This window comes from Enoplosus armatus, chromosome 21 (assembly GCF_043641665.1).
Source record: "Enoplosus armatus isolate fEnoArm2 chromosome 21, fEnoArm2.hap1, whole genome shotgun sequence".
NCBI lineage: Eukaryota > Metazoa > Chordata > Actinopteri > Centrarchiformes > Enoplosidae > Enoplosus > Enoplosus armatus.
The window spans coordinates 9,334,216-9,615,975 of NC_092200.1; the positions used below are offsets into that span (position 1 = coordinate 9,334,216).

At 43.0% G+C, this 281,760-nt stretch overlaps 24 protein-coding genes across 31 annotated transcripts; 9 read left to right on the plus strand and 15 right to left on the minus strand.

Moving 5' to 3' along the window:
• Positions 1 to 12,083: 12,083 nt before the first annotated feature.
• Positions 12,084 to 18,073, minus strand: spice1 (spindle and centriole associated protein 1). Its single transcript, XM_070928381.1, has 18 exons — positions 17,962 to 18,073; positions 17,595 to 17,693; positions 17,306 to 17,353; positions 17,075 to 17,215; positions 16,257 to 16,359; positions 15,937 to 16,055; positions 15,604 to 15,692; positions 15,288 to 15,430; positions 15,041 to 15,166; positions 14,671 to 14,945; positions 14,274 to 14,405; positions 14,050 to 14,176; positions 13,804 to 13,914; positions 13,283 to 13,716; positions 12,937 to 13,123; positions 12,784 to 12,853; positions 12,332 to 12,395; positions 12,084 to 12,216 (listed from the first exon to the last, which is right to left on the minus strand). The coding sequence occupies exons 2-18, from the start codon at positions 17,691 to 17,693 to the stop codon at positions 12,160 to 12,162; spliced, it is 2,325 nt and encodes a 774-aa protein (XP_070784482.1). The 5' UTR covers positions 17,962 to 18,073; the 3' UTR covers positions 12,084 to 12,159.
• A 1,653-nt stretch (positions 18,074 to 19,726) lies between these two features.
• Positions 19,727 to 25,567, plus strand: LOC139304498 (protein shisa-2). Its single transcript, XM_070928437.1, has 2 exons — positions 19,727 to 20,103; positions 24,678 to 25,567. The coding sequence occupies exons 1-2, from the start codon at positions 19,800 to 19,802 to the stop codon at positions 25,238 to 25,240; spliced, it is 867 nt and encodes a 288-aa protein (XP_070784538.1). The 5' UTR covers positions 19,727 to 19,799; the 3' UTR covers positions 25,241 to 25,567.
• A 2,256-nt stretch (positions 25,568 to 27,823) lies between these two features.
• Positions 27,824 to 74,858, minus strand: atp8a2 (ATPase phospholipid transporting 8A2). The gene is made up of 36 exons (XM_070927751.1): positions 74,827 to 74,858; positions 67,161 to 67,338; positions 64,018 to 64,117; positions 63,201 to 63,299; positions 63,036 to 63,081; positions 62,772 to 62,812; positions 61,031 to 61,104; positions 60,509 to 60,578; positions 60,196 to 60,323; positions 59,829 to 59,940; positions 59,240 to 59,408; positions 59,009 to 59,136; positions 58,850 to 58,927; positions 58,661 to 58,749; positions 58,377 to 58,421; positions 58,091 to 58,163; positions 57,781 to 57,969; positions 57,656 to 57,705; positions 57,498 to 57,567; positions 57,318 to 57,402; positions 56,833 to 56,972; positions 55,515 to 55,653; positions 54,660 to 54,724; positions 46,882 to 47,054; positions 41,845 to 42,028; positions 40,601 to 40,711; positions 38,612 to 38,686; positions 38,098 to 38,220; positions 37,512 to 37,590; positions 37,330 to 37,391; positions 36,796 to 36,852; positions 34,829 to 34,936; positions 32,942 to 33,030; positions 32,640 to 32,744; positions 29,639 to 29,730; positions 27,824 to 29,043 (listed from the first exon to the last, which is right to left on the minus strand). The coding sequence occupies exons 2-36, from the start codon at positions 67,259 to 67,261 to the stop codon at positions 28,949 to 28,951; spliced, it is 3,444 nt and encodes a 1,147-aa protein (XP_070783852.1). The 5' UTR covers positions 67,262 to 67,338; positions 74,827 to 74,858; the 3' UTR covers positions 27,824 to 28,948.
• Positions 74,859 to 76,326: 1,468 nt separating this feature from the next.
• rnf6 (ring finger protein (C3H2C3 type) 6) lies at positions 76,327 to 82,380 on the minus strand. The gene is made up of 4 exons (XM_070928077.1): positions 82,361 to 82,380; positions 81,072 to 81,279; positions 80,774 to 80,896; positions 76,327 to 80,058 (listed from the first exon to the last, which is right to left on the minus strand). The coding sequence occupies exons 2-4, from the start codon at positions 81,211 to 81,213 to the stop codon at positions 78,203 to 78,205; spliced, it is 2,121 nt and encodes a 706-aa protein (XP_070784178.1). The 5' UTR covers positions 81,214 to 81,279; positions 82,361 to 82,380; the 3' UTR covers positions 76,327 to 78,202.
• A 1,491-nt stretch (positions 82,381 to 83,871) lies between these two features.
• cdk8 (cyclin dependent kinase 8) lies at positions 83,872 to 95,442 on the plus strand. 2 transcript variants are annotated; one of them, XM_070927941.1, is made up of 13 exons: positions 83,872 to 84,180; positions 87,911 to 87,986; positions 88,449 to 88,559; positions 90,875 to 91,015; positions 91,663 to 91,720; positions 91,813 to 91,944; positions 92,059 to 92,202; positions 93,009 to 93,078; positions 93,271 to 93,343; positions 93,530 to 93,627; positions 93,805 to 93,883; positions 94,061 to 94,219; positions 94,379 to 95,442. In XM_070927941.1, exons 1-13 carry the CDS (start codon positions 84,053 to 84,055, stop codon positions 94,502 to 94,504), a joined length of 1,395 nt encoding a protein of 464 aa, XP_070784042.1. In that variant the 5' UTR covers positions 83,872 to 84,052; the 3' UTR covers positions 94,505 to 95,442. The 2 variants fall into 2 exon arrangements, with proteins under 2 accessions (XP_070784042.1, XP_070784043.1); XM_070927942.1 differs by having other exon boundaries at positions 94,064 to 94,219.
• A 1,343-nt stretch (positions 95,443 to 96,785) lies between these two features.
• On the plus strand, positions 96,786 to 107,769 carry wasf3b (WASP family member 3b). The gene is made up of 9 exons (XM_070928086.1): positions 96,786 to 96,848; positions 101,283 to 101,440; positions 103,237 to 103,371; positions 103,546 to 103,699; positions 104,368 to 104,485; positions 104,688 to 104,869; positions 105,000 to 105,275; positions 105,817 to 106,130; positions 106,915 to 107,769. Exons 2-9 carry the CDS (start codon positions 101,308 to 101,310, stop codon positions 107,070 to 107,072), a joined length of 1,470 nt encoding a protein of 489 aa, XP_070784187.1. The 5' UTR covers positions 96,786 to 96,848; positions 101,283 to 101,307; the 3' UTR covers positions 107,073 to 107,769.
• Positions 107,770 to 112,030: 4,261 nt separating this feature from the next.
• gpr12 (G protein-coupled receptor 12) lies at positions 112,031 to 113,059 on the minus strand. The gene has a single exon (XM_070928354.1). The coding sequence runs from the start codon at positions 113,054 to 113,056 to the stop codon at positions 112,031 to 112,033; it is 1,026 nt and encodes a 341-aa protein (XP_070784455.1). The 5' UTR covers positions 113,057 to 113,059.
• Positions 113,060 to 115,077: 2,018 nt separating this feature from the next.
• On the minus strand, positions 115,078 to 121,104 carry usp12a (ubiquitin specific peptidase 12a). Its single transcript, XM_070928025.1, has 9 exons — positions 121,030 to 121,104; positions 119,827 to 119,907; positions 119,519 to 119,732; positions 119,093 to 119,328; positions 118,630 to 118,706; positions 117,914 to 117,997; positions 117,606 to 117,803; positions 116,052 to 116,130; positions 115,078 to 115,954 (listed from the first exon to the last, which is right to left on the minus strand). The coding sequence occupies exons 1-9, from the start codon at positions 121,075 to 121,077 to the stop codon at positions 115,853 to 115,855; spliced, it is 1,119 nt and encodes a 372-aa protein (XP_070784126.1). The 5' UTR covers positions 121,078 to 121,104; the 3' UTR covers positions 115,078 to 115,852.
• Positions 121,105 to 121,790: 686 nt separating this feature from the next.
• On the plus strand, positions 121,791 to 124,334 carry rpl21 (ribosomal protein L21). Its single transcript, XM_070928108.1, has 6 exons — positions 121,791 to 121,828; positions 122,583 to 122,661; positions 122,821 to 122,882; positions 123,112 to 123,224; positions 123,750 to 123,900; positions 124,212 to 124,334. The coding sequence occupies exons 2-6, from the start codon at positions 122,595 to 122,597 to the stop codon at positions 124,299 to 124,301; spliced, it is 483 nt and encodes a 160-aa protein (XP_070784209.1). The 5' UTR covers positions 121,791 to 121,828; positions 122,583 to 122,594; the 3' UTR covers positions 124,302 to 124,334.
• A 6,138-nt stretch (positions 124,335 to 130,472) lies between these two features.
• Positions 130,473 to 132,668, plus strand: gtf3ab (general transcription factor IIIA, b). Its single transcript, XM_070928284.1, has 9 exons — positions 130,473 to 130,586; positions 130,695 to 130,789; positions 130,947 to 131,043; positions 131,151 to 131,239; positions 131,332 to 131,405; positions 131,480 to 131,560; positions 131,657 to 131,889; positions 132,374 to 132,427; positions 132,540 to 132,668. Exons 1-9 carry the CDS (start codon positions 130,473 to 130,475, stop codon positions 132,666 to 132,668), a joined length of 966 nt encoding a protein of 321 aa, XP_070784385.1.
• An 816-nt stretch (positions 132,669 to 133,484) lies between these two features.
• Positions 133,485 to 141,333, minus strand: lnx2a (ligand of numb-protein X 2a). Its single transcript, XM_070928084.1, has 10 exons — positions 140,930 to 141,333; positions 137,945 to 138,180; positions 137,690 to 137,827; positions 137,266 to 137,465; positions 136,517 to 136,930; positions 136,235 to 136,408; positions 135,588 to 135,765; positions 135,260 to 135,485; positions 134,404 to 134,562; positions 133,485 to 133,722 (listed from the first exon to the last, which is right to left on the minus strand). Exons 1-10 carry the CDS (start codon positions 141,331 to 141,333, stop codon positions 133,587 to 133,589), a joined length of 2,265 nt encoding a protein of 754 aa, XP_070784185.1. The 3' UTR covers positions 133,485 to 133,586.
• A 4,052-nt stretch (positions 141,334 to 145,385) lies between these two features.
• LOC139304199 (uncharacterized) lies at positions 145,386 to 147,044 on the plus strand. Its single transcript, XM_070928085.1, has 2 exons — positions 145,386 to 145,440; positions 146,347 to 147,044. Exons 1-2 carry the CDS (start codon positions 145,424 to 145,426, stop codon positions 146,687 to 146,689), a joined length of 360 nt encoding a protein of 119 aa, XP_070784186.1. The 5' UTR covers positions 145,386 to 145,423; the 3' UTR covers positions 146,690 to 147,044.
• A 1,962-nt stretch (positions 147,045 to 149,006) lies between these two features.
• On the plus strand, positions 149,007 to 152,109 carry pdx1 (pancreatic and duodenal homeobox 1). The gene is made up of 2 exons (XM_070928329.1): positions 149,007 to 149,406; positions 151,658 to 152,109. The coding sequence occupies exons 1-2, from the start codon at positions 149,007 to 149,009 to the stop codon at positions 152,041 to 152,043; spliced, it is 786 nt and encodes a 261-aa protein (XP_070784430.1). The 3' UTR covers positions 152,044 to 152,109.
• A 379-nt stretch (positions 152,110 to 152,488) lies between these two features.
• Positions 152,489 to 154,082, minus strand: urad (ureidoimidazoline (2-oxo-4-hydroxy-4-carboxy-5-) decarboxylase). Of its 3 annotated transcripts, none has more exons than XM_070928362.1 (3): positions 153,998 to 154,082; positions 153,287 to 153,465; positions 152,489 to 153,105 (listed from the first exon to the last, which is right to left on the minus strand). In XM_070928362.1, the coding sequence occupies exons 2-3, from the start codon at positions 153,459 to 153,461 to the stop codon at positions 152,756 to 152,758; spliced, it is 525 nt and encodes a 174-aa protein (XP_070784463.1). In that variant the 5' UTR covers positions 153,462 to 153,465; positions 153,998 to 154,082; the 3' UTR covers positions 152,489 to 152,755. The 3 variants fall into 3 exon arrangements, with proteins under 3 accessions (XP_070784463.1, XP_070784464.1, XP_070784465.1); XM_070928363.1 differs by having other exon boundaries at positions 153,287 to 153,545; positions 153,998 to 154,063; XM_070928364.1 differs by lacking the exon at positions 153,998 to 154,082 and having other exon boundaries at positions 153,287 to 153,786.
• Positions 154,083 to 154,358: 276 nt separating this feature from the next.
• flt3 (fms related receptor tyrosine kinase 3) lies at positions 154,359 to 163,719 on the minus strand. The gene is made up of 24 exons (XM_070928168.1): positions 163,692 to 163,719; positions 162,909 to 162,991; positions 161,752 to 161,903; positions 161,532 to 161,656; positions 161,300 to 161,411; positions 161,056 to 161,162; positions 160,647 to 160,825; positions 160,329 to 160,467; positions 160,017 to 160,194; positions 159,721 to 159,821; positions 159,467 to 159,581; positions 159,146 to 159,354; positions 158,942 to 159,054; positions 158,724 to 158,856; positions 157,990 to 158,094; positions 157,791 to 157,901; positions 157,447 to 157,603; positions 157,172 to 157,284; positions 156,932 to 157,041; positions 156,238 to 156,360; positions 156,041 to 156,152; positions 155,855 to 155,954; positions 155,320 to 155,425; positions 154,359 to 155,173 (listed from the first exon to the last, which is right to left on the minus strand). The coding sequence occupies exons 1-24, from the start codon at positions 163,717 to 163,719 to the stop codon at positions 154,964 to 154,966; spliced, it is 3,021 nt and encodes a 1,006-aa protein (XP_070784269.1). The 3' UTR covers positions 154,359 to 154,963.
• Positions 163,720 to 164,695: 976 nt separating this feature from the next.
• Positions 164,696 to 176,562, plus strand: pan3 (poly(A) specific ribonuclease subunit PAN3). Its single transcript, XM_070928339.1, has 19 exons — positions 164,696 to 164,730; positions 164,870 to 165,234; positions 166,197 to 166,318; positions 166,617 to 166,689; positions 166,788 to 166,858; positions 167,053 to 167,197; positions 167,477 to 167,694; positions 168,091 to 168,195; positions 168,296 to 168,353; positions 168,832 to 168,993; positions 169,394 to 169,510; positions 169,999 to 170,100; positions 171,419 to 171,584; positions 171,870 to 171,957; positions 172,143 to 172,282; positions 172,802 to 172,931; positions 174,790 to 174,854; positions 174,930 to 175,068; positions 175,580 to 176,562. Exons 1-19 carry the CDS (start codon positions 164,711 to 164,713, stop codon positions 175,718 to 175,720), a joined length of 2,427 nt encoding a protein of 808 aa, XP_070784440.1. The 5' UTR covers positions 164,696 to 164,710; the 3' UTR covers positions 175,721 to 176,562.
• A 3,186-nt stretch (positions 176,563 to 179,748) lies between these two features.
• flt1 (fms related receptor tyrosine kinase 1) lies at positions 179,749 to 213,064 on the minus strand. 2 transcript variants are annotated; one of them, XM_070927779.1, is made up of 30 exons: positions 213,007 to 213,064; positions 210,006 to 210,102; positions 209,195 to 209,400; positions 206,383 to 206,507; positions 202,782 to 202,947; positions 202,494 to 202,630; positions 201,094 to 201,265; positions 200,843 to 200,960; positions 200,456 to 200,625; positions 200,189 to 200,336; positions 194,034 to 194,157; positions 193,228 to 193,336; positions 189,599 to 189,907; positions 187,210 to 187,356; positions 187,005 to 187,136; positions 185,973 to 186,079; positions 184,788 to 184,923; positions 184,217 to 184,321; positions 184,003 to 184,116; positions 183,685 to 183,773; positions 183,074 to 183,179; positions 182,885 to 182,982; positions 182,665 to 182,787; positions 181,760 to 181,871; positions 181,399 to 181,498; positions 181,058 to 181,163; positions 180,824 to 180,921; positions 180,477 to 180,546; positions 180,227 to 180,318; positions 179,749 to 179,917 (listed from the first exon to the last, which is right to left on the minus strand). In XM_070927779.1, exons 1-30 carry the CDS (start codon positions 213,062 to 213,064, stop codon positions 179,749 to 179,751), a joined length of 3,843 nt encoding a protein of 1,280 aa, XP_070783880.1. The 2 variants fall into 2 exon arrangements, with proteins under 2 accessions (XP_070783880.1, XP_070783879.1); XM_070927778.1 differs by having other exon boundaries at positions 180,824 to 180,924; positions 183,074 to 183,175; positions 183,681 to 183,773.
• A 2,740-nt stretch (positions 213,065 to 215,804) lies between these two features.
• Positions 215,805 to 223,177, minus strand: LOC139304471 (suppressor of tumorigenicity 14 protein). The gene is made up of 19 exons (XM_070928402.1): positions 223,097 to 223,177; positions 222,324 to 222,504; positions 222,074 to 222,198; positions 220,857 to 220,924; positions 220,541 to 220,734; positions 220,084 to 220,179; positions 219,609 to 219,828; positions 219,346 to 219,488; positions 219,074 to 219,171; positions 218,791 to 218,900; positions 218,556 to 218,689; positions 218,292 to 218,396; positions 217,875 to 217,985; positions 217,664 to 217,777; positions 217,454 to 217,573; positions 217,166 to 217,349; positions 216,822 to 217,093; positions 216,567 to 216,703; positions 215,805 to 215,972 (listed from the first exon to the last, which is right to left on the minus strand). The coding sequence occupies exons 1-19, from the start codon at positions 223,175 to 223,177 to the stop codon at positions 215,805 to 215,807; spliced, it is 2,661 nt and encodes an 886-aa protein (XP_070784503.1).
• A 646-nt stretch (positions 223,178 to 223,823) lies between these two features.
• On the minus strand, positions 223,824 to 231,539 carry tmprss7 (transmembrane serine protease 7). The gene is made up of 18 exons (XM_070928403.1): positions 231,468 to 231,539; positions 230,342 to 230,546; positions 229,990 to 230,120; positions 229,829 to 229,896; positions 229,493 to 229,686; positions 229,382 to 229,417; positions 229,066 to 229,294; positions 228,784 to 228,908; positions 228,231 to 228,343; positions 228,017 to 228,123; positions 227,767 to 227,903; positions 227,301 to 227,408; positions 227,050 to 227,157; positions 226,844 to 226,960; positions 225,597 to 225,792; positions 224,816 to 225,084; positions 224,171 to 224,307; positions 223,824 to 224,059 (listed from the first exon to the last, which is right to left on the minus strand). The coding sequence occupies exons 1-18, from the start codon at positions 231,537 to 231,539 to the stop codon at positions 223,898 to 223,900; spliced, it is 2,514 nt and encodes an 837-aa protein (XP_070784504.1). The 3' UTR covers positions 223,824 to 223,897.
• A 396-nt stretch (positions 231,540 to 231,935) lies between these two features.
• Positions 231,936 to 240,005, minus strand: spata13 (spermatogenesis associated 13). The gene is made up of 12 exons (XM_070928401.1): positions 239,470 to 240,005; positions 237,249 to 237,713; positions 236,419 to 236,563; positions 236,105 to 236,232; positions 235,645 to 235,824; positions 234,872 to 235,051; positions 234,452 to 234,631; positions 234,113 to 234,345; positions 233,498 to 233,627; positions 232,992 to 233,367; positions 232,770 to 232,844; positions 231,936 to 232,633 (listed from the first exon to the last, which is right to left on the minus strand). The coding sequence occupies exons 1-12, from the start codon at positions 239,899 to 239,901 to the stop codon at positions 232,452 to 232,454; spliced, it is 2,706 nt and encodes a 901-aa protein (XP_070784502.1). The 5' UTR covers positions 239,902 to 240,005; the 3' UTR covers positions 231,936 to 232,451.
• An 8,036-nt stretch (positions 240,006 to 248,041) lies between these two features.
• c1qtnf9 (C1q and TNF related 9) lies at positions 248,042 to 249,401 on the minus strand. Its single transcript, XM_070928344.1, has 3 exons — positions 249,215 to 249,401; positions 249,035 to 249,097; positions 248,042 to 248,811 (listed from the first exon to the last, which is right to left on the minus strand). The coding sequence occupies exons 1-3, from the start codon at positions 249,399 to 249,401 to the stop codon at positions 248,042 to 248,044; spliced, it is 1,020 nt and encodes a 339-aa protein (XP_070784445.1).
• A 2,156-nt stretch (positions 249,402 to 251,557) lies between these two features.
• Positions 251,558 to 254,213, minus strand: tagln3b (transgelin 3b). The gene is made up of 5 exons (XM_070928162.1): positions 254,063 to 254,213; positions 252,948 to 253,176; positions 252,023 to 252,197; positions 251,804 to 251,906; positions 251,558 to 251,699 (listed from the first exon to the last, which is right to left on the minus strand). The coding sequence occupies exons 2-5, from the start codon at positions 253,125 to 253,127 to the stop codon at positions 251,558 to 251,560; spliced, it is 600 nt and encodes a 199-aa protein (XP_070784263.1). The 5' UTR covers positions 253,128 to 253,176; positions 254,063 to 254,213.
• Positions 254,214 to 255,453: 1,240 nt separating this feature from the next.
• Positions 255,454 to 259,002, minus strand: abhd10b (abhydrolase domain containing 10, depalmitoylase b). The gene is made up of 5 exons (XM_070928283.1): positions 258,901 to 259,002; positions 258,260 to 258,446; positions 257,477 to 257,588; positions 256,334 to 256,471; positions 255,454 to 256,218 (listed from the first exon to the last, which is right to left on the minus strand). Exons 1-5 carry the CDS (start codon positions 258,992 to 258,994, stop codon positions 255,877 to 255,879), a joined length of 873 nt encoding a protein of 290 aa, XP_070784384.1. The 5' UTR covers positions 258,995 to 259,002; the 3' UTR covers positions 255,454 to 255,876.
• A 1,641-nt stretch (positions 259,003 to 260,643) lies between these two features.
• Positions 260,644 to 267,749, plus strand: ythdf3 (YTH N6-methyladenosine RNA binding protein F3). 4 transcript variants are annotated; one of them, XM_070927971.1, is made up of 6 exons: positions 260,644 to 260,870; positions 261,295 to 261,319; positions 261,669 to 261,766; positions 262,019 to 262,792; positions 262,925 to 263,740; positions 266,746 to 267,749. In XM_070927971.1, the coding sequence occupies exons 1-6, from the start codon at positions 260,847 to 260,849 to the stop codon at positions 266,767 to 266,769; spliced, it is 1,761 nt and encodes a 586-aa protein (XP_070784072.1). In that variant the 5' UTR covers positions 260,644 to 260,846; the 3' UTR covers positions 266,770 to 267,749. The 4 variants fall into 4 exon arrangements, with proteins under 4 accessions (XP_070784072.1, XP_070784073.1, XP_070784074.1 ...); XM_070927972.1 differs by having other exon boundaries at positions 261,669 to 261,748; positions 262,019 to 262,883; positions 263,046 to 263,740; XM_070927973.1 differs by having other exon boundaries at positions 261,669 to 261,748; positions 262,973 to 263,740.
• The last annotated feature ends 14,011 nt before the right edge of the window (positions 267,750 to 281,760 follow it).

Here is a 281,760-nt window from a genome sequence, read left to right on the forward strand (position 1 = left end):
AAGTTGAGTTTCTTGGAAACTTACCTGGCCAAGAAAACTAATTTATTCTGCCTTTTTTTCTTTTCTTTCATACACTCTCAGGTAGAATACATCTTAACTAAAACCACCTGGCCATTATGAGCCCCCTCCTCTCCGTCACTCCTCCTCCCATCTGTGTGTGTGTGTGTGTGTGTGTGTGTGTGTGTCAGAGAGGAGTGAGAAACTGGACCATGCATGGTTGTGATTACATGTTTATGTCCATATTTGTAAGTCTGCTGGAAGGCGTCTGTGTGTGTGTGTGTATGTGTGTTTGTCTGCAGTGCTGACGACAGAGTGAGTCTACGTGTGTGTGTGTGTGAGAGGGAAAGTGTGTACACTGTGAGTTGTGAGAGTAAATAAACGCTGTGCAGCGGGGACTCACGTGGCGTTATTATCAGAGCTCAGAGAAAAGACAAACTGTTTTTTCACTCCGGTTTGATTCATCCCACCCTCTGCTGCCTCCTGCCTTTCTCTACGACCCACCACAGTACACACACACACACACACACACACACACACACACACACACACACACACACCCTTATCCCCTCCGCCCCAAATTCAACACATGGCTCCAATCAGGGGATTATTTTTAGCACTTTGTGCTTTCATGGAGGAATTCTAATCAGTTGTATTGTGATTGTTTTCAGTTTGCACACTCGCAGCCGGAGTATGTGAATGAAGTTTTCAGTCCCAGCTCCACAAACTGACCCCCTCACAGAGTCACAGAGGCCAGTTTGGGAGCATTTGGGTGATTTTGGCTTCTTTTGCAGACGCCTGCCGCTTGATCGCAATCGTATCCTGGCAGCCTCGTGATTGGGGAATTCTTTAAAATGGCCCAGATGCAACGCAAAAGCCAGCCTTCTGTGGAATCACTTACTTTGATGATCTTTGAAAAAACAAAATCCACAAAATAAAGTTTGGTTTGGAAACCACAGATCAAACACACACACACACGAGGGCTTGTACAGTATGCAAACTCACACACTCACAATTTGTGGTACACTGAGGCATTCTTTCTCCCTCCTTCTCTCTCACACACATACATACACACTAACTTACACTCATTAATCTGGGCAGACTCAGGAAACCGCTCCAGTGAGCTGGCTAGAGGCCCTGGGAGGGGTGGAGGGGGAGAAGAGGGGAGTGGGGGGATCAAAGCTAGGACGAGAGCAGCAGACTCGCTGAAAAGAAACAGCAGAAGAGGGAAAAGAAAAGAGAAAAGAAAGTTTTGAGAGGGAAGAAAAGAGAAAGGAAAATTTCCTTTGCTCTTGAGCTCCGAGAATACAGGAAGGAGAGGGGATCTGAAACCCCTCAATTTAATGAACTGGGAGTGTAGAGTGTGTGTGACGGTGTGTATGTGTCCATCCATACCTTCAGGATGTGACAAGGGTGCGTGTGAATGAGTAGAAGTCACAAATAAGTAGAGAGAAGAGAGAGCAGAAACAGTAAAGTCAGTTTCTGCAAAGTTCCTGCACAAAAAGGAAAGACCGCAGAATGAAAACACACTCACGCAAACACACACACACATACTGTACACACATGCACAGATGGAAACACATGCATACGTGCACACACTCACATACATTTCTCTCCCAAAAAGCTCTGCAGGGAGGGTCGACAGTCCTTAAGAAAATATTCCCCAAAGCACTAATTAGAAAAACGATGGTGCTCGTTAATAGCCAGTCCCCCCCCCCCCCCCCCCACACACACACACACACACACATTCCCCCTCCACCTAAACTCCACCCTCACTCCATCTCACCCCCCAAGTCTTGCAGAAGAAGAGAAGAAGAAAAAAAAACACAAAAACAAAACAAAAAAGATTCTGGCAGAAGGAGAAGAGAGCGTTCCACTGGCAGGCCTGGGTCAGGGCCCTATTTACCTACCGCAGCACTGCTCTCTCTCCCTTACAGCACCGAGCACCTCCCCTCAGCGTCGAAACCTGACCCTCTGTCTCTCTCTGAAGCACACACACATGAACGTACATACATCCACACACAAACCAACCAAGACGAAGTGGCACATGGTCTTGGTTAAAAGGTTCTTGGCTCCAAATGAAACCCCATCTCTCGTGGAGTTATTCCTCTCATTTTCGAAAACTTCATTTCACAAAATGTGAAAGAGAAGGAGTTATATTTTTCCCTCCATCCCCCTCAATCATTCCCCTCTTTTCTCCTCTAATCCTGATTAAGTTGCACAGTAAAGAAAAAAAAAGAAGAAAAAAAGAGGGAGAGTAAAACAGTCGGAGGATTTCTTGAGCCTTTATTATCCATCGCTGGAGCCAGTTCAGGAAAACTGAGGCCGAGGGAGAGGAACAATGGCTCAGACTTTCTCACAGAGATAGTAAAGTGATTCAAATGCACACACACACAAACACACACACACACACACACACACACACACACACACACACACACTGTACATGAAAACACGACAGCAAAGTTTCTTCACACAAGTCTCAATCAGAGCAGATGAAGTGGCAATTTCAGAGAATCAATTTGTTTTCTCTCCGCTCTCTTAGCTCTCTATCTGCTGCTGACATTTCCTCCCTGCACCATAGTTGAGCCCAACCGCCCATTACTACACCACACAGGCCCTTATTAAATGTATATATAGTCACGCTTCAGACCAGGAGACACTTTCTCACACAAAAGCTGAAAGGAGCGAACACGGGGTCGTACAACAAACTCCTCTTACGGAAGAATACAGGCACAGGGAGGGAAGCTTGAAGTTTGACCAAGATCCAAAATGGCCTCAGCCTGTGTGGGTGGATGAATACAGTCAAATCCAACATGCCTGCGTCTTGTTTCACGGTGTCCTTTCTCCCCCCCAACCCCCCCGCCCCCCAAACAAAATGTGTGCCTCTCTGTCTCTCCTCTCCAGCCCTCATTAGAAACATCTCACTTAGGGTAACAGTGTTATTTCAGTGTTTGTAGCTCGTTATGGGAGTGTTTTTCCTGCGGCGTGGCCCTCGCAGTGACTGTGTGTGTGTGTGTGTGTGTGTGTGCGTGTGTGTGTGAGGAAAGAGGGAAAGAGAAGGAGAGGAGGATAGAGGGGGAGGTTGGGGAAAGGGTGGGCTTCTTAAACACGGGGTGAGAGCGTAGAACGTAGAGTGTGATTCCAGATGTTTTTTACTGCTCTGGCAGGGATGACAGGGCTGTAAAGAACCTCTCTGGAGTAGCCTGGAGGGGGAGAGAGAAAAGGGGGAGGAGGAGGAGGAGGAGGAGGAGGAGGGAGGAATTAAATGCTTGGAGGCTGAAGGCCCTCAGGGATGAAGCCAGAGAGGAGTTGGGGAACAGAAGAAAGGTTGGAGGGCGATGGTGGACATGGTGGTGTTCAGGGGTTTGGGAGAAGTTAAGTACGGGGCAGTTTTTAAAGCCTCAGGGACTGAAATGAAGGGAGTTCAGGGGGGAGGAGAGGGGGGGAGAGAGGGGGGAGGGCAGAGACAGAATGAAATAGCTTTTCCTGGCAAAAACGTTCCACTTTATTGGCTCAGGTGTGTCGAGCGGAGAGTCTGGAACTGTGAAATGGTGACTGGGGGATATTAGAGTGTCAAAGCAAAGAGCTGTGTGTGTGTGTGTGTGTGTGTGTGTGTGTGTGTGTGTGTGTGTGTGTGTGCGCACGCGCGCTTGTAACCTTGGACAATGTGTTCATGAGTGAAGAAAATGGAGAAGCACCAAGAGAAAAACAGAACAGAGAAACAGACAGAAGGAAAGAAAGAAGAAACTGTAGACTTTAGTCAGACTTAAAGAAATTGTTTGACTTTTGGGAAAATGTACTTATTCACTCTTTTACTGAGAGTTAGATGAGAAGATTAATACCACTCTCATGTCTGATTGTTAACTGTAAGGCTACAGCCAGTAGCCGGTTAGCTTAGCCTTGCATAAATACTTGTACCAGGGAAAATAAACTAGCTCTGTCCAAAGGTAACAACATCCGCCTACCAGCATCTCACTTTGGATTTTGCACGGATCAAACAAACAAGATATGACGTATTTATTAGTGGGATTTAGATGTGCTGGTTGGACAGAGCCAGGCTAGCAGTTTCCCCTTGTTTCCAGTCTTTATGCAAAGCTAAGCTAACTGGTTGCTGCCTCATATTTGCTGTGTGAACATGAGAGTGGTGTCAATCCTTTCATCTAACTCTCAGCAAGAAAGCAAATAAGTGTATTTCTCAATACGTTTGCAGTGGCTGGCGTGGATCCAGGTTGCCCTCTCAGTGACCTTCACTGTCCTCGGCCTGTCCTGTCCCATTTAAAGCGGTCTCCTCCTCCTCCTCCTCCATTGTGTCCACTGCCTTTGCCTCTTCCACGCCCTCTGGCTTGGCTCTCATACACTATCACCTTTGTAGTCTGTCTGTCATCTGATCACTTTTCCTCTTCTTTTTGTCGTTCAGGTATTTTTCTGCATGGATGGCATGTTTTTCAACAGTCTCAAGGTTTCTGTAGTTCCAGGTGATGCAGGTGCACTTCACCATCTTACTGATCTCTGGTTTGATGCCAATGAAGAAGCGGCCTCGTAGATAAGCCTCCCATGTGGTGATGGCGTTGGTTCCCCCCATGATAGTTGGTGCTGCAGTGTAGACCTCTGTGAGTCTGGTGAGGTATTCAGACACAGTCTCATCCTCCTTTTGCTCGCATGCTGCTATTTTACCAATGTCCATTCTCAATGGGAACGCTGCTCTTATACTGTCACAGAGTTCAGTTATTGTGTGTCGGTATTGGGCGTTTCTGTTGTCCTCCCAGGTTGGTTTTGTGGGTCTCTGGTCATTCGGTGGGAAATTGCCAGAGAATTGGCCCAGTTATTACCCATTTGGATCATGAGCAGCCGTCGCAGTTCAGTGGTGGTGGGTCTAAACTGCTGACAGAAGATCTCGAGTTGTGTTGCATATTCTGCCCCCCATATTGAACTAGAGGGAGGTGAGAAGTAGCTTCTTTCATGTCTATGGCCTGTGTGCCTTTTGTTAAAAAAAACATGTTGTTTTTTTTCTTGCTTTAGATTGCAACCATTTTTGTTAGGTGTCTCAAAGGTTGATCAATATTAGTAGATTAAGAATTTAGTTACTCCTCTCTTTTTTCGTGTTTTTTGCACCGTCGACTCAGTGTTCCCAGATCTCAGCAATTACTCTGCTGAGTAGCCTACAATCTTATCATAACCGATAGCAACTGTGGCCAAAACTGCTAAAATAAGACCCAAGTTGAAGTTAACTGGAATGATCCTTTGACACAACTTTAGATTTAAAAATAGCTCTAGTGTGGAAAATGAAGAAAAGCTGCAACTGAGAGAACAAAAAACTGACATGAAGGGAGAGAAAGAAAACTATATCATGCAGGAGACATGATGTAGGAGTGTGTGTGTGTGTGTGTGTGTGTGTGTGTGTGTAGAGCACAGTGTGATCCAGCTCTGCGAGTCCTGCAGCTTGTTAGTCATGCTCGTTAATATGCGCCTTTTTTACAGGCTCTGTTCAAAGACTCACATGGTGTTTCATCTCAACCTTACCTTCTCCACGCAGTCAGAGACAGAGGAGAGGAGGAAGAGGAGGAGGAGGAGGAAGAAGAAGAAAAGGGGGAGAAGTGAGGGGACTTAGTGGAGGTGAGGAAGAGCAAGGAGAGGAAAGAAAGAGTGGGGCCTGTAGTGCAGTGGGTTGAGATATTTCAAGAGACTGGAGTCTTGAAATGTTTGGAGACAAAGAAAAAGCACTGGAAAAATGAGAGGAGGAAGACGGGAGAGAAGAAGAAGAAGAAGGCAGAAGCAAACTGCACAGAGAGGGAGACGAAAGTGCAGAGCTCCTGCAAGTTTCATCAAATCAAATAAGGGTTTAATTTTTTTTAAAGTAATAGTTTAACATTTTGGGAAATACGCTTACATGCTTTCTTGCCTAGTAATGTAAAAATTACTTTAAAAAGTCAAATGATGTTTAAAGAAAGTCTTGTCTTCACTATGATGTTGCCGGATGACCAGCGGAGGCTTCAGGAAGGTACTGGTCCTAGCCAAGAAAGTCAACCCTGTGAAACCTTTTCATTTTCACATTTTGGTTTTCGTATGGATGAAACAAACAAGACATAACATATTAATTAGTGAGCTGTAGAGGGGCTGGTAGGCAGATGTTGTTACCTTCGGACAGAGCCAGGCTAACTGTTTCCCCCCGTTTCCAGTCTTTATGCTATGTTGTGATATTTTATGACTTTGATAAGAACTCGCTTACATTCTGAAAATGTAAAAGAGGCAGAAGTGGAAGGAAGTGGAGGAGGAGGAGGTGGCGGTAAAAACAGGCCACATCGTACCCGACACACACTGTGTGCGTGTGACCGCTCACTCGCCCTCTCCTACCCTCCCCTCCCTCTCCTCCACAGTCCTCCACAGGCACGCCAGCACCTCCAGGTCCGGAGAGCAAGGCTTTCTGGGGGATCAGAAACAGATGTGCCTCCTGCCCCTCTTCTCTTAACTCGCACAAAAACACACGCTGCCTTGTACACACACGCTGGCGGCAATTCAGAACCGGCACCAGGACCCAGCCGGAGTGACGGGGCAGCGTGACCCTGAGCTTGACCCCGGCCCGCAGCAGCTCAGACAGGAAAGGGACGCAATTGGCTTCAGCTGTGACCCTCCGCCCCCTCTCTCCTGCCTGGCCCCCCCTTCTCATTAAGACAAACTGTTTTTTAAGGCAAAGCAGCTTTCACTACCACTAAAGCCAACACCCTGGAGCACGGAGAGGGGTGAGGAGGGGGGGAAGATGGAGGGAAGGTAAAAGAACGAGAAACAAATAGAGCTGAAGCAACGGGGGTACAAAGGAGGTAATAAAAAAAAGAACAAAAGATCAAGGTGAAGGAAAAAAGTTAGAGAGAAAAAGGGCAGAGTGTAAGAAAATCCAGACTGGAGGGGAGAGGGGGAAAGTGAGGCATATCACTTGCAGCTGTTGCAGGCTCATGTTCCCAGAATCCATTGCAACTTGGCATAGTTTTTCTAATGAGAAAGGGCGGTGTCATGGTTACATTAATATTAAAACATCCCAAACAACAGCTTTGAATTGGAGAAAGAGACACAGAGAGAGAGAGGGAAAGGAAGAAAGAGAGATGAAGTCACTTAATAATAATGACAATTAAATCAGTGTAATTATAAACAGCAGTGAAACGCGTTTGTCTTGGAGACAGACTGCTGAGTGTACAAACAACATATTTGTTTGTTTAGGGATGTACAGCAAAGACATATGGAAAGAATTGACTTCTTTCACTTCCATAAAAAAAAACACTTTTCATTTTGCTTGCCTCTGCTTTTGTCGTCCTTTCTAATCCATCGACCTCTCCAACCCTCTTAAACACCCATTTCTCTTCCAATTCCTTCATAACAGCGAGCGTTGTTCAGACTCAGTGGAAATTGTGTGTATGTGCCTGTCAGATTGCCTGTTCCAGGTCGTAGTGTCTGCAAAAGTGCTGAAAACATTTGCATTTTTCATGTTTGGCGACCTGCAACGGCCAAAACTTTAAGTAAAGAAAACAAACTATGCAGATCTATGTGTGTGTGTGTGTGTGTGTGTGTGTGTGTGTGTGTGTGTGTGTGTGTGTGTGTGTGTGTAAGTGAGAGTGGCAGGGCATGCTGAGGTAGATTAATACCGCTGCTCAGAGGGGGGTTCCTCCATTCAGGGCTGACTGATGTGCGTCCCAAATTGATTTATGAAAACGGCCCTTAATCAATTATGTGTGGAGAAAGAGGGAGAGCGAGGAAAGGAGAGAAGAAGAAAGAGAGGATCTGGGGGGGTTGGGGTGGGGTGGAGGGGAGGTAGAGTGGGAAAATAAAGAGGATAGAGAGGATGGAGGGAAAGTGTGTGAATGATGCTGCTCTGCTGAGGAATGTGTCTAATGGACGTCAGTTTATGCCACAGGTGTCCAACATGGTGGATGTGATGGTTTGTCAGGAAAAGACAAAGCTCTGTGTCTGATCCTGATGTGTGCAGCCAATTCTTCAGGCAACACACTGGGCATGCTGCATCCATAACATTCATCTCCATCTATAGCACTCATAGAACATGATGTGACATAGTGTTAAGCTGACAGATTGGTTTTGTTTGTCCAGACAAAGTTGCACATGCTCAGTGTTAATAGCAACAAGTGGATGGACATTAGTAAAAGGTTGAATATGTGCAGCAGTGTGATGCGGTTTTTGTAGTAATAATGGCCCAGTTTTTGTCCGAGATGGAGGGGGGGAGAGGAGTAGAGTGAAGCTGCAGTTGTTTAAAAAGCCCTTCCCCTGCCTTGCCCATTGTGCCTGAGACAGGGGTGTGTAGGGGGGAAGTGGGGGGTCACGCTGAGAGCTCGTTTCTCCTGCCTGTCAGAACTCTATCTGGGATCCAGCCGGAACTAATCAACTCCAATAGGCCTCCCCATTACCCAGGGTGCAATGGGCCACGGGCCGGGGACTGGCCGGTGGGAAACCGAGAGGAGGAGAAGGGAGAGAACCCCCACCCCTCCTCCTCCTCCTCCTCCTCACCTCACCACCAGTACCACCACTATCCTTCCACACACGCACAAACACTCCATACTCCACCAGCCCATGCAGCACACACAACACTCCCACTGTTTCACACTGAAGCAATAATAAACACTTGCAATAATATTTTCACAGCAAGCAATAGCCTGCTTCAGATCAGAACCTTGCACAGCTGTGGCGTACACTCCTACACACATGGGCACCCACTCACATGCATATACACACTCACACACACACACATAAACACATACGCAGTTTGCTCGTCATGCACATGTCACACCACGCTGACTCTAAAACTTGAGACATTTTAAAGGCACTTTTGGTGAGAAAGCAGCAGAATTCATTCCTATAGTATAAAAACAAAGATCTACTGTATGTTTATAATGTCCCAGTAATTAAACCACTGGCGTATCACAATAGCTGTGATAAATCAATTGAATCTCATTTATTTTAATGATTCTTTTTGTTGCCATATCTATTTTGAAAGTTGGGAAAATAATGTACAACATCACAACTGACCAATGTTGTGATGCTACCATTTCTTTTAAGAAAAAAGCATTTTATTTTGTTGTTAGTGTTATGTCCTGTGCGGCTTTGATATTGATATTTATTTGATCTATTTTAAAAAATAATAAAATATCATGAAAACAAAAGAAAGTTCGGAAAATAGTTCTACATAAACTCCTCAAGACCCAAAATTAAAAGCTAATACAGCACCTTCATATTGCCCTCTAGTGGCAACATAACCACACTGCAACACTGAATTGAAATCAAAGAATAAAGATTACATGACTTCTGTGAACGTTTATGAATCTACACAAAATAAGTGTTATTAAGATAGGTTATTTGTATTCATGGGGTTTGGTTTACTTCACCTTCCAAAAAACTACTGAAGAGCCGCAAGAGTTTCTACTGATATATACAAACATTATAATGATAAACCCATCCCATTATAGCTCAGGGAAAATTATGGCTCAAATGTTAAAAACAAGGAAAGGAAGTGAAAATTCATGTCTTTTTTCTTTCTGGAAGGTCGCTCTGGAGTCTAGACGACCATCTGACAACTCCTATGTCACTTTGAACACTATCAAAGGCAGTAGTGTGTGAGTGTGTGCACAAACTTTAGTGTGTGTGTTTTTCTGAGTGACTTCAGCCTCCTTCACTGAGGTGAAGTGGGGGCAGATTTAAATAAGTAAAGAAAATGACCCCCCCCCCCCCCCCATGCCCCTACTACACCCCCACATCATTGTGTGTGCATTTGTGATTTTAGCATGCTCCAGTCTCATTGGGTGTAAAATTGAGAAACTCCCTGAACTAATTAATATCAATTGTCAATCGAGTTTTTTCCACTTAACTATAAGTTGCATGATGCATGTGTGAATATTTGTGTGTGAGTCCTGAGTAAAGGAGGTGTGTTGAGGCTGCTGAGAGGCCCAGATAAAGGTGGTGGTGTTTGGGGGGGGGGGGGGGGGGTCACATGGGAACCTTCCCCAGGCCCTATGGTGGAGAGGGGGCACATTGAGAGGCACTGGGGTAGGGTTAATCCCCATTCACCCCGTCCTTCACTCAGCCGGGCCAGGCACAATAAGCCCCGCCTGCCTCCCCCTGCGTCTCCACAGTGACCTCTGACCCCACGTTTACGGCTGCTGTCCCTGGCCCCTTTTTGCCTCCATCCTGTTATTATCTGCAATATTTACTCCTTTTGATTTCCCTGCTGGCCATTGTGGTCGCCCACATGGCACTCTGGACTGACTGGAAAACTCAAGTGCTCTCCTTCCTACTCCAGCGTCACCCCCGAAACATTAAAACCCACTGCAAACGCTACCTGAAGTGGAAATGAGTCAGCTTACAACCACTTATCTATGACTTTAGGCCACAAGGACCTGCACAGAAGAGCAGCGGCCAATGAATGGATGGAGTCAAAGAAGTCCTGTTACAGGGGCGCCACGTGGTTAAGATGCATTACATGTAACCACGACATCTCTGGTTTGATTCCAGCTGTGGACCTTTGTTGCGTGTTATAAAGCCGGTTGTTTTAAAAGAGAAAGAGAAAAAGTAGGACACCACTTGACATTAATGTATGTTTAAGTTTATGTTTAGATGGATTCTTCAGTTTCTTCGGTTTACCTGCTGCAGTCTGAAAGGCACCAGAGTGACTCCAGGTTGCCATCTGCTGACTTTGGACTGCAGTGCACCAATATCTCCTACACACACACACACACACACACACACACACACACACACACACACACACACACACACACACACACACACACACACACACACACACACACACACACACACACACCCTGTGCATATGACATGAATGGAAAGATGAATGCATCGGAGTTATAAATGAGAGAGACAACATAAATAAGAAGTAAAAGATAAAACATGATTTCTACACATCTGTCATGATGCTGCCAAACTACAGCAAAGTGGAAGCTAGATTAGAAACTAGAATAAAATGTACTTGGAGACAAAGTATAAGTGTCTCACAATAACAGAAAATAAGTCACAGTCTCAAGGATGGAGGAAGAAAGAGAGAAAGCACAGATCACTGATTGCTCAAGTTGATGTATCATATGTGTATGGGCCAGTAAATCACAGTTAAACTAAACTGTTTGTATGAATTTTTGAGAAAAAACATAGAACATAGTGTCATAGAAAAAGAGAGGTTGGGGCAGAAAAATACAAACAAAGACCACAGAGACCAAGATAAACAGACTTCAGATATGAAAGAGTCGGAGAAAAGAAGAAAAACTAATGTTTGTGTGTTTGCATAGTATCTTTGTGTACCATAAATAGCCACAAAAGGCCATACTTTAGTTGAAGCCACAGTGGGTTGAAGCAACTCCTTTCTCTCCTCCTCCTCCTCTCACTCTTGCTTCGTGACTTATTGGCACGCAACTCCCTTCTCCCTTTGAAAATCACAGATTAAACACAAACACACTGAAACTGAAACGAAGTGCTATCAAACATGCCTCAAAGACGTGGAAAAACAGACTGTAAGTAGACCAAACCACAGGAACAGAAACAAAAAAGACAGACGGACTGACAGACAGTCTGACCACATGTAGTTTGGACCTTCATAGCTTTATAATGTTTAGGGGGCCAGTACAGATGGCAGTACACCACATGGTCACTTAAGACACACACACATATATGGGCTGTGTGTGTTTGGAGAGGCAACTACACAAGAGATCACTCTGCAGGGGAAATTATTAAATCTCAATTAGGCTGAATGAAAACAGGCACTCTGGGTTTTAAACTGTATCTGTTCACATATCACTCATTGATTCATATCTGCACAGTTGTAACATGTTACATACAAGCACTACATGAATGTACAGTTAAAATGTACTAGTCATGCAGACAAGAAACAGTATGGAGGAAAAGTCCCAACTCTGAGGATATTGAGGGGGTTAAAGCTTACATAGTAAACATATACTCTTGTAATAATTGAGATTTGTGCACATTAAGCAACACAACACACGTCAATGAGTTCTACATTCACTTAAAGAAACACAAGACAAAGACAAAAAAACAAAGTTCATTTTAAAAATTAAAATTTTAATTCAGTCATTTAAAAATACACATATAAAATACTAAAAACACATGTTTTAAATGTCCTCAGGTTAACGCCTCTTCTTGTCATCTCACATGAGCGGACAAGGCAAACCACCCCTCTCGCTCTCTGTGTTTCTCCATCTGTTGTGGAAAAGAAAAGATGTTACAGAGTTTTAGATCCGAGTGGCAACAGTTTGATGAAACCTAAGTAAGTGAGAGTATTTCCATGCAATCTATAGTTTGTGTGTGTGTGTACCTGTGTTTTGCCATCCCTTGTTTCCCCTCCAAGACTGTGAGAAGACAATTCTGAGCCAGCATATCTGAAATATAATAATGTATAATACGGTCTTCAAGTCACATTTAAAAGATTTCCCTCCTGTATCAGATATTTCTTACCTCCTCTCCTCCAAACCAGAAATCATTTAACATGGTATTGGTATACTCTTTGCTTTATACTGAAGGATATCGTCTCTCCTTTTCTGCTTTTCATGACAGTCTGTGTATCACTTTCAAGCAGGGGCAGGACCTCAAATAGTGAGTATAGCAGGCATTTGTATTATAGTCCAATAATAGGGCTTAAAAGATGGGTTTAGCCAAGTGTTTTATCAGAAAAAAATGCAGATTAATAGCAAGAACCACAAGCAATGTGGAAAATGACTCCCCATGCCTCGTCAGGGAACATCCCTCTCATCTAAAAGAGCTACTCACCGTCTCTCACCACCGTCAGTCTGTGACAGGAGCTCCTGTGCAGGCAGTTGTTCTGGACTTCCTCCTCCGACTGAAAATGATACAATGATTACTTACAGTGACAGGAAATTACATTTTACACAAACAGCAACATGTCAGGCTGAGCCACTGTACCTGCTGAATGTGGACTGAAGGCAGAAGGAGGGATGGGGGAAACAGAGGGAGAACGTTTGGCTGAAACATTTTGCTTCTGTTGCTCAATGAGCTCCAGCAGACGACCCCTAGCTGCTGCACTTTGTCTGTTCAGCTCCAGGAGGCGCTGTTCCACACTGCTCACACAGAGGGTGTTAGGTGATGATGCCTGAACAAGAATACCGAGAAAAACAAATGCTGTGTGAATTCTGAATTTGTAAAACTTTATTTACAAAGCCTGGAAAATGTTTAATGTACTCAAAATGTGATGCATGAATGTGTCTTCTAAACCCACGTGGGGAGGGCACCTTGAGAGACTTGATCTCACCTGATTGGTCAGTTGCTCTCCTTCAGCAGCCTGGACCTGCCGACTCCTTCTCCCTGAGCTGCTGGAGACTGACGCCCTCCTCTCTCCAACACTTTGGGGTGTGACTCTTCCTGTGCTGCTGGAGCTCAACCTTCTCTGCCCGTTGCCACTGTTAGGCGATCCTCCGGCCCCTGACCCGAGGCCCTTAGCCTGGTCAAGCTGGGCCTTGATCAGCTCGTTCTGTCTGCTCAGCTGAGCGATCTCAGCCAGCATGGCTTCCGGAGAGAGCTGTGAGCTGAGGATGTCAGAGGTAAGTGATAATGAGGAAGTGGAGGGCAGGCTGGTGAGAGGAAGGCTGGTGAGGCTGGAGGCTGAGCTGTGGGCTTGGACGTCCTCACGGGAACGCAGGATATCTACAGGAGGAAGCTCCTGGCGCTGCCGTACGGGATGAGGCACTGAAGGGGGGGGGGGGGGGGGGTAAAGTAAGATGGCATGAGGACATATGGCTGAAATCAGATAACTAAAAAGAACCAGGCTGTTACCAGGAATTTGTTGCCAGTTGTCTCTCTGACGAGGAGGGGAGAGCAGGACAGCAGGAGAAACAGAGGCTTGTAGTCCTTCAGGATCTCGCTCAGCTACTGCAGACTGACAAACTGTTTACGACATGTAAAAACAAATTATACACCATTTACTACACAAATATCCACACACACACACACACACACACACACACACACACACACACACACACACACACACACACACACACACACACACACAGTATGAACCTGCAGCTTTGACATCAGAGTCAGAGTGTGGGTCCATGTGTGCCTCCAGGAGTCCAAGTCCCCCCATCACCAACACCACTGTGTCCAACTTCTGCTCCAGCTCTGCTGTCTGCTGCTGCAACCCGACCTGAGAGGAAGCACAAAGAAAGAAACAGGATTTTATCAGTACAGTTGGAATCTGGACAATAAACTAGTGTCGGACCACATGGTGAGCTCTGTCTCACCTGCAGGGCGGCGGCCTCTTCTCTCAGAGTCATCGTCTCAGCAGTGAGAGCGTCAATCAGCCCACGCTGCTCTCTCACCTCCTCCTCCAGTCTTCTCCTCTCCCGAGCCTCTTTCTGTGCTTCCTCCTCCCTCTAAGGACAGTTAAGTTCAGTGGCTGTCATGAAATGAAGGAGGCTCCAGCACAGAGTCAAACATCAAGGCAATACTGAGCTAAAATAGTACGTTTTAACACAATGATTAAAACACTTAGGACCAACAAAAACTTTCAGGAAAAAATATCCTTCAAAGATGTCAACAGAATGTAATCCTGTAATGTGGCCATGCATGTTGGCTATTTGATTATGTATCTGTCTAGAAGAGTGCTTCATAAAGACTTTATTAGAACAATTACAGTACCTGTTTGAGGAGGTGCACTACACGTCCCAGAGTGGAGACCAAGGCGACAGAGAATCCAGTGAGGCCTTGTGTTCTGTGCTGTTTTTGACTCTGTGTTGAAGCAGGTACATTGTCAGGACTCAGAGTATCCAAGTCTGCCTCCACCTGACCCAACATGGCCTGCAGCAGGCCCAGACTGGACTGGTCCCCACTGAGAGAGGCAACAGAGGAGCCATTCAGTTCCGAACTGTGAGAAACACACCTCCTGGTCCTGCTGGTGCAACTGCTGATCCTGCCTGAAAAACACATACAGAGAAGCACAAGAAATATACCACTCATTTCATCTCTTTATTGCAGTATTTAGAAAAAACAGATACTTTTTTGATATTACCTGACTGGTTGAGAGGCAGCTCAGGGTTCAGAACCTGAGAAACCAAGACTGACGGTTCCTCCTTGCCTTCCTCTGACTGGCTTTGTCTGGATCGAACACGCTGAACAGCCACTGTGGCATTGAGAGCTGAAACAAGGTGGGATGAGTTTGAGCGCGGAAAAGGATTTCCTTGTGATGACTGCATGAAATAAATATTTTTTTAACTGTTTTCCTCCTCCCTTGGGGGGAGCTCCTCTTTTCATCCTACCTGTTTGGACTGGTGCTCTGCCTGATGTGCAGGGGGTTACAGGAACATTATCTCTGTCTGGCTGGTAAGACTTGCGACGATGGACTTTCTGTTGCTGTATCGATCTACCCTGAAACTGTGCCTTCATTTTTCGCACATTGGCCCTGCAAAGAAAAGTATCACAAGCAATGTAGTGATGTTTCAGGACAAGAAATCAGTAAAAGTTTGAAGTATTATATCGTTTCTCTAACAAGGAACACAAATCAGTCTCTTATCTCAGATTGGGGTGATGCGAACAGGTTTGCAGGTACTATGTCTATTTTACAAGTATTATTACCTTTTGATTACATGATAGTCTGAACTGCCAGAAGGACAGGTATCTTCATCACTGTATTCTTCTTCTGAAGCTTCTACTTCATTAAGAGCCTGGAAAGAACCATTTTACAAATGTAAACGCGTTAATATAGATAACATTCTTAACTAGGATGTAGAAAGACATAGACTTACAGTACATTACTATTACGAAAAAAATAGACATAAATGGATAAAAGCTGGTAAAAAACATTAAATAACAAACCACAAATGTATGACATTATCTTGACACACACACACACACACACACACACACACACACACACACACACACACACACACACACACACACACACACCTGTTGGTCCATCATAGACTGGCTGAGCAGTGACAGCTGAGTTGGGGGATCTGGTTTCTGGAGCACAGGCAGCTCTGAGTCAGAGTCACAGTTTGGAGCCATCGTCACAGTGGGATGCCCTGCGGAAATACACAAACACACTGTATACAACCAAAAAAACAACAACCTTAAATATCTAATCTTCTAGGAAAACCAAATATCTTTTTCAAAATGGTGAAAAATGTGTAGGGAACAGATGAACACTGACATTTTCTACATGTTTTATGACTGCATTTATGTATCTATAGCTTTGATGACAGAGTGAATGAGAAGCTTTCTACCAGTCTGCCTGCGTGGAGCATCTCCAAACAAGTCTTTGACCACAGCCATGGCTCTGTCAGAGCGAGCCAGCACATCCTGCAGCAGCAGCTGGTCAGAGAACACCTGCAGCAGTGGAACACAGCACCATTTAACTCAACAAACTGATCTGCAAAGCCAGTAACGTTGTTGGGGTGGAGCTGGACTCTCTGACGGTGGTGGCAGAGAGGAGGATTGTGTCCAAACTACGGGTCATCTTGGACAATGTCTCACATCCTCTCCATAATGTACTGGTTAGGCACAAGAGCACCTTCAGTGGGAGACTCATTCCTCCCAAATGCACAACAAAGCGCCACAGGAAATCATTCCTGCCTGTGGCCATCAAACTGTTCAATTCCTCCTTCTGAGTGTCAGACACTGATTCTGGACCTATTTCACCTGTCATAAACTACTACCTCATTATTTATTCTTTAAGTGCCACGAGTGCAATACATATATATACATGCGCAACAGTGCAATACACATATATATACCCATATACATATACATTGATATTGTATATATTTTTTACTTTTATTTTTCACTTAAATATTGTAAATGTGTATATTTTTTATTTTCTATTTCTTATTTTTTATATCTTATTTTTGTACATATTCTTATTTCTAAATTTATGCTACTTTCTACTCTTGAATGGGAGCACCGGTACTGTATAATTTCCCCCCGGGGATCAATAAAGTATTTCTGATTCTGATTCTGATTCTGATCACCATCAGCAGCAGCAAAAACATATAGTAAGCAAAGAAGACACTAAAACTAACGGGAAAATCAGCGTTTCACACACCTCCCTAATGATGCTGAGGCTGGCGTGGTCTAGAGGTGCAGGGCTCCCAGGGTGTCTGAAACGGCGCGTTAGGGCTTTCTCTTTCAGCTCCCACCGAGCCGCAGCCTTGTTGTGGGACTTGTGAATCTCATGCCGATGGCTCTGAAGCAGAAGTGAACGATCAGACAAGCAAGTTCGCTAAAATTATGTTCAAGTGCTATTATGATGCAAAGTATGAGATGAACTTCTTACCAGCTCGGCGTGTGTCAGCTTGTGCACAGACAGGTCATTGACAGTGCTCTGAAACCAACAAGACAGGGCTGTCATTACTCAACTGCTTTCAAAACGTAGAGATAATATTGTCTTTACTTCAAAAAAGCTGTCTAACAAATTACTTTATAGGGGACAAATGTTCACAGCAGTTTACCTAAAGGATGCACTATAAATGGCTTAAGAAAAAAAAAGTACATGACAAAGCTACTTGATTGTAACTGAGTAGTCTTCATACTTTTCAACAGGTGGAACAGCTGTCAGTACTCACCACCCACTCTCTTTTGGGAGCTGCTGCCTTCTTGGAGCCTTTAACAGGCCGTTTTCCTTTGGTGTGTAGTTGTGGACGCCCCACTCTCACAAACGACATCTGCTCAAAGACAACATCAAAACATCAGTCCTACGGCCTCCCAGTAAACTTTTAACGTGTAGTTTGCACATATAGTTGCACACTTAAGTTAGCTTAATGGACCAGCAAATGTGACAAGTGGATGAAGTCCCCTTCCCTGTAGTTAGTGACTTGCGCATCAGTAACGTTAGCTATTATTTTTCACTAGGCTACACTCGCGTAGCTTTACTTAACGTTAGCTAAAATGTGATTTCAAACAAAGATAGCTCAATAATGAAATAGCACTTACGTCCTAGTTCACGAAGCCGCGCTTAGTTATGTAAGAACAGTGCTATAGGTTTTATATAACTTAATTTGTCGCCACAGCTTAGCGGTTGGCGAAGTTGAATAGCATCGAAACCTCCTCTTCAGTTTGTTGTGTGACAGTTTTTCAACAGTTGCGCGCCACTTCCTGTGCTGCTGTTGCCACGGACACCGCTTCACGGCGGAGCATGATGGGAAATGAAGTACTGGCGAGTAAGGAGGCTTAGCGGTGGAAGAAGAATCCTTTAGAAAATAAAATCAAAAGATGATAATATGATTATAATTTATTATTAATATTATTATTATTATTATTATTATTATTATTATTATTATTATTATTGTTGTTATTATTATTATTATTATTAATAATAATATTAATTATAATAACAATATCATTATACAGCTAAATTAACCCTGTCAGTGCATAACTACTTTAAACTATAGCCTATATTTCAAACACTTTAACAGAATGTAGCCATCTCCATATTATCTTGCCCCTAATCATTGTTTTTACATGTGGGACTTTATGATTATATTGGAATCACACATATAAGCCAATGTTTTCTTCAAAAATAAGGCATTGTAAAACAGGAGCAAGCATCTGGCAACTCCACTAGATGGCATTGTCACCATGTAAATCTCTGTTGGTGTGGGCAGAGGAGAGAGGAGCCAGCATCAATTTTTGACCAGAAATTGAATTGTTTGCGTTCAAAATAAAAGCATGATTTAGCGACTATTTTATTGGCGGTTTGTTAAAAGTTCATCATGATAAGGGGTTGCGTTGACAGTGACAAATTAAAGTGAATGGCAGCAAAAGCATTCATAATTGATAACTGGTATAGTCAATCAAAATGTTTCTGTAGCAGATCTGAAAGGACAAAAGATAGAGCTGAAATTTCCTGAAAGCTGAAAGTTGTAGGCTAAACGCTTGAGGTCTGGTCTAGAAGATACTGGATATTTGTATCTTCTAATTATTATTATTATTTTCTAATTTCACTTTCCAAAAAAGTATTCCGTAAACTTTCATCACATTTTATTCCGCATTAGGATATTATTTTTAAGGTTTCAACCGGAAGTTGTATTTTACTCTTTGTAACTTGACACTGGTAGGTTCCGGCGGTTTATCACTCTATTAAGGTGTTTGCATCTGGCTTTTAACACGCCCCTCTCACTCTGACGCAAAGTGGGATAGACTCTGCGCGCTTTAGTTCAACCGGGCTAGACTGACCCAGACTTGGTTGGCTCACTTCTGACGCCCAACAATGCAGACCAAGCCACAAAAGTTTGAAAAGTTATCTTTGCGTACGGGGCTGGCGGTGAGGGGTCTCAGGAGCGGCTACAGCATGGATCAGGCTACAAGTGTTGGTTTCTCTGCATCCTTGTGGAAAGTCATTTGAAGAGTCAGGAGGAGACATGAACAGCCTGGCTGCGGTGCCAGAGGAGATCATCTAGTCTTTCCATTCTGGATTTAGCAAGAGCCCTGAAGGTTTACAACTGGAGTATCAGTTAAGCTTAAGGCTATTTCATTTCTGTGACAATTTTACTTTCAACGGCATCTACTCGGTGTTTTATTTTGTGTAACTCTTGGATAATCACCAACACTGCGGAGGCACTTTTGGAGACGTTGGATCTGAATTACGCACGGGATTCCTCTAACAAATGACAGCTTCTAAGTGGTGTGTCGCTCCCTCACTTCAGCCCCTCAGCTCCCTGTACCGCACAGATCCACCGTATCACTCCCCTCACCAGGTTACACGCGGGGAGTGAACGTCTCTCTGTCTCTTTCAGTGCGCCAGCGTGCGGCCGAGGGCCACCTGGCCGAGGATGTGGGGAGGAGGTTTCCCGATGTATGTCACAGTGATCGTGACTCTACTCCTGGTCACCATCGACGTGAAAGCCAGCGGGGAGTATTGCCACGGCTGGCACGACTCCCAGGGCGCGTGGAAAGAAGGGTTCCAGTGCCCGGAGAAGATCGACGGAGAGGACTCGATCATCTGCTGCGGGAAATGCGAGCTGCGCTACTGCTGCTCCAGCACCGACGCGCGGCTGGACCAGGGGAGCTGCGATAACGACCGGCAGGCTCAGGAGCCCGGGACAGAGAGCAAGGAGAACAAGGACTCCGGTGCAGGTATAACATGACATAACTTCTACTGTTTCTACAACTTCTACCACAAATATTGTGTATGTTGGTCATCATTACAAATAGTCTTAAAGAAAACGTGTTCACAGTTAAAACAGCAAAAGACAATGCAAAAGAGAAAAAACACACAAGAAAGATGTATAAAAAATAAGTAGCTGTTGGGAGGTCTTTTGGAGTATAGGGACTGTCACAATAAAAGCCCCCTTATGTAGGCTTACTGTAGTCTTCACTGTGGTTTGTCAGTGGCAATGTACTAAAACTAACTGACCTGTTGCTTCAGCGTAGTGGTCAGTGTAGTATTGTTAGTCCCACCTAAACCTTTGTTTTTAAGGTTTATTCCAAATGAAGTGTAAATTAATATAAATGGTCAGTGTGTCGACGCCATGCCAGAGGCGCATGCACAGGATATATTAAACCTGAGATTGTAAATTGCAGACCTATTACAAGGTTCGGTTTCCTCTCATAAACCCACCAGTCCCGCAGTATCTCCCTGCTGTCTGTCCAGGTTTGGCAACGACAGCTGCGCAGGAGACAGCAGCAGGCTCCTCCAACAAAAAAAAAAACAGTTAACTGCACTCACAAATGGCAAACTGTGCCGTGCTGCACTTATAAATAGCTGTGTTTGTTCGGGGCCTTTAACAGTGCAAGGGGGAGCCGGGCTCAGATCACGCTGTCCCCACGGGGATCAAGTTTGGACTTGACCGGATCTTGGACAGTGGCTCACCAAAGGCGCTGACAGCTCTGCTCATAAAAAAAAACACAAATCGCGTTATGTATCATTTCCTCGCAGGCTCCTGGAGTCCCTTTCCCATCGTCAAAGTCGTCCTGTAATCCCCCACTGCAGTCTCTCTGGTGTCTGTGGTCTTTCAAGGGATTCACACTCAGACCTCAAACAAGACACATATGCATAGAAACTGCATTTAAGAGAGGCATCACTACCAAAACTAAAGGCAAAATATAACCCATATGTTCCAATTTATGTAGTGGGTTAAATAATAATACAAACTTCTTTCTCCACCCCCCCATCATCATCATTGCTTACATTCCCATGAATTAATTTACCATAAAGCCCCTTGAAGCTGCATCATATCTTGAATAAAAGATCAACAAGTAGATAAGTAAATAGAGCAAATATTGGACATCAGAGAAAAAGGCAACACAGGCTTACTTCATGTTTCCCTGGAGGATATTGTGCCCTCTTTGGGACCCCCAGCTATAATCTGTCTTTTGCTGAGACTATCATGCCTTATCATTGCAGGAAGAGGTATATACATTTCATTCAGTGGCCTCCAGCCAGAATAACTTAAAGAAAAGCAGCTTTTTCCTCACAAAGAAAAGTATTTTTTTTCGTACAAGGCCTAGTTTGGTTTGTGCATTTAATTCATTTTTCATCCGCTTGCAGCCTATTAATCATCCCGGAAAGATACACATACTGTAATGTCAATGGATAACAGGCAGGAAATTATTAATGTGCTCAACATGAAGGAACATATGGTATTTAGGAACAGGAGAATGCCCCGTGGGATAGCCAAGGGGAGACGGGGGAGAGTCCAGCCAGCGCAGCAACAAAGACTGTGCCCAAAACAAGAGCTTAAGAGAGGGGGCTGCTGTTACTGCGGCATGGCTGCTACAGCTCAACTGCAGCAACAGGTGTGGACGAGTGACAGGGAACAATAGGACGGGTTCAAGCAGCATGTGCACAAGATGAGAAAATCACACATTGCAAGAGGTGAAGAAACACAGTCTGATACAGTTTTGAAATATAGTAGACAGTTAAGTCATGGAGATGGAAAATAACTAAGTACATTTACTCAAGTGCTCTGCTTTTTTGAAGTACTTGTACTTTACTTTCCATTTTATGCTACTTTATACTTCTACTTCACTATAATTCAGAGGGAAATCTTGTATTTTTTACTCCACTACATTTATCTGACAGTTATACATTAAGATTTTACATTAAAAACACATTACAAGCTTCTAAAGTACAATACATTGTTAAATATTAAACCAGTGTTTCCCACCCTTTTTGGTTGTTAGCAGTTCCCCAAAGAGAATCTCAAAGAGAGATGATTTCATTTAAATAGCTGTTAAAGGCCCAAAGAGATACAATTTCCCAACATTTCATAAAAGACAAAGATTGAAAGTTGATATATACAGATTTTTCTTGCAGAATTGAGGTTTTAGCTACAGTATGGTGGCAGCATGGCTCTATGGATGGCAAAGTTGGTCGGTTGGTCCACCACTTTGGTTCTGATTGAAATATCTCAACAACCATAAGATGTATTTACATCAACTTTTGTACAGACATTAATGGTCCCCAGAGAAGACTTTGGTGATCCTCTGATATTTCCTCTAGCGCCACCAGCAGGTTTAATTTGTGATTTTGAGTGAAATGTCTTGACAGCTGTAGGATATTTATTTCAGACATTCATGTCCCCCTCAGGATGAATTGTAATAACTTTAATGACACTTAAACATTTAATTGGTCCAATATTTTGGTTTGTGACTAAACACCCTCAAAACCAATGACATCCCCATCTCATCTGTACTTTGTGTTTCGTGCTAAGACATATCAGCCATTTAGCGCTGTCAATGTGAGCATGTTAGCTTGCTGACATTAGCATTTGGCTCAAAGCAACATTTTACCTAAGAGCAGCCCCACAGAGCCACTAGAATGGCTGTTGACTCTTAGTCTTGTTTCTTCTTCCCTACACCGTTCACAACCTCTCAGATTTATCTTGTGACCCTGGGAGGGGGCCCAACCCTTAGGTTGAGAACCATTGGACTAATCTACCTAACAGTATCTAAAGTGGTTAAAACTAACTCCACCTTGAGCAAGTACATTTTACTGATAAAACTTCTGTACTTTTATGCAAGTAAGACTTTTACTTGCATTTGTATTTGCTGAACTTTAAGTGGTACCCCCCCCCCCCCCCCATCACTGATTTACAGTTCTGTGTTTTGGAAAGCAGCTCTGCAGTGAACGTAGGGATGAAGTAACACAAGACGAAGGTTTTTGCTATTACTAATCCTCATCATCCATGCAGAGAAAGGGAGTGGAGGCAGTGATGTTGAGGTGGAGGCCATATAAGTGCAGGGAAAGAAGGCAGTGAAAGGCTCCCTGGGACATTTCTGTGCTTGTAATTCATATATGTGTTGCCATAATAGGCTTCCTGTTAAAACCTGTTTTGTACTGGAAGGTGCGTAGCTGTGAGGTGCGTTAGCCTCTGAAGTTGACACCGCGTCTTGTCAAAGGGAAATGGGTCAAGGTCCTAGTTTGTTTCATGTCACCATGTCTCAGCCTCTCCTGCCGCTGGCCTGTGTCTTTTGTCACCTGGACTTAGCGCCTCAGCCGATGAAAGTCCTCCAGCTCTTCATAGGTTTCATGCAGTAATCCTTTTAATACCCTGCTACTTTTTGATGAGCATTTTGAAAAAGTTTCTCAAGGCCGTATGGATGTATTTCAAAGAGACAAAAGGAAACTGGAGCCAGTTGCCACCTCTCTCTCTTTGGCATACGGTTACACCCCATAACACATGGGCATATTCAAAGCAGAAAATAACTACACCCTGTGGGAACAATAAAACACAACTAATCACTTATAATGTAACACGGGCGTTATTGTGTTGGTAAGGTGTTTGTGTGAGTGAGCATGGGAGGAAAACACCTCAGAAGTGACCTCATCTCGCCTGTCACCCGGTTTCTGCCAAAAACAATCACTCGGTGCCTTCGTTATTTGGCCGAAAAGGTGCAGTTAGAGCAAAAAGTTATTGTTGATCATGTCTCAAAGTTGTTGTTGGAGCTTCTCCTGCTTAGCAAATGTACAGACTGGAACTGAGATTTTCACCAGTTTAATAATGCCTCTGCCATTTGACCCAGCAAATGACACTCTGATTGGTGGGACTGTGAGAGTTACACAAGCACTTTCTTACGAGTCAGATTTGCTGCTTTAAACAAAAAGAAAGAAAAGGTCAGTGAGGAGGAATTGGCTTACCTCCTTTGATTTAAAGGGCTGAATAATCTCCCATTCAACTGCATTAAATCAGTCAACTTTAATACCCTTCTTTAAGCAGAAGCCAAGTACTGTAGTTCAACTCAAGTAACTTATTTTCAAAGGGTTGGTCATAAATAGCTGGAGAAAAAAAGAAGGGTCACAAATATCTGCTGGCAGCCGGCCTTAAGAATGTCACCCATGCAAAAACACACAGGTCTGCAGGGTCGAGGAGGCTGGGGACACAGCAGGGTGCTCAGGATTAAAACAGATCAAAACAAAGTTAATAACTGCTAATGAGAGCCTGGGACTCCCTGGGGACCCGATCCCAGTGTACCTCTCATTCTTCTACTCAAGTCCAAACACTCCTCCCTGCTCAGGCTTTTGTTTCACTGTCTCACCAAATCTCCACTCACATGTAGGAGCTTTGCCTGTGCAGAGAAGCTGGATCTGTGAGTGTGTGAGGCGGCATTGCTTTTTGAAGTTTAATGTTCAACTTAGAAGTCAATATTTTGCCACAAAAGCCATTTTCTTTAAACTGAATGTGTCTTTTTCTTCTCTCTCTCTGTAGTGCCCATCTATGTGCCGTTCCTGATCGTGGGCTCAGTGTTTGTAGCTTTCATCCTGGTGGGCTCTGTGGTCGCTGTGTGCTGCTGCCGCTGCCTCCGGCCCAAGCAGGAACTGTCATCAGGAGGTGCAGCGGGAGGTGGGGCAAGCGGTGGTCGCCTCTTGGAAACCATCCCCATGATGGCCAGCGCGGGGACCTCCAGAGGTTCATCATCCCGCCAGTCCAGCACGGCCACCTCTTCCAGCTCCTCCGCCCCCCCTGCTGCACCCCGCCCTGCTCCCCCTCCTCTCATGCGGGCTCAGGCCTCCTGCTGCCTGCCCCCTGATGCCAGCGTCTTTGTCAACATGCCCACCAACTTCTCTGTACTCAACTGCCAGCAGGCCACGCAAATCATGCCTCACCAGGGACAGTTTCTGCACCCGCAGTACATCGGCTATGCCCACCCTGCCCCAGCTTTCCTGGACCCCACTCAGGGAGGATACAGACCCCTCCAGTCCCCCTGCCCTCCTCCCACTGGTGGGTCCAGTGTCACCAGTGACCAGAAATACCCTCCAGTGACTGTGTGATGAGGGGCCCACCTGCAGACCACTCTGCCACTTTGTTGTGAAGTTTAACCTGTGAGGGCTGTGCCAGAGACCTTTTGGGGGACGCTGCCAGAGTGGAAAAAGAAAGGCAAGGAGTCAGACTCACATGAAGGACTCATAAAGCCGTTCAGGCAGCAGGGCCTGTCCTGTTATTGTGTGTGGTGTGTGTCTGTTTAGTGTGTCATATGATCTCCTGGCAAGTTGGAATGAGCTAAGCTCAGTCTATGGATGCATAAACAATTTTCTGTCTTGATGCAAAGACAAAACTGTATGTTGGAGGGTTATACAGCCCAGATGGGGGATAATGCACAGCTCACTGCAGTCTGCAGCTCAAATAAAAAGACTGTACATGTGTTTGTGTTTGTATGTGTGTGTATGTGTGAGTGAGAAAAAGATTTGTTGGCTTGTATGTGCTGGAATGAATGACGACTGGATGATTTATAGCAGTGAACTGTATGAAAAGTGGATATTCAAGCAAAAAAAACCTATGACCACATGCTGTGTTTATGCCATGTGCACATCTGCACTTGTGAATGGTATTGAGTGGTTTATACAATACAGCGTATGATTGTTTGTGTTGAAAGCATGAGGAAAGGAAGCATGTGAAAAGATGTTTGTACTGTATGTGTCTGAGTTAGTGTGGAGGGATGTGGTCTGTATGAGTAACTGTGAGTGAACTGTGTGTAATGGGAAATGCAGGTGGCGTGATGTGAAAGGCAGTCGCAATCTCCCTATAGACCGTTTAAACTCTAATGAAGTGAACACAGGACATAGACTGTGACGCTCCACCCTACCATACAACCCCCCTCCTGCCACCCAAAAAGAAAAATCACAAAAAAACTGCCCAGTGGAAACACACACACACAGACCCAAAAAAATTGTAAATATTCATGCAAGGCTGGCAGTTAATGTACCTGACAAGTGTGAGTGTGTGACAGAGAAGGAGTGAGAAGCAGCTCTCTGAAGATTACAGAGTTCATTTTACAGCGAAAACTGCCCCCTTCACTTCTCTGCTGTGAGAGGTGTGTGTGTGCATGTGTGTGTGTATTTAACACTTGCACAGTTCAGTGCATTAGCTGAGGGCACGGGCAGCTCCAGGGCAGCTTTGAGTCATTATTTTCCACTTAAGAAAGGCACAGAAATGGCCGTTATTGGTTGTTAATCTGAAAAAAAGCCATTCTGTGTACTGTTGTGCAGCTGGGTAACTGGTAACTCAGTAACATGCAAGTCCAGGAATGTGCTGCTCCACTGAGCGTGCAGCCTGTGATATCCCATAAGAGCTGGAACCGGTATGTTTGTGTACCTCATCTGTACTCCGAGCACAATGTCTGTAAGATACAGTAGGCAGCTTGTGATAAAACAAGAATATCTGTAAAATGATGTATGGAAATTGGTCTAATTTGATGCAGGAGTGACGTCTTTCATATGAATTCTAAAAAATAAACTTTTAAAACAGAAAGCAGTGTGTTGAGAGTAATGTGTTTCAGTATTTTATCACCTTCTACTGTCATAAACATATAAGAAGCAATGCTTTGTGATTTAAAATTTACATACACACACTTAGAAACTTGGTTAACAAAAAACAAACGTGTGGTGGATGGGTTTTTGCACTCAGAACGGTCTCAAATTCTTAATCCCCTTGAAACACAAACACTCTCATACCTAAGCTATTAGAAACACTAATTACACACATTCACAGACAGCTCTACCACCCACAGACGACGGAACGAATACCTGTCACATCACCGGACTCACAGAGAGGAGAAACAATAAACCACAACAAAGGACAGTTTATAACTATGACGATGTGGAGGTGCAGTTTTGGCAGGCTCCTCCAGAAAACTACAGTAATATGGAAAGGGGAGCGGGCTGTTGGGGAGTCACTTGGGAGGAGTTGAAAAGCAGAAATGTCTCTCTGGCTCCTGCTCGGCCCGATGGATTCTCCATACTGGAGCAGCTGTAGTTGGTTTGGGCTGGGCTGCATCCAGGAAGGTGGGTGGGAACGGGATCTCCATTTGGACTCCAGTGTTCTGGGGGGTGCATTAATCGGCTAATGGCCTGTCTACACTGACTCTCCAGAGCTTCAAGAGGGAGCGTGGGAGAGGTTTGATTCTGGTCATATATGATATCATATTATGCATCTCATGTACAAATCAAGCCTTTTTGATCCATTTTAAGCACAAGATGTCACCCATCACCCTGTGGCCACCCACGTGGTTTCATGAGTGGACAGCTTACAATCAAGAGACTGAGACATTTAGTCAGGCCATGGATTGATTAGATTTAATGATTAGGACTCGGATGGACAACCCCCCCACACCCTTTCAGTCTTGCATTCCTGAACCAGAGTGTCCTCAACACAGAGCACACAGACAATGGACTCTACATTCAGACAAAATCCCAGAGCCAGAAAAACACATGATCCAGGCGAGTGTCTCAATCAGATCCCTTCTGTTTGGATGCCTATTAGCACTAGTTCAAGTAAAGTATTCCCTCTAAGACATGTCTCCACATGTGAGTACAAAAACAGGCATTAATGAAAAGAGAGAAAAAAATAAAAACACATACACATTAATGTCCAATTTAATAATAATAAAAAAAGAAAGGAACAGTCCAATAAAGAGTGGAAATCCAATAGAACTGAAGGAGGAAGCTCTAATGCCAGGCTTGCTGCTTCTATGTCAGCTGACGATGCGAGACAGGCGGCATCATTACAGGAACGGTCAGAAACAACAGGAAACAAAGTGGATTTTTTTTTAAACTGGCCAGGACAAGGAGATGTGCGGTAAGAGGAGAGGAAGGAACGTGGAGGCTGCAGAGCGGCTAGGAGATGGAGAGACAGGAAGGGATAAATGAAGGGAGAGATTAGCAAGAGGAGGTCCCAGTGGGGTATGAGGTGTTGCAGCAGGGTGGTGGTCCAGTTTGGCGTGAGCGTTCTGCCTCAGTGGCGTCTCTGTGGTGTTTGGCAGTGAGGCTTGGTGCTGCGACAGGACAAGGGGGGGCCTGTAGCTGGGGTGCAGGGCTCCGGCGGTCCTTGGTCTTTGCTTCCCTCCCTCCCTTTTTTTCATCAGAGCGTGTGTGTGTGTGTGTGTGTGTGTGTGTGTGTTTATTTTGACGTTGCCTCCCCTCCCACATCGGCATGTGATGACAGATTAGCTAAACCCACCTCAGGAGAGAGATGAGAGGGAACCGTGGAAGTTAACACACGCGGGCCGACACACACATGCACACAAACACAGGAGCGCCAATGCGTGCAGACATACATGCACAGGCAGATACAGTCACACTGGAATGCACACGCACACACATACACACACACACACATAAACACAGTGGCATGAAGCGAACCCAGTCTGTGGGGTACACAGATATGAGTAGCAGTCTCTGAGTTTGACTTGTCATGTCTGTGCGTGGATATGATTGCTCATGCTTGTGCAGCTCATGTGAGTTTGAAGAATGTTTATTCCATAAAGTCGGCCTGGTGCCTTCTCTCAAGTCAGTCCTCCATGCACCAGCGACGGCCTCCACGCCCGATCATGACCCCCACCCCCAGTGAGGGGTCAGGTCATAGTTCCAGTAAGGCCACAGCAGGGGTCGGTCACCCGGCGCGAGGATGTCACATGAGTCTGTCTCCGCTGTCGCCTTGACAACCATTGCTACGGTGAGCCGAAGCCTTGGTCAGGGGTGGGGCTAGAGGCTGGGGCGTTGGCGGGTGGTGTCGTAGGAGCGCACTACCTGGGATTGGGACACCACGCCGTGCTCCTCCTGAGAGAAGGCATAGCCGTCTGCAGAGAGACAAGAGGAGGGAGGAACATTTAAACACCTGTATGATGTATTGCAGTGCAGCAAAATAACACTTTACTTACTAGGCTGTACTTTTACTTCTGCCAAAAAAAATTTCTATCTATCTAAGATTTCTATTTTTCTGGTCAGTCAGTGTTTGTGTTCCTAGCCAAATATTTTCAGCATTCTGGGAATCAATTTGTTGTTTCTGGCTTACATAAGACAGAAACATGGAATAGCACTGCTTTCTCTCTTCATCTACTCTCTTTGCCAGATTTTTAAATGACACCCTTAATAAGTGTACAAGCAAATAAACAAATGTGACTCTGCAAATATATGGAAAACAGAGCTCAACAGTATTTTCTTCTACATCCTTAGTTTGTATTGGCTGAAAATGCATTGAATGTGAAGCTATGTGTTTTTAATATTAGTTATTTTCCACTCACTTACTGAAGCAGCTGATAATTATCATCAAGAATATCTGGATTAAATTCTGGCCAGAAAGCTACAATAATACATCATCATGTGGTAGTTTACACCCTGTATTGAAGCAGGACGTCAATAACGTAACAGCGTGTGTTTGGAAAGGACACTCACGTGACACAGTCTGCTGCACAGAGTTTGAGCGTCCTACGCTTGAAGGCGTTTTCCTAAAGACTCTTGTCAGCAGATGGGCTCGTTCGTTTAGACTGTAGAGAGAGGAAAGAAACACCAGTTACTCCACAGTGACGGCACATAACCACTCAATGTTTGGTGATTAAAGAGAGAATCTCCACTACTCACACAACACCATTACTAGCTACTGGGAAATATTTTCTTTATAAGTCTACATATTTCTCAGTGCTTTTGTCACTTTTTTGCTTTCAGTTATGAGCAGTGGCAAGTTTAACTGCTTTTTGAGACGTGTCAAAATATAATGTCTTAACTACCTGCTGATTTAAGGCAGCAGAATGATAAACGGTCTTTCAACCTTCAGCTGTCCTTGAGCAAAACACTGAAGCCAAAAGTGAATTTCTCCTTCACGGATCAACATAGAAACACACAGATCAGTGGGCTAACAAAGTGGATTTAAGACCAGAAAGCTGGTTGGAGGTGGATTTGATACTGACTGCTTCTGACATCCAATTTAACCGAACAGAAAGTCATAAACTGGCTACAGGGTAACAGGACATCCACAGTAAACTATTCCTCGCTCCTCCCCGTCCCTCTCTCCTCTTCTCTCCCCCATTTCCAAGAAGAAGACTGGATCCTCTGTTCTGAGACCACACGCCGTCACGGCTCCTCTCCTCCTGTGACCAAAAATAACTAAGACCTTCCTAGATATTGCACACAAATGCATGCAGACTAACACAAACTTATTTAGTGCGATACTTCTCTCCTTATCACCATCATTACAGCCATTAGAGTCATTAGGTGTGGGATGTAACTGCAGGAATACTAGAATCACTGATTGCGCCAGAAAGTCACTTTTTGCCAATTTTATTTGGAAGAATAAATGTATCTTCCAATGAGGCATTATATTCACAAAAGGGGGGTTTCCCTGGAACTGATGATGATCAACGGAGTAGTTATGGACGAGAGCCAGCCTTCCCAAGGTTAAAATTTGGATCAGGCAGTTAGGAAAGTCTTAATACTGTGTGTGACTTGGGAACCTTCACTAGAGAGTTTGTCAAAAAAAAAGAAAAAAGTGAGGGGCTCTGAAGTTTGCTCAAGAAGTCTTCAGCCAAAAAAAATGATGTCTGTTAGATAGATGACAGTGCTGAGTGAATGATAAAAGACTAAATGGTGGCTGGATAAATATATGAAAGGCTCACGCATCAGTGCGACTCAAGTTGTCCTTTTCTTTTTCTCCTTCTGTAATGATTCTTTCTGGCTTCCTTCTGATTCAAAAAGGCCCAAGGATGTGCGTCGTTTGAACTCTTCCCTCGAGATGCTCCTGTACTCTACCTTTCCACCCCTTTCCCATGCCTACCCCAGGACTTCCCCAGGAACTACAAACACAGATGTGCTCTTTTCCATTTCGCCACTTTGCTTCTCTTATTCTAAATGGAGAGGACCCCAGGCTCCAGTCCTGCTTTCCTGAGTTTAAAGCAGGGTCAGTCCAGGACGGGGCCCTGCGTGGGGGTCAGGACCAGCGGTGTGGTTACACCACCCTTCCCTTCCCTTCCCAACCTCCTGAAAACATACCTCAGACTTCAAGAACCAAACTGCTCTGAGAAAGCAGCTCGCCTTGGTGACTCACTCACATCTGAGTCTTTATTACAGTGAGTCATAACAGCAAAATATTATACAGCTCTTTCTCATCCTGAAAAAGCATTTTAATGCTGTAGCCGTTTGAGGTGGGGCTAATTTAACTATTTTTTTTATCATACTGTATCTATAGCTTCAGATTTCCCCATAAAAACTAAACAACGCAATCAGTTCTAACACAGTTCTAGTGTCACCATACACACAGCTAGAGAACTACAGACAAATCCAGATGACACACCAGGTCTGTACAGCAGTTCAAATTGATCCACCTATGAAGCAATCCAGAGATGGAGGAATGGAAAAAAATGGACATAAGGAGAGAAATAAAAATGATACTGAGGACAAAGGGGAACGAGTGATTAAAGGATAAACAGAGAGAGGTGTGAACTCAGTTAATGAAAAACAAGCGAGGGTCACTCCAAAGCAGCTTGCAGCAGGGCATACAGGTCATTTGAGGTCACAGTTCACACAGTGGGACAGTGCAAACCCAGAGACTACCTCTGTGAGCATGTGACAGCTCTGGCACTACGGGACCTCAGCCTTGGCTTCGGCCCTGTGGACGGTACCACCGGGGAGTAAAAAATACCATTTATTTTCACACATACACAAATATGCACTCCCTGGCCACTTTGTTAGGTACACCTATACAATCTAATGTAACCCAATACAACAGCTCTGCCACAAATTGTTACTTATACGCAGACCAAAATGCCTCTGGACACAATTGGATAGGCCTACAACAAGGTAAACTTGTTGCAAAGTGCTCCTGCTTCTTAAATCCGACATATTTAGACTTTAGGAATAACATTGGCTTGAATACCAACTGTCTTATTAGCATCTGTTCTGTAGGCTACCAGCAGCACTCCTCTGTACAGTCATAGTATCAAACCCGCCCCGTATTAAATAAACGGTTGTGATTGGCCCGACCTGTGCCAGGTTGGCTGGAAATCTGTCTGAACAGGAGGGGGACCAGACGCATCTGCCAGAGCAAATAAAACATGAGCTCGCAGATTCATCTGGTTCCCAGGAGAAGAATTTATGGCTGTTGTATTGGATTGCATTAAATCTTACAGGTGTACCTAATAAAGTATATTATAGTGAATATATTACCTATATACAGTTATATTGAATCTGCACATGTACATAGAGTGATAATATAAATAATATGGATTATTCTTTAAAACTGTATGCAGTCATGCTATTTTAATCGCGCTTGGATAAAATCATCATAAAAAATAATAAATAAAATAAATGAAACAAAAAGCGATGGAATAAACTGATGACACAAATAAAACTGGATATGAATGCAGTTGAGATCCCATGATGCTTTGCAGTGTACTGTATATACCTGCGGCCACTGGCATCTCTAAGTACAGCTGCCCCTGGGTCGACGGCCCGAGCCTCCAACTCCTGCACCTCCTCCAGAAGAGACTTCCTCACAGTACGACGTGTGCTGTAAAGCAGAAATAAGCTCATCAGACCCATGAAGAAACGTTTGAGTGTTTTACTTTGCAGACACATGTGATTCCTAATATAAAGAGTGCGTAAGTGTTTACACAGACTCAATATGGGTTATGTAAACGCTTTGGTTAAGTTAAATAGTCTCTGTATGGATTTCCCATGTATTTATGTTAAATGTGTTCTACTTACGCGGTCCAAGCAAAGTCTTTGAGTAAACACGCAGTAGGCACCAGGACCAGGCCCAGCCAGAAGTGCCAGCACTGCATAACCTTGCCAGCCTGCAATGACAACACACAGGCTCCATTTATTTCGCCCGTATATTAATTTAAATTGAGTATTAAGTCATTTTTCTCTGCAACGAGCACAGAGAAACACATGTGGAAAAGGCAGAGAGAAATGTGAGACACTGAAAGCCATTCACAGCATAAAAGAAATCTGAGTTAGCCAGAGTTGTTAGCCAAACATACTTAACAGCTTTCTCACACCCCATATCTACACCACAAACTGGACTTAACACGGTATTCCCACAGCTGATATGCAATCCTTCTGTGATGCTAAAAGATAAAAATGCTAGTGAGTAACCACAGACCCCCCTACCTGCCTCTGCAGTCCAGCTGCAGCCAGCCTCATTGACCTTTGACCCTCCTCCTCAGTGTCTCCAGGGATTAATCATGCATCTAACCACTCTCTCAATTTGTCTGTCTGTCTTTCTCCTGTGGCTCCCTCCAATCTTACTCTTTCACAACTTCCTTTCATTTCAAGTGGCTGTATCTTCTGTTGCTTGTCCTTGCCTGTTACTGTAAATCCCTCCATTTTCCCTTTATTACCCAATATCTTCCCTTTGCTTTTTTGCAAGAGCTCTGTGGTGTTTCAGAAGTCTTTGTCTCTAGGCGTGAACATTTAAGTAAATAGCCACAAGCACTTTATGCGCCGTAACGTCCTTAACTTCCACTACTTTATTGCCCATATCATGTGTTTCCTGTGTCCTGTGTCTGGATCCAGAGATACAGAGACAATTTGGTTCCCTCAGGGAGAGCCAACTGAATCGGAAAACCATTAGGAAATATCCTCGACAGCAGCTGGAATCACAACCAGAGTCACAGACGATGCAACTGGATTCACACATACTCTATGTCTTTCTGTATGTGACAAACACCTACACACAGAGGCACACAGTTCATTTTTACAGCACTGGACACACACTATATCACATGGTCTTCATGCACTCTGAGGATGGAGGATTGCTAAATGATTTTCTCTGCTTATATCCATAGAAACAGACTGTTGGTCTCCACCACTTTACAGTCAACACAAATCACACATAGCTGGCCACATTAATTCCTACATGCACAATTTTACACACACAGTTATTCTGAGCTGAAATATACAGCTCTTTTCCATCTCGTCCCCCGTGGACAGATGGAAATATAGATAGCGGGAGCAGAGGAAATAAGAGAGGTAATAGGGTAGTTAGGGGGGACGATTGAGGGTTGGGGGGTGGTTGAGTGTCTTTGACCATTCCCCAGTTAGACTGAGCAGCTGCAGAGATATTTGACCGCATTCCTGATTTCTGACACAAATTGAATTAATGGGCTGAGGGGAGTTTAGACGGCCCTATTCCCTTCCCCTCCCAAGACTCTCTACCCACTCAGTGGGGCACCTCACCTCACCCCCGCTTGATCCCCAAACTCTAAAATGAGTCTCTCAATCAAGGGTTCCCCATGTACACTGCCTTCACCCCCACTGGACCCTCATCACCACCAGCAGCAGCCCACCCTCTTGAGTCAACACCTCCACAGAGGGCAGTAAAAGACCGGGGCTCGGGTGACACGCAGCAGGTGCAGGAAGCCTGGTGAGAGGGGCTGGCGAGGCATAAATCTCCCCCGGGGCTCCAGCAGTGCCGACGTGGAACACCCAAGAGGTGAGTCTCTTAGGCGCCATGTATTGGCAAACAAGAAAGCGGGAGGGGCAGGTGATGGAGGTTGCAGAAAAGAGATGTAGAAGGAAGGGCTATTTTAACCCCCTTCACCCCCTGTTACTGAAATGAGTGACACATGTTTATGGAGAGGAACTTGCCTGGCCCAGCATGTCGGGGGCAATGGGGATGGTGGGCCAGATGGCGGAGTAGACAGCGAAGAAGACCATCCAGAGCACCATGCTTCCCCATACTGCCAGATGGGAAAACTACAAGAGAGAGAAAGAAAAAGAGGAGCCAAAGGGAGATGATTGAGATTAAGAGACAGAGAAGAGAGACAGCACGAAGTCGAATAGTTTACATACAGCTCATCCGAATATACACAACCTTTCCCTCCCTCCTTCCCCTGTCTTCGTCCCACTCTCTGTGATCTGCTGTAAGGGGACACTGTGTGAATTCCAGTGGGACCCTGCTTCATTACTGCCAGGCTGTTGTGTGGACAGCTGAGCGGACAAAAGTGTCAGCGCCCTTCTGTCCATCCTGCCAATCTCTCTCTCACTCCAACAGAAGAAAGGAGCCACATCATGTTGCCGTCACGGCCCGAGCTACTGCTGTCCTAAATTCTACATCCATCTCCGCGGACTTTGTTCCACTACAAAAACTTACAACCTGATACAGATTCTTATTTTTGCTTGATTATCGTTCGTTCAGACATTTCCTTGTTTAAAACATCCATTTGTTAACATCTGTTAAGATAAGACATCTGGCATACATCTCGTATATTTTAATAGTAAACAGCAGTTTCATACATGCTAACATTACTACTGTGAGGGGGTTGTCAGCACTTTTAACCCATGCTGCCAGTTGATGGTCAGGGACACAACACTAATTTCTCACTAATTGCAAGAGGTAACAGTGTGTAGTCCTGGTTAGCGTTATCATTGCTAGTAGCTGCTATTTTCCCCTGGAATCCCAAGCTTAATGTTAGCTAGCTAGAGCAGACAGATGTTGTGGCATGTACTGACTACATTTTGGAGACATGAGGATGAGTGCCATATACAAATTTACCTTTAAAAAGTAATTTTACTGGTTTCCAGCAAGTTGTTTTTAATTGTCAATATATAAGCTACCATGACATTGTGGTGCCCGCATCCTTGATGTTTATAAATGTGAAAGCTGTCCACAGAAAGTAGGGATGGCAGTATGCCCTCAAATTGACATTAATAGCCTATAAAGTTTCAACCTTTGACAATAACCACATAGACGAGTGTAAAATTCTCACGACTTGAATAGATCATTCTTTGAGAGGAATGAGGACATCTGGCCTTTAAGTTAACTATGTTAAATTAAATCTGTTTCACTGTCATGTTTCTGTATTTACTATTCTTCTAACAGATGGTAATCTCACTGTTTTCTGATCTGTTTTTCTCCTTTGCTGTGTTTTGTCTGAGCAACGATGACACACTCTAGTAGCACCATGGAGTCGTTTTTTCTGAGTGGGTCCCCCTTTTGTTTATCTTGTGCACACGGGCGAGTGACTTGGAACACATTCCTACCAATGGTTTCACATTATCCCACTGATCAACAGGTGGCAGTAACACACAGAGACATGCTGCAATGCGCCAGCAAAGGGAGAGAAGAAGAAGACTGCAGGATAATAAATGTGGATGCAAACAATGCTGGATTTAAAATACTCAAGGATTGGTACTCATTGGATTTGGTGAGTAACACTGATTGTTGTTGTTTGTTCAGAAGAAAACACCACAGGCCCCCTTTCAACAACTTGACTTGAGTTGTTGCTAGTGGCTGTTCATTTATCAACATTTTGAAATTCTTGGAGTTTTTTTGCAAATGGATGAGTTTGAAAAATTGAACAGGAGCAATGGAAAAATACTGCAGCCAAATGTGAACTGGGGGAGGAGGAGGAGGTGCAAGCAACTGTAGTTTAAGAAACCTCAAACCACCACAAGATCAAGGTAAACCACATCTTTTCCCATGTCTTTCCTTGCTATGAAGCATTTATACCAGGTTATGTGAAAACAGAGTGCCCCCCCACCTCTATTCATCAACAGTTGAGTAAAATACAGCACATGTGGTGAGGCATATTAGAGTGTGTTACTGTTCCTACCCTGGTCCAAGCAGTGGTCTCCATTCCAGCTTTCAGACATACTGTAACTACCACATACTACACACACACACAAAAAGGAGAGAGGGAGGGCAAATAAAAAAAACAGAGAAATAGGATTAGTTTGCTGGCGACTGTGGAGATAATAAACATTAATGTTGCATAGTAAACTCAGCAATGTCTGTTAAAATACTCGGGACCCCCACAGCCCCCTGTAGTCTACACACACACACACACACACACACACACACACAACACAACAAATAAACCCAACTAACATTCACATAAGACTGTAGGGAGTAAAATGATAGCGGGAGTATGAGATGGAGAAGTGAAGAGAGAGAAGAGATGGATGAGTGTGGAGAGGAGACAGACTGGCTAGACGAGACTAGATTGACTGGAGACTCATAACGGCTCTGAGGAAGCAGCACAGCGCTGGTGTGTACACAAATACTGTGCAATACAGACACAGAAATAAAAACAGAATATGAACAAAAGCACACATAAACACATAGAAAATACAAGTAAGATGCTTACCGTGTAGACCATATTTCCAACAAACAGGTAGTCATTTCCCTGACCGTTACTGAAGGGAGAGTCTGTGGGGAAAACACACACACACACACACACACACACACACACACACACGCGCCTCATGACAAAGTGTTACCAGCCAGAATTATGGGAATGTAAAAGAATTGCTCCGGCAAGTCACTTACCATGCTCTAACATCTTGAGCGGAAACCAAAAGAGAATTATTGAATGAATCAGTGCATTGATACAGTGACCCCAAAACACCTGGGAGATAGAAAGAGAGAGAGAGACAGAAAGAGGGGAGAAAAGAGAGAAAAACGAGTCAGTGCAAACTAATGCCAAAGCACATACATTCCCCAAACTCCCACACACATAAAAACATACAAAAAACAGCAATTCCTCACAGTTACATACAACTTCCACTGTGTTCTTGCCATCAAAAGTGCCCTCCTGTACTGTATATACACACACACACACACAGGTTGCTGGTGTACCCTCTAAAATGAAAGACTTTCTTATTCTGGCTCTATGAATCTCATTAGGGGTTGCCTTGGAAACACCCCAGTCTCCATGCCACTCTTGTTTACTCGCTGGCGTCCCAAACAAACAGCAGGCATCACTCGTCAATCCCACAGACGAGTCACAAGGCATGACAAGTCGAATGCAGAGCGTAGAAAATGACAGATATAGCTTTGATTTATGATGCAGCACGTGGCTTTTGTGTTTGTTTGTTTGTGTGTACCTGCGGACTTTAAATGTGTGTGCATGTACCTTAGTGTTGAAGCCCTCGGCATTCTGGGTGATTCGGTAGAGCTGTGGGAAGCGGAGCATGTTCTGCTGGCTGCACGGCCGGTCAAATATCCCCAGGGTAAACGGAGGCAGTGCAGTAAATATCTGCATCACATGCACAAGATACACATACAGCCATTAAAACACACAACGACAGAGCAGCATATATACATACACTTTGACAGGCTGGACAATCAGTGTTCATATCAGATTGGAACATGAAAAGGAATTCCATAATGTTTTAAAAACGGGGAGCCTGAAGGCAACTGCACTCAGACATATAAGTACACACAGCAGTCTCACATGCATACAAACGTTTCTGGCATTCAGAAAGTGCAGTGAAGACAAAGTGGAGTGAGATTGATAGAGAGATAGAGAGCGAGAGACGGCACTTAATGTCAACTAAGTAAAACAGGGAGAGGGTGAAACTGAGGGAGAGAGTGGAGAAATGGACAAGAGCGAGACAGATTGAGAGGGAGTGAGGGCGGGTACTCACCACATTGTAGAGGCCGATACACCAGCGCTCAAAAAGGATCTGGCCAGAGAACCCGTTCACAAAGGCAAACCAGAGCTGGGACACAAAGAGAGGGATGAGAGGGGATGAGAGGAACAATAGCGGAGGGTAAATCTGCCTTAGGGAGGTACTGATAGTGGAAACACCAGGAAGAGATGACAAAATTATATGGACACAGGATAGAATAACTTCAGCAGAACATGGAACATTTTGCACTTTATAGTGCCAGAAGAAATCCTGGGCATCCTCAGTCACTGTACTCACTTTTTTGGGTACATTTCAGTTTGTAGACCTTCATCAAGTATGTGAATGAAGGTCTGTCATAGTTTAGAAGACATAGGACTAAGGCCACAACATTTTTTAAATCACTACATAGTACAAAACAGGAAGAGAGCAAATATTCTTTTTGTACAAACTTCCTCAAGATGGGTGAATTCTGTTTGTGAATTGAAGTCAATTTTAAAAAGGATCTGTAAAATAGTACTCCTCGTAAATGCGTCTGTTTTTAAATGTACTATTTTACTATTTTATTATTTACAAAGTTTTGGAAACTCATACCTGTTTACACATCTTAACTGGATATTATCTACACTCTTTTGTAGCGTGTGACAGTTGTCTTAGCCTCTTTATGCTGTTTGTATTTATTGTTGTAACGTTTTAATGCTGTCCTCTTGGTGAGGTCTCTCTTGGAAAAAGAGATTTTAAGCACAACAGACTTGTACCTGCTTAAACAAGGGAAACATGAAAAAAAGAAAGAAAATGAATTAAAAGGCTAATAGAAACATTTCCATCCTCTTCAGTTAACACCTTGAATCAAAGAAGCAAATAATGACAGAAAGCAGCTTGGTTCATGAGAATTGTGGTAATAATTTGACTTTCCCGTTTGTTTACAGTAATAATTCCAAAGCATAATGATTCATCTGGCAATGTTACATTGATTGTTGAATATGAAATATACTAGTATAATAGTTGCACTTCCTGTTGCTCCGTTACGTCTTTAAACAAAAAGTTTTAAATGCATTCCTCACACAGGTTGTGGCTGGCTCTGAAACCACTTTCTGAGTTAATATAGTGAACCGCAGTGTCTAAATGTGACTCTGGCTCAGGGGAAACCTTCATTAACGCCTTCACACACACACACACACACACACACACACACACACACACACACACACACACACACACACACACACACACACACACACACACACACACACACACACACACACACACACACGCACACACACACACACAGCAGACACAGCAGACACAGGCTGATCAGAGGACAGATAGAGAAAATGTTTGGGGCCTCTAGTGGGAGTTGTGGCATTCCTAGGCATACAGTGGAGCATACAGCCTAGGGGTGAGGTCAGATACACAAAAACACACACTCACACACATCCATCCCCCTTATTCTGTCTCCACCAAGTGGACAGAGACAGTCTCTAACCTTTGGCCTAGAGTGCTCCGCAGGGAGCCAATCATGTGAGATAATCATGGAAACACACACATACATACACACTCACACACACAGGCACAGAGTGGTGATGTGAGGGGGACAGTAGGCTATAGGGCTGCGGCTCCCATGAGGACCTGCACCTGCTGGCATCCTTAATGTCAGACAGAGGGGTGGGCGGGGGGTGGAGCACAGCTGACAAATACCCCTCATAACAGGCAGGCCAGGGCTGCGGTGTGCCCCTTCATCACACATACACACAAAGCTGTCGACCCTTGGAGCCAAGGTCTCGTCACTGCTGATCTAAACACACGTTTTTTCTGTGCATGTGTGCGTATGTGTGCAAAAGAGACAGAAAGCAGACACCAGAAGGGCACCTCGTCCATCACTGTCAGCCATGTCGACAAACAGCTGCAAAACGTCTCTGTTAATGTAAGTGTGTGTGTGTGTGTGTGTGTGTGTGTGTGCGTGCGTGCGTGCATGTGTGTGGTTAGGTGTGGTAGTGAAGCTCCTACCTCTATAATGTAGAGGACCACATTCTTATAGAAACAGTAGAGGATGCACTTGGTGACACGGTTGTAGCTCCACGCCCCATGGACCAATAGCAGCTTCTCTAGGTAGGAGAACTACCAATCAGAGAGAAGAGAAAGAGAAATGTATTACTATAATTAGAAGAAGAATGAAGTGAAAATTTAAGATAGAAAGGGAACAGAGAGAATATCAAGAATGTGACTGAGAGACAAGAAGGTTGAGACAAGAGGAGGCCCACTGATAGAGATAAGTTGTGCAAGATGCCCACAGGCTGAGAGATAAACAAGTCAAACAGTGAAAGTGACAGAATGCGTCTGTGTGAGACAGAGACAGTAATTAGGAGAACCCTCTGGTGGTAGTTCATCCCGTTCACATTTTCACTTGGTTGTCACTTTGGGCCACACAGCTGTTTAATGGGAATTAGGGTGGCAAATAAACAAAATGTCAGCAAATAGTTTCCCAGAGCCCATACTGACATCATTCAAACACCCGACAGTAAAAAATCCAATATATTAATTTACTGTTATATAAAACAGAGAAAAGCAGATTCATCATGCTTAAGAAGCTGAAACAAGATCATTTTTGGCATTCTTCATTAATGAATTACTTAAATGATTAACCAACTATCACTATTGTCAATTTATCTCCTGTCAATCAACAAATCAAATTATTGGCTAATCTTTCCAGCACTAATGGAAGTTTATGAGCTATCCTGGTTGAACAATTTATTTATTTAAAAAATTGAAGTGATTCGTGTTTAAATTTTAAGTTAATTTTAAGTTTTAAATACATTTTAGTAGTAAAATAATTACCATTTATTTAATAGTTTGAATAAAACTGCCCATGAAAAGGAACAAAATCAAGAACAGGAAAAGGTGTCTTTCTAACACTGCTAAGAGCATACAAATGTATATATTTTCTTTTAATTTTCTTTTTATTTTATTGTAAAAATATAAACACTCATGATGAGCTGGTCGTTTGTATTGACAACATGATACTTGAGTGACCCCTGTAAGTAAATTCTCCTTTCAGGTGTCCCCCTCCAGGGAGGTCAAAGATCAGGATCAGCTGAACAGTGAGCAGCTAAGGATTCAGTGTCTTGCCTAAAGACACTTCAGCAGGGTGGACAACCAAGCATGAATCCATTATTTACGTTCGTGTAAAGCCTGTAACATATCTGACCCTAACCATGTCTTCTGCATGTCTCCACGCTATGTCTGCGCCCCACCTGTGCTATGGAGTAGTCAGAAGAGTTGGTGGCCTGCATGCCCTCGTTGCCGCTGATCCCCACTCCAACATGGGCCGTCTGAATCATGCCCACATCGTTCGCACCGTCGCCTATCGCCAGCGTGATGGCCTTCACGTGTTTCTTCACCATGTCCACAATCTCCGACTTCTGCAGCGGAGACACTCTGCAGAAACAATAAAAGAAAAAGATGGAGATGGTTAGTTAGTTGACGTGTGTATACAGCTGTCTGGACCAGAAGGAATTAGAGGTTGGAAGATAAAATAATACAGTGAGAAAAAAAGAGAACAAGAAATAAATTTAGAGATACAAGGAAAAAATACAAAGAGGCCAGCATTTAGGAAAGAACAAAGCCTGAAAAACTAAGAGTGGGAAACAGTTGAAAGAGAGGCTGGCAGAAACACACACACTGCAGGGCTCTGTTTACTGCTCTTCACCGGGAATTAGGAAACAATGATTCACTGTTCTTCTAATAAGACTCTGGGTAGCTCACGTTTGATGTGTTTATGTTATGTGTATGTGCTTACAGTGGTGTGCGTTTGAGCATGTCTGCATCATTATGTGTGTGTGTGTGTGTGTGTGTGTGTGTGTGTGTGTGTGTGTGTGTGTGTGTGTGTGTGTGTGTGTGTGTGTGTGTGTGTGTGCGCGTGTGCGTGTTCAGGGAGCTTCCAGTGGTACTCCACCCTCTTGACCTGTATCACTGATCCTCCTGTCTATAACCGGTTCTGTGTCTTCACTGACAATGAAGGACCCGGGGAGGCAGGATTACAGAGGTTTCCCTCGGGGACACTGAGAGACTTTAGTGAGGTGTTGTGCCGTGGATAGTTTTTCATTTTATGGTGACATGTGTTGCAACAAGTGAGACCACAGCTCCATCCAATGCCCTCTGTTACATGCCTGCCATGGAAAGAAGCTGTGAAAGCTTTAGATTGGGTTGTGCTGGAAATTAAAAAAAATCTCATGCAAGGAGCAATTTTCTTTATTTCAGCTCATCTAAATGTGAAAAAGTCTGAGAAAAACATTCATTTTGACAATCTCACCCCAAGGTCCATTTAGTGGCTGTTCTAGAGCGTTTGATGATATCACGTGGTCTTCCTCTACAGAGGGAGTTTGTCCATTTGTCTGGAACATTTTGTAAGTTCCCATTTTTTCTGAGCACTTTCAGGATTTATCGTCCCATGTTGGTTTAAAAACTGAGATTTAAAGTTCATTCTTGACCTTTGAAACAATCCATTTAGTTGCTATTCTGGAAGTTTTGATCTGATCACATTGTTAATTTTGTGAAGCGAGAGGTTTCTTTTGAGACATTTATACAGTCCTGCTTTTCACATGCGTTTGTATACTAGCCTTTTCCTTGTATAGTTCAAAGTTCAGCTTTGGATAATAATTGTTTTTAGAGAGACATATCCCACACACTGTGTTTACGCTCTTAAAAGCTGCGTTCTGACTAGGCTTGAATTTATCTTCATCTCTGCTTTCAAAACATGCTTTGTATGGGGAGGCGTTCCTACTGCCTGTCATTCACATGAGCACAGCTTAAGTGAGTCTTGTACTTACTACCTGCAACCTGTACAGTGAGAACAAATACATCTTCAAAAGGAGGAGACATGGGAGAAAACTGATACTGGGACTAAACTTGTATAACAAAGCAAGTTATATTTCCCACAGTACAGGACTTGCAACTGTAGTGGCTTTGTATTTATTTACCACAAATTCAAACATCTGGATCACTTGGAGGTACAGTAGGCCACTTTTTGCTTGGCTGCGTTACTAGAGAATAACTCAAATCCAGATATCAAATATTTACATTACATTTCCCTGATTGAAGTAATTACCTGAGCCTCTGTGATGTATTAGGTGATAGTAATTTGAGTATCAACACTGGACTATCCACTTAAAGTGTGGCCAATACTTCAAACAGGAGTCACTTTCACAATGACATGTTTCTGTGTGTGAGTGTCAGCTCTAACTAACTAGGTCTAGCACTAAATCCCCACCGTGTTTGCCAGTGATAATGATATTACAAAATTAAATTATGTGCAGCTGCATGGGCCATCACATGCAAACAGAATACAATATGATGCTTTGATAAAGATATGACAAAATGAAATTATGAGCAGATGTATGACCCTTCACACACACACACACACACACACACACACACACACACACACACACACACACACACACACACACACACACACACACACACACACACACACACACACACACACACACACACACACACACACACACACACGGCCAGAGCCACAGGTCATAAAGATGGTCTATCTTCTATGAATATGTGAGAGGGATCATGTCCCGGTCAAGCTGAAATCACAGAGCTGGGTGGTCTGCTTAGTATTCATACATAGGCGTGTACAAACACACACAAATTTACACACATGCACAAACATACACACATACACACCTCCGGCCCCCCTCAACCACACACCAGAGGATATTTCCAGGGGAAAACCTCAGAGAGAGTCTTGGCTTCTGTAGTCGTTGCTGAAGGATGGGATCAACCTCTGCTCTTTGTTTTTCCCATTTCTGCGTCTGAAGTGCATGTGAGTGTGTCTGCCTGTGCGTCTCTCGGCCTCTGACCACAAATCTCTCTTTATCTCTCTCTCTGTCTCACTCTACCTTCCCTCTAAACACTGCTAGCAGTGTCTGGGATTGTGTAGAGTGGCGTTGGAGAGATGAAAGGCTCCCAGTGCTCTTCACGGTGGAACTGAGCAGAAAATAAGCAGCCGCTAAGTCCTCCGATAAACAAACGCACAGTGAAGTCAGGAAGCCATGCGTACGAGTGCACCCTGACTCTGCCGCTCCTGAGACGCGCATACGCACACACACACACACACACACATTCCCAAGCTGCGAAACATCACACACATTTGGTAGGTGAGACATTATCTCACAGAAACCTCTATACTTAAAAGTCAAAGCTATAGCTCATTATGTACAGGCACCTTATTAACAAGATCGTGCCCTGGATGCACACATATACACACATATACACACACACACACACACACACACACACACCTACAGCAGTGGTTCCCAACATGCGGGTCGGGACCTCCCAAGGCATTGTGAGATGATTGCAGGTGAAGGAAATAATACAAAACTAGCTTTTCTCTCTAATTCCCCTTGTGAAATCCTGGATAGTTTTATCTCATCACGCTTCTAATAATTCTCAAAATAGAGTCTGAGCAGCTCAACTCTTTGGTTGAAGTGTTCAGAGCTCCTAAATGTAACTTGTATTGAGACATTGCTTTGTATTATGGGGGCACATGCCCAAAATGGTTGGGAATCACTGACCTACACTACAAAATACAAATATCTTTTTTTATTTAACAAAGGAGTCAAATTTCTCAAATGTTAAGTATTGTCTAAATACAAGCAGCTGTACAAGAACTAACTAATATAAAATATGATCTAAAAGATCCAAAAGGACATCTTGGGATGCATTCAACAAACTAATGCTGATGAAGACCTTTCATGAAGAGGCCATGTATCCAATAAAGGGTTTTTATCAAAACTCCACATACTTCTGCTCCTCACACTTGAGTCCCTGAAGTTTGCTCTTTTGCACACGTTCTAAAACTGGCAACATTTTGATTTAAATGAGGAACTATAAATCAGACCAGACCTTTGATGTCAACTTTCAGTACTTGACATGTTTTCAATATTTGGTTCAGTATTTGGTTGGTTAAGTATCGATGTGCGATACCCAGCCCTGGTCAGGGTAACGAGACAGATATGGAGGAGAGGAGGGAGAGAGGAGCACAGAGAGAAGGGTAGAGGAAAGGAAGCTGGAGGCTGTTTGCAAGGCCTGTAAGACCTGAGTCCGGATATGGCCTGGATATAGGGAGAGTCAATTACTTCCCTCCTGGCTGCAGACACACACATGCACACACACATGCTCACAAACACACACACACACACACTCACAAACACACACACACACACACACACACACAAAAGACGAGTGGAAACTCTTTTGTTAAACATCACAGCTGGTGTTGAGTGGAACATGACCAAAAAAGGGAACATGCAGTAAACAATCTATGAACAGAGTGCACTTTGTATGAATGGAAATGTATAATGTCTATGGCCTTGAGTGTGTGTGTGTGTTTTGGTGCCCATTCCAGGGGTACCAGCACTAAGTGAGTCATGGCTTTGACATTTCCATGCAGCGTAGTGTATTAAATTACAACTGCTGTGCAACAGGACAGGCTTTTATCTTCCTCGTTCATTTGCTGACCGTGGGCAACCGACAACCTTTACAAACACGCACGCACACACGCATGAAGGTATACATGCCTGCGCACGCATACACACACTGACATTCTCCCTCTTTATCATGCACACAAGAGAGTGAGAATTAATCTGTATGTAATGAGATTCAATGGATCCTTTTCTGAAGCGATTTAAACCACAATGGCACCCACTCTCACCCACCTTCTCCTGCCAACACTCAATCAAGCTTTTGGCAGTCATCAAGATTAATCTCATAGCTGATGTCTACCGTGTCATCACTGCTCACACCCTCACCTTTACCGGAGGAAGACCACTTGTGGTCAAAACGTTGTCATATCCGTGTAGAATAAAGGAAAACAGTGTCTTTGTCTTTTTGTACATACGTGTTTTAAGCAAAAAGGGTCAAAATTCAACCCCAGTTGGGTTCAGATGCTGGACAAAATGCACCTAACACACATGGGTTTGCTCAACAAATACCTTGTAAGTTGACACGTTGCATTAAAAAAACACTTTTGGGAGCGTACAAATTTCAGTGTGCGGACTCTCCTTTTTCTTTGTACATAGGGGTTTTCCCACAACAGCACAACAAGTTTTTCTAACTTTCCTTTCGACAGATTAAAATGAAAGACTTTGTCTAGACGTCTTGCAGACTGATTTGTGTCCATTTTTTGATCACAAGACTGTCCACTCGGAAATAAAAGTTTGCTTCGTGGGTGTATGTGTGTATGTGTGTAATGAATGAGTCTTCCCTACCGGCAGCAGATGACAGCCTTGCAGGACAACGCCAAGTCAAGGAAGGCCTGGCGGAGCTCGAAGGACAGTGCATATTTCAGTGTCTGACCATCGATGATCAGCGCCAGCTCATTTTCCTTCCTCAGCGAGTCGCCAAGGGACGAACAGTGAGCTGTCAGTGTGGCACGAGTAGCCTGCAAGGAGACAAAGACACAGAGAGGAGGGTTCAGGTTTTTCTTTTCTAGTAAAGTTGATTCTCCCTGATATTCTCCCTTTTCCCCCCAAAACTAAGCTTCAGCGACTGGTTAGACAGTTTCACACATTATCAACGTGCTTTTACTGACAAGCCTTTATCTCAAACATCTGTTTTACAGTTGCTTCAAGTCAGCAACCTTCACACAAACACATCAGTGCTCATAAGGATATATCAGGAAATGTTGTTGGCTTACAGGAAACCTAACTTCTAACCCTGAACCTCACCACTAATTACCAACAATCTTAAATCATAATCTCCCTAACCAATCATTAATATAAATTTCACCCTGAAAACGCTCTCTTATGCGATCTGGCAGCGACCCTTTCAAGTGACCGCATTTTCAGGTTTTATGTATTTGTGGAGATGTGCTGGCCTCACAAAGTGGTGAAAATCTAAATCACACACATCAAAACACACAGACCAATTTGTTGAAAGGTCAAAACCACCGGCAGTAAATGGAAGACATGTGCCTCTGGTTGCACGGGCAGCTTTCATCTGAGGAAAGAATTTGCTTCTGTGTACACTAAACAATTAAAAATGCCAATCTAAAGTTCACAGTTGTTCTAGTCCTCATCACAACATGCTAATGCTGCCAGGTCCCAGGGGCACATTTAACCATGGCATCATATCTTAAATCTTTACTACACGAAGCCACAACACACCACAGCGGCAGAAAATATGCAAAAGAGACACACACAACTAGAGGAAAAAGGGAAAAAAGATAAATGAGCTGGGCTAATGTCGTGGCAGGGTAAAAGTGCATCATTCATTTCTAACAGCGAAGTGTAAGTGTGTGTGTGTGTGTGTGTGTGTGAGTGAATGCCAGCTTGTCTGCAGGGCAGTCGTTTGGGGCAGTTTTGATGGAGCGCTTGATAATAGAGGAACAGGGATTAATAGAGAAAATAAACATCCCACAGAGTCATAATGAATTCCATGTGGAGGAGCAGGCACGCTACAAGCTACCAGTCAGGCCCACACACACACACACACACCTGAATTCTTCATTTCCACTGAGTAAAATTACGATATTCAATGGGATCCCAATTTTACAAAGCATTAATGTGGTCTACTAACATTTCAGGTTCAATATGCATCATGCTTGCCATTTGTACCATTTGTGTGGTCCATTTGTACCTTTTAAACGCTGAACAGAAGTTGTGTTGGTCATCCAATAAGAAATAAAAAGGAACAACTTTTAGCGTTTGACTCAATAGATCCAGCTCTTTTTACATTAAGGAGATCACCAGGTGAATTCAGGTAAGCCAATTAAAACCACTCCAACACTAAACAGAAGGAACATGAATGTTTTATCCATCAAGTGTTATCCAATACTGTAACAAACAGCTCACTAACTGTCATCTAGGGACAGTTTTGTTGTGTGGAATTCAGCTTATACACATAATAAACACAGAGTGACGTAAAATGAAATGTCCCATAACCTGAATTGTTTGTGGAAACATCGGCAATATAACTAAACACACAGCAATCAGCGACACAAGACCAAACTCTAGACACCAAATAGCACAAATATTTGAAAATTTGGCGGCGATAAAAATCTCCACAGTCTCTCACAGTGGGTTACTGGCGGCCATCAGACCTTAGAGAGTCCAGTGACCCGCAGAGAGATGACCCCTCTGTCAACCGATCAGCATGTGCAAGAGACAGCACAGCAAGCACACTCACACATGCTCACATATACATGTATGCAACACAATCATATGAACAATGCAGTCTCTCTTCTTCTTGCCAAATAGCGATGCACACATGTTTCCGCACAAAAGTGTCCCTCCTCTTCCCTAAAATTCCCTGCTCTTGTTTTCTCAGCCTGAGGCTGTGTGTTTTTCTTTGTATGCCGGAATTCCTGTTTGCATTCACCTTTTTCCCCAAACAGGGGAAAGGAAAACAAAAACATAATGAAAGGATTAAAGGAGATTACAGGTTGTCAGAGTTCTGAAACTCAAAGTTTCTATGTGTGTGTCTGATGTACATGTGTTTTTACAGAGGAGTAAAACACGTGTATGCATGTATGAGTGCGTCTGTTTGCATGTTAAGTGCACAGGGGTTGTGTGTATGTGCACATGTAGGGCATGTGTGAGAGATGAGAATCTGACAAAACCTCCTTTTTCCTCCTGCTTGTCCTCACCTCATCATAAAGGAATGGACACAAAAAGCCTCAGCAGCATAATACAAAGCAAACAGCACGTAAGTGAAAAATGATTGTATAAAAACACTGACACATATTTGGGGTGGTGGGTGTTGATACTTTAAGTCTTGCACAACTTTCTGCAAGGGGCTTGAGTCTGTGAAGCTCTTTCCAACATGATATGGGGACATCTACAAATTCCACATCAACTATACAATATTTTAGAGGAATATAATAATGTTTCGTTGCTAATTGTGCCTAAAATTCACCACAGTAAGAACCCATGTAATGTGAACATGTAAAGACAGGGTCACACACATTGGGTCAATCCTCAAATGAATGCAGACAGTTCACAAGCCTAGCAGTGAGTTGCTAATACACCACAGCGACTTGTCACAGCAGGTCCAGTCAAAGCTTTAACAGCGGTTAAGATAACCCTGGATAAAAACTAGGCTAAGTCTGCAGGGAGCTATAGAAGATTAAAAAGGTAACTAAGGTACAAACACTAGTTAGCTTTTAAAGCTAACAGGCAGGCACTTACTAAAGCACAGCAAGTCCAGACCTAACTGTATCCTCATGGCAAAGAACGCCGTCTTAACATGAAAAGAAACAGCTCACAAAAAGGTCCACTATGATCTGTTAACACTTTCTCAAAGAGAACAAACATGAGACCAAAGAAAAAATCCATTACTATGTAACTTTCCTCTTTCTCACGCTAAAAGGCTATTTTTGGAGACCTTTGAGGAAAAAATTGCTTAATTCTTTGATTGCACCAGTTGAAATGCAAAAGATCTCATTAGCAAGCATTTTTATGTTCCAAACTAAATGTTTATTTTTCATATGCATCTGAGCTTGAAGAGGGCGGAAAACACTTCAAAACACACACTTTGTAAACCATGTTCACAGGCCCTTCTGCATGGAATTTAATCAGGTTTATATTTGGATCACAAAATAGGCAGGGCATGGAGGCGGTTTGAGATATCACAGGTCACCTTCTCTCATTGCATACTTTACCATAAAACGCATAAGAACAAATAAAGAAACAAAGAAACACACACACACACACACACGTATATATCGAAATATATAAATACATTTAAAAAAAACAGTGAGGAGGGAAAGCCAAATGTTGATCCATTCCAGCCCACCCTCTCCATTTAAAGAGAGCTCAATCGCTAGTGCCATTATGACAAATGTACATAGGAAGAATATAAAATATACAAAAAAGCACTAAGCAAGATGAATGGGAAAGGGTACAAAGAAAAGGAGACCGACGAAAGACGAGGAGAGTGGACTAGACTTTGGAAAGAGGAAGAGAGAGGGCTGCAGAGTGAAAAGAAGGCGGAGAAAGACATGCTCATATCTGAAGTGCAGATTCTGTCACCAGTAAGATTTAATATACCGTTTAATTATCAGACTGTGCATCTGTGCAAACACCCACATCCTCTGCTGCCTGAGCCAGAAACACACACACTGCTGTCCAAAAAAACAATAGACACAGACACACATGTAGACTTCAACCGTGGGAGGCCTGATGTAAAAAAAACCCAAAAAACTATTATAAATTGAAAAATGCCAGAACAACGGAGCATGTCAAGTTAAGGAACTACAAAATGTGAGCGTGTGTGAGAGAGAGAGAGTATGTGTGTGTGTGCATAAAGATGATTAATGAGCAGAAGAGAGATGTTGTTTGTTTAAGAGTTGGACTGCGGGCAGCATGACGGGGAGAGGGGGATTGTGGGAAAGTTAGATGTAATGTATGTTCAGAATTATCAAGCTGATCAGGGTGATCATGTGCCACTGCATCTTGGGTAAACAGAGTGTGTGTGTGTGTGTGTGACAGATTCACAGACAGAAATAAGACGATAAAAAGGAGACTTTGTATACTTGTGTGTCCTTCAGTATTGACTAAACAGAAGGAGACAGGACAAAGATTTGTGTCAGTCTGTGTGTGGCATGTGATTTGAAGGTGACAGATGGCGCTTGTCACAGCTTCAGCGGTCGCAAACCGTTTACCCAGGAGGCATTGCTCACAGGGTTTGTTTTGATGAGGAGGAACACCAAAAGGAGATCGCATTACCACTCACTCATCGCTCTCACATGGTGCGGCCAGAACTCCCCCTTTTCATCCTCTATCCAGATTGTCCATCTCATACATGAAGTTCAATAAACACTCCCCCTGCTTTATTCACAAACACACTCCTGCTCTTCCACTAAGATAAACACACATATTTTTTTGCTTGTTCCTGCTCTCCCTCGAACACACACACAATTTTCCTGTCATACACCGCAGAGGCTGTGTAGTCGCTTCCTGTGCTTGGAGAGGGTGCTGACAGATGTGGAGGTAGAAGTGTGAAGGAGACATGGAGCAGAGAATGGGCTTGATCGGGGGGTGGGGGTTTACATGTGCTGCCAAGACTGGCTGCATCCACCGCACAGATCAGCCTTCACACTGATAACAGCACAAAGAGGGTGCGATAGGGAGAGTGAAAAGTTGGGACACATTTTTAAAAATGGGGGCAAGAGGGCAACCAGGAGGTGAGATTTTGATAAGCGGCTTCTGTTTACGCTCATGTGCAGGTTAAACTTTGAAACAGGCCCAACATACATAAAGAAGCTGAGCCAGCGGGAGTTATTTTAAGTGTGAGATAAGTGTTGCTCTGAAGACAGCGCCGCTTTCATCCACACCGACCACCAGTCACAAGCAGAGCTCTCTGAAGCCGCCCGGATTGACAGGCATGACTGTGACACCACGTGCACACATGAGCACTTTACATTCATTCACACAAGAGAGAATGTTTCTTCTCTTACATTCATATGTCCAAATGTAAATCCTGATTTCGAGTTATCAATATGATGTTTATGAGGGAGAGGATGTCAAATATCTGATCTGACAAATATCTGATTGTCTATGGGATGTCGTTACTGTATATTGCGCATAAAAGGGATGTGAATCAGCATTCATTATTCTCATTTTATAACCTGGTTTTGTTGCAGAAGTCATGTTATTTACTCTGTGTCATGTTTGACGTATTGCATTTACACCCACTTGGAAGTGTGCTACAAACGGCCCACGCGCTAAAGCATACTGTAGATCATGCACTGGTTTATGTTTCATGTTGACCACCTGTCCCTCTCAGCTTTCCGGTCTCTGCGTCCCACATAGAAATGTGTTAGTACAACCACTTTACAAAAGAACCCTTTGAATTATTATAACATATTCAATCTTAAATCTCTTCAACAATAATAACACACTCCCTAGAGCTGGTACAGATTCAAAAGTTTGGTCCAAGACACATCAGCAGGGTGGACGGTTGCCATTACTGTGTACTGAGGCCACGCTTTTGTGTATGGAATGGAAAGTCTGTGTCTGCATTTGGCATAAGGAAAAATGCATCCCACAAAATCATATTAAGAATAATTCTAGTGAGTGTTAAGTCAATTTTGTAGCCTTTCCTCTCTGACAATGGTCTGTTCAAAACCACAGAATATTGAGACACAGATTTTAAGTGACTTCTTTCCTTAGTACTAGTTGCTGCTCACTGTCATTCAACTCTAGATGATAGAAAGAGTTGTCTGAAAAATGTGTGATTTGATCACCTCAGCCACTTTACTCACCACAGTCTTTTTTGTTTACACTGGAAGTCTCTCAGCAATGGCCTAAGTCCTTCACTGCTACAGTACATCCTGCCTCATTACAAGTCATTCAGCTGTGGAAGAGATTTTCTTTCTGTAGGAAGGGGGTACGAAAGTTTTCTTTTCTGGCTTGTAGGTGCAAAAAATACTAAGACTTTATGATAACAAAAAAACTCTTCTCTTATATGCTACTGGACCTACCTACGTTTATGTGTAATCTCCGTAGAGGAAGACAGGCATTACATTCAATTTGGCTGCAATTAAAGCTTATAGACAAGAAATATGTACAAGCAATAACAGCAGGGCAAAAAAGAGACAAATCAGCTGTCAGAACCAAATGTTTCATCCTCCGACCCAGACGGCACTTTGAACTGTTTACTGGAAGAGTACAGTATGTGATCAAACATGGTAGAAAGGCTGCTAACAAAATCTTCCAAACTGTATTAAGAACGATCCACTTACAGTTCTAACTGTATTGGCTTTCACCCTATTATACTAATTACATAGGCAATTCTACAGTACCCTTATTACCCTGATATTAAATGTTCACCCTGTCCAACTCAATTTACTCAGCGTCTGAGTGGCCTTGCACGCTGTCTGGCTTTTGACCAGCACTTCCCTGCTGGGAGCTTCCAGACTCCACTTTGATGCATGTGAATATAAAATCACAACAATTTCTTTTACTAGAAGTCGGCCTAATACTGGAAGGCAAAATGATTACAGGTGTGAAGTTGTGCAATTAAGTTCAAAATCATGACCAACATTAAAATCCTTTCACACAGGATTCCACTTGGATGAAATGTTAACCACATAGGTCTCTAATGCCAAGTTGATCATGCTATAGTCTAATAAAATCACACTAAAAGCTCACAGTTCAAGACACCCACCATCTGTGCAGTGACTTACATGAAGCAAGAAAATTATGAATGTAAACAGAGATGTCTCTCCATCAAGGTTTAACACACACTTTGGGCCCACAAGCACTGCACTCACACAAACCAATAAACAAACACACACAAGCACACACACAGTGCTTACGCTTAACATTTATGAGGCATAATCTCTGCAGTCTCATACATAAACAAACTGTAAAAGTGAACACTGATTGTGTAAGCGTGTAAACATGTTTGAGTGGGAGTGTGTGTGTGTGTGTGTGTGTGTGTGTGTGTGTGAAAGAGAGACAGACAGAGACACATGACAGTAATCAAGCCACTTAAGTTAACCAGTCACACATGAAACCGGAATGCAAAGAACACATAAAAGAGGTATAAATCTAATCTAGAGATAAAGAACGTCTCACATGTCACTCTAAACAGCAAGAGGAACATAAACAGACTGAATGCATATACAGTCTGTACATGCTGGCGTTTAGCAAGAAATAGGTTACATAAAGAGACACAAATAGTGAGAATACTATGCGATCATTGAAAGTCAGGTACTGTATGAGAATGTTGTGAAAGAGATAGAGACAGAGGGAGAGGGAAAGAAGTGATAGTTCAGTACTTGTCTCTTTTCATCCCTTTCTCCAAAAGGGACACCAGAGACTTTAATTACCTGCACCTGTGAGCACACAAAGAGCCCCACCCACCAATCTGGCTGTGGACCACACCCTAGTTCCCACGGTAACCTGCTTAAGACCCCAACACATAAACCCCTACCTCCTGCGCACATACACACACACACACAAAAAGTCCCAATACTGTACAAAGTGTACTCAGATGTGATTGAAGGAGCTCAGCAGGAGGAAGAGGAGAGTCTACTCACATCCAGAGAGTCCTCGTTGACGATGATGAGGGACATGCCGTGTGTCACCAGACGACAGGAGTAACCTGAGAAACAGAAACAGATAGTGGAAGGGAGTGAATGGGGGATGGGAGAGAGATTAGATTTACTTAAAACTCAAAACACAGGTTAAAAAAAACTGGTCTCATGTACGACTGGATTTGTAAAATCCTGCTCCCTTCTCACACACGGCTATCTGACTCCATTCTCCTCCGTCAGCCTCCAGCCATCATCATGTGTTGTCTCTATTGTGGTCCGTTATGCATAGTTCAACTACATCATGCACCTATTAAACACAGCAAAACTGCTAACTCACAATTATTTTGATTGCTAATACAAGTGTAGAGAGCCGTTCAATTACATAAATTGTGTGAAAAATAAAAGACGATTTGGTACAGTCTCAGAGGATGTCCCAACTTTTAAACTAAGTGCAAGAAGTTTCTACTCAGAATATGTTTTTGTGGATATCTGCCACAAACTTCCTCCACGACTGCCAAGAAAAAAACCAAACGCACTAATGTCATTGCTGTGCAACTTTAAGTTCCCTGCAAACACTGGCACATTTCACTTTGAGATTTTGAGACATGTCTGGCATTTCACAGCCCCACATAATGCCCGCTATTCTTCTAGCAATGATTTAATAAACTCCACTTCCATTTCCTACACTGCTTCACATCAGCCTGCAGTGACAAGGGGACTTCCTAACCATCGCTGGATTTGCCTACATCACTGGCACGTACTCCACTAAAAGCACCCTCATATCCGATAAGCTGCTCTTACTTTCCATCTGTTTGTGGCAGAACTGTCCAAAACTGTGTTTATTTTAACTGCTTTCACCTATGTTGATGGCAGTCTCCTGCTTGTCTCCAGTGAGGACCCAGATCTTGATGTCAGCCCTCATCAGAGTGGCGATGGTCTCTGGCACGCCAGCCTGGAGACGGTCCTCTATGGCTGTAGCGCCCAACAGCATTAAGTTCTGTTGGTGGAACAGAAAGGCGTGACAGATATAGAGACAGAAATCATTTGAGAAGTAAAAGAGAGTGAGAACAAAGCATGCCACAAAAGAGGAAAGTAGGTTAAAAGAAATCATATTTAGGCTCCAAATTCCACCAGACATCACCAGCCTGTATGTGAGGGCTCTTTCTCTCCAGAGAACATCATCCATATCTAATTTGAGGATGAGAACGATGCCAGCAACTTCAGTTCAGTTGGTGCAGCAGCTCATTTCGGACCTCTGTACCAACTGTGTCTTCGTGCCAAGAAGTAACCCATTACCTTTCCTCTCCTTGCTTTAATTTGTTCAGCATTTAAATGCATGTGTACCCTCATTAGACACACTCGGACGCACACACAAACACTCGCACAGACACACAAGTTAACACTACAGTGTTGTTGACTCCAGCTTTATGGGGCTTTTGGCAGGCTGGTGCAGGTAATTACCCTTGTGGTCTCCCAGTCTGAGCTCCCCTCCTCCTCCCGCTTCCTCTTTTTCCCCCTCTTCACTTACTTTTCTCACCTCGACTCTCTACGCTAAATCCTTGGCTTTCCCACCAATCAGTTCCACTCTCTTTTGAATATCCTTTCAACTGAAATCTCTATATTATTTTACCTTTTACCCCAGTCAGTGCTACCCTTCTGACCAACCAATACAAGATTTCTACAACGTTATCCTTTTAGCAAGGAGGAATATCTGTCTTTCCATTCTGCTAAAAGAAAAGACACACACCTTTGAGGGAAATCTGACTGTGTGGGTGATGAATGAGCACCATGTTTATTGAAGAGTGGGACTCAATGGTGCCACTCTGCCACCTGCTGGCAAACATGATGTGTGTGTTTGTGTGTGTGAGTATGTATCAGGAAGGATTTTGTGTTCTTTCAGGTCTCTGCTTTGATTTCATATCAAATACTTCTATTCAATTTTATACAGAAGGACATTTAATTAAAAATGAACCTGTCAACCCTGGACATGTTACCAATGGCTGTTTAATTCTTAAAATAGAGATATTTTAAGACTTTCAAGCACTTTGTTTTCACTAAGACATCTCTCATAAGGTGGGCGGCCAACAATACACATCACTACAGAGAGAGAGAGAGAGAGAGAGAGAGAGAGAGAGAGAGAGAGAGAGAGAGAGAGAGAGAGAGATGATGTGTTCACCTTTTCCAGTAGTTCATAACACTCCTCTAGTTTCTGAGCGCGGTCTTTGAGCACAGTGCTGACACGATTGTATTCCTTCAGCCACTCCTGATAGGCACCTTCCTCCAGGTCCACATAGGCAAAACAAAGAGTCCTCAGGCCTGAACGGATGGGAGGAGGACAAGACGGTCAATCAGTGTGATTATGGTTATGATTATTATTCATATTTAAATGGGAGTGAGTAGTCCAATGTTTTTCCATTGAAACTCTGAGAAACAGATACAAATACAGCTAAAATAATACTACTAATACAGAGAAAAAATGTAAAGTCGAGTGAGAGTAAAACTAAAGGTAGAGAAGAGTTGATGCAGTAACAGAAAACTGATCAGTAAGGAAGTCAACACAAAGTTTGACTTCAGTGAAACAAACAAGTATCTTTTAAACAGAGAGAAACTCAACTATGGCTTCTGCTCCCTTCCTCTCCCTCTCTCTTTTTTCCTTCTTACCTTCAGTAGCAAACTGTTCCAGATGAGCAACAGTTAATTCTTTGTATTGGGACACCTCAGTCAGACGTTCAAAAATGACATTATCCTGAAAAACAATTAAAAATAAGAAAACGTCATTAAATGAAAAATGTTCAAAGACGTTCGGAGTGCAGAATTACATTTATAACGAGATAAACATACAGCTCCTTTGCAGTACAGCCGTAGCTTCCCGTCGGGGGTTCTGACCACCACGGACATGCGTTTGCGGTTGCTATAAAGGAAGCAGCGGGTTCAGTTTCAAAACAGTCTTATTTTACAGATTTATTTACTGACTGAGAGAACATTTATGAGAGTATTACCTGGAAAACTCCAGCACATTCAGTAGCTCATAGCTCATCTCTTTTCCTCTCTGAAATACACAACAAAATGTCAAAAAAGCAAAAAGCAGCTCTTACTGCAGTACAACACATAGATACACACTTACAGCTTCGATTATGACCGAATGCGGGGTTCTTGCAGTGAATACGAAGCCGAGCCCTTTGGCCCCTTTGACCAGGGCGCCTTCATCTGGTGAAGAGGCCTGGTAAATGATCTGGTTTTCCTCTCTCTCTGGGACCACCGTGTGGCACACAGCCATCATTGTCAGGAACTCACAGATTTGAGGTGATGTAGCCTGAGCGCACACATACACAAACAGAGCGGACATGGTTTTTAACAGCTTCCTCAAGTCATTTGTAGGCAGAATAGGTTTGCTTCAAATAAAGAAATATGAGAAAAGCTTCAGAGACACCTACATGGTTCTCGATGTTTTGGATGAGAGTTGGGTCATCGAACTCTGTAGAGTTATTGCTGTTGGACGGCAGATTGCTGTGAGACAGGAAAAAGCAATTTATGCAAGTTATTTTAGTTATTGTGTAGAAAAAAGATGGTTTAGGTGGTTGTTGTCAACTTTTTGTCTATTTTTTTGATCACAGCATACACAGTGCATTAATTTCTCAAAACATGCAGGGCCTGAAAATGAAGAAAAGGATATTAGAAAGGGAAAGATGGATGAGAAGGTCAGAGGAGAAGGTCACTCACCTGAAGTCTTCCATTGAACGATCACAGTCAAGATCAGGGAAGTGGCTGCAGTGATGAATGAGGTTGTATGGCAAAAGGAATCAATCAGTTGACGAGTTGATTAGTTCAATTGATCAAGCATGCAAGAGTTCAATCAACTGAATTAATAACAGCTCATTCTTTACTACAAGTTAGTCTGTGACATTAATTAGTTTAATAATTTGAGATTAAAGGAAACATTTAGTAGCAGGTAGAGCTAAGAGGCAAGAATGAATTTACAAAAAAAAAAAAGAGAGATGACTGACCCATATGTAATTCCCGCAATGGTACACTTCTTAAAGTGCATGATGTTACAGGTCAGAGTTCCTGTCTTGTCGGAAAAGAGATACTTCACCTGGAAAAGACAAACAGACAACAGGTAATGAAAGCACACACAGCACATTTTAACAGGTGTGTATTGATTGTGGTGATTATGAGGAGGGGGAAGAACTGACCTGGCCCAGTTCCTCATTTAGATTGGACGTTCGAGCCATGGCCGGTGTGTCTGTCTCTGCGTAGTACATCTCCACGTCCTGAGGGAAAAATAAAACACAGGCAAAGTGATGCAGAATATTTGAAAGTTTTGAAAAACATGCATTACAAAACACACATACCCAGTTGATGAAGAGGGCCTGTGTGAACTTGACCACCTCCAGAGTGACCAGCAGGCTGATGGGGATCAGGTTGTTGTACAGGATGATGAACGTCAGCAGGTTATATGCAAAGTTAGTGGAGATGTCACCTGCACAAACACACAATATTCACTCATTCACTGGCCCTTATATTAATCCTAATTCTTCAATACTGTAAGGAGACTTTGTGAAATGTGGTATGTGTATTCTCACCAGCCCGGGACAGGTACCAGCAGGCATCTTCAGTGTGTTCCCTGTTCCAGATGGCGGCGCCAACAGAGCTGATCAGAGCCATGACCAGCAGGATGCCAAACAAGACCAGTATTTGCATGTTGGTCACCCGCTCCACGTTAGAGCGCTTCAGTGGTGCTTTGGTGGAGTTCTGGCAAGTGGACAGGTCAATTAATACAACAAGTGAGAAACACAAAGACACTCACGTGAAGACGGTGCTGGATAAGGGTGCAGTTTCATTGAGTTACAATGGCCCACTTACAGCACCCTTTAAACACTTTTGCTTGACTAATTTTATGTCTCATAAACAATTACAAACATGAAACTATCATTAAAATGTTTTTATTATTTTTGGCGGAAGATTAAAAGCTTTTCTCTGCTTGGATGTCCTCCCGGTTATGAATGCTTTACACAGTTAATCAAAAGCTCTAAAGTATTTAAGTTCAAAAGAAGGAGACATTCTCATTATTAAAACATATCAAATGAAACTTCAAATATTCTTTTCTCTTAGATGTTTTCAGGCCAGGATTTTTCACACATTATACACTGTCAGACAAGACACTGGGTTCACCTGCATCAGTTTGGAGTCATGGCCAGTGTAGACAACAATTCCCACAACCCACTGTGTGTTTCTGAGCTGGGCGCCGCGCAGCAACACCTGGTCTGGACCCAGGGGAGCTGGACTAAGGAGAACAAGAGAGGTAACACAAAACATGATAAATTAGTGCAGATTTAGGGCAACCTGAATCTGTATTTTCTTCTTTCAAGTCACTTCTCTAGCTTTACTTTTTTGCCTCTAATTTTTATTTTATAAAACCCTTTGTAAATTTGAATGCAAAGGCTTTGACTATGACAGGCTGCGCTTGCCTGTTTGACTTTTAAATGTGATCTCTTTTGTGCTGGGTGAGATAACTATTAAATCTATGATGGTGTCTCACTTGAGGTTCTCCAGCCGCAGTGTGCCAGTGAAGTCGTACAAGTGCCTGTTTGGGCCTTCGCACTCCAAACGACCAGACAGCCCCATCAAATCCTCCAGGTTCTGAGCACCAGCTGTGAGCGGGAGACCCTGGAAAAAAAATGAACAAGTCAAGTCAAGGAAAGTTTATTGAGTGGGTACTTTTACCAAACCGGATTATCACAAAGTACATTATAGAAAGAGATAGGAGATACTTCTGGCCAGGGAAGTTCCTCACTGACCACGTGTAGAATCCATGCACTGAGAAATTTGAGAGATTTGCTCCTGTGTCATACCTGTCTGATCTTCAGGTTGGTTTCTCCATCCAGGTTGGAGGTCTCCGTGTAACACATGGCCTGCGGCTCGCTGTGGAGAAGAGGAAGAGTTGCATGAAAACAATGTAGTGCTTAAAATGATTAATCCATCAATCAACAGGAAATCAATTGATTATTCAATATTCAAAATTGTCATTGACTAAGGAATTAAAAAAATACTCTTAATGATTATTAACATTATTATAATAAACATTTGCTGGTTACAGCTTCTCAAATATAAACATTTGCTTCCTTTAAATCATTTCATTGACACTTTTGGGTTTTTTGACTGTTGATCAGTCTTAAAGACAATGCTTTAGGTTCCATCAAATTAAGGTTGGAATTCATCATTACATTTTATACACTAAACGATTAATCGATTAATCAAAAGTCAGTCACTAGTCAACAGATGATTAGAATGTAAACATATTAACAGACAAACAAACACAAAACACATGTGTGCCCACACACAAACACACACACTCATACACACTGGAGTCTGACCTGGAGGACACAATAACCATGTCAGCTGGAAGGTGCTGGCCATTGGTCACCTTCACTATGTCTCCTACAGCCACCTTGTGGCCAGGACACAGCAGTGCAACAGCGTGAGAGAGAAAAAGGTGGGGAGAAAGAAAAAGGGGTGGTTAAGACAGAGGGTAGGGGGTAGGGGGGTAGGGGGGCAGGGTAAGGGAAACAAGAAGCAGGTTAATTGGTGACCAACTGAGAGGCAGCCAATAGAGAGAGAGGAAGACTTGAGATGAAGTGACAGTGAGCACAGCAGTGCATAGCTTAAACTGTTCTGATTTGGCTGCAACAGAGGCAGAACCAGAATAAGATACAAAGATTACAAGCATGTAGATAAGAGAGAGAAGGCAAACAGGAAAAGAAACAACAAAATAAGGAGAACTTGCAGAGTTCAAGCCAGTTCAAGGAGACATGGTACAGTGCTGCATAAGCCACAGCCATTCAAAAAATATTAGCATTACAAAACTGTAGCTTCTTAAAAATATCTTCTCTAAAAAAATGTGAAATTCCACTTAATAGCATAAACAAGTAAGTAAGAGAAAAAGTGAAAACAGACAGACAGACAGACAGGTTCAAACACAGCCAATGTGCTACATCAGGCACGATGTGGACTAGTCACTCTGGTTCTTCCGGCTGCTTGTTCTCCTGAGAGCCAAACACTTGTTTTTCCAGTACACAGGAGGGGAGATAAGCTTGACTCCAACATATCATTAGGGTTGGTTTGGGGAATGTTTACTGCTGCATTATCGATGCCTAAACACGGCTCTTTCTTGTGAGACCTTCCGTTGGGCTTTCTACTTCTATCTCTAATTAATCATCGTGTACGAAGCACAAGGGGATTTTTTCTATGTTTCAGCCAAATTATGTAATAAGTGCAGAATCAATATTTGCAACAAAAACAGAGTTCTCCAGAAAAAGGAGCATTTCAGGGAAACTTCTTCCTCACTCACCACCTCTGTTTAACATGAACATTACTGAGTTAGCAGGGCAGCTCTGAACAAATTCCTTCACCTGTTCTGACCCTGAATAACAAGGGGGCTAAATTCCTGCTCTACACTGTTGTCACTCACATAACAAGGACTCAAGTTTGATGTGATCTGACCTGCTGGAGCAAGACTGTGCACAGCTGGACTCAGTTAATGAGTACATTCAAGAAGACCAGATCTCAAGAAATTTGTTTTTAGCATTTGTTGTATAAGAACATGCATTGTACCGTTACAACCAAGGGTTCATTTTGCTTAGGTAACTTCACTGGAAGAAAAAGCGTTGTGTGAGCAGGCCATAAGACTCACTGGTTTAGATATATGAGATATGATAATGATAAGACAATACTTTAGCAGCTCCATTTAACTGCAGACCAACAGAGAAAACCTAATTATTAAATACCTCACTTGATATGTGGCCCTAAAATATCAATACGAAAAGAGTATCTTTTTACTGTCAGGGATCCAAAGCATAGACAGATCCTGATCAAACACAGACAGAGTGACTCTAAAATATGGAATCACTGCACAACAGGTGAGATTAAGACAGGCTCCTCTGAGATAAATGTAACCATTTAATAAAAAAATAAGCGAAGACATTTGATATCATGCCATTCACCCGAATACAGTATGTTAAACTGAAGTGTAAAACTGAGCGAGGTAGAGAGAAAGACAAAACACGGGAGTGACGAGTGAGAGAGCAGCGAAGATGAAGTCTGTGATGACTGTGATACCTGTTTCCAGATGATCGTCTGCCAGGCTCCGTTCCGCAGCACTGAGAGACAAGGACAACACAGCCATCAGTCAGCCTATAGAGCAGCGCTCATACAGTATTCATAGCCACTAAACTTTTGTCTGGGGTCTGCGCTATAGTGAGTGACAGACAACAGCTATTCACTCAGCCATGAAAGGAAAACAAAACCCACACAAATAGACACAAGCACACTCATGGAAAAGCGCACAGACAGTTGATGCGCATTAACACACACAGACGATACCTGTTGTCTTCTTCTTGTTTACGGTGTTATCTGCTTTGTGTCTTTTCTGTAAAGACACAGATAAAGATGCATTAGCTTTTAAGATAACCGTTTGATGTCCCTCTCTCCCACACTTAAAAAATGTGTAACTTCTGCCCATATAGCAGGTGGTGCTGTGGTACTCACATAGTCCTCTATGATCTCTTTGATCCCGGCCACGGTGAGGATGAAGATGAGCGGGACCAGTGTGGTGTAGCGACCGGTCGGTGATACATCAGGGATTTGCTGATGAAAGTCAAGAGAGGGAGCACTCAGAAGTCATTGCTGATGGCGAGTGTTGAGTAGCTTAAAGCACCCATAATGAACCAAGCAGAGTGATGGCACGGACAAACAATAGTTGTTACTGCATTAAGCTATACACTAGCTATTCAGAATAACCAGTTCGGCACGCACTTGATACAGATGGCAGAGCAGTTGAGACAGATATTGTTTTCAACAGTGTGACTACAGCGTGGGATTAGTGATTATCTTCTTTGATCAAGTTTCTTCTTAATTGTAATTTTTTTTTTCCAGTTTAGAAACTGTCAAAAAGTTGCCACAATAATGAATAAAAACAACATGCAATATTTTAATTGTGCAAATTAGCAAATTAGTAATATCTAATAGGCGTGAATTGATATATTCAGGCTGGCACAAGCCTGTGATGTGACCAGCTTGTAAAATATTCATGATTCATATTTATCTTTTATTCTGTTGCTTCGAGCTTTCTGAGGAAATTTACCAAATCTTAACTTTTGCTATCTAGAAAACAACTCTCAATCCATAACTCAGTATTTCAAAAATAGCTGGGCCTGTAGGAATCCTGGAATGGCTTAAGACGGACTTTTCAGGATCTTTCATCTAAAGCATGTGTGGGCCACAGAATCAAACCGAAACCAAACAAACAGCACACAGAGCCAACAGTGCTGGCTGCTGTTGGTACCGTTTTATGCGTGGGGTTTACCTGCATGAGTGCGATGAACAGGAAGAAGGCGTTGGCAGCCCGCCTGATCTGCTCATACAGAAATCGGGGCAGAAAGGTGAGAACCCCATACTTGGTGGTACTGCAGAAGAAAAAAAGCAGAGAGGAGACTTTACATTTTGTTTACGTTCAGACAGTTGGAGGCAGAGCCAGGTAGTGCATTAGCAAAAGCAGGAATCCATGCATAAATTCTGTGCTAAGGATTTTTTTAACCTGACACACTTGCACAGCATTACCTTAAAGGCTGAATGACAACAGACTCCATTTAGGTTTCAATATTGCAGCACTTGAAAATCTAACACTCAATTGTGCTCAAGAGAGGTCACCCAGAGCCATTACGGGCTGCACACACACCACACCTATAAATAGACCAATACTTTTAATCCAACAATCTAAATTTAGACCCAGCACCCCAGAAAATATGTGCAAGAAACCTTGGCAACTTCAACTTGTCTGTCAATCAACAGTATTGATCAGACAACTGTATTGATGTATAGCGAGGACCTACCGTAAGAGCTTTTAGAGAGGCTAAAAATAAAAAAGTCAACCTTCAAGTCAAGGCCTGCCTTGTTTTTTCCTGTGTGGCCTGAGTGAAAAGTAAGAGCTTCTGCAATGGCTTTTGTTTAATGGATAGTGCATGTTTGTGTGCGTGAGTGCATGAAGTGCATGCAATGAATGGCAAAACACAGCCCTCAATCACAGTTCAGAATCTCCTAAGAGATGAACCCATGACCGCTTCTCTGCCTCGCTCACACAGACACAAAACTACAAAGAGCAGGACATTACACACAGAACAGAGTAGCAACAGCTGTTAGTCTGTCTCTTTCACACACACACACACACACACACACACACACACACACACACACACACACACACACACACACACAATGTCTTGACCCTGATGCTCTGGATACCTCAGAGTTAGTGATACTAACTACACCTCTGATCCAGCAGATAAAGCTGCCTTAGTTTAATCAAAGAGGAGACACACACACATTTCCACTGGACAAGGCAAAAAATGAATAAATAAAAAAAAGGCAAAAACATCTGGCTGTGTTATTTTTCATACTATAGATGTCCAACTTGCGGGTGGTGTTAACAGCTGTTAGCTGCAGGGATGGTGCTCTCCTGCTGCTGTGTGGCTTTGTTGTGTTTTTTATAAAAAAAGGGCAGTGCTCTTCATACATTATAGGCCAAAAGAAAACACTGGTCTGAAGTTAGAGAGGAGTCATCCCTCTAAGTGGAAGAACAAAGGCAAAACAGAGGCAGGTAGATTTGTTGAAAATGCAAGTGTTTGTAAAAAGAAATTATCATGTTGTGTCTTGTTCTATGAATAATAGAGCAGGTTACTCTGCTGCATTTGTGCGCAGGAGAGCAGCACTAATGCTCAGGTTGTATAAAAACACCTGCATAAAATGAAATATGGAAGTGGAGGACCAAGGGAATAGAGAGGAGGTAAGTTGAGTGTACAGATAAAAGCTACCAGGCTTTAATCTCAGAAAAATCAATAAGGCTATTGAACCTTTAAAACATAAACTAAAGCATTACAGGAACAGAGGAACATCAAAGGGCATGCCTCTGGAGCCAGAGCGCTCTTGACTCTCCAATCAGCATACAGCGGAGGCAGAACTCCACACATGATCCAATCAGATGAGCCAGGCAGCAACCGCCTTAATCTTATTTGTAGATCTGAAATAGGCACTTTTAAAAGTGAAATTGAATCTTCTGACAATAATGGCAGACCACTGGATGTCAACTGACTAACGACAAGCCTTCAGCTCATGAGAACATGAGCCCAGTGCTGCCTATGGCGCCAGGCACAGTCTGTACATACAAATAGGAATCATACAAGGTAAAGACAAGGGATAAATTAAATTGGCGTCTGTCTGAATCAAACTAATATCATTTCCCTTAGTATTGACAACCACAACTGAGCCCACAAAATATGCCGATGACAGCTGGGATGCAGTTGATAAAAGAGACTAATTCACTGCGTTTGGCTCTGCACATGACAGGAAAGCAGGAAATTTACTAAGACGTTGTTGAACCACAGATGGCCACCAAGATGCATATATATTGATACTCTAATGAAGTGTGGTCCAATATTTGTAGTCCACTTCTTGCCTCAGCAGATGACTATTAAAATCACACCTCCAGCCAAGATCTGAGAAGATCAGACGACTTTTATTCTGAAATCCAGGGGCACTCATCCTACAGTCACCCCTCACAATTTCTCAAACAACACAAACATAGAACACATCTTTGACCAGATAGACAGAGCTAAGGCGCTTTCTGTAATTTATGTAAACAAATGTAAGTGTAGTTACTCTACTTTCATTGTCAGCCTTAAATATTCATGGGGACGTATTGATTAAGCAATGCGGTTTATGTTAAGTTGTTAAGCACTTTTCCGCTGAGATTCTCAAGTGGACTTCAGGCAATGACATATATCAGCCTCACCCGCTGGCGCCGATGCAGAGTGGCAAATAATCACTTAATAGGTGAGTTATTAATTTCATTATCAATAGAGTTTCACCTGTAAGGTTGTAGTAATTGAAGAACTAAAGAATGTTTATTTTAAGTTACTGTGATTTAAAGGGAAATGTTTAAGAGAGAAAAAAATAAAAAGGAAAAATCTCACTGGTCCAAAGTCTACCTGTCGCACATGGCATGCCGGGAAGAAAAACATACAAACAGGCTGTAATGTCCTTCAACCTGACAACAAGCCCCTGTGAGCAAATATCCACAATGCTGGAGTCTCCTTTAGCAAGACACCAAATCCCTACAAGCAGACCCTGCACTCTGACCTCCCTGGAAAAGGTTAGGGCAAAAGAAAATTGTATCAAAGTAAATGTATCAGGATAAGCTTAATAAACATAATAAGACAAATAAACGAAACATCTGGTGATATGTGCAATGTGCTATGGTTTGTTAAGCAATGATTAAAACTTCTGGGAAACTATTAAAACATTAAATTAGTTTTGATAACTCTCTCTCTGCTGGCTGTTGGTAGGTTACTATATGACTTTCAGTGAAGACCCAACGAAAAGAAATCAGTGCATACAAGCCACACAACGTGCATCCCAGCAAAACGTGCAGTAAAAGCCCAGAGTGACACCTACCTGACATGGTTGTCACAAAACTTTGTATTCTGTGGCCGGTTGAGCAGCACCGTCCGCGCCGTGGCGTCTACGGGATCCGCCTGTGAAGTGGTCCCGGACATCTCATCATCTGCCTTGCGGTAACCGGCGGACGAGCAAGCAGGTCCTGCACCGTTGGATTGATGGGAGAGAGGTGAGTCTGAGTGAGTACGAGTGAGAGACAGTGAGACAGAGATATAGAAAGAGAGGGAGGGAGGGAGGGAGAGACAGAGACATAGACGGGAGACGTGGTTTACGGTTCAAAAGCGAAGGCGACCAATTAGTACTAGAGGCTACTGTAACGTTATGCTGATGTACGCTGAAGCCGGTTGGGTCGATTCAATGACGTTTCCCGTTATAAACAGCCCCCTTGTCTTTCGGTATTATCATGCAGGTACCGTCAATGCACACGCGCGCGTTTCGCGACGCCCACGGGACCCCCCGCGTATAATGGATGTGCTGAGGGATGCACAATGGCGAACAAACACACCGGGTTCGTCTGTTTTATCAGCACGTCAACTTGTCCATATGTAGCACAGAGAAGACCCGGCGCACATCGAGGCTGTCATTAAGCTACAGGCACAAATTATCTAAAAACAAAGTGACAGAAGAGGATGCAACACGCTTGTTCTGCAGACTCCCCGCCCGCCTGGCTTTGTCATCTCCAACCATTTTAAAGCGTCGTGATCTCCGCTCATTCACCCCCGCATGAGCTCCAGGGGCAGGACATTTTTCATCCTCGAGAGCGCCTATTAACGGGATAATACGTATAGTTCTGCAGGGACATTGTGGGGAAGTGAGAGCAATGCAAACAGGTCCAGACTCCACAGTTTACTCAGCTGGTACAACAACAGCGAACCTGGGCGAGGACAGATGCAGCAGCACGCCCGTGCCTCCTCTCTCCTCCTTCGGCCTTGCTGAAGAGGAAGCTCCCGGCCCTGGTGAAAGATACTGGCCCGCCAAGCTCCGCTGCCGTGTCATCTGGCCACCTGCCGCCTCGGGAAGCCTTTGTCGGGCGCGAATTTGATGATCTCCTCCCTCCAATTTGATGCTGAGCGGCTCACTGCTGCCAGTCCAGACAACAAGAGGAAGCCATATGGAGCTCCTTCAGTGCAGCGGAGGGGCAAAGTCGGGGCTCCGCTTTTAAAGGGCCAGAAGCCTGATATCGCCTTAAGGTCTTGTGGTCAGCCACAGATGGGTCAAATGACATCCCTGAGACAGGAGCCATCCATCAGGAGATCATTTCGTGTCGCTCCCCCTCCACTGTGATACTGTGCAACAGCAGTGCTCACTAACTACAGGTTTCTGCTCTTCACATCCTTAGCTTGAATAGATGCAGATAGTTTATGTGTTACACTGCATCTCCAGTAACGCAAAATAGAAAATTATCTACAAAGCATGCATGAGGTAAGCCACTCCCAAAAATCATGTCACTATTCTATTATCCCCACAATCCCTTAAAGTGTGCCAAATACAATATACAAATACAAATGCATCACTAAACATATATTAGTCCTATAAGACTACTACACATCTTCTAAAATATAGTGGGATTATTGTAATTCTTATATGTAGGGACAGTTGTATCATGTCTTGGGATCTGTGCATTGTGTGTGTCTGTCTGTGGGCAAGTCTGTGAGTGAAAACAACAACAGGCTAATTGCATAAATAATTTAGAAAAGAATAAGCACTGCTAGGGTTTAGCAGATTCAATTTCCGCAGTCCTGAAACTCTTTTTCTGCAGCACTACAGTCCTACAATAGACGAGTCTTTCTCTCCCCCCATCAATAACCAAAATCAGGTTAATATCTTTATGTTCCACTCAAGCTGGTTGTTCTAAAGTAGGCAGGGAATTATAAAATGACCCAGACAGAAGCCAGTCAGCCTTATCTTCTGGATGTGCTATCATCACTATTGACACATCTGACTTTTCCATTGAAAGAGACATTAAGTTGTGTGTGTTCACAGGAAACAGCTACAATAATTAAATCTTTTTTAGAGTGCAACTGGTGGTTATTTGAAGGGCAGGTTTTTGCATTTATTAGTGGTAAACTATGATTTCTTTCTTGTAATATACTTCATTGCCATTCTAACTTTGCAAAAGAAATCTGCTTGAGAATTTAAGAGCAAAAATACTGTTAAAAACTTAGTGTAGTTCTATTCCACACCAGCCCACAAAGTGTCTGCACAAGGCAGAGAGCAAGGGTCAAAGTCTATCCAAGCAAAATGATAGTAAGCAGCCTATCTCTCATCTCTATAGCTCTGACCAGGCTATTAACTCTAGACCTAACAGAGCTATAAGTCACAATCACAGCTCAGAACTCCACACCGCAAATGGCACTGGGGTCAATCAAGATAAAAAGTGATTGTGAGGAAATGATTAAGGGTTAAAGGTAGTGAAGGGCAATGCACATTCTAACCTGTAATGTCATCTTTTTCCTTCTCTGTCACGAAGCAATTCTCTTTCCTTTTTATAACTTTCTCTCTTCCTCGTGAATTATCAACTTGTTCTATACCTTGTTGCTTATTTCTGTCCTTGTAGAACTATTTGCCTTCACTTTTTAACCCCTATATCCAAGCAGATCAATAATGGCTTTCTCAGCAGCCCACTTCGGCTCTGATTCATTTCTGAGGAGATCAATGCCTCGGTTACTCATCTCTGATGGAGTAGAGGTGCAGTCACCTCCGTAACTCATTACTGATGCGCCACAGATGAGTCAGCAGAAACTCCAGCAGAGCACAGCCAGGTCAATTACACATGAAGCGCCCTGGCTAGCTGGACGGGTACGATAAGTCTGATAACCTGCAGCCAGAACAGGTAAGGCTATACACTCTGATCTCATACCCTGCTAGCAAGATACTACCAGCTACCCATTTGGTTTGTGAGGCTTAAACAAGACGTGTCCCCATTAAAAAACAATCTCATGCATTAATAAGCTAAACATTATGTAGAGAAGTTTAATAGCCCTTTTACTACTTTATCTCCCTACCAGGAATACCTGTGCCTTTAGAAACCTATTAAGCCAAAACATTTTACACAGAGGGCAGATAAAAATAACCTGTTCCAGTAAGCAGAACAAGTGCAATGCAGTCTGAAAATGCAGACAGTTAAATTCATCATACATGTCATTTGAAGAAGATGTCACTCATCACATGCTTCATAATATCGTAATGTGGAGCATTACCTTTGTGTTATAGGCTGAACCCAAGCTGTCCTGGCCTGGAGCCAAACTATCACTGTTAAAAAGCAGGCTAGGCTTCTGAATAATGGATAGCGGCAGGCTACATAATTCATCTACATTTTCCAGTATGGCAGAGCATATTTCACCAGACACTCTGCCTTGGTGCTGCGCCCCGGCCTTCACTCAAGAAACGACTCACATGTCAGACACCGTAACGGCGTCTCCCTCAACGGCTGTGTCAATTAGTGCGACTGCCAGAATTGCGTTTTAAATGGCACAAACATAGCTTTTGCGATGCTTACAGCTTTAATTAAATCCAGTCTAATAGAGATGCACCATCTCCCAAACACCCAGCCCAGAGATGAAATGAGCCAGAAAGAAAATAGCAACTAATCATAACAACAGTTATAGTAGAATAGCTGCAATTATCCTCAGCTGCCAAAGCACTCCCACCCCCACAAGCCACACTGAGGACAGATACTCTGACTGTTTCTACATTTTTATTATCTGAAAAACTGTCAAAACATTTTAGATGCAAATGCACTTGGGCAGCTGAATGCGCACGGCAAATAAAAGTAAATATTATGCATATTTTATCCCAGCACGTTTGGTCTTCCTCTCTTGGCCGCAAAGGTTTTGGAATCATTGCCCCATAACAGTAAGGTCTCAGGTTTTAATCAGCCAAACTGTTCTTGAACTAAACACTTAACCACACAACCACCTTCCGTATTTCAATAACTTAATTTAAATTTAAAATACATAAAACATCTTTCCCCACATGCCTCTGTCCAGCCCACAATCCTGCTGTTGGGTCAGAAAAGCATTACCAACAGAGCATCTTCTGCTTTGGTGACCCCTACGTCCCATGGCTGTCCTGGTCTCCTAGGTGACCCGCAGGCCCTACTTGCATGTCCTGGTTGACCTAGTCTCAAGCGGTCCCAGTGGGTCCATTTGCCGTTGTAACAGAGTAGGAAGTAAGGCAAGAAAGCCTCTTACGGGCCAAGTGAGCGAGCATGATAATCCCCTCTATGTCTGCTCTGCAACTTCACCTTCTGCTAATCCATAACCTGATAATCCTACAGGTGAGACTGCAACACGCACACAAACACGCATTACACTAATGTATCCATATGCACATACACACACACATTGAAACTGTATTGTGGACACACACTCTCACATTCACACTCACACACACACACACACACATCTTTTAATGCCAGAAAACATGCAAGGCCCCAACATGCAGCTACTCCCCTGCCCTCTCTTTAAATCCAGCTCACCGTCACTTACGTGTCATACATGCATGCATCAGTGTTCATGTACATGCTCTGTTCAGGCATGCCATGTCCATACATGCACGTGTTGTGTTCCACAACATGCATATGTATTCATATTGAACGTTTGCTTAAAGACCCCAGTGCACATCGATTCGTCTTGATCAGCATGGTTTGACATGAGTGGCCACCCCACTATCTACAAGCGCATGCAGTGAGAGGGTTAATTCCTGTTCAGCATTCATCACTCCAGGCCCCAAGGAGCTACAGACTATTCAGGGTCCACAGCAGTAATATCATGTCTTAACCTTTTCGGACAAGAACCAGAGACACTCTAGTATGTAACTAGACATTGTAGCTCTTGAGGGCCGGGGGTTGGGAGACACCTGCTCCAAGCCGTTGCGCATGGCCGCATGCACCTTGGGACTCTGGACACAAATGGGGTGTCATCCAGTCTAATTCGAGCAAACTCACTTTTGTCAAACCTGTCTGTGAGGCAGGTACGCATGGTAGTGCCGGCGCCTTGGCCTGGATCCTGCAGTTCAGAAGCCTCCTGCCTAATGGTGGTCAACACTAACTGCTCTGTGGGCGCCAAAAAGGCCGCGGCGGGAGAAAACAACACACACAAAACAACAAGTCAATTTACACATACCGCACACAACACGTCTGTGTCAGTAACTGAACTGTAAATGTGTTTGTATGTGGCTGTCGCTAGAAGCATTAGTAGTAAAATGAGATTCATGCCTGCATATGAAAGATGTATGCCTGAAGAGTTGCACACTGAAATGGACTTGTGAAATGTAACCTCGTAGCTTGCCCTGGAGTGCCCCCCTGTGTCCAGCTTATGTAAATACCTCATTGCTGCCATTTATTAGGCCTCTCTATCTCCCAAATGGCATCTTCAGTGGCTTGGCAGCCATGACGACCAGTCATTATCTTTCCAAAGCAGACGTATTGTTGACAGTTGGCTGAGCTGCGTGACTCGCATAAACTAGACACACCAACACTGGGACAAGATGTGCTCTTACATTTAGATAGAAATCCTGTGGATTGTCCAAGACAATCTGCAAAAACTTTAAGACATCTTCCTTACAGTTTGTTTAGCTTTATATTGCTACATGATGCTAAAATGTGTTTTTTCTACAGTATAATGTGCTTTCTCAACCAATGTGAGAAGTGCTTTATGTGTTTGTGAGTACTCATGTGTAAAAGGCGAGGAGGTTAGAAACATGACAAAATACTCAAATGTTGGTCAGAGTTTGTATCACCCACTATTTATGGTCTTCTTAAATAAAAACCTCTGTTGAATGTGTTTGAGTAAATGTGACAGATTGGTAGCGGCAGACGTCATCACCAGGGATGTGGCAGCTCGCTAATTGGAGCAAAGAATCAAGAGGTCAAGCTCCAAGAGATTACATTAAAGGCAGCATGGAGAATCCAGGAGGGAACACATGTACATACCGACTGACACTCTTACTGGAGTACCCCGCCATGTTCATCCTATGCTTTGAATATGGCAGTGGTAAACACTTACAACTTTTAGACCCCGTAAAACCAAAAGAAGTCTCCATTAAAGTTACTGAGTGTCTCTGATACAAAGAAGAGGAAAACTGGTGAATCTCATAGCTGAAGCTCTGCAGCATGGCTGGATCAATGTTGCATAATAAACATCTTAAACAAACAAGTGACGACCGCAGTGTAAGTCATTTGTGAGGCCATCTGATATTCTATATAAATATAAAGTACAAATAAGATGGGTAAAAGTGAGAGTTATGTACTTATTTAACACTATATTGTAAAAGAACGTATGCTTCTACCTTTTAAAACTGCTGCTTAACGCTTATAACCTTTGACCTTTCTTCGAGCAAAATGTGCTGCCCCAGTGTCAAAAGATCTAGTGGTGAATTTTTTTTAACCTACAAATAAATATCTGGGAAATTCTGGCTTGAAGACAGCGTAGCCCAGTTGGCGCTCATCTCTGCTCACATTTTGCCCTGCTTTCTATTTCTGGAAGCCACACACATACACACACACACACACACACACACACACACACACACAGCAAAGCAGCCCGACAATATGTGCCAGTCACTATTAAAAGCCACTGGATGAGCCAAACACATGCTCCTCTCTTCCAGGACAATCCAAACTGATGTCAGTTTGCCATGTGTGAAATCAACGACACAGTCTTGAGTTTAAACATCCCCATCCTCTCTCCAACTCCTACTCTGAGGAAAATATGAGAAATCTTCTCCCAAAAAGTGAGACTATAGCCCTCACTCTACAGTCTGTCATGGGGACCTAGCACCTAGCCGACGCAGTTCCTATGTTCAACAGCCTGAACCATCCCTTGAAGTTTACACATGAGTGTGTAAAATGCTGTGATGTGAATACAGGCTCTGGATGTGAAAAGTGAGGCGAGTTTCATTTCCGGACGGGCTCAGAGTGAAGAGTGCTCTTTAGACGGTCACGTGGTTTTTAAGTCGGCGAGGTAATAGGCTGTTCTCGGACTGATCTATAGGAGCTTGGGTTTGAAATGCAAAATAACTTATTTTACTTATATTTACATATAGATTAACGTAAAAGCATATAAATAAATCGTCATACTTAGGCGACTCACCCCATATGAAATTATCCCATATGATGATTCAGGAGGTCTAGATACAAGAGGCTGTTGCAACATGATTATATAATACCATAATGATGCCATGGGGAATACAGTACATTCCATAAATAGTGATAAGGTCACACAACAGACTCACATCCATCCTATCAAAAATAAATATGTTATCTTTTGATGTTGATGCACAGCACGGATCCTTGAGCTTATCTGTTCAAAAATACCAGCTTATTCAAAGGGCAGGCTGTGCTACCTGAGGCAGGCACCTGCAGTCTGCTTGCCCTTGCATCCCCAAACGGTGCCAAAAAATGAGCGAGACTGGAGGATAAACACCGGTACAGCAAGTCACCCCACATGCATGCCGCAGTCCCGGACAATACCGATCCCCGTTATTATGCCAAGCACATATCAGATACGCACAAGTATATACAGGCCGCTATATCCTCTATAATGACAGGCCTATTTATCAACACTGACATAAACACGATTTTACTGTGACATGTCACGAATCAAGCGGCGGCCGGAACCACGATAGAGCGAAGATCAAATAATGTTTTTTTTAAGCTTACCTCCCTCACTGTGTATCTTCTTGGCTCTCCGATTGAAATACATCTTGCTGGTGGTGAACGAGTGTCGGTGAGGCTGGGACGAGGAGGCCGGAGCGGTGGCATGCTCATGGCTCACCGACAGAGCAGGGGAATGCTGCTCCGGGCCCAGGCTGCGGCCGCGGCTGCTGCTGCTGCTCAGGGATCATTGTTTCTCGGTTGGTCCGCGGGGGTAATGTTGTAGAGGGCAGCTTCAGCCAGCGTTAAGTCAGACGGGATAAAGAATGTGTTACTTCCGGTCACTACTTTCAAATTAAAATACGTTAGCATAAAGATTATTCAAGGGGAATGTGATAAATCTTCAATTAAGTGAAGTTGTACAACACTTGACAGTCACATTAAATTAGAGCTGAAACATCAATCAATTAGTCAAATAACAGAAAAACTATCAGCAACATATTTTATGATCAGTTAATCCTTTAAATCACTTGTCAAGCTAAAATGTCTTACATTTCCAGCCTATTAATTGTGAGATTTGTTGCTTTTCTTTGCTTTATACTATTGTAAATTAAATGTCCTCTGGGTTTAAACTATTCATCTGACAAAACAAGAAGATATCAAGTTGGGGTTCAGGAAATTGTAAAGGCAATTTTTCAATATTTTCTGAGTTTTTTTTAAACCAAAGAATGAATCAATCCATTGAGAAAATAAGTTACAGATTAATTGATGACGTAAACAACTACTAGTTGCAACCCTGCATTGAACAAGTGAGTACAACAGTGTCATTTAATTATTGTATTATCTATAATTACAAGCAAACCTTTATTTTGAAGGGCATTTACCAAACTTCCGCTCCTGTCCTGTCTGGCTTTATCACAGTCTGGTGCCCGTTCAGTGGAGCTAAGGGGGCGCGCATCATATGGTGACATGCGTGCGCGCACCGGCCTCTGGATGCAAAATCTAAGATTTAACTACAACTAAGGTTATTATTAAGACTATTTTTAGGAAAGTTATTTTATCAATTTGCCAATATATTAATGCAATTAAGCGTGAGTGGAAGAATTTGAGTTTTGGAAAATTTTTGTATTCGTTTTTATTCAATAATTTGCTTTAAGAGACTGAAATATGGCTCGACCAGAAAATACACGCTAGCTAGTGGTCATACAAGGTGCTGAGTATTGAATGGAGGGTGCGTTGTAGTGTTGTTCTACCATTCTGAGTATTTAACGTTAGCCAACACTCACCCCAACAGCGACAGTTTTACGGCGATATAAACCTACCAAGACGTTCACAGAAACTTTTATAATCACTTCTGCCGCAAAATCCACTTCCTCTCTGTACATTCATGTGATTGGTTTGTTCAAAGCACATATTTTAGCCACAATATGGCTACACAAACAGCTTGTTGGTCGTTAGGGCGGCCGTTGACACCTGTCGCTCGAAACTACACGCTCACGGCGTTCTCTTCGTACAATGGCGCGTGCGCACACAAAAACACACACGCACATACCCACATACACCAGATTTCCAGGCATAACAAAGCTGCATTTTATTCCATTGTTAAGGAGCAGAGAAGAAAACCCATATCTTCATTTTATTACATAGTAACATGTTTATCTTAACGGTTTCATTTACTCTCATCACATTGTAACATAATACATATTCATATTTCAAAAGTTGATTTCCATCTTATTAAATAGGAACAGAATAAATATTCACTTCTGAACTGAGTGGCCACAACCTTCTCCAAGTCTCTGCAGTGGACACTAGCTGAACAGAAGCCTTCTGAGAACCAGGTTTACAGGACACTGGACCTTTCCTTCAGCACCCACACACACTCACATGCACACACAATTAAACCATACACACTTACCCGACTCTCATACATTGACATATTATACTGCATCATTCCTGCAGTTTTATTAGTGACATGTTAACTGCAGACATGTTGTAGCTCCTGTGTACTGTTGTTGATGTACAAAGTGACCCTGGTGGCAACACACTGACTAGGTGGTTCAGCTAAATAATCCACCTATGCTACACTAGAAATGCCAATATCTGTGCATGTAATGTAAAAACAAACCATAAAGAGCGTACAGGAATATCATATTACTAACACTGCATCATTCAGGTGTTGCACTGGTACTGGAACTTAAATAGGCTGCAACCATTGCACTGCAAGTTGTGTTGTTAACGGATTCTTATTAGCAGAAAATGTAGCTTTGGAGGCAGAGCTCTCATGAAGAAGGATTTCAGAGTTAAGTGGACAACCTGTATAAACTCTAGAAAATCTTTTTTTTTTTAATTCCATGTTCCAGGTTCCAGGTTTTTACTCAGCAGATGCATCGGGCTAACTACTCAATATAACTTCATGACACAGATACCAGGGGTATCTGTCAGGTATGGATCCGAAACAGCAACAGGAAACATTGATTTCAGGGTAAACAAGACTTTGTTTTTAAGTGGAGATGATAATCAGGCATTACAATGTAAACAACAATGAACAGCAAATCAAACAATACTGTCTTTTCTCTCCATATTGCACAATTCATACTAAATTACAACTTTGAATTCCTGATTATCACATGCCTTCTGCATTTCATTTCAATTGTGCTGCTCATATGGTAATGTTAATGATTTCAAAGTGGCTGAGTTTAGTGGGTGACTTATGGATGAATTCTGTATTGCAATTATATGGAACAAGTGTATGGAGAGGGCTTAACAAACAAATACTACTAGACGTACAGAATAAAACTTATTTCAAAATTAAATACATAGCTCATACACATCCCAATAAGTCATACATCTCTAACTGTAAAGGGACACTTTAAAATGGATGTCGAAGCTTTAAAATGGTGAATGTAAAAAAACCCCGAAGGTTTCCTGCTTCCATTCTAAACAGATGGCCTGGGAGGAGCGTCTTGCTTCAAAACCCTTAAATACAAGCAGTGGTGAGTTATTTACAGCTTATACTGAATAAATCAAGTCTAGAAGTGATTTGTGTATTTTAGTTGTGACAAAGAGACGTCACATTTATCAGACATTAAAGAGTTAAAGTGAGACTAGTCAGCAGCAGCTACAGGAGCTCCTTAAGCATTAATGCCATCCATTGACATGGGCCTCTGAAGCTTTGTGACAGAGACCAGTGAAACAGGTCACAGGAAGAAAAAAATAAAACAATAAGTTGCTCAAAACAAAGAGTCTAAAAAAATAAAGTTTTGTTAATTCTCTGCATTTATAGTTTCTTTTTTCTGCACTTTTGGTTCAACCTTCAACTTCAACACAATGGATATTTTCAAAGAAATTAAACCATGAAAGCGCTATGTACATGCAAAGCCCACTTGGGTCTGCTCAGTTCAGCCAGCCAGGAACTTGATAGTTGAGTTTGTCAGCAAATAGGTCAGTCGTGATGCACTGCGAGTATGGGCTGCCTGCAGATGGGGCAGGTGTTGTTTTCAGAGAGCCAGCGGTCAATGCAGTGGATGTGGAATTCATGGGAGCAGGGAAGGCGACGCAGCTTGTTGCCCTGGGCATACTCATTGATGCAGACACTGCATGCACGACCCATCTCCCCCTCCAGGCTGGCCTGACCATAGGTACGTGTGGATAGATTGTCAATCTGCTCTTTGGTCAGGCCCCTAGGGTGTTCGTCATCCTCCTCATCATTGAGCAAGAAGAAGTGTGCCAGCCGCAGAATGGGTAGAGTACCGTTTTCTACCAGGTTGTTGGTGTCTCTGCTGGTGGCCCTTCCCTCTGTGGTGCTCACCACCGCTCCACCGAGCCTGGCCTGCCCACCCTGGTCCTCCTCACTTCCCACCAGCCCCACCCTCTCCTGATCTACCACACCTGTACCAACCTGGCCAGCTGTGCTCTCATTTGTATGTAAACGACTGGCTGGGCTGGTGTTACTATTTGTAGCACTAGCATCTGTGTGGCTAGGTGCAACAGTTTCAGAATCAGCCTCTGTCTCCATTAGGGAGCTCAGCTCCCCAAATCCAGTCATGATCTGGCGCAAGATGGAACGCAGGGCGGTGGAGTTGGGCTCCCCCAGGCCTGTCTCACTGATGCGCCTCAGTGGAATCCGGATAGTGCTCACATAGGTGCGGATCCCAGCTCGCTCAGAGCGGGAGATGGTGCGTCTAAATCCACCACTGTCACTTTCAAATGTGACTGTATTCTCAGCAACGCGGGCACGAGAACGTGTTCTGCTGGCGATGCTGTCCCGATCGCGGTTTTCACCCGGTCGAATCCTTCTCACCTGCAGGTCCAACATGATGGTTGGGTGCCGTCGCACTGCTGAACTTCCTGCTCCTATTACATGCGATTCACTCTCGCGTTCTCCTGTTTCTACAGCTGGCTCTGTAAGAGCTGCAGGTTCTGCCACAGCCTCCCCTGTTTCCATGGAAACAGAGCTTGTGCCACTGCCTGGCTCAACAGTGTGGATGCTAGAGCCACTGACACCACTGCTTGATGGTGGAGTGGTACTGGCAACTGGGATTCTGTGCAAGGGGGAACGGCTTCGCCTGGACAAGCGGGATGACACCCCACCCCCTGCTGCAGCCCTGCGCGCACGACCACGTGATCGAGTCCTACTGCCACGTGATTCATGTCCCACTGCTGGGGCCTGAGACCCAGATTGGGGTGACACACGGGGACAGTCTATAGAAGCAGACATATCATCACTGCCCTGCTCTACTTCAGCATTCAGGGCTAGATGTTGCGAAGTTGTAGTTTGATCAAGAGGGGGGTTGGGAACAGTGGGAGGTGGCGCTAAAGAGTGCAAAGTGGCACCTCTCCTCTGAGGAGCAGCAGCTGGGGCGGCCACTGGTGCAGGAAGTGCAGGGGGGCTCATAAAAAGAGTGGTAGTGCTGCTGCGTGTACGCCGTGTCTGCATCCTCCTACTGAGGGCTGGGCGGGGGGTGGGGTATGGGGCTGGCCTTGCCGTGGTTGGAGGGCGAGGGTTGGAGAAAGAGGAAGCGGTGCGTATAGAGGGTGAAGTTGTGTTTGGGGCAGTCACTGGCAGCTCTGCAGTGTCCGCAGTGTCATTATGCTCCCCCGGCTCGGGCTGATCATGGTTGATGTTGATTTCCAGGCTAAAGCGGAATTCTCCGCTGTTAGGGTTGGTCCGGCTGACAGCGCGCCATGTTTGGTTGCCACTCTGCCCACTACGAGTAGCATTACCGGTGCGTCTGAAAGTGTTCAGCCACTCCAGTAATGAGTCACCATTAGAAGTTTCTGCTCCGGGCTCTGTGCCCCCTGAAAAAAAACAAATATGGGTAAGACTGTAAACTAACATGTTTCGCCCCGAAATCTATTCTCTTATACAGGAAAACCATAAAAAAAAGGATTGCTGTTTCCCAATGTCCACTTTCAACACTGACAGCATCAATGTGCTTCATACCTTACTCAAGACTAGCACTTCTACTGCATTTACTGCCAGGCTAAACCAGACTCACAGTCAAATGAACTGTGTTGCAACCTTGTTTAAAGTCGAAACTCTTATAGATCACACCCTGGTCATATTGTGCACCTATTCAACAATATAAGTCAAAAAACAAACACAAAAAATGTTTTTGTATTCTTATATCAAAATCCAATCATGTTTTCTTCCTGCAAAGCAAAATATGACGTGTGTTTAGGTAAGCTTGAACCAACCAATTTCAACTAACCATCATTCATCTCGACTTTAAACCTTGCCAAAGCTCATGTCAAACTAAAATAATAGATGATTCTATATTTGTCTGAAATAATGTATGAAAGATGTTAGTATGTGTTTTGTAAGTCCAGTCCTAAAACATATTGTTATGTGATGTTTTTTGGCTTCCTTGTTAATCAGTAGTGACTTAACCCAAGCCATATGGCATCATGACTAGTGAAAGCCAGATTTGGAAAGATCAGATAGAGACAAGTCCCTCCCTCTCTTCCCTACCTGCCCCTCGTCTCCCTCCGGCCCCTCTCTCTTCTCCCTCACCGCTGCTGCCCTGCTGTTCTCCGGAATCAGCAGTCTGCAAGCGCTGCTCAGTACGGGGCTGAGAGGACATGCGCTCTTTTGCTCCATCAAGACGCTGCCGGAGCTCCTCAGCAGTCACCTCCCCTGTGAAACATATGAACAGCAGCAGTGGGTCAAGAAGATCTATACCTGCTCCTATGCTGAGAGCAGATTATCAACATCATTGCGACATAATATGTACTTTGTAAGCTTCATATGCTTAGAATATATGTGAAGTAAGGCTACATTGGCAATCCCAATCAATGCGATCTCTTCTCACCAGGGGTGCCAAGCAGGTTGCCGTCTCTCATTAGGCGATACTCCTCTTCACTCAATTCATTAATGAAGTGATAGTATGCCTCCTCCCGTCGAAGACGCTCTGCCTGCCTCCGCCGTTCGTCTCCCCCACCAGGAGGGTCCATCACCGTGAAAAGTGCTGGCAGACAGATGAATGAGGGTGTCAGTCAGGGGTGGAATGTGATCTGAAACTACACACTATAGCTTTACATTAAGCATTCAAAAAAATAAGGGCTGAAGCCACATAGGGCCTCTGCAACTCCACTGTTCAAGTGGTTATGCTCATATGTCATTACAATATGTTGCTTAAGAACAAAACAAGCTAATGTCTATTTGATTCTCTTTTGGAAAGATAAAGAAACGAACGTTTTGCTCAGCTATATATCATACACTTCCTGGGCTGCGTTAGAAAATAGCAAAAATGCAACGCAAGTAAGAGTTGTTCGATTACCTTAGCTTTACAGTGACTAATCTCCAGCCAAGGGCGACAGTTAAGACAACGCCATCCATTTTCTATCGAAAGACTCCACCAGCAAGATACTGAGTAAGGCTACAGTAATCTTGCTAACGTTGCTAACGTTTAGCCCGAAGTCTAGCGCCGCATCTAATTTAACATGTGGATAAATGCTCAATTCATTCACTGTAAGGAATAGCCAACAGACATCCTAATTACAACGTAGTTTTCATGTGAGCTAATATTAGCCAAGTTACAACAGTAGCTACGGAAGGCCATGTTGAAGGCAGGGGAATAAAGCAACAAAACTGGCGTTGTCATCCTGGTTAGCCACCAATCACCGGCCTAGTGTTAATGACGGACACGCCAAGCGTCCAATCACTGCTCTACAAAGGCGGGCGACGATAAACTAAACGGAGGTCTCCTCCATGTAAACGCAGGGCAAAGAAGGAAAGACAAAGAATCTTGTCAGCTCTCTGACAGAATTAGATAGTCAATATGTTACTGCCTGGCAAGAGTTAACTCCGTTGACGCCCAAACACAACAGTCAATTTTGTGGCCAATTCAAGAATGTGAAGTGTCATTTTGAATGCGCAACGCTTTAGTTGCTAACCGAGCGCTAGCAATTAGCACATCTAACGTTAGCGAATAGCAGTCCGTCGACACAAGTGTTAGCTGACTCGCCAGCGAGCTGATTGACTCTTCAGATATAAATCTGACAAACAGTTTTATGAAGCAATTAATGTAGACGGAACTTAACACTTAACCTTAGCATGGTTTTATAAGAGATGACAATGACATTAAAAGGAATTTACTACCTGACAAAGCAGCGGTAATATGGACGGTTTGCTTTACTCTTCCTTCTCTCTCGAACCAAGATGGGACCAGTGGTGTTACAATACACCGTCCGTCAAAAACACTCCCTGGCTACATTGGTTCCTAGGGAACACAACATCTGCTAAACATAGCTCAAAGTTTGTTGTCCAAGAGGTGTACAATTAAATTATTATTCAATCTTGTCAAACTATACCTTGAATTAGTGCAGTTGTTACTCACTGCAGTTGTAAACATGATGCCGCTACAGTATAGAGTATAGTAGACCATCTACAACATAAATGTATCTTTAGACTATGTAAGTCGTAAATAACTAAGACATTCTTAAAACAGTGTTTTTATTTAACATTTTCAATGCATGTACTTTTAATTCAATATTTTCCATTGTCGTATTGCTACTTTTCCATTAGTAAAGGATTTAAGTTCTTTACCACCCAAACTGATGAGTTCATGTCTGAAACAACATCTTAAGACAGTCTTGCAAGTGACCTCTAACATGAAGTAATGATGCAGTGGCATTTCAATATATAACTCATATATATAACTCGGTTTAGCAGCATTATATTGTATTATACAGTGTCTGTAGTTATAGGCTTTCATCAGAGCATCACCATATACAATTTGGCCATTCTATCATTAAATATTTCCAAAAGAAAAATCATTATATAATAATACTCCAGCATACTGGTAAGTGAGTCAGTGGTAGTGGGTAGATTGATATCAACCACAGCAATGTTACAATAAAATTCCTTAAGTTCATCATATTTTGTGGTAATTTGTAACCTATGTGCTTCAGCTATAGCCACTTTCAAATATAAATAAAAAACTCTGCTGTTTTTTTCTACCTTTGTTTGATTAGTTTATCCTCTGCACTTTTATTTGGCTACTTATAACAGCAATTTAACTCTCTATTTAATTATATATTATCCCTTTTCATTTAAATTAATTCATATTTTGACCTATATTGGATTTTAAATGTTGTTGTAGTGCCCCATAAAGCACTTTGAATTGCATCTGTGCTTGAAAGATGCAAATAAACTTGCCTTTTCTCATAAATGTTTCTAATCAGTAGCATACCTGTAGGTATTATGTTGTATTCGCTTTAATTCATATTTTCTGTTATACTGATGTTATAGACAAAAATATGACATGCAGATATATCTTTTTGTGCCTGTATTATAGTATTGAAATATGCAAAACTATGGCAAATGGGTATTTCTTTCATTATATGCTTGTTATGAATACATCAGCTCTAATTTTTACGAGAATTAATTTCCACGTGGTGTAATCTGTCTTTCTCTGGCTCTTTCTCTGCTGCAGGGCTGTCTTCACGACATTTTACGACAGTGCCGTGCGCGAATACGCCGTCGTTGCCGAGTGAAGTGCGTCTCTTTGGAGCAGATACCGGCTGAGAGAAACGCAGCAACAAGAGAAAGGAATATATCTCGGGCTCGTTTGCCACCTGGATTATCTCCGAGCACCGCGCATCCCCTCCGGTACAAACAAATTGACCCGAAAACTCGATGTGGAAGCTGGGCTGAAGGAAGAAAGGGCCACGCTGGGGAAGGCAACTAGCCGAATAACCAAACCGAGCTCGTCGGAGTAGCCTAGTTGCCTCCCAAGCGACGCTTTAAAAAAGGAAGGAGCGGATACATTTAGCCCAAACAGTGGTGAAAATGGACTATGATTTTAAAGTGAAGCTGACCGGCGAACGAGAGCGTGTCGAGGACCTGTTTGAGTACGAAGGATGCAAAGTGGGAAGAGGCACCTACGGTCATGTATACAAGGCGAAGAGAAAAGATGGGTGAGTTGATGACCAGCAAGGCCTCTAGCCAGGGAACCCTTCGCCAGCCCCCTCCCTCTCCCAAATACATCTAAATTTCTTCTCTCATTTCTTTCCCCTTCAAGGCTGTAATCGTGTGCCACTGGCAGAAGAGGCATGCTGTTGTCGATTATGTAGAGAAACGATGTGAAAGGCTGTCAGGATGCTGATGAGGCTTAGTGACGGCTGTAATAGCACTGACATATGGTTTAGCATTGTGATTGTGGCTTGCCTTTGTTGTGTTGTTTTTGTTCAAACATTTCTGAGGCGCCTATTTCTGTCCTGTGTTGTTGCTCAACAGTAGGCATTATCTTATTTAGCAAAATTAAGAGCCTTTGCAGGTGATGTGGTGAATGTAGGATACAGCAGGTGCATGTGCAAGCACTTGTTAATGGTCTCAGTGGCCCTCTTTTTAGGGGAGGGGGATTGCTTTTATCATATGCAAAGTAAATATCTCTACAGTAACTTAAATTAATTTTGCCATCACCCAGAAGGCTTTGTGAATGGTTAAAATGTTTAATTTGTGTCTAGTGGTGTATGTAATAATCTATAATCTAACATTTTTGATGCTTTCATTCCCTTTTTTCTCCTCTTTTACTTTTTACCCTCAGCCCACCTTCATTCCCTTTTTAAGTACTTTTTAGCATTTTTGCCTTTAAGTCAGTATTGGAGAGATGACATGAAATAAGGGGAGGGAAAGATGGGTAATGACATGCAACAAAGGTCCCTGGCTGGACTAGAACCATAGACACGGTGGTTCATGGTCAGCACCTTTCAGACACCAGGTTTGCCACCCACCTTCTTTCTAAACCTTTTGTTTATTTCCCTTTTTCAAACTGTTTCTAATGCAACCCATGTAACATTTCTGGATCGGAGCTGGGGAGAGCTGAAGGCAGCTTGAGCTACTAGGCCCATACTGGGCCCATTATCACAGCCCGGGCATACTGGCAGCCGGAACCACACAAAGGAACCCTAAAGTGTTTAAAGATGTTTGTGTTCACTTTAGGAGGATGCTGTTTATGAGATTCTGTGAGGCTGTGAAGCTGCAGAGGACCTGAAGGCGTGTTTGGACTGTACTGACTGGGATGTTTTCAGGACTGCTACCAACAGTCTGGATGAGTACACAGAGGCTGTGACTTCATATATCAGCTTCTGTGAGGACTGCTGCGTACCAACTCGGACCAGGGTGAGTTACAACAACGACAAACCCTGGTTCACAGCAAGACTGCGACAGCTGAGGTTGGAAAAGGAAGAGGCGTTTAAGAGTGGCAACAGAGCGGAGTTTAAGGAAGCCAAGTACAAGTTTAGCAAGGCGGTGAGGGAAGCTAAACGACTGTACTCAGAGAGACTACAAAACCAGTTCTCCTCCAACGACTCTGCTTCTGTGTGGAGGGGGCTCAGGCAGATCACCAACTACAAGCCAAGAGCCCCCAACTCTGCTAACGACCGACGCCTCGCCAACAGCCTCAACGACTTCTACTGTCGCTTTGAAAGACAATGGGACAGTCCTGACACCATCCCCCACACCATCACCCACCAGCTCCAGCCCAACAGCCCCAACCCCCTCATCACACCTGGGGCTGAACTCTCACACCTCCTACCACCACAGCTGCCCCCCACAGCGCCCCCCACTCCTCCAGCATCGACACCTCTGTCTGTCCTTGAAAGAGATGTGAACAGGCTCTTCAAGAGACAAAACCCGCGTAAAGCTGCTGGACCAGACTCCATCTCCCCATCCTGCCTGAAGCGCTGCGCCGATCAGCTGTCTCCGGTGTTCACGGACATCTTCAACACCTCACTGGAGACATGCCACGTGCCAGCCTGCTTCAAGGCCTCCACCATCATCCCCGTCCCCAAAAAACCAGGGCCCACAGGATTAAATGACTACAGACCCGTCGCCCTGACCTCTGTGGTCATGAAATCATTTGAACGCCTGGTCCTGTCCCACCTCAAATCCATCACAGACTCTCTGCTGGACCCCCTGCAGTTCGCCTACAGAGCCAACAGGTCTGTAGACGACGCCGTCAACCTGGCTCTACACTTCATCCTCCAGCACCTGGACTCCGCAGGATCCTATGCCAGGATCCTGTTTGTGGACTTCAGCTCTGCCTTCAACACCATCGTCCCGGCTCTTCTTCAGGACAAGCTCTCCCAGCTCAACGTGCCTGACCCCACCTGCAGGTGGATCACAGATTTCCTGTCTGACAGGAAGCAGCACGTGAAGCTGGGGAAACACGTCTCAGACTCGCGGACGATCAGCACCGGCTCCCCTCAAGGCTGCGTTCTTTCTCCACTACTCTTCTCCCTGTACACCAACAGCTGCACCTCCAGTCACCAGTCCGTCAAACTCCTGAAGTTCGCGGACGACACCACCCTCATCGGACTCATCTCTGGAGAGGATGAGTCTGCCTACAGGTGGGAGATTGACCACCTGGTGACCTGGTGCAACAGCAACAACCTGGAGCTTAACGCTTCAAAGACAGTGGAGATGGTTGTTGACTTTAGGAAGAGCGCAGCCCCACCCGTCCCCATCACCCTGTGTGACTCTCCAGTGGACACTGTGGAGTCCTTCCGTTTCCTGGGCTCCATCATCAGCCAGGACCTCCGGTGGGAGCTGAACATCAGCTCCCTCATCAAGAAAGCCCAACAGAGGATGTACTTCCTGAGGCAGCTGAGGAAGTTTAACCTGCCACAAACAATGCTGGTTCACTTCTACACCGCCATCATTGAGTCCATCCTCACCTCCTCCATCACCGTCTGGTACGCTGCTGCCTCCACCAAGGACAGACGCAGACTGCAGCGTATCATTCGCTCTGCAGAGAGGGTGATCGGCTGCAACCTCCCATCTCTTCAGGACCTGTACTCCTCCAGGACCCTGAGGAGAGCAGGGAAGATCGCTGCCGACCCCTCCCACCCCGGACACCATCTGTTCGACCCCCTCCCCTCTGGCAGGAGGCTGCGGTCCATCAGGACCAAAACCTCCCGCCACAAAAACAGTTTCTTCCCCTCTGCAGTCAACCTGACAAACTCTCACTGACACCCCCCCGAACACTACCGCAAGCTATACGTTATATTAACGTACATCACCCCTGTCCCCACTGCGTTACATTAACGCACTCACCCCCTACTGGACACTTTATCTGGACACTTTACTTTACTTTATTCTGGTCACTGCACTGTTTGTTATTTATCTTATCTTATTTTTATTTTTATTCTTATTGTTATTTTAGCTTTTATATTCTACTTATTTGTTATCAAAACAATAGCACCTTCAGACCACAGCAAATTCCTTGTAATGTATGTTACTTGGCAATAAACAGTTTCTGATTCTGATTCTGATTCTGATTCTGAGCTAATTTGTGCTGCAGCAGTTGGATGAGGCCTGAGGAGCCACAAAGCATGGGTTTATGAGATGATTTAGGCCAGGGGGAGGGAGGGGTTATACCCGATTCATTGGAGTGAGAGCCAGTCCCAGTGCTCTGTTTGTCCCTTGCCAGCTGCCAGACTGGGCCTGTTTCCTCTCCCCCTCTATTGTTTTGAGCCTCAGAGGTGAGCTTGATTACACAAATCTGGAGGTAATGCAACTCGGCCTCTTGTCAGAGTCCCTGTGCCAGCTGCCAAGTGCCCCCCTTTATGTTTCTGTGCAGACAGTTCTCAGGGGGCCCACAGTCTGGTCTGGTGTTGATGTTGCTCTGCCTCTCTCTGTTTGTAGGAAGGATGATAAGGACTACGCCCTCAAGCAGATTGAAGGCACTGGCATCTCCATGTCAGCCTGCAGAGAGATTGCAGTAAGAACTGCTTGGCTTACTCTGTCCCTTTGTTTGGTCTCTGTTTAACACCCTCATGCCATTCCTAGGTGGTTTATGTAATGTCTGAATCACCTTCACAAAGTAGCTTTTGTTAAGTAAGCAACAGACATAAAACACAAGAGCTAGAACAAATTAGAAAACAGACATTCGTGCTTTGCTTATACACAATATCATTAATCTAAACTATGCCCTCAATAAATTACCTCAAACATCCTACACTTAAAAATGTTATTTGTTGCAAGTTGTTTTGATTGTATTACATTTAGTTGAACAGGTGATATTGCGTCCACCCCCTGTTTTTGTAATTTGTGGTAATCAGCACAGTAAATGTCTCGCCTTTAGCAGCTAATACATGCATTAATACAAATTGGCTATTTGTTATTCATGATTTCTGCCATGAGAGTGTGTGGTCGGTCCTCTGAATGGGTGTGTGTATTGCAGCTGCTGCGGGAGCTGAAGCACCCCAATGTCATCTCACTGCAGAAGGTTTTCCTGTCACACGCAGACCGTAAAGTATGGCTGCTCTTTGACTACGCCGAACATGATCTCTGGGTAAAATGCGCACACACACTCAACACACACTGGAGCTGCATGGCACAATTTATCAAACATATTGCAACCTTGTCTACTGAATATACCAATATGAGTGGGAATGCATGTGGATATTTTCTGTATAATTGAAATTTTATAATTTTTTTTATTAGACCAACACATATGCACAAACACTGCAGATTCCTACCCATGTATGTGCGCCATACAGTGCATTCAGAAAGTATTCAGACCCTTAACTCAGTACTTAGTTGAAGCACCTTTGGCAGCGATTACAGCCTCAAGTCTTCTTGGCTATGACGCAACAAGCTTTGTACACCTGGATTTGGGGATTTTCTGCCTTCTTCTCTGCAGATCCTCTTAATCTCAGTCATGTTGGAGGGGGCTGTTGGTGGACTGCAATTTTCCACTTCCTCCAGAGATGTTTTGGCTGGGTTCAAGTCTGGGCTCTGGCTGGGCCACTCAAGGACTGACAGAGTCCTTGAGTGGGCTGACAGAGTTCTTGAGTGGACAGGTGGCACAGGTGGCTTAGGGATCACAGAGTGGTCCCTAAGCCATCTGTGCGTTGTCTTGGCTGTGTGCTTAGGGTCATTGTCCTGTTGGAAGGTGAACCTTTGGCCCAGTCTGAGGTCCTGAGCACTCTGGACCAGGTTTTCATTCAGGATTTCTCTGTACTCAACCCTGACCAGTCCTCTCTGCCGCTGAAAAACTGGGATGGAATTGCAGGGGTGATGAGCAGTGCCTGGATTCCTCCAGACGCTCAGAATCTTGGTTTCATCAGACCAGAGAATCTTGTTTCTGACAGTCTGACAGTCCCTTAGGGTTTTTTGCCAACTCCAAGTGGGCCTTCATGTGTCTTTCACTGAGGAGAGGATTCTGTCTGGCCACTCTGCCATAAAGCCCAGATCGGTGGAGTGTTGCAGTGATGGTTGTCCTTCTGGAAGTTTCTTCTATTTCCAAACAGGAAATCAAAGTATTGAGCAAAGGCTGTGAATACTTATGTACATGTGATTTCTCAGGTTTTTTATTTTTAATAAATTTGCAAAAATTTCAAAAAAACTTTTTTCACATTGTCATTATGGGGTGTTGTGTGTAGAATTTTGAGGAAAAAAATTAATTTAATCCATTTTGGAATAAGGGTGTAACATAACAAAATGTGGAAAAAGTGAAGCGCCGTGAATACTTTCCGGATGCACTGTATGTCAGCAGTGAGGTGTGTACCTTTCCAAATCATGTCCAATCAATTGAATTTAACACAGGTGGACCCCAATGAAGGTGAAGAAACATCTCAAAGATGATCAAGATAAATGCACCTGAGCATTTGCAAAAATGTCTTGCTTTGTCATTATGGGGTATTGAGCACAGATTGTGCAGCGAAATAATGAATTTAAATGATTTCAGCGTACGGCTGCAATATGACAAAATGTTAAAAAAGTGAAGTCGTCTGAATATTGTCTGAATCCACTGTATGCACACTTTTATTTATATATTTATATGCCTTCTGTTGGTCTTTTGCATGTATGTGAACATTTCCCTTTTTTAAAACCTTCAGTTTTACACAGCCATCATTGAGAGCATATTCACCTCATCCTTAACAATTTGGTACGGCAGCATGGACAGTCAAAACCTGCAGCACATAGTCAATAAATCATCCAGGATTATTGGTTCTCCCCTCCCATCAGTTGAATCACTATATCATAAACACATAATCGAAAGAGGAAATCTCTGACCCCTCGCACCACAAATATACTTGCACTTAAAACTCCTGTACTAATCTTGTAAATATTGTCTGTGGATTTTGTCCCGTGACAATCTGTGAATATTGACTGTTGTGCTAGTCATTGTGTCTTCTGTGATCTTGATATCTGCCTATGTTTGTTGTTACTGACATTGTTGAATTGAGCTCGCTGCACTGAAAGCAAATTCCTTGTAGAGCTGCATTACTCATAGAGCTGATGCATATACACTCACATTCACCATCAGCCAGTTGTAAGGAAGGAGGCTCAAAATGGTGCTAATCGTGCACTGCAAAGTCTCATGAAAACGCACACATACACCAAGAAGTATTCAACATTTGGTAGTCAAACCTCTGCTGCATTACAGTTGGCGTGATATCAGAACTGAGTTAAAATGCCATTTTCTGACACAAAGCTGCAGCATTCACATTCCCCTCCCAAGGAAATGGAAACTCTTGCCACAAACATCAGCCCATAAACTTACATTTGTGACCACTCAAACGTAGAAAAGCACACAAAATGATGGATTTCAGTCATCATGTGCGCACACGCCGCAATTACTATTATCTTGTCTTTCTGTAGCACATTATTAAGTTCCACAGAGCCTCCAAGGCCAACAAGAAGCCACTTCAGCTGCCTAGAGGAATGGTCAAGTCTCTGCTCTACCAGATCCTGGATGGCATCCATTACCTCCATGCCAACTGGGTCCTCCACAGAGACCTTGTAAGAGGATTGGGGAAGGAAGTGGGGGGGGGGGGTATTTAGGTAGAAGGGAAAACAAAGTTGACGAGAGATTGAAAGATTGTTATTGGGCAGAGAATCAAGTCTAAGGCATGCAAGGCTGTGTCAATCTGCATGTGTTTAGTTTTGGCTCGTTTTTTTGTATGTAGATTAATGATTCATAAACAGGTTTACGTCAACCTTGTTCGCCTGAATACACATGTTCTACAATATTCTATGTTAGAATTGTTTTGGAAGGTAATTACATAAAGCTGAATTTTAATTTTGTGATCTGAAGGAAACTTACAAGTTTTCTAATGTTGCAATTGGTTCTGTAAAATAAGAACTTTAAAAATGCTCTCAGAGTAGTCTAATTTGTCCACAGATTGTAACTGTTTGATTTGAATGCCAAACGATCTGCCATTCAAATCCACTGACTGACAAAATTAAATGGGATGCAGTGGGTTTATTTGTCCACTAGAGGGCAGCAACAAAGAGTTTTGATTACACACCATATACAGGACTGTAGATCAGCAACTGGGCCAAACTGGTCTGAATGAATCTCAGTTAATTTGTTTGTTATTTTTTGAAATATTTGAATTGTGGAAACATGTTTACAATTGTGTGCTTTTCTCTTGCCCCCCCCTCAGAAACCAGCTAACATTTTAGTGATGGGGGAAGGGCCAGAGAGGGGTAGAGTAAAGATTGGTATGTATAATGTCTCCTTTGTAAATGTATTGTTTAAGTTTGCTATTACTTCACTGACTATGTGTCTAATAATATATATGTCTATCCTGCAGCGGACATGGGGTTTGCCCGTCTCTTCAATTCACCGCTGAAGCCTTTAGCCGATCTCGACCCTGTGGTGGTCACCTTTTGGTACAGAGCACCCGAACTACTGCTAGGGGCTCGGCACTACACCAAAGCCATTGGTCAGAATTGTGCAACACCATCCGTCTGTGTCAGCTTCCCCATGTGTGAACATGTGAAACCAGCACTGACTTTAGTGACAGCTTAAGTTAGTGTGTACCCTGCTTTTATTTCAGACATCTGGGCGATTGGCTGCATCTTTGCGGAGCTGCTGACATCTGAGCCCATATTCCACTGTCGCCAGGAGGACATCAAGACCAGTAACCCTTACCACCACGACCAACTGGACCGCATCTTTAACGTCATGGGCTTCCCTGCTGGTGAGAATCCAGTGCTGCTCCATTTTAAATCAGTGAATACATACTGATTTCTTAATGATGTACCAAATTGCTTCAAAAGAGGATGTATTACTTGTTAATTAATGCTGTTCAGCTGCTATTATACCAAAGTGCCACAGCTGCGGTGTTGCCTTTTCAGTGGAAAAATATTGTGGAAAGATAAGCATTTTCTGTTCCAGAGGCAGATTATTTCCTTGGTTTTTTCTTGCTCCTTTTTCTTGAGGCAGTAATGTGGTCTGTGGGCCCTGAACATCAATCCACTGACACGATAGATGATGCCAAGTTGCAAACAGAGAAACTTTTACTTGCAGGGCTACATTTGGGCCTATATTTTCCAGTTCACTTAAGCTGCCTCTGATCTTTTTTTTCTTCCTTCTACCATCTCTGCTGCTCTGGTTGTGTAACTCACCACCAGTCTGTCTGATGGATTTTGTTTTGATTCTGCAGGAAACCAAGCCTTACAAATGTTGCATCGGGGCAGCTTTGATAAGCCTTTTGCAATGTTTGCAATTAAAGTTATGGAGGTTTTTATTGAAAAGCTTAGAGATGATTGATGAGAATGTATAAACACCTACAGACGAGCAAGTCATTTTCAGTTATACAAGAAAAAGTCAAAACCAAAGCTCAATATGCTCTTGTTAACTTGTAGCAAGGGGTTGTTGTGCGGAAATCAAGAGCATTTGCGCTCTAAAAAAGATTCTAATCCAGACCCTACAGCCTAAATAATCTGTTCTTGAAGGGAGGGAGGGTGTGGCATGGTGTAATCCTGTCTTTCCCTCATTTGATAGATAAAGACTGGGAGGACATCAAAAAGATGCCAGAACACTCCACGCTGATGAAAGACTTCAGAAGGAACACGTGAGTCTGCAGAGCACCACTGTCCCAGTTTTCTTAAACATCAGAAACAAAGTTAGAGCACAATGTCTGCTGGCAAAAATACACTTTTGAGTGTTGTTCAAAATTCTTACTTAACCATGTAATAGCTTTCTTGTATGGGGTAATTGCACTGAAGGCATGATATTGATATAATTTGCTCCTTCTCTTTCACAGATACACAAACTGCAGCCTTATAAAGTACATGGAAAAACATAAAGTCAAACCAGACAGCAAAGCATTCCACTTGGTGAGTTAAAATCCTCTGTACTGGGGCGAGTGCATGTAATCTGCATAATTTATAGATATTAGTACTATTATGAATGCAAATCCATGACAACCATCCAGTTATAGTTTGGTTTTCTGTGACAAATTAAGTATGCTTTGTCATTATGCCCTTTCTATCAATGGTTTGACATTATGTGCAATGTTAAAGCTGCAGAAGCTGCTGACCATGGACCCCATCCGTAGAATCACATCGGAGCAGGCCATGCAGGACCCCTACTTTTTGGAGGAGCCCCTGCCCACCTCTGAGTGAGTCACAGCACACACAGACACATACATACAGTCTCTTTCCAGTTTATCTTATGCTACTCTTTAGCTTGAGTCACATGACTTAGGGACACATTGAACAGGTCCCTTAGCTAATTAGCTCAGAGTCATGGGAATAAATGTTTGAAGTTGACAAGCCTCTCTGCGTATTTTCTCCAGTGTGTTTGCAGGCTGCCAGATTCCTTACCCCAAGAGGGAGTTCCTGACAGAGGAGGAACCAGAGGACAAGGCAGACAAAGTAAGAAATGCATGTGCCACATACTTTCTCACTGAAGTCGTTCAGCATGAATATATAAAGAGACATTGCAAAGAGGTAGTAAATACAGGGCTGAACATCATATAGTTTCTGCACTAACAATGTACACATTATAAAAACTGAAACTGACACAATTGTCTTTTTTTTTTTAACTATTAGAAGAACCAGCAGCAGCAACAGGGAAACAACCACACGAATGGGGCAGGGCACACTGGTAACCCTGACAACAGCCACGCCCAGGGCCCGCCTCTGAAGAAAGTGCGAGTTGTCCCGCCCACCACTACCTCAGGTGGCCTCATCATGACCTCAGACTACCAGGTAGGTCTCTCTTGTCTGTGTCTAATGTCAAAACCTCCAAATTAACCTGTAAACCAAGAGGGCACTAACATAAAGAGTGAGGCAAAGTTTTGAGGCCAAACCAAAGAGTGTGGTTGATAGGATTTCATGAATATCTTCTTGTTTTCTTCCTCCCTGCAGCGCTCCAATCCACATGCTGCCTACCAGAACCCTGGACCAAGCACATCACTGCCCCAAAGCAGCATGGGATACTCCTCTACCTCCCAACAGCCGCCCCAGTACTCCCACCAGACCCACCGCTACTGAGACACCCCTCCCACACACGCATACCTATACACACACACATATACACATATTCACGCATACACAGCCCTCACCATGCCCACCTGAACGAATGTACTGAGGGATGTGGGGATGTCCAAGGCAACAAACCCCCCCTACCCCCCACCCCCCCACCCCACAGAGGGCACCTTGTCTGCAGCAGCCTGTTAGGTCATAATGACAACAATCTACACTTCCTCAAAATAACACACCATAACCCCAGTATTAGAAACACTGCTATAGAGCGAAACCTGATGGGTGAAACACAAGGCAGGAGGATGAGAAGAATCGATACTATGGTCAAATCCAACCCGTTTCCGTTCCTCAGACGTGATCATACCAGCCAAGAGAAGATGGCTTGGTTTGGGGGGGACACATGTTAATCTGTTGTGTCATCTCCTCCCCTGTTCTACTCCACCTGTCTCCACACCTCCACTTACGCCCTACTCTCTTCCCGTTGAAGCTTGGATGAGACTGTAAGCTGCTATGTGACTGCCAGCGGTGACAGATACCCTGTCCGACTGTCCTCCTCTGTCTGTCTGTCTATTTTGTGTGTGTGTGTGTGTGTGGCCCTCTGAGGGCCTCAGCTGAGGACTGAACTGAGCTGCTGTGAACCATGCTGGGAGGATGTGGAGCCCCCCGCAGCTGTGGCGTTGAGGATTTTCAGAAAGGACAAAAAAAGATGAGAAAAAAAGATTTTAGTAGTTTATAATTTAATCTGTTTTCATGGTTTTGTTTTGATGGTAAGAGTGGCAAAGCAGCTTGCTGAGTTCGGCTGCTGTATGCTGTGGGCAAGCCTTACAACATGATGACAAAACCAACCAATCGCATGGAGGATGGCAGATGGAACATGCATTGTACTGTATTGTATTGAAATATTTTACATGAAGCAAGTATCCTGACAATAAAAGTGGAAACATTAATATTGTTGCTATTTTGGCAGTGTGTATGTGCACACACCTGATGACTGATGCAAACTAAAGTAAGTATTCACCCTTTGCACCTTTTCAATGACATCTTTTATCTTTCATTTCTTTTGCCATTTGTATTTCACAAAGCTAGTGCTGCGGACTATTTCTCAAGAATTCATACAAATGTCATCTGCCAGGAAATGCGTATAAAATTGCTGGAAGAATCAATTTTTAAAGCTGATATCTATCTTTGCGGTTGTGTCCCAGTGTCACAGAAAGCTCACAACTAGTAATTTTTCAATTTTCTAAACAGTTGTCCTGTACTTATAATAACCCTTTGATTGATTTTTGACTTTAAGCTAAATGTCCACTTTAAGAAATTTACTATATGAAATGGGGCTGCATTAATCAATTCATCATTTGGTCTATAAAAATAGTATATAGTATAAAATAGTGAAAAACAATTCCCATAGCACAACGTGAAGTCCGATTCAAAACCTACAAATACTGCATTTTTAATCATATAAAGTAAGTATGCCAACATCTTTCTAAACTCCCCCACTTTATTATGTTGTCACATGCATGTGGGCTTTGGTATTCATGGCTAAATCAATTATATATGTTAAACTGACAGCTGTATAACAAATGCAGGCCGTGGCTTCCCCCTTGTCCTAGAATAGAACTGCATTTTCAATAATGAAAACTCCCTTTCCAGTGGACTAAACCCAGTCTACAGTCTAAAGACTAGTCTCTGCTCCCTTTCCCTGCTTTGATGACTGACATCTCCCCCAGACTGTTTTTGTCTACTAACACACCTGGGAGAGTAAAGCACAGATCTAAGTATAGCAAGTCCTCTCACTGAACCTCTTCCTGCAGGATGCTGGCCCAGCTATATCAGTCGGTTATACAATACTACCCCAGCTCATTCTCAGCATCATTGCCTGAAACATGTTACTAACCCCCTAAAAACCTCTCTAGCTCGCAATGTTCTGCTATTACTCGTTATTTAAGTAGGTTTTCGTGTCTACAAAATCCCCACAGGCCCCAAGATGAATTTAAAGCCCTAATAATTTTGACAAGGACTGGGACCCAGTTGCGTAAAAAACCCGTTAAGCTCTTCAGCAACGCCCAACCGTAGCCCCGCCTCCTCCATTCGCAACACCGCTATCGAGCTGGGGAGTCTCCCTGTCACTCTTTCCGTTTGAGAGACGCGATTGGTTGATGTGAACGCCCATCATGTATTAAAGCCCCTGCTTGGAGATTTGATTGGTGGATGTCGCCGGTGGGCGCGACCCCGTCCTCAAAGGATTGTTCCCCGGAGTGGCCAGACGGGCTGGGGGACACGGGATGGAAGAGCTAATATGAGTACCTAACGGGACATGCGGACGGGCTGATTCCTTCTAATATTTCAAGTGCTGGTGAGGGCCTTATGATACTTTTTACAACGATTAATAATGTCTTTTGTCTAAAAGGGGAAATCTGTGTGGCTATTTCTGTTGACCGTAGTCTCATTTGTCCAAACTAAGAACTCGACCACTGGACATAAGCTAGCTAACCAAGTGGTCAGTTGGAGCGGACCCCCAGTAGAGGATAATAAACGTACTCTTCGTAGCCGAAACCTGCCTAAAACATTGTATATTTTTTCCGCTTCTGGGTAACTTTGACCAGATAATTGATGATGGTTGTACACCGGCGTGTTAATCAGTCTGTGAGGCACCGAGACATAAAACGGCTGGTTAAATTTAAGATTAAAACTGGCAGAAATTCACGGGGGTAGATGAACAGATGTGGGTCAGTCCATCAGTAACGGGAAGCGACGGTGCGGAACAGTGATTGATCGCGGTTGCCATTAGTTCACGCCGGTGTGTATGTGTGTGCGTTTCTTCCAGTGTGCGTGTCCGTGCGTGTATCAGCCTGTGGGGAAGAGAGAAAGGGAGTGTGTGTGTGGATGAATTGGGAATTTTAAGGCATGAAACATCAAAATAGTGCATTGTAATAACTTTACCATGAAATACATGTGACAATATTTACAATTAGTCGATGTGAAATCCAAATAAGGTGTTAATTAAATATAAATGCTGGCCAATATTATAGTGACAGTTTATCTTATATTCATAGCAAATTTATTTCCAATATATAGGGCTGCATCTATTTTCTATCAATCAATAAATAGACCACATTTTAGATTAATTGATTATTTTGTAATCTTAATCTATAAAATGGAAAAATTAACACAAAACAAATGCAAAACATGGAACTCAAGGTGGAGAAATGCTTAGAGTTGCCATTGCTTAATCTGACCACCAGCAAAAACAACTTTGAACATTCAATTTACCAAATTGTTAATCAATGAATTGATCAACAAAATGAATCTGATATGATTGAAGATATGTATTAATTTTAGATACCAATATACATCACAATATGGCAAAAGTATTGAAAATCACATATTACATAGTAATTAGATTGATGTTCAAAACAATCAACCAAACTCTTCTTCTGTGTAAAATGACCACTTGAGTCACAAATTGTGTTACTCTCTAATTGCAGTTTGCTCTGAATTATCAATTTGGACAATTTGGAGATTATATCATCATGTTATGATCTAGCTAAAAGTCACTAAATTATGTTATTGAATTATCGCCCAGCCCTGACAGATATTCTGTCTTTTTAGCTACAAAAAAGAAGGGTAAAGTTGTGGCTAAGCTCCCTGGCGTACTCTGTATCCAGTTTAGGATTCACTATTCAGGAGATACTTTTACCCAGATTTCCTCACAGGCACAGTCCCATGAATAATGTTGGGACAAGGAGACATTCCTGGACGAGCGCAGTGTCACAGCAGAAATGTTTTACGTCATATTTAGGGCAGTGTGACCTGACGTAATCCAGCCTGCATTATTCATAACATCAGAACAAGCAAAACAGCCTGCAACACAAGAAGCTGTACTCAAATCATAAATTGATAATGACTCCCCTTTCAGATCTTAATGGAGTTCTCACAGCTGTAGTAAAGGCCTCTCCTATCTGTGTGTGCGTTGGCGTAGACATGTGGGCATCTTGCAGGAGTCACAGGGGAAGAGTGTTTCACCCTGAATGCAGCCTGAATGTCACCCCACTGACGATCAAAGACATTTTAATGCTAATGGCACTGTTAACATGCTGCTAATGGGACATTTGAGAGGCAACCTGGTGTGTTTGTACATGTTTGTATGCCTGAATGCTTAAGTATGCATGTTGGGTTGTAATAAATTTAGCATCCCAACACATGACAAAAAAGAGGAGTGAGAAACACTAAGCATGAGAGTGAGAATTCATTTTTGAATGCATAAGCTAATGCGTTCTTCCATGGTGTTGTGGGTGAGATTGGCTTATGCTCAGGCGTTACTCTCCCTTTCTTGCCCATGCCTTTCTCCCCAAGTGAGTGGAGGATGAAGGAGGAGCACTCGCTTGCTCCGCTTTCATTGCAAGAGTACAGGGGGCCTTAAAGAAGGTCGAAGAGGAGGAGGAGGGGGAGGATGCATGGGAGAGCTAGTGCTGTTGCCGTGTGAACGGAGCTCTATTGTCCCGGGAACCTTTCAGTGGCTTCCCCGAGGTCCCTGTTCATACCCCTCCCCCCACCCAATACACTCTTTCTCCCTCACACAAACACATAAACACACACACATACTTTGTCCACCCCTTAATGTTACACACAACCTTTTCTCCCTTTCTCACACACTGTCTCTTTTCTGTCACACACTCTTATCCCACTTGGTGTCACCCTCATGCACCCGTCTCTGCCTCCACTTTCTCCCTCGTTTCTCACAAGCAGACAAGGCCTGTCCCTCCTCCCTCCTCCTGCCTCCCCCCAGTCGCTCATTATTTCGCCTCATTGATGTGATTGTCATGCCAGCCAGACAGTAAAAGCAGAAACATGCAATCTTCTCATTTGCATCACCTCCTTTCTGTTCTATGCTACAAGAAGCACAGTGTTTCCTAAATGTTTATGCAGACTGCTAAATCCCTAAGAGAAGCGTTTGCTCCAAACCAGACCTTATTGACTGTATTCAGTGTCCTTTGTGGCAGCACATGATGTGTGTAATGTAATTTTACCCTTTTGTTTTCTCTTATTGGCGTGAGGCTGTTGGGGTTTGCAGGGGGTCGCTAGCTGAGAAAACGGGGCCAGATGAGGACTCGGCTGGTGGGAATTGGCCTCAATGAACAGAAGTGTCTCTTTTCTGCCGTGGACAGCTGCAATGACACGATCTGTAATTACTGTAGTTTCCTGCTGAGACACTGATAGCACAGCACTGCTTCTTGCCTTGTTGGTGATTTATTGTATTGAAGATGTAACCTCACCTTCCCGTTTGGTCTCTGATGAGATCATTATTCACAAAGAATAAAAGATGAATATTTCAAGCTACTTAGAAGGCCTATATTTTGTAGTTGTGATGGGTTAACAAGGATTTTAAAACTTATTTCCCATCAAATCTTGTGATCATAAAGGAATATCTGCAAGGTCCAACAAATATGAGTTGTATTTCTAGTACCTGTCAGCTATTATTAGCTTTCTGTCACAGTGCCAGAGCTCCTGTGTCTCTCCAACCTGCTTTTCTCTGAAAGGATTTTGTTGGCGTAGCTGCACAGTAAAAACTCTGGAACTGTAATCAAGAGTGAATCATTGGCGAATCTAAAAGTGGTGTGAGAAGGTTTTGCTTTGAAAAGGGTGTGTGCATATTTCCATCTGTCTCCCTGTCCGTCCCCCCACTTGCTTCTTGAGCCATAGCTGTATTGTTCTGGCCAAGTGTTTGGACAGGAAGGAGAGATGTGACATGGGGACGACCAGGAAACAGGAGCTAGGCTGAGACCGCAAAAACAGGAAGCAGGAAGAAGCTCCGATAAGATGGCTGCTCTGATGCACCCTGGGATTTCTCCTGCTTTGAGTAATTGTCTGTAGTCCTTTGAACTACAGGGAGTTTGGATGAGGCTTTAATTCAGACACTCACACAGGTGTGGGTCTTGGGATATCTTTGTTCTTGTTCAGCAGCAAGCAAGTGCGTTCATTGATGTAAATTCCCTTTTGACCTTGGCGTGCTCCATCGTTTTCTGCATTTTTGGTGTTTGTCTGACCATATCCACAAATCTCTGTTTGTGTCAGGATTCCAGCTCGGCCAGTGACAAGCTGCCCTGGGATTAGCTGGCACCCTGTATCTTCCTATCCCTAATGCTTTAATCTCTCTGCTGGTCGCCAAAAGTCTTTTGGCTTTGGCACACTGTTGGTCATCACTGTCAGTTCTTTAGCCACAGGCTCACCCATGCTTTCTTTGTTTTTGAATCCAATAGAATCACATAGAAACAACAGCAACGCAAACTACATCCACAAAAATTATGTTTCTAGAAATTAATTTATAGACAGGATGTCACCTGAAACGGGAACGTAATATTTTTTGTAGGGTTATTGCATTTGCTTTTAACTTTGACTTCATGTTGGGGACTATTTTGATAATTGTTTAACTCATTTTTTGATAAAAAATGCCAAAAAGTCTCTGGTTACAGCTTCTCAAGTGGGAATATTTGTAATATAATACATTTTGGACTGTTGGTCGCACTAATTGATAAAATTTTATATGTCAAATATTGAATATCAAATATTACAATATGTCTGTTATATTGTTATATATATATTGATCTATGGCAGATGAGGTACAGCGATCTGTGTCCACAGCTGGTGGGGGTCGCCTGTCATGCTCATGGACAGCAGACCAGATGCAGTAAGCCGGCATCTGGTCTACTGGTCTCTCCATTACAGACAGTCTCTCTAACCAGGGTGCCAGTGTCTAAAACAGTGTGTGCTTGTTTCCCTGTCCCTGCAGTTTGTGTCGGTGTGAGTCCCTCACCATGCCGCTGGTCAAGAGGAACATCGAGCCCCGTCACCTCTGCCGAGGGGAGCTCCCCGAGGGCATCGGCAGCGAGCTGGAGTGCGTGATGAACAACACGCTCTCTGCCATCATCCGTCAGCTCAGCAGCCTGAGTAAGAAACACACTCACATGGACAAACACATGTACACAATGTAGCCGTAGCAAGAAGAAAACAGCTGCTAAAAGCCTCACATTTTGAAAAACAAATAACAGATTGAAACTACAGCATCCTCAGGCTATAACCCCACTAACTCCAGTATGACGACTGTCTACACTGTGTGTAACCTCTTTGTGGCAGGACAAGATCACATGCTTTCGTCATTAATCCCGAAGCTGTGATTGATTTGGGGTTGTCATGGTTACATGGCCTGGGGTCACTGGGCTAGCAGCAGACTTACAGCGACGTCGCACTGGAACACGGAGGGTTGAAATGTAATCCTTTTAGATAGCTCTGTAAAAACGAACTTATCTGGCCAGCTGTGTGCAGGACTCTGTGTGTGTGTTTCAGTGTGCTTTTGTATGTATGACTGGATGGGTGTGTGTTAACTGTGTTTGTGCGCAGAACTGTTTTATATTGATTGTTATGCTCACTGTAAATGTATTGGACAGAGTTATTACAGCATCAAAGGGCATCTATCTTCCCATCCGTATTCCATTCCCATGTCCTTGTTTCGTAACCTGTCAGCAGTGTGTTATGTGTTGTCATTTGACAGTTACCCTTCATCCATTCATCCTCAGCTGCACCCATTTTCCCTCTCTCATACTAGCTGTGTTGAGAGTTCAATCTGAACCTCAGCAGCATCATTTTAAACCAGTCCTTTTTGCTGCTCTACTTCTTGGCCCACTCATATCCATTCTCTGTCTATGTCTTATTTTGTGAAGTTCCTGCGTTGGGAGTGGGCCTTTCAACAGCAGCTGTGGGGGCTATATATAAATGCCCACACAGGCCTGGAGGGGTTTATCTACAGACTACATACACTGTGTGCACATGTGTGTGTGTTTAAATGGACCATAAGAATCCTCAGTAGAGGTCAGAGTTGACTGGGCTCAGAATGCCGGATCTGTGATTCTTCCTTCCTCTAAATATTTTTCCTTCAGCCCATCCTGTCAGCAGGAGGGACACAAATAGCACTTAGTATGTGTTTGTGTGGGTTTGCCACACCACCTTTTTACACTCACTGTTCTATAATTAAACAATGTTAGAGCAGTGCTGAAACTACTCTGGCTGGTTTTTAACCTGTTGACATCCAGGGGAGGATTTTTTTATCCTAGTCCTTCCATGTCAATACTTTATACTCATTAGCCCTGGGCTTAAACCCCCAGTTTATAGCTCCATTAACCCTGGGTTAACAGTCGTGTCACACTTACAACTTGTAATTTGGGTTACTTCCTCCCTTGGCCCTTACTAAACCCCACTCCAGAGCAGGGTCAGCGCTACTTTTCAGGGTTATTCCCCAAAACACAGGGTTCAGAAAGAAGACAAGTGTGAATCAGGGTTAGAACCAAAACAACAAAATGTTTGTTATCCAATTAAATGTAATGTCTAAAAGAAAGTAAAGTTTTTACAAATGGTTTCCGGGTTTTAACTGGCAACACTGAGGTCAAGAGTCTCTAACAATAACAAGGCAGCCTTTAATAACTTCCACAAACAATACAGTTCATGTAGGAGGATTTCTGTAGTCAGTGCAGATTAATTTATTAATGAGGAATGTTGCTATATGGAGCTGTATGAGATGCCATTTCCTGTCTCTCAAGACTCTAGTTTCACATTGTGTCACATTACCATTGTATTGATTTGACTTCAGTCTCTGTGGGGATTGACTTGGCTCCAGATAATGATTACAAGTCTCCTTCTTTCTCTCAAATTTCCTGCTTCTCTCTCTCTATTTTTCTGCTTTTTCTTTCCAGGTAAACATGCAGAGGACATATTTGGCGAGCTTTTTAATGAGGCCAACACCTTCTACCTGCGTGCCAACTCTCTCCAGGACCGCATTGACCGGCTGGCTGTCAAGGTCACACAGCTGGACTCCACCGTAGAAGAAGGTGGGTCAGATGTTAGAGGTCTGAGGGGGAAAGCACAGTATCACTCATTGTCCAAGTTTTGTTTGTTTGCCTTTTCTACTCTACTTTCTTTTGTCATTATTTCCTCTTCCTCCTTCCAGTAGACCAATCATTTGACCAGTCATTTGTCCTCTCTTCCCCTTTTTATGTTCCCAGTTTCCCTGCAAGACATCAACATGAGGAAAGCCTTCAAGAGCTCCACCACTCAGGACCAGCAGGTGGTGTCCAAGAGCAGCGTCCCCAATCCTGTCAAAGAGATGTACAACCTGAGTGACAAGCCTCCACCACTCAACATCCTCTCATCATACAGGTCGGCGTTGTTGATGCACACACACTCACCAAACACACTGGATCAGATCTATTAAATAGCTTAAACATTTTAAACCATGTGTTCTACTTTATAACTTTGACAGTAATGCTTAAAGTCATCCACTGTTCTTGATTTGGCTCCTTGTTTCTGACCTACATTCACAGTGAAACAGCACATTTGGTACCATTTCCTACTGCTATGTGATAGCTGCTTTTATCCACTGTGCTTTCCAGTACTTTGGGTGCATTACATATTTAGCATGGCTGGCTCAAGTGGGAATCCAACTCCTAACCCTGACTATATAGCACACTTTTCTCTCTCTCTTCTCCAGTCTTTCTGTCTCTCTGCCTTTTCACTCTTTCACAGAGACAGCATAACTGGAAATGACAGGATTCATTTCCAGTTATGCTGTCTCTGTGGTAAAAATGCAGGATCCACACTCATTATTTCACCCTTGTTCTTCCATCAGCCTCCTCCACTTGTACAATATTCATGCTTCACATGTTTTATACCCAACTTAGTCTCCCCGCAGAGAGACAAAAAATACTACCCTTTTCTCTATCTTGTCATTCTGCCTAAACAACGACAATGCATTGACTGCTTCATACATGTTTCTATACAAAGACATGTGTGCACCTGTATCACCTTCTTGGTGTCTCTCTCTGTAGGGATGACCACAAGGAAGCACTTAAGTTCTACACCGATCCCTCCTACTTCTTCAACCTGTGGAAGGAGAAAATGCTGCAAGACACCGAGGATAAGAGGAAAGAGAAGAGGAAGCAGAAGGTACATGTGCCCATGAGGTTCTCACAGATCATGCTAGGGTTTAATATATCATTACAGTTTATTTTGGTCAGATTTTGAGATTTTGTAACCAAATATTGTATCAGGTTAGTTTCTATTTTAATACCATACATGCCCCACGAAATATGTGGATATAATAAAATATCCTAAATGCTCTCTTCCTCTCTCTCTCTCTCTCTTATAGGAGCAGAGGCGTTGTGTGGATGGGACGTTACAGAGGGAGGTGAAGAAGGTCCGAAAGGCCAGGAACCGTCGGCAGGAGTGGAACATGATGGCTCTGGATAAAGAGCTGAGGCCGGACCATCGACACACCATACACCGAGACAGGGGGGCTTCCTCTGAGGGCTCAATGTCACCAGAGAACAGGTAGGTCACTTCATATTCCTGATTCTTCTAAGAAACATTATATGTAATATATGTGTGTGCAGTGCATTTAATTTTTTTTCAATTTCACCTTCCATCTTCTTCTCTTCCTCCTTCCCGCTGTCTCTATCAGGGGTCACGGTCCTGACCAGCACCACTACCCCAACTCCATGAACCATGCTGGCCACGCCCACACCTACTCCGGCCCTCCGCCCAGCGTCCTGGCTGCCCAGATGGCTGCAGGGCACGCCCCTCGTGGAGGAGCTGAACATGATAATAGAGGCAGGACTATGATGGCCTATCAGGGTGGGACACTGGGCCGTGTCCACCACCACCATGTCCCGCTGCCTCCTCCACCCACTGAGGCAATGAACGGTGGCTCCATGTCCCTTCCACCAATGGACTACAGGTAAACATACAAGTCAATGGGAAACTCTCTCATTCACTCACATGCTTTTAATGTTGTATTTCAAGCTTTTCCCACACAGTCACTCATATCTTAATTCATATTTATATTCTATGTTTCTTTGCGGCTCAGGTTCAGGTGTTTTTTTATGTATAATTTCTTGGAGTACGCTGTTTAGAAATTAAAAAGTGAAAATAAGGACACAAATCCCAGGACAACTCAAGAAAGTTATTTAACTCGTTTTAGCTACTTCACACAAGTGCAATGGAGGCTCTAGTTCACTTTATAGTTGTAACATAATGGAATTAAATGATCTGTTTGCTTTACAATAATGCAGTTTTAAGTAGTATCATGTCGATTTAAACAAGCCAGCACAGGCTCATACATGAATCCACTCTTATGAACTGTGAGCTAATGCTGCCACCTAGTGGGTCAGTGTCTTTATGTTTCACTATCAAACCCTGACGACTGTAGTTGTGATAGCAAACCTACAGACTGATGTTGTTAACTCTACTAATTCTCTTTCATTTCTTCTTTCTTGCAGTATGGATGGCTATGCCAACACTGGTCCCCCTCCCCCACCTCCAGCTCCTCTCATCCCTTCTGCCCAAACTGCCTTTGCCTTACCTCCCGGAGGTCCGATGCCTCCTGGGCCAATGGCCGGCGCTGGTGGCTACGCTCCGCCTCCACCACCTGTATCTGGAGCCCATGCAGCTCCACCTCCCCCTGGTCCTCCACCTCCTCCCCTCCCAGCTGGTGCCTCCCACTTCACAACCCACAAGATGTCCTCCTCTGCACCTGCTGAGACCACAGTGGTCAATGATGCCCGCAGTGATCTGCTGGCTGCTATACGTATGGGTAAGAGCTGTAGTGTGTGTGCCCATAAAGATGTGTCATTTTAATGCATCTTTTTTAGAATAATATCTATTTGTATTACCTTTCAAGAGAGGATTAAATATAGGAATAAATAATATTGTAAATACACTAAAATTGGAAAACAAAAGTAAGAAATAGCTATAAACAATGGGAATTGTGTATATGAAATGGCCTAGCAAACATTTAGAGATTGACTATCTTATATTTTGCCTATGTGTCTTACCAAAATCTTTATATGAGAAGAAACATGTTGGTTATTTACAACCACAGGGACGCAGCATCATCACTGCAGTCCTCTTGTAATCTTTGGTATCTCAAACACAAATGGCTCCGACGTGTTTTTAAAAAGCTTAAACAACCTATTATGTAAGCCACACATTTTAAAAAACTTCATGTATTCATAACTTGCTAACTAAGGACAAAGTAGACCTAGGGAGCAGCTTTGCAACCCAACATTTAATGCGGAAAGTCACAGACAACTCTCTCTTTACATATACCTATTACTTAATTATATCTAATTTACTCTAAAAATAGATATTTAGGGTATTTACAACATATTTAGTTACCATGCTTGATATTTAAACAAAAGTAGAGTATTTTTTTGATTTTCAGCTTTATCAAAAATTGTTTTTTCATTTTTCATCTATAATGAAGGAAATAACACAAAAATGAAGCTACTTTTGATACTGCTATCATATCTACTCTGTATTTGAAGAGCCACTGTGTCAGTTAAAAACACGGCTTTACATCCCATGTCCTCCTGTAGGCATCCAGTTGAAGAAGGTGCAGGAGCAGCAGGAGCAGCAGGCTAAGCGGGAGCCAGTTGGGAACGACGTGGCCACCATCCTGTCGCGACGCATCGCCGTGGAGTACTCCGACTCTGAAGACGACTCCGAGTTGGAGGAGAACGACTGGTCGGATTAACACACATTTAAAAAGAAACGGGATAACCACTGAAGATACACACACACAATAAGACACACACTCACGTGAAAGAATGCCCACTGTACCACAACCACGGGTTGTCACACACTTTGTTGCTGAAAACACACACACCACACCTACACACAATCACATGCTGTAGGTTGATATAAGCTGAATGGTCCAAAACTGGAAATCTGGGGGTGTATTCAAGATGCATAAACACTGTAAAGACACTAGTAATATACTGTAATGCTGACCACTCTAAAACATTAATGTTCAGTTTTAAATATATATATTTCAAAGCATTGTGAATACACCCCAGTGGCTGTTTCTCTACCTGTTATAACACTATAGACGCCCTGTGAAGGTGCTTATTTCATGTATAGTCGAAGCTTGAGAGCGTTAGAAGAATTAGAAACTTTCCTCTTGCGCTAACCAATGTACTTTTCTTTTTTTAAATGTTTTTACTGAAACACTTGCGTATGCCATAGATCATGAGGCAAGTTTTTAACATGTGAAGAAGTAATGGACGAGCTCAGTCAATGATAATGGCTTCAGGCCCCTGAGGGAGTGAATGGGGAGAGTGTTTGAAATGCTGTGGTAATGATGGATGAGAGGGCGATGTGTAAAAAGTCTTATTGATCATAAATATGATAATTGATCGAACCATCTGCGTCCTCAATCGATCACTGCTGTGTGGGAGGGGAAGGGGGGGGGGGTCATGTATATGCTAGTGTGAGCTCTGTAACCTTTGACTCAGAGAAAAATAAAACGATGAATGAAGGATCACGGCTGGGCTGCCGTGTGTCTTTACTGTCGTCATAGAGACGACACATACCTGGCTTTAAGACTTCAGTTTCCATGGTAACAGTACAGCTAAGAAGGGAGTTGCCAGGGAAACAGAAGAGTGCGAAAAAAGGGGGGCACCGAGCCAGGGCGAAGATGAACAAATTAGTCAAGGCAGGAGTTTTATGCACAGCACATGTTTGTTTTTAATACAAAATTAACAAGATCTCTCAATTGAGCGAACTAACCAAAGCAATAAAAAGTACAACTAACACCTTGGAAAAATAGACACCACGTTCACACAAATGTTTTTGTTTTTTGTTTTTTACAATATCTCAGTTAAGTTAGTGCATGTTGATTATCGTTTATACGTTTCATTTTGCAGATACTTAATTTGTTGTGCCATTTTCATCCAAAAAAATAAAGTGCATTTCACATTGAAAACTACGCATACGTCTACACAAGATGCTGTTACTGTGGCGTCCTCCCATCTCCAACCCCCCCCCCACCCCAAAACACACACACGCACTCACAGGCCCTTGAGTGTTTTGATATTTAGCTCTAGATAAGTAACCATCAGAGAGACACCTCCTCCCGCTGAACTAACAGCCCATCGTTGGCTACACATTTTCTCAAAAACCCCAGTTGCTTTGTACACAACTTTGTGTACTATCACACTGTGGAACCATTCAATAGGTGAACAGGTGTGTGTATACAGAGAAGTATTACATCCAACATCACAGTCTTTCACTATTCTTGGATACAAAGCCCTTGTTCACACCTGTTCAATTGTGAAAATCTCAACAATACTGTTGGCTGCACAAGAGGAAAACATTCACCAATCAGAGAAAGTCGTGTACCATTTTTTTCTCTCTCTCAAACATCCCCCATCTGTGTAGCCAAATCCTCTCAATCGTCCTTTAACCAGCCTTTACAAACTGGTGCATATTGAAGCGAGGAAAGTGAAACCTAACAGAAGAAATTCTACATTAACAGCCGAGGTGGAGAAATGTCATTCAAAAAAAAAAATGGTGCAACCCAACTCGTCCTCTAGTTTGACTGGCTTTGGTAGCACCATGCACGGTGGTATAAAGTCCCTCCTCTTCAGCATGCCATATTTACAGAAACAAAGGAGTCAAGAGGAGGGGATATCGGTTAGACAATTTGATTATTACTACATTCAGAAAAAGGCTTTACAGCGTTGTTATATCATACATCAGAATCTGAAAGATTTCAGGCCAGACTAAAGTGGAAAAAAATAGAACTTTTCAATGAATATAACAAAATAGACTTTTCTCCAAAGGTAAAGGAATAAGAGTTTGTGATGTTTTTTTTTTTGATGTGCCAGCCTGACCTGTTGGTGCTCATCGAATAACGCCAGGATTCAGTCTGACACTGTGCACAAGTTCACATTGACAGGCTACATTCCAATGCTTAGAAAATGCTATCTTCTCCTTTCCTTACTTACTTCCTTCTCCCTTTTTTAACGCAATGTACCTGATCGGAGGCCAGAAAGATTAAGATTGGGAGCTCCTCAAATGACTCTGAGAAGGGGAGGCAGCAAGGACGGGAAGAGGAAGCATTATCTTTGTATTTGGAAGTGGCCATTTTTAGCTCATAAAATCATTCAGAGGTCACTTAACGGACACCTGCCTCAACCAGTCTAGATTGATTTAAAGTAGGATATTAGTGATATAGAGGAGACAGAAAACACAGAGCAGGACCAGGATCCCAGTTCATTCAGAGTCCCTTTCACTTTGGCTTGAAGTGCTGGAGCTTCCCTCGTCCTATCTCTCTTCAAAAAGCTCTACAAACACGTAAGGAGGCCACTTCTCTCAGAATTGACAGGAAGACTGGCAGCATTATCCTCAAAGGTCAGGGGGTAAACAGGAATTTATATTCCTCAGACCTGTTTCATCCCCCTGACAACACAAGGAGACAGATTATGGTCTGCTGAGCTGCTGGATCACAAACACACACACACATACACACACACACACATACACACACCCAGAGGCCATGCAGCTCATACCGTATGCACGAAAACACAGTCCCAAATCACACACTGACACTTGAGGTTTACGACACTCTGGACAGTTCATATGCTCACAAAAGGCAGAGGCAACACCCCCCCCCCCCCCAAAAAAAAAAAAAGTTCACAACTTCATCCTGGTGAGAAATGATCAAAGCCCGATTTTGGGTCTGAAAAAGAAACATCGCAGAGGAATGAGGCAGTGGTGTCGCCGAGACAAATGAGTGGTTTGATCTCCAGCCCCGGAGTGATTATCCCACCACGTATTTGAAAATGTATCACGGAAGCATCACTTGTAGCTCGCTGAGCCTGTCCACTACAACACGCCCCGCCCCACCCCACCCCACCCGAGCGGTCATAATGGTGCTTCACTCAGCAGGAAGAAGTCACGGTGGGACGTGGATGTTATTGCTGTCTGAGTATTGCTTCACATCTAAAAAATAACTACCATTCATAGGCTAGTTATTGCTGACATGATCTGAAGGGACGAGGAACTGGCGTGCATGTTGCTGTCGGGTTTGCAAACTTATTGTTGAGACCTAAAAATACTCGATAACTAACTCAGAGCAGCTGGTGGGTGTTGTGATTTGGGCTTCCATTGAATTACACATAGTTGAGCTGTCAGAATGTCTTCAAACTTCAAAACTTCAAACTTATCTGCACGACACAGCAAAATATTACAAACATTCCACATATTTTCAAAAAGGGTGCAACTCTTGTGATCATCAAGTGATGATTTTAGCTCATTCAATGCTTTTACATGTGAGGTTCACTGTGGTACGTTGTACATACACAAAATGATTAGGGTCATGATGACGTCAGGGTGCCATGACACATCGCCTGTGGTGGTCTGTGTGACCTACCACACTGAACTCTGGAGGAAAAAAAAGGAGATCTGTGCTTGTTGCATGCAAATTACACGGAAGTCTAGCATGCAGATCAGACATTATGTGGTTGGTGCGAGCCACAAAAGATCAAATAAGTGGAAATACATTTGGATTTTGCAGATTTCCACACAAATATCACTTAAATATTTAGCTATTTTGGCTTTTGTCTATAGTGAGTTGATCGTCAGTATGTTCATTTAATTTAGGTTTACTTTAGGAATAATACATTTGATTTATGTATATGTATATATATTCAAATTTGTGGGGTTTTGTCGAATAAATTATAATTGAAATTATATAACACTCTCCAGACATTCAAAAAGTCATTAGCAATCTCCATTCAATAAGTGAACGAGGAGGGATGTATGGTGTTACATAATCCGATAGGTTTATATTCGGCTTGTTTCCTCCGTTAATAATAAAAAAGGAGGAGGGGTTAATGGTGGGGTCTCCTGGGGCTTTGTATTGAGCCTCCCAGACGCGAGCTGAACTAAAAACACATTCACGCAGAACCAAGAGAGGAAAGAAGACAAAAGAAAATTGGAGCGGCGAGGAGGAGAAGAAGCGGCTTGATTTCTTTCTCGGCGTCTGTGGAGGACGCAGGGCGCGGATCAGAGAGCGCCGGGTCTATTTTTAGCTCTCCGCGGCTGCTTAGCTTTCGACGCACGTTCCGAGTGCAGCAGCAGAGCGCCGGGATGCTGCTCCAGACGGGCTTTATGTGGAAATGCCTGCGTATCCAACGCACACACTGCTCTGTTAATCTGCCGTGCGCTTTTACGCACGCGCGCACGCACACGGGCGCAAACTAATAATCCCTCCCTTTTTGAAGAAAAACAAGCACGTGTCAACCAAAGCTCCAGCGCTGTTAACTATATGCACATTCTATATACAACTGCTGCCTGTGACACGTGATGCGCTCAGCGCTCTCTGCAGAACAGAGGAAGGGCGTGGCATGGGTTGAACGGGAGGGGGCGGGATGCAGCCCGCACAGTGGCCGCCTTTACTGGGGAAGACAGTGAGATACCTTGCCCTATGGTGACTGCAATAAAGAAAAAAACGCCATCCATCCAGGTGGGCTGTGGACAACCAACCAAACTGCTTCTGCCAGCAAAATCTCCAGGCAGAGCCGAAGCCTCAGCCCTCTGCCACTCCCCCCGACCTCCACTGCTGCTGCTCTCTTTGACACCAGACAGATCCAGTGAGGAGCAGAGCTGACCCAGGGCGCCTCTCTCTTCCCACCTGGGTCTGCTTGGTCAGACGTCACTGGGGGTCCGTGCACGCTGGGCCACGCTGGCAGGCACGCAGCCGCAGCACACCAGCCACAGCGCCTTCTGGATCTCCTGGTTCCTGAAGGCGTAGATGACCGGGTTGATGACGGAGTTGTAGGTGGCGGGCACCAGTGTGGCGTAGGTGTAGAGTGGAGGGTAGGTGTAGTCGGCGATGAGAGAGTAGACAGTGAACGGCATCCAGCAGGCAGCAAAGGTACCCAGGATGATGGCCAGCGTGGACACGCCCTTCCGCGTTGTGACGTAGTGGGGCGTGGCAGCCAGGAAGTGGTGCTGGAGGGCGATCTGGTGAGCGTGGCGCATCACAATCTTGCAGATCTGGACGTAGAGTTGCAGCATGAGGCCGAAGAGCAGCAGGAAGGAGACGGACAGAACGGCGATGTTGTTCTTTGTGAGCGGCCTCACCACGCTGCACGTAGCCTCCTCTGCCAGGCAGTTGACCCCTGTGACCGGCAGCAGGCCCAGACACAGGGAGAGGCCCCACAGCAGCACCAGCATGGTGTAGGTGAAGGCCGCCGTCCGCTCTGAGTTGTAGGTGAGGGCATAGTACAGCGACAGGTATCGGTCAATAGTGATGGCCAGCAGGCTGAAGACAGAGGCGGAGAAGGAGGCCACCACCAGGCCCACAGTCAGCAACTGGGCCGAGTCGGAGTGAAGCAAGTAGGCACAGGTGAAGTGGAGCACCAGGCCCAGGCCGGCCAGCAGGTCAGCCAGCGCCAGGCTGCCAATCAGCAGGAACATGGGAGCTCGGAGCGCCGGGTTCTGCCAGATCACCAGCACCACCAGGGCGTTCTCACATGCTATCAGAGTCCCTGATGAGCACAGCACAATGTCCCAGGGGTTGACCAGCAGGGGCAGCGGGCTGGGCGGGAGGGAGTCCGGTGGAAACGTCCCCAGGCTGGTGCTGTTGTCCATCGGTCCCCCGCCTCCGCTGGCCCATGCTGTGGGGTCAGGGGTCAGCCAGCTGGGGGTGACCGCTGGCTCTTCACTCATTGTGCCCCCCGTCTGAAATCGACACAAACACACTGTTATGAGATCTAAGTGGAATATTTGATACACAAAGGCGGTTTGTAACAACTGGTGGTAAAGAAGAAGAAACAAAAGCCCTAACCCAACAGGGACGTGGAGAACCATAAATAAAATCTGTAACACGTCTGAAATCGTTTAACACGTCTATAACATGTTTAAAATCTTTTAATCTTTACAATTTCATGCACTGACAAAAACCGTGGGGGCTGTTTTCCTCCTGCCCCCACCCATCCTCTGTGCACGCCGCTGGATTTGTGCTGTTTCCACTCTTTCCACAACATAAACTGGCATAGTCAAGGTTATATTCTGTAAGTGGTACTATATGCAGGCCTGCAGGAGCACACACTAATCTATATGTTGCTGTTGTATAACTAGGAGCAAAAACCTTGAGCTACACCAAAAAAAAAAAAGTCTTTCTGGTTGTCTCGCTTTTTAATTAATAAAACAACGTACAGCAATAAAAATGTATACTTTACTTTGTCCACTTTGTGGACAGTTAACATTTACTTATTTATTTATTTTCCACTGGGAATTAAACCCAGAGGCCTACAGGTTACACCACACGTGAAGAGCTCTGTTTATTAATGTATGGACAAGGCAAATGAAAGCAGATCATAGAAACCAAAGCAGGCTTTGCAGCAAATTTCAGGCCACGTTTCCTAAGAGAGGGTATCGATAAACCTCCGCCGGCACCGGCAATAATTCACGCTGCTGTCAGACACCTGTCAGTGCCGCTCTCCACAGGAGGAGATACCGCACCCGTCATGGAAATACAGCCTGTCCCTAACGCCATATAGGCATCGCACACCGGTGGCCATATGGTGCTGCTTCGCCCTCTCTACACCTTGCTCTGTGGCTGCTCCACGTCAGCAGAAGGATGCTGGAGAGAAAAAAACAGGCTGCATCAGCGATGCTCAATAATCCCATTCCGCCGCCACCCAGCCTACCTTGACTCTGTGAGGTGAGACTTCCCGTCTAGATGGAAGAACGACAGCCTTGTATTTCCATTTTATTGAGACGGATGGTGCAGCGCCGGCGGACAGAGACGCAGCCCGGGGAGGGGGGATGCTGGTCCTCTCTGCCTGAGAGCGGGGATGATGGAAGAAGAAGAAAAGAGCGCGGAGCGGCTCTGCCGTTAACGGCGCATCGCCGTGGACTGCGGCTGTGCAGGGAGCAGCGGCGGAAGAGAGGAGGAGGAGGAGGAGGTGCGTGTGGAGGGGAGTAGGGGGTCGATGATGAAGGAGGAGTCCCAAATGGGCCAGACCCCCAGAGACCGGTTGAACTCAGTTAAAGAGCTAAATGTCTGGTCAGTTCTGTCTCAAGGACAAAGACAGGAGTGTGTGTGTGTGTGTGTGTGTGTGTGTGTGTGTGTGTGTGTTGTCCAATTTCCACATGCAGGTAGTCGCTTATTGTCAGTCAAACACGCTCCCTTTCCACAGGTATGACTATGTTGCAACATTTGTCCCTGAACGAATAAAGCTCGTGTCGGCTCACCTGCACAAACCGCCGAGCTGTTTGTTAGTTTCAGAGATTCTGAGCTGCCTGGCTGGAGTTTCAGATATGAAGATGCTGGATGCAGAGACTCGCTTTCCTCCTGCGACGCCCTGCTATTCTGGTCCTGTCTGTGCTATTAACAGCAACCCTGATGTGTGTCACCAACCTCCTCCCCTCCCTCCCCCGTCCTCCATCTTCTCTGCCTCATCTCTCCATCCTTGCAGCACTGCCTCCCAGACACCTCGGCTGATGAGGAGCTGATGGGTGACTTGTTGATGTGCACATTATGTGGCCACAGTTAGCTGACCAAGCGTTATGTCGGCCGGGCGTTTTTCCAAAGCACCTTGCCTTTTGGGTCTGAATGAATTAAAAATAGCTCCTGTTGCAGTGGGAGAGCAGGGCTACCAGGTAATGCCGCTAAGGGGCGACGTTGAGCTCTATGAGTCATCAGTGCGCACCTGTGGGACACAGAAAAGACAGCACACCCTGTCTCAATCTTTACTGGCTTTATTTCTTTTTCTTTAAAACAGAAAATAATCGCTTCACAACAGGCCTTTTTAAGCAAACCCTCACATTAAACTTGCCAACACCTACAAAACGGTATCAAAAGTGCACCATAGTGTTAATACATCTTCTCAAGGTCTAACGTTTTTCCAATGATAATATTATCTTCTTGTTATATTTATACAAATACCATACTGTACACTGTAGAAATATACAACCCAGTGTGTCCCATAAGTGGGACACTCACCCCACACCCATCCTCCTTCACCTCCATGATCAAAAACATGATCCACTCTCAGTAAATCACCAGTGCAGAATAACAGTGTGAGGGGTGAAGACACCAGGCCAATATTACATCATGAATTATTAAATACCCATTCAACCCCACACCCAAAGGCAAAAACTAATACGCCACTCATACGACCACCCAACATCTGTACAACCCTCATTCAGCGCCTTTTTAAAAACAATCTTGACACAGTTTTCATTCATTATCGTCTCATTGTCCCCGGCAGCGGCAGCAGCAGCGTCCAGCCAGAGTGAAGGGGATGGGGGCAGGAAGAACAGGAAGTCACGTAGGGGGAACTTCCACGGCTGAGCTGCGGCGCTGAGTGCGTAAAAAGCGCAAGTATGAATTACAGCTGTGCCAGCAGGTATGACACCACGCAGGCTGCTGTGGTGCGTTTATGGTCCGCTGCTCCCCACAGAGACGGAACAGAGCATTTTCTCCTGGTTTCTGTGGCAACGCACCCTGCTCCACCTTCAGTCTCTTGACTGGTAAAAGAGGATGTAGCCCGACTCAGAGTTCTTGGAGATTTCAGAAGTGAGACCGTAGAATTCTTCTATGGCCTGTGCATCAATTTTCTACAACAGAAAGATGACATACAGCAGGGTTAGAAACAACAAACGCAATGTTACTGTGAATATTAAATCAAACGATTATTCAAATGAACTCACTTACCTCTACAATATCATCATCAAACAGCAACCAGAAGTCGTGACTTTTCACAATGGCAATGTAGTGACCCCTGTTTGGACCACTGAAAAGAAATAAAGGTTGTATTAGCTCAACAGAGTAAACTTTAGCCTCTATGATCGTATTAGCCTGTACCCGTGGCCCACCCACACAGGGGTTTGATTAATTAGACTCCTTTGCAGGACTGTATGGGTGTGTAAACACTGTGTTTGGTTGACATCTCTTCCTTCCTATTAGTTCTGGTACACCTGTTTGAGTGGGAGAGGTTTGGTGACTTCATGTAATTTCTGCATATCTCCACCCAACGTCATCGAAACATAACTCTAATGTGTGTATTAAATTGGCATATTTTATAAAAAATACTGGCCCAGTTAATTGGATTACTGACAGGATTTTTGCTATTTAAACATGAAGGCAATAATCAACTACTGTGGTGTGACAGAAACAGCATAACAGGAACTGTTTACCTTCACTATGAGGTTCTCCTGCACGTCAACAGACACCTGCAATTCTTCCCCTCTTTCACTCGTGTAAAACTCATCCGTGTACAACACAGCGGTTAAAAATGTCTGACTTCTGTTTAAACCTGAGCTTCACCCTTGCTACTGTAACTTCTTTGTCTGTGGTTTACATGAAAAGTAATCATCAGCTCTCTTTAGCAGACGGCTTTGACTTTTTGAAAGTCTTTTTTATGTTGTTGTACACAAACAGGAAACAAGGGGAGAGGAAGAATGAAATGCGTCGCAATTACATCGTCATCACTTAGCAACCAGGACGCCCCGACTGTGAAGCCATTTAAGAAAAATATAACAAGAAGCAACGACGTGAATTGAGCACGGCCGGTCACTTCTTCTGAGGAATCTTTTTTTTCTTCTTCTTTAAAAAAAAATAAAAAATTAATTAAACTACGATTGCAGTGGTTTGATTTTAATATCAATAATACATTTTTTAAGCTGATGGTCAAGTGTTACATCTTGTGTGAATATTGTGTGACGACCCCAGCCTATTGTATTCTGAAAAGTACAATATCATGAAGGATACAGATAGTATTGTAATACTATCTGTATCTGTCTGGGAAGTGGGAGTTAAGCTCAAAGGGAGAAGACTCAGACACTCACTCAGACAGATCATTTACATCTGTTGAAGTCCCGACTCACTTGATCAACTCCAGATAGGTTTCACCTTTTAATATATTTGTTAAATAGATTATTTCTATTCAAAGTTATGAAAGGCTTGAGTCTGTTTCAGCATGCAATGTGCAGAAAGCAGGGAAACACCTTGTCTAAACACAGACAGACAAACTCCCACCCACACTGGGTCAAACCCAGCGCAGAGAAATATACGGCATAGCTGCACAATGATGGATGAGGGTCTGTGTTTTCTGCTGTTAGATGTGATTTAGGTCTAATGTACCTTTATTCTAGTGGCAATAGGTCCAAATGCAATTTATTATTAGAACAATTAGTCTGCCTGTCTCTGGTTGCTGTGGAGACGGTTATAAAGGTGCCGTACTCTAGCTGTGTGTTTGCACCTACACACCTCCCACAATGCACCACCACGGCGACCAGGTCGTACAGCCTCTCAGGATTGGTAGCGTCCCCGGAGGTGTTGAAGAGGCGGAGCTCCAGGGGGAAGACGACGCGATAGGACAGCTTGGTGTAGCGCTGCAGCTGCTCCATGTACTTAAAGCGCTTCAGGTGCAAAGCCAAGATCATCGGCAGCTTCTTAACACGCATCCTACGTCACAAATATTACAGAGTTAGTGATGTCTAAATACCCAATCAAACACAGAAATGCATGAACACACACCTAAAAAGTACATATTAAAAACAAAACTGTATACTGACCTCTTGTGTGCCTCCTGCTTGCTTCTACATTCTTCACAGTAGTATTTGTACTCACTGCACAGCGTCTCTGTGTTACTGAAACCTCTGAGAGGAGCCACAAAGAGAAGACATGATTCAATTTCAAAACACTGCTTTCTCCTCACGCAGTTAGGTGAAGGACATAGCACGATGTATTTTTAATTACACTCTTCTTAAACAGTTATGCAAAAAAACCTTGAAAATCCAGCAGCCTCAAACAAACATCACCTGGAAAGGGCACTTTGTACCATTGTCTTTAAAACTAAATAAATAACAACTTTACAACTAACCTCTAAAAATCGTACTACTTTGTAAGTTACATGCTTAAAATAAGTAAAAGCCTCAATGCCATTGTAATGTTAGTAAACATTTGTGTTTTAAAATGGGTGGCTACAACATTTTGGAGCTAAATGCTAAACGAACGTTGCATTTTCATTATAGATGAATCTGCATATTATTTTCTTGTTTTAATTTATCAGTCGTTTGGTCCTTAAAACATTTGAAAATAGTGAGAAATGTCCAACTCAATTTTCCAGAGCTCAAGGTGACGTCTTCAAATTGCTGTTTTTTGTCTGACCACCAATCCAAAACCCAAAGAAATTCAGCATTCACTATCAAAACAGAAACTAATTTTCTCAACTACTAATCCTGCTTCCTCAATGCCTAATGCAGCTCTGCTTCTACATGCGTTAATTTACCTGAGGCAGTGTGTGATGGAGGTATTCTGTTCTACATCCACAGAAAGGTCCAGAAAGTCCTCATCTTTGCTGCTTATCTGAAGAGAAAGGACATCAAAATAAATGAAAAACAACAAATCCCAAATACTAGACAAATGTATCAGCCTGATCAGGAATATTATTGAAATGTCTTACTACAGTGCTATGAGGACTGTGGCCATGTGTCAATAAAAATCCTGCTGTATGCCATTCTATTGTATTTGCCTAAAATATTATTTGCCCACCAAATGCCACAACCTGCTGTTCTCTAACCTTGTGCCAAGGAGCTTCATCGTGTAAGTTTACTAATCCCTGAAATCAGCAGCAGGACTGCTTGACTCGAATGAAAACTTCTTTAAACAAGACTCTGGTGACATGTTTGGTGTAAGCCACTTAAACTTCGAAACTAAAACTCTTGTATGAAAACTGCAGTGAGGCATCTTACCGTTTCACAGGTGAGGCAGCGTGTCTCATTGGTCAGAGTGCCTTGGAAGATCTCATGGACCCAGGTGGAAGCGGGCGTGGCGTTGCTGTTGTTGTTCTGAGAGTCCAACGTGCCGTTGGCAAGGCGGCCATTGGTCTTGTCCTGCTTCCTCTCCTCCTGAAGCAGATCTGCGATGGTGTTGAGCAGGTAGTTCAGGAACTCATGAGCATCCTGCTGCATGTAGTTGTCAAACAGCTCTGAGGAAGAAAATACAGAGAGACTTTAGAGCTCCGATTCAGCTATTCTACATGTTCAGTGGGTACTTCAGGGTCTTCTGTTGTCTTCAAGCTCTGCAGGAGTCGACGGCCAACGAGGAGAAACAAGAGGATAAGGAAACAGTTGTTTAAGTGATGATTAACACTGCAAAGTTTATCAGTTTCCTCTCACCATTCTCCTTGCGTAGCCGTGTGATGAACTTTTTGGGTGGTATGACGCCCACTTTCCTCTTCTGGTTGGCAATACTGTGGAACAGGTCGGCCAGGCAGGTGAGCAGGTTCTCCTTTCGCCGAGGCTGACTGCGGTACGCCAAGATCTTCTCACGAAATGGTCGGCAGAAGTACAGAGCCTGCAGCACCGAGTTGCAGTAGCAGGTGTTCCCGAACTAAAATCACATGAGGCAGGAGGAGCAGTGTGAGTATGAGTCAGGTGGAGATGTATACAAAACACTGAATCTGCACAGTGTATCATTCACTTACATTGACCAGGCCAAAGTAGTGCTCATTGACCGGAAACTGCTCAGATCCAATCTCTTTCTCCAGTGCAGAGGCATTGGCGCCCTGTAAATGCAAAGAGCCCAAAAAATATATTTTTATTTTCGTAAAACAAGACACACTGTAAATTCAGCTACATTTTGAACACAATAACAAAAACACATCAATGTCACTACTAAATTAGTAAGGGCTTCCCAAATTAGATGGCAGCAGCTTGGCATTTTCAAGGTGATTTGTTGCTGGGATAAAACAGAAAAACTAATGGGTGCTTAAAATCTCCAAGACTCAGCTTTTCCCCCCTACTTCCCTTTAGTGCCATTAGAGTTAAAAGCGTGCATCCTTTTTAACTGACAGTAAGGTTGGGCTGTCCTTGGCCAGTGCCTGCACTCATCCAAAAAGCTTTTAAATGTAAAACAAAATTATATGTGCCACAATAGAAAAAAAAAAAAAATATGTATATATATATATATAATATATATGAATAGATATAGAGGTTTTTCAAGTTAGCACAGGACTCGGTGGATGCTTTGGGGAACATATATCCCTCTAGAATGATTGGGTTATAGTGTGCGATACAATATCTAGACAGCAACAAACTGTGCAGAGTGGACATGCACCTGGAACGGCTCCACAACTGCGCAGCTAATGTTAAACCATGTCGTCATTGCGTGCGTTAATAAGATCTGGTAGTCTGTCAAAGGCCAACACGCAATCATAGCCTTTTTCACAGTTTCCCTACACATACTGCGGATTACTAGTCTCTCTGTCTGAAGTATTCTTTTATCCAGCGGTGTTCCAGCTGTTGGCAAGCTGTAACACAGGTTTAGCTTTAGTTACCTTCACGTTAGCTAGTTAGCAGAGAATCCCAGCTGCAGCAGGTGCACTGTCACTGTGCTTAAAAACCGCCGTGATCAATATTAACCAAATAAGTCGTCAAGCTATGAGTTTAATAAGAGTCAACACTACAGAGTGTCCATCTACTGTCGTTAGCAGAAAGACCAGAGCGGAGAAGGCAGTGGGTGGCTGCTTGCCGTGCTATGGTCGGAAAACTGCTTGGCTAGCACAGACAACAGAATTAACTGCTTTTATTGATAATTTCACGGTTTAAAAGCCAATAACAGTGCAGCCGCGGTTTCTGTATCACCCCATAGCCTGACTAATGTTAGTATGAGACTGCCGTGCACTCACCATGGTACAAAAAGAGGCAAATTTGGAGACTGTCATTAGGATTTCCATTCGGCTAGCGCCATCTTCAACCACACAGCCGCGCGCTGACAAGGCTGGGCTGGCTCCCCTCGTGAGAGCAGGCAGGCGATTCTGCTGAGCTCGCGACGGAAAGTCCAACAGCTCAAGAAAACGAGAGGTTTCACTGCTAGTTGCTTCCGGCTTAGCTTAATCACGGTCGGCAAAGATGATCGCTTCGCGTTCGGCTCTGAGTGTCACACATTCGGACACTCCTAGCCTTCCGAGAAAGGCTGATTTGTCGAAGCCAAATTTAGCAATGTCAAAATATTTGATAGAGTAATTATCCATATCATTAAAAGGTTAGCCTTGCTCAAGTTTTGCGCATGCGTATCATCACGATAGCTGTATATTTGCACCATCTTACAAAGTATAAAACTGTTCCAGACAAAATAACTATCCCCTGTGGAAAACAAACTTTACAAGAATTGTATATTATGGGTCGCATTCATATATTTTCTTCTGTCTTGCCACTTCGTAGAATGAGATAAACCTTAACAAATCATATGAACGTCATCGATCACAACTTATCTAGGACCAGTTCACGTACGAGAATGATGGTTAAAGTTCTATTGTAATTCCTGAATGTGCTGACTCTAGGTCGGCTAACCACTCCACTCCTTTAGCGTCATATTCATTTGGTTCAGGCAATATCGCGGCCTGCCTCAATTGTATTTCACAAGGCGGAGTTTGGGGGCCTATGTTCTCTCTTTCAGCCGTACCCGCCATCTTGTAGAGACCGGGGGTAAGATCCTCTCCGTGTTAAATGTTATTTTCTACTTTATTTTCGTTTCGTTCGTACATAATTACATTCATATTTGCACCACAGGTCTTCCCTTACACCCCAGAGACATAATATAGCCGAAAACATGTCCCACAGAGTGATATTTTCCGTTGATTGTGAGCAGGACCAGCAGCGTGGCTCTCCATGTGGGCCTGGCAGGCAGCGAAACGTTTAGTTGGAACTGTATTTTCCTTTAACGCCTTATTTCCCCGCTGTAATGCAACTCAACACGGCATTTGTCATGGATGTTCGGTCGTTTTTTAAACACTGCATAATTGCCATTACGGTGCTGCTTACCGTTGGTGTCTTAGTGCTAGCTATGTATTTCTTGCTAGCCTATGCGTTAGCATGTTTTCTCACACAGACGGTGTAATTAACAGCTTTGCTATGTTGTGAATCAAATTGATGAAAAAACACCCTTTTTCTTTGAGTGCGTGCATTAGGGATAAACTGTTTTGGTTGTCGTTCACTTGGATCAGCTGTTTATTGAGGACTATCTGGTTTAGGTGTAGATTCCATATTGGCGTTTAATGGTTGTCACGGCAGTCATGTCGTACTTCTTCCCCAATAATTGATGTGCATCTTTGTGGTTGTAAACCTGAAAATCATTCTGCAGTTTTTGAGTTCCCATTATAGTGTGGCGCATTGAAATGTAAATTAAGTCGACTCCTTTTTATTGACCTTTCATGAATAACTGAAGTGCGTTTTCTCTCAGTAATCAGGCATCATGACGAACACCAGAGGCAAGAGGAGGGGGACCAGGTACATGTTCAGCAGGCCATTCCGCAAGCATGGTGAGTGCAAATTTAAAAGGTAACTTATCATATGAGCATACACTTTAAGCGCATTCCCCATTTTTAATGATGTGTAGGAAATTTGGTATTACACAGCTTGGAACCACTGTCAATGCTGTGCAAGTTTACATGAATTAATTGGCTGCATTTACTTCACAGGCCCAATTCCCCTGTCCACATACATGCGCATCTACAAGAAAGGAGACATCGTTGACATCAAGGTAAGATGACATACTTGTTTGGGTGGTGAGTTAATTAAGCGGCACGGCAAATTCAGGCATTTATGTAAACAGGATAGAGGCACCTACTTTTAAACATGCATGCATACATAGATGAACATACCAAAGGTACCAGCAGACTGAAGGGATTTGGGAAAGGTGCACAGTAAATTTCGGAATGGGAGGTTGCTTAAATACATTGTTACATTGTCGCATGTGATTTTCTTTTTAGGGCACAGGTACCATTCAGAAAGGTATGCCTCACAAGTGCTACCATGGCAAGACAGGACGTGTCTACAACGTAACCCAACATGCTGTCGGCATCATTGTCAACAAGCAGGTCAAGTAAGTAAGAAGTGGCATTTATTTTGTGACACCTAAATGTGTATGCCCCTGTATCTTTGAGCTGGCACACACCAAAGGACTGCGTTGGCCAATCAGATGTTTGCTGTTGCCTCAAGTCAGTTTTAAGACAGATCACAAGAGTCTTTGATAGATGTCACATTAAAAAAAAAAAAAAAAAAAAAATTCAATGAGTGCACATTCTTAGCAATCCTTGAAATCGCTATAATCTTGACATTTTTTCTGGAACTTGTAAATCCTGGCTTTAATCTTTGGTGTGTGCTTGCTCATACACTTCAGCTAGAAGCAGGCATGTGACCCCATCATCACTTTGCCACCAGGGTTGTTTATGTCCTGAGTGGTCATTCACGTGGGGGAAAGTATTTCATCCTTAAGTACCCTGAGTCTGACTGCTGTTTGACCTGGGGTTGCATTGAGGAGACAGCAGAGGAGTGCAGATATTGAAACAGCATTACTGTAATAAGTATGTGTTGGATATGAACTTGTTTATCCTTTCGGCTGTCACAGGGGCAAGATCCTGGCCAAGAGGATTAACGTGCGCATTGAGCATGTGAAGCACTCAAAGAGCAGGGACAGTTTCCTGCAGCGCGTCAAAGCCAACGAGGGCAAGAAGATGGAGGCCAAGCAGAAGGGCAGCTGGGTGGAACTGAAACGCCAGGTATGAAATGTTTCAAAATTACTTTTTGACCTTTTTTTTATTTTTTATTGTGGGCAACTTTTTAGTGATTTGAAGAAAAAAAAAAAAAGGAAAATCTTCAAGATGTCCTGGTGAAAACATTATTTTGTGTAGGATGTCTTTCAGTTGTCGTGTTATTATCCAGTCATTTTTATTGTACATCAAATTAAAACAATGAAGAATTTAAATCATTTAATTTCTGGAATAATAGTCTCTAGAAATATTTTGTCAGTTTTCTTTGGGGTTTCTGTCTATTATTTGATCACCTAAAATTCCCCCTCTTGCCTCTACAGCCTGCTCCTCCCCGTGACGCTCACTTCGTCAGCACCAAGAAGAACGTGCCACAGCTGCTGGAGCCCATCCCCTACGAGTTCATGGCATAAAGAGCTCACCAAAATAAAAATATTTGTACACACGCTGCTTGTCATGTTATCTGTTCACATGTTTTTATTCTGTAAAAGTGTCATGATGTGCTGTCACTCAGTGATGATTCTCCTCCTTTGATTGTATAAAATGAAATCAAAAGCACTTTTTCATTTCACCGGCGATCTGAGAGTGACGGCACATGTGTCACAAGCATTTTACATCCTCGCACCTACATCTGTCAGGTCTGAGGTTTATCCTATTTTCTCTGTCAATTAGCAACCTGAGCCAACAGGCTCACTGACTGGTACCAATTAAAGGCCCTACTCACTTAATTTTTCCTGAGTAAACCTCAGTGGTTGCTTAATAGATGCTTCTCCTGTTGTAACTGTTAAAATAGGTCAACTTATATCTTTGCCATGCTTATTGGTGCATAATTATTACATAAATACATTATATATTGTGTTACACAAGCTGTCTTCGAAGTACCCACTGTGTGGCATTGTACATACATGATCCCTCCTGTTGTATCTGTTAAGTCGGACAATTTATATCTTTGAAATTTGGTACACTAAGATTGAAACCCAGAATTATAAATTATTTAAGACGGCATTGATGGTGTCAACAGTCTCAAAGTAACCTCTTCAACCCCCTTCCAGTGGGGGAGTCATTATATACTCATGCTGTCAAGCAAAACATTGTTCAATCTCACTGAACTCTACACATAAACCTGAATTATGGGATATATATCTCAAATGACCAAAAGACATCTTATTGAATGATGCAGCCATAAAAAACTGAAAATTCCTCTCAGTGGCAACATTGTATTCCTCCAATGAGGAGTTGGAGCAAGCTGATTCAGAAAATGCGTGTGATGTGTAAAAGAGGAAAACTGGATATGAATGGGTTAATTACATATGGACTGGAGGGCATGAGTGGCATCTTGGATCAATGGTTGTGTGGGGCACACAAACCCAGACTGGCAAGAAGATATAAAATAAACATAGAATTCAGTCCCCCACTTGAAGTGGGTTCCACAGTTAGAGTTTGTGCTGGTCTGTGCAGTAGGTGGCAGTGTGCACCAGGATATGTGTCAAGCATAGAAAAACTTCAGGCCGCACACTATTGTAACCACACTTTAAAAAAAAAAGAAAAGATTTTAGTCTTAAATTATATGTTTGAGTGTTGGGCAGACCCTGATTCAACAGTTTAGTTGAATACCTCCCTAACCTACCTACCTCTACACAAGGGCATATTGTGGGAATAAACTAATAATTGTATTTTTATGGCAGTTTTTAAGTGAGGAGCATAAAGTGCTCTCCTGTGAAGGTAAAATGAAATGACACATAAACTGCATAATATAAAAAAGATATATAATGTTGACTGATGAATCTGTACGGTCTTAATATCAATAATTTGATGTGTCAAAACCATCCTGGAAATTGCAAATCTACAGTTTGGACGAGTGAGAGTAATTGTACTCACCTTTAACTAGTTGAAATAGTAATTGTAGACATGCATAATCCACCTCTGAAATGTAATTATAACATGGCATATTTTATAATGTTATATGACTATCTTTATACTTTGTATCATCAGATATAATTAAACAGGCTATGAACGTCTTCTTTGTTGAGCTTTTTTGTTGTATTTTGTGAATGAATGAAGTGGGTAGATCTATAAAATCATAAGAAATGTGTTGAATTATAGTGGTTCACTTTTGAACTATTATTTATTGGTAAAATTCTTCTATTTTAAGTACACTGTATGTTTTTAAAATTTCCTCTGGGTAAAAATAAAATACACATATCAGTCCTAACTTTGTGTGTGTGTGTGTGTGTGTGTGAGAGACTGCCTGTCATGATGTTGCAGTACCATGTGTGTGTGTGGATCACTTGATGTGTGCTGTTTAATCAGTGGAGGCTGAATGGCTGGCTGGTTATGTGACAAATAGGTTATCTCATCCCACCTCAGTACTTTACCCAATATTTACACGAATTAGCAGCAGTTTACATAGATAGGGCCAGCAGCTGACAGGAGTGTGTGTGTGTGTGAGAGAGAGAGAGAGGGAGAAGGCCAACAGTAAATCAGTTCAAGGATTATATTTCATTTCTGTGGGTGCATCACTTGAATTTTCTTGAAGCAGAAGAGATTTCCTAATATGTGGAGGATGGATTTACTAAAGGAAATTAAGTCTGCACACAAAGTCAATGTTGTAATCCCTCTTGTGGACAATGGCGTTGAGATAAACCAGCAGAGGCTGTCTTTCTTCACCCTCATAACCCTGTAGACCTGAGGTCAGGGAATTCAGATACGAGTCTTATCAGGACAGAGTAATAAGTATCCAACAACCTGAAGACGTATAACCAGGAAAAACAGATGGAAAAATAAAATGCAATCAATCAATGAGCAGGTTGGCAGCCAAAGCTCTTGGTATTGATCTGCACAGTATTTAGATAAGGCAAATGGTGCCTCTATGTTTTTGTAGATTCCCACAGCTTTTAGCAAGGCTTGAACACTTATCAACTGAGCAAATTAAAATCTGTCATCATGCATTTCTACTTCTTTTTTCCCTACAATTTAAATTATTCTGTTTTTTATGAATCTATACTGTTGGATGCTCTCTCCTTATATCATAATATGATATGAATCCCTCCTATACATCTACAGTAAGTCATTTGTGTGTGTGTGCGTTCTCACAGAAGCACCAGAGCCTCATGTGTGGCACTGACTCATGGAAGTTACTGATTGAAGGAACAAAAAGTAAACAGAAAAGTAGAGAGAGAGAGAGAGAGAGAGAGAGAGAGAGAGAGAGGGAGGAGGGCAGAAAGACGAGGCTTGTGGATAAAAGCCATGGAGCACTATGAACTCCTTAATCACACATGTTTGACACACACAGATTGAGTCTGTCAGCTCAGCCAGCGGCTCAGAGCAGCAGTATCGAGCCGCGGCGTTACATATTAACCACACACACAAACAGTAGATAATTGGACATGAACACGGACAGGCTTGCACCGCTGATCCAAGATGAGTTGTGTGTGCAAATGTTGCACAATATGAAATGTCACAATAATCACACTCAATGTAAAGGGTGGGGGGTCACCCAGATTAGAAAAAACACGTTTTCTCACTCCTATCTCTAGTGTTATGTAGCCACATGGATATTTTTGAGAGATATCTGTCTCTGATATTTCTGCCTCCATTCCAGGTCAATGGAGATGGATGGGATTTAATTTGTGGTGCTCAAAGCCTTAAAAACAGTGACTGACTGAGTCAGTGCCACCTTTCTTTGGAGCTATTGTCTAATGAAAAAATAGTCCCTTTGAAAACTGTTGGCATTATGTTCTGTGGAATATCTATAATAATAAAGACTCTTTCTTTTTTGGAAAGAGATGCTGCTGTTTTAAAAAACAACAACACAATTGTTGGGGAGGAAGTACTCTAATCCTTTATTTGAAATATTTAAAATATCACTGTGTAAAAATACACAATTTAAAACTGTATTTTATCAGCAAAATGTGCTTAAAGTATCAAAATGTGTTAATATGGTACATTATAAAGATTGTAAAGACACTTGAGGTAAAAGTGTGATTTGTGATATTGGGTTGTATACATAAAATTGATTTGACCTGACCTGATTATTGGATTATTCTTATTGATGCATTCACGTGTTAGCAGTATTTCAGTGTTGTGGCAGTTCGAGGTGGAGCTAATTTTAAAAAATGAATTACCGTAGTTTCTAGCGTAGTAATCTATAACATTCATCGTATTTTATAACCTCATCATAGATTTTGTATGCAAGACCTTAAATTACAACAATACTGTCAGATAACAATGTACACTTTTGTACATCACTTTTGGTCACTACAAAATAAAAGATAAATGTAGTGGTTTAAAAAGTACAATAGTTCCCTCTGAAATTCAGTGGAATAGAAGTAATATAAGATGTAATACTGATAACTACAAATACCTAAAATTTCTACTTAAGTGCAGAACCTGAATACATTTAATTAGTTACTTCATCCATTGTCCTGGGAGCACCACATATGAAAATCCTTTCATTTCTGTTTCTGTTTCTGTTTAGGGGTGAAGTCTTTAACAAGGGGTAAGTGAGAAAATGTGTTTTTTGTAATTTAGGTGAACCACCCCTTTAAACTCAGAGGCCTCACCATCCTTCATACTCCTACTTCTTGAAGAAAAAGAGCCTTCAGTGGTCTTGAGTGTGGGTGTGACAGTGTATATCCACATGATTTGTGTGTGTGTGTGTGTGTTTGTTTGGGATAGGCCTGAAGGTTTGACAAAGACACAAGGAAATCCCACTGCAGGCCAAACAGAGTGCATGCTGTATCTGTGTGTGTATGATAGGTGGGGTGATAGAGTCTGTGTGGTTATCAGATATGGGGAAGGGGGGCATGGTCATATATGTGGATATTGGGCCAGCTGTATTGATCCTGGCCCTGACAGCAGAGGTGGGGGACCGGATGAAAAGAGGAGGAGGCTGATAACGGTGTCAACTGACCCAGGCATGCTTACCTGAAGCGTGGGAGGGCACTGAGGTAACACCCAACAGGCTCTCAATAGTCCTTATTCACAAAAGTCAGTCAAAGGTTTCACATGAGAGCATGGCATGGGTTCAGGGGATGATCTCTAATGTTTAGACAAGCAGATAGTATTATTGGATTTTTCTGTCTATGGCCTCAACATTCTTTTTTATATTTAAAATGAGCCCATGGAAGAAAAAATAGCTCTTACAAATTAAAAGTCAAATTCATAAACAAACGCACCCTTGCTCAATTTAATACACAACTGTGTCGCTGCTACAGGCTTTATTGGTCTGGTGTTACCAGTAGTTTATGGTGGCTAATCTTAGCTAGCGTTAGCAAACTTTGTACAAACATTGCTAATTCAGTTTGTTTGTTTTGTCGACTTTATTACTCTTGTCTTCTTGTGCTACTGTTAGACAACATTGTGCTTATGACGGCTAATGTTAGTTAACTAAGATATTGCTGAATAACTGAGGCAGTTACTGAGTCACTTTGCTTTTTTTTACGACTCTTCTCTACTTGTGTTACTGTTACACTATGATTTAGTATTTTCTATTATCCCATGGTTCTTCCTTGTGGGCACAGTGGCTACTGTTCAGCTAAAGTTAGTCCAGCTTTAATGCTAGATTATGTAACCTTTGGTAAACAGCAGCCACTAGCATTTAGCTAAAATAGCACAAGTGGAGACTCATAAAGTCAGCAAACTGACAAAGTAATGTGTGTTACACAGCAATATTAACTAAAGTTTGCCAACAGTAGCAAACATTAGCCTTAAGCAACTGCTCATACCAGACTAAATAAGACTGTAGCATCAAAACTCATCAGTGTATTGAATTAAGCAATGGTGCGTTTAATTTATTTTGAATTCAATTTTCCATTTGTAATAGAAAATGTGTCATTTTGTCTTTCAAAGGTGACATAGTCCAGTTTTATTTTGTTTCAGGTTTGTGGGTTACAAAGGATCTCACTGAAGATTGAAGTTCTGACAACAATAAATTTCAGCTATCAGAAAACAGTATTGGAGGGTTGATAAGATTAAGATTAGAGCAGTAAATTCTGTGTGTGTGTGATTAATGGAGACAGACAGTCGCCTCTCTCCCTGCTTGCACACACCACACACACACACACACACACACACACACACACACAGCAGATCAGCAGATAGGGCCACATAATGCAAGGAGCCTGTGTGACATTTTTAAAGCCTGAATCAATCAATGTAGAGGAAAGAGTCACGGACGTTTATAATGTTTGAGTATCAATGGGATCACCATTACACTCAGGGGCCTAAATCATTTTCTAACAACTTACATGTTGGATCACCTGTACTACAATCCTGCACAGCTGAGTGTAGGTAACTTCTGGACATAGCCAATTAAGCAGTAGGAGGTTTTCTGATTGTATAAAGTTTTTTTTAATTATTTATTTTTTAAATATATCCATTTGTTCTAGTAAAAATCTGCTCAAGTCTGTTGCATTCAGTTTTTTGATTGGGTAGGATACCCCCTTCCTTAGTCTAATTGGTACATTCCAATGAGATAAATTAAGCACAGGTGAGCTGCTGGTTGTAGGCCAGTAAGTGTCCTGCCCCTTTACTACTAGTTTCGTCTGTGACCACAACACCACATCTGACATCTCTTATTAAAGATGGGGGAGAGGTTGCAAAGCCAAAAAAGCTATGTTTGCTCCTTTTTTGATTGTAAAGCTAAATTCAGTAAGCCATGGAAGCTAGAGGCTCATCTTTGCAAACACACAGGATTGGTAAGTGGCTCCTGAAAGTGCTAGAAGCCAAACTGAACAATAACAATCATAACAGTTGACATTGTGCTTGTCTCTTAATTAAGTGTAAAAATGTTTCCCTAACCTCAGAAACCGTTCTCCTGTGAGAACTGTGACAAGAGCTTTTGCACTCGCTATCAGCTCACCAGACATGAGCTCAATCACAGTGGGGAAAAACCACACAAGTAAGCCATTACGTCCATAATTACTAGGAAAAGTAAACTGTGGTACTGTTGTATAATTTCCCCCTGGGGCTCAATAAAGTATCTCTGCTTCTGATTCTGTTGGCGTTTCTCAACCTGCCTTTCATCATTTTAAACTGTTACCTGCTCTGGTGTCCAGGTGTCTGGCTGATGGATGCTCTGAGGCCTTTGTCACGAACACCAGCATGAAGAACCACATGGCTCGAGTTCACCAGCACCAGGAGAAGCAGTATCGAGTACAAATAATCCTAAAGTTTGCCTTTTTAAAAAAAAAAAAAAAAAAAAAATAGGTTGGTGTTCACTGATGTACTTGCTTGCTTTTGCTCTTACTGTTTTCTTTCAGTGCAACCACCAGGGCTGTAGAAAAGATTTCAACAAGAGGAACCAACTGAAAGCCCATAAGTGTGAGCACCAGCAACAGCTTCCGTTTCAGTGAGTGGCTACACATCTAAAGCAGGAATAACTTGGCTTTTTTTTTCTGTGCTTGGCCATCTCAAATCTGAACTTTTATCTTTTTGATATAGTTGTGCTTTCAGTGGCTGTGCAGGAGAGTTTCCCTCTCATGGGAAACTGAAGCATCATGAGAAAGTGCACAAAGGTTGGTTGATATCCAGAACGCTTTTATTTTATATTTTTGGTGTTTAACCAAAAAAAAAACTGTCTCTACTGCAGGATACCCTTGTGAGAATGAAGCGTGTCCTTTTCAGGGAAAGACGTGGACAGAATATCTGAAGCACAGAAAAGAACATAAAGGTATGAATGTAATGCTGGGAAGTGTTTTGGTGCTGCTGAGTCACAAAGTAGTGGGTAGGCAGTGGTAGCCTATTTTAATGACTCCTTTGCTCTCAGTCAAGGTGCCGTGTGGTGAGTGCAAAAAGCTGTTTAACAACACCTGGTTCTTGCGCCAGCACGAGCTGCGTGTCCACTCTGGCGAGAAGAGGAAGCTGTCATGCCCAAAAAGAGGGTGCGATAAGCAGTTCACTCGTCGCTTCAACTTGGAGAGCCATGTGCTGGGAGACCACGAGGGCAAGAAGCCCTTTAGCTGTGCGTATGCTGGCTGTGGGAAGAGCTTTGCCATGAAGGTAAGCCTGCACTTCAATTTTAATATTAAATGTTGGGTCAAATCACAAACTTTCTCAAAACTAGTAGTATGCGTTTTGACACTCTGCTGCAACCCCAATACAACAAGAGGGGACTTTTTTCTTTTTTTTTCTTGTGATGTGTGATGAAAACTACATTTTTAAAACTAACAGCAGCATTTCTTTGCACTGACGCATCAAAGTTACAACTCCATTACTACTTTTATAGATTAGTTTTTATCTGGAATTATTTTCTACTGAAAAAAGCTTTATTGAAATTTTAAAATGTTGTGTTTTGAGAAGAACAAACTCAATTCCAGTAACCTTCATTATACTTGGTTAGTGTAAAGTCTTAGTGGCAGATATAAAAAACAAACAAGAGCACATAAAAACTATATACATGACTAGACGCTACTAGAAGTGAGATATTTTGGAGTGATTTGATCTGATAACAGTGTAGTTGGTAACTGGTCTCATTGTGATTCAGGAAAGCCTGTGGCGACATGGAGTGGTGCATGACCCAGCAAAGAAAAAGCTGAAGGTAATGTTGTTTTTTTTTCTTTTTTTTCTTAAATACAAGAAATTTGACTTTTCTACCCTCAATCTTGTCCTTGTAGTATTCGCATACTTTTTTTTGTGTGTTCCCTCTCCAGAAACTGCATCCTAAAAAGAACCAGCCCTGGCGTATGGCCCAGCAGGTCAAACTGGCAGCTGCAGCCAATCAAGCGGAGACCAACAAGCTTGCTGCAAAGCTGCGCAATACATCTTTAAAGAAATCTTGAGGCTGCATTATTATTATAAATATCTGCTTGGATGTGTTTAATGGTGAAACAAGTCACCTAATATTTCTGTTGATATACTTTGTTTATGAATTATTAAAGCCTCATTAATACAGCACTATACTAGCAATCTTTCTATGCCAGTTTTATTTTAAGTGACTCTCAGTTGCTAATAATAAACTGCCTCCTGCTCGTATAAAACTTCCGACAGTTGATTCTCACTATCAAAGTGGAAAAGCACACTATAGAGCCATTAATCCTCGGAAGGAAATGTTTATTAAACAAACAGAACACACATTCACACACATGTATAAAACTCCAGCTGATGGGACAGCTGGTTGTCATGGTGATGAGGCCTAAGGGCAGTTGAGGCCCCCAGGGTGCGGCAGGTTTCTAATAAGGCCTGAGGCTTATTCAGCTGGATACAGCGCTGGTGTTGCAGAAAGTCTTGATTAGAGTGATTACAGGTCAATATCCTAGATGACAGAGGATCACAGGCTACATTATGTTTTTGTAATTTAATATTCTAGCTCTACCTGCAACGATGCATCCACCTGAATACAGCCCTGGTTTCTACAACTGCCTGGTGAGGTGAATACAGCACAGATCGCCTGTTAACAGTTGCAGTACCATTTCTCCCTGCGGGAGTAAAGACAACATGACCATATGAACTCAGCAGTGTGTTTGTGAGTGCAGTCTGTCGAGTGACGTGGCACGATCTGGATCAGTTCCCACCTGGTCAGGACAGGCTCGGTCCTGCTGGGTCTACTACAGTTCTGAATGCTTTTGGTCCTGGATTAAGCCCGGTATGGAGCGATGTACAGTAGCGTGTACCAGTTCACTTTGGCCAAGGTCGTTCCCAATATAGAACATTCTAGGTGGACTCAGCGTGGTGCTCAGCCTGCTTATGATCTGGCCTGGCTATACCAGGCTGCCAGGCCAGGAGACCACGGTAAGCGCCACACGGCTGCGCTGCTCCTTCAGCATGGGCACCAGCGCCGAGTGGCTCATTCCTGCTGTCGACAGGCCGTTGACTGCCACGATCATGTCACCACACCTAGAGACAAGTCAGCAAGGATTATAAACAGGAGCTGACAGCTTGGAGTGACGTTCCATTCAAATAGCTCTATAACATGAAAGATCAGAGGAAACGTGGAACGGCAGTGGCTTACATAGAAAGGCTGGTAAAAAGGTAAATATTTATTATCAGGGAATATTTACTGTTTTTCTTGTCTTCTACGACAGAAAGTATCTTTGACTCTCTGTGGCACAGAGAATTATCAAGCTTTGCCTTCACAGATAATACTTATTAATAGGCCTACAATAGATGACAATCTTTCTGACTGATACTCATATCATATGTGTACAAAGACGAGGTCAAACTGAATTAAGTTTGGTTTATTGGTGGTTGTTTGCATTATGACAATAGATAAGATACTGATGACACAGCAAAAAGGCCACGCCTGTAAAGTTTGGTATAACAACGAAACCTTGTTTACTGAGAGAGAGTATAGTAAATAAATGCAGGTGTTTTCTTATTAAAGGTATACTTCTGAAATAAATACTGAACAGAAAAAGTTTTTTCTTGCAATGCAGTGTGTAGGCGGCGTGGCCAATCATCACGCCACTCTTATCAATCATCAACTGGAGTTCACAGTTTATCTACCTGCTAATTCACCACTACGTCACTGCTAACATAAGCCACAGATACTCATGTGAACAACAACTGATCACTCACTTGAGGCGGCCGTCGTAGTAGGCAGGTGTGCCGAGGACGATGGTCTTGATGAAGAACGCCTGGTTGCCGTGGCTCTCCTCGTATCCCCCAACAATGCTGAAGCCCCAGCTGCCCGGGTGGCTCCTCCGCAGCACGATCTCATGACTACTGTGCAGGTAGCTGCAAGAAGAGAGCAGAGGGCAGAGTGAAGGAGGGCTGGACAGATAGTACAGATAGACTGCATCCTCTGAGGAGCGGAGTCTATCGTGAATCTTAAAATCTGTTAAACGTAGTGGTAAATACCTGCCAGAGGGGTAGGATTTCTAAATCAGGTTTTTGCAATACCTCTAAATAAATGTACCTCTTACAATTTGCAAATCTGTAATTCTTGCCATATTTAGTTACTTTCTTGGGATTTTTAATCAGATCACAATTTTCAATAAATGGCCAGAATCCAATATAATTGAATTGAGAATAGCTGCAACAAAAAATAACATCTAACCAGACTTTTAAACAACCAATCATCCCAAATTCAGTCAGACAGTAATTAATATGGACAAAGAAATCATTCACTCAACACTTGTTACATTTAACATCATCAAGATAAATGTGGCGATTGATCGTGATATATATTTTAGTTCATATCGTCCAGGCCCTAAGAAGAAGAAGAAGAGAAAAAGATAGGAAGTCTCTCAGTATCAGTCTGGAGCAGGCAGAGAGCTGTTGATCCTTATGACACACAATCATCACTACAGCAACTACAGCCTGCAGGTATTCAAACATCAGGTCATAGCAATGCATTATTTATTTCATCTTCAAACTATATTTGAAGACGTATATGTGCCTCGGTCATCCCTCCTCTCCTCTGTGTGCTCACCTGGGTAAGCCCAGCCACATGACCCACGAGGGAGACCAGTTGGCATCAAAGTCACTGTCATGTGTGTGAGGCAGCAGTTCATCATGGTCGTGCTCTTCCACCATGCTGACCTCCAGCACCCGCAGCTGGACTGAGGGCGAAGCAGCGCTGGCCTTCAGGGTGCCCACAGCCTCACTGTGGCTCAGGTACGTTAAGTCCTGCCCGTTGATGCTCAGCAGGACGTCACCTGGAGGAGAGAGGAGGAAGTCGCTGTAGTTTCTGATGTAATGTTTCTGATCTGGCTGAATGAATGGGTCCTGTTAATGTCGTTTCGGGAGGGAGCGCTCACCTCGTTTGATTCGTCCATCCCTCGACAAGCAGCCATGTGGTTGGACGCTGGTCACAAAGATTGGCAACTCCCCGCTCTTACTGCCCCGCCCTCCTGCGACAGTCATGCCCAGAGACTCATGGGGTTCCTTCTTCACAGTGATGTGTTTCTCCTTACAGGTCACACACTGGGAAAGGTCCTGGCAACACACACAAACACAGGTTCAGTCTCTGCAACAGAAAATGTGTCCACTCACAGGTAAAAGTTCTTTAGTCTACTTACTCTTTGTACATCATTGTTTTCAGTTTACTGATTTTCAAGGAGCCATTTGGTTCAAACTGATTTTCATCTCAGAAAATGCCTCCACTAATAAAAAGTAATGAGAAAATAGGGGGAAATGCAGATGAGTGCCTAAAAGTAATAATAATCATTTTTTAAAATCTGAAATTCCCCTGCCATTCAATATTTAAAATAAATAACATAATACATACATTTTTGGAACAGTTTTTGAAAAATAACACTGAAAAGAGTCCTGATCACACTACAAGTACATTCCTCCAATATAGCACACGTTGGTTATGATAAAACACATGAAATATGTCAAAATACACAATCGAACCCATGTGCACAAACACATTGATACACACACACATATCACATTTGCTCACTCTGTGAGTGCTGGTGCGTGAGAGGTGAATGGGCACAGGACTTGGGGTAGAGCTGTGGTTAGGCAGGAAGTGATCAAGGCAGTAGAGGTCTCTGGTGGAGCTTGACTTTGGCGGTGGAGGAGGAGTTGGTTTGCTGGGTCGGCCAATCAGCAGGTGGACTCGCTCTCCGCTGGCCTAGAAAGACAGAGTCAGTGTTTGTCACTCACATTTCCTTTTCATTTGTTTTTTACTTCTAAATGATACCAAAAGAAATCTTGCCTTAATGACCGAATGCATCCTCACCTGTATGATCTGTGCAGCCTGCTCTGGGGTGCCGTGGCGTAGGTCCTGGTCATTGACTGCCAGCACACGGTCGTTGCTCCTCAGTCTGCCGTCCTTTGCTGCCAGGCCTCCCTCCAACAGATCCAACACAAACACACCCGACTCATCCGTTCGCCGTACCAGCTTGATGCCGAGCTGCTCTGTTGAGTCCCGCTTGTGTAGGGTGATTCTCAGTGTGGCGGGGCTGGATGGGGCGCCCTCAGGGGTGGAGCAGGGGGCGTGGGGCACGGCCGGGGTGGAGGAGGAAGAGGAGGGAGGCGCCCGGGAGGCACAACGACGCTCCCTAAGCACAGTCAGCTGCAAAGTGGTGCAGGGGCGTGCCAGTGTAGAGCGGGCAAAACTGTGGGGGACGTTACTGATGTCCACATTGTTCACCTTGGGAGAAAGACAAGTCACTTGATGTTTAAACCTGCATTTTTTGGCAGCACAACACGACATAAACACAACACACTAAAATTTAACATCATTGACCCCTGCTCAAAAAAATCTTTACAAAATATAGTGAATTACTAATATAATATACCAATATACTTGATACTGATACAACTGTCTGCCATAACAGCTACTATTAATATGAATCTTAAATGGAAACAATCACTAATAGTTAAGGTGAAGCTCTAAGGTGTTAGAAGCTCCTTTCCGTTTCACATCCTAAATCTTCCCTGAAAACACTGAAAAACCCAAAATTGATAATGGACCGAGGCTCTCACCTGTAGTATCTGATCCCCGGCCAGCAGCCTCCCGTCTCGGGCAATGACTCCGTCTCTGTACACTTCCTGAATCACGACGTTGATGAGAGGCGTCTCGTTTCCCCCAACGACGCTGATGCCCAGCTCAACATATGGGTTCGCCCGGTGGACCTCTATGGCAGTTATCTCTCCTTCAGGAAGCGAGGGCAACTTCACGCAGCCTTAATGGACACACAAATCACATTACACAGCTGCATTTCAGGAATCAAAGCCCACATCCTCCTAACCTTTAATTTAATGTTGCCCGAATGTGATTATCCAGCCGTCTAAGATCATGGCTCTCACAATTGCGAGAAAGATAAAGCTGCAATGTTTCATATCTCAGATCTCTAGTATTCAGCCTTTCAGGAAGATGCTCAGTCAAACAGAGGAAGTGATGTCATACCCTCTTCAGCAGAGAGAGGTGGGGACTCTGGGCAGTCCCAGCCAGAGGAGGTGGAGCTGACAGAGCGGAGGAGGTGGATGCAGGGATTACTGAGGGGCCGCTTCACCCTGGGGACCACACACTCCAACCCTACCACACCTAAAGACATGAAGAGATGGATGCCATTTCTACTGCGTCTGATCAATAGATTTTAATCGAAAGTATATTGACAACCTAAATCTCTTCACTTCAGACAAAGCCAGTGGGTCCACTCACTGTCTTCTTCCGTGCTCTCCTCAAAGGCGGGGTTGTCGAGGCCGGCGTCGTCCGTCCACATGGGCCCATTGCCACTGGTGTTATTAGGTCCGGAGGGTGGGGAGGGTGTGCGGTCCCTCAGCTCTGTCTGCGGGGAGCTGGGCGACCTGGGGGGGCTGGACACCATTGCTCGCTCATCCCCGCTCTCACATCGCGGACCGTCCACGTTCGTCTGCTGACACCGCGTCCCGGGACACCTTTCACCAAGCAACAGGCGTCAGTTTGTTAGTCCATCTGACGTGTAAAGAAAATCAGGTTCAGCATCAGTTAAGTAAATGGGACGTAAATGGAGGCCATCAGGGAAAGTCTCTCTTTGTTTGTCCCCTCCTAAAAGGAGGTCAGGGTGCAGGGTCACATGTAGCTGGGAGGGATTCAGTGGGTAAAGAGAAAAAGTGAAAAGTAGTTTTTGTAGGAAAGGTCCCAACTGAATTCTGATCTGGCACTGCTGCATATCCTGATATCTTTATATCCTTTGGATGTAGGGCTACACTAAAGATTATACAAGTATATGTGGGAATATTTGTAGGGGCATGAATTTATATGAGCATATGTGACCATGTATGTATTGTGTGAATTGCGTGTATCCACATGCTTTCCATGTGAGACACGTACATGTGCAGGGTATGAAAAAACATTTTCCCCTTGGACAATAAATCTATCTATCATTTCATTTTTCAGTTAACTGAAAGTAGAAAATAGTGAAAAATGTCCTTCGAAATTTCCCAAAAGTCCACAATGACTCTTGAGTTTTCTTGCTTTGACCAGCCAACAGTCTGAAACCTGAAGATATTCAATTTATGTGATCCCTAATCTTCAACTTAAACAATGTTAACTGACTAAGTCACACAGCAGACTCTTGGCACCTGTTACTATCTTAGGCCTAAGTCTGCAGGGCAGGGGAGTGGTGAAACCCACGTGGGCCAGAGGTTTAATCTTTACGAAAGAATGTCACGTTAGTCCTCGCAATGACCTCATTTGATCTGTCTTAAATCTCGTCTTTGAGTGTCTTCTCGACACGACATGATGTGTGCAACCTTCGCTGAGATGTGCCCTTCTGCTGAGGTGATTGATGAAAAGGCCTGGACAAGGAGACTGTTGACAATAAAGTTTAAATGTGTTGCAGCTATGAAACCCTGAACCGTAGTTCTGGATAAGAGAAATGCTACCAGAGAATTCAGGAACATTCTGTAGACTATGTGACTTGTCAAAGACGAAATAAAACACTTCACTCACAAATGAAAAGATACATGTATAAGCATTAAAACACACCCTTACTCACTTTAATAAACTTAGGGGTTTTGCTGCTACAGCCTTACTTGGTCTGGGGTGACCAGTAGCTTATGGCGGCTAATATTAGCTAACACTTGCTAAATTTAGACAGATATTGCTATGTAACCGAGTCAGTTCACTGACTTTTTGACTATTTTATACATGTACTACTATTACACTAAGTTTTACTAGTTTCCTGTAATTGGCACTTTTGCTACAGCGGCCGTCATTCAGCAAAAGTTACATAATCTCGTTTTAAAGGCAAAAAATCAATCTATGGCGGTGGCCTCCTGTAAAAACATCTGACTCAGAAAAGCTTTTAACACCTTGTTAGCAATAGCTTGTTAGTGAGAGCTTGTTAAGGAAAATCTTCTTGCCTTAACTGAGGTGTTAGGTAGTCATCCAGTCAATAATCAGGTGTCATAACACCAATGGACTGCTCCTTGGCAACAGACACCATCTTAAAACACTTTTAACTACATAGACGTTTCCCCCCAAATCAGTAACACTGATGATAATATTATAAGTTTCTACACATCTACAGAATGTTCTGACCAAACGATTTGTACCAAGCAAAGTAAATCACTATATGCTGTGTGTATTCTCCAAGCACTGCTACAAAATGCACACAACATGCAAGAGCAACCTAACCTAGGTTCCCTATGGCAACTCTAATGCTGCACTAACACAGTGTCTTGCATTTCAGTGCAAGAAAAGGCAACAGAAAAAAAGAGAGCAAGAAGGAAATTAGACTGAGAGACAGACAGAAGGAAAGATGGAGGAAGCCAGTAAGAGAAAGTTGCCATTTTGCCATCCCAAGTCACGCCGACCTCACACCCCACTGTGTTCGACTCACCACAGGCCTGGGTTGCCTTTGGCTGTCTCACAGAAGAAATGGTTGAAAAGATCTCTGGTGTTGAAGTTGCTCAGCATGATTGCAGAATGAGAACATGGAGCTCCTGGTCAGCCAACCCATGACTGCGGTAGGGAACCACTAATCCTCCGTCACATGACCTACAGCCCAATAATCCCCTCAGGGTCTCACAGCACCTGGTCCAAATGGGCCAAAAGCCAACGCGGGTGGATGGACGGAAACCCTTGAGGTTAATGACTGATAAGTCTGGACTAAGAACTATGATACCTCTGAAAGTTCCAGCCAGAAACGAGACAATCGTGAGGATGGGGGGTTTTATATGCAACTTACAGTTTTTAAAGTTATACAAAGGTAACTAGAGCTGCAACTAACAGTTAATTTCATTATCAGTTCATCTCTTTCTCCATATAGATGAATGGTTTGGTCTAGAAAATGTCAGAAAATTGAGAAAAATGCCTGTTATAATTTCCCAGAGCCCAAAGTGACGTCTTCAAATTGCTTGTTTTGTCCGACCAACTATTCAAAACCCAAAACTATTAAGTTTACTACCATAGAAGACCAAGTACACCAGTAAACCCCTGTGAAGCTAGAACCAATGCGCTGTTACTTAAAACGAGTAATCATTATCTAAACATTGTTAATTGTCTGACTGACTTGAACACAGCTACAATAAAGCTGCATTACCTGTATAAGGCTTCTGAAATCCTGGTTGTCATGCATGCACAGTGCTTGATCTGAGTATGTGTGTGTGTTTGCACTCATGAAAGCATTCATCTATAATGTCTGCATGTAAGCTTTATTACCTGTGTTTGAGGTGTGCCTCCAGGTCACATCGTGGCATGCTGAGGGAGCAGACTGGCGTCAAAGGGCAGGACACAGACAGCTTGTCCAGCAGCTTGTGCACCAGTATGCTGGATCTGCGGCATGCCTGCAGCTGCAGCCGTGTCCTGTCCAGCGGGCAGAAGTCCCTTTCCTGGAGGAAGCTACGCAGGCACCGGGCGCAGAAGGTGTGTCCGCATGGCGTGTCAAGTGGCTGCACCAGCGGCTGCAGGCAGATGTGGCACACCAGGTCGTCGTCCACCTCCAGGCGGTAGTTGTAAAGGTGGTTCTCCCAGCTGCGGTGGATCTGGCCACATTCAGAACACAGTGCCTCCAAGGCTGGCTCCACCGGCCCGGCTAGACCCACCTCGCAGCCTGGGCTGCCCATCTCTGCTCCTTTGACGCAACTCAGCTTTGGCACAAATGACTCCAGTGGGGCTGCAGTGTTGGGAAGGGGCACACACACTCCTAACCCATAAGCTTTACAGGATGAACAAGTTGTGGAGAGGACAGATGCCCCCCAGTGGCTGATGGCACATCACCCTGTGGGTCAGAGGGCAAAGCAAGAGGGTTAAACAGCTGTTTCAGAAAAACAACAAGTGTCTGATTATGTGCTCGTGCATTTATTCATGTGGCAAATGCTTTGTGCACGTGTACCCACGTGTCTGCATGAGATCGAGAGTGGCACTGTGTGTGCGTGTGTGTGTGTGTGTGTGTGTGTGAGAGTGTGAGTGTGTGTGTCAGTGAGTGTGCTGAGATTATGTATTGCTGCTCCTGTCCACTAATCTGGCAGTATAATCTCTCTTTTGCTCTCGCCTGCTGCAATCTTCCAATTCCACAGAGAGGGAATTATCTGGGATTGAGGCAGAGAGAGGACACAGATCAGAGGAAGTGGGATTGGGAAAGCAACAGTGAGGGAAAATACTGCCAGCGAAAGGTAAAAAGGAGCCGGGACAGAGCGAGGAAGAAGAAAGAAAAAGATAAGAAGAGGGTGAAACAGATTAACGGGATGTAAAAATCTGAAAGAGGCAAAAAACAAGAAAAAGAAAATGGGAGAGAGGATGGGTGAGGCTCTGAAAGGAAGTCAAATCCACAATAGAGATGGAAACAAAAAAGATAGTAAGAATTCTTTAAACATTCCCCACAGTGAACTTTATATTTCTGGTTCAGGCCATGTACAGTAGATGCACTCAGTCTCCTCTGCAACAGAAACGAGAACATGCCTAAAGCAAAGTCTTGAAAAATAGCACTCCACCGAGGAGAGTGCGTCCCCAGAGCTAATGCACTGTGCTCGCTGATCATTTCCACAATGTGTCACATCCAAAGCCATTCAGACCTTCAGACGCTCTATTAGCTGAGCCCCTGTGGGCCTGATGCTGCCAGCGGACAGCAGAGGGCGTGCCTCAGCACACAGCGGGCCAGCCAAGCCACAGTGACTACCTGCCTCTGTTCCAGCGGGGGTCTGCTCCTGTCTCCATGACGACCTGGAGCCTGTTCTGTTCAGTGGGGCTTGACATTCAGAGTGTAGCCGGAGAAGGATGCAGAGGAGCCACACAACAGATGCACTTCTCTCAGCAGGATGCTCTGCTCCTCCCTGGTACAGCCTGAAAGCTTGTCAGACAGCGCATACGATGATGAGAGCCCCCTTGGTTCGTTTTTTGCTGCTTTTTTCGTCTCGTCTCCGTGGCTACCCATTTCTGTGACAACCTGTCTCTCCTGTCTCCTTGGCTACCGGACCGGTAGTTACTTATTTCAGCCTCCTTTAAGTACGTGCTCCTGTCTGTGTGTGACTGGCTGCTTCTGTCTCTATCCCGCAGCTGGACATGAATTAATCATGAGGACACAAGGCTTCTCTGTTCCTATAACAAAGCTGTGACATCACCACATCACACACACACTCACACACACGCACAGAGACTTGTAGATATGCAAGCATAAGTCTACACAAGCATGCACAAGAGCTTTTTAGGTACCAGATCCTGCGAATAGTCTTTATCAATAAGTAAAGTCTTCAGGTTTTCACTGTGGCAGCAGTCTAGAGCCCTGGCCATGAAAAGCACTTAAATCTATTTTAAACATCGCTGGACTCTGTGGCAACAGATTCCTTTACACAAGTCACATGAAGACTGGCAAATGCTTGTGAAATATCTCTCTTTTAATGTGTGTGTGTGTGTGTGTGTGAGGGAAAGAGAGAGAGAGTCCAAGGCCATGCTGTTATTGTCATTACACTGCTTTCTATATTAATAAATAACAGTCTTGGCCCTGCACCTGTCCCTGCTCATTTTTCATTTTTTTCCCAGAGATGACAATCTACTCTTACAACACTGGACAAGCCATGAACAACCTCGCCTGCAGGAATAATATTTTCAAATAAGATGAGATGATGTTTTAGGCCACAGATTTAAAATCTCAGGTCCTGTCGGCTTAGCCTACATTTTCATAAACCCCCATCTCGTCGTCTCTTATCTTTAAAAAAAATCCAGAAAGGCTGATAGCCACTTGCAAGAGCAGGCCTGCTGTTCTGCTAGGTCTGTTGCAATAGGCTGCTTTTTTTTCCACAACAGTCAGACATGCAATGATAACAACAAAACCTGACACTGATTTAATTGACAATTCCAATCATTTTTTTCACTGCCATAGTCCCAATTTACCTTGGCAACGCACCAACTGAAGTGTCATGATCTATAAGATACCCGCAGGCGTTGAGCACGTTTGATTAGACAAGAGCATTTTTTTTTATCATTGCCCCCATCTGTCTGACTCCATCCCACCCTCCACGAGCGGAGAAGCTAGGACAGATGAAGCGACAATGGCAATATCAATGCAAAGCCAGCCACACACTGACACTGTTCATGCAGGCACTGGATAGAAGCAGATGTTATATTACCTACTCCGGCTGCTCCTCCGCGCCGTGCGCTCCGGCCCCAAAAAGGGGGAAGATTATTAGCTGCGGGACCTCAATCACGCATTCACCGCAACGGCCCGTTCCGCAAACCCGCACGAAAACGCCCCCGTGCCTTTGGCGGCGCTGGCCCCGCCCACTGCTGTCCGTCAACGGGGCTAGGCGGGGCCTGCGGGTGTCAATCCAGAGCAGAATCAGGGGTGGCTTCCAAACGGCCTGCCCAAAATGGGATATTTGGACGCTAACTCACCTCTTCTAAATCAGATATGAATGTTAAGAAATAATTAATAAAGGGTATTAAACTCAGTTCTGCATGTTAATAACAACAAGTGTCTGTTTATGTGCATTAGTTACTAGTTATTTTACAGATTAAGATATTTACATACAAAACATAAACTCAATTTATAAAATTTGATTTATGCATGATGCATTGATACAGATTAAACTGCTTAAATAGTACTGTATATAAAATAGATAAATTGAGCTCCACCAACTGTATCGTTAAAATGATGTTTATATATATTCATCCATCATCAATAATAATGAGCACATAGTGCAACATTTAAATTAAAAAAAAGCTTTTACAAAGTTTTTTTTTTTTACACTAAGTAAATGCTACTGACAGTACTAACTTATATTTACTTAAGTAAGATACAGGACTTTTACTAGTAATGGATAAGTTTCACTCTGGTGTGGTATTGCAGTAAACGATCTGAATACAAAACTCAAGGTATTATCTCAAGGTATTAAATAGTATTCAAAGCGATGTAGTCTATTTTTGTTATGGTCATGTTATGGTTTTGTGCCACAAAAAGTGGCTGTTGGAAACTATCAGGCATCGCAAAGGACAGCACAAAACACGGGTCCTCGATTGAAGGACCTCGCGGAGAAGTAAACAAGAAAGATGTTGCGCTAATTAACATACAACCATCGATTTTGGCCGAATTAATTAAGCTACAACGTGTAATTGATTACGACGCAATGGCAGAGGAGAATGAACTGGAACAGTATGTAACTATTTGGCATTTTATCCTCAGTTAAAGTATAATTAAAGCTGCTGTTTGCACTCACTTCTAGCTAGTGTTCCTCCAAAACCGTACCACCCCTCGACCAGTAGGGATATTTTTGGTCTACAGCTGTTGTATTCATTGTGTTGTAAGACGAGTGTGAGTGTGTAGCTAGTGGTTGTAAGGAAACCCGGCCACCGTAGCAGCTACAATTAGCTGCTTGTGCTTTGTGGTTAAAGGTCGGCTAAATGAGTGAGTCTCCTCTGCTGAGACTCTGCTGATTCAGCAGCTCGGGTCAAACGAGGACACCGCCGCTGTCCCTCATTCACTCACTAATGATTCACTTTCTCCTTTACACTCTGCATCACTCTGTTTTCTCTGACTTAATTAAATTATTCTCCCCTTGGGTCCCCCCTTGAGGTGTTGTGTGCCATCTTTGTCCTCAACTTCCCCCCCGTTTCCTCCCCTTCACATGACTCATTTGTACATTTGTCTTTATTTGTCTATCAAGGCGTGCAGTGGAGGAGCTCCTAAGGGAGACTGACAGGGCTCGGGTGAGAGCAGAGACCATGGGCCCTGCAGGATGGTGAGCACTGTGTTTGACATGCCATCTGTATCAGCCTGCACACATCTGTCACTTGTTGACATTTGACTGTTACTTATCAGCCGAGCTGTACATTTTTGTTCTTTGAGTGTATTTGTGGTGTGTAGTCTGTGCACAGTTTGTCTTGTTTCTATACTATGTTCTCCACTGTTTATGTCCTCAATAGCTACTGTGCTCTTGTAGCATATGTAGCAACTCTATTTTAATGTTTTACTAAAATGTGTTTACTACTTTCTGCAGTTGAATACTAACTTTCTATATTGTTGTAGATGAGTGAAATGAACATGATTATAGCCAATTTACTAATGTTTTGTCGATTGTATTGTGTGTAATTATTTACCATCCCTCGATGTCTTCATAATGATACTGATAAATGTTGAGACATTTGATTTTGCCGGTCTACCCAGCTAAATGCATTGTTTACTTACCCTAGTTCTTCATTTTCTCTTTCTGAATGTGTCATGAAATGGATTGCTATTAGTTAGTTAAGTTGTATTTAATCAGGAAGTCTCCTTGAGATCAAGATCTCTTTTACAGGCAAAACCTGAGAACAACTTACATGTAACACAACATTAAAAACAAGACAATTCAGTCACACAAAGCAGTCATCATCACACACACAGGCACACTTATGGAAACAATCCCAACTATTATTAAAAATATAATTCCCTCAGAGGAATGATTTATGATCTAGTGTCATGGTTATTAACTCTGATGTGAAATAGGCTGTCTCAGTAGCTTAGTTAGCATGGCCTTTGTAAATTAAAAGGTGCTGAAGCCCTCTGGAAGCCAGCGATGACCATCCACAGGTTTGGGAGATAAGTGTAACAAGTGTAAGCTGTCAGACATCTGAGTTAAAAACGTTTTGTCTGTGTATTCCTCTGTCAGGTTGAAGTGTCCCCTGCGGAGCACCAACAAGCGCTTCCTCCTCAACACCCTGCGCTCCACCGGCCTGCAGCGGCGCACCGGAGAGCCCAGAGACGGACAGTCCACCACCAGAGGGCGCCTGAGGAGCGACTCCCCGGACAGAAGCCGCGACCACAGCAGAACACCTCCCGGAGACAGCAGAAGTAAAGGAGAACACACGGACCATAAACACCATCACAGGGACAGCTGCAATAACAAAGATAAGAATCAGGATAGAGACAAAGAGAGAAGTTACAGGCACAAAGACAACAGAGACCGGAGACACGGGAGGGACGGCCAGGACAGAGACAGACACACTTCATGAGTAAAGACTTCTGTCCAGGCGAGGAACACTGCTTTTTTTTTTTTTTTTACAAAGGCCACTCCCCGTCCTGTGAGCACAGAGGTAGACGCTCCTGAAACTGCTCTCTGACCAGCTAACACACCTCACAGACCTACTGTTCACCGGGCTCCATAGAAGAAAGAGCCAGACAAGTTTCATTCCTGCTGATGGAGAATTGTCTTACATGGTAGTTTACTGACAGTTCACCATTTTGTAGTTTTGAGGTTTATTTGATTCCCTTAAATCGCTCATACAGCCAGAAGCAACATAAAGTCATTTGAAAATATTCTTTTTTTCCGGATTTTATTGGAGTAAATAAACTCAAGTGGCCGTTATATCTCAGGAAACCACGAGGACTGTTTTTTCAGCCATCATTTTAGTGCCCTCCCCTCTCACATGACTCATAGTTTGGTGTAATTCTGTTTCACCTACAGTAGAGGAGGTCTGATTTCAATTAGAATCTCATTACCATTCTTCTGTCATTATTCATCGGTCATAATGTTTACATAAGCCATGCTGCTGTCGCCACTGGGTAAGCACATTTTATCGCGTGTCCAACGTTTTGACATGTGGACCTATATACCGGCTATCAGAAACGGGTTTGTTTGTCAAAGGAGAAAAAAAGTCTTGTTTTCCTGACACTCCTACGTGTGCAAGAGTCCTCTGAACAAGTGGTCTCCAGTGATGCATTAATAGTAATTTAATAAGCTGTAATAGCAACAATAACTGTTTACTATAATAATACTTACGTACAGTATTTCCACGTGTTATAGAGGAGTCTTCGGGGTTTCAGGACAACAGATGGACGTTTGCTCAAGCGTTCAAAGTGTTTTAATGCAGTTTATATCTCTCCCATCCATTTGTCTCCATGTGTTTAAGCTTACACTCTTTTTATTGTTTCGCCTCCAGAGAGTTTTTTAATAAACGTGGCAACTGTCAGTCTCTTTGGTCGTGATTACGCCATAGGTCTATAATTGCAAAATTTAAGCTGCACTATTCCTCGCTTGAGCCATTACGCAGAGTCCTGTGTCTGGAAAGTCAGCTAAAATGCGTTTAACGCCCCTCATGCTTCATAAATCACGTTGTCCGTCTCCACTGTAGTGCAGAACAGCCTCGGTTAACTGTTTCCTTCCGCTTTGAAACAATGATCAAATATAAACACCATTAAGCCACAGTGCAGGGGGTGATTTGTATAGAATTGGCTTGCTTGGACTTTATTGCATCGCTGAGTGCCCCATTAAGATACCGTGGAAAGTGCCATGATTGCGTTTGAAGAACTCAGAGCAAATAGTCTGTTGATGCACGCTATCAAGGTAAAAGCCCCGCCGTCCTGTACAGTTTCCCCGAAGAATAGACAAATCACTCCGATCATGTGGCTCAAAATGTTGCGTAAGCGCTGCAAGTCAGCTCGCGGGTCCGTGGAGACGCACGCTCCACGCGCACGCCAGTTAATTGAGTTCTGTTGCTCACTCCAACCCTAATTGGCTGAGCGCAAGAACTGTTGTTTAATGGGGCGAACACACACCTGCTAAAGGCTAATGGCCAGCAAACATGGCGAGAGTGCAGCAGCGCCCACTGTGTTTGTTATCGCCAAGGGCCATTTCGTGCGGGGACCACGCGCGCTAAATGGTGTTAAATGATGCATTTACAGAAGTGTAATGGGTACATTTTAAAAGTCAGAAAGGTGTAGACAAATGAAAAAAGAAAGGGTCGTGGAAATAGACTGTGGTGTTTGAGCTTTTCACCCGAGTTTCCAAGACAACTGTCTCTCCATCCAGGTCTCTTATCTGACGGGTCAACCGTGTTCGCGCCCATACATATCGATTTATCAGCCGCAGAGCGCAGACGGGAGATATAACCATATAAATTGTCGATGCTGCATTGTTTGAGGACAATCCTGCATGAGAAACATGTTTCTGTGGTGCGCTCTCGACTTTTAAGGACCTCTTTATCCGCGTCGGGTCAGGGTCTTTGGGGCTCACAGATTCACCTGTTCACTTGTCTGTAGCTGCTGTGGAGGCAAACACAGGTGGATGCCAGGTAAACGCTGCGGTATTTACAGAGTGGCATTGATTTACGCGCTCAATTTACTGAAACATCCCACAAGCTGCAGAATATCCTGGAAACTGAAGGCTGCAGGTCTGCCGTTTTGAGCAAACAGTGAAACCAATAGCTTTGGCGCTGCAGAGTCACATGGTGGCAGAGTGACACACCTGTGTGGAGCCGTGAGGGCCTCGCAGTTGCGCCAGAGACAGGTAGAGCAGAAGGTCCACGCCGAGGCAGGGCGCGGGTACGGTACATGTGCGGGTCTTCGGAAGCCATGAATCGGGAAGATCAATATTATCCTTCTCAGGTTTTTAAAGACTCCTGTGCCTACCAGAGACCACAGGGGGAGGACTACAGCCACAGCCCGCCGCCTTGCCTCTACATGGGCAGGCAGGTGCACTCTGTCTACACACCGCCGGCCATGGGAGCCTTGGAGCAGGCCAGCCTTCCTGACATTGCCCCCTCTTACAGTCTACCCATGCGGGAGGATCCGGGGGTGCCTCAGCTCCACCATCCTCAGGGGCTCCAGCAACAGCCCCTACCGCCGGCTGCAGCCTACGGAGACACGGGGGAACAGAACAGATATCACCTCCCTTTCCCCTGGATGAAAACCACAAAATCTCACTCACACACCTGGAAAGGACAGTGGGCAGGTAATTCTTCCAAACCGCTACACATCAGTAAAAGTCAATAGTTTTAAACCTCAATAACAAAATCACTGAGAACTGAGATTTGATTGTAATCATTCCTTAGAGTAAGCCCAGTTTTGTTTACAACATTACTCTGTAGTCATAGCACTGACAAGTGACTCTTTCTGAGGCCTATAATGACATCATGCTCCCAACAATATGATCCTGGGTGTTTCAGTTTACCTTGTCAGTCAATTTGTAAAAGGCCCGGAAGGTCAGCGCTTGCTTTTGTCAGGTCTTATCGTTACGAAAATGTGGGTTTTGTCTTAACAAAACATTTTCACAAATCGCCATATCTTAAACCATCAATGGGCTGAATACTGTTGAGAATAATAGGCCGTTAAAACACCCACATCTACCACAATCGCTTTTCATTGCCTAAAAATACCTTTTCATATAGGCTCAGAGTGAAATCTTAGACTTTGCTTTCACCAACCAAATAACTGAATCACTTAATATATATATATGTATATATATATATACATATATATATATTCTCTTTCACTGAGGGGTATTTTTATTAGACGAGACAATTGACTTTAATTACAGGCAAATCAAACTGAAGTTAATTTCCTAATGAGCGTGTTTTACTCAGAGAAATGAGGACGTACTACACCACAACGTGTCTTCAGCTGAAATAGACCTTTCTATGAAGTTCTCAGACTTTTCTCATTTCAGATAAATATTTCAGGCCAATTCAGACTTTTATTCTGCGTCACTGATTTGATATAAGGCATTTTTTATCATTGATTCATACTCCGTATCCTCTCCTGGGACATTGTGGCCTATTTTTGTGACATTTTTAAATGGCATAATTCCAGTAAATTTAGCAGTTAACTGGGAGTTTTCAAAGATGACACTAAGAGGACTTTCATTTCAAAGAGGCTGCTAAAAGTCTTTTTTGAATAAAAATGGAAGGCTAATAGAGTGGACCCTGCTGATAAATAGGCATTTATACGGTCAATTGCGCCGCATGATTGTTGCATTCACAAAAAATACTTACAATTAACTTGTTTCGTATAATTAACTTGTTACCAATAATTAAAAATATAGCTAAAATATATCTTACTTCTCCTGCATAGTCTCAATTTCACTTTCAATTTGACTCAACAAAAAGATATTTCTAGAGGGACAGAAATATATTTTTTCAATGTCACTTATATCACTCCCTCCTGGTCTGAGCTGAGTGACTCGTCTATTGAGTTTGTTCAGACCCCCAAAAAAAGGCCAACTCCAAAATGTAGGTTTAGCTTACACCATAGGTCCATAAATATAAATTATTTTTTATTGATTTTGATTTGTAATGTGGTGTTTATGTTGAGGCCATCAGTTATATGTAATTCCTGAACTGAGTCAATTCACTAACCCTCATCAGGTTGAGGAGTAATAATAATGAGAAGTGGGGACTGTAAAAAGTTACTTGTTCAACTCTCACCTCCGTAGCCATTTAAAAATATAGGCTACTTTATTAAATCAGCCACACAAAAAAACACCTTTGCGTGCAAGTCTTAGTGACTAAACCACGTGAAAAGGATCACAAACTAATTTATCAAAACTCTGCTTATATCATGTTGTTTGTATTTGCAATATCTGATCACTGGAATTAATTTTAGATGTGAGTCACCAGATGTACACAACTTGGAAATATTGATTTGTTTTTTGTCCACAGTAAGAGGAAACAACAAGCTATAGCTACCCAACCATACCTTAATCTCCCAAAAAATAATTCACCCTAAAATCTCCAAAAACTGCACTAAACGTAGTTTAAAAACAATTTAATTTCCCATGAGAATATATTACAGCTAGAGTGCCCTCAGATCAACTGTTGCTTCCAAATTTCAACCAAGGAAGTAGCCTATGGCTATTTTCCGGTATTATTTCAAATAGGCTTATTTTAAATTCCTTGTAACATTGAATAAATGTTTATTTTACTGGCTATCATAAGACAAATATACACTGTGGTTTCTGCAGGTGCCTGCTGGAGGGGTCAAAATCTAACCCATGCACTTCTAATGGCCTGTAGGTCATTACCAGTAAAAAAATAAATTTCTCACTTTATGATAATTAGCCTTATTTATATGCAAATTAATTTACAGTTTCATTGCTTTAGATTTAGTCCAAGCAAAACTAATAAACGAATAATAAACCTTCAAATACATTTGATAAATGCCATATATCTCATTTGTAAGGACACTAAATCTCTGTGCGCCTCTAGGACCATACCTGATGGCGGAGACTGAGGAAAACAAACGCACGAGGACGGCCTACACGCGCGCCCAGCTGCTGGAGCTCGAGAAGGAGTTCCTGTTCAACCGCTACATCTCGAGGCCGCGCCGCGTGGAGCTGGCTCTGACCCTGAGCCTCACCGAGCGCCACATCAAGATCTGGTTCCAGAACCGCCGCATGAAGTGGAAGAAGGAGGAGGACCGGAGGAGGGCGAGGGGGGCCGACCCGGACCAGGACTGCTCCATCACCTCTGGAGACCAGGGGGAGGCCGCCGGAGGGGTGTCCTCTACGAACGGATCTCACACCACCTCGCCCCCTGTTTCCCCGCTGCATGGTCACTCCCTCTCCACTCCTGGGTCCCGAGAGCCTGCGTAGACCTGCAGAAGGTTCTCAAGACCGGGACTTCAACTCATATTGCAGGGATCTTTTTCAAATCCACATTTTAAGGCAGCACCTGAGAGGATTTATATTTTTAGGAATATATATGATTCAGAATTAGGCGATGAAACCTATAAGTTAAGGTGTGAGATGGCATTTAAATCTGGTCCGAATTTTCCAGGGACCCCCTTGAACCCTTAGGCCTCCTCATTGGATATCACCGCCTGTCATTTACTGGACTGAAGGGACATGTTTTCGTCCCACTTCACCATGCATGCTTTGTGGTTTTTTGGGCAACAGATGGCATGCTGAGACCAAACCATGCAAGGACACCCCCCCCTTTAGAGGCAGCAACATGGATTCAGTTGCACAAACTGTTGCATGGCCTAATCAAGTTTTACAGTGCATTGTTTATCACCTCAGACATGTGAGTTGTATACAATCAAGTTTATTAATGTTTATATGCGTAATATGACTGTATTGCATATTATCAATGTCCACTTGTATATAAGGCTATGTCATGTAAATTGTTAAATTACAATCAATGAGACATATTTTATTGTTTGAGGAATTCCTTGTACAGTATGATGGATGAATAACACACATGATAAATTTGGAATAAAGCAAATATCACAGCATATACAGGCCTGAGAACAATGGCAGTATTTACACTCAGGTGAAATCCAATATAAACTCCAGTATTTAAAGCTCATAACTTGTTGGGAGCGTCAATGTGCACGAGACCTTGGAGACGCAAGCGACATATCTTCTTCACCTCCTCGATGCCGCGCGCCCTCTCCACCGCGCGCTCGTTCTGGCAGCGCTCGGACAGCTGCAGTAATATGTTCGCCTTGTCGTTCATCCGGGCGCAGATGACAAACGGGAACCCGAAGCGCTCCTTGTACTCCTCGTTGAGCCGGGCCATGCGCGAGGCTTCCGCGGAGTTCAGCGCATCCATCCCGGCCCCCGCCTGCTCCTCGCGCGATTCCGGGGTCAAGGTGCCACTCTGGAGGTCCCTGCCCGCGAGGTCTGGGTGACACCTGAGGATCCCCTCTTTACCTGCACACAAACGGCGACACCCAGTCTTGTTAATATATCCTAATGTTTTTGCAGTGCCATTACGCGCAGAGTAAGTCACATTTTTAAGGCAAACAACCCCTAAAACAGCCAGCAAAACTTTACCAGAGCATCAACACAAAATATGAACAAAAGGTTAATAAAGTGTAGGCCTGAGTCTCACCTGATTCTGGGAGAGCATCGATGAATTCACTGATTGCAGCCTCCAAAGCAGTCAAGCTCACAAAGGGACGCCTCGACCACACAGCAGCTGTGATAATAGAACACTTCTCCACCACATTGCCGAAAATATTCACAAAATCCTCGTAAGGAAGAGCATTTACTGCAGCGAAGTCCATGTTCCTGTGGGGACAACCCTTTAGAAGTTGCACAGGCAGCGTTTATTGACCTTCGGACAAGACTCTGCAGCCGGGGTCAATGCACTGTTGGACAACAAGCCCCCCCCCATCAGAGTCTGTGTCTATATCACATAGGCTACTTTACCACGTAGCTACTTTTGTTGCCTAAACATAACCAAAAGGCTGTCTGGCAGAACGGGCTTCTACAGCATAGCTTCAATTCCCAAATGGGTCACAGGACTTGGTGTAACACTTAGTTCAGACTACGTTTTATTCCCTGTAGCGTACCATAGTGGACTACAACCGACGCCGCCTCTGGGACGTCTCACAGCGTCCCGACAGACTAATGTGTTAGAATGTTTTTGCCTTCAACAACGAATTCCACGACGTGTTCTGTGACGTTGACCAATAGTAACCCAGAGCGCGCTCCTGTGCACATCTGTAACCATGGCGAAGCGAAGGGGGAACGATGTTGTTGGTGCCGAGAGGTGCAACTGTGAAACAGAGGAAAGTTCACAGTCGTTTTTTTTTCTTACCTTCTTTTAGGCTTATCTGAACACAAGACAGCCAGTCTCACGGGCTACACACCGCTTCAGTCGCCATTGTTTGTTTACATTCTTGTTCACGGAAGTCGGTTCCTAGCACCTCCTTCACGATGACATAACGCACGTCGTGAAAGACGGGAAGCTATGATTGGTCGGGGACCACCGTGTACTTTGTAGTCGGCATGAAGAACTAGCATTTATATGACAGGTGTGATATATCAAGATAAATCAAGATGATTAAGTGGATAGGAAAAAACAGAAAACAGTTTCTGGACTTTTTGAATTTAGTAGTTTCTGTAATCTTTGCTCTTTTCTTGTGAAATACTGAAAAGTTGGACAGATCAGACACCCATTCAAGGTGTAAAGTACGTTTTATTGCAGGTATAATGCTTAAACATGACAATGCAATGCAATGTATAAAAAAAACCATTAAAATATTTCAAAATTGGAAAGCTTGATTTGAAAAAAATATGCTTTTCCATATGCTTAGTAATAATACAATCTAAAACCAAAAGTTGATCAGTTGCTACAGTATATAGGCCTAATGTAGAAAAAGAGCAACAACTCCATAGATGACATGTCTGTATACATGTATATGTTATATATGTAGTCCTGCAAATATTTAGGATCCTTTTATGAAATCTGTTTTTCACTTTTAGCTGCACAATAAAAAATCATAGAAAACAAAAAATACTGTATTTACATTCAGACCACATTGTCATAGTGAGAATCTAATTCACTCAAATCCCATATACATAATTAAAACCATTGTGTGTTTGGTTACTTCTGCAGATTATGTTAAGTATATGCAACATGTTTTATTAAGTTCCATCTATGAGTCTAAAGATGCTAATATTTTAATATAATATAAAGCAAGTGCATTCTACTGTAACTACTAGGCTACTGTAAGATGAAATGGTTTGAACAGTTGGTCTACATGCATTCAGTGATAGGTGATCACTCTGTATCAGCTGGCTTCAGAAGCTCCTCCTCAATTGCCACAGTGTCGGACATTTCTGCTTTGCTTTCTTCAGTGGCATGGATTCGACAGTAGTCATTGGCCGACTGCGTCTTGTTCTCGTTCTGTTTTGTCAAGGCGGAAATGTCCAAAATGGTCGTTGGATTCTGGTAGTCGCTGGATGTCTGGTCGAGCATGTTATGGTACAGCTGAAAGGGGAAGGAAGGAAAGGAATACATTTGGCTAATAATACTTAGAGACTTACAGATCAGATACGATATTTACATATGATAAAACTCTGCTTCAAATAGTCCATTTCTATCAACAATATGTTAGTCTTGCTCTACAGGCCTACCTTCTCCTCTCTGTCTGTCAGCTGATCACGCATAAAGGACACCAGTTTGGAGAAAGATGGCCGGTTGCAGGGATCCAGGGCCCAACACTTACACATCATCCCATACCTGGAGAAGAAAGTCATGGAGAAGAGGATGGAATATTCATAGATTCTTAAATAACTGTAGTGCAGTAAAAAAAAAAAATTCCCTCTGAAATGTAGTGAAGTATTAGTATAAACTAGCAGAAAATAGTAACAGAAACAAGTACAAGTATCTCAAAATTGTACTTAAGTACAGTATTTGAGTAAATGTACTTTGTTACCTTCCACCACTGCTTGAGGATGTTGCCACTCATTCAAGAATCTATATCAGCATCCATCGCATGCACATTTATGCTGTCCCTTACTGTTTTTTACTGCCACTCTTCAATGTAATTAATGTCCAAATGATTCAAATAACAACTTTAGCATGACAGCATACATAGTTGATTCTGAATCTGGTCAATGTCTTCAATCTGTTCAAATACTGTGTTGCATACAGACTGGAGACACCTACACAGTCTCGTCAGCGTAGTATGGACACTCCATCTTAAATCCTCTCTCAATCATTGAATAGAACGTGTGATCCACCTTCATGCCCGGGTACGGAGTAACACCTGAGACCAACCGTTAGACAGACAGAGTTAATCATTGTGCAGGAAATGATTGTGTGCTGCCCATGGAGAGTGCTGGCGAAGGCTACCTAGTGAGAAGATCTCCCAGAGCAGAATGCCATAAGCCCAGACGTCACTCTTCATGGTGTATATCCCCTGGAAGGTACTCTCTGGTGCCATCCACTTCACTGGCAAACGCACCTGACAGACAGCAAAGCCATGTCACCATGAAAAAATATCCAGAACTTAGCAACCAATGAATGATGTAAAGTATCATCTGACATACATTTCCTCTCACAACATAGTTGGAGTCGTTGTCGATGTCCCGGGCCAGTCCAAAGTCACCAATTTTCACCAGTCTGCCCTTTGTCACTAACACGTTTCGAGCTGCCAGGTCTCGATGGATACACTGCAGACAGATAGGATATTGACTTCAGTCACACCTCACATAAGCCACCAAGACCAGACCCATAACTGCAGTGTGACATTTGAACTTGAACATTTTGTGCTCTTTGTTGATATGTCAATTTACGGGATTGACATGCGAGATTTGGAGGCTGACAGTATGTGTCAACAGTTTTACATTTATGTTTTATAATGTCTGTAAAATTCTGGTTTAAACGCGCCAGCAGTTGGAGATATAATAGATCAGGAAAGTATTTTATCCAGAGTGTGATGTTTAGGGCTGCAAATAACAAATATTTTTTTATTATCAATTCATCTGCAGGTTATTTTCTAGATTAACTGATTGTCCAAAAAAAATGAGAAATGCCCATAACAATACCCTAAAGCCAAAGTTAATGTCTTGTTTTGTCTGATGAACAGTCCAAATGATCATCAATGAATCAATCATCAAAATAGTTGTGACTTAATTTTCTGTCGATCGACTAACCTACAGTGTTAATCAACTCGTCGTTTCAGCTCTACCGATGTTGTGCATCATCAAAGCATGGAAACTAATAAGCCCCTTCGTCCCTTACATTCTTGGAGGAGAGGAACTCCATGCCTTTGGCCACTTGGAAGGCAAAGTTTAGCAGGTCATCGAAGGTCAAGGTTTGCAGGTCCTCTGTCTGATCATCTGGCTCTTCATCTGCAGACATACTGGGATCAGTTAGGATTAACACAGACCCCATTTGCACATCATTGAGCGGTAGGTGTTAATATTAGTTTATCTGCTTGACAACATGCGTGTTCTGACTTCAGATGGTAAATTTTTCAACCTTCAAAGCCGTCCATGTCTCCAGAGTTGAGGGTGAGGAGGGCGATGTTCTCCTGCCCTCTGGTGGTAGAGGGGTGCATGGGCACGTAATTGTCCACTGCTGCGTAGAGCTCGCTGAGAAAACACAAACGTGACTGGATTATTATTGTGATGTTAATGACTTCCAGCAGAGTCATTTTACCCATATATGCCTGTACTTATATATCCTTTGTTGCCCTTATTGCCAAACTATTCCCAATATTGTTCGTCCCACCCCTTGTTTCCCCTCGTTCCCACCTAGAGCTTTTCCTGGGCTGCAGGTTGTGGTAGAGGCTGCTGAAACGGTCCTTGTTGAAAGCTTCAGTCACAGACTTGTGGTAGCGCTCTCTGTTTTTCTTTAGGTAGTTCTGTAGATCTCCATAACAGCAGTACTGGAAAATCAGGTATGTGGGTCCTGTGTGAGGAAAATACTCATATAAACCATGTATTAAATTGTTATATACTGCTTTTCACTCTAAAGATCATCTGAAATCATGGCACTAGATGTCTCACCTACCCACCTACTTTGGATAAAAATCAGATGCATTGAGTGCATATACAAATTTGTTGTTCATGTGTGTAGTCAGCAGTGGTCAATGTACCTGTGTCTGTGCATGCCCCGAGCAGGTTAACAATGTTGGCATGGTGACCAATGTGAGTCAGCATCTTGAGCTCTGACATCAGAGCCTCCTTCTCCATCGTTTCGTGTTTCTCTGCAGGGTCAAATACATCATCAGCTGCTGAAATGACCTCCATAGCATTTTGCATTTCACTCACGGAATAGATATATAAAACACTGACCTTTGAGCATCTTGACAGCCACCTGCTGTGAGACTCCAGGCTTGTTGATGCCATAAGCTGTAGCCTGGACCACCATGCCAAAAGCTCCAGAGCCCAGTTCTTTACCTGGAGAGGACACAGAAACACTGAGTATCATTTCATTTGGATTTTTGCTCACATCGACCTTACAGACAAGTGTAACTTTATTGGCACATTGTAATGAAACTTGGAACAATAACATAAAACAGTCTGGGTTATTGTACTTATTTTATTACTGTACGTAAGCACAGTTTTGAGGTACTTGTACTTTACTTGAGTATATCCATTTCATGCTACTTTATATTTCCGCTACATATAAAAACAATGGATAAGCTAAAAAAAACATGCACTGTTGAAGATTGAACCAGTGGTACCCACATTTTTTGGCTGGTGGTCCCTCACAAAAAAGCAGTGGCTAGTTGGGGCCCATTGTCACTCTTCAGATGTTTATGAGTTGTTAGCAAATTTTTCAGATGGTTTCACTTAAACAACTATTCAAGGCTCAAACTCTTCAACATTTCACAAAATAAAAATCAAAGATTGGAGAAAAGTCTGAAAAATTAATCCAAATGTATGTAGCAGAACTTGAACATTGTTGTACTGGCACTTTTACTTGAGTAAAGGATCTGAGTACTTTTTCCACCACTGTCTTCAATACCAAACAAATACAGTAGTAGTAGTCTGGTAACACGTCTAATGCCTGGTGTAATTCATACCCAGTTCCAGGTTCTCCCTGGGAAACTCCCACTTAAGGTCGTACTCAAAGTCCTTGAAGTTTATGTAGATGTAATCATTGTCATTGGGTCCAACCATCTGGATTATCTGAAGCTGGGGCTTATACTGGGGTTTCTATGGAAACACAAAGGGTTGGCATCATGTCCTCATGTGTGTTCGTATGTGTGGGTGTGTATATGTGTCGATGTGTAATACATACCTTCTTTTTGACAAAGTACATGAGCACCACGCTAACTACTGCCAAAGCCAGGAGCAGAAGCAAACTGCCTACTTTCAGGAACATCAAGCTGTCGTTGTCATTACTTGGAGCACCTGAAAACAGTGATGAAGGACAGTTTCTAAAACAGTCATCAAAAAACACAAGGCAATTCACGATTTTGTAATGTGAAATCGATCTCGCTACCTATGGAGGCCTTGGGTGAAAGTGGGTGGTATGTTAAGTATTTAGTTTTGCACCAGGAGCCAGCGGAGTTTGTCAGGCAAAACCTTAAATGGTGTCCTTCCACTAGATCTCTGCTCAGAGAGCTCCTTATTGTCTTGTTGCAGGAGACGTCAGAATCTGCATGAGAGGCACCTGGGATCTTGGTCCAAGAGGAGTCTATTTCATAACTGCTAGGAGACAAAAAGCGGGGGCTTGAGGAAATCTGAATCTGAGTGTGTATGAGAGAGTGCACATCAGGGTCGCAATGCCCTCTGACCTGAGCAGATCTGACGGTGAGCATACCTGTCATTGGACGACGAACAAGACAACCAGGAATAATTTGCTGGCACAAGACTGGCAGTCTCAACAGTCAAGGTATCATCAACGTTGTTACCTTTGAATATGAACTCCGGTTTGTCTGAAACAAAGTCAGTAGACAATGAGCTTTGCACCATTTGAAATACATTCGTACATTTGAAAAGTGATATAATTGTGCAGAACTAACATTCATAAAAAACATTCAAAAAAACCAAACATGCACAACAAATCTCTCTTACCCACAACACACACTGATATAGCCTTTGTTTCTTTTAGTCCTCCAACCTCTAAGTGTAATTTATAATCTCCTGATTTGAGTGGATCACATAGCCTCAGAGTCCTGAGAAGACAGTGTCAAAGCCAACATTCATATGAAACCATCCACAAGTAATACCTCTTTAATAATATAGCGCATATCATGTGATTGCATTTTCCAATAGTAGTTGTCTGTTAAGGAAAGACCGGAAATGTTTGGTGCATTTCTACATGCTCATCGATGGAGTTCAGCTCCAGGAAGATTGCTTCATGCTGCTACCTGTGTTTTGTCACCCAGTTGTCCCTGTTGCATTTAGTCATAGTTTTATCAGGAGCTTCCCAGGAACAGCGCTGCAGCACAGGGTGGTAGGAAACACTGGCTTGCAAACAGTAGCTGGATGCATTGTGAGCTGGCATGATCTTGCTCTTATCCAGCTGGACAGAGAGGAAACTTTCAGCTGAGGAAACACAAGAATTAAATCAGTACATATACAAATGGTACAAACAGGCCTAAACATTAAAAAATACAAGAACAGTTGAAATTACTACACACTACTGAAAGAATGAGTAAATGTAAATTAATTCAACTAACCCTGGACGTGAATGTAGACAGACTTAGTTTTGTTTTCTTGACTCCTGCAGGTATATGTGCCACTGTGGTCCACACTAACTGATTCAATGAACAGGTAGGCCATCTGACTTTTGTCATGTGAGTCATTTCTAATGCAGATCTGGGACAAAAACATATAGCTGTTATGATTTGAATGGGAAAGAGTAATGTAGTAGTTTGTGAGTTGTGTCTTAGACTATAAGGAGTATTCAGATGGTAGGTTAGCTTTAAGGGAAAAAACATTTGTTCACATTAAATTTGAAAGAAAATCTCAGTGGCCCTCAGTAGGAACTACCGTACCTCCTTCTTGACTCCAGAAGAGCATGCTAACGTGCTGGCATCCATTATTTCGCTGCCTTTCTCCCACACAGGTGATGGCAGCCAATACCGTTGTAATCGGCAGCGAAGCAGTAAAGACTCACCAGGGCTCACGGTCACATTAAAAACCTCATCATTTTTCATAAAGTCACTCTCTAGGTCTGAAACACACAGTAGAGCCTCAAGTCACACAACAAACTTGACAGTCAGGTGATTCTTTTGATTTACTCTATTGAATTGTTTGCTACGGCATGATTAATTAGAAATAGTCCCTGGACTGTAAACTGCTTCAATCTGACCTTTTAATAAATTAGTTTGCGTCTGTAATCATTTACTATGGATGCATTTTTTGTAGGATGTATTTAATGAATCTGTTGACACAATTAATTACCGTAGTCATACAGTTGGGAGCATTCTTGTCCTTCAGCATTAGTAGCACAGCACATCACTCCACTAGCAAAATATTCACTGCTTGATATTGTGCTCTTTGCCCTTCCACTGTTTGCAGGAACTTTTTCCCCATCCTTGCCTCTGTTCAAAAGGGGGATAAACATCATTATTCAGAAAATCACACTATAATAAGATGGGTTTTTTTAATAGATAGTGTCAGTGGACAACATTGGAAAACATCTTACCCAGACCATTTAAATATGGGCTTTGGGCAGCCCTCAGAGCTGCATGTGAAATACGGGGAACTCATTTGGTCATCTACGCCTTCCAGTGTCAGCTCTGGTTTTGTGGGACGTTCTGGAAAAGATATATATATATATATATATAAATATTACCACTGCATCAAACACTCTAGTCTAGTGTTTGTTGCTGCGTTGAGTGTTGACTGGGTGTATGTGGTGGAGAGGTGTTACTCACTCATTACTACATGAAGAGAGACAGTCATTGAGGACCTGGTCTCGTTGCTAGTTTCACAGCTCAGCGTGTACTCCCCTGAATCCGTCTCAGAAAGCTGTGGTAGGACCATGTAGTGACTCCCGTTCCTGGTGAGGTTTAAGGAAAAGCCTCAGTTTAATCACATGCACGAAAGAAAAAAAAGGGGAAACACACCTAAATACACACACAGACATTCACTTACACTGTCTGCACTGGGCGTGCTCCTCTGATCCAGTGGCAGACAGGGTGTTCAGAGAAGTGCTCCAGTGAGATGATGAGTTTCTTACCAACAGACATCTCTAAGCTGACAGGACCAGATGCATTCAGATAGTCAGCTGGCACAAAACATGCCACCTGAAGGACAAGATTCACCATTTAATCATCTTGCATTAAGTAGCATTCGTGTGGAAGCATGAAGATTTTGTTTAAATGTTACAAGAACACAAAAAACCCCACTGACTTTTATACCTTTCATTTAACACTGATAAGACTATTTGATGTCTGTGGTTTAATTAACATTCACAGGACACAGTTAATGCTAACTATTATTCAAGATTTGAATTCATAAATAGGTGTTTTGACATGTCATTTTAAAAGAAACTGAAGCACTTACTTTTCCTACTGTGACATGTCTAAATAAAAACTTTAAAAACCTGTCTTATGTCTGCTTCTACAGGTCTCCAAGTGGTCGTTCTATTAAAATGACAGATGAACTGACAGACTTCATTAACATACCATTAACATGATAAACAAGAGGGAATTAGTACTTTAACACTTGCACATATTTGCACTTTACAGCCAAACTATAATGTGCAAATACACGTGCCCTTATTTTTTCTTTTAACACTATGTGTATATTTTTGTATGTTTTTATTCCCTGTTCACCTGTGTGAGCCACGTCAAAGGCAAATTTGGTGACGAACAACAAAGTTTATCTGGTTCTGATTGTGAAACTGATGAACAGAAAGAAAACAAGAGTAAATTTAGTTAATTTTGTGCCATTTCCTTCTGCAGTTTTGTTTTTCTGTTTCTAAGTGAATCCATGTTATGTTCTCTAAAGGACAATCAAAGTATCTTTGATTAGTCAGGTAATATGGTGCTGTGTATGGAAAGAAATATGGACACTGGCAATGACATTCATGACAACAATGTTTGTGCTGGACGAACGCACTTTATAAAAAGCAAACATTACACTACTGTAAGTCCAACCATGTTTCTTCTAGACTTTATCCGCTGCAGATAACCAACAATTTCCCTGAACTCAATAATGTTTCAGAAATATACAGTAACTCTAGTAAGACTAGTACATATATGTATAGTTAATTTGAATTGTATAGTTAGAATCCTGGCAGCTTTTACCTCATGACTGGGTACGCAGGGCTGATTCTGCGCTGCCACACCATCAGAGCGGTGCAGCTTGACAGCACACAGCAGGAGAACAGCTTGAAAGACAGAACACTTATAACTTTATAACTCAAATGTATGTTTTCTGAATAGTCTGAGGCAATTAAAAAAAAGAAAATGGTATTTTAAAGAAATATACATGAGAAATATAAATATAAAAATAAGTGCAGCACAAAACAAGAAACAAATTGACATAAAGAGAAGTCCATTGATTAGTATTTTCAGTGGTTTACTTTATTGGTTACACAGTATAGTGGATAAACTATATTTTTATACCAGACTCTCTCTCTATATTTTTTTTAATAATTTTTAAAACCAGACAACATTTCACTCATTACTGACACACACACATACTATGGTTTAGATGTTTGATATTTCTTTTGTCCAACAGGGAATCATGTTTCACTTAGCCTACAATAAATAAATTGTCAGACTCTCAACACTTTAGATCTATAAGGTTCCTCATACTGTTGAGCTACAGCTGAAAGTTGATGTTTCACAATTAAACATTTGGTTCTGAGGTAGACTAATGATTCCCCAGAGTTTTTATCTCTGAAAATGTTAAATAAAAGACACAACACTGCCGTCATTTTTGAAAATATTAGACTAAACAGACGAAAAATTCATATTAATAAACATCCTTAAATTCAGGTCTTAAATGTCACAACATTTTTTAAAGTCACTCTGATTCTGCTGTGCCAGTAACTCGGCCCACAGAACAGACATGGTCTGACTCACCCGCAATCATATTTCTCTGCCTCCGCATTGATGCTCTCTTTCTGTCAGTGTCACATACTCATTACCGGGTCAGACAGCGACACTTTGTTGTAGAGGATGTGAACGAGTACCTTTTAAACAGGGGAAGTATCACTGGAAATTATGACGTTTTCAGCCACGCCTGGTTGCAACATATGAAGTGTAAAAACTTGTAAAATAAATAAATAAATAAAAAAGACCGAAGAAATTTGCTAGAAACTATTTATAATGTCACAAGAGAATATAAATTTATGGTAGATAAAAATACAAATACAATAATTGACACTGAAGTCGTTATAATGTCTTTTGAGTTTTTATGTTTTATAAGAAAATATAGGAGTGTGAGTAAAATATTCTTATATAATATAAATAAAATATTTGTGATGTAACCTCGTGGAAGCACTCAAAAGCTGACTAAAAAGAGATGTGTGATTATTTTCTATGTTCTCAAATATTGCCATGAATTTACATTTCTTGCACTATATGAATACTTTTAATCGATTTTTTAATTTTCAAATAAACTTCTCCTGTCAATTATTTGTTTTTGTCCAGGTGTTGTTTTCTCGTATATCTGTTTTTTGTGCATCTGTACAGTAGATTTGTATAAATTAAATTATAGCAATAATCTGCTGCGGTTGATACAATTTAACATAAATTAATTTTGCAATACAATGTATTCTTATTTTAACCCATCCGCCGGCTGAAAGCACTGATCCTGCAAACTCGGCTGAAAACCTTTCTATGCTTTCAGCTACATTATTCGTCTGCATTCACAATATCACCGTTCTGCAAGTTCAATTTGCCGCTTGTATTTGCAGCAGGTAAACTCTGCCAAACACTGTACCCACAATGCAAAGCTATGCTAACTGGTGCCTAGCAGAGCAGCCTGACTGCGAGCAAAAAACAACAACAGGCTACTTTGCGAAGACGGCAGCTGCATGGATAGCGACAACAACGACGACCAGGATTCCACGCATGCAATGATATTTTCTTAAACCAACATGCATCTTAGCCTTATAATGTGAGTACTGCAGCGTCTTAAGTGTTCTTCACCAGCTGAAGTGATATTTATCCGTTCCTTTAAGGAGAAACTGTTTGCAGGCTAGCTGGCTAGCCCGCTAGCTATCTGCGTCTCTCTATGTTTGAGTGTCTTCCGGCAGCAGCGGCGGCGGCAGCAGCGGTGCCATGAACAGTGGACTCCCAGCTTCAGCTGCTCCGCTCGGGGGTGCCGGAATACCCAATGTCAAGGTGAAGTTTTGCCGATATTACGCGAAAGACAAGACCTGCTTTTATGGAGAAGAGTGTCAGTTCCTGCACGAGGATCCGTCCATGGCAAGCATGCCGCTGCACGGCGGCGGCGGTAGCCCCGTCCCGTTGTCCATGGCCGCAGGTGGCGGGACGCCAGCGGGGTATTCCCTCGGTGGCTCCGCGGCGGCCTGCCCGGGTGGCGGGGGGACCGGTGTGTCCAAGAAGAGCGAAACATTGGGGCCTGCAGGCACGTCTCTCGAGGGGCAGCTGTTAACCAGTGAGTATCAATTACAGAAAGACAAGGCCTCACACGGGGTGACTGACTCTGACTTTACTTTTGGGCCTTGTTGGGCTTTGTTAAAATTTAGTCCGGGGATTCACTGAGGCCTCTTCACCCCAAAACAACGTGGGTTACATTTACCTGCCAGACATTCTCCAAAGCCTTCTGTTTGCAGCTAGCACAGGCGGTGCTCTTTAGCTGCCCCACGAATAGCTTTGTCTTCAGGTGGTATTAGTTATGCTTTGTAACAACATATAACATTATCCATGCTTTTGCAGCTGACACGGAGGAGGCCTGCTGTTTTGTGTGACAGCTGTGAGTGGGCAGAAATCCGCGACCCACTAAAGTTAGCTAGTGTAGCTATTAGCCAGCTAGCGTTAGCTAAACTAGCTTCAAATTGACAGCTTTAACTAACTTCAATGCGTTTGGCTTTGCATTCAGAGAGGCGTTATCAGTTGCAGTACTGATGCCGTTAGTTTTTCTCCAGTTAAATGTTGTTTGTGCGAACTGTAGTGTTGCTGTTAAGTTTAATGTTTGCTAACATTAGCGTAGCTACGCTAGCTGTTCACGGGGCATTGTTTTTGCGTTGTGTTGTCGTGTTTTCTCAACGTAAACAAACAGCAAGTAACTAACATTCACATGCAACTCAAAAACTAACTACGTCCACTTCAACTTGAAATCACTGAAACAAGTAATTGTTGCCAAGAGTTTGTTACTAAATGATATTCAAAGTGGATATCGCCCTGTGGCAGGCTGTAGTAGTGGCTCACTCTGCAGTTGTGGAGCTGTTTACATGCTTTCTAATTAGCTCTGTGATTGGTTAAGCAAACATTCAGTAGTGCTGACATTAACATGCATACTTTCCCATCTGATCTCTGTTAAAGTATTGAATTATCTCTCACTTATATCAATCTTGCTGCAGTTAGTATTTGCTAAACTTTTGTTTCTGTCATCTACAGTCCCAGGGATGGAGGGCGCAACTCTGAGTGATGCCAATCTTACCAACTCTTACTTCAGCAGCAGCTTTATTGGGGTCAATGGGTTTGGAAGCCCAGCGGAGTCTAAATACTCAATGATGCAGGTACAAAAGTGAAGCTGTATATATCCAGTCAGTGTAAACATACAGTGTGACAAAAGTAGCTTTCAAAATTGATGTGTGGTCACATTACTGTTGTAGGTCCCTGTATAAACTGAGGATCTACATTAGTTATTGAAATGTTTTGCATGTAGTTATTTATTGTGCCGTTAGTTTGAAGTGTTTTATTTGAGTCCACACATTTAATGATGCCATTGTAATATTTGGTGATCATTTATTGATAAACATATGCACATTAGAGTGCCTTCTGTAACACATTTGTTCTTGATTTTGCCCTCTTTAGCGAATGACCACCAGCAGCAGCTCTCCCAGTCTCCTCAACGATGGTGCCAAGAACTTCAGCCACAGCACTCATGGTAAGACTCCTGTGCTCTGTGGAGCAGCATTCATCAATCATCCATTGAATATTGAAAGCATCACTGCTCAACTCCTTACACTCCTTGGTCCTCCACAGATCCCGTGAACTCCCCAACATCCTCACTGTTCAGTGATTTTGGTGCTCTTAGCATTTCCCAAAGGAGAAAGGTGAGCACACAAGCATCCCGTCCAAGACAGTGAAATTATTTTAAAGAGCTTTTAAAGTTCAGTACTGTACTTTTGTATTAGCAGGTACTTGACACGTAACTTAGATGAATTTAATTTCCATCTTTGTCTTCATTGCCTCTAACAGGAGTGGTAGATTTCATGTAGATCTTATATGTTTTTCATTGTGCCACCAGGCTCCTAACCCAACAGCAAGTGAGTTCATCCCCAAGGGAGCTCCACGTATGGCCACCATGGCTCAGTCCACTGTACAGGCCTTCCCCTCACCTCTGTTCCCACACCCTGCCATCAGCAGCTCCACAGCTGCTGCGCTGGCTCCAGGTGAGGGTTTTTGGAACATTACCAACTGAGAAATCACCCCGCTATATCTGCTTTGCTCTACTTTCTACATGGCTCAGTTTTGTTTTCCATCTTTAGCTCTGAAATTGTATAGTTCAGCAAGTTTGGGAATTCCCTGTTGTGCATAGCACCACATGTGCTACTGTTGAAACAAAAGAAGAACCTTTTTTGGGTGCTGTGCTCCTTTCATTTTATATGATTGCAGCCAGTGAATGCTGCAAGCCTTATCTTGAAAAAGTTTCTTTATGTCTCCAATGTTAGGCATGTCTCTGTCTGCGGGATCTTCTCCTCTTCACTCCCCAAAAATTACACCGCACACCTCACCTGCTCCTCGTCGGAGGAGTCACACCCCAAACCCTGCCAACTACATGGTGCCCACCACTGCATCTGACCAGGGCACTCACATAATCCAGAAGGAGACAGTAGGGGGGACCACCTACTTCTACACAGACAACACCCCGGCACCAATGGCTGGGATGGTATGTACTACACTCGGTATCCTTCACTGTATTTTAGACTGGAAATACTTGCAGACTAAAGCTGGGAATACACTGGAAGACTTTTAACCAAACACGAAACAGCATTTAAATCTGTCTGCATTTAAAACTTGATCTACTCTGAGGTTCTTTTGGGAGGCAAGAGCGTTGGCTCCCTAATTCATGCTGTCATTGTGGCCAACTAGAGGTTGTAATTTGGCTTCATATGGCAATTTGTAACCTTCTTAACACTTCATTCCATCCTTCATTAGAGTTTCGTTCCATCACATTCATTTGCGTAGCTATGAGCTTATAGTTGGAAAAAATAAAACATGTATGATCACACTGGTTTTCATTTCTCAATAAATAGGAAGCTGTGTTTTTCTGGTTTCATCGCAGGTGTTTCCTACCTACCATATCTATCCCCCCACTGCGCCCCATGTGGCTTACATGCAGCCGAAAGCCAACGCCCCGTCCTTCTTCATGGCCGATGAACTCCGACAGGTATTTCTCACTTGTCCTCCTCCTTTTTCAATAAGTATCACCCCTGTCGTCTTCTCTGGACGTAATGTCTGATGTGATGCCCTCTTTTTTTCTTCTGTAGGAGTTGATAAACAGACATCTGATAACCATGGCCCAGATTGACCACTCAGAGAACCCAGGTAAAGGGTCTTCTCTGTTGTCACCACAAAGGGTTGTTATTAATCCAATAATTTCTGTGTGCTGCAGGATTGCATTAAAAACATTTTACTATTCATGTGCTCTGTATTAAACAAAAGAACATTTTGATGCTCTATTGTTGGTTTGCTAGTAAACAAACCTGCATTGCTTGCTGAAACAAATGTGCAAGTGTATTGTGGGGTTGATTTCCTCATGTTAGTGTGGCAAGTGTTGAAATATGTATGTGATCTCTGTGGGTTTTGCTTCCAGTTACCCACATGAGTGTTTTGTCTGTTGTCATGCATGCAATAATGGGGTACAATTGTGAACTGTCAAATTACGTTGTGGCATACATGTGTGAAAACAAATCATATCGCCTCCAGCCTACTTAAAGTTGTTGGATCTCTTTTTGATTGTGTGCGTTTGTACAGTAGCATGTTATTGTTTTGCCTCCTCTGAAACTGCTTTTGTCTTTGGCAGATGTACCGTCTGAGGTGGACAGCTACCACAGCCTGTTCCCCCTCGAACCCCTCCCCCCACCAAACCGCATGCAGAAGACCAGCAACTTCAGCTACATCACCTCCTGCTACAAGGCGGTCAACAGCAAGGATGACCTGCCGTACTGCCTGAGGAGGATACACGGTAAGAAACGTGGTGATAAGAAATTGCTTTTCAAAGAAGCAGATAACACAGATGTCACACAACCAAAATAGCCACTATGACTAATTATGTGATCACATATTGACTTTTAAGGTAACTTTTATTGGGTAATTTCCCATTTTAATAGGAAAATAATTAATTGGTAGTGTGCAGAAAACAAACAAATTTCAAACATCAGCAGCATAACATAACATCAGTTATGTTACTTTTGATGAGCAGTGCAGGGCACGTGTGCTGACTCCTTACTTCCATAAGAACATGAAATGCATGTGTTGAGGGGTGCTGTTATCACATGTAAAGGTGGCTCAGGATGTTGTGACAGTGTAAGATATCTTTATTCATTTCCAATTGCCTATATCTGTATCTTTTAAAATGTGTCCAGGTTTCCGCCTTGTTAACACCAAGTGCATGATGCTGGTGGACATGTGGAAGAAGATTCAGCACTCAAACTCTGTAACACTGAGGGAGGTCTTCACCACAAAGGCCTTTGGAGATCACTGTGAGTGTGTATACGCAGTTTTTATGTACATATGTGAATTTATTTCCATGTTTGTGTCTTCTAGATTTGATTAATTTGTCTTTTTCACATGACCCAGACATAAAGTTGACCTGCTTTGTAGTTTTATTGATTGTTTTACATTTACATCCATTCTTGGTATTCAACCAAAACTAAACTTAACTAAACCAAAAATACCAGGTGGAGTGGTATACTTGTTGTTGCAGTATTGAGTTTAAGCTCTATTTGAGGTGAATATATATACATTTTTTTTTTTTTTTGCAAGAGCAATGAAGTACACAGTTGGGAAACTGTGGGGTTGTACTTGTTCTCCCATTTGATTGTCTCGTGATGGTAAACACTTTAGGGAGTACAATGCAGGACAAAGTGGCAATAATTGGGTGAATAGGCGTATGTAGAGCTGTTAGGCTGTTGCTGATTGTTTAGTTTTCTGATCCCTGACTTTCCTTTCCACCTTTTGCCGTTTGTAGCGTTGGTGTTCTCCTATGACTTCCATGCGGGTGCAGAAACCATGTTCAGCAGACACTTCAATGACCCAGCAGCAGACTCGTACTTTACCAAGAGGAAGTGGGGTGAGTTGGTCCTCCCTTTCAGTGTTTTTATTTCAATGTGAAGGCGGCTTCACAGTGAAATAGACTCAGCAGCACCTCAGCAACCTCTCTACTTCACACATTTTTAGTTTGTACACTCATTTGCTAATGAGGTCATCGGCCTAGGTCTATTTTGGTGTGCATTTTCATGTTTGCATTGCATGTGGTTTAGCTCACATCCGACATTTGATGGCTTAGATCGAGAATATATGAAACCACTTGGTTGACTTACAATAAAGATGCATTTCCCAAGAGGTTTTAAGATCTAAAACTCTTGTGGATGTCTTGAGGCTACAAAGAAGATTCAAGTGTTTGGAGTCTGTAAAGTGTCCTAGTTTGACAGTTAGCATGCATGTGAGAGACATGAGGACTTGGAGGAAACTGTGGCTGAAACTGATCCTAGGGCAGGTGCTGTATGGCCTACCTACAGGAATGCAGACAGAGGAAGCAAAACCATTCATGCCCTGGGCTTTGTTTAGCAAACAGTGATAAAAACCCATAATGTATGAATTGTACAGAACTACACAGTGGTCCAACACTGGATCACATAGTGCCAATGCATTTCTTTCTGGAAAGGCCTTTAGGGAAGCAAATATTTTGGACAACTCGAGCATTCTCCGTGTGAAATTGTGGCTTTTGCTGTGCAGTACACACCCTAACACTTGTCTGAGTAACATAACCCAACCTTGTGTTTGTGGTAAGAGTTACAGAATTTACAACACAAGTAAACGAAGTTCTGAACCTATAGTGAACGCCATTTCTTGGAACTGTGAGCCGAATTTCCTCATTTTTTTTTTCATACTAGAGCTGAAACGTTTAGTCAATTGACAAAAGATTAATCAGCAATTATTTTAAGAATAGTTTAAAGTCATTTTTTAAGCAATGATGCAAAACATCCCAGAGATCAAGCTTCTCAATTGTGAGGTTTTCAGTTATGTTATTGTAAACTGAATATCTTTTGGGTTTTGGACTTTTTGCCAGACAAAATGAGCAATTTGAAGACTTCACTGTTGGCTTTAGGAAATTATGAAGGGTATTTTTTAACTTACTAGCTAACATTATAGAGACTATATGGTTGATTAAGTTGATTAATCAAGAAAATGATCAACAGATTAACTGATAAGGAAAATTAGGTTTGATTTACTGAAAATGATGTGTCTTACTGACATCACAAATGTGATATAGTTTTTCCTGAAGAGAGGATTGCCAAGGAAGTTGATGACAGTTTGAGGTTAAGTTCAGAAGTAACGTGTAACCGTTCAGGCTGCGTTTGTGTGATAAAGCTTGTCTTGGTGTGCAGGACAACATGAACCTCCCCCGCCACGGCAACACGCAGGTCTGCTCCCGGAGTCTCTGATCTGGGCCTACATTGTCCAGCTCAGCTCGGCCCTGCGCACCATCCACACTGCCGGTCTGGCCTGCCGTGTCATGGACCCCAGCAAGATTCTTATTACTGGCAAGACCAGGTATAAACACACATAAATACGTCAGCAGACATTTCACCATTCAGCATGAGTTGATGAATGTTGTTGATTAGAGCCTGTTGCACATAACCATAAATGGTGGTGTGTGGAACACTGTGAATTTCAATTTCCAGCTCAGTAAGTGTAGATATGAGTGTTGACTGTAAATGCATTAAAAGCGGAAGAGTATTTTCAGTTCAGGCTTCCTTTTTTTCACAACCATGTGGTTGTGCACACTCAGTGCAAACATGCGCACCAACTGATAATAATGGCCTCTTATCTCTGCAGGTTACGGGTGAACTGTGTTGGGGTGTTTGATGTCTTAACTTTTGACAACAGTCAGACCAATCATCTTGCCCTAATGCCACAGTACCAGGTACTTTCTATGAATTGGTTTGTGGTCAGTTATCCATGGATATACATTACAGAAGAGTTGTACAGTGTGTACCAATGGAGAGAGTTAAAGCTTATCTACTTGTGTTGTTGAAGCTCTTTCATTTCATGTATCATTGATATGTGTATTTCTGTGATGTGTGTGTGTGTGTGTGTTTCATTGTGTAGCAAGCGGACCTAGTGTCGCTGGGCAAGGTGGTGCTGGCGTTGGCATGTAACTCCCTGGCTGGCATTCAAAGGGAGAACCTGCAGAAGGCCATGGAGCTGGTGTCCATCAACTACTCTTCAGACCTCAAGAACCTCATTCTGTAAGAAAGGGAGGGGTGCAGCATGCGTTGTACATTTCAGACACAGCCTGTAAAAACTTTGCATAGAATCGAGACTTGTCCTGATTAAAGTTGGACACGACACAGAAAGCAGTTTGACTAAAAGGTTTTCACCTAATACCTGGCTCAGCTCAGGTCAGCTCAGGTTTTGGACAATGACCTTGTATCTGTAGCCAACAGGAATGTTCTGTTAACACTCCCATATCCACATGCTGTTGATCAGGTACATCAGTTCATCTCCTCACCTGTTGGCAACAAGCAACTTCCTTCATTTTCCTCCAGCCTCAAGATGTAGTTCTATGTTTGCATGCTGTCCCAAGGCTGTAACTTTGCCACAAATTAACCCATGTCAGCCCAGGATATTCTAGAGATATAAGTTTTGACAAAGATGAGTGGTAAAATGCAGTGCTTTTACACATCATGAATAAAGGTTTGTGACATTTCATGTTGGTATTTTCAACTCACCTGAAGGCAAACTCTGATGTTTTTGTGTATGTGTAGGTATCTGCTGACTGAACAGTCTCGCCTGCGCAGCGTCAATGACATTATGCCGATGATTGGAGCTCGATTCTACACACAACTGGACGCATCGCAGATGAGAAATGATGTCATTGAGGAAGACCTGGCCAAGGTATGTGGAGGGCACTACATGTTTGTCCAGGAATATTTAAAAAGAAAACTCATGAAGGGAGAATTTGTCTCACAAGGCACCGAACAGAAAGCATGCATGAATAAACATGATTCAGTCGTGTTCTTTTCAGGTTGATATTCTTGGGTTGGGGCCGCAAAAAGGGCATTGGTTTGGTGAGCTAAGAGGGAAGTTGTGTGCACACCGGATGTTGTACGGTATATTGTAGGCTTTGCAGTCTCGTCTTGAATTTAGTTTGCTCATTTTACAGTGTGAATGTGTTAAAAAACAGACCCTCAACCAACCTCATTTTCTTCTCGTTCATGCTTCAACTTCCCATTTACACCCCCCTGACTCTCTACACATCCACCAAGTGTGTTGTTTTTACCTCTAACTGCAAATGATGATTTCAGTTTCTGTCAGCAACATAAGTTCAGAGAACAGCTGAGGATTAGAGCAGGGAAATACCACTCTGTAGTTATAAAAATGGGCTAGAAAAAAAGGACAGCTTCTCTGGCCAAACCTGCCTGTGATGTACTGATATCTGTGCTGGTGGGGAGAGTGTAAAGCATCTCCTCTTTATCAGGCCCCCTCTGCATTATGTGTTAGCTGAATGTGTATTTGCACACACGAAGGGAATGGTAGCACTGTTGTTTATTGGCCTGATGAGACTTTGACAAAAAACTTTTGAAACACTGTGTTTATAAACACAAAAATCTGTGTGAAGACCACCATGTGTTTGTTTCATCTCTTATCAGTCCTAACTGAGCTCAACTGGGCCACAGCATGGGGTAGGATTTCATGTGAAGCGTTGTAGGGCTGCCATGGTGGCTGCGTCATTGCAACACCACTGTTGTGTCAAGCTGCTGGCTGCGGTTGGCATTGTTTTAATTTTTAAAGTTATGTTACCTATTACCATGACATGGTTTACTTTTTCAAACAAATAGATGTATTGAATACTTGAAGTAGTGCGCAGATATCCAGGTTGATAATAAAAAAGTAATCTTAAATTTCCATCAAGAGTAACTTGTGTTGGAAGGCACCAACATGATCAGTTGATTGGTTTTCAATACTTTTCATTTTGTCCAACAGTGCAGAAAGCGTTTGACAGGGTGAGACAGGCAGAGAGGAGCAAGAGAAAGGAGAGGCAGGAGTAAATTATATCTGCAGAGGTGAAAGGTGAGACAATCTGATGTAAAGTCAAAAACATCAACAAAAGTTTTCATCTTATCTGTAGGTGCCCATATTTTACAATATTACAGCAGCCAGCCCTCTAAACATTCAAATACATTAGCAGATTAGTTTACAGTTGGTTTTGATGTTGGAGCCACTGTTGTCTTGGATTTCTATTAACTGATGATCAGATGAGACTGCTTACAAATATGGCTGTATTTAGAAAAAAGTGCAGCTTCTTCTGGTTGACTTTCAGTAAGGAGGAAGTGTCTTCTGGAACCTGTGAAAAAACAGAGTCCAACACCATGTATGGACAGAAAGTCAAGTTTCAGTTTCTGACCATGTTCCCCGCAGGGACGAGTAGTCTTTTTATTTTAAAGGGGTCTATCGTTTAAGGAGGAAATGTCACATATACCTTTTATTAGAAACGTGTGTTCATTCTTCATTAATTTCTTTCTTTCTTCATGTATTCATTCATTAAGTCATTCATTTGCTTGTTTGCAAATGTATTTATTTTATCCCTCAACCAGTTGGAGATCTGTGTTGCTTGATGTCGCACCTTTCTTTCCCCTTGTTTCCTGCTTGCCTCTTCACTACTGACTGTCCAATAAAGGCAAAAATGTCAGAAAATAAGACTAATAGAAAAAAAGTTTGGGAGTGGTGAATATAAGTCATTGTTTATTTGCAGGAGGTGCAAAACGGCCGCCTCTTCCGTCTGTTGGCCAAACTGGGCACCATCAACGAGCGGCCAGAGTAAGTAGCACTTCATCCAGCAGTATGTGTGATCTGTGGTTCTGTTACACTCTGACCTTGTGTTGTGTGAATCAGGTTTCAGAAGGACCCGACGTGGTCGGAGACGGGAGACCGCTACCTGTTGAAGCTTTTCCGGGATCACCTTTTTCACCAGGTGACAGAAGCTGGGACGCCCTGGATCGACCTCAGCCACATTGTCTCCTGCCTCAACAAAGTCAGTGAGCTTTCTTCTCTGTTTTAACTAATGATATTTGAACATGCAGAGATTTGATAAGTAGTCTATTTTAAGGAACTATTTCATGTGTATAAATTAGGCAAAGTGGCCTATTTTCAGATCATCCGTTCATGCTTCATATGCACTGGCTAAAAAACATGCATGCATTTGAGGAGAGACGGAGTAAAAGTTGGTCTACTACTGGCCTACTTCCATCAGTGACATTTGGTTAGCAGCTGTTCATGGGCAGGAGCCGCGGAGATGAAAATCTCTCGGCACTTTTGAAATAGTTTGTTAGAAACTGCAGCACAGTTAGTAAATAGGGAAAAATCACAGTTTCCCGAAGAGTTAACTATCACATAAGATAAAGAAAATCAGAAAATCCTCACATGTGAGAAGCCTCATAACAACTCAGGGTTGCAGCTCTACTTAAAAGATATTTAATCCAAAAAGTATTCTTTGAAAATCAAGCAAAATGTGTTTTTGACCGTATCCTCCCGTGTTGGTACAGCTGGACGCGGGCGTTCCTGAGAAGATCAGCCTGGTGTCTCGGGACGAGAAAAGCGTCCTAGTTGTGACCTACTCGGACCTGAAGCGCTGCTTCGACAGTACCTTCCAGGAGCTGCAGGCTGCGGCCTCCGGTTCTCTGTAGCGCCCCTTTCGGCCCGGGGTGGGACTGCCCGGACCTGGAGCACACTATTGCACTACAGGGGAGGACCAGGCTCATGGAGATGACATCAGCATGGCGAAGGCAGCGGGGCAGGGCTTCGTGAACCTCAGTCACATACACTGACCCTCTCACACCAGGAAGGCTTTTTCTAAAGTGTATTTTTTTTAGTTTTCCTAAACCCCGCAGCTGAAAATCCTAAAATAAAAGGAAAAAAAAAAGAAAGGACAAATACGAAAGCTGTGACGAACGAGTATGATGACATTTTTTTAGATTTGGGGAACAAAACGAGAAACAAACCATGAGGTTTTGAACTTTTTTCCTGATTTTATTGTTTATTTCTACAATTGGGGTTTATTTTTCAGAGGAGGATGCACTAAGATTTTAATTTTTTTGTTAATTTTTGTTATTTTTATGAATACGTGTGAGTGGCTTATAGGGTGTACAGAGAGAGCTAAAGTCACACACACACACGGACATAAAAACCAGAGCAGACTAAGAATGAAAACAAAAAGAAATCCAGCTTTTCTATTGACTGCGTCTCTCTTCTGGCTGGAGACCACACCCCTTCATTGTGACGCACTAGGAAACGGGATGCACCACTCGAGGCTTTCATTGGGGCGGGATGGCACCTGTTTCATGAAATGGGCCAGCCCACCTTTTGCCTTGGTTGTTGTTTCCCCCTCAGAAAGGACAAACCACTTGGATGGGTGGGAAGGGTTCTTAAAACTGGAAAAACCGATGGATTTCTGACATTTTAGTTCAGGATATTATAGAACATCAGGCTCATAAATGTGGGTGGGTGGGCTAGCATGGACTGGGATTTGGGGGTAAAAACGTGGTTTTTGTTGGCACTGAGGAAGGGGTGTCTTCTCCTGATGCCGTCTACCAAGTGTTTGTTACATATGCAGCAACCACCTTTGGTCAATGGACGCTTTCGTGACATGAACTACTCAAAAATAGGTTATTTTGTTTTGGCTGTCCAGCACTTGGGTGTAGCCCGTGGGTGGGGCTTCTGTTGAGGTGGAGCCACAGCTGCCTCTTTGTGGAATGTCCTTATTTTGTCCCCCGCCCATCCTCCTCCCCCCCAACGTCCCCTTTCTCTGTCTCTCTCTTACTCTCCCCTCTTCTTCCTGCTTTTATCCCAAACTTCACTGCCCCTCAGGGGGTCTTGGCCCCTTGACATTTGAGGAAAAAGTGATGCTTTTTGTGGTTTTTCTATCTGGTTTTTCTCTTTGCTCAGATATTGTGCAGGAATGCATGATGGGAAATGGGCGGGCCTCAATTCAACTCTTTATTATTCTGTGGACCAATTCCAGCAGGGGTTTAGGGAAAGGGCAAGGGATGGAGGGCGAAGGAAAGAATAGGAACAGGGCACCAACCGTTTTCCTGTTTTTTTTTTGGGGGGGGGTTTTATTTGACTTTTAAAGATCATGATATACAAACGTGCTGGAGACAAAGCAGTGGCGCTGGCTGTTGCACTCACTCGGATGGCTTGGATTTCTCTCAGGATGACAAACAGCTGGAGGGGCCCAATGATTGAATGTGTTTGGCTGTCATTGGCTGCCCCCTGTCCAGTTAGCTAGATGAGCTATGGTAGAGTGGGTGGGGACGTCCTCAGTTTGAGGTTTTAGAAAGGTTAACGGCATCGTGGAGATCATGCTGTGAGGGATTTCATGTTGTCCTGAAGCACAGTTCATATTCCATTAATGAATTGAATCTCTTGTTCTTCAAATTGACTGATTTTGGTGCAAACCTGCGTCACCCAGGTAAACAGACCAATCCAAGCTCCGTCAAACCACTGTTCTCGATTCCTCTGCCTTTGTTTTGTTCTCAGTAGCTTTTGGCGAATGTGTACAAACATAAGACTGAAGAAAAACACGGTCTCATGTATGAACCGCCCTGTCGGATAAGAGGCAAATCAAGGTAAAAGGCTTAAATGAGAACAGTGTCTTGGCTGCAGTCGGTTCTGCAGTCTGTACTTGGGGGCAACAAACCTGCAGGGAGCTGGCTGTGTTAGATCATGTACTACTTCCTCTGTTTTAGTGAAATGAACAGACAAAAACATATTTGGTGAATGTGGTGCTTTAGAAAACCCTCAAAACACACACACAGACACATGCCTTCAGATGCACACACACAACACGCCCCCTCAACTCGGCCAACACAGTGTCAGTGCTCATATCACCATCTTCCACATCATAACACACACACTCCAGTTAATATTAGTGATGACCATCTTCTCCTCCTCCACACCAACACACCTTCAATCACCATCTTAGTATGTTTTATGCCCCTCTTGTGTTCATTGTCTCAAATTTTGCAATATTTGTGTGTACAGCAGTATTTTAATAAAGAATACCAAAAGTGATACATGCAGGATCTTGTCTTTTTGTCAAATGGGGACATTACAGCTTTTAACCATAAAACATGTTTATAGAAACATAAAAGCAACTCATGTCAACATATGGGTTGGATATTACTAAACAAATTACAATTACATTCAGTGATTAATCATCTCTAAAACTGAAAATACATGCAAATAGAAGTCTAGTCTGGTCTTGTTTACCCGTCACTTTGACCTCATTTAAAATAGGTTAACATCATATCTTAATATGTAAATGCAGTCTGCTCAGATTTCACTAGCCACACGCAGATCGCATGTTAATAACAGCTGTATATAGATGCTTAAAAGTGGGTTAGATGCCAGAATTGTGGCGGTTTTATGTTTTATAGGGCTGCAGCTAATGATTGTTTCATTAACAACTTATTTGCTGTGATTAATTGTTTGGTCTATAGGTTGTCAGAAAATTTTATGTTTTGTCTTCCCAATAGTCCTAACCCTAACCCCAAAATAATTAATTTACTGTCATTTAAGACAAAGAAAAGCAGCAAATCTGCACAATTGAGAAACTGGCACTGGTTGGTGGTTTTACTTGAAAATAGATTATCAATAGTTGCCATTTAATAATTTCAGCTCTAATAGTTTAGGATAAAAAGAAATAGATGGAGGGGAAAAAACACTACACTTAACTAAATCTAAATCCTCATGCAGTCAGTATTTTTTGTAAAAATATATAAAAACAGCATGAGGAAATGTATATATTATAGGTTTTTCTCAATTCTGACCTGATGATTCTGTATCAAAGGATGCTTAATATTGAATAAAATATTCACCAATTTGTCAGTTTATTAGGTATATCTAGCTAAAACCAATGCAGTCTAATGCAACTGCCCTGCAATTAATCCCACAGTATGTTCATGAAGGTTATGATGTTTTTGTTTTGTTCATGTTGTCTTAAAGAGATTATCAACTGTATGGGGATTTTGGAGGCTGTTTCTAATATTTTGTCCACCCCAATACTGAACATTATAACCTTCATGAAATTGTGTTACATTTATACAATATATTTAAGGCACAGAGATGATTAACAAGTGACTCATCCATGAAATGATTACAGCATTAAATTAAATACAGCTACATCCTGTGTATTCAGTGAATAATACAATTTCTTTTCCAGCATATAGTAGTCGTGTAGGAGAAACAATTATTTCATACAGCAGTGTTCCTCCTCACAAAGCTCAGCACATGAGGTACCAATACAATAAGCACTAATAATTGTAGGTCGGTAAATACATTCTGCATAACTGCATGTGATAAGTTCTATCAAGTAATACTTAGCTGCTCTTGGAGGAGGTTATGTGTGGTAAAGCAAGATAATACTCGGTAATACTGAAGAGGCTTTGTTGTACAACAGCATATGGTTTTGGAAAGTGAAGGAAAGCAAAGAGGTGTTTTGAGTCTAAAAAGGAAAAAGAAAGACTTCTGTGAGTGGAAGAGGACAGAAGAATACCTGCAGATATTATAATGAGGTAGAGGATGCAAACAGCAGAGTTGAAAAGCAAAATAAGTTCTGAATGACTAGAAATGAGCAGGAAAAAAAAAAAGTATAAATTATGTATATACCCTGTGTAAAGTTAATTAAGAGTCAAGAGTTAGACAAGAGCAGATGCTAGAGGGAGGGGTAAAGAAAAGCAGAGTTGTAGTCTGGAGGAGGGGAGCCGCCCTCGTCAGACTCCCAGTCACACGGCAAGATAGACGGTTCGTGGTCACGCAGACCTGTGATGTCATGGCACAGGAAAGGCACCTGGTTGTCCCGGCAGTTAGTGAAGGCAAAGAACCTAAACACAAAAAACATACAAATTAAAAGTCATCATCTTGTTTATTATGCATCGACTGATTCTTGAATGATTTATATTATGTCCCGTCATGCACTTAAAACAACCTTGTCGTCTGTATGACAAGTATTTTCCTGAACAATGGGGACTTTTCAGCGTTTTCTTCTTCGGAGACGTATCACAAGCAGCCAGTGATTGTAATCTCTGTATTCAACTGAAATAATGTGTGCAACATCACTGTGTGTTCTGCTGTGCACAGAGATGATGTCTGGGCTGGCAGGAGGCATGAGGTCAGAGATTAGATGCTAACACCTGCTGAGTTTCCGGTTCTTGGTGTCGTTATTCCACGTCAGATGCTTCAGCTCCTCAGACGGCAGGACCATGCCGCTGTCGCTCTGCTCGTCCTGCAGCAGAGAGGATGCAAACAAGCTAATTGTTTTTCCAAATGTTGTTTGCAGCTCTTGTTTTTTAAATCTTTTTTCATCTGTTTTCTGACTTTGACTTTTCTGACAGCGAGGATACAATTGTGTGCAGGCAAGCAGAAGTGAAGGTGTTTTCTTACGTCAGGGCCGTCTGACTCCTTGCAGGGAAGTTCCTCAAAAGTCTGAAGTGTGGCCATACCCCTCATGTAACTGGATAGATTGAATTCAGATTCAAAACATGAGTTGGAAATTTCTCTTCTTTCTCAACCTGTTTCCTGTTGTTTCTGAATGTAGTTTCAGCTCTGTCTAATCACTTTCACATCGGCACCTGTCATTTTTCTCCTTTTCTAACTACAGCACTTCTCTACCATACTTGATCACTCATATACACATACGTAACATCTTTAGTCAAGGTGCGCTGCCTCAGATCCATATGCTGTATACTAAATCGCATAATCTTCTCCTTTTCTCTCTCATGTTTTCTTACCTCAGGTTTGTGACTGCAAGCGGGTTTTCTTTGAAGGTCTCACTGCGACCAGCGTTTCCAGGCATGAAAGAGCCCAGAGGAATATAATCCTTCCCGTCCTGCTCAAGAGAAAAAACTAATTGGGGTATTTGTAAGACCTTACAAGACATTTTTATCTTTGTCTTTTTGTGTAGCTTATCCATATGTTGAGAACTGAAATAAATCATAAGCCTGAAGATCTATAAAAAGCCTGACCTGCTGAACCCTCGCTTGCAGCAGGTCTCCCAGGGTCTCCACCAGGTCAGTGAAGGTGGGTCTATCTGAGGGACTGGCCTCCCAGCATGCCAGCATCGTGCTGTAACTGCACACACAAACATACAGGTATAGTGTTCAATCAAAACACTAACAGCTACTATCACCGCCAGCGTCACTTCAGCCTTTCTGTGATTTATAGGTTACATGTCTGGTTGCAAAGCAGGTTTCTTTTGGTTTCAAAATAAAATTGAAGAAGTTGAATGTTGGGCCCCTTATTTACTACGTCCCTGCCTCCCATGCTGATTCCAGTGTGTAACAGTGTTGAAAACATATCCACCCACATCTCGGGTGTGCTGTATTCAGGCACTCGCATCCTTGTTCCCCCCTTCAGCCTGTGGCAGAACTCTTCATCAATGTGAAGACCAGGGTACGGGGAAGCTCCTGTCGGACAAACACACACATGTCAATCCATCAATATGTGAACACATCCTCAAAAATAGTCAAAGAATTGAATGAACATCTTCCAAACACGGTCTTAAAAATGTACGATCATAGCATTAGTTGCAGGGCTTTTGTATATATATATATATATATATATATATATATATATATATATATATTTTTTGTATTTGATAGCGTTTCTGTTATTTTGTCCATTTCCTGTACATGTTTAGAAGAAAAGCGTGGGGGGAGGGCACTTACCCAAAGAGAAGATCTCCCACAGCAGAATGCCGTAGGACCACACGTCACTCTGGGTGGTGAACACCTTGTCAAAGATGGACTCCGGAGACATCCACTTCAGAGGGAGGCGGGCCTGTCAGCCAATCAGATCACAGGAGCAGGGTTACAAAAGACCACTAGTGGGGAAACATTTAAAGTTTGGCTGGCTGAAATGTCATTGGGCCAAAGATCATTTGGAGGAAAAATGTCATGTGATGTTTACTGCTTAATATTTCCAAAACGTGAGCAACGAGTTAATGTTGGGAGCAGCAGTTACAGGATGAATAACTCTTTATCAAAACTAGACTTGCAATGTGGTTTACTGTTAATGTTTACTATCAGTTATGTGGGTGGTTTTGTTTTCACATTATGCACAACTTGTCCTGTTTCAACCACATGAATGTTAACACATTTTGTCATTTACAGAGGATTTATTAAAGAGATTTATTTAAAAAATGTAAAACACGCTTTTTGCTGTAGTGAGTATCTTTTAAGAAAGTGGCTGCAAAAGTTTATTTGTTTATTTTTTAGATGTACTCACTCCAGGTATACAAATCTAAAAACACCCTATTCATAGTTGTGTTTTATGACTAACCAGAATTATTTATGAAACTACTGAGCTTATGAATCCTAAAATACAAAATCCTATAAATATTAAAAACTAGAATATCTCAACATTTGACAAATCAAGTTTGTTTACAGTTACCATCGGGGCAACTGGTTGAACACTTTAAATATTGGAACACAACAAAAAATGCATTGACCCCCCCACATTTCATTTTCAGTGGTGAGCTTCATTAGGATCTCATCTGCCATTTTGTAAAACGTAAATGTATAATACTTTTCAGACAGTGGACTTTGGAACCAGGTTGCTCACGTGTACTCACATCTCCCTTGCGGACGTAGTCGGGGTCTTTGTAGAGGTCTCTGGCCAGGCCGAAGTCACAGATTTTGACCACATTATTGTCAGAAAGCAAAATGTTCCTGGCTGCCAGGTCTCGGTGAATACACTGGTGTAGAAACACATAGAACACAAATAATGACATATATGAAACACACATTTATACCTGCATCCACACACACACACACACACATCAAGTATCAGACCTTGCGAGAGGCCAGAAACTCCATCCCTCGCGCCACCTGGAAGCTGAAGGAGATGAGATCCTCCAGGAATAAAGGAGAGTTGGAGGCAGATTTGGGATCTAGAGGAAGAAAGAGAGGAGACACAGGAGTTTAAATCAAGCAGTCTGATTATGCTAAAACAGGAAAATGTTCACTAAGCTCCTGTCTTACCGAGGTGATTCTCTTTCTCGTCTCTCTCATCAAACTCTGTTGTAATGTTGCTCTGGCTGTCAGACACGCTGCCTACACAAACCGACACATCCTTTCCTCCGGCTGGCTGAGAGGGGGAGAAATCAATTGTTATCAAATATTGTATGACAGAGAGTGAAAATTAGGACAGTTAAAGGTCAGGATTGACTCAAGCTGTTGAGAAAAGGCTAATGCGTCTTATGAGGATTGTTTAAGTGGTTTGGGTCAATTTGTTGAATGGTATATGAGAGACATTCATATTCAATTCAATTCATTCAATGTTTGCTCAGTGACAATGACCTTTGAGGCTACAGTTTTTAGTTGTGTCTAAACCTGTGAAGAAATTAAGGAAGTAAACGTCCTGCTCGAGAACAGACAACATCTTCGAACCTCAAACAGATTGCAGAAGTGAGTTTTTGAGTGGATGATTTTGTAATTGTATGCAGCACAAATGGGTGATTTTTTTTTTTCTCAACTGCAAGGAGAAGCTGAAATGTGGGACATGAGTGAACTGTGTTTGCACGCCACGGAGGTCCTGCCCTGTGTGACATACAGCAATCATGACACCATCTTTATTTTGTTTGTACACTCACTGTGTTGTGCACAAACACCTCTCTCTTGCTCTTCAGGAAGGCAGAGAGATTCCCATAGCGACAGTACTCAACAATGACCATCAGTGGTCCTGCACACACAGAAAACACACACACACACACACACACACACACACACACACACACATATTAGAGTTATGACCAGTGTGAGGGCACAAACACACACATAAATACATAATACAGGCATTGACAAGCTCATAGCACACCTAAATATGCATGGAAATTAACTTGTGCATATATTAATAGGAATATTTAGAGCACACATGCATGGAAAACACACACACACACACACACACACACCTCCCGGCTTGGTGCAGGCTCCCAGTAGGTTGACTACATTCAGATGGTGTCCAATGTGGTTGAGGATCTTCAGTTCAGTCATCAGAGCTTTGTGTTCGCTGGCTGTTGCTCCCTCTGGTGGACAAAAGGTAGAAAAGAAAAAAGGTGGCACTAAAGTTTTTGCCCAGAATTGTAATTTTATTTTCTCAGAATACCCAAAGACACGATCTCGTACCTTTGAGCATCTTGACAGCCACCGTGCTGCAGCTGGTGGCGTTGTCTATACCAAACGCAGACGCCTGCATCACTTTACCAAAGGCTCCACGGCCCAGAGGTTTCCCTGAGAGAGAGAGAGAGAGAGAGAGAGAACGGGAGTGAGGCTGACTGGGGGGAAGGGAGGTGTGTTTTTGTGTCTAATTGAGCGACTTTATTAATTACTATCATCATCCATCCCGGACGTGAGATGCCGATAAGAGACAACTTCAGACCCCATCAACAGTGTATCTGACTGAATCCCGCCCTGATGACAGTGAGAGCTGATTAGTTCCAGTCAACACAGTTTACACACCCCCTGCTGGAGTTGATTATTTCCCCACAGACACAAAGTCTGATTAATGGAAAGAGAGTCACTCCCAATAATAATCTGATAAGACCTATGAGAAAGTCCTCGTATCTGTTATGTGATCTTAAACACCTTCCCTCTCTCCCATCGTTAGCGTTACATTCCCAAAAGCGCTAACAAACAAAAGAAAACCCCCATCAATTTCTGCATTTTTCATTTTCCTAAAATTAAGACCTAATTTCACCTAATTTCAGCCGCTCCCGAGGGAACTCCCATTGGTTGGGGTCGTATTGCAGTCTCTCACACTGTTCCTCTATCGGCCCGTCTCCGGAGTCCAGAATGATTGACAGGTACTCTGGTTTGGTGTTTGAGCTGTTGGGCTGTATTTTGTAACATAGAAAAATAAACAAAATAAGTTAACATTAAAACAAATTCTATGCTCCAGGAAAGAAGTCGAAGACCACATTATATGCAAGTGAAGTACAATACTACCGTTTAAAAGTGGAGGTTGATCTGGGTCATTTCATAAAGGATCACATGCACAGGCCCATACCAGTACTATACTAACTACCACAAAAGTGTAGATTTGTAGTTCCTGTTATTTCTTAGAAAGTTGTGAAAGTTATCTATTTTGCAAATGCATTTAGGTGCTTAAGGTAAACTCCAACAACTGAAGTCTGAAGCCATGCAGTCAAAAAGCATTGTATTTATGAGTTATGTTTATTCCAAAATCAAACAGGACAATCAATAAGCAAACATATGGAGTTACATGGTTCATGTGAATTGGGATGTGGGTGGATAGGTGCCTGTGTATGTCAGACACTGAACTTAAATGCTCTGCAACTATTTATAGCTGTAATGTATTGTAGTACCTGAATTATTGATATTTCTTATACTATTTATTATCAATACATGTTCCATGTTATGTTGAACATGTCACAAAACACAAACTTCAGAGTAATCTGACAATAATGTCTAATCTAATCTAATCGGCTCAGCATCCAAACAAGTTGTTTTGTATTGATGTGTATGTAACATGGATGGGACAAAAGAAGGGCCGGAAGTTGGAAAAAAAAATCTAAAAACTTGGAAGAGTAATGTAAAGTGTGCTATTTGTATTTAGTACTGTAGGCTGTACAGGTTCTTTAAACTGCAACCACATATATTCACCAACAACAATTTACGTAACATAATGATGAAGATTTGAGAGGGGAGAAGGAAGAAGGACTGAGATGTTGGTGCTGAATGGAAAGTTGTACATCCCACCAGTCATATAATCAGAAAGGTGGAATTATATAGTAAAAACTAAATTCTCAATTACGTTAAAAGAAAGATAAGAATACTTACAAACATACATAGTAAACCCTGAATACGTACTGTATATTTGTTTCTTCATAACAGAAAAAAACTTTTTCCTGTTTCCTCTTACCTGTTTCAGTTTGCGTATGAAGAGCGTGAGCAAAAGCCAGAAGAGAGTGGCCACCACACAGGTACAGGTGAGCGTGGGAATTTCCAGAAATGAGGCTGCTGAGGAACCTGTGCAAACCACAATTATACACTAGTGCTTAATCAGCTTTAATTTAGCATTAGATGGATTATATAATTATTATTAGAAGGATTATTCCTAAATGTGACTCTGACATTCAAATGCATTCATTTCGACATTGAGATAATAAGAGAGGAATCACAGATACTTTGTGAGAATTACAATAAATAAATATATTTTTTTCTCCACCCTTCCACACCATAATCCATAAACCCAACCATCCATCCTCCTCATTTAATCCCAAATTTATTTATTTTTCCTTTTTTTTTGTTAATGTGAAGAAGTAGAAATGCGGAGCCTCTCTGAGATGCAGGCCGGGCCCCTCCAGAGGAAATAAAAACGGGAGACAGCTTCCTTCCTGACTGATCAGGACACATCAACACACACACACACACACACACACACACACACAAACAGCCTCTCCTCTCTCCAGACCCGGACTGGGAAGCGTGTCCGTCACTTCTGCCTCAGAAACCAGCTCAAACTGTGTGTGTGTGTGTGTGTGTGTGTGTGTGGGGGGGGGGGGGGGGGGGGGTAGCAGAACCACATGGGGCCTGCCTCCTTTGCCACCACCGGATGTATGAGTGTGTGTGTGTGTGTGTGTGTGTGGGGGGGGGGATGAAGAAAGCTGCACAAAAGCAATGTTTACTCAGAAATTAATAAACAGACGTATCATCTTCCATTAATAGAACTGACACACCACGTCTCCGTATATAAATACTGCATCCATAAAAATAATGTGATGTACTGTATTATATGTCTGTACATCCAGGCGATACATCTATTTACAGAGCTGGGAACAATGGACGTTCAGACATACCCATATATGGAAGAGTCCTACCTTTAAGAAGACGTAAACACAGCCAATCAAAGGCAGAGATGCTTGAAAAATACTAGTGGTTGACAGATACTCACCGTTGACCCATATATAGGCAGAGCTCTCTGCTGACCCCCTCTCATTGGTGGCCTGGCACGTATACCGGCCCTGGTCCTCCACTGTGATTCGATCAATATGAAGCGTCCCATCTTCTGCTGATATCACAATACCTGAGGATGGTGGCACAAACTCTGAGACACCAAACTAAAGCTACAGTCTGCATGTTTATGGTATTTCTTTTACCTGATCCCTGAGACAGGGTGCGTTCATCCTTGTACCATGTGATGGTTGGGGGTGGGACGCCTTCAGAGGGACAGCTAAGGATCACTGAGCTGCTAACGTTGACAGTACAATCTGTCAAATTATGAAGCAGCACCGGAGGCTCCAAAACTAAAAGGAGAAACACACACACACCATGAATAAATCAGTGCAGAGTGTGTGTTTTTGGTAAATTACCAGTGGTTTAATGTAACTAAGTACGTTAACTCAAGTACTATACTTAAGTACAATTCTGAGGTACTTTCCATTGTATGCCACTTTATACTTGAAATCCACTACATTTCAGACAGAAATAATGTAATTTTTACTCCACTACATTATGTTTCTGCAGAATGAGTACTTCACTTTTGATACTTTAAACCTGATTTTTTTTGCCACTTGGGGCAGTGGAAACAAGCTGTCAACATGACACTGATATATTATCACCTTTGAAGTTGATATAGCTAACTAGTTTTTTACACATCACACTAACTGTGTCTGTCTGCTATTTGGCGCTACAGTGTAGTGTACAGTGGGCCTGTTACGGCCAAAAATAATAATGATGAGAGCAGTGAGAGTGAATCAAAACAAGTGTCAAGAAGTGGGCCGGAAAACCGAAGCAATGAGCTAAAAGACGCTAAAATGCTCTGCATTGCAAAGGGGAACTACAGAGTCAGATGATAATTATCTGTGGGATCGTCACTACAACCGACCCTTTTCACATTACACATAGTTTGATTCATTGTTGATATAAAAATGTACTTCTGGACTTAACCAGAGCGTAAAACTTTGAATAGAGGACATTTACTTATAACAGAGTCTATTTTATCTTGTACTTAAGTAAAGAATTTCAATAAATTACCTTAAAAAAAGATCAGTGTTCACATTTATCTCAGTACAGTTGTAGTTATTTATAGACTAAAGCAGGTTTGTTATGAAGTGAAACCAGTGCTATTTTTCCCCACTGTTTTCTGGACCTGTGCCACTTCTGGACAATAATTGTGGAAGGGCAGTGACACATAAGAGTGGCCTTGGCTTCAACCTGTGAGTCAGCTGACGTGGGGGTTCTCTTGGGCCCCTTACTCACCCTGAAATACCCAGCAATACAAACCCATTTGCTTAAAAAGCAACAACAATGTAGTATTTCATCATGTGGACACTCATTGGCCTATGAGTGCACACAATGAGTTGAATGCCGTTTTTTAGTTTCCTTCTCATGCAATACAATTACAATACAATACTCAGACACTATAATTAGACCAGATGTGTCCTCGCTCCCTAAATCTCTCTAACTTTCCTCTTTTTCTTTCGTTTTGACTCCCCGACTTCTTTCTTTCTGGTCACCCTGTCTCACAAGTAAATCCCTTGTGGGGGTCCCTAGGGAGGAAGTTGACGTGTTGAGCCCTGATTGTATAGAGAACAGCAGTAAAAGACATGAAGAAAAGTCACTTAACCAAGGCGACTGATTGTTGTTTCCCCTATCTTCCTCCTGGACAACAATTGATGATTGTCCGCGGGGGCTGGGGCCTGACAGTGTCTGATTGGCTGATTGTTCCTCCGGCCCTGTGTGGGGGCCTGTAAATGTGGCATTGTGGGAAGTGCCATTGTGTGCTCTTCCTCCAGACAAGAGCTCATTCCCACGTGAAAGAGGTGCTGAGCTGGAGCGCAAGAGCAAAGGCAGGGTGGGGCCCCAGGAAGTCAAGGGACCCAATTCCCAAGCAGCTAAACTCTGTGAGAGAATGTGGGTGTTTGTTTGTTTGTATGTATATGCAACATATGTGCACAGATGAAACAGGGAGGCTGTGAGTAGAGAGAGAGAGCTCAACTTAAATCTGTATTTGAATTTTAGTTTGTAAGAATCCTAATTAGGAATTCAGAAAATTGCTTTTCAATGACTTCAAGGCCCTGACAACAACTTACTTGGGGCCCTGAAACAATAAAGATCCTGTCTGAATCTGAAGTTTCTTCCAAATTGAAATGATGAGGAATTCAAATAAATTCAATAAAAGGAATGTTTAACAAGTAAAACACTTGATACTTACATGAAGTATTCAGTCGGGGTTGAATATTAGTTACTTAATGTATAAAATGCAAATGATTATGGCCCATTTTTGCATCCAATGTTTGTTGTGCTTGCTTTTTCTATTTTGTTCTTGTGTTTGTATCTTGTCTGCTTGATGTTTTGAGCTAAATGCTTTTATTGTGAAGCACTTTGTAACTTTTGTTTTGAAAGGTGGTATATAAATACAAACATCGTGTTTATAAAGGTCATCTTTTTAAAGCAAGTGTCCGCAAAAATGCACAATATTGACTACAGCATTACAGATGTTGAGGAGGAAGATGAAGACCAGATCATGAAGTTGCGACTACTCACTTATGACCACCACCTGTGTGTCCAGGTGTGTCTCCTGTCCGGTGATGAGGTGGTGGGCGGAGCATCTGTAGGCTCCAGAGTGTTTGGCTGTCAGGTTGCTTAGCAACAGGAGCAGAGAGTTGGAGAACTCTCCTGATGTGAGCTGCTGATTGGTCAGGGCTGGGCTGCGGTATTGGGCGTCCTCTGTGTTGTTCACTCGTTGCCATGACAATGCTGTGTACAGGTACTTATTGGCTACACAGGTGAGATGGAGGTCTCCACCCTCTCTAGGTTCCTCCCTCTGGCTCACACTGAAGCCTCCTGGGACGTCTGAGGGGAACAGAGAAGAGATGGAAAGATGGATTGATGGAGAGGAAGAGGTGAGGGAGAGGGAATGTGAACAAAATATAAACCCTCACTGAGCTCCTGTTTGATGAATAAGCCCTCTCAGTTTCTCCACATGCGAATGTGAATCCTGTCAGGTGCCTGAAACCAGGACAGCTGATTCGACCGATCCTCCATTTTTGTAACCTTTCGCGACAATGCTGAATGGCTATTGTGGGTAAAAGCAGCTAGTGGAATACAGTGAAAAGGCTTTTTATTTACTTTAGCCATTTGAAACTTCCCGTGGAAACGGCTCGAGAGTTTCCTGATGGCAGATAGTGTTTATCTTTCCCGAACACCCCAAGGCCTCCCGAAATAAAGCGGACCTGCCAGTCCAAGGAAGTGCGCTGCACGGGGAAGTGGAACGATAAGAGCCCCAGGTTCCTGTTTCGCTCACACACTAACAGCTCAGCACAGTCTTCCACATACACACTCAAAAACAAATAGACACAAGACTTTAACCTGTATGCCTAGTAACAAATCTAACCTCCCATCACACACAAAACTACAGAATGTACCCAATGCACGTACACTTCTTTGTTCTGCCAAGTATTTCCACCTCCATTAATGTGTGTGTTACTTCTTTGGTGACACTTAACAATAATATTTCATATACATATCCATGTCCAGAAATTTGCATTTTACAGTATGTAAAACATAACAAATATATCTGGCACATTATTTCACATTTTCCATGAAAAATGCTCAAATTTGTCCAAATAGCCTTTAGAAAATGTCAGATTTTTAGATGTGAAAAGTAAAAAAGTATATTCTTCAATAGAAAAATGAACTGAGCGGCCTTGCTTTGTGATATATTGGTGGATAGAACTGAAGCAGCTGCTGTCCCATCACTCCAGGTCCTGGTTCTTTCTACACTCCAGTTTAAGCTCTGAGATCTGTTGCTCTGGAGCATCACGCTGTTTCCACAGCAACACGATGACCTTGCTGCAGCATCTCTTTGCACGTCTGCTGTCTCACTAATGGTGAAATGACCTTAACACAGCAGTAACGACTCCATATACAGTTGTCTTCTGCAACATGAATACACAATTTTGCATTCCTGCCTATTTTCTCTTCTTACCCCCCACTCCTCCTCCTCACTTTACTTTACTTTGCTTCCACTCAATCGTTTCTTATACATTATAGAGATTTTCATCTCCTGCATGGGTTTGGTGTCCCTTTTGCTCCTCACAGCACTGCAAATATACAGTGCATCCGGAAAGTATTCATACCGCTTTACTTTTTCCACATTTTGTTATGTTCCAGCCTTATTCCAAAGTATATTAAATTTTTTTTTTCTCAAAGTTTTACACACAATACCCCATAATGACGAAGTGAAAAATGTTTTTTAGACAATTTTGCAAATTTATTAAAAATAAAACACTCAAATATCACATGTACATAAATATTCACAACCTTTGCTATGAAACTCAAAATTGAGCTCAGGTGCATCCTGTTTCCACTGATCATCCTTGAAATGTTTCTGCAACTTGATTGGAGTCCACCTGTGGTAAATTCAATCAATTGGACATGATTTGGAAAGGCACACACCTGTCTATATAAGGTCCCACAGTTGACAGTGCATGTCAGAGCACAAACCAAGCCATGAAATCAAAGGAATTGTCTGTAGACCTCCGAGACAGGATTGTATCGAGGCACAGATCTGGGGAAGGGTACAGAAAATTTTCTGCAGCATTGAAGGTCCTAAAGAGCACAGTGGTCTCCATCATTCGTAAATGGAAGAAGTTTGGAACCACCAGGACTCTTCCTAGAGCTGGCCGCCCGGCCAAAATGAGCAATCGTGGGAGAAGGGCCTTGGTCAGGGAGGTGACCAAGAACCCGATGGTCACTCTGTCAGAGCTCCAGCATTCCTCTGTGGAGATGGGAGAACCTTCCAGAAGGACAACCATCTCTGCAGCACTCCACCAATCAGGCCTTTATGGTAGAGTGGCCAGACGGAAGCCACTCCTCAGTACAGAGCACATGACAGACCGCTTGGAGTTTGACAATAGGCACCTAAAGGACTCTCAGACCATGAGAAACAAAATTCTCTGGTCTGATGACACCAAGATTGAACTCTTTGGCCTGAATGCCAAGTGTCATGTCTGGAGGAAACCAGGCACCGCTCATCACCTGGCCAATACCATCCCTACAGTGAAGCATGGTGGTGGCAGCATCATGCTGTGGGGATGTTTTTCAGCTGGGAGGAACTGGGAGACTAGTCAGGATCGAGGGAAAGATGAAGGCAGCAAAGTACAGAGAGATCCTTGACAAAAACCTGCTCCAGAGCGCTCTGGACCTCAGACTGGGGCAAAGATTCACCTTCCAACAGGACAACGACCCTAAGCACACAGCCAAGAGGACAAAGGAGTGGCTTCGGGACAAGTCTCTGAATGTCCTTGAGTGGCCCAGCCAGAGCCCGGACTTGAACCTGATTTGAACATCTCTGGAAAGACCTGGAAATAGCTGTGCACCGACGCTCCCCATCCAACCTCCATTGAGCTTGAGAGGATGTGCAAAGAAGAATGGGAGAAACTCCTCAAATCCAGGTGTGCGAAGCTTGTAGCATCATACCCAAGAAGACTGGAGGCTGTAATCGCTGCCAAAGGTGCTTCAACAAAGTATTGAGTAAAGGGTGTGAATACTTAGGTACATGCGATATTTGAGTGTTTTTTTTAAATAAATTTGCAAAATTGTCTGAACATTTTTCACTTCGTCATTATGGGGTATTGTGTGTAAAATTGAGGAAAAAAAAGAATTTAATCCACTTTGGAATAAGGCTGTAACATAACAAAATGTGGAAAAAGTGAAGCGGTATGAATACTTTCTGGATGCACTGTACACATTTAACCCTGAGGTTAGTGTATGACCGTGTTTCACTGATATGAAAGTAAATCACAAGATGAATGATGAACAAACCAGTCGGTTTCCACACTGTCAGTACTGCAGGGACACTTGGGTCACACAAATAATTTATCTTGCCAAAGCATTAAATGGATCCGCTGATACAGGCCTAGTTTCATGTTAATGGGGAGGGGGTGAAGTGAGAACAGCAAGCAGATGACAAAAAGACAAAGTAATTATCTACAGTGGGAAGATTCTGGGGAGTGACAGGAAGGAGGCGAAGGGTTGTGAGGGAACTTAAAATAGATTTTTTACTGTAATTTCTTATTTAAGCTTTGAAAAAAAAATCCCAGATGTCGACAGAAAAAAACCCGCCCATAAGTTCTATAGTCAAGGAGATGATTCATCTTTTTTTGGATCACCTGTGACGTAGAAGTGAACGTCTAGCTGGTCTGTGCCTGCAGAGTTGGAGGCAAAGCAGCGATACACTCCAGACACAAAGGCCTCTGCCACAGTCAGGACCCCCACCGTCTATGGAAAGCACAAACATCCGCATGAACAAACCGGCACTTAGCACACTATGAAAAACAGGCACACACACACACACACACACACACACACAAGCGTATTCATGCACATGTGTAAGGTTCAGGCTCGTTACCTCTGCCACTGATGGCAGGAATCATATTTTCCATGGGTCCACAGAGCAGACAATAGGGGTCTCTGAGCCAGACCTCCTGCCCACTTCCAACCCAGTGGACATCTCAACATGCAAGCTGTCGATAAGTATTAATATAAGTGTGTGTCTGTGAATGTGTGTGTGCGTGTGAGGGAGAAGTGAGCAAAGAAGGGGAGTAAGAGCAGAAGGTGAGATGATCCTGTGAGTGCAATATTTAGCACTCCTAACTATTTAGCAAAAGACTGTGCAGTGAAGTTTCCCTGATGTATTTTATCGTGAGCTTTGTAACATTATAATCCAACTTCTGCTCAGATTGGTGCATTTTTGGTCAATTCCCATAAAGAAATAACAATTGCAATTAAAATCTGTTTCCAGGACTAACTGTAGTTATTGTACCTTTGAGCTCATCCACATCGGGATGCTTTTTGTGTTTTTAAACCTTGTTTTCAACAGTGTAGGGTACCTAATGTACCTAAGGGTACTAATCCGGTTACTAACATAACGTGGCTCTTCTGTCAGTCACGGTGTGTATTTCAATGCTTAACCTACCTTTTTCTTCCCCTGAAGCACTTCCTGTCTGTGCGTAACACTCAGGATGTGGTTGCTTGTGGACGTGACGGGGACTCTCTCTGTCACAGGGCTCCATAGTGAAGAGGATGTTGGACACACACACCTTGAAGGAGGAGGAGGAGAGGGACAGGGACTCAGCTGTGTTGACACAAGTCATTTTATGCTGCGTCCAGGTGTGTGTGTGTTTGTGTGTGTTTTTCTCAGCTGTGCTCGGCAGGAGGAAGACCAGACCATCAGGGAAACGCCTTGATCATCGGTGCTTGATGTTATCTTCACCCTCCTTCACATAATCATCATCACCAAACCATTTTTATCAATAGCATCACGTCCTCTTACCCTGTCCTGCAGGCTGACAATAGCGGATCTTTGGAGTGCTATGTAATGCTGGATTTTTCATCCATGGAGGATGCAGAGGTGGTATTGTCATCCCATGGATCAACTTCCTTCCATTCTTAACAAATCATCCCACATTTCCAGGACAAGAGTTCCTGTCCCTCTCAATGACTCTCACAAGTCTAAATCCATAGATTACGCACAAGTGGAGCTGTGGGAACTGAAGCTTATGCAAGCTGCTTTGTGGTTTATTTATGCACTTCTCCTTATGCTGAAAAACTCTGAAATCATACAGGGACTGGGGAAAGGTCTCAAAACACACAATGCTTGATCAATTAGTTTCAGAGTTGAGGGAAAAGGTGTCAGAGGAGATTAAATGTGCGTTCTATAGTTCATCTACAAGGAACACGTAAATGTGAAAAATTGCTGAAAAATTAACTTTAATGAGCAACAGCTGGTAAATGTGTTCAGTACATTTATATATTTATACATTTTGTATATATACATATATATTCATTTTTATATTATTTATTTTAATATTAGCTGAATATTAATATAAAATGTTTTGTTCAATTTACGATATAACCAGTACCATAAATCCTCATATTGAAGAAGCTAGACAACTGACTATTAATTGTTTACCATAACTGTTGGCATTCATTTTCTGTTGATCAACTAGTTAACTGTTAATGACTAAGCTAACTAGCTGACATGAGCTTAATTGTTTCAACTCTAGCATTGAGAAAAGTAGACAGGAATAGTGAAAGTAAAAACGTGTGTTGTACTGAACTAAATACATTGTCATAAAGAAGTTTCAAAAACGAATAGTGAAGAGTGTTTACCTCTGTTCATTTTGGACATCCAATTGTGCAACTTGGTTTGGTGATGATGATGATGATCATTATGTGAATGATGCTGAAGATAACTTTTTCATTTGTACCGTCTTTGTGTGATTTTGTTCTTAAACCTGTGCACACCTGATTGTGTTTTTGGGATACCTATCCATCCATCTATCTAATTATTTGGCAGTATAATGTAGACAGATCTCATAATCAAAAGAATGCAGCTTCATTATTTAGACATTAGCCACCATCCTCATTGTAAACTGTCATTTCCACTCTGTTCATTGATCCGCTGCCTGTTTATGGATGTGTCACTGCCCCTCTCTACTCCCTGTCTCTGTCTGTATCCTTGTCGTCATCCTTTTCTGTCTGTCCTGAGCTCCTCCCTGGGGTTGGTTCCTCTCTGCTCCCTGATTGCTCTTCCTCTTGGCATCTAGTGCGCGATTGCACAAATGACCCACCCTGCGCACGGCACTAGGGGCTTAACACACACACACACACACACACACACACACACACACACACACACACACACACACACACACACACACACACACACACACACACGTGCACACATACACAAACACTCATCACACAGGCACAGGTTACACCAGCTAACACTCCTCACTTCCTTGGAAAGGCTTTCTCACTCAAAGTTGCACAACGATTAGTTAGATGGATGTGTGGACATAAACATGGTTAGAAACAGAAAATGAACACACACACTCACACGCACGCGCACACACATGCCCACGCACGTACACACGGACACACACACACACACACACACACACACACACAAACGGCCATCACACAGGCACAGGTTACACCAGCTAACACTCCTCACTTCCTTGGAAAAGCTTTCTCACTCAAAGTTGCACAACGATTAGTTAGATGGATGCGTGGACATAAACATGGTTAGAAACAGAAAATGAACACACATGCATACACACTCATACCACAGCCACATTCACACAATGTGTGCCTGCCAACAGGGTGAGCAGCAGCCGCCTGGAAATATGAATGAAGTGTTCAGTAGTGTATCAGTGGGGGTCATCTCCTGCCTTCCTGTCTTGTTTCACTGCCTAAAATACACTTTTACCGCTGTCTCTGTCCGTTCCTGTCTCAACCCCAAAAATAACCACGAAGTCATATAAACCAATACACAAATATAAGCAAGGTTTAATGCAAAAACACAAACAACTGATATAACACTTCAATACATCTTAACAGATTCATACAAAGTTGGCAAATATTGTCATTCGTCATATGTAAGTTAGTTGTATAAAATTATTAAATATTAGATTCATATATTACTCATAGAACATCTGTATACAAGGAATGGATCACATTGGGAGACACCCGTAGAATGGGACACACACACACACACACACACACACACACTGACGTTCCTGCACAAGTATGCACATTGTCACACTTGCTTTACACACACACACACACACACACATACACACACACACACACACACACACACACACACACACACACACACACACACACTGACGTTCCTGCACAAGTATGCACATTGTCACACTTGCTTTACACACACACACACACACACACACATACACACACACACACACACACACACACACACATACACACACACACACACACACACACACACACACACACACAGAAATTGACTTTACTAACATTTATGGAACTCATTCTCTTAAAATGGCTTGTAGTATCACACATACATTTAGATTTTAATTAACTTTCAATACAAAGACAACAGGGCTGGTATACTGACATCATTTGACAAACAGAAGACATTTTGACATGGGATGACACGGGACGACACAGGATGACATAATATGACAGAGCGCAGTCATAGTCTCTGGTCAGTGGAGACTTCCTACATGGTAGGCGTCTGCTGAACATCAGTCTTTTAATAGAGAACTGTAGGCATCCCATAGTGAACAACACAAAGCTTGTCCTCTCTCCTGTTTCGCCCGTCCAAGGTGAGCACATTTGACCTTCTACCAGTGGCTAAAAAATCGGAATAGAAACTCACAGCTTTTGTGGATGTCAGAATCAGATTAGGGCTTGGGACAGGCACGGTTCATGCACCCATTATAGTACCACTCTAGGACACAAAAAACAAGCAAAGCAGCTCCAGAAATGTGGCTGGTGGATGGATGGAATTGCACTTCTTCTGGCTCAAAATGTCTGTGAAAAGTAAAAAGTATAACAATACAGGATGGCTGGGTGCGGGGGGAGGACTTAAATTGGGGAAATGAAGGAAATAAATAAATAATCAGTAAAGCAGGTGCCCTTTTATCCTTAGTGATGTGGCTTATTTTCCTTCTTGTTTCCTGTGTCTCCTGGTCTTCACTGCTCAGCAGTGTTCCAAGTCACTTTCCTCACTTTCCACACCAGTTTAGCAAGCACAGGATCATCACATGGGATCACTGGTAATGTCACTGAGGGGTCTGGCTGCTGTGGAGAAGCACTGATGAGTGCATGGAGGTGGTGGTGGATGGGGTGGGCTCCAGGGTGGGAGGCGATGGGGAGTAGAGGTGGAGGATGCCGGGTTGGGGTGGAGGGCAGAGCTGGTGAGGGAAGGGGTTGGAGAGGTATGTGTGGGGGGCAGTAGAGTTGGGGGAAGGGGTGTGGGGGGGCTCTCAAGAATAGATCAAGCTCTTGAGGAAGCGGACTGTGCCACGTTTGAAGACGAAGGGACAATCACGCTGCTGGGAAGCGTCTCGCGTCGGAGAGGAAGCCAAACAACGAGAGGAAAAGCGCTCTGATTTTCGCACAGGAAGCCCAGTGCGCCTCCTGCCCGGGCCAGATAAGAGCGCTGCGGTTCCCAGGGCCAGACCCAGGAGTGGGCCCAGGACCCAGGCGAGAGGCCCCCCATCAGCCTGGCCCAGCCTGGTCCACTTTCCCTGGGCCTCCTCCAGCGCAGCGTCAGGCTCGTGGTGCAGCCGGGCTGCAAAGAACAAGGGCCTAGTGAGGATCCAGCCAAAAACTGCTCTAAAGAAACACACTGAATGCGGACACTGAAGCAGAACCAGAACCAGAACAGAGCTTTACAAAGGCCCATAAGTCAGTCAGTGAAGAGGTACAAATGTAATCTGCTGAAACATCACTGTGCAGTTATACTTTGATTCCTTTATGGTGACAAGCTGCAGCTTCAGTGTACACCTTTTCGGTCTGCAGAAATCTTTATGCTATGTTGTATTATTTTCTACTGCACTGTTTTGTTGTGTGTTTGTTTTCTCTTATGCCAAATTGTTTGTGTCATTACTTATAGACTAACATACAATTCAATCAAATTGACTTAAATGTGAAATTTGACCTGCAACCCTCTAAGAATCAATTTAAATCTAATTATCAAGCAGTGATTCACCAAATTGATCAGAATATAATTGGGTTTTGGCAAATTTTCTTCCATGTGCAGATTACATGTGACTCTTATCATGTCTGTTCTCATACATACTGGACGTCTACACTGTAATACAATATTGAGGTACAACAAAATCTCAAAAATTGTATATTGTCTGAATATGCAACAGATTTTCTCGATAAAGGCTGACATATCTGCAAGATAAATTCAGTCTAACAGTGAATATCAGATACTCCAGCATCACCAGCTGATCTAAAGGATGTTCATGTACATTATGTAGATTACATTTGGCAGAGACGGACGGATGAAACCACACTGGAGGCACCTCGGCATGGCGCCATGCGAGAGTGCTGGGGTTAAGGGTCGAGTACACTGATGATGTCAGTGTGTCTCAGAGGGGGAATAGAACATGGGCGGCTGCTGTGGTGCTCTCAGGTAATACTTAACCTTTCTGATTTGGTCAGAAGCAACACAATAAGTGTCTGACCTCCAAGAACAACTCAATCAATGTTTCTGCCAAGTGCCTGCTTGAGTACTTGTGTGTGCGGGAGTTGACTAAATGACTGTCCCTCAGCATCGCTGGGTTGGGCCATTTCTCATGAGAACTTTATATATAGTGTGTGTGTCAGATATAAGAAAAAGCATCACAGGATGCGGTGTGCAATCACAATAATAAACAGGCCTCTCACCCTGCGTCCTGGACAGGAAATTCATTAAATCATAGCGTTTGATTTGGAAACCAACAAATCGTGACTGAGAGCACGGAACTGGCTTCTATTGAAGTGTGTTTTTTTTTCTCTGTCCTTTCAAGTCTGAGATACACTGTGTACTGTGTCTGTGCACACACACACACACACACACACACACACACACACACACACACACACACACACAGGCTACGCATTTGTATACACTTAAACAAACATATGGAAAAGGACACATGGACAGTAAGAGAACAAACATATGGGGAAAGAGTTGCACAAGCAAACAAACATATAAACACAGACATGATGAGACACACACACATATGTGGGCGCAAACACACGCACACACACATTTTCACACATTCCCGCACATGAAAGGCCCCCAAAGGCATCTGTTCTGGTTACAAGAAGGAAACGCTGTCTGAACACATGCTGAAATAGACAAAACATGTCTCGTTTTTCAAAATCATACACACTCACTCTCACTCACACACACACAGCAAATAACACAAGACAAACAATACATCATTTTTTGTACTGTATGTGTTTCTAACATTGTAGCATTAATGTTATTTTTAGCCTCTGCAGCCAAAATATGTACAAAATATACCAAGTTTAGATTGATATCAACTAATAACCTCAAAAAGATTTTTTTAAATCAACAGCAGCAACGTGTCATCAGATGGATTTGATTATTTGATTAGGAGGAAGGTTCAAATATTTTTATTATTTCTTTATATTATTATTCAACGGTGAAGCTTACTTAATCCAGCTGGTGCTATCTAAGATGCACAGCAATTTAAAATTGTTTACTGCTCAACTTGGAGGCAAGATATTGATGTGCATACTGCACTGCATCTAGTCTTCTGGGCTACTTACAGGCCTTTGGACGGGCAGGGATGCCAGAGCCACTGGATGTGTGGAGGAGGGACCCCGTGGGATGTGCAGTGAAGGGCTTGTCTGCTCCCCCGTGGCACTGAGCCCGGGTCCTGCAACGACACCGCTTTCTCCGCTATCTGAGGACTCACTGTCAGACAAGAAGCCCACACAAACACACACAGATACCAGAGCAATGTTTAATCACTAAGTCAAAGACAGAGCTAAAGGTGGTTGGTGTGGTGGAGAATTTAAACCTGGGTTTCTCACCATTGACCACAAGTGTGAGCGTGAGATTCTGATAGAGCCCATGTTCCTGGTTTCGTACCAGGACAGTGTACTTCCCAGCATCCTCCTCTGCTACATCCCGGATCACCAGGGAATTCCCATCCATGTGGTATCTGGAGCATTGCTCTGCTGCTACCATGCCATCCTTCAACCTGTCAGAAAAAAAGACCTCTGAGCAAAGTTTTGGAAAGGAGAGTCCAAATAAATAAAAAGAGTTTTAAGGAAGAAAATTATTTGGAATTTAAAAAAACCAACATCATTCCAAGGTTTTCCCAAGGAAATGGTGCCGAGAAAGTTTGGAGTGAAAAACTGAAGACAAAACTCTAGATTCAAACCAGGTCGTTAGGTGTGATTTCAGGGCTCTCTTACCAGATTACTTCAGGGGCGGGAAATGCTCGTAGTTTGGGAGAGATTCTGTAAGATTTCTGTCCTGCCTGTACCTCCATCACAGAGCCATGTCTGGGCTTCAGACGAATAAATGGACGGTCTGAAATTGAGGAAACACATGCATGCATTTGCGGAAGATTAACCAAGCAAATGGAAAAGTTTGATCATTGTTGTGACATTCACACACCAGTCTCAGCAGTAATTCAGTCTGTATAAAAAAGGAAGACACTCACCATAGACAGTAACAGTGACTTTCTGTTGTTTGTTTTTTTCTCCGCTGGTGACGCGGCATGTGTAGAGGCCTCGGTCTGAACGCTGGAGCTTCGGGATGGTCAGAATATTATAGAACAACATGTGCGTTCTGTGTTTCAGGAGCCTCTTGGAGGTGGAGCCGGTGTTGTTAATCTGAAGGCGGAGAGGGAGGAAGAGGCACAGGATTAACACTGAAGGCTCACCTGTGTGTCCTTAACTTTTATTTTGAAAAGCTGTGAACCCAAGAGCTGGTACTTTCTTTAACCCACAGAGCAGCATGCAACCTCTTAACTTGAATTTAAGTTTAAATAACTGGAGTAACAAGGTTTTCATCTTGCAGCAGGCTGGCATGTTTACACATTGTATGTGGGAGAATATAAATGATTACATATAATTACAGGACTTCTTACTTTGGAATGTAGGGACCATTTTCTGATAAGGCATACTTTGTAAAGGGTTTAAAAGTTGTAATTAAATGCTTAATTAATGGTTAATACATGATGTATTCATCCTTTATAGATCAGTAATAGGACATCAATAAGGACAACTTTTGGATTGCCAGGTTATGAAAAAGCCTTTTGATTCCTCTTTTGTTGCATGTCTTCTCCTCACTCTATCCCCATATCATTTCTGTCTGTCAAACTACCAGAAAAAGTCAAAAATACTGAGAAAACTTGATAACATTCTTAGGCAGTGAGAAACCTGCAGGCATTAATGACTACTTGATGGTCTGTTAGAGAGAGGGTAACTAATCAATAAAGGGTTCTTTCATTGCAGTGATCTATCAAGTCTGTTAAATAGTTAATAATTAATGGACAAGATGCTTTGTAGCATGTAGTCAAACAATGATAAGTCACCCAAGTGTATGCTGGAAAGATTCTTTACAACCTGGAAACCAAAAAGGTGTCCTTACAAATTAAGTCATTAGTCACTACTAATAATGACATAGGCCTTATTTGAAAGCGGTACTTCACTGCAGTTGAGATCACATCCATTGCAAAGTAAAAATGGTGTTGCCTTTTTTAAGCCTACCTTTTGTGGGTTATTTCTAATTGTTTTACTTCAAACAACTCTCACACAACAATGTGCTAATTTAAAAAACTTTACAGTAACTTTCACTCTGAGACATTTTAAAGTAACGACATGAAAGAAACTTTTAAAGAAGTACCTTTATGTCTAAAATCAATAAAAGAACAAGGACCTTTACCAGTCTGCCAGCTCGCCATCACATTTCGGATCACTCTGACTGAAGAGATGTACTGTTCTCTGAGGTAACAGAATTACACTCTCCTGCTCAGTCTCTGTCAAAGGTCATTTGTCATCTAAACCTGTGGCTCTCTGGTTCATACAAAGTCTCCACAGACTTCAATGTAGGTCTGACCTTTCCAGGGTAGTCCCAGGTGATGTTGACTCTGGTGTTCAACTCCCCGGTGGCGGTGCAGTTCAAGACCATTCTCTCTCCCTTCAGGGCCTCCACCGGGCCACTGCTGTTCAGATACACGTCCATGATGTTACTCACTGTGACAAAAGAGAAATTATATATATATATATATATATATATATATATATATATATAGAAGTCAGAGTGGACTGGGGGTTTTGCATATAAAAACACTAAGACACACACACCTATTGCTTTGTATCTAAAAGTAATTTATGTGCTGCTGACCTGGTCTGTGTACAAAGTATATACGTGACTTGTGTGTGACGCCATTAGCGATTGTCTCGCAGAAGAAGAGGCCAATGTAATAGTAGGTGGGAGTTCGGATGGTGAAGCCTTGCTTGCTGTTCCAAATGATGTTCCTCTGGTCAGGACTCAGGCTGTGGTTGGGGAACTGTGGGAGAAGACAACACCCATCAAATGTTTCACAGTTACAGAGAACCACTACAATGACTCATTTTGATATTTAAACCATATGTGCAACACCCTGTTAAAAGTGTAATAATACACAGGAGGAAACGGTGCTCTGAGAGAAGATAAATCCCAAGACGCACTGACTCTGCGCCCAAAAACAAGGACGAAGTGTCAGTAAAAGTCCAGTGCTGCTATTAAGTCTTTAAGGGGCAAATTATTTAATTATTTATTATTTGCATCTACTGATAAGGACCATGTGTTATGATTGAAAGCTCCAGAATTGAGTTATTTGAGAGTCCAACTCAAAGCTTGTAACAGCCAGTCTCAAGTCCAAGTCTTTATAAAAAATGCAAGTCAACTGTAAGTCTTTCATAACGCCCAGTTCACGCCTCCTGTGATAGATCTTTTTTTTCACAGCAGACATTAATGACGACTCTGTTCTAGTCAAGAGTTCCAGTAAGGCATGACAGTGTAACAGTGAGCCATGCATGCACAATGCCAGGACCCTGAAACTGAAGCAGCCCACTGAACCAAAGGTTTATCTAGAATTGGTTTTCATTTTGTGCAGGTTTTAGCTGAAATCCAGCTCATCTTGGCTCCATTTGGGTTTGAGTTTTTGCTTTTAATGGACTGATCCACCACGGGCTTTGGTGAGATAGTCGCAGGTCCCTTTTGGAATCTGTGCAATTTTTGGTCATACAAAAACCTCTTGAAGATGAGTAGAATTTGTCAAAAGAAGCTCCAGGTGATGCTGCCTGTATTCTCACAGTGTTGGTTGTATAATTCTTGGCTACCTTGACATGGACACTTGTGTAACCGTGCAACCTTGTTGTTTTCTTGGAAGCAGCCTCAAGGAAATGTTTACTAGAGTTTCTGTGACACAGTGGAAGCCTCCCACCCACTCTCAAGGGAACAGGTGGACCCCCCCCCCCCCCCCCCACTCCTGCACCCCCAGTGTGAACTGGCTGATATCCCCCCTCCCAGAGTGAGGTGACCCTCTCAGACGCCACCGAGCTCCTCCTCCTCTCTCAGTCCTGTAAAGTAGATGCTTTCCACTCTTCCCTCCTCCCGATCTCACTGAAGCCCCGCCTGAGCGCCCTTGGTGCCCTCTCTGCCCCTCTTACCCCCATCCTCCAAACCTACGGGTATGTGAAGGTGGAGGAGGTGCAGAAACAGGAGGAGGGGCGGAGAAATCAGAGGAGTCAGGATATGAGAAACGTGACTCCAGACCATCTCCTTGCATCCTGTTACTACAGGATATAGACATTTTGACTGGAGCCCCAGGTCGACCCCGTCATCCTGGACCTCGTGGTCACTTTCACGGTGAGAGCGAGAGAGCAGAGCCTCCTGGGTATTGTTCCCGATGACAAGGGTCATCTTAGAGATCCACACAAAGTGCGAAATCCTTCCAGGAAAAAAACACTCCACAGGCTTTGAGTGAGTGGATTCCTGGTTCACACCGGCCAGCACAGGGTTAGAGGAGGGAGAGGGTGATGAAGGAAGAGGAGGAAAGCTATTTTTAGAATAATTACCTTAGTGGTTCCAGGCACTTGTGTGGAGATGGAAGCTGCACAAAAACACGTGTGTGTGTTGATGTCCAGCCATGTCTGTTTTAGGTTCACATTTATCGTTTGGAGAACTAGTAGGATATGTCATGCAGGGTCTGGTTTGTCCTAATGGTGTTTTTGCACTTCCTGAGTCCCAAATCCCGAAAATGTCAAGTTCCTAGACACTTCCTCTTGTTGCAGCTCATCTCTCGTTTTTTAGCCATGCTAGCAGCCTGGCTTTATGGATGGCAATGTCGGTCTGTCAGTCCGTCCACCACTTTGGTCCAGACTGAAATATCTCAACAACTCTTTAGATAATAACTTTGGGGATCCTCAGACTTTTCATTTAGTGCAATCACCAAGTCAAAATTAAGTTTGTACTTTTGCAAAACTAATGATATTTTCCTCAGCCTCAATTGTACTTTGTATTTTGTGCTAATTAGTAAGTGTTTGCATACTAACCCACTGAACTGTCATGGTGAACACGGCAAACATTATACCTGCTAAACATAAGCATGTTAGCATTGTCATTGTGAGTTCACTCAAAGCACCGCTGTGCTTAAGTACAACGTCACAGAGCCGCTAGTGTGACTGTACACACTTAGTCTTTACTTAAAAGGACATTACTTGAGTAATATTGGCTTGGAGACGACAGTTTTTAAAAAGAAAGCATGTGGTTCAAACTGGGGGCGATGTGAAAGACATCAGCTTTTACTGGGCAGAGAGGTTCCAACAAAGATGCTTTTGAGTTGTATCATGAGAAGTGTGGCACCTAGGATTTTTTAACCATACTAGGGGCTTAAAGTCCAGAAATCTCTGCTGCTGCTGCACCAGTTTTGACCATTATGTTTTAATCTGTCTCTTGCAAGTCCCCTGTAACTTTATGGAAGTGCAATATTAAACACTTTTATTCTTTCTTTATGTTTTGTGCATCTGATATACATCCAAAAATAATGTAGTCCAGAGCCTTCTGTATGTTTTACAACTACTCTATTGTAGTTACATCACAATAAGCTTCCTACAGTGACGCACAAGCCGTCATATTAATGATCAGCTTTCGTGATTAAAGAGAATGGACTGTACTTTGATCTGTCCGAGCCAACAGTAGCTACCTCTGCTTCCTCCACCACGCAAACCAGCTGTTTAAAGCATCAGTTAGGGGAAGCTGGCAGCCAGGATTCCTACTACAAGAGGTGGAGGATGAGATGTGGGAAGTGTTGCTGGCCAGGGGCCAAAGGGGCACTCCAGACCCCATTGTCTCCAGAGGTAGAAACAGTGCCAACAGGACGCTGTGGACGCCGTTCCATTGGAAAAAGTCAGTAAAGAAAGGGGCATCTTTGACTGGAAGGTGTTCTTGCAGATTTAAGCAGACAGTCGTGATTTTGTTTCTTTCACAGGCAAATAACATCTATACAGCAACAAGCGCTCATACAAAAACAGACACACATGCAGTCAGCAGGCACTCTAAATACTCCTCTGCACTCCTCTATAACATTGTCCACTCTCCCCCTCACTCAGCACTCAAGCACCAACACTCCCAAACATATCCGCACACACTTTCACACATATCCGCAGATGGACACAAACAAACGGACACACACGCCACAGCGTAATGGCTGCCAAGATAAGAACAATGTGGCGAATGATCTGGAGAGGGAGAAACAACGGCACGGTGCATTGTGTGCATATATGAGCCCTGACAAGTGATGATGTGCAGAGAATGTGAGTGGTGTGATTGAGCAGAGAGGAACCATGAGTGTGCAGATATACTTATTACATGTACAGATCATGATGCAGAGCAGATCTCTGCAACTAAACGTGAATTCAAACACATCCAACTGTGACTTGTTCATATTTCCTGCACTGACCTTGACCAGCGTGGTGGTGACATTCGGGTGGGTGACCCGGCAGGGGATGACCAGCGGCTGCTTCTCCTTCATGTACACCACGTCTGGGCTCATACCCGGATGTTCCACAAATGGCTGCTGGCTGTCTGAAACCCAAACACTGCGGTCAGGGACACATATGGTACAGATAATAAGCATGTAAATTCAACGCATTCACAAACTTTATTTCTTACACTTCAATATCACATAAATGCGAGTATACAGTCATGTGTACAGTTTAAAGGGTCAGTTCACTGACATGACAGAAAAACATTTTCTCACTTACCTCTAGTGAGACTTAGCCATGTACTAGTTGGTTTAGTTAGTTTTAAAATATGAGTAATACATTACAGTTTAGGACTGCAGCTAATGATTATATTATTATCAAAAGATCTGCAGATTTCTCAGAGCTTCTCAGAGCTTCTCAGAGCCCAAGTTGACTGCAAATGTCTTGTTTTGTACAACCAACAGTTTAAAACCCAAAGCTTTTACATTTGCAGTGATATTACAGAGAGAAGAAGCTAGAAGATTTTTTGAAATATTTTTGCTGGGACAGAAATGATTAACCAACTATCAAAAAGATTGTGAATAAACTTCCTGACTTATTGATTAATCAACTAATTGTCTCAGCTCTATTCATTTTTGATATTTCTGCCTCCGTGCCAGGAGGTGAATGACATTATGTTTGTAGTGTTCACAGCACTGAAAACTGACATTTAGAAATTCTACAAGAACATCGCTTTCCATAAGCTGTGTCCTGGTCACTCTGGATAATCCACAGATGTTAACACAAACAATTTTCATAGGAATATTTATTTGGTAGAGAGATGTTCCATTGAAACTTTTCGCAAGGATGCAGTTTCAGAAAAGAGATGCTGCTGTTGTATTTTCTTAATGCTGGGAGCTACAATCTTCTATTTACCTCCATTGTATTGGGATGGAGGCAGAAATCTCAGAGACAAATATCTCAAAACATAGACCAGTAAAATCAATACAGGTAAGTTTGGTTTATTGGCACCTTTACTACAAACTGTGCTTTACTATCTTACCTTTGACTGATTTTTTCTTCCATTTCTTTTTTCTTTTGATCCAAAAAACTGAAAAACGGTTGGTAGTTCCCGTTTTAAGCCCTGAGTACTATTTGCAGGTATCCCAACATACAAGCTACATACAGTGAGGCAGCCTATATGAAGCCTGAGAGGCAAAGCCCAGAGCAAAAAAAAGTGCCAAAGTGCATGCTGTACTGCTTGCTGCTGCTCACTGTTGCTGCTTGCAAAGTTTATTGCATTGAGCACACGGTAATAACTGAAGGCGACTCAGATGAGTGTATCAACGCTTTTATCAACTCGGACCTTCTCTCATCTGCACTACGGTGGCCGGACAGCAAGAGGACAATGTTCAGAGGTGTAAGAAAATCAACCTGAAGCAATAGTGAAGGGGACAAAAGTAAGATTTTAAACAGTCAGGGGGATACGTCTTCCCATCCACAGTGGAAATTACCCCCTTGACTAATCATTTTCTGCGAACTGACCCTTTAATTTCACACACAAACAGAGAGGAAAGAAAACAATCACCTGCCTCTATGCACAAACACACAAACAAACACACACACACTTCCAAGTATCAATCTCAACAACAAACAAAAACAAACAGACACACACTCCTAAACATACACTGTCCTCCACACCCATTCATTGAATACCCATTCAGCAAATGGCTGCCTGTAGTCAACAATAAACACACAGATTGTTTAGAAGCAATCAAACGGCCTCTCTGTGCTTTCTCCTCCCAGCTTGACTACTGTAATAGTTCGGTGCCATTGAAAAGTGTGGGTGTTGCTCACTGTATTGTTTGTTACCGTAGGGTGTTATTCAAGGAAAGCAAATCTCTGAACATTCGAACAAAAGTACCCCAAGGACTAGCGGACTGAGGGCTTCCTTCTCTTGCTTTGATTCCTAATAGAGAACTCGGGGAGGGAGGCAACGTCTGAGCAGAGCCGCAGGCCAAGTCTGACGCTTAATGGACATGGTGACCTGAGCGATTGACGGCCCCCGAGGGTCCTGTTGGCCAAACAGTAGCGTGCCCTGTGACCCTGGCCTCCGGCCCAGGTCCGTGCCCGGTGCAGCCCAGCCCGAACAGCGTCACCCTCCTGGACAGGGAGGAGCCGGCTGGGCAGACATCGTGCCTCCTCTGCCCCTGGATACCACTGAGCCACTGACCTTCATCTTATCCTTCTCAGCTCCTCACACAATCACACACACACACTTCCACACACCTCCCCGCCGCCACCTTGTAGGAGACACAGCGACATCCCCTCCCAGCACACCCCCTTCGAGCCTTTCCCCTCCTCCCCCAAGCACAGGATGCTTCAAGCAAGGCTGAGCAGAGCAGATAAGGCTGATGCCCTGGGAAACTCTGCCCAGGCCTGAGCCTTTCAGCAGCTGGGCTATTCCTGGCCTCGAGGTAGCACGTAAACGAAAGTAAAAAAGGATTTATATATAGACAACAGAGAGGTAGGCCCAGGCTGAGAAAAGGGCAGGGGAGGAGGGGGGTGAAACTGTGCCAGAGTCATCTAGAAGGATGTGTTGTTGGGACAAACACTGTTTAGATATAATTGGCTCTCTGGCATTGGTCTGTATTTAGCACCCACTGCATCCTGTTTAACCTGGGGATATAAACAATATGCATGAGGGGGTGAAGGAGTGAAGGGCTTCTCCATGAGTATGAGAGAGCAAAGCTAGAGAAGAAAAGAAGTGCCAGTTGTACCCTTGGACCTTGGGCAGCAGTGTCTTACCTGTGACATAAACATAGATGGAGGTCTGTTTTCGGGTTCGGTGTCGGTATCTGCAGCGGAAAAGGCCGGTGTGCTGGGGCTGGCCGCGGCTGACCGTCACACGGCTGCAGTACTGCTGGCTTGTCCTCCCGCAGCGAGACTCCTCCACTTGCACCTGATCTCTGGCCACACCTGATGGGAATGCCCATGTCAGCTCCCAGCGACCCCTGGTCAGCAGGTACAGGGGGTCGAACGTTAGCTTGGAAAACATTTGGCACATCTCCATACTTGCATTTGCATCCAGATTGCATCATGTGGATGTGGTTAAAAGGCTATTAATAGCAACTTAAAAAGCTATTACGAGGCACTGGGGACAAATAACCCCTGACACAGGACCACTGGCTGTTGAAGAAATCTTTTTAATGGAAAACTTGAGGGTACAAGAAGCACAACTGGGGAGAAAATGGGGGAAATTGACATTATACAAGACTCAAAACAGAAATATTTGAATGTAGCTACACATGAATCCGACAACAACAATGTGTGATGATTTTTTTTTGTTACTGTATTGTTTAATTTGGCAGATCTCTGGCTAATAAAAACTGGTTGTTGAAAAGTTGATTGATATTACAGTTGCTTCTATAACGACTAGATGCCTCAATAAATCATTTAGTTACATTCTACCGAGTGTCTTGGTGGTGATTTTGATAATTTTTCTGTTAATATTAAGATATTAAGGCTTAAAGATGGGTGTGTTTGATTTACAGGTATCAATCACAATGATTGCCACTTCCTTGTCTCCCACGCCTGGATCTATCTAGCTGACACTCACCTGCAGCTGAGCAGCAGCGTCTGGTTGGCGTCCAGGACCAGCTGCCGGGTTTTCACATCCAGGATAGGGACGCTGTACTTCCCCTTTTGATCTTTTTCTGCAGTAGAAGAAAGGATGAGAATGCAGAAAACTCCATCACTGATTGAATGTATTACAAAACTGTAGAGTTGGTTGTCTAATTGTAATTATAAGGCGATAGGGCTTTACTTATGGACCTCTTTACATATGGACCTCTCTAGAAAGGTCAGAGGTCAAGGTCAGCTTGTAAGACTTCACTGTTCTTTAGGGAAATCTGGGCAGGATGTTTACTCTCTGAAATGGGGGCTTGAGTCCTGGGACTCCATTGAAGGAGAATGTCTTGTTTATTAATAAAATGTGTCAAAATGGTGGACGCATATTTGCAATTACGTTCAATTCTAATGATGTGTTTAGGAGTCACGATCGGGACGGTCCAATTCCCTTTGTGAGGACCCAGATCTACATGAGACCACTTTCAGAGGAAATCCTGGAAGACAAAGCACTTTACAACAAATAAATATTATGGACAGTTCCTGTAAGCTTTGTCCATTTACAAACCGGACTCTTGACTCTGTGATTGCAGAACCTGGTCTTGGTGAGTCCCAGCTCCGCAGCACGTCCTCCATCCAGGCCACAGTATCTGTGACCCTCCTCACATCTCCTCGCTCAGGCCACTTGACAACTTCTGTGGAAATGCGTAAGCAGTGTCCCTCTTGTTTATCAAATAAAGGCATTTCTCCACTCCATCGCTGAGGTTTATTAATGAGAGATAAAGACGGCTGTCTGTCCGCCCTTCCTTCCTCCCAACAACAGCGGAAACATCATTCAGGGAAGTCCGTCCTTTACTCTGACTGCTCCTTACAGAGTGTACAGCACACAGTTCAAAACACTCTCCAGAACTGTCTCACTGCTCTGCGAGTAGTTAAATCACTTGTACGGCAGCGAGTGAGTTTATCACTAAAGTCCATTATTACCATTCATTGTCAGCATCATTGTTCCCAGTGGATGCCCTATTGAGCAGATCCAACATTACTCACACTGCTAGCACTTCCTATACTATTTCCTTGGATTTCACAGTGTGTGAGTAGGCAAGAAACACACACACACACACACACACACACACGTGGGGGGGAAGGGAAGACGGAGGGGAAGTCAGGGATCTCCTCCAGGCCTTCTGGGGCCTGTTCAACAAGCTGTGAAGTGTCGAAAAACGCCATTTCCAAACAATTCAGTACAGTTTTCCTGCGACTTCATCTTGAAACAGAAACTTCAGCTTTTTGGTTTTAGATGTCACATTTCAAACCACAGAACAGTAAAACGCCCCTCATGTGGCAGGTTTCCACACACTCACTCATCATTACCTGGGAAGTCCCTTCCAGTGACTAATTAGGAGTTTTGGAAGAAACCCTTGACAATATAAAAGGAAAACAATTTGTATTATTCATACAAAAGTGATATTCAACACCGAATAAATGTACGCTTCTTTTGTATTGAAATTCATACCACTGGATCTAATCTCAAGAGCTTGAAGATGATGGAAATAATTTCTAGAGAATCCATCTGCACACCCTTGATTTTCTGAAGTTTTATGTTATCAGGAAACAACTGAGCCAAAAACTCACAGTAATAACAATTAAAATGCCACTAAATTGACAATATTTATGTATCATGTCACATTTAAGTGTGGATTTTCTATTAAACATGTCATTGTCAACTTTATCAAACATCATAATATAATATTTCAACAATAGCAATAATATGCGTGCAAATGTTACAAATGAAGATGAATGTCTGTATAAGTTTGTGAAATGTATATGAATGTATGCTGATGTATACATGTTGTACATTACGGCTCTCTCCTGCAACTCTCAACTTCCACTTATTATCATGATAATATATTTATCATAATTATTATGGATTATGTTTAAAATTATCTGTTGATTATTGCATATATATAGCAAATCTACACCTAAATTCAAAATGAGTGTTCTCTAAAATCTTGCCTAATTACAGGTAGGCCTTACGAATGATTTGAGTTTTAGTCAAACATGCTGTGTGAAAAAACAAGGAGGGCGTAGACTGTTTTAACGGACATAGATCAGAGACTATGCAGAAAATATCAGGCTATGCACATAAAGTTCTTAACTTGATGTTATCTGCGCCTCATTTCATTTTGCAGGTAAAAAACAATATCAACTTTTTTTTCTTTGCGCCACAAATGACTTCTAATCGACCAATAACACCACAGAGATCTGAGATCTGTGGAGCGCATAAAAACAAGCTGACTGTTTCAGCAACAAGCACAGATTAACCCCGGTTCCTGCCCAGTGGATATTTTCCTTCAGATGGTCATGACCCCTCGTTCATTTGTATCAGAACTTTCATTTGGCAAACTCATCAGTCTCAGGAAACAACGCCCTGCGTGTGTCCATTCAACCGGGGGCCAAGCGCACAAGGAGCCGGGCCACAGAGGTCCGCATTATCCAAACAGGAGTCCCGCAGGATAGCGCTTATCTCCCTCACCGCACTCGGTGCTAATAAAGGTTTACAAGCTGACCAGCCTCGGACACACGACCGCACCGACGACTTAACTGACCTCTAAATGAGCAGCCGCGCCACAGTGCGCAACAATGAAGAGGCACATATGTGCGTCTTTTGTTTTCTTCCAAAGAAAAGACTGAATGTTCTGCCTTGGTGATGGAAATGACTCTTTTTACGAGCGTCCAGATGCCTAATCATCCAGCGGGATCCTCCACTCTCTGGGAATTAATATCCAAAATAAGAGTCATGCGTAAAATGCAATGTCTTGTACAGTTTCCTTTTCAGGTCACAACCGTTAAAACTGAACTAACGAAATAAAATGCTGCCTTGTAAATAACTAAACAAGTTATTAAATATGTGAACGCCAGCTCAAATGGTTGCAGCAGGTGCTCTGTGCACCCTTTAGCGGTATTATAATAACAAAAGTAAATCTGTTACTCACCCTTTGCAAGAACACCGTACAATCCACATAGCAGGCAGATGAGGATAAAATTCATCATCTCTGGTGACTCCGATGCAACCGGCGTATAAAATATGAAAGTTTTAGTTTTATTCCTGCTGTTGTTTTGCCCCCTCCAGGTTTAACACAGCGCAGCGCACTTGGCTGTGGAACTCAGTGCTGATGGTGAGTGAATGGAGATGGTTGGTTTCCTGAGGATAGCTGCGGGAGATCACGCAACAGGACACCACGCTTGAACTCCAGTGCAACTTTTTCCCATCGTTTTGGATGCTGGCGCGGATTTATACAGTTCCCACAGTGCAGCCACCGGATAGTGGACTTCCGTGACGCCCATCGACACACCCAAGGCGCGTAATAGCACTGCCCTTTTTCTCCCCAGTGGTCAAGCAATCAACCAGTAAGGTGTTAATAAAATACAATATGGTTCAAAATAGCCCTTTCTTTTGACATGCTTTTAAAGATGCATTTATACATGAAATGGCCATTTCCTAACCAATAATCTGCATTTTACCTTATTTTCAGAACAGAATTACGCACCACTGAATATCGGAGAGGATGCGCAGAGGGCAGCTCCGTGTTTAAATCATGTGCTGCGGGTCGGTGCACTGGATGATCAGCACGTAGGCACCGGGTGGTGTCCTGATCAACAGCTTCACAGACTCGTCTCTCACATTTCAAACTGCCAATCTTTCTTCATAAAGAAGTATAACTCACACACAGAAGAAGCGTGCTCACTGACAGAGCTCGTCACGCATTGCACAACTAGAAAAACTCTGTAACCTCAGATGTGACTTTTTGCTCAAACTATCCAACATAACGTCATCAGATGACATAATAATAATAATAATAACAATAATAATAATATGTAGGCTACTGTACAGGTGCCTCAGTCTTTTTAGTCAAAAGCAACAATTACAACTGAAGCTTTTTAGTTTAAGTTAAGATCAAGTTAAGGGTACAAAACCAAATTTCACTGTTGGATATTATAGTAACAAAAAACAAAACCATATAAATGTCATAATAAAAATGCAGCAATAAGTAACAGTTTTGTTAAGAAACACATGCCTGACCTGTTGCGTTAGAAATGGTGTCTTTAATATAAAGGCATATAATCTGATATCATTAAACGATGATGCAAACTGCATGTTCTTTTTAATCCTTTGGGTGTAAGGCGCTTCATTCCCTCAGGGCATAAAATAAACAATGGTGCAGATTGGCCACTGGGTGGTGATGCGAGCTGAATGAGAAGAGAGAGCAGGAGAAAGGGGAAAATGCATCCAGTGTCTGCATAGCAAAGATTGTTATGGTTGTCTCCTGATAATCTTATTTGTTCCTTACACCAGCATCAACTGCATCATGGTTTTGAGCTGAGATGTGCTTTTCATGGAGCATTAAGTACAAAGGAGGCACCATAAAGATAAATTAAATCATGGTAAAATGGAAATGCAAAATATATTATCACCTCCTATTGCGGGATTATTCACTTCTCTACAATTACAGAATATATTGAACATAAGGCTATGACTCAGATAAACTCATGATATACAAATGCACATACATACACATACAGTACAAGAACAACTCTTAAACACATACAGTGAGTCATGAACACACATATACAGTACATGGACGAATGTAGATGAGGGCAAAAACATGCGGTTATATGCTTGTGGGGAGAGAACTCTTTCCACATTTAACAAAAGGACTGATGGGATTTTTGTTGGCAACGCCTGACATGGTCACTATCTCTGTAGTGAACAATATAGCTGTGACAGGAAAATGAAGGAGAGTTGAGACATTAGGACAACAGGAAGTAATTGGCTACATTTACATGCACAGGATAACTTGGTTAGCGGTTGTACTGTACTTTGGCCAACCTCAAATCTGTTTTGAAGCCTGATATCTACAGGTTAAATCGAGGAGACTTAAACATACTATTGCTCTGTCAACACTGTAGAGCTCAACAGATATTGACAAAGTAATAGTATTAAGTCACTCTGTTTCTGTTTTTAGAGATTTTCTGAAAGCAGAGCAGTTGATTTTCATTTTAATTTATGTTCCTACACAACTAAAAGTTGTGTTTTCTGCTGCAAAAGGACACAGTTCACAGCAGCTTTCAATAACTGCGGTCCTCTTGTGGAGCTCAGAACATTAGATAACAGAAAGTGAAGAGTAAAAACATGGAGAAAATGGAAATAAGCTGCTTCACGCAGAAGAGTCCTTCAAAGTAATAAAAATCGCAGTGTTTGTCCAGCAAGTGGTATTTATAATAACCTGATTTTGACCCCAATTTTCACTTTTATGATAAATCCCAATTTGTTTTTGAAAAACACAAACAAAACAATGACTGCTAAGTATGTTTCCTCTAATACAGAGGAAGGAAATTTGGATCCCAATATTTACTAACATGTTTTTGCTGATACCAGTAAATATTTCCCCACATAATTGGGTATCTCGTAATCTGTATAACGTATTCTAACCAAATTCTAACATTTATGTGTAGCGACCCAAAACCAAGTTAATTTAATAACCAGGGTACGTGCTGACACTTTTGTGCATGTCAACATGGCTACTGTCGATGTCTGGAGATCGTAAGGAAGCTGGTTGGTTTGGAGCACGGATGCGTCTACTGGCCCGTTGCCATGGACATGCTCCCAAAAACTGACTGAATGTGTTGTCATGCAATCAGGACAACAGTCTGAAGCTGGACTCCAGGTCTGAAACCTTTGTCCTGTGTGTTAAGTCTGTCATTTTTTTGTTCATGCCAGTCTGGTGTTCAGTCACACCTGTCCTTTAGTCTGCTGATGGATCCAGTCAGTGAACTTGACCACCTGTGTGTAGACACCGGGACGGTTCAGCCTCGCACAGCCCTCACCCCAGCTCACGATCCCCGCCAGGAACCACCGTCTGCCTCGCTCCAGACACACCAACGGCCCTCCTGAGTCACCCTGGGTGCACAGATATGCACAGTGATACACATTCAGACGAACATACGTGAACATAAAGAAACATTTTACTGCTGTGGATTCATATTCGAGAGGACTTTGATAGCAGTTAGCTTCAGTTGAACATTCTGTTACTAGTAGCAACCGCTCCACAGTTCCATGGCAGTTACATTTGAACTGACATTGTTACATCCACCATTTTGTCAGACCTGTGACCAAACAAATATTGGCAGACATCTTTTATCTACTCCACAAATGTACATGTAGCTGCCTTTTTTAATATAGCTGTTTTGTGATTTGTTAACTAGCTATCTGCTAACCAAGCTAGCCATTATAGTAGCTGTTTGAGACTAATGTGTTGCTAATACAACATTTAACTGTTAGCTAAGCTAGCTAATTTAGCAACTGTTATGTGTTGTATGTTTATTGGATCAATTACTGTGATGTACTTCCTGTAGAGACTTAATGTTCATCTGCATTGGTGATACTTTGTTTCTTCCTGACATGAGGGACCATGTTTGCTTCAAGAAAAAAAAAATCAAAGGCAGTTGTATTTTTCCATAAAATCTGTACAGCAACACTGATGCACACGCTCACCTGGCAGGCGTCCACCCCTCCCTGCAGGTTCCCAGCGCACAGCATCCTGGGAGTGACAGCATCGTCATACAGCTTGTTACAAGTGTTCCTGTTGATGATCTTCACTGAGGCCTCTTGTAAGCGAGAGGCCAGTTCGCCTATAATTAAAACAAACACAAAGATCTAAGTTAGTTTCAAACCATCAGCAAGATCTAAAAACATACTTTTCGTAAACTAGCTCTGTAGTTTCATTAGATACTCTTGAACCGCTCTTACCGTCCTCCATGAGGACCCCCCAGCCTGTGACGTAGCAGCTGGTGCCTGTTGTGAAGCTGTGTGAGGGCGCGGGGACGCACACAGGCTGCACCAAGTCGTTGAAGAAGACGGGCGCACTGAGCTCGAGAAGGGCGATGTCGTAGTCAGAGGTGAACTGGTCGTACTGCGGGTGGAGGAGGATCCGGCGGATTGGTCTGGTGGCTGCTCCGTTATTCCCCGTAGTCATCACACGCATTCCCATGTAGGCTCGCCACGCACGAGCATCCGAGTATCTGCAGACACAACATGCGTGAAAACTCGTGAATTATGATTTTGATAATGAGGCTTTCAGGTGTCCTTCTTACTTAATTGCATCTGAGTCCTGGAAGCAGTGAGCTGCAGAGATGAGCCAGCGGCTGGAGACCAGTGTGGCTCCACAAACGTGGCCGTAGCGGTCCATCTGGAGGCTGACCTGCCATGGCCATGACCCCGCCCCAGCATCAGAGCCACCCACTATCTTAGTACGCTTCCTGGGCCTGGTGCCACAACCTGGGACACACAGGGAGACAGAGGAAGAGACAAAAATCAAATTCATTCAGTTTTTAGTCACAATTACACAAGTCTAAGGTTGAGTTTTGTGAGGGAGAACTTACCACAGCGCAGTTCATCAGAGCTGTCAAAGCAGTCTTTGACTCCATCACACTCAGGGTTAACTTTACTTACACACTTTCCGTTGGCACATTTGTATGAGGATGATGAGCAGCCTTTAAAGTCTGAAAAGAGTGAAAGTCATATTAGGCAGAGTGAAACAAAGGGCACCTAAAATAGAGAGAAAAGTACACTGAAATGCCATTAAGACTCACACGCTCTGGTACAGTTGAGTTCATCACTGCGGTCTTTGCAGTCAATAACACCGTCACACACGGAAGACTTTGGCAAACAGACCTTGTTGGGACACACGTGGTAACATTTACCTCCTGAAAACAAAGACATGAGCCTTGAATGATCAAAATACACACAAGCACACACACACACACACACACACGTGTGACACGATGGTGAGAGTCTACTCACCACAGTTGCCCTCTTCGCTGCTGTCAGCACATGAGCTCTGGCTCACACACTGGCTGCTCTGAGGCCTGCACTGGCCATTCCCACACAACACTTCACCTGGCCTGCAGGATGCTACATGTTTTACACATATATGCAAACATGCACACAGAAACACAAACACACACAAGTCTGAGTGTAGCAGGTTTACATCCACATTAGTATCCTGGTTTTGATCTTATTTGGGACATGATGTTTACATGGAACATGAGAAACCTGGTTATTCATGATCATAACAGCACCTTTTGTCAACTTGGTAGGTAGACAAATATAAAAAGCACAACACGGCAATATTTTGTCAAGCTAATAGAAATACAGTCCAGAAATCAGATTAAATGTTAAGAATAAAACAACGCGTAGGTCTTCAGGCAACAGACTTACAGCATCTAACCTCGTCCCGTCCATCTGAGCAGTCTTTCACTCCATCACACACCTTCCTCAGAGGGATGCAGCGTCCATCTCCACAGCGAAACTGCCGAGGACAGGCTGGAGACAGACAGGAAGGAAACTTGCGTGTACTTTCTTCGGCAGAGATGTGAACATGTGACTCTAACAAAAAGTCTTTTAAGCCTCTAGGCTAGTTATTTAGAACACATTCTTATGCTGCCCTTGTAAATAGCAACGGTGGAGTGAGATTTTACTTACTGCCCTCTGGAGAGAAGGCACGGTAGAGCAAGGAGAAGCCCTTGTGAGTGAGAGATTCATCCGAATGGAAGTGGAGGGAGAGAGGAGAGGAGTAGACTCGCTTTTTGCTGCTGTCTGAAACTGGATTGCACAGTCTAGATACAGAAGAGCAGAAACGTAAGGAATGTTCCTTTTAACTCAAACATGCAGCCACAAAAAACACGTCTTGAAGAATTATGACAGCTTCACAACTCACTTGACCCCTCCGATGTCCAGCCAGTCTTTCTCACAGCCGTCTGATGACGGGGAATCCTGAATGTCCATCGTCACGATCGTCATGGAGATCAGGTATCCTGGCAACGGCGCCTGATAAAGTAACCAAAGACGACAAAAGAAAGAGTTCACACGCTGGAATGTGGACGAGCCAAATAACAAAGGGATGATTCACTCGTTCATTCTCTTACTTTCTCTCTCTTATTCCACTGTTTCTAACACACACACTCATAAAATATGTATACATACGCTCTCATGTGGCTCACCCGTAGTGTCCAGGTGCAGTCTATGTTAGGAGGGTAATAGGAAGGGTAGTAGGGGGAGGAAATAGAGCCGTTCCAGGAGGAAATTGACCCGCCACAACCTGCAGGGGGAGATGGTGACACAGATAAGTGCACGGAATACACAATAACACCAAGGCAACTTTACTCTAATCAGTGGAAGTAAATCATTCCAGCACGAAGGCAGTAACATGAACATATCACACCAGTTTTGTAGTACTGTGTATGGTTCTGTCTGTTTGTGAGAGCACTCAAACCTGCTTTTGGGATGGCTTGGAAGTATGCTTTGAAGATTGCTCCATCCCTCTGTCTGCTGAAGGAGAAGGTCACCAGCATCACATTCCCAGAGGATGTCAGCTTCATGACAGGAGACGAACCCGAAACAGGCAGCCCACACCACCTGAGAGACGGGTAAATTAGTATAAATACAATATCTAAGTGAGACATATTACAGAGATGGCGTCAGTGCAGATGTCGTCACAGTAACTCCACAGATTAAAAGGCCATAAACTGTCTTGACCTGGCGATGATCTTGTTCTGTAATGGCAGTAAGAAGTCGTAGGCTGAGAGCTTGTGGGCGGTGCAGCTTCCTGGCGTGGCACCGTGCAGGGTGAGGATGACCAGTCGAACCACATGACCCGATGGCACACGAAGACGCCACTGATAGTACGGCTTCTTGGGACTCACAAGGCTCAGGGTGCGGTTGTTGCCATATTTGGCATAGAGGTCAAAGGACATCGCTAGAGAGAGGAAGTGATGGAAATATTTATTTTTATTATAATGTTGATGTACGTCACATTAGAAGTGCACTGCAATGAAAAGAACATAACAAAAATAGTTTAAATTCACTATAGCAGCAATCCAGACAGAGATCATCAATCAGCTGGATTAGGGCCAAGCCTTCGATGGGCCACGGCTCCACTAATATCTAACTCACCATTAGAGATCAGATCTTTAGGTTTTGTAATATAAAGTCGGAGGCGTGCTCTCCTCACCTTGGAAGCCAAGCTGCCACTTCCCACTCTGGATGCTGTTTGGATTCTTACTCTTGTCTGATTTTTCTTCGGATTCAAAGTCGTCAGGGTCTAAACCTACATGCACACGCAGCAGACGTCAAAATACTCAAATTCAGTACCACTCTAGAGCAACACAGGTATATAAAGCCACATTATTAATACTGAACAATAATATTAATTCAAAATGAATAAAACATGGGTAAAATATTTATAAAGCAAAGGGTTAGCTGTTAATTACTTACTTCTATTTGAAATGTAATGGTATGTTAAGTATTTGTAGGGTTTTTAATTCATGTATATTACGTGTTAATCTGCATATTGCTGAAACTACAGAGGCCAAAGGTTTTAGACAGAAAAAACTACATGTGTAGATACAGTGTGAGTGTGATTAATGCGCATGTACTGTATGTATGCAAACTACAGTGAGAGCTTCTACCCAGCAGGTGGAGCATGTTGTCATCCTGCTCCATGTAGTAGCGCTGCTCGTTGCGGCCGTCCCGCAGCACCTTGTTGCTGCCAGGGAGCCTGCGCTGCAGCCTCTCTGGACTGGACCTCCGGATCGCTGTTGCAACGTCGTCCGGGGCGGAGAATTTACTCCAGTAGAAGACGTTGAGCCCTTCCGCTCCTTCACTGTCACACAAAAGGTTTTACAATGTTGCTATTCTGCAGGGCACATACAGCTGAGCATGGTGTTGCCATGCAGATTCTGCACCTTTCAGTTTGTCAGCAGGCGTTTTGTTAGTGCAGCATACCTGAAGGCAGTAATTCCTGAGTGCAGGTAGTAAGAGCTCCACGGCGAGGCCTCGTAGAGATCTGAGAACTGTTTTTAAAAAGACAAAAAGGAGGGTTGACCACGTACTGTACAGTACTGTAGGTGTGACATCACAGTGGTGCAAGTGAGGTCACTTTTCCCGTGTAAGCAACACATGAACACACCTGATCGAACATGAAGCCTGAGTTCAACAAAAGCATTGTTCTTGTGTGTGTGTGTGTGTGTGCCAAACTCTGCATGTGTGTATGATGACTTTGAGCAGCACAGAGCTCCATTGTGACTCTGCTGTGTAGAGGTAGGACCCTGGGTGGTATGGACTCCTGGCCTTGAGCTCACCTGTTCTTTAATGAGCAGATGGCTGCACAGATACTGTGACCACTTTACAAGCCTGCTAACTCACCCTCACAGCTGATTACAGGGGCATTACACTATGTCACTGCAGATTTTTGGGGGGGATTTCCACCAATCAATTCACCATTTCTCCACAGCTCAGCAAGAATGTCCAGCCATAAATCTGACCTTTTGCTCCAAATCCTAATTCCACCTCTCATATCTCTGTCCTGCTCCCAATCCTTCTGGCATCCCAACCTGCCCTACTGCCCTGTCTCTCCCTCTCAAGCGCAGCGTCAAAGCGACGTTCTCCACCTCTCTGTAGTGTACGCCGCACAGAGTGGCTGATTGTGTGAAAGCCACACAGACAATGTTTTTATTGAAGGCCTGCTCTTCCTCTCACTCTCGCTGCCTGGGCCTAGCCGGGCTCACAAATGCCGGGCTTGTCCTCAGCCCTGAAAGGGCCCTGTCCCAGGGGGTCTCGGGAGCTCGCACACACACTGTGCCCAGCTCCTGTTTCAGCTTTACATTTAACACCACCAGAGAGAGACAGAGAGAGGGACAGAAAAGAGGAAAGTGGTGTGCAGAAAGGAGAGAGAGAGAGAGAGGAGGACAAAGCCGATCAAGAGAAAAGCAAACGAATAAGAATGCAAAGACAGACAACAAGAGAGGAGAGTGGTAAGTGGAAAAGAAGGCAGCAGTGTTTTGAAAGCGCAGCATAAAAGGCACTAGCAGGCTGCTGCAGTGAACCATATCAAGGTTAGAGCAGCAACATCAGCTTCAGCCCAGAGCGAGACGGTCGAGCAGCACTCTACAGTGTCATTCAGAGGAAAGGCAGTGACGGACAAGTCCACCGTTTCCACTTACATAATGGTTCAAAGCCTGAGCCTGCAGGCGGAACTGAGGGGAGGTGGAGTCAGTCAGCTCTGAGGTGAAGCTCAGGTTTGGGAACTCCACGCTGCCACCGAGGAAGAACACTGAGGAGGGCGGAGCTGGAGAGGAGGAGGTAGAGATTTGAGACAGGTGCATTTGTGTGACTGTGGGTCAAAATAAACCCATTTTAAGGACACGAGAAGTCTGAGAAATGTCTAAAACACCACAGCAGGTCTGTACTCACATGTTAAGAAGTGGAGAGTCAGTGCAATGGCGGCAGTGAAGGGAAAGAAAGGCAGGAGACCTAACATCCATCTTCTCCAGGAGCCATAGGCTGGAGCTCGCCCCCCCTCCACCTTCTGCTCTGCCTGCTCCTCAGGCTTCGTGGGGGGGCTCAGTGACTGGGTGGGCTCCTTCAAGTCCCCCTCTCCCTTCCAGAGACAAGGACATGACTCAAATATCATACCAGCTTTTTATGTCTGCGCTCAAGTGGCTTCTAATTGTCTGGGTTTTATCTTTATGTGACCAAGGCAGAGGGGCGATAAAGAAAACAGCCTATCTGCCAAAATCAATGAGACATAGATTTTTTTATGGCTGAGCAGACACTGATTTAGTGAGAGCAACGGTGAGCATCTCTGAGCTGAAAGGATCTCCTTAAACATTTAAGGGGTTGGCAGGATTCCCCGGGGGAGCAGACAAAGCGTGGCTGGAGGAGTCTGCTTTCCCACGGCCTGGCTCTGCGGTGTCAGCACTCAATCAAGTGTCTCACCCCGACGTGGACATTCATGAGAAAGAGACCAACACACCCCCAGAGACGGATTTTACACTTAAGATGAAGCACGGCTAAGTCGGCTTGAGAAGTTCTGATTCTTATGCATCCAAAAAAGTCCCCAAAGTTAAATAAACAGTGATTTAGATGATAGAGAGAACATACTGAGATAATAGTTCTTGCAGACAGCAAAGTCCCGTTTGGCACCGTCTTTTAGGCGCAATGAAAAGAGCTCAGTGGTGTCTTACCTGTGCAGCGGAGCAGCCTGAGTGTCCATGCCCGGAGACGCAGTACACTTCGCAAGTTTTGCTTTTGGGGAGAGTCCTCATAGCACTGTCCCGTTCAGCTCCGGAGAGGCGATATGCAACAATACCTCAGGCATAGAAACGATGGAGAGAGAGGAAACCCCCGCTGTCGCTTCCTTTGGAGAAAAAAAAAGGCGCAGAAATCCGACCTGAGCGGCTCGGATGCGGCGGGGCATTCACCGCCTCCCGTTCACCTGAACTGTGCGGCAGGTGTCACACGGAGCCCCAGAATGCAGCGCGGGGGACAATGAGCCCACTATGAAAGGGTCCGATCCGCACAACCATCCGCGCGACAGATATTGTGGGCAAACTTTCCTAGCTGTGTATGCGCGAGTAAAGCTAGGAGGGACAAAAGGGGTGCTTGAGGGGAAACGTGTGCGAGGTATTACAATTGGAGCTTGGTTGCTGCGCCCTTGGGTGCAAGACGGAAAACCTGCAATTACAAAACCGGCACCAAACTTGTCCATTGGGAGGCTGTAACAGGACATAACATGAGCGTACAGTCTCAGACTTGGAAGGAGGAACGCAGCAAAGATATCTTAAGAGAATTAAAGTCTTTCCAGGCAATTTATTTTCTGTTTGCTTTGGTGTCACACATTACTACCTTGTAATATCAGTAAAAGGCAGATATTGAAATGAAACACTCAGTACATAATGTTCATGTATCTGATGATGCTTTTATTATTTGGTGTGAGCGACAGAATATTTAAACATCTGCTGGCAGTGGATGAATAAGATATCATGTCAGCTGATATGGCTGTAGATCCAGGAGGTGAACTTGTTGACCCTGGTGTAGACCCCAGGCAGGTTTGGTCTGCCACAGCCCGCCCCCCAGCTGACAATGCCGATCAGGAACCAGCGACCCCCGCCTGGAGCCTGACAGGACAGAGGACCCCCTGAGTCGCCCTGAGACACAAAGAGTGCAACTGAGTGAAAAAGTTTACAGCAACGTTTAATGCTTCACACCTACTACAGTATAAATTAAAAAGCAGGTGATTCAGTCAGATGTGAGCTCACCCTGCAGGCGTCCCGCTCTCCAGAGGGGACCCCGGCACACAGCATGCGTGGTGAGACAGGTCCGTAGCTCTTCTTGCACTCAGTCTGGCTCAGTAGGGACACCTCTGCTTTCTGCAGCACTGAGGGCAGCACTTTGTCTGCAGGGGGGCCAATATGACAGAAGCAGTATGACAGCAGTAGATCAGAGGAAAGATAAAGACACTGAAGACAACCAGTTGCATCATGATCAGCAGGTAATTTAAGTGTCTGCAGTATTTTTAATTGCCTTGGCTGTCCTTGACAGTTTATGAGATGCATATTGACAAAGGTAGAAAGGTTCAAGGCTCAGGAAATGGCTCAGATTCCTCTCAGTAATGTGGTTTAGTATGGCGTAAGGTTTAGTTTAAGAGTTGGATTTAAATGTGCAAAAGATGGGCGAGTGTCCATTGCTTATATATATGAAGCAAAGATGGAACACAAAAAATTCAGCAGGAACTGTCACACATATAGAAACAAGGTGCGATTCTCAGAGAAAAACAGGGTCTGAGGACACGTGGCTGGAGGGAGATGTGGGACACAAACCAAATTACAGTGACAAACCCCCTTAAGGATATCAGTTATTTTAACGTATATAAGTCACTGAGCTTTATATTAGGTATTGCTCACCCTCCTCGGAGCGGTATCCCCACCCGGTAACCCAGCAGCGGTGGCTGTCGGTGACCGTGTGGGAGGGGGGTGGCAGGCACACAGGCTGGATCAGTGGGCTGAGGGACGGAGGCCAGGGCTTCTTCAGCTGCAGCAGGGCGATGTCATAGTCGAACGTGTATGCGTTATAATACTCGTGCACCACGATTCGCTGGATCTCTGCCACGTGTTTGGCACTGCCCTGAGTCAGCATGCCGAGGTGGGCGCTCCAGTGACGTGGGTCAGACAGCCTGGGAGAGTCAGAGGTCAGATGATACTGTATCTAATAAATCTTGATTGATAGTTCAGAAAATCAAAAGCCTTTTCACTGATTATGTATTAATTACCAGATGAACAAATAAAAAAACATGTTTTGACAAATTGACATCATTATCACCTGGTATTGATATTTAAAGTTTAATAATATTTTTACCTAATGAGGTGAATTACTAGTAATATAAAAAAGTAATTATTGCATTTTCCTTTTACTTAAATTTAAGTAAATAAAACATTTCATTGCTTTATTCTACACAAATTTAAATATTTGAATATTTGTTTATACATTTCAACTGCATTTCATTGTGCAATCCTGTATTGTATACTGACAAAAAGCTTGAACCATGTCCACACGAAGACATAACCTGCGACGGGTGCCCAAAAGGACAGGAACCACTGCGTTATCAGTAACTGCAGGCCTGCTGCCATTACAGTGATCATATAACAATAACAGAATATTGTTAATCAGTTAATCAGAGCGACTGACCTTTCCTTGCTGAAGCAGTGTGCTGCTGAGATAAGCCAATCAGAGGAGAGGACGGAAGCACCACAGTAGAGGTTTCCAGAGAAGTGGAGGCTGACCTGCCACGGCCACTCCCCCTCCACAGAGTTATCTCCACCCACAATACGTGAAGGGCCTGCAGATGAACCTGCCTTCATCGCCAACGAGGGACGACCACACGCTGAGGAGAACACAGGGATGGATTTTGTTGTTATACCGGTTATATCACATACTGTATATATGGACACGTTTGTAACAGATACAAAACAATACATGTTATTACTATTATTGTTATTATTATTATTGCTGTTTATAGATGTGTGCCTGTATCAGTGTGAGTGTACAGTATGAGTGTGTGTTTGTACCCCTACATAACCACTATGCTGATACGCTGAGTCATCACCATGACAGACAGGTCTGCTGCTGCTTTATTAAAAAGTAGAGCTTTGACGTGTGTGTACATGTGTGCCCAGTATCAGTGAGTGATCAAAGACAAGCCTGTTCCCATCACCTTGAGACCCCATCATGATAAAATAACAGCAAACAGAGAAAGCTATTACAGCTGGGTCACCTCAGTGCTGCAGGTCAGCAGGTTTGGAGCACGCTGCCCAGTGGATTATAAAATAATAACAGCTTTCTCATGAAGCCACATAAAGGGTCTGGCAGAGAACTGGTAGAATAATCACTACGCATCAAGTGCTTCATTAAGAAACAATTCAGGTGGGAACAAAACTGTGGCTCATGTTGAGTTGGTAAATAATTGAGCTGGTCTTTATTTTAGTGAACAACAACTTGACGGCGTGTTCAGGCAGCGTCCTACAGTTATGATGGTAGTTGAGGTGGAGGAAACAGCATTTTAACATCGTCTTACTTAAACAATTCAACATATATTTGGTCGAAACTGGATGTTTAAATGTTAAATAACAGAACAGTTTCAGCACACTTCTGAGCTATTCAAAATGTTTAATTCTTGAGTGAATTAATTCCATCATTCAGAGTGCACATATAGTGTCTCACAAAAAGTAAATAGTTTTGCACCATTGCATCATATCACATGTTGGCATTGGAGTCACTTTAAAAATGTCAAATTGCTAAATTTATTTGAAGACAAAGGGGGTTGATGTGGGATTATATATTAAAAAATCTGTAGAGATACTATTGAAAAATATTGTTTTGTCTCTTGGCTGCGACTTGAGGATGTGCACATGGAGCAGGTGATGCAGAGAGCTCACCACAGTCGGCCTCATCACTGTGGTCCTGACAGTCATGAACACCATCGCACTTTGCGTTCTTCTTCAGGATGCAGGAGCCACTGTTGCATTGATACCTGACTGCAGAGCAGGTTGTTTCTGACAAAAGCAGAGAACATATTGATATTATTAGTGGTTAAAGGGTGAAGGGGTATACATATTGCACAATTTTTTTCTCAAATTCATACCCTGAGTACAGTTGATCTCATCTATTCCGTTAGTGCAGTCTGTCTCTCCATTGCATACAAACAAAGGATGCAGAGGACTGTTGCCTCCACAGTTCTTTGTGGGCCTCGCTGTGAAGATACGCAACATTTTTCCATGACTAATTCCTCAGGCAAATATATCTAGACTTCGCAGTACCATTTGTAAAAGGCAGAGCAATCAAAATGTCACACTGTCCTGAAACAACCAGTATTATGTAACTTCGACAACTTACAGCAGAAGACCTCGTCACTCTCATCCTGGCAGTCATCCAGGCCATCGCAGCGCCGACTCTTCTCCACACACAGTCCTGTGGAGCACAGGAAGTGGCTCTCTGGACAGGCTGGTGTACGCATTAGTAGGGAAAAAGATGTTACAATAGAGAAAGAGAAATATAACTAAATCCTTTAGTTTCCTGCTTTATTTCTACTCTAGTGACTGTAGGAAGCAAAAAAAAAAAGGTGTTCCACTAACACGTCTGTGTTTACATTCTTTTTCACATGAAGTTGCAAAATGTCCAATACATTTATGTCTATTGTTTCAGTGTTTTCTCTCTGTAAAGTATATTGTATATTTTAGACTCCACAAAGTCATTAACTCACATCCACAATGAAGAACAATGAAACACCTATGATCGCTCATTTCCTACTGTGTATCCTGGCTGTTATAATGAGTCATGCTCTGGCCCCTGCAGTGCTTACGCTGGCTGACGTTGTAGCTGCTGTAAGACGCCTGGAAAGGCTGAGCAGAGTTACGTGAGCTGCAGCGAAACACCACCTCTGGGCTGTGGTCAGCAATCCGAAACACAGTGCGGTGTCCCACGTAGGTGCCACAGAAACTGTGGGAAGAAAGCAACCTAATTCATCTGCCAAGACAATCTCTATCTATGATTGCAGATATTTGTAAAAATTGACAATATTATGTGAAATCTACGTAGCTATACCCACATACATGATTTCATTGACCTTCCACCAGCCCTGGTCACAGGCCTTCAGGTCCTTTGGTTTCAATACATAGTTCTGAAACTGCAGAGCAACTCCTAACGCACTGTTAGGGGTCTAGAATAAAAAAACAAGAACAGAATTCACGATCAATAAAAGCTTTTTTAAGTCATCAGTGAAGAAGAAATTCACCCACAGTTTCACAAGTCGTGTGTGTGCTCTACCTCAAACTTCCAGGTGCAGGAGCACTGTGGGGGCAGAAGGCTGGGGTGGAAGGGGCTGTAGATCTGACCAGTGATGTCAGACTCTAGCTGGGTCTCAATTTGAGACATACACACTGAGAGAGAGAGAGTGAGACCGACTAAAGGAATATACTTTCACTCCCCAGCCAATACTGTATGTTGCACAGCTTTGTTGCTTATACCAGTTGTTCCCAATCTGGGGGCTGGGACACACAAAGTAGTCTCAAGATAAATCTGGAGGTGTCAGACGATCAGAAATTAAATAGGGGAGAGGTGAAAACATATTTCTTATATGCAAAATTATGTTTATTTTCTCTGACTTCTATACTTGTTCCTTTTTTCTTGCGAAATCGTAGGTAGTTTTACCCCTACAGGCCTCCGGATTACATTTGAGAAGGGAATAATCGCTTTGATGCTAGACATATTAAATCTGTGTGGAGGTGTCACTTACAGGCATTACTTCGTTTTACGTGGACATAAGCCAAAAAGGTTGGGAACCACTGGCATATAAGATAACCAGGTAAATGTGGCATACTTTCTTCAGCGATGGCCTCAAAGTGTCCTCTGAAGCTCTTGTTGCCATTAGTCATCCTGAAGGACAGCAACATGACATTTGAGGTAGACACCAGGGAGAAGGAGCTGGACACTGGCTCACACAGCCTGCAGCACCAGAGATACACATCAGCATATGCAATGTTTTAAAGAACTTAGACAAATACAGTGACGTATGGCAAGAAGCTTTTAGAACTGCTTGCAACAGGCCCGTCTAATCACATAAGGAGAGAAATGAGCCGTCTAATGGAAGCTACACACTCACCTGTGCAGAATGCGCCCTCTCATGGGCAGCAGAGCATCGTACACTATCAGGGCATCACTCACACAGTCGCTGGGCTCGATGAGGAACGAGGTGACGGTCAGACGGATCAGAGAGCCAGGGACAGCGGTTAGCTTTACATGGCAACTCACACCGCCCCATGATGAAAAGACATTTAAAGGGACGCTGGCTCCAGGAAGGTTGGCATACAGCTTATCCACACACTGTGAGCCTGTGAGGAGAGAGAAAAAAAACTCAGACACACAATATGGCATACGGTGTAACTTTTATTACAGCTAATTTAAATATTATCGCCTACCTGCTCCATTTGATGAATAATCTGATCGCTGAACAGCTGCAAGAAGACACAATAATCAATCTCTGCATTGACAAACGCACTTAGGGTGCTTGTGTAAACACTCTGACGCACCATTGATGAGGATGGAGTCTATATCTACTGGGAGACCCAACAGGTAGCCCACAGAGGTCCTGTTCTTCAGGCTGGTGTGGACAGAGTCCCTGAAAATGGCTCCTACACACTCCTCACACACTGCCGGGCTCTTTAGCCGAGGGACCACAAACACCATCCAGAAATGAACCAGCACACCGCCTTTGTTGTTGTTACTGGGTGAATGAAACAGAGTTCACAGTAAAACTTTAAAAACAGGGTGTATTGCTTGGTCATGCTTGAAACTGGAAGCAGAAACTAAATCACAAACATCAGCTTTTCTCTCTGTGATGATGGTGACTAACAGGGCCGCTGTACCTGAGGTCTGAAATGACAGCTTGCTTGTAGAGTCTGGCCACCGAGGACATCTTGTACACATTGCTCACCTACGAGACACCAGCAATTAACATTAAGACTTTCTCAAATCTCATGTTCAGCACTAACCGTCGTGGAAATAACAGGGTTACACCGATACATACCACATGCTGTATTTTGTTTGCCATGGATACAAACTCATGGGACTCTGCCTGGCGGTACTCTGGGATAAACTCCACGTTGGCAACACGGAACATTCCAGCAAAATACACTCCACTGTTGCTTTCCCTGCGAACTAAGGAAATAAAGTCAAAGTATGCATTATACAGTGCAGTTTCAATGTAATGTAGATGTATACCAACAACCAACTAACCATGAAATCAGATCCGATACATAAAAAAAGTACTATGTACAATAGCTGGTTAAAAAAAAAGCATTAGTATTGTGATTTTGCTCTGGAAATATATTGATTTATCAATGTTTGTGGTATTGAAGTTTAAGAATCCTTCCACTTACATATGAAGACCCACAGCAGCGACCACGTGATAACCACCACCACAAACACCACCGCTGTGATGATGACGGCAAGGTGCGGGATGTTCAACAGACGGGTCCAAAGCCTCTTGAGTCCCTTGGGCTTCCGTCTAGTCTTCCTGTACTTCCTGCAGAGCTTCTGCAGAGTGTGGTCAACTGTGGCCACCTCCACCGACACATCTGCAATCTACAGCCAGGGAGGGGGACACGTTCATACTGTGCATGCAAAAGTGCCATCGTGGCAGCAGTAAATTTGACTTGCCCTTTCAAATTGTCACTTCAATCCGTGTGGATTCTAATAGGGATGTGGTTAATGACGCTGGAATGATATGAAAAGCACAAACAAGTGTCTCTTGATACTGTAGATCCCTCACCAAGTGTATCAGTGTCGGGACAAAAGGGCACAAGAGAGCGATTCTGATTCTCTTTGAGAGCCATAAGTAGGTTACATTACCATAGAAACATCAAGAGGGCATAACCCTGCTGCTACCATTCTCCTCTTATCACTGTACCTTGTCCAGGTCAGCCAGTTTACATTACAGCAGGCTGAACAATATGCTAATCAACCCTGAATGCACAGAGAGACATGGGTGAGCAAGTGTTCAAGGTCTTCATTACATCACAGCGTCCACTGAAAGATCTTCAATGTTCATAAAGTTAAACCCATTTGGCTGTTTATCTGCCAACAATGATGTACGCTTGTGTCTACTGGTAATGTTGCTCCATTACTGGTCACTTTAGCTTGTGAAGGGGAATGCCTAACAGTAACTCCATCAGACGCAGCGCTCGGCACTCATTGAGTTACCCAGCGCACATATATTATTCATTCAGTGTCATCCCATACTGTGCAAGTGGCACTTAATCCATCACAAGTTAGCAGGATATAGATTCCCACAGGGAAAAAAAAGTTAATCTATTTTACACATTTAATCAAGCAACATGACAAAACATGCGACTTAAAGGTTTTGATGTGTAAACACAATCTTCAGGGTTTCATCTGGAGAAACAGCTATATTCCTGATTAAAATGCAGCTGAAGGATTTAAAATCCTGTACAGTTTTGGTCACAGTAGAAGTATAACACTATGTTAAGGATATATCTTACTCACACTGGCAGCATCCTGTTGAGATGCATCATCATCTCCGCTCGTCTGCTTGTTCTCCTCGCGCTCTGTGCCCATGACACAGGCATCCCTTCAAGCCTCTATCATCTAATTCCTGATTTCTGGTTTTGAAGATCCATTCTCTTTTCCTCCAGAGCAAAAACTGCCTTTAAAAAACAGCAGCAGACACACAAAACTGTGTAGAGCCACACGACACACTGTTTGGATGCACAGTCGACAGGTGTGTGAAACCAGATCCTTCAGCACAGGAGAAACGGGGAGCTTGCTGATGCCAACGTACCTCCTCCAGTCCTATGGCTAATGTTTCATTCATTAACTTCTGTCAAATTCACATGAACTCATCTTAAAAACAGCCATAAAGTTTACTGTATTTGCTTGGCAATAAAAATAAACAAACAACTGCTTAGCTGCATGAGCAAACAACTATTTTAAAGTGACAGCATTCTCGTTAAGTATGTTTGTACAAGAGTTTTATTTACAGTGTTAACAAGGAAGGTGAATGTGTCAGTTAATTTATCCTCTGGCTGTTTTGTGCTCAGAGTTGACAGACTTGCAGCAAAAAAAGGGTCCAGCCTTTGTGACATAAACTAAAACCATGTTTGTCAGTGTAAAAGTGGAATATACATTGTTATCATAATTAACATTAAAACATCTTTCAGATGGAACTAATAAGACAAAAGGGGTGGGAGTCTCTTGAGTGAGCAGCATCTTTAAACACACCAACAAAATGGACAGAGTCAGTATTTTAACACTTTAGTCATGCCCCTTCCAAAATGTAGGCACTGAACTTCAACATGCAACAACAGACACATTTAGAAAGACACATGAGGCACAAAAACAGAACTTGACAGTACATTCACAGGCAGAAAAATACAGGAAAAAAATAAAGTGTTCTTTGAGTCTTCAGGACGGTTTGGGTGTGCTCTGAACATGCACAGGGAGAAAAAAAAAAGATGAGGCAGCAAAGCCTCATTTCCTGAAAAAGGCGTTGCGGGTGATGCTGTACAACAGGTGATAAGGCTTTCGTTTTGGGGGCTCGGCCAGTGAAAAGACCTGCTGCTGAGGCACGCTGGTTGGAATGGTGATGTGACGCTGGTGAAGTGGGTGAAGGTTTTGGTGGTGTGGTGGGACAGAACCAGAGTAACCAATGGCTAAAAGGTGAACAGGCAAAACAAAAAACACAAATGAAAATCATAAGGAGATACGTAAAAGATAAGTAAGATAAAAATTGGATAAAATTGAAATGGAGAGTGGCCTAACAGCATGAAGAAAAAAAAAAGTCCTTACTTTTGTTCTTCCCCTGTTTGGCTCTTCTGGCATTAACAATGGCCTGTTTTCTTTGCTCCTCACTGATCTCCATTCCTGCCAAGAAACCCACACAAATACACCTTCGGCTCAAAATATTTATGACCACTCCCAACTTCCACCAATCTCTGTCCACCTTTTATTTGACATCTAACCACAGTAGCTGCTTTGCGTCATGAATGAAAGGAATTCAGCACGACTCACCCATCTCTTGATCTTCCTTGACTCTGTGTCTCTCCTTGGCAAAGGCCTGTAACCACCTCTGCTTGTCCTGGGCCTTCCTGCAGCACAGCACACACATGAACTCCAGGGTGGAGGCGTTGCGCAGGCGCAGAGCGTTCCTCAGGGTCAAGCCCAGGTCTAGGTCCCGACCGTCGGGCACGTCCACCACCTCGGTCTGGTCCATATCCAGCCGTCCACGGTAGTGGAGCAGGTCTCTGCGCAGGACGTCTTTTTTACAGAAGACCAACTGGTGGTCAAACAGGAAGAAGCTGCGCTGTTGCATTTTGCCTTGTCGGACAACTCGAGTCAGCTCACCAGAGTGGATCAGCTCTGAGCTGCGCTCCAGCACATCCGATCCCTGCAGCAATAAGTTAACAAAGATACAAAAGATTTGCAGAACATATTTAATATTCTTTATGTAAGATTGACAAAACAGGCTACTTCTAACCACAGTAAAAATGTAAAGAATATTGAGCAGTCATCATCACCTCCCAGTGAAGAATGGCCACCTGCCAGTGAGCGATAGTGTCGACACTCTCCAGCCGTCTCTTCCTCTCATTTATCAGACTGGCCACATTCTTCATAGCCTCATACGCTTTGCCCACTCCGCTGTAGTCACTGCAATACATCAGCAAATGAACACAGAGCATAGGCTCCACCTTAGACATAAAATTGATAGAAAGATCATTTCCATTTACAGTAACACACTGGTTCAATCTCAATCATGGAAAAGCAATCAATAATCAAAGTAATCAAACCACTGGGACCTCCATGGATTCTTTAAGGTGAAATGTTTCTGAACATTATGCAGATAACTGTAAGTCCAGCTGAGCTAATGAATAAATCGACCATTGATGTTATCTAACTGGTTAATATCAGCTGATGGTAGGCTATATACTAATTGTAAGGATACATGTAGCTTCTTGCTTATAGCTTTCATTGTACAGCCAATGTTAAGTAATGCTACAGAGAAAACAGCTTCATTGAGTCAAGGAATCTTCATTATGTGATTATAGTGATATAAAGACGCTCAAAATGTACAACTACCATTAGTCGTAAAAGAGTAGTACGAGTGGTTAAATTATGAATTTCTGGAGGAGTACCTGTGGTCTTTGGGGGTGTACTTAAGCAGTTCTCCCAGCTGAAGGGGGTATTTACAGATCTTCTGAACGGGTGTGAGCAAAAAACCCGCAATGGAAATGTCGATCATCTGCTGGAGGAGTCGGCAGGCCTCAAAGAAATGCTTATATTTGCCCAACTTCATGAGGCGCTGCAGCTCAGCACAGGCTGCTGGATGAGTGTTACAGTAGTCTGAGTAGATAGAGAAGCCCTCTCCCTTTGGAAAACAGAGAAACATTCAATGAAAATTCTGAGCTACTGCATCAATAAATGTGTTACACAGTGATTAAGTGAATTGGGAAGACTGTGTGTGAGGCCACTACCTGCAAGAGAAAACAAGAGCCTATTTCACTGAGATGCGGTTGGTCTTTGTTGTACTTCTTCTCCAGGTCTCTGAGAAACTGCCTCTGAAACCTGTAGATGTCCTCTATGTTGCTGAAGATGGTCTTCAACTGCAGCTCAGTGAACATGTCTGGGTGTTTACGGCACTGACGGATGTAACCCTGAAAGTTACACAAAACCAGTATGTTGACTACACCGACAGAAGGTATGAAAACAGTTCAAATACTGGTCAACAGGAGGTGCTGAACTATTAAGTAATTTCTGAAATACAAATGTAGCTTATTCTAAATATTTTTCAACAAAAAGTTGACATTTATTAGAATGTAGAACTGCTTAAGAACTAAATAAAGGACAAACGTGACAGAAGCAGCAGCCTCAGACTTGGATGTTGATTTCCGTACCTCACAGATGTCTTTTAGGTGCTTGATGTAGATTCGTTCAGTGTTCATGATTTCCTGAACCACATTGGTTCTCATCTGCTCCTTGTGCTGAGCGCTGTGTGTATCCCTGGGAGTTGGATCTTCCTGGTCCGCTACACTCTCCACACTTTCAGCACTCGAGTCCTCCTGGTTCACTCGCACCTGAAACACATCCACCACACACACAATGGGACCTCCTGAGCAGCATTCAAATCTTCTCTTTGCTAAAAGCTTGGAAAAGGATTACTTTTCCAAAACATATTCAGGTCAATTATTTATTTTTTTCTCCAGTCAACCACAATATCAAACAAGGAAAACAAATATGGTTCATGACAAATTTCTGTGACCTAATTAAATAAAATTAGCTCATAAGCGAAATTAACACAATTACAAAAAGGGAAGAACAATAACCACTTAAACTACAAAAGACTCAGATCTACTCCATCACTATGGTTACAACATGTGCAAGTTTAACCAGCTCCTGCTCAGCAACATTGATTCAGCTACAAGCAATTACACAGCAGACGCGCATCTGCCAATCAACTAAGCTCACCATGGTTACCACAGGCTGCCTAATTAAGACTCAACTGTCAGTCAGCTCTGGTCACCACAGAAACCACCTGAGGTTTGAACCCTTCCTCACACAGTGTTAAGTGCTGCTGAGGTTTGTTTGGAGCTAAGCCAGTTTGCAAGTCTTTTCTGTGCTGCTGGAGAGCAAACATGTGTCAGACACATAGGTCAGGAAGTCCACTTACCCTCACAAAGCTGGAAGGGAACCAGGCCTCCCTGTCAGCCCCCCTGCCCCACCACCAGTCCTTATGCGAGGCCTCCAGGACACGGATAACATCTCCTGCTTTGAAGGCCAGCTCCTGCTCCTCCATGGTCACATGGTCCCAGAGAGCCTCAGCATACACCGTGTGGCCAGAGCTTATCCACTGAGCAGCACACACACAAATAAGATAAAGATACAATTACATGCAGGCTAAGCCCATGTCTAACATGTAAGATTATGTCTAGACTTGTGGACACTGCAGTGGTTGTCTGTTCTGCTGAACTACAGCCAAACATCTTGAAAACACACACACCAAAAACATTTTCACATGGCTGTTCACGAGGCATGCATGCAATAAGATAAATGTTGCATCATAAATGCGGATTCTTGGAGAAGATGTTTGCGAGTGTTGCAACGTGACAAGTTACCCCCCTCAGCCTCACCTCATTGAGCACGGAGAGCTCCACCCCTGGCTGGAGGTAGGGCGTGACATCAGTGAGCTCATCAAAGCTGCCCTCCTCCTCCTCACTCACGCTGTCATCAAGTGTAGCCGAGCACTCAGACACACCGTCTGCAATACATATACAGATGTTAAAAAAACTGTATGGAGCTGAAAATTTTTATATTTAAATAATCCAGAAAACAAGCCCCAGATGGAGGCACACCCGCGCCTGGCTGCACACCAACATTTTCCTCCAACACACTTATTGACATTCCCAGACAGAAACATTTGATCAACAGCAACCCCAGTTCTCACCGCTGAGCACTCTGTGGAGCTTACGCCGCCCAACGCGGTCCAGTCCGATGGGGGTGCTCTGGGAGAGGGCAGAGGGGCGAAACCTGGCTGACACTGCTCTGTAGGGGGGCACCTGGTGGGAGGGGATGGGCGGCCGCGACAGGGGCTGCAGGGAAGACAAGAAAACATCCTGGGGTTTAGGAAGAGGGTTACTGACTTTCACCACCTCCCTGATGTGGTCTGCCTGCGACTTCTTAACAGATATCTTTTAAAAATACCACTTTGCAATTCAAACACTCTGTAAATAGCTTACGTTTATATTTTGTCTTTTACTTACTTAGAGGGACTCTTCCCATAATCAGGGGCTGCTTTGCATCTTTCCCTATTTTCCTCCCTCACTTTCTATAACCGTAAGTGATTAGCATTTGTGCTGCATGTTTTGCAGCAAGAAACACAAATTGAGCGGAGACGTAAAAGTGGAGTCAAAATCAGTTTAAACTGATCTGCTCCCTTTAAAATATCTACATATTTTTCGATGAAAATATGTAAAACAAAAACGATGAGCCTCATATAAACCACCTCACATGGCTGTCATTGACAGGAAAAATATTATTTTCCTTCCTAATAATGTGGAGGATATACAGTATTTTTTATGCTATTTTAAGTTGGAGTTGAGTTTAATCATACTTATTTGGATTCCCCCATTGGCGACTAGATCAGCCTGGAGTTTGATTCAACCCTTGATTAATTAAATTTAAGTATACAACCACATTTCCAGTTTATATACAGTAGATGGGAATTCAAAAACTGTGCGCTTCTAGTAGGTTTAAACTGTAACTGTGAAGGCTTACAGAAGGAAGGCGGTCATCCTTCTCCTCAGCATCAGGAGAGAACAGATCCACAACTCCTATCGCTGAGACTGGCCGCTGCCTCCTGCCGTGAACGTCTCCGTTCATGCTGCAGCTCTCAGGACTCTCTCCGTTCCCACATGCGTCATTACCACCGCAGTCTTTACACAATGATGCATTCGCTGTCCTTTCATCAGCATGCAATTCTGCCACTTCCTCAGGAATGGACTGCTTCCTGGAAATGAGCTGCCCGTAGTCAGAGATGGGCCGAGGTCTCGAGCGGCCACTCCTTCGTCTGGGCTTGACGGAAGACATTTCTGTGGAAGCTGGGGCTGCATCTGAGGGTGATGTGGGCGATGTGGGTGACTGTGACAGGCATGTTGGAGAGATAGGAGGGGTGCTGCTGGTTGTTGGAGAGACTTCCTCTGTTGAAAGAAATGCTCCTGGCCCTTGTTGGTCTGATGTCTCCTAGGGATCAGAGGAAAAAGTTCAAAACTCAATAAGGACGATGATATTGACTTTCCCCTGTTCAATGACCTGCAATGTACAAATGTAGAACATAATGTCTGCTGGGAAGAACATCTGTTAATCAGAAACAGAGCAAAATGGTACTGCAAGTCATAAAAGTTCCAACTAGAAGCAACTGTCTTGGTTGAATCTCAAGCCAGAACCACAAGAATCGGTGTGAAACTATTTCAATGAACTCTATCAGGATTCTCATGAGAAACTTTATTATCATGTGAAAGTATTCAAGTTCACACAGTGATTGGCTCCACATATTGAACACAATAAACCCCTAAGCTTATCAAGTTCAAACAATCACTGCAACAGAAATTGCACAAATATTCCACAATTAAATGTTATCATACTGTATGTATGTCAGCAGGTATTGTACACTCAACGATCAAATATTGGCTAACGGTTACTCATTTGGAAATTGTTGTTCTACGTCTGTTAGTCGGCCAGAGATATCAAACCTCACCTCTTGGTTCTCTCGATCTGGGTCCGGTCCGCGGCATATGCACTGGAAAGGCACACAGTGGACTAGCACCATTGTGACACACACGTAAACACAGACTGGCCTGTGTCCCCAATGCTAAAACCCTCAATTTTTCTTTTGAGGCCAGTAAAAGGTACTTGATTTCTAAAGTAAACAAATCAGATTTTTCCCGTTCATCTTCAAAGGCAAAATCCTACTCTGGACAAAAACACATTTCACTGTAACAGTGTGTTTATGGTCCTGTCTACTTGGTGGTGCTGCTAGCTGTCCCAGGCCCATTGCCCATGGTGCTGGACTTTGATCCACTTGGCTTCAGCTAGAGGGAAGGGGGGAGACGTGAGGCGGGGGCCGCTGCCTTCCCTCCCACAGCAACAGGACTGTGGAGCAGTTTTGCGCAAGGGTCACTAATCATAAACAAAGCCTAATCATTAACTCTGTCTGCTCCTTCAGTGCACCTGGTAGCACAGAACAGCTGGCTTCAGCATGTGACCTTGCAACAGCAGAAGTCAGTATATCAAATACAACTGACAGGAAAGGGATGGTTACGCCTATGGCATATTTATTTGACACTGAAGGGGACTTTGGACACACACGGAGCTTGTTTTTTTTTAGCATTTGACTGGCAAGTATCACACTGACATGAGCACTTATCTCAGTGTTTTAGATGCTGGATTCAAAGATCACGTCTTAGAGTGAGTCTTCATTTCCTATGACAGGGGTCAATGCCATTGAACTGGAAGATTGGCATCCATTAATGATCATGCTGTTCTAGATTATAAAGGAAGACATTAAATCTTTCCTCTGTCTTTCAGTGCTTCCTTCCTCTTTGAAACGTTACAGGAAGCCTGCAATCTGATGATTTCCAATCCTGTGTTTCTGAGTCAATGATAAAGGCGCTACTAATGTGTGACAGTGTGAAACACGCTGCAGCCTTGTTGTCTTTCAGCTGCAGTACATTTTATCCATCTGTCATCAAACAGTCGAGTTGCATAAAGATAACTCCCTCGCTTGATGTCATCATTATTTAGTTTTACACACGTCCTGCATTCTGTCAGTATATCTGCATCTCTTGTGCCAATAAGCACGGGAGAAACAGAACAGGTAAAGCAATACTGACTGCTCACAGGAACATCGCTATATACAGTATGTGCCAAGACAATCAAACTATGTCACATCAGATCGCGGTCATCTTCACACACAAGACTTTCCAAGTTACTCCCTTACCTCGTTCAGTAGCATGTTGACCTCAATCTGTTCTTGTTGTTTTGATGGCTCTTTTTGGCTGATTGGAGATGAATCGCTTTCTGCCGCACTTGTTGTGGCTACAGTCAGTGATTCATAATGAGCAGAGATACCAGGTGCCGTCTCTGGGGGCTCCACAGAAACCGGGCTGATAAGGACCTGGTGCTGCTGTGGGCCGACATCGTATTCAGGCTGTGGATGAACCAGAGGGGTGTGTCCGACAGACATGACCCGGGCTCTGACGGGTGAGGGCCGGCGCTGTCGCTCACCGGTTGTTAGGCAAGGCACACGGCGGGAGTAGTCGTCATGGAGACGGCTCAGGGGTGACATGAGAGATGGAGAGGTGGGGCTGGGGGAAGGACTTCGCCTGCGTCGGACAGTCAGGTCAGTCACGCTGCCTACTAGCTTTAGCATTGGCGCCTTGGTCTTCACAGGGCTCTTCCCGCGGGTAACAGTGTGACCCTGGAGGTCCACTGAGGAGGCACTGGCTGTCCTCTGGATGTTTGGTTTCCCGTTTGACATGCTAGTCCTCTGGGGGTCTTCCTGACGAGGAGGAGCTGGAGAAGTGGCTTTGCGTCTGAAAGGTGCCTTAAATATATGAAGATTTTCAGCGCTTTTGCTCAGTCTGCTCAGCACCCTCACATTTGTGTTCTCATTCATGTTCTCTGTTTGGGCAGTCGCTTTGGATGTCTGATCTGGTTTCTGACTGTCCGTAGCTTCACATGTGCTTCTTCCTGCTGGTCTCCCATTCCCCATGTCGAGTAAAGAGATGCGTCCTGCTCCGTACGCCCTCCTGATACTCCTTGAGAATCGTGTGTTGCGTGTGAGACCGTCTCCTTCATCATTTACCTCATCATCATAGTCCTCAATATCTGATCCACATTGGCTTATCACTGCCAACTTTTGGCCAGTAAAACTTCCATTAGACACACTGTATTCTTCTGCAAACTGTAAATGATTTGTTGCATCATCCAGACCAGGGTCAATGTTGGCCACAACAGTGCCATTAGCCATTTCCTGATTCGATGAAGGGCCATGCTCTCCATCGTGGTTGATTGCCCCTCTACTCTGTATACCCTGGAGCACAGATGAGCGGAGCTTTTTGAAGGAGTCCACAACACCCAGTCCTGAAAGTCCCGACCAGGACTGGGAGCCGCTGTTGCTGTCACCGCCGCTGCCGTGGGTTGAGGTGGAACTGTCGGTGGTTGGACTGTGAGCAGGGACGAGGCCCTTCCTCGAGTTAGAAAAAAGCTTCATAATTCTTGAGGAGTAAGGCTTTCCCTCAGATTGACCTATAACAGGGTTGGACCAAGCGGAGGAGTTGATGCCATTCAATCTGTGTTCGTCAGGACCTGCAGTCATCGGCTGTACTTGGGCACCGCACCCAGACAGCAGACATGGGACTGCATTTCTGTCAGCCTGACTGTGGAATGGGTATATATCACTGAGGGGTCGGCTTCGGATCAGCGGGTCAGCTTTAGAGTTGTGGAGGCACGGGAGAGGGTCTTCACTTATGGACAAGACCCTGTCCTTCTGTTCTGCCTGCAAAACCAAACAGAGATTCATTTTAGGGATCTTTGCATGTTGCATTAGAATAATTAATGGTCCTATTCAATGGGTGCTATGAAGAAATTACATTTGCTGATCAGATAAAAGCAGATTAGACAACTTCAGATAGCTCGAAAAGATATGCATCTGTTTTTTGAAATGAACTGAATAATACAGAAATATTTTTACACGAAATTGTTTTAACTGTTGTGTGTTTACAATACAGGCAGATAAACAGAAAGATGAGTATCCCTCAGTGTGCACAGGGTTCAGAGGAGCAAAAAACCTTCCACTGAGAAAACTACATGCATTTGTCCTTGGTGCTGTATTACAATGTCTAAGGAGAGCTGAGGCCCAGGTTGGGGTGGTGATGTGCTAAGTTCAGCTTTATGTGAGTGTGTGTGTGTGTGTGTGTGTGTGTGTGTGTGTGTGTGTGTGTGCGCGTGTGCGTGTGTGTGTGTGAGTGACTCAGGGCAGTGGCTAATGCAGCTGAGCCTTTGAAGTGGGGCTTTGTGAGCGTGACTAAGCAATGAAACTTGCTAATCCATTGTGATTAATGCAATAAATTGCCCAGTTTTCTCCCGATTACGTAGATGATGAGGTGATGGTGAGGAGGAGGGTTGTGTGGTCTTCAAATCAGTGACATAGGTCAACTCTTTATCCTAATACACAGAGAGTCCTCATTGTTTGACCTACAATTCGTAGTAGTTGTGACCCAGTAAGTCCTGACAGTGTGACAATGAGGCAACATGCACAATACGAGGACCCTGAAACTGAAGCAGCTAAATGGAATTCAGCCATCATTCATTTTATTTACACCTGTGCTTTTCCTACCGTGACATGTCAAAATGTCTCCGGTCACACTTTCTCCACGTCTCTTTTATGACTGGATTCAACAGTTTTGACTGGTGCTCAAAAGGACACATTATGGTCCCTCTACAGCTGGAAACTGGAAACCTAAAATAACAATTACATACATTTTTACCATGAAATGACTATGCTATTGAGACTATTGACAATAATGACTACTTAGTATATTGAATGACTATAAAATGTGTCATCCAAGACCAGCTTTCCTTCACAAAGTCCCTGCATCAAGACAAGTGAGAATACAAATAGTTTAGCTAGTTGGCCATTTTCCAGAGGCTTCTTCCAGAATAGTTCACTGAATATAACCCGATGTTTGCGTCTCTGTCATACAGACTAGCATGATATGTGGTAGTAATATTAAAATCTTGGTGTGAAACCAGACATCATCTCAAATTTCGGTTATTCTTGAAGGTTGAATTACAGTTAAATAGAACACTTTTATGGATTATCATTATATTCACAGTAACCCTTTACTTTAACCCCCCATTTTTCATCATGAGCAGAATATAAACTTATGATACATTATTTACAACACACTATAACGTAATTGTGAGCACATATAAGACGAGTTTACAATAAATGTGTTTAATTAATGTACAGTATTTTCAACAATTGTAATTTCTCCTGTGAGGGAAGAGGACGGGCTAAAGTTGTTGACAACTACATCACCAATAAACACAAGACATTACAACTACATTATAGTGTGTTATAAACCATTAATTAATTAATTGTTCATATACTGCTTATTCTGTCAGCATCACTCAGTCCTAACACAAACTGAAAGCATTTTTTTTAAAGCTTTGATGGCAGTGTTGCTTCCACTGAACCCTATGTACATGCGTGGAATAGCAGGAATCCTGGAACGCTCCCATACCTCCCGTCCCCATGCGTGTTCAGCAGCAGATGGGCTTTCTCAGTCAAACTCTCTCTGGAATCTGCTGTCACTTCAACCAGCTCGCTCCATCACACTGAACACTTATATAAACACAGAGCCACCACTGCCAAGCACGGCTGCTGACAGACAGTAAACAACCCTCACGAACAATGCGCTGCTTTCAAAGCTATGCTGAATTGTCTTCTTGTACTTTCTCCTCCTCGGCCGTGGAAAAGAATCACGTCGAGTAGCAGCTGGAAAAATAGACGGGATCAATTATCCCATTTATTTTCCATGCAGAAAGATAGGAGATAGGAAAGGAATTTCTTCATCTCAAGTGGCTTGTTTTTGTTTTGAATACTCGTGCTATCTACCGACTGTGCTATCCTTCGACACCTTTCTGCCTTCTCCCCTCACTTGGCGCCAACTGCCACAGGCCAGTTGGTGTCTACTAATACTTGGCAGCACAGTTAGTCAGAACCAAGCTGACGCAGGTGGTGACTATTTCACAAACAGACAACACAGACTTAAACCATCAACTTATATGCAATGTGCTTTATACATCAATAACTCTACAGTATGCAGTTTAACCACATTTTACAAAACAAACAAAAAAAAACCCCACTGACAACTGCAGTTGCCGAAACATAAAAGGTATACGGTACTGCTTTTTACTGAAGGCATGGTATTTTTATACTGTCCACAATACATACACAGTACAGGAATATGTTGTATAGGCATAAATTATTTCTTGCATCATCATCAGTATAGGCATAATTCATGTTCATTTATCTCAAAAGTTCTGGTATCTTTTCTTTTCCTCTATATTTTCTGAAATGACAGAAAAATATTTAATAAAAAAGTGCTCTACTACGTCCATGTTTACAGCTATGCATATCGCAACATCCAGACAAATATTACTTACGTATATATTAGTATCACGCCATACTGTCTGTGAATGCAGAACACTTTTACTATGTTGAACTTTCCTATATCATCTTTGCTCTGCCTGCGTACCAGGATCACTGCTGCTCTCCGGCTTCCTCCTGCTTAACTGTGGATGGGAGTGGTGCTCTGGGGCCCTGGTCCAGAGTTAATTAAGAGCTCAGGGAGGAGCCCCCCCCCCCCACACATGGCAGCCAGCTGGAGCCAGACTCAGATTAGACTCCCAGAGATGAGGATGAACACGCACCCAGATGCATAAACATGAACACAAGGGCTAAAAGAATGCACTCCAAAAACACATGCACAATTACTTAGAGCATCCTTTCTCATAGTGCACGGCCCATGTGCATGTGTACTCACACGCATGCGTGCACAGAGCTGAGCAGGGAGGAGGACATTTAAATCATTGACTCCCTTCCTGTTTGGCTAGAAAACCCAGGCGATTATGCAAGGATGCGTAGTGATAAGTGACCTCCTGCCCATAGTGCACCTCTGCAGAGGTATGTCCTGCCTGAGGTTAGGATAAAACTCATTAGGCCAAAATGAACTGAGCATTAAACTGAAAGACTACCAGACAGGGAGTACCAAGGGAAAGTAAGCTTTTCTGTCATTTTCCATTCTGTGGCTTAACTCTGAGACAGACACAACCACCCTGGAGGAACACCGCCATTCCTTTGTAAGCTGTCACTTAACTGGTCGTCTAGTTGTCTCGATGACTGAAAGCTGTGAGGAAGACTTACTGTGAGGATGTCCTAACACAACATCACATAGTGTTTTAAGGAACAGATTGGCTGATTAGCTAAATCAGTGTTCGTAACTAGGGTTCTGCGAAACTTAAGCTGAACATATGTTCTGTACTAGAGGAAAAGTTCACTGTACTTTGTCTTTCAGGTGAATGAGTTCACGTTTGTGGTTGTACAAGCATCTGGCAAGGTTAAGAAACACTTGACAATATTCAGTATTAAATATTTGAATCCATATTAAGATCTTTTTAGCCTTGATGCTTGTTAGATGATCTTACAGCCTGTTTGAAAAGTGTCAGCAAGAAAACTCTTAGATGGAAGAAGGAAATCTACTTTGTGTGGGAACAGTGTGTGGGAGTAAGGGTGTGTGTATGTTTGTGTGTGTATAGGCTATTCCACATCCATCCCAGTAATAATCTGATTAGCAAAGCTTTACCAGTCTGTGTTCAGGACTGGTTTCATCTACACATGATAGCCTAATCAGGGAGACAACTAGGCTATTCAGCACTGACTGAGAGTGACACCCAAAGCTTATAAACAGCCCACCAGGACTTGACTGCAGGGGGCCACTTGGCCTGTGTGCACGCTACATTTTAAGGGTGAAAAAAGAGATAAAGGCTAAAAAAGAGTATCCATAAGAAATATGTCACATGTCCCATGTGGATCAGGTGATCACACATGCTACTGGTCCAGTTTCCTGGTTAAAGTCTCATATTTATCTCATTTTTAGATCTGGCAGGAAAAAAAAGGAGAGTAAGAGACGGCACGCCCCTTTTCTATAGAGCGTGGGAAGTACAGGTACAGGCCAAACCAGGGAGTGTCACTACTCTCACACAGGCAGCCACTTACTCACCTGATCTGCTGTGGACTGTCATAGAGACAGACTGACAGAAATCTAACACCACACAGTGCACAAGGCTTAGAAAGGACAAAACAGCACTGAGCCTCCTTGTCAGCAATCAACAGTGTAACCTGACAGCAGTGCAACAATAACCAAAAGGCTGCTCCATCAACATTCAAAAACCATGAAAACAGAAGGACTCTCAAGAGCTCAAATCAACTAATATCATATAAGGATCTGAGACTTGTGAATTTGGAAACAGTTTATGCTCCAGGTCTAGAAGTACTTTTTTTGATAATGAACACAGTATCTCCCTGGCACAAATGTCCTTTTTGACTGAGACACGGCATTGAAAATGGCTGTTTAAAGTTACTTCTTTTCTTTATGAACTAAAGTGCAGAAAAGTGCAGAATAAGTTAATAAACTACAAACACAAAGCTCTAGGTATTTTATTTTGTGTATTTTGAGACAGAACTACAACTGTGTAATAAAAAGAAAGCCTAGTATACAATTATATTGTAGTTGTTGTAAAAATGATTTTATATATCCTCTATAAAGCAGAGGACTGTGACCTTAAACAATGAATGATCTAGACACCACAGTTTAGTTCTAGAATAAAAGTCTGGTGAGTCAAGAAAACAGGTTAATTACTTGATAGTAACTGTAGTGATGACTGCAGACTCCTACAAAAAGTGTAGCTAAGTTAGTGCATGTTAAGAATGAAGCAGAATCTAAAAACAAGGAGCTATGAAAGGAGATTATACTGAGTACTCCCCTAAGCTCATGAAGAACTCAGGGCCAAACTGCTTATTTATTTCTGCATTAATTAACTTTCTTTGGCCATAAAGCTCTTTGTAGTTGGTGCCCCAACCCCTCCTTCACCAACTCCCTGCACAGCCTGGCATCTCCCACATCACTATAACAACCACGGCTGTAATGCACTACAATAACCCCCTCTGGTCTCATTTCAACCAAGAACACAAGAGGGGGAAATCACTGCAACTGTAATGTGATCTACAAACAATATGAATGATTTAAAGGAATTATTTTATCACTTGTATTAGCTCTGAATTAAATTAGCAGGTATTGCGCAGTTAATAATCAACACAAACTTTTGCTCACCCTGCTCATAGTCGCTGATGTTGTCCTCCTGACCTTTTTTCTCACATCAACGGAGCAGCTGTTTTTGTTGTTCAGCCATAATGAAGTGGTCTGGGTTTCTCTGAGGTCCAACGGCTTGTTGCCTCGCACTCCTTGTCCTCTCGCACAAACATGTCGGGTACAAAAACCACAAGTGCGCTGCCCCTGCTAACTAGTTACCCCGCAACATATTGAGACAAACGGCTGGCTGACTTCTTAACACACTGGGCTAGCAACTTGAGCTAGCTCACGAGCTCACTGATAAACTTCTCCTGAATTGCGCAAGCTCTGTGGTTCCTAATTTCCCTTTCGCCGACCGGCAAAACCTGATTGTAGTCAAGTAAGGGCACAAAATAAATGGTGACTCATGCGATATCTTCCGAAGTTGCTCAAAAAAACCTCATAATTTCGCTGAAGATTCCAGTTAAAAGAGGTCTTTCTTGGAGGATTGAGCTGGCGAGCATCATTAATGCACTTGTTGCAGTGTTTGCGAGGGGTGGGGCTTCGAGAGGTTACTATCGAGGTTACTGGTTGACCGTAGCGTGACCATTTGACTGATAGCCAATCATAAGTCAGTAGATGAGTCTGTGACCGCAAAGCCACGCCCCCGGTGTAACGCTCTTCATTGAAGAAAAAAAAGAGAAAAGACAATGCAGCTCCGCACTTCCTGCGGTACTTTGAAGACAAAAAAAGACTGGGCCTTCCAGTTGGTGTTGCACTGTCTTCCTCGTGCCATGTCACTGCATCATGCCAAGACAATTAATGTCTGTTGTGCATGCCCATCCCCAAATACCAGAAGAAGAATGTTGCTCTTTATTGTAACACAACAAGGAGCGTAAAAGAAAAACACAAAGCACAACAATGACACAACACCTCCATTTCATCTCTTTAATGTCGTTAATTTTTTTATTTACAGGCTGATGCTCTCATTTCAGTAGAATAACATGTTCAAGATCCTAAAAGAAAACGAATTGATTTAACCACACAATGCCAGCAGTGGGAGAAGATTCAGCTTGTTTACTTAAGCAGAAATAGCAATACAGTATACATATATAATATAAGTCCTGCATTCAAAGTTTTACTTAGGTAAAAGTATGGAAGTATTATCAGCAAAATGTACTTAAAAAAAGAAAAGTAGTCATAATGCAGAAAATTTTTCCACATGTGAGTGCTGTCTTTATTATAATATTGGGTTATTATCACTGATGCACAAATGTGTAAGAGGTATTTTATTGTTGCAGTTGGTCAAGATGGAGCTGTTTTGAACTGCTTTATATTCCTGGGCAGTTAATCATCATCATCATTTGTTTTGCATGTAAAATCTTAATCAGCAAAGTAACCACAGTAGTCAAATAAGTGCAGTGGAGTGAAATGTATGATGTTTCCCTCTGAAATATAGTGGTGTTCAAGTGTGAAGGTGCATAAAATGGACTACCTCAAATTTGTACTTAAGTGCAGTAGTTGAGTAAATGTAGTAGTTACATCCCACCACTGCACAATGCATTATACAATCAATTAATGTTTAGAGGCAGGCTGATTTCTATTCTATAACAACATTTTTGATACCAGCAATTATAAAGACATCTTCCTAATTTAAGCCTCAAAGATCAAGAACCCGGAGAAGGTAGTGTCATCATCTTCATCAGCAAAGAGCCCATTGAACAGCTCTCCTCCAGCCACCTGCAGCCACACCTTGTCCCCCACGTCCAGGTGCAGCACAGCGCCCCCTGCTGCCTGATCCTCGCTGCTCTGGTAGTTGTCGGTGGTGTGGATGATCTTTGCACCATTCTTCACGAGAGCCACCTTCACGTTTCTGGAGAAGACGGTGATGTGGTAGGTGAAGAAATAGGCTCCTGCTGTGGAACAAGTGTATCTTCCTGTTTGTGGATCGTAGTGATTCTGTTGATTGTAAATAATCTTGTCAAACCGGATCGGTGCATTAGCTGCTGGGAGTTTACTTTGTGTTGTGAGTCCCACAGAGAAGGCACTTTTAGAGATAACAAGTGCCTCTCCCTTCTCACCCTTATCACCTCTCTCTCCTCGTGCCCCTCTCTCCCCACGATAACCAATATTGCCCTTGTGACCTGGAACACCAAGTTCCCCTTTAGGCCCTGTCCTGCCAGGGGGGCCCAGTGGTCCCTGAATCCCTCTGTCACCTCGAAGGCCAATTTCCCCCTTGGGACCCTCTGGTCCAGGAGGCCCCACATCACCTTTATGTCCTTGGGGTCCAGGCAGCCCAAGCTCTCCCTTATTTCCTTTCAGGCCAACGGGCCCCTGGACTCCTTGGGGCCCCATTTTGCCAGGAAGCCCCCGTTCTCCATTATCTCCCCTTTTTCCTTTGAGCCCTGCTGGGCCAACTGCACCTGTAAATGACAAGCACAGAATAAAGCTTCCAATCCTTTTATGCTCAGTGTTTATTATTCAGTACATACTGCTCCAGAAAGCCAGACAATCATATGAATAAATTATGTTCAAATATGTTAAAATAAAGTAAACATCTGGTAAAAATAGATGAATGTTTCAACACAGGTGACTTTACAGATCTATTTATTTTTCTATGGTGCTGTTTATTCTGAAGATACATACCAGGGTCCCCTTTGTCTCCCCTGTGGCCGTCATTGCCTGCTCGTCCAATGGGGCCAACTTCACCTTTTAGTGAGTGATTCATAAATGATGGTTATCATAAATTGCAAAGTTGAAGCTTTGGACATATAGGAAAATGTGCATAGAGTCAAGTTCTAAAGGAGTTTTCTCTTCTAAACTTACCTTGATCCCCTTTGTCACCTCTGAATCCATCTCGGCCGTCTCTGCCAGGTGTACCGTTGTGTCCAGGGTCCCCTGGTATTCCAGGGTGTCCACAAACACAGCCTTTAGTTTGGGTTTCTTCCTGTGCAACACACCTGACGGTCAATAGAAGGAGCAATAGAGTGACTCTAAACCTCATCTGCAACATTGGACCAGGAAACTAATATCCCACTATGCAAAAACTTTGACTGAAAGAAGTTCAAGCTAGTGCATAGTGCGCATCACAACCACATGCCCTGCACAAAAGCCAACATGCAGCAAACAATCTTCAATGTCTTTAACAGGCATACTCAAAGAGGAGCGCAGAGGCACAAAAGACAACCAAGACACCAACCAAAGAAAACATAAGCTGAACAAGAACTTTGGACAAGAGTGACCTCAGTCCTCAAAGCCATTTCATTGGTCTGACTGTGTTTTTGGTTTACTTATTGAGCCTGTGAGTTACACATCACCTGTGCCCCTTCAGATGTTTCTCCAGCCTAGTTAAGGCTAATAATAAGCATAGACTAAGAGTGTATGTGAGGGTCAGACATGCAAAAGGCCACATAGTTTCACGTGCTGCCTTCCTATACAGTGAGGCAAACAGGGTATTTAACTTAAGCAAATGATTACATGCTACCACTACATATCTGCAGGGCAGAATATCTTATTTTTAATTGAACAATAAAAGCACGGCATTATGAATGGACGCCTTAGAATAATATTAGCTGTTGTTTTATATTTAAAGGACAGACTGAAATGGGCTCTGTTAAGTCATTGGATGCTAATAGAAAGCTAAAATGTTCATTCATGCATGCAAAATGTCAACTAGTCAGAAACAATTGACCTCATAAACTGGATCACTGATATAAAATGTGACCTTTTGTGGTCCAAAGCCGAACCCAACCTCACCAGCAAGTCTTAGATAAAGCCTTCTGCTTATCTTAATGATAGTGCCCCTCAGATGTAGTCTAAATGCTTGACTGATTTTAGTGTTAAACCATGTTTAGAGTGGACATTTGGTCAGTGAATTTCCATAGGCTGGTTAAAGCTATACAAAAGAAATGGAGATCCACTATTCCCAAAGATAAGTAAAATATAGTGTTTTAGAAACATTTAATGGCAGTTTTGTCACTCTTCTGTTACACCCTCCACAAAGGTAAGATCAGCTATTACACAGGATTACTGGACAAGCTAGGGATTTAATATCTTACTCAAGGTCACTCAGCAAGGCAAAGATTTTCTGGCACACAGGCTTGAATCAGGACTATCTGGTAGAGGAACCGTCATCCTAATCATTATGCCATGCTGCTGCCCCTTTATTAGATTGTGTACAGTGAGCAGAGACAGGAGGGATGGGCACAAGGGAGGAGCTGGAACATAAAACCAAGATAAAAAAAAGAGCACACAGGAAACACCACTGACTTCCCAGCTATTGAGAGACACAAACATATGTTCACATACTTTATTTTTTTCAATACTTCTTCTCACAAACCTCCAGATATAAATATATTTAAAAAATATAAGCATGACAATACATAAAAGTGCACATTCAAGCACCAGAAATGGAAACTTCACATTTACTTGCTTGGACACACCATTGACAAAGATATAATCTAACAATCTAACAAATAACAAGGGCATGGCTCAGAATGAATGAAACTCATTTATAATTTGAGGCCAACATATCAGGACCCAGTCTCTGCAGTCCCATAACCAGGCACAACGTGAGGCTGATTTGGTTACAGAGGATACTGCAACAAGTTTTCAGACAAGATAGCAGAGACATCTTCAGTCGTTGAGCTCCATTAGGTTTAAGGCTAAATAATTATACAGTAATAGATCATCCTAAAACAATGACTAATGATGAATGTAAATAAATCTATACAGAAATACAAATAAATAGCATACAACATGCTGTAACAGTGGCTTATAGTATTACAGATTGAAAATGTGTGTAACACTGATAGCTTGTTTTGTATAGAGATTTTAATCTTAAATTCTCTATAAGACTAAATTGATGTTGAATGACTTTGAGGTCCACGTTAAGTCATCAGTTGGACGTGGAAAGTAAGGAAACAGAGTTAACAAAGCTAGAGAGGGAACAGCACATGACAAAAGGGAAGAGAGGAAGAGGAAGAGAGCCTGAAGGAGAGCTACAGCATTTGACATCGTTTTTTAAGATAGAACACTCTGTTTGGGAAAGCAGCAGTATCAGGGAAATTGAGGTTAACATGGCAGATGCTACAAAGAAGGTTACAACTTTTGTGGTATTAGTAGAAAATAAGGTCTGGAAGCAGGGGAGCGGGTTAACCAGTAAGTGGTCTACATGATCTGACGGTGCATACCGTATCCCGTCATGCCAGCTTGGGAAGCCCCGCGGTTGCTGCCCATCTGCAGGCCGATCAAACTCTGGCCTTGGCGGAGCTGCTCTTCACTGAACTCTCGCCGATACGCCTGGGCTTTCCTACACATGTATAACAGTTACAAGGTGAGGTAGAACACGGAGCATCATGGGCATGCAGTTGTGAAAATGTGAAGTGCCTCTGTTACAGTGAGGTTTCTCTTTACCTGTGAAACCAGTCTCGGTCACCTCTGTAATGACCATCGTCCTTGGTGACAGCCACACTCCCCAGAGCCATAAGAGTTCTTTGCACTGCTGCCATGTCCTTTCCTATAACCAGAACAAAAGCATAATATTGTCATGACATGTGGTGAAAACTGCACGTGAATGAATATATATACGACTCCAGCAGCAGATGGAACGTAAGTAATCAGAGGTCAAATCACCCTCCCAGAGGTCCACGGTTTGAAATATGTCAGTGGTTGTGACTCCATAAGCTTCAGCTGCTTGCAGGAACTGAGAGATCTTCTCCATTTGTTTAAAGGCCATCTGTGTCTCTGGAATCTTCTTGATAGGCTCCTTCCCTCTCGGGTAGAGGCTGTTGATAAGCCTACAGAGGATCTGGGACAAAGGAGGTCAGAAATGTGGCTTGATCATATTAAACTGACACACTGATACCAAAATGACAGTTCACCATGAGACACTTTCAGTTGTCATGCTTAAATGCCATAATTCATATTTTTGGTGTTGCAGCTTTCGCTCATATTCCCGTGTAAATTTCTACTTTTGCCAGTGATTTAATACATTTCCAAGAATAACTGCTGTCATGACTCAAGGGAAGGGGCACAAAATGCATTCAGATTTAGTCATGAAAGCTGATAGCATTTATAATTGTGAGAGTAATATCCGTCAGTGCAAATGCAACATGTTTTGTGGCCACGTTGCATTATTGTCTGTCGAGCCACTTGGTGGTGCAGAAATTGATGCCTCTGCCTGGTCTATGAAGGATTGCACTCTGTTTTTTGTCAGCTGGAGTGTCAAGCAATAAGACATTGCAGCATCGTGTAGGGTGCATTTTGTAATTAGGTCTTATGGTGCTGAGGATTTTCAGTGTGGAGACAGACGAGTTTTCCATCAGAGGCTCTCAGCATGACTCAGAACAAAACAATTTTCCAGTAAGACCAAATATAATGTCTCAATACTGTAAATTCAGACCACTTTTAGTGACATTTACTGAAGCCTTAAATCTAGTTGCTTATTTGAGCCCTTTTTTTTTTTCATGGGCTCTTTAAATCTGACAGAGCTGGTATATCTAGCTTAAATAATTCAATGGTAACTTCTATTCTAAGCACAGGTTTTGCAGCCACTCACTGTTCCATCCATCAGCCATTTCTGGAAGTTCTCTCTGCCCGTCTGCGGCCTCTCCAGGTTTCCTCCACACTGTGCAACTATCCAGTCCACCAACCGCTGCTCCAGGTCCGGGTCGTACTTCTGCTCGATCTTCTCCTGCACCTCCCGGCTCAGTCCATAGCTGGGCCCTCTGTTCGCCATGGCAGCTCTCACAAACACTCTAGTATATGTTGCCTAGTGTATAGTAGCCCTGAAGAGAACAAATGGTACACATAAAATATCATCACTCTGTGACAGACTGCAAACATATTCTGACAAAACATAATCATAATGATCCTATAATATACCTGCTGTAATATATTAGTGACTTCTTTGTACCCTGATTAATTGGCTACAGGATAAGTGCAATTCCTTTTAGAGTAATTCTTTTCTGTTTACTGATCTGTTGCAATATAGCATTATCATAAAGAAAAGCCAGGTTTTAGTCTCTCTATAGCACCTGTCTCCCTTTACAGCTCAGCACTCCACCCAGGCGCATCTCTGGAGGCTGTAGCAGGGAAGGGTGTGGTCCCTGGCTGCTGTCCCGAACATGGACAAGCCCTCTTATTGCTATGGTAACAATCAAGCCTGTTTCCGGCACGCTGTGTGCAGTGATGCGCTGCATGAGATGACGGTACAAGTATGACCTCCAGTAAGGCTGTCATCACCATGGCGCAAATTAAATAATCAAATGTATCTTCAGAAAGTTTGCCCTCTTAGAAAACATGCATTCACACAATGTACAACTGTTCTATATTTAGTTTAATTGAATTACGTCAGTCCCTCGTGCCGCATATAAAAGGTTTCTGTTCATTCTTCAGTTGATTGTCTTCACTGCATCCCTTGTTGGGCGCAGGCTCAGTTAAATAAAAAAAAAATCCAAATAAAGTTCCGCCATCTAATGTCACGACACCACATTGCTACGCAGTCTGCAGCTTGTTAAAACATTTTACAAACCCGGCGGCAACTGCGCAAAGCTCACGCACTAGCTGCGACACTCAGTCTGCATCGGTTGCATAAAGATGTATATATACACATATAAACAATATGTCATACTCTCAAAGCAGTTATATTCTATAAAGACAACGTGCACTTACTGAAGAGAAGAGGAGAGGAGAGGAGAGAGCGGTCAGATCTGTCCGAGTCACGGTGTTAATTCCGCTGAGCTGGGCAGGGCTGAGGCTGAGGATGCTGAAGTGCTGAAGCATCCATGAAGCGCAGCACAGGCGCGTCGGGCCAGGCTGGGTCTAGTAATTTGTCCGGGAGGGGCGAGTCACTCGTTTTATATGGCAGCTCCTCCAGGAGGGGTCCCTAGAGACTCTCAACACACAGAATGCGACGTGACACCGCTTCCGGACAGTGGTCACTGTAGTGCATGGTCAGCTGTAGGTAGCATGAAGTGACCCTCCGCAACCCAGGGCGCAGGCTTCAAGTCAATACTGGGCATAAACCCACTGTATACAATATAAAAATCCCCTTTTTACCTAATCATAACTGGTAGATTCCGTGACTTTCTCAGTGGATGTTTTCCTTTGTTGTCTTGAAATACTTGCTTAAACCAGTTTGTCTCCCTACTGACTTATTGTTGTCTGTTTGGCTTCTATACAATGCAGACACTAAGGCTTATTGTTTGTTACAGCATCTCACTCTCAGTTTCAGTAATGAGAGCCATTTCTCTTCTCTTAACTGAATTAAGAGGTTTTTTTCCTGTGGTGGATAATGTTCATGGGAAATACAGTTTGCAGAGTAGTGTGGCTCAATATGGGAAGTGTGCTGCCTTATTTTACGCAACTACAATACAGCTAAAATGTAGGATTACTTCCTGGTAAACAAAGATCTGTTGTGCAAAAACATGCTTAGTAAAAAGTCCATAGTAACCGTCTCTTCTGCTCACATGCTGGATGCTCCCATACATTTTAAATAGTTTGATTTTGATAGTTTGATTTTAGTTTTGACACAAATAACGACTGACTACATAACTCAACCATGAGTTAAAGGTCACCACAGCAGTAAAGTGGACCTCAGAGAGTTAAGTGGTCGGTTTCACCCCATTGAGCACAGTGCAGCTAGTAGCCAATTACATGTTAATAAACAACAGTCCAGCAACTCCATTCAGCAGGCCTCTCCATGGCTAAAGGCCAACAGGTTTGGGGAGTCGTGTAACAGAATGTTCTGCTAACAAAATAAACCTCACATGGCTGCAGCCTACAACCCTTGATGATTTTGACTCACTATACAGAGCCGCGATTCATAGTGTTGTTTGCTAGTGTATCTGGCAAATTGCATTTGTTCGAATTTTGATTTTGCGCCATCTTGGATTTGCATAAAAGAAATGTCCCAATTTTTAAATCCTCTTTTTATCGGTTTAGTAATCATGGTGATTTGAGTTGGAGTCTGATTTTGACACTTTTCATATCAATGGCATTCTATCTTAATTCTCAAACACAGTTGTTGTTTGTCAGCTGATGTTGTGTTAGTTGCGGTAACAGACTGAGACCTGCACTCTAGTGTGCAGAGGTTTTATTGGCCAAAACAGGTGAAAAGTGATTAAAAAAGGCACAGGAAAACTATGCGTCTAAGTAAAGAGGAAGGGGAAAACAGTCAAACAATAAGAACGGCGGCAGAGACGGCAGCAACAGCAGGCCTAATAAAGGCCAACACTCTATATCATAACCTGGAACACATACAAATGATGCAACCTGAACATATAAGGGAACAACTAGCAGGAGAGCTCCCTTTCAATATAGTTTGCACTGTAACGGGATGTTGAACTGACAGATGAAGCATGGGGAGAATAACAGAGATGGATAAAAGGTCATATTTGGTAAATTTCTTGAGGGTTGACTTCCCAGTAAACAGTCCTTCTCTCCTTATCTCAGCAACTCCTCAAGCTCACTCCCCCATCCCTCACTCAGACCAAAGTGGTCAGCTTGTCTATGAGATCGTCAATAGTGTAGACCATGAGCTTGATGTCGTCCTTGTCAGACATGCGGTGCTGGCCATGTCGCCGAAGGATGACATCCACATCAGGGCTGAGGACGCGCTCTGCAACCTGCATGGAGATGTGCCAGGGGACGTCCTCATCTTTGAGCCCATGAATGAGCCGCACGGGACAGGTGATGGGGATGGGACTCTGGAGCACACAGTGATTTTCTGCCTCGCGCAGAAAGTCCATGTTAAACTTGTAAAGACCCTCCTCTGAGTGTTTGGTGGGCACTGTCCACTCCCCTTTCTCCTCAAACTCCTTGCGTGTCTGTGCATTAAAACACGGACAAATCCAACTCAGAAAAACATTTAAATGAAAATGCCTGCAAAGTTTCAAACGACATAACAAATGTGTGATATGTGATAATATTACATGTCCCTACCTCCAGAGGAAGAGAGTTGAATGATGTGACAATGTGATCAGCAGCGGTGGAGATGCCCACCAGTGCTGCAATCTTCTCTGGTCTTGCAATGGCTGCCAGCAGCATGAGCCAACCGCCTATACTAGAACCCACCAGTATCTAGAGGTAGGCAAAAACACCATAAATAGATTGTAAATCAACTGATTCATAAAAAATAAATTAAAAACACCCCATAAAGACAACAACAGACTTGTGCAGCGTAATCATGGCTGTCGAAGACTAATGATACCACAAATATGGTAACACAGTGCCATCTTCTGGAGACAATGTGGAACATACAATGAGTCCTGGAGATGGACGTTGAAAGCATCCTATTAATTCTATTGTCTATTATTGATTCTGCTGTTCAACCTGATTATGTTATTGGTTTTCTAATAAATCCCCTTTTTGGGTTATATTTTGAGTGCATGCTTTAAAATGTTTGGAGGGGATTTTCAAATGAAAAAACAAAAGATCCACTAAAAAATAACATTTGTCCAAGTCAGTAATTTACTTGTGGAACTACAGCCTCAGTTTATCATTAGAATATTTATATTTTGTTTGCAAAACAAATTTTTTATTTTGGTGTCTCTTTTAACAGGCTGCCTGTGTGGCTCTGATGTTCACATCACACAGTATCTAAATATTTTTACTGGTTGATGTTAGGAGAGGTAACACAGATACATGCACTGCATGCATTGCCTTTGATAATGGATATCAATAATAGAATGTTTCATTTATATTTAGTTTAGACAGAAAAGGTTAAGAGGTGTGTGGTCAATTGTAAGTGTTGAATTAAAAAAAGACTATTCAAATGTTTTCATGTCTACAGATATAAACATCGAAAGTGTAGTGAAAGGTGTAATGTTGCCGGTATGATGTCAATACGACTATCAACAGATCATTTTCACGGTCTATTTTTGCTGAGAACCGCGCATGTCACACGAAAAAAATAGGCGACACACCCAATCTGTAGATGAGGCGCCGCTGCAGCTGTGCTGCTTACACAGGCTGTGTGGCTGCTCTAAACCGTTAATATGGGCACCAAAATGAAAAGCAAGAGGTTCTGCGACGCACACGCGCTGCTCAGGTAGGCAGTGTGGCCCGGAGGTTAGAAATACTTACCTGTGGTCCCTCTGCTAACTCATCCAACACAAAAAGGACATCTTTTTTCCAGGTACCAATAGTTCCTTCTGCTAGCACCCCCTCGGAGGCCCCATGTCCTGTGTAGTCAAACCTGTGAAAACATAAATAGAACAGCCATGGCCATGGGTATCAGAGGGTAAAACAAAGGCCATGAGAGGCCAGGGACATTAGACATTTTAGACATTATGAGTACAGTAAATCCTTTATATACTACACTGAACGTGTGATTAGGCCTTTGAGTATTCAGTATGATGGAGCCATGTCTCTTATATCCAACCGCCTCAGGAATGGAGGCTTTGCATGACAATGAGAGGTTTGGATTGGTTGGATTGGATTGGCTAGATATGATTCATTGAAAATTGATAAAATTAAATGATAATTTTGATTTACATGATTAATTGCTAGGTTTGGCCTCTCACACATTACCAGTAGTCGCCTTTGTATAGTCCACATCATTGCAAATGGAATCCTTTGACTTTTCAATTTTTTAACTATTGAACATTGCTCTTCCAGGTCTGTTGAAATAAAGGATGTTGTTATAACTCAGTTACATTCAAAAGGCATATGGCAAAATACATTTTGTGCTACTCTCCATAACCAAATCCACAAATATGTATTTTGTATGTACTCTGTTGTCTTGGGGCAAGCCTATGGACACATGGGTCCCACACTGTATGTATGAGGCTGTATTTAGTATGAGATTATGAGCATGGCATGGTCTTTGCATGCAACCCTCTTAAATGGTGTGTTTGGATGACTTACCTAAGGTATGAGTGGCCTAGTGACCTGCAGAACTCCTCCAGTGACTCAGCTTTCTGCCCATTCATGTTGGAGCCATAACCTGGGAGAAAGACCACACCTGGGCTCTTCCCCTTCACTCTTCTGTAGGCCAGCTTTGGAAGGTCTGGTCTTGAAGCATACTGAACTGTGGACTTGTGTCTTCTGTCTCCTGGTTGACACGGTACAAAGTATTATCCAAACCTGTTATGTAACTTAAATGATTCACTGTACGGTATATTAGCTAAATTAGATAAACAACCTAGCTAAATACAATGTCACACCCCATTTTACAGGATAATTTTTCTCTTAACGCAAATTACAAAACCGCACATGTGCACAGAGGAAACAGCGTGGGCATTTTTTTCATACCGACCAAACATACCAGTTAAGACACAGTTACACACCTGGGTTAAGTGAGGCTAATTAATGTCGAAGCGTTTCAAATACTACGAGACGGCGCAAAACCAGTAACAACCGCACACGCCGTACAGTTTACATGCCCTAATTTTTTTAAGACTACGCAGTCTGTGTGAGCCACACCCCCTCCTCTTCGTTTAAATACCCTTATATGAAACTCAGGCATTGTGGAATTCATTGTACCAAAAGCGGAGACTCGAACAAACCTTCGAGACGCTTTGAAGACAAAGCTGCGAGCCCTCCATTACTCAATATCTGTGAAAGTCCTCTGCGGCAGGACCTCAGCGCGACGGCTGCCATACTGCTCCGCGACCCGCTGAGGAAGTATCGCGAGAGTAGCAGTAGTGACTCTCGTTTACTCACACAGCAAATCAGTTGTAGTCCATTACACTACAAGCAGCAGCATAGCTCTGTGGAGCAGTGGTGGAAGAAGTATTCAAATTCTTTGAGTAAAAGTAGCAATACTACAGTGTAAAAATACAAAAAATGCGCTTAAAGTATCAAAAGAAAAAGTACTCGTTATGCACCAGAATGGCCCTTGTCAATGTTATATTATTGCATTACTGAATAAATATTATTATTGATGCATTAATGTGTATGCAGCCTTTTAATGTTGTAGCTGGTCGAGGTGGAGCTATATTTTACTACTATAATACTAATCTTCTCAATTCTTCATATTTTGTAAACTGACTAATATGTTTTGTATGCAAAATCTTAATCCGCAAAGCAAGTAGTCACTGCAGCCGTCAGACAAATGCAGTGGAGTAAAAATATAAAGTAGCAGAAAATGAAAAAGTAATGTATAAATATTTAAAAACATATTTTTGCTCATGCTCAGATCCCAAACCAATTAATTGTACTAAATGTCTGCATGTCAGTGACATGTTTTATCTTTCATTTTTTTCTTTAATGGCAGCCAAAAGCCTGTTGGTGTTGAGTGTTATTAAAAGTGTAAGTAGCCCAGAAGTATTTGTCAATATGAAGTAAAAAACTCTTTATTGGACTAGTCTATTGAGTGTTTTATTCTTAATTTTGACATTTTATAGACAGTGGTGGAATCCTTTACTTAACCTAAGTAACAGCAGCAATACCACACTGTAAAAATACTGTGTTCCAAGTATGAGTCCTGCATTCAAAATGGCTCCTGTGAGTGTCACATGTTAAGTCTATACGACATTATTAAAATGTTAATAATAATGCATTAATGTGTAGGTATCATTTTAATGTTGTAGTTGGCTGAGGTGGGGCTCATTTTATGTACATTATATACTATTGAGGAATGTAATCTATAACAATCTATCATATTTTTTGGGTTCATTATGTGTTTTGATTAAAAAAATGTAATCTGTAGTGCAATATTTCTGTAATGTCTGAAATGTAGTGGAATGTAAGCAGAGAGTTGCAGAAAATGGAAAATACTCAAGTAAAGTACAAGTACCTCAAAATTGTACATAAGTACAGCACTTGAGTAAATGTATTTAGTTACTTTTCACCACTACTTATGTGTTTTTTTTGCACATATTCCATTTTGTACTCATTTATTTTTATATTATCCACATGAAAATGCAGGCGTCCATCCATTAGGCTACTGGGTTTGGCACGTACTGGCTAAGCTAAAAGAGGCTCCCTGCAGAGGTGATCAGGTTATTTTCATATCAGACAGAATATTAAAATTAAATAACCCTGGATCGAGAATATAATGAAAGTAGCTGGGAACTTGTTGTGTGTTTGTGACTGTCATGTGAAGTGTCAGCTTGTAACATGACTCAGAGCGTCACAGGCGGAAGGTCACGGAGCAGCAGAACGGAACGGAAGCGGGAGTAAAAAGCCTATCCGCCATTGTGGAATATGGTAAGGGATATTCCAGTAAGGCACTAGTCAGTTTCAGATTGATTGTTAAAGACCATCTGTGGCAGGATCGGACACATTCATTTGACGCCTTCTCCACAGACACAAAGTCGCCGTTTGTAACAGCCAGAAGAACCAGGTCGTCGTCAGGTCTGACCACGGGAGGAAAACGCCGCCTTGTAACCATTACAGAGTGATTGGACAACCCGAGAGACGAGCCAGGAAAGCACCGGAGTGTAGAGAGAGGCAGGGGGAAGCCGTGGACAGTCTCACAAAAACAGCGATCAGCTTCGGTTCCTGGAGGATGTCTGCGACCACAGTCGATCAGGTTCGTGTATTGACAGCTGAAAGGTGCTAATAAATTAGATGTTCGGCGAAATGAAACTTTGCCGACAACAGTTTGATCTGGTTTGGCATGCCAGATCAAACAGGCTCAAAAAGTCTTTGATATATGATAGCTATTAGCTGTAATGTGGGCCGACTGTATTGCCAACCAGCTCTAGCTGTAGCCGGTTGCCAATGCGGCACCGTTTACTGGATGTCAGAGCGTTTGACATCCGGTCAATAACGCGAAACAACCTGTAAATGCTAACATCCGGGCTGATGGCTTTAGCTTGAGGTTACTACCATCGACTGTTATATTTATCCGTGGAGAATATAGCCTCTCTCTCTCTCTGTGTGAGTGTTTCTTGTTTCCAGTCGTGATCTGACAACAGTCTCACCTCTTTTTCCTGTGCTGCCCATTATTTCAGAGACCTAAAGGACAAGGAAATAAAGGTAAGGCTTGTGGTAGTTGGTATTTAGCTTAAATGGTGCACAAGCCCTTGTTGAAATATATTTCAGTGTGGCACCGCCGGCTGTTTTCATGTAAAATGAGCTAACATGCTATCACGGTGGTGATTGTGCTTTGAAACTGTAGCCTAAACTGCATCTTATTTATGTTACCATTGTTGACTGTCCTTAATTCTGCATTTGTTTTGATAATGTTGCACCACACTTAGATCTTGTCATGTTTTAGGTTTGACTACAACGCACCTATGACCAAAATATAATCAGTTGATATCTTGAGCCTGGAATATTTGGGAAGTAAATGTGATGATTTAATGTCCTCTCTTTCCATTCTTAGTGCAAAACGGATCAATGCATCAAAAGGATGGTGTGAATGATGATGATTTTGAGCCTTACCTGAGCGGCCAGACAAATCAGGTAACGTCCTACAATGAGGTCGGTCCAGCCTGGCAATGTGTCACCTAGAATGTGTGGCCAGTTTAGCTTATAACTTCATGTTATGGACAAATTAGTTGCATATTTTAGGTGTCAGTCCAGTTTGATTGTGATTTTCTTTTTTGTTCCTAAATATGTTCCTATAACTCAACACACAATCTATCATTACTTTTTGTAATATGATGTCATCATGATTTTTTAAATTGTTATTTTGAATAGTACATTAATTGACTGTCTCCCTATGCCACACAGAGTAACAGCTATCCACCAATGTCTGACCCCTACATGCCCAGCTACTATGCTCCATCCATTGGTTTCCCTTACTCTCTTGGAGAGGCTGCTTGGTCCACAGCAGGAGACCCTCCGATGCCCTACCTAACTACCTATGGACAGATGAGCAATGGCGAGCCGCACTTCATCCCTGATGGTGTGTTCAGCCAGCCAGGTGCCCTGGGGAACACCCCTCCCTTCCTGGGCCAGCATGGCTTCAATTTCTTTCCTGGCAATGCGGACTTTTCCACCTGGGGTACCAGTGTCTCTCAGGGTCAGTCCACGCAGACCTCAGTCTACAGTAACAGCTATGGGTACGCCCCCAGCTCGCTGGGTCGGGCCATCGCGGACGGACAGGCAGGCTTTGGAAGTGATACCCAGCTTAGTAAAGTCCCGGTGCTGAACAGCATTGAGCAGGGTATGACAGGGTTAAAACTGGGTACGGACATGGTGGCAGCTGTCACCAAAACTGTAGGCTCCCCCCTAGGCACCACAGGTATGAGCAGTATGGCAGCCAATAGCCTCCCTCCATCTGTCAGCTCGTCCGCACCTAAACCTGCCTCCTGGGCAGCCATTGCCAAGAAGCCGGCCAAACCACAGCCCAAGGTCAAACCCAAAGCCAACATGGGAATGGGGGGAGGCGCCACCATTCCCCCACCCCCAATAAAGCACAATATGAACATTGGTACTTGGGATGATAAGGGCTCTCTGAACAAGCCCCCATTAGCTCAGACTATGATGCCCCCGCAGCCTATGGTGCAGCAGCCTCTCCTAGCTCAGCACCAGCCCTTACTGCAGAACCCGTTGCCCCCCCAGCCTCAACACCAACACCAACACCAGCCCCAACATCAACACCAACATCAACACCAACACCAACACCAACATCAGCACCAACACCAACACCAACACCAGCCCTTCCAGCTCCAGTCTCTCCAGTCCCCCCAACACCCCCATCCTCTGCCCCCTGGCCCCCCACACCTGCACCTCACCTCTCAACCTGGCCCCCCACAGCACCTTCATCAGCAACAACCCCAGCAGCCTGGTCCACCCCCCAACCGTTGGGTGGCTCCCAGGAACCGGGGTGAGGGCTTTGGTCTGGGTGGGGGAGTCCCACTGAGTGCCTCCCCTTGCTCTGGAGAGGTGCACCCCGTGCTGGAGAAACTCCGTGCCCTCAACAACTACAACCCCAAAGACTTTGACTGGAACTTGAAAAATGGACGTGTTTTCATTATCAAGAGCTATTCAGAAGATGACATCCACCGCTCAATCAAGTACTCTATCTGGTGCAGTACAGAACATGGCAACAAGCGCCTGGATGGCGCCTACCGCTCACTGGGAAACAAGGGGCCCCTGTACCTGTTGTTTAGCGTCAACGGCAGTGGGCACTTCTGTGGCGTGGCTGAGATGCGCTCACCGGTGGACTACAATGCCTATGCAGGCGTCTGGTCTCAGGACAAGTGGAAGGGCAAGTTTGAGGTGAAGTGGGCTTTCATCAAAGACGTGCCCAACAACCAGCTGCGACACATCCGGCTGGAGAACAATGACAACAAGCCAGTGACCAACTCCAGGGACACTCAGGAAGTGCCTCTGGAGAAGGCCAAACAAGTGCTTAAAATTATCGCCACTTACAAGCATACCACCTCAATCTTTGATGACTTTGCACATTATGAGAAACGTCAGGAAGAGGAGGAGGCTCTGAGGAAGGTGAGATAAACACACATAAATAGCCCTGTCCCCTGTAAATAGCTTGTTTGTATGCATGAGAGTTCAGTTTAGTTATCCTTTAATTCAATGGGAGGCTAACTTTCTCTGAGTCACTGCTACAGGCTGTAGCCAGACTGTAATCAGCTGATCTTGTTCCACCTGCTCTTAGACAGAGGTTGTAACATCCTGTGGCTAAATGAACAGTCTGGTGTAAGTAGAAGTTCCCAGAGGCCTGTCAGCAGATGGACATGCCACCATTACTCATAAGACGGCTCAGGAAACCCTGATTCCTCATCAGCCATCTTGTGCTGTTTGAGATTGCGATGATCTGCCCAAGTGGAGTTAGATGCATAGAGGTTTCCTGAAATAGCCCACATTCCTGGCATTCCTTCTTTCAGACAAAGGCAGATGTAGGCTCTGATCTCTCTTTGAATGCCAAGCCCCTGTGCTCTCCACAGGCTCCTCTTGCTTTATTAGTCTTTAACAACATAAGCCCTCGGCCTGCAAACTGGCTGCAACGTGCCTCAGAGTTGGTACAGTGGGCCTCAGATGTTCGAAAGGGTTGAAATAAAAAAAGATGTTTCCCAGCAAAACACATGATAAAAATGCATGATTACATTTGTCTGTGTACAGTTCTGAAAAGCGCACACAGTGTCAGCCTGCGCCCTCGGAGGGGAAACTGAAATATGTTGCAGCAGTAATAACAGTGGTGTACCACAAATGTTAGCCTAAGTAGTAAAAACTCTGTGGGATGCTACTGTTGTGGAAAAACAGCAGCCACAGAGTGAATAACATGTTATCATTGCTAGCATTCTGCTGCATCCATTCTTAGATTCACCAGTATGCTAATCTAATTGCGTTTAGAAAACCCCCATGACCCGCTCCCTCCTTTTCTCCCACTCCCCCACTGCTGGTGCTCCATTGATGCTGTATTGACTCCTCGCTGCTGACCTTGTTAATATGCACTGGGTTACTTTCTCATAAATATTTCAAGTCAATGTTTTCAGGCTTCTGAAAACAACCTGTCAGTAGAAAGCCTGTTTCATCCTGCGTTGTGCAGGCGTTGCGCTGTGCTGCGTTTCTAGCCCTGACCTCCTACATGACAGGATCGGCCCAGCTGAGGCCTCACCCTCCTTCGCCTGACAAGGTTAATTGTTCTCTATTGTTTGGCCTGTCCTTCCTGAACTTTGAGAGGTGTCAAACTAGCACAGCTACCTGCACTATAACACCATCCCAAAGTGTTTTTTAAAGATAACTTTGGATCTAAATGTTGTTGCAGGATTTTATTAGCATAGCTAATTTGGCAATTAATACTTTGAGGTTAGGTCCTTTCGTCCTCTGTATGCACTCTAATAAGGAAGCCCATGGCGTGTTTGGGTGAATACTAGTGTGCTGTAATGGTTACAGTTGTATGACACCAGTAAAGATGTAGTTAATTGGCTTGATTTTTGCATCAGGAAGGGGTTTTATTACCTTTAAAATCTGACCTAATATCAATTCAGGTGGAAGATTTTATGCAAAAAAAACCCGATATGACAACCTTTCTGAAGAATAAGGTCTTGTACACACAATGAATTTTGTGATGGTTTCTGTCCCCAGAGCCACAGCCCAGTCTGAGCACCCCTTCTGGGGATAGAGTTACATTGGTGGCCTGGGTCTCACAGGGCTTTTCCCAGACCACTGACATGGACACCCACTCCTCAAAGAGGACACTGTTTTACCTAAAAAATGGCACAATGAGTTCGAGTCCCTGGGTTATTTTGACTTCGATGTTTTTTTCTAAGGTTTTACCTGCACATCTTTAATGAGAAACTGACTGTTTAACAGCATTCCTCTGATTTTGAAATCCAGGACACACCCTTGAATATTACATATTTGAGGAGTGCTGTGATTACTTACATTTGCTGAGTATGCGTTGTGCAGGTCTTGTGTTTATCCATAACAGTGGCATCACTACAAACTGAGAGTAGAGGCTGTGTGAACATAGCAGCCAGCATTTTGGTTAGTACATACCTGAGGCCTACCAAATTCATCTTCTGTTTTTCTTACATTCATTTCAACTGTGCTTATATTGGAATATAATATTATATAAGGCAATATACAAAACGTCATTTGGGTTATGGAAACCATTTCATTTTCCATAGAAAATAGGAAGTAACAACTGCACAGTATCATTATTTGCAAAGGTTTAAAATGGAACAACACATGACATGAAGAATGCATCGGGTTTTAGACTACTGAAGAGACTGCTGTTCTCAAATAGTCAGAATTGATAGAAAAACTTTTATTTTTAGTTAACTTTCAGCAGCACATGATACTTTTCATTCTCTGTGGTCCCTTCTGAGACACCCACGCGGTTTGTTGCACAGATTAATGAAATTGTGAATTGAATCTCTACTGTAAGTCAAGCAGTTTTATAGAAACTACTTGTAACGGGCTGGAACTGCAGCACCAATCCCCAACTGACTGATGCTGTCAAGTCATTACCAGTCTTTGAGTTAGTAATTGATTTAAAATAGTTCCTAAAAAGAATATTTTCTATGTATAACGCAAAGAACACAAATTAATGAATTCAAAATAGAAACATTAAATAAATCCTAATGAATGAGATTTGCAAAGTGGTACAAATGCAGATCAACACAATAAAGGCATTCATTTGATACATCTCTTCTAAGAAGTAAAATCTATATCGATTGCCTTCAAAAGTGGTTTTTGATCTTCTCTGACAGAGTAGTACTTAATGCTCAAGTGTCACATCTTCTAAGGAAGTCACATTGTGTTTTTCCTGTGTTTTTGCTTTGCCCCCGAGTTATTCCCAACTTCGCCTCAGACATTAAATGCATCTGTATCTGACAGTATAGAATGATTTCTCCCATGAATAAAGACCAGGGGAGCAGCTCTGATGTTACACTTTTAGCTAGTTTGTTTGGGTCCCTTCTTGCTCTTCTTCTGATGCCATCCACTGATGATCTCTTTTCTGTTTTTCTTTTTTTTTCTCTTGCCAGGAGCGCAATAGAAATAAACAGTAACCTTCAAGCAAGCTCTCTGCTAGAACTGCAACACTAATGACGTAGGACCTTAAATACAATCTGCCTAACCACAAGGAGGAAAGGCTCTCACAATCTTTCCGCTGAAGACGACAATGTATCTGAACACTTGAACATGACAATAGGTGGACTCATCTGTATCCGTTGACTGGTGCATCAAACCCCGTGTTCCCGTCTCACTTTGAAAACTATGTCTTTAAAGCACTTTCAGTCCTCCTAAAACCAATACCCTTAACTCTCTAACTCTGTGTTCTTCCTCTTTGATTTTGTTTGTGAGCAACTAACTGACTAACCAAAGTAGTCAGAAGATTTCACCAGGCTTCTTTGTAATTTTTTTAATGCCTCAAATGTTTGGGATATTGGTGAGCTTCATCAGCCCCTGAAGAGAATTAAAGATGACATGTGTGAATTAATCTTTTACTTGAATCTGTATTCAGCCGTCTGATCCCTCTCAGACAGAGATTTGGCTGATTGACAGATGGGATGAAATAATTGGGAAACAGCCACAATCATGCCAATCATAGGATGTATGCTCCCTCTACCTGTTCCCTTCCTTTTCTGCATCTGTTTCTGTGTACCAAAAGATTACAATTATGCAGCAGGCTGGCAATCACCGGCCAGTGCACATCTTTGGTTTTTTCTCTCTTGTGATTCTGTCATTCTGAAGTGCATTTGTCTGAGGAGAAAGCTGCTGCTCTGGTAGAACTAGCGGTGGCCTCCTTGGGCCCTGTGGGTGACTGTCTTTGCTCTGATGTTGATGTACTGTACTGTACCTCAGGCTCAATCAGACTGTCTGTCCTCAACAACTCTTAGCACTTTTGGGAGAACCCCCACATCACCCCCTCCTGCTCGGCTTGACTGGGATTCCCCCAAAACGGCAAGACATCAACTGCAAGGATGTGACAGTTTTCTCCTCTAGGTAACTCACTAGCTAAATAAAAATTACCCATGTTTAGCGCAAACCTGGCTTTTGTGTTTTTACTAATTTGCCTCAGAAATGTATGCATCACTTCTATATTTCATACCACGGCATCACACACACTCAAACATAAACTCCTCTCCTGCCGCACAAGCAGATCCTGCCTTTTCTATTTGCATATGTGCCTCTAAATAAATAACTGTACATACAGTAGCAGCAACCTTATTTACACATCTGCTTTGCATTTCAGTATATCAGTGGGTGTAAAGTGTGTTGGTGCCAGGGGGAGTGGGTTTGGCCATATAGTTAAAATATCAAAGATGTACAATAAATAGACTTGAAGATGACACCACATAAACATGCTTGCTATGTGGGAGGCAGCCCTGCCAGCCCACAGTGCCACAGTTGCAGGGAATAACAACCAATACTGGAATGCACACTCTTAACCTGTATGGAGTATAATAACAGGGACATGGCCATGCAGACGGGTGGAAAGTAACTAAGTACATTTACTCAAGTACTGTACTAAAGCACACTTTTAAGCCACTTAATACTTTAACAAACACATTGTTACATATTGAACTAGTTGTTAGTTAGTTGTTGAGTACATTTACTTCTGATGTGTGCAGTACATTTAGGGGATAGTACTTCTGTACTCTCTATATTGAATGCAGGACATTTACTTTTTACAGCGCTGGATTGATACTTTTACCAATGAGTTCTTCTTCCTCCAGCACTGCATGCAGGGTACCTGTCCTGTCCAGCCAACACCACCAACAAAATGTCCCTTCTATTACTTCCACATTGATTGACATGCCTTTCAATAGACAGTAGAGAACAACTTAATCTAACATGTTTTGTTGCAGTAAAACATGTTTTTTTTACATAAAACCACAATGAATATTTTTCACTGAAGTCCACCTCTTCAATTACATACAGAATGCAAATTTACCGTATCTGCAAATACTGTTTGGGCTTTTGACAATAAGATACTGCATGTGCCGCGTTAAGTGTCACAACAGGGTCAAAGGTGGTCCTACATGCTACTTCATAAGGATTTATACTTTTGTGAGTGTTCTTTCATTACCCATATTTTGACATATAAGATATGTAAAAATGTTTAAAACATACAGTAACTGAATGAATTTAAAATGTTCAAACACATAATCTGTCTGTATTATTACCTTGAAATTAAATGTGATGACAGGACGAGGAATTTTCTGTTTGCTGTTTTTAATCATGTACTCTTCTCTCTAAATGTGCTGCGAGGGGGTGCAAATAGAAAGAATTTGAAGAATGTCCTGTTCATTAAAAGGATGACAGATGGCCTAAAATTAAGGCTGTGGTCTGGGTTGAAAGACCACTGCAACTACTTGTGTACAGTGTGATACTAAAACACCAAACAAATGAGGTTGGTGGAGGTATAACACGTAATTGTAAGACAGACTCTGAGATATGTTACATCTATGTAAGACAAAATAATGACAAAACATATAATGCACAAATAACCGCAAGAACCTTTCCCCAAAAACTACATTTTCAGTGTGAGGATTACTGACTATTTTGCCTTGTTTTTCATAATCTGCACACATTTATTTCACCCTGGAAAAAAAATACTTTTCTTTCCTTGTCTGTCCACCAGAGGGCGCCATCATATCAGGTTCTTTTTCAAATGTCCTCCGCTCCCAAGACACAGCACAAAGCCTTTCCTGTAAGCAGCAAAGCCCTCTTTCTTCTCAAGCCCTCCAAACTCCTGCACACACAATAATACCAGGATGAGAAGCACTTGTTGTGCTTCCACAGCTTTTTGGAGCAATTAATGCCAGCTCGCCAAGCTGTGCAGTGAGAGGTGGAGAAGAGAAGGAGAACAGGGATGTGAGCAGGGAGTGAGATAAAATCCCCCTTTATGTTTGTCAAGAAGGAAGAAAGAGCTGTAATTATAACATTGGAGGCTTTGGATTGCAACTTCTCTCCTCTGTGTGTTAATTTGTACATCCATCAGGTTTTCGCAGGCAGCCTTTGAAAAGACCCCACTCTTCCTGCCTCCATTTGTCTGTGAACACAACAGACAAACTAAGCAGGGAACTTGCTATTTATTCACCTCACAATGCCCTCACAATTACTAGTTGTATGTGACGCTGCTGAGATCAAATCTCAAATATGCAAAACACTGATTTAATTGGAGACCTCTGGTGTGATATTGATTTTACCTCGTTCATTGAATTGACGCAGTGTGATAACGCTGTAGTAGTGCCCGCTTAAACTTAAATCTTTAGAATTAAACAGGAAAAATATATGCACTGCAAGCCCTTTCATTCGATTTCAAATGGCTTGTCATGTTGTTTTTACCATTTAGGGATCAAACTAACTGGTTAACGACTTTAATGTTTCCCGCATTTAATGTTGCCCCAATCCACAGTGGTCAAAGCTGTTCCAAGAAAGTGCCAAGCAAAACTTTTCTGTTTTTTTTCAAACCATCAAAATGTCCTTCTGGAGAGGGATTCAGCTGAGTGAAGATGAGAGAGAAGGAGCATCCTCTTCTTAGTGAGCTGAAATGCCTTTGAAGTTTCAGTCACACTGAAGACTCATCAACACATGGCTGAAGGCAAGGTTAGGGCAAGTCTCAGGGTTGGCACTTCCTCCATGTTTTGAAGGTTTTCACACTCTGGGCCATGGCGTGTCACTCAATAAGTCCTCGCAGAACATTAGTGCTATTGATGACTATGTTAACTGACATGCGGTTGATCAGAGGACCCTGAAATTATTCTGATATATGTGTCAACTTTGCTGATTAGCATTGTTTGTATATTGTAGAAAAGCATCTACACATGTAGCTTAAAGCTGTCAGTGTGAGGTGGGGTAAGTGAAAAATCTAAGCGCATCAACAATGTTTAATGTAATAAAACCCAAAGCTGAGTCTTAAAGTCAGCTAGATTGAAGTTTCAAGGTTTTACTCAGCAAGTCTTAGCAAGAGTTTTATTTTTCATTTGAAAAAATTGGGTTTTGACTGACAGTTATGTCTAAGTTTTCTTCCTGCCCTTTTCCAAGGTGTCTCTGTTGCCATGGTTATATCATTATCTGTGAACTGAAAGTAGAGGCTGAGCATTTTGCCAAACACATTGATATAATGCTGGAAAGACTTGATTGTTCTGCCTACAAAGAAAGAGAAATGAAAGATTTGCTATCTAACATTTTCTTAATATTTTTTGTGATTTTGTTAATGCAGGTGTTGAATAGGGCAAATAATGATCAGATGAGTTACATTTTGATTTCAATAGATCTGCTTGGTTTTATTTAACATCCCTTTTCATTCAAATGTTATAATTGTGCCTGTATTTACAGCAAAGATGAAGGTTCAAAGAGCAGTTATGCAGCATTTTGGTGTTAGAGTTGTTATGCCACAGGGAGGTGCCATCCATAAAAAGAGAAACAGACTTAAACCTTCTTCTACAAAGCTGTTAACATTTTAACTGTCTCTCTTCACATTTAGATATTGTCAAACCTATTTACTGCTTATTCTCTAACAACTTAACAACTTTAACGCCTTAACATTTATCTCACACTTTTGGACATTATGCACAGCCTTTTAGAACAAGTTAGAAAGGAACCACAGGTTAGCATTGCACCTCCATAAAGTCGGAGGACTCAGAAGAGACCATGATCAGAAGCAAAGCAGCAGAGGTCAGTATATCCTGGATTTAAGTCCCTAGTATGGGTAAAGCTCCAAATTAGTTGAATCCTACATTTCCCATGATGCAGCTGATGACATCATCAGGGTTATTTTTTCAAATATTGGAAAGCTTGCGCCAGAACCACAGGAGACATTATACTGTTTTCAGGTTGTTTTCACAGGCGGAGTAATACTCGTGTGAAATCAGTTGAGTGGCCCTTTAAGAAAAGTTCAGTCTGAGTTCATGTAGCAAGATCCTAATTCATTTTCTCTGGAACAGGTTTGTGTCTAAATAGCATGAATGTATGACCAAGTCTGTGCGCTACGGCACAGCCTGATGTGTCCCTGTAGCAGGGAATGACTAATTTGTATTTTAGAGATACTTAAAATGTACAGCACTCAAATTATACTTGTGTGATTATTGTTTGAATTACTCAATGAAGTGTTGATAAAACTAAATGTGGTAAAGGACAACAATTACTACAAGTTTAACTGGTACCAATACTGTAAATACAAGAAAACTTACTTCCTAAGTCCTTCATTTTCAATTAATTTATGAAGCTATTCCAACAGGAGGAATAACTAATGCAATGTGTTAGTCAGCAATCTGAAAGAGCACTCTTCACAACTCTGTATTTGTTGAATGAAATGTTTATGTAATTCATATAGGCAGCGTTCAAAGCAACGGGGAATAATTCAAGGCTCAGGTTTATTAATCTGTTCAAATGTTTCCTGGCAACAAGAAGCGCCTATCAAATCAATGCCACAATGTTGATGCAACGCCTGATGAGAAAAACATTTCCCTGCGTCTCACTAATGTAAAGTGGAGTTGTGAACAGGTCTCGGTTTAAAGAGGAGTGCCCGTGTATCCGGCTGCATGCATTTCCTGCAGCCCTTCAAAGATCTAAAATGTACACACAAGAAACGTGAAAAGCTTCATCAAGCTTATGTTAAAATGCTTTATAATCTAGTGGGGAGGGAGTGCATATGGCTAATGGAAAAACGATGACAGAAATAAGAAACTCAAGAGGGCAAACAAAAAGAAGATTCAAAAGCACTCTTATCTAAAATCATCTGAGCATATCTGGGCCATCTTTATTCATTTTACAGTAGGTAAAATACACAGTCCTGCTTCTGCCCTGCGGTTTCAGGTTATTGTCAGTCCACTCTTTAATTCATGGGTAGGATTAGTTAAAGCAGTATGGAGGAAAAAAGTGCAAAGGGGAGAGAGAAAGAGTGAGTAAAGGGAGATGGAGAGGACTGCTGCTGTGTTTTTTATTCACTAATTTCTATCTGTATATTTATTATGCTGCCCTGCCCTTCTAGGACACTTGGCTACACGCAGCGCGGGGCCTCATGAATATGAATCTTTAATCTATGGAGCAGATGAGTAAAATATATGAACTGAAGGAATAAGAGACAGCTTTGGTTACCACATTTATACTTCATAACTGGACTGTAACCTCTCTTGTGCTGACGACGATGAGTGGAGACACACTAGCCGCGGTCGGGCTGCTTATTGAATGCAAAGGTTGGAATATGTCCTGTGCTGGGATGGTGGGGTTTTTTGCATGGCAGGGGGTAGCGCAGAATGGAAAGGTCTGAAATGTAATGCATTTGAAATGAAATGAAAAGGTGCCGAGGAATGAAATATGACATGCTGGCTGCTGAAGCCTGGAGTCCTGGGAGTCACCAGTCAGGACTCTATACTCAGCTGTATGTGTGTGTGTGTGTGTGTGTTTGTGAGAGAAAATCTAAGTGCATGGTATTGTGCGAGTACAGGTTGAGTGTGTAATGTGATGCAGGCTGCCTTTGCTCCTGTGACTTCCTCTTCCACCCTCCTGTTCAGGCCTGATGGAGATTAAGGGCCATTAAAAGCTCTCTGCTGCATGTGCAGTTTCTATTGATCACATCGACTCAACCCACTGTAGCCAATGATCCGATTACAAGTGTTGTACCCCCATCTTTATCCCCTCCCCCTCTATCTTCTCTCCTCCTTGCCCCTCCCTTCTCTTCTTCCTCTCGCCCACCCTTCGTGGTTCACGGTGCTCGGTGGGGGTTGCTCTGCCTCTGCTGATGTCAGCACTGGGGCATGTCCAGAAGGCTCTGAGCCCCCCTAGGCAAGCCTCTGAATATCTGCTTGCGTGTCTGTCTGTATTTTTGTCTTTTGTCCCCGCTGTCCGCGCACGCATCTCACCCATTCCTCGCTTCTGTGCTCTCACCATCTCCAGTCATCTCCAAACACAGCAGGGTTATCATAATGAACCTCATTTCTGCAGGAGAGATGGATCGGCCGAGCCCAGAAGAGCTAAATGACTTGAGACAGTCTGAGAAGGCATCAGCTCAAACCCACCCGACCCCCACCTCTACGAACATCACCCCTCCCTTTGCCTGGTGGTCAAACAGCCCTGGGGGAGCTCTCTGTGAGACCACTGTGGTTATTAGCATTGACAGAGGGTCACGGAAATCTTCTTAGTTTCTACTGTACAGGAAGTGTCCCACTATGCTGCTAATTCAGGGGGATTCCCACAGAACTGGCAACCTATTCCCTCTCAGATACTCCTTATCTTAAAGCCATCTAGTTTTTAGCCACACTAGCAACGTGGCTCTATTGATGGCAGTGTCGGCCTGTGGGTCCACTGGTCCACAGCTTTTGTCCAGACTGAAATATCTCGACAGCTATTGGATGATCCTAAAGATTTCGGTGATCCCCCGACTTTTTCTCTAGCGCCACCAGCTGGTTGACATTTTGGTTTCAAAGCAAAATGCCTCAACAGCTCCTGAATGGATTGCTATGAAATTTGGTAAAGACAATTACATTCATAGCATGAACTGTAATAATGTTGATGATCCCTTAACTTTTCATCTAGCGCCATCATCAGGTCAAAATTTCAACGTGCTTATGATACTTATGACCAAATACCTGCAAAACTAATGACATTCCCATCAGCCTAAGTTGTATTTTGTGTTTGTCACTAATTAGCAAATGTTAGCATGCTAGCACGCTAAACTAAAATGGTGGGCCTGGTTAAAATAAAAGCATTTATTGTAGACTCTTTAGTCCTGTTACTACACTGACAATTGAAACGGATTTGGCACAAAATTACATGCAAGGAAAAGTTGTAAAAAAAGAAGAAGTTTACATCAAACATAATTTCAGCGCTTCAGCTGTGTGTTTTACATGTTGGTCATCAAGTCAAGATTTGGCCTGTTGAGATTATTTGACTGACTGACATTTCAATGTCCTTTTTGACTGAGACTGACTGAGAACTGTCTGAATACCTTAAGGACAAGTCTGATTTCTCGTTAAATACTGTAATAAATATTGTTATTTTTTTAAAGTAAAGTCATATGTGGTGACAGAACTGGGTCTGATAGCAGTCATATTTGTGTGATAGAAGTTGTTCTCTGTCCTGGTTCTATCAATCAGCTGCACCAGTGAGGGATTCACAAAACAACCGGGAAACAATACAGAGAGAATAACTGAAACTACATCAAGTCACCACAGGATGAATCACTCACTACAAAGGCAAACATGTTGGATTTCACTTATAAGGCATATTTTACATTTTCTAATGTATCAAGGGATCTATATTGAAGAAAAATATATTTTTTTTCAATGATTCTCATTAAACATTTGGATGCTTAGCTTTGATATACAGTAGAATCCTTGGGGCCAGATCAGGGCCAGAGCTGGAACATGAATAAAAGGAAGGTCCATTATATTCAGAACCAGCAGAGCCTTGAGAATAGGACCACATGGGTGGGTGGGAGGCTTGTAAACAGCTTTACTCCCCAGATGAAAGGCTCACTGTGATGTGTGTCCAAGGAGAGAACATGAGAGCACAACATTATAATGTGAGAGTCAGACCCCTGAGAGCATTAAAAAAGTTTGGCGATAACACAATTAAAAGCAGATTTTCATCTATTTACACACCCTATCAGCAGAGTCATCCTCCATCTTCAAAATGCATGGAGATTACCATAAAGAAACCTAAGTGATGTGTGTATCTCTGGGCTTTGATATTGTGCACAGGCTGGGCAAAGGCACTGACCTTCGCCGCTACCGCAATTACATCATAGGGCAGCTCCCGCTCTCATGCATATTAATGCAGGTTCTGGAGGCATCACCCACACCTTTGATTCCCTGGGATCTGAGCTCGCCATTGCATGACAAGTGTATCTGGACACAAAGTGTATGTAATGGTTTTCTGCTTCAGGAGAGATATAGACCACAAGCAAGACCAGATCAAAGGTGCACACACTTTCCTCTGCAGGGGGATGAGAGGGATACTGTGTGTTTGTGTGATAGAAAAAGAAAACGTATGTGAAAATGAGATGGAGTGTGCAGTCAGTCTCAAATGTATCACTCTATGATACAGGAGCAAGCAACTAATAGCCTGGTGGTTAACACACAAACGTTAGAGCCAAAGGTTAATCAGAATCCTCTTCTGTCTCATTTTGTAGAGCTTTTCCTAATGAGGTCACTATAATTTTAACACAATAGGACATTTTATTTTGGAGCTGATATATTTAGACTGAAAGACACATGATGTTTCTAATTGCAGGAGGGTCCTGGGTGCATCCCAGTATTTCCTCTGCATTCATTCAGCTTTGGTGGACCATCACAGTGAGACTGTCTCCAGAATGTAAAGATTTTAATAACACCAGCGTTTTATTCTCTTGCAGTTGGCACTATTAACACGACTGAAGCCAAAGCAGGGATAAAAAGAAGGAATCCTAACAAAAAAATCCCTAAGGAACAGCACTGAAAAGACAGAGGAGATCCTGGTTGTATTTTCCATCATGTCATATTCTAACATGGTGCTGGTGCAGAGACTCCTGTTGCCAGTAGAGGGCCTCGTTGTTATAACATAAAGCTCAGCGATGGTCGGTTCCATTTTCTAGCAGCCTGATTTGGTTCCTGAGCAAAGACAATGCTGATTCAATGTCTCTGGATTTATTTAAATAAAGGTGATACAGAATATTCACATTCTGCAGATTTATCTAATAATTCTATTAGATTGTCAAAATAATTAGGCATAAATATTACAAGATAATTCCTGAAATACCAACAAGCTATTGTAAGAAATAATTTTACTCTACTCTGTTTGATGGACATTAAACAGATTTGCACATTTCCTAATGTACTAATTTTAGCTGAGTCTTATTTAAAACTATAATTTGATTTAATGTGGTGACATGGTGGAACAGTACAGTGCATTATCTGAAGACTAGCTGAATTAGCAAATGACTCTCTACATGTATGAAGTCAAACTGCTTTATTTGCCATCATGCCATAAAAGGCCTGAAGCGGCGTTAACTTCTCAGAGCTGTGAAAGAGCTTTGCTCACCAGGGAGCCAATAGGGGACTAACCATCATATCAATTGGCTCCATTTGCTGCTGCTGCTGCACTGATCGTGTCATGCCCGAGCATAAAAAAAACAAATCTGTGCAAAAAAAAAAAAAAGGGGTTTATTTAATTTTTTGGCATTTAGGGATGTGTAAAATAAGTGAGATGTGGCAGAGAGCGGATGGATCTGAATATGAATCAAGCTCAAATTGAATGACAAACACAAACGCACTGAATGACGATGCTGTGTGTTAGCTACATCTGATCACTGCACCAGAATTCTCTCATATTAAATCTCCATAATGATTAAATTAGTGGGTCTCCATCTGTGGCACTGCAAACTTACAGTCGCACATGCTGACTACATTCACAGACTCCTGCTGAGTGTGTTGGTGGAGAATAAACATACACAGATTATTTCACACACATTACAGCAGCCACAGTACAATGCACAAAAGGGTGCATTATAGCTTGCATATACACTGTAATTCACACACTCGCTGCTGAGACAATGTTGGCACAGAGAAGCCTTAATTTACAGTGTGAAGTCAAAAAACGAACAGGTCTTTCTAGCAGTACTATTGATCTGACTGCGCACCCCCGCCACCCCCACCTCCTCCCCCTCCTCCCCCTCCTCCTGCCCTCCCTCTGTGGTTACATTTCTTCCTGTGTCATGGAGTGCACTGTAACATATATATATCTGATTCATTGCACATTCATCATTGATTTACTGCGCCTCTTGCTTCATGCTAAGAAACAGAAAACACCAGCTTATGTTTGGTGTCAAGTGAGCTTGCTTCGCAAAAAAAAAAAAAAAAAATCTTTAGACTTTGAGAAGATTCTCTTGAGAAGCCGTTCAACAAAAACAGACTAAAAAACAAATGTCTCAATTGACTTACTATGGCCTAGATTCAACTCAATGCTCTGCAGGCTCAGAGCGTAAGAATTTAGTGTCTCCTAAAAAAACGAAAAAAAAAAAACACTTGGACATTATCTTTTATCTGTTGTATAACAATCAGGGTACAAAATATGGACCTCAAATAATTAAAAGCAAATGTACAGAACAGTATTTCAATTCTGAGATGAAGAAACAGATTGTTAAACATACATTTGAATGAATATGCAGCCTAAAGGAGGCTGCGAGTAATTGCAGAAAAATTGCAACCCATAATTATGGCCTCAGTCATTAACACTTTATCTGGGTGGAATAAAACAATCCATAACACAATTTAAATTGCAAGCCCCCTTCGCAGAAATAAAAAAAGCATCTTTATGCCTCCCTGTCTGTGTGTGTGTGTGTGAATGTAGCTTTTTGGATGCATAAAAATATAGAGGGAAGTATTGTAGATATGCAAACACACATATGCAGCCATATTCACAATCACATAAACACACATATGCAGGGAAAACACACAGCTACACACACACACACACACACACACACATACATACACACACACACACACACACACACACACACACACACACACACACATTTACATATCATCTGCAGCCATCTGCTCTAAATGATAGGTAATTAACTCAGGCCTGCCTTTGTCTCTTGGCTGGTCGGCTGACATATAGGAGCTCTTCAGGAGAATATACGTGAATCAAGGACTTCAGAAGACTGAAAGGACAAGAGAGTGAGAGAGGAAGGATGAGGAGGAGGAGGACTGGATGATGTTTGTGAATGATGCTGCATAAACCCAGAGAGGCAGCACTGAGAACCATTACAATGATGGGAGAAAAAAACTGGAGATGATGGAAAGAGGACATGCTGGGTCAGAGAGGATGTACACACACACACACACACGCACAATAGATTGTGCGTGTGTGTGTGTGTGTGTGTGCAGCTCACCTACAGTTTTCCGATCAAGGTCAAGCTGTATAAAACCGAGAAGCTTTGCACCGTGTAGGTTGGAAAAGAGAAATGTGAAAGCTATAATAATATGATGTTATATAATATTATATGTAATATTGGCCCCACCTCTTCTATCCAAAAAATAATGAGCTCTGGATGCTATTTCAGACATTTTACTTCACACATTGAATTTCACATTGTGTTATGTGAATTCAGGGAGTGAACATATTTTTATTTTAACTGAAAATGAGTAAAAATAAAAAAAAACATTAAAATATTTAAAAAACTGAAATATTCAAGTGAAGGACGGCAAACACAAGATTTTAAGAATTCATAAAAAATAGAATAAAACCAAAATGAGGTGTGTATACATTAAAAATGCCACCAGATTGTATTCTGGAGTATATCTGATGTCTTCCACAGCCTGATAAGCAGTCTGCCATTGCTGCTGGACGCCTTCTTTTCAAGCAATGTCTGTTCCTCCCGGTCACACTGGTATTCAGGTCTGTCTCTATTATAGCAGCACGGGGTTATAATTAGCCAGATATCTCCTGCAGTAATGATGAGTGGGAGAGAAGCCCTGCATCTTACCTGCTAGGGCTGGAGACGTTATAGGCTCTGGGACCAGAGGAGTAGCAGCAATGGAGGAGCCCCGTTTCTCATCAAAATGGGATAATTAGAGTGTGTATGGAGATGTGATTCCAGGTAAGAGGTGACAGAGAGCACGGGAGAGGACGTTTGTCTACACGCTCACCTCCTCTTCTCAAATAGTGAGTGGACAGGGGCTGGTGTCGGAGGCTCAGCAAGACAAGGGTGGCGGCAGAGGAACAAGATATCACAAGGCTCCTGTGTAGATCAAAAATAGACATGCAGAGGGGAAAGAAATTAGAGTTAGAGCCTGCCAGAGGTGAGAAAAGAAAGATTTAGTGGCACAATTTAAAAGACATGATGCTAGCATTTATAGTAAAGAAGAGGACAGTACAGTGAGAGCTATATGTAAACATAACCCCAACAGCTCAATACACTTAACGGAGCATCTTTGGCGTATAGGGTGTGGTGCAGTATGGAGGCTGACAGATGACCTGATGCAGTAATTCCCCAGTGCTATGTGCTTCACTTTGAGAGAGCAAGGAAGACAGAGGCAGGCAGAGAAACACAGAGAGAGACATGATCAAGATGAAGATGATGATGTTTGAGATGATGATGATGATGATGGCGGCTGCTCTATCTAGATCCCACATCTGCAGTCAGCATAGCCTCTAACCGCAGTGGTCCCTCCCCAGACACACACGCCTGCCACGTCTGCATCGGTCAGCGGGATACAAACACACTAATGCACCATTCCAGCAAACAAACAAACAAGTGTTGCCGTAGTAATTGCAGTGATTAAGAGATAAGCGCCGGGAGAAAACCAGGCGTTATGGAGGAAGACCCCCTGTGTGACCTTTTGCTGGGCTGCAGAAGCAGCGCTGCAGTCTGATTCCAGACACGTATGACTAGCGCCGCATAGATCTCACAGCACAAGTCATAAATATGAAGACACTAAAGCTTCTGCAGGTCACACAAAGCACCTTGAGCTCAGCTTTCAAAAAGGTATTTCCAAGCAGTGGTCTGAAACTGTGATATTTTTCATCAAAATAATGGTCACAGGCAGAGGGTGGTTCCCAACTTTATACATGGGCGCTATCAACCTCCCCGAAAATAATTTTCCATAAATCATGTCTGTTCTTTAGAGACTCTTGGCTAGGAGTTTTCACACAACTCCCACAATCCTCTTCTTGTATACAAATTAATACACGTGATGTCTGCTGGGGAAACGTACTCCTTGTTTATATATGTATTGTTATTATTTTACATTGATTTCTTTAGTTATGTGTAACAATCTGCAGTATGTACAGCATGTCTGAATCTAAATGTCATAGCATTTGCATAGCATTATAATGGTTGTATTTGACATTTAACTTGCTCATAATTTAATGGATAACATGTTATAAGTTAGTTGTGCAACTGTGCTATGAGCCATCAAGTATTGTTTAAATGGACTAAATTACATTAACTACTACAGAAGCTTACTGTATTTGTCACAGAGGAAATTAAGGCAGCTAATAAACCAAGCATTTCAGCAAAAAAAAGAAAAGCTGGGCTTACGTCCACTAATTAGAGTCTAAACTATAAAAATGAAAAATTGTTTAATTTCAATGTGTTTAAGATTGCTAACTTTGTCTGAAAAGCCTGTAAAAGAAAGCAAGATGGACTATTTAATTGGTATTAATTCTAACTTCTCCATTATTATGAATATACAGAACAGAGTTTGTTAGTGATTTATAAAATTCTGACTTTGAGATATTTCAGTTGGGTTTCTTTATTTTTAAACTCTTTTTGCAGAAGTCTGGATCTGGCCTATATTCATTTGTGGAGTCTTGTAAGATGTGGGCTGGACATAGTTAAAACTTAATTAATTTCTTCATGTAACTGCACTGTGGTGATGTAAAGCATTCTATTCACTGTGTGTTGCTGTCCAGGTTTTTTTTATTCTATGTAAATTCTGATGACATTCATTTTAATGCACATGAGACACAGAAATACATCCGTTAAGGCAAAAAAAAAAAGTGTTCAAACAGATCAACACAAATACACAGGTAGACACACATAAACACATAAACTCCACATCCAAGTAATCATACAAAGTTAATTTGATTCGATATGCTGTCTGATCTGATGCAATCTGATGTTCCAGCAAGTTCAACAATAATCTAATTCAGGTTCAAAAAGGCAGCGCGTTGATACCAAGTTTAATGCATACAGTGAGGACAGAAAGAAAGAAAGTAAAATGTTTATGCTTGTTCTGTTTTTCACAGCAATGTCACGGCCGGTAAAACTGGCTTAGTCACACATACAGAGCTGAAGGTGTTAGAGGAAAATCAATGGTTGGATTGCAGTGTAAGGTCCTCTGGGTGAGGTAAACACAGTTTGCTATATATTCTGCCTCAGGATTGTTGCAAACAAGCCTCCAAAGAGGGAAATATGTGCCTTAAGTACATGAAAACAAGCACATGCATGTAAAATGCTATAATACACACATATTATTCACAGTATTTTTTTCACTGTAGGTTTCATTGTTGCAGAAGATGGAGAACAGCATTAGTTCACTGTTGCGTATGGTGCCATT

Bases quoted from the DNA above. Each gene is read 5' to 3' on its own strand.
- spice1 (XM_070928381.1), bottom strand. From the start codon at position 17,693: ATGTCGTTTGTGAGAGTGGGGCGTCCACAACTACACACCAAAGGAAAA. The intron at 17,216-17,305 runs GTAAGAAGTTCA...CTTCTGCTTCAG, and splicing joins AGCTGACACACGCCGAGCTG to AGCCATCGGCATGAGATTCA. The intron at 15,167-15,287 runs GTAGGATGAAAA...ACCTTGTTTCAG, and splicing joins CAGAGCACCAGTCCAAACAG to CTCTCAATGCCACAGTGGCT.
- LOC139304498 (XM_070928437.1), top strand. From the start codon at position 19,800: ATGTGGGGAGGAGGTTTCCCGATGTATGTCACAGTGATCGTGACTCTA. The intron at 20,104-24,677 runs GTATAACATGAC...CTCTCTCTGTAG, and splicing joins GAACAAGGACTCCGGTGCAG to TGCCCATCTATGTGCCGTTC.
- atp8a2 (XM_070927751.1), bottom strand. From the start codon at position 67,261: ATGTCCGGGACCACTTCACAGGCGGATCCCGTAGACGCCACGGCGCGG. The intron at 57,970-58,090 runs GTAGGTGTCTCT...GTGTGCGCTCAG, and splicing joins TCCAAAACATCGAGAACCAT to GCTACATCACCTCAAATCTG. The intron at 38,221-38,611 runs GTGAGTACCCGC...CATGTGATGCAG, and splicing joins GTATCGGCCTCTACAATGTG to ATATTTACTGCACTGCCTCC.
- rnf6 (XM_070928077.1), bottom strand. From the start codon at position 81,213: ATGGACCCTCCTGGTGGGGGAGACGAACGGCGGAGGCAGGCAGAGCGT. The intron at 80,897-81,071 runs GTGAGAAGAGAT...TATGTTTCACAG, and splicing joins CAACCTGCTTGGCACCCCTG to GGGAGGTGACTGCTGAGGAG. The intron at 80,059-80,773 runs GTGAGGGAGAAG...GTTTTTTTTCAG, and splicing joins AGAACAGCAGGGCAGCAGCG to GGGGCACAGAGCCCGGAGCA.
- cdk8 (XM_070927941.1), top strand. From the start codon at position 84,053: ATGGACTATGATTTTAAAGTGAAGCTGACCGGCGAACGAGAGCGTGTC. The intron at 92,203-93,008 runs GTGAGAATCCAG...CTCATTTGATAG, and splicing joins CGTCATGGGCTTCCCTGCTG to ATAAAGACTGGGAGGACATC. The intron at 93,884-94,060 runs GTAAGAAATGCA...TTTAACTATTAG, and splicing joins CAGAGGACAAGGCAGACAAA to AAGAACCAGCAGCAGCAACA.
- wasf3b (XM_070928086.1), top strand. From the start codon at position 101,308: ATGCCGCTGGTCAAGAGGAACATCGAGCCCCGTCACCTCTGCCGAGGG. The intron at 103,700-104,367 runs GTCGGCGTTGTT...CTCTCTCTGTAG, and splicing joins AACATCCTCTCATCATACAG to GGATGACCACAAGGAAGCAC. The intron at 105,276-105,816 runs GTAAACATACAA...TCTTTCTTGCAG, and splicing joins CTTCCACCAATGGACTACAG to TATGGATGGCTATGCCAACA.
- gpr12 (XM_070928354.1), bottom strand. From the start codon at position 113,056: ATGAGTGAAGAGCCAGCGGTCACCCCCAGCTGGCTGACCCCTGACCCC.
- usp12a (XM_070928025.1), bottom strand. From the start codon at position 121,077: ATGGAAATCCTAATGACAGTCTCCAAATTTGCCTCTTTTTGTACCATG. The intron at 119,733-119,826 runs GTAAGTGAATGA...ATGTGATTTTAG, and splicing joins ACTACTTTGGCCTGGTCAAT to TTCGGGAACACCTGCTACTG. The intron at 117,998-118,629 runs GTAAATTAACGC...GGCTCCTCTCAG, and splicing joins TCCATCACACACTGCCTCAG to AGGTTTCAGTAACACAGAGA.
- rpl21 (XM_070928108.1), top strand. From the start codon at position 122,595: ATGACGAACACCAGAGGCAAGAGGAGGGGGACCAGGTACATGTTCAGC. The intron at 122,883-123,111 runs GTAAGATGACAT...TTTTCTTTTTAG, and splicing joins GAGACATCGTTGACATCAAG to GGCACAGGTACCATTCAGAA. The intron at 123,901-124,211 runs GTATGAAATGTT...TTGCCTCTACAG, and splicing joins GGGTGGAACTGAAACGCCAG to CCTGCTCCTCCCCGTGACGC.
- gtf3ab (XM_070928284.1), top strand. From the start codon at position 130,473: ATGGGGGAGAGGTTGCAAAGCCAAAAAAGCTATGTTTGCTCCTTTTTT. The intron at 131,240-131,331 runs GTGAGTGGCTAC...TTTTTGATATAG, and splicing joins CAGCAACAGCTTCCGTTTCA to TTGTGCTTTCAGTGGCTGTG. The intron at 131,890-132,373 runs GTAAGCCTGCAC...ATTGTGATTCAG, and splicing joins GGAAGAGCTTTGCCATGAAG to GAAAGCCTGTGGCGACATGG.
- lnx2a (XM_070928084.1), bottom strand. From the start codon at position 141,333: ATGGGCAGCCCAGGCTGCGAGGTGGGTCTAGCCGGGCCGGTGGAGCCA. The intron at 137,828-137,944 runs GTGAGTGGACCC...TCATGTCTTTAG, and splicing joins GGAGAGCACGGAAGAAGACA to GTGTGGTAGGGTTGGAGTGT. The intron at 136,931-137,265 runs GTGAGAGCCTCG...CTTTCTCCCAAG, and splicing joins CCGGGGATCAGATACTACAG to GTGAACAATGTGGACATCAG.
- pdx1 (XM_070928329.1), top strand. From the start codon at position 149,007: ATGTGCGGGTCTTCGGAAGCCATGAATCGGGAAGATCAATATTATCCT. The intron at 149,407-151,657 runs GTAATTCTTCCA...GTGCGCCTCTAG, and splicing joins CTGGAAAGGACAGTGGGCAG to GACCATACCTGATGGCGGAG.
- urad (XM_070928362.1), bottom strand. From the start codon at position 153,461: ATGGACTTCGCTGCAGTAAATGCTCTTCCTTACGAGGATTTTGTGAAT. The intron at 153,106-153,286 runs GTGAGACTCAGG...GTTTGTGTGCAG, and splicing joins CGATGCTCTCCCAGAATCAG to GTAAAGAGGGGATCCTCAGG.
- flt3 (XM_070928168.1), bottom strand. From the start codon at position 163,719: ATGCGGAGGCAGAGAAATATGATTGCGG. The intron at 161,163-161,299 runs GTAAGATGTTTT...TCCTGCAAACAG, and splicing joins CCCATATTTAAATGGTCTGG to TGGAAGGGCAAAGAGCACAA. The intron at 155,174-155,319 runs GTAGGCCTGTAG...TTCCCCTTTCAG, and splicing joins TGACAGACAGAGAGGAGAAG to CTGTACCATAACATGCTCGA.
- pan3 (XM_070928339.1), top strand. From the start codon at position 164,711: ATGCATCTTAGCCTTATAAT. The intron at 165,235-166,196 runs GTGAGTATCAAT...TGTCATCTACAG, and splicing joins CGAGGGGCAGCTGTTAACCA to TCCCAGGGATGGAGGGCGCA. The intron at 166,319-166,616 runs GTACAAAAGTGA...TGCCCTCTTTAG, and splicing joins CTAAATACTCAATGATGCAG to CGAATGACCACCAGCAGCAG.
- flt1 (XM_070927778.1), bottom strand. From the start codon at position 213,064: ATGATGAATTTTATCCTCATCTGCCTGCTATGTGGATTGTACGGTGTT. The intron at 210,103-213,006 runs GTGAGTAACAGA...CTTCTACTGCAG, and splicing joins GTACGGTGTTCTTGCAAAGG to AAAAAGATCAAAAGGGGAAG. The intron at 193,337-194,033 runs GTAGGTTAAGCA...TGCTTTCCATAG, and splicing joins TGCTTCAGGGGAAGAAAAAG to ACGGTGGGGGTCCTGACTGT.
- LOC139304471 (XM_070928402.1), bottom strand. From the start codon at position 223,177: ATGAGGACTCTCCCCAAAAGCAAAACTTGCGAAGTGTACTGCGTCTCC. The intron at 220,735-220,856 runs GTATGCTGCACT...TTTGTGTGACAG, and splicing joins TCAGGAATTACTGCCTTCAG to TGAAGGAGCGGAAGGGCTCA. The intron at 220,180-220,540 runs GTAGAAGCTCTC...GTGTGCATGTAG, and splicing joins CAACATGCTCCACCTGCTGG to GTTTAGACCCTGACGACTTT.
- tmprss7 (XM_070928403.1), bottom strand. From the start codon at position 231,539: ATGGGCACAGAGCGCGAGGAGAACAAGCAGACGAGCGGAGATGATGAT. The intron at 228,909-229,065 runs GTGAGTGTGTAG...CTGGTGCTGCAG, and splicing joins AGAGGGCGCATTCTGCACAG to GCTGTGTGAGCCAGTGTCCA. The intron at 226,961-227,049 runs GTATGAATTTGA...TGCTTTTGTCAG, and splicing joins TGAGATCAACTGTACTCAGG to AAACAACCTGCTCTGCAGTC.
- spata13 (XM_070928401.1), bottom strand. From the start codon at position 239,901: ATGCTAAAGCTAGTAGGCAGCGTGACTGACCTGACTGTCCGACGCAGG. The intron at 237,714-239,469 runs GTAAGGGAGTAA...TCTGATCCCTAG, and splicing joins TCAACATGCTACTGAACGAG to GAGACATCAGACCAACAAGG. The intron at 235,052-235,644 runs GTAAGTGGACTT...GATGTGTTTCAG, and splicing joins TCCCTTCCAGCTTTGTGAGG to GTGCGAGTGAACCAGGAGGA.
- c1qtnf9 (XM_070928344.1), bottom strand. From the start codon at position 249,401: ATGTTGCAGATGAGGTTTAGAGTCACTCTATTGCTCCTTCTATTGACC. The intron at 249,098-249,214 runs GTAAGTTTAGAA...ACTCACTAAAAG, and splicing joins AGGTGACAAAGGGGATCAAG to GTGAAGTTGGCCCCATTGGA. The intron at 248,812-249,034 runs GTATGTATCTTC...TGTCATTTACAG, and splicing joins GGGAGACAAAGGGGACCCTG to GTGCAGTTGGCCCAGCAGGG.
- tagln3b (XM_070928162.1), bottom strand. From the start codon at position 253,127: ATGGCGAACAGAGGGCCCAGCTATGGACTGAGCCGGGAGGTGCAGGAG. The intron at 251,907-252,022 runs GTGATTTGACCT...TTCTGGTTATAG, and splicing joins AACCGTGGACCTCTGGGAGG to GAAAGGACATGGCAGCAGTG. The intron at 251,700-251,803 runs GTAAAGAGAAAC...ATACATGTGTAG, and splicing joins GACCGAGACTGGTTTCACAG to GAAAGCCCAGGCGTATCGGC.
- abhd10b (XM_070928283.1), bottom strand. From the start codon at position 258,994: ATGGCAGCCGTCGCGCTGAGGTCCTGCCGCAGAGGACTTTCACAGATA. The intron at 258,447-258,900 runs GTTTGTTCGAGT...CGTGTCAACCAG, and splicing joins GTCTTCAAAGCGTCTCGAAG to GAGACAGAAGACACAAGTCC. The intron at 256,219-256,333 runs GTAGGGACATGT...TTTAATGCACAG, and splicing joins TCAACTCTCTTCCTCTGGAG to ACACGCAAGGAGTTTGAGGA.
- ythdf3 (XM_070927970.1), top strand. From the start codon at position 260,847: ATGTCTGCGACCACAGTCGATCAG. The intron at 260,871-261,294 runs GTTCGTGTATTG...CCATTATTTCAG, and splicing joins CTGCGACCACAGTCGATCAG to AGACCTAAAGGACAAGGAAA. The intron at 263,741-266,745 runs GTGAGATAAACA...TTCTCTTGCCAG, and splicing joins AGGAGGAGGCTCTGAGGAAG to GAGCGCAATAGAAATAAACA.